The 279,753-nt window shown below is 50.5% G+C and overlaps 13 protein-coding genes across 24 annotated transcripts in view; 6 read left to right on the top strand and 7 right to left on the bottom strand.

Moving 5' to 3' along the window:
- Positions 1-22,500, top strand: part of Cacna1a (calcium voltage-gated channel subunit alpha1 A) — a 295,849-nt gene extending 273,349 nt beyond the window's left edge. Inside the window, 15 exon segments of the mRNA XM_032887650.1 lie at positions 796-901; positions 11,750-11,857; positions 11,938-12,038; positions 15,309-15,418; positions 15,515-15,653; positions 15,753-15,866; positions 17,840-17,875; positions 18,783-18,969; positions 20,862-21,115; positions 21,486-21,615; positions 21,618-21,663; positions 21,665-21,768; positions 21,771-21,827; positions 21,830-21,894; positions 21,896-22,500. Of these exon segments, the coding sequence (XP_032743541.1) occupies positions 796-901; positions 11,750-11,857; positions 11,938-12,038; positions 15,309-15,418; positions 15,515-15,653; positions 15,753-15,866; positions 17,840-17,875; positions 18,783-18,969; positions 20,862-21,115; positions 21,486-21,615; positions 21,618-21,663; positions 21,665-21,768; positions 21,771-21,827; positions 21,830-21,894; positions 21,896-21,949 (1,611 nt within the window). The 3' untranslated portion in view covers positions 21,950-22,500.
- A 22,564-nt stretch (positions 22,501-45,064) lies between these two features.
- Positions 45,065-46,646, bottom strand: Ier2 (immediate early response 2). Its single transcript, XM_032887951.1, has one exon. It carries the CDS (start codon positions 46,496-46,498, stop codon positions 45,833-45,835), a length of 666 nt encoding a protein of 221 aa, XP_032743842.1. The 5' UTR covers positions 46,499-46,646; the 3' UTR covers positions 45,065-45,832.
- A 7,218-nt stretch (positions 46,647-53,864) lies between these two features.
- Nacc1 (nucleus accumbens associated 1) lies at positions 53,865-71,561 on the bottom strand. Of its 3 annotated transcripts, none has more exons than XM_032887743.1 (6): positions 71,360-71,561; positions 59,264-60,175; positions 59,010-59,183; positions 58,068-58,173; positions 57,873-57,970; positions 53,865-56,676 (listed from the first exon to the last, which is right to left on the bottom strand). In XM_032887743.1, exons 2-6 carry the CDS (start codon positions 60,165-60,167, stop codon positions 56,414-56,416), a joined length of 1,545 nt encoding a protein of 514 aa, XP_032743634.1. In that variant the 5' UTR covers positions 60,168-60,175; positions 71,360-71,561; the 3' UTR covers positions 53,865-56,413. The 3 variants fall into 3 exon arrangements, with proteins under 3 accessions (XP_032743634.1, XP_032743636.1, XP_032743635.1); XM_032887745.1 differs by having other exon boundaries at positions 59,345-60,175; XM_032887744.1 differs by lacking the exon at positions 71,360-71,561 and adding an exon at positions 71,201-71,315.
- On the top strand, positions 70,314-82,831 carry Trmt1 (tRNA methyltransferase 1). Its single transcript, XM_032887742.1, has 18 exons — positions 70,314-70,391; positions 72,991-73,129; positions 73,391-73,667; positions 74,280-74,335; positions 74,567-74,703; positions 74,974-75,161; positions 78,380-78,495; positions 78,585-78,697; positions 79,847-79,995; positions 80,136-80,222; positions 80,295-80,364; positions 80,450-80,584; positions 80,671-80,756; positions 81,201-81,309; positions 81,409-81,485; positions 82,191-82,310; positions 82,391-82,520; positions 82,635-82,831. The coding sequence occupies exons 3-18, from the start codon at positions 73,411-73,413 to the stop codon at positions 82,794-82,796; spliced, it is 1,992 nt and encodes a 663-aa protein (XP_032743633.1). The 5' UTR covers positions 70,314-70,391; positions 72,991-73,129; positions 73,391-73,410; the 3' UTR covers positions 82,797-82,831.
- Positions 82,832-84,085: 1,254 nt separating this feature from the next.
- Lyl1 (LYL1 basic helix-loop-helix family member) lies at positions 84,086-87,462 on the top strand. The gene is made up of 4 exons (XM_032887741.1): positions 84,086-84,767; positions 85,387-85,742; positions 85,834-85,925; positions 86,640-87,462. Exons 2-4 carry the CDS (start codon positions 85,411-85,413, stop codon positions 87,050-87,052), a joined length of 837 nt encoding a protein of 278 aa, XP_032743632.1. The 5' UTR covers positions 84,086-84,767; positions 85,387-85,410; the 3' UTR covers positions 87,053-87,462.
- On the bottom strand, positions 87,458-183,788 carry Nfix (nuclear factor I X). Of its 7 annotated transcripts, none has more exons than XM_032887739.1 (11): positions 183,607-183,788; positions 155,314-155,845; positions 110,717-110,779; positions 110,430-110,504; positions 109,961-110,081; positions 108,529-108,665; positions 105,804-105,926; positions 103,652-103,827; positions 98,255-98,402; positions 96,039-96,130; positions 87,458-91,367 (listed from the first exon to the last, which is right to left on the bottom strand). In XM_032887739.1, exons 2-11 carry the CDS (start codon positions 155,729-155,731, stop codon positions 91,353-91,355), a joined length of 1,368 nt encoding a protein of 455 aa, XP_032743630.1. In that variant the 5' UTR covers positions 155,732-155,845; positions 183,607-183,788; the 3' UTR covers positions 87,458-91,352. The 7 variants fall into 7 exon arrangements, with proteins under 7 accessions (XP_032743630.1, XP_032743625.1, XP_032743626.1 ...); XM_032887734.1 differs by lacking the exon at positions 183,607-183,788 and adding an exon at positions 156,260-157,294; XM_032887735.1 differs by lacking the exon at positions 183,607-183,788 and adding an exon at positions 156,859-157,277.
- A 15,511-nt stretch (positions 183,789-199,299) lies between these two features.
- Dand5 (DAN domain BMP antagonist family member 5) lies at positions 199,300-205,250 on the bottom strand. Its single transcript, XM_032887320.1, is given in 3 exon segments — positions 199,300-199,642; positions 204,941-205,030; positions 205,032-205,250. Coding segments are annotated over 3 exon segments (555 nt in total). The 3' UTR covers positions 199,300-199,396.
- Positions 205,251-217,042: 11,792 nt separating this feature from the next.
- Gadd45gip1 (GADD45G interacting protein 1) lies at positions 217,043-219,138 on the top strand. The gene is made up of 2 exons (XM_032887609.1): positions 217,043-217,429; positions 218,755-219,138. Exons 1-2 carry the CDS (start codon positions 217,080-217,082, stop codon positions 219,089-219,091), a joined length of 687 nt encoding a protein of 228 aa, XP_032743500.1. The 5' UTR covers positions 217,043-217,079; the 3' UTR covers positions 219,092-219,138.
- Positions 219,139-219,575: 437 nt separating this feature from the next.
- Positions 219,576-225,611, bottom strand: Rad23a (RAD23 homolog A, nucleotide excision repair protein). Of its 3 annotated transcripts, none has more exons than XM_032887606.1 (9): positions 225,094-225,602; positions 223,411-223,572; positions 223,089-223,270; positions 222,902-222,957; positions 222,643-222,770; positions 222,329-222,407; positions 222,104-222,237; positions 220,389-220,553; positions 219,576-220,309 (listed from the first exon to the last, which is right to left on the bottom strand). In XM_032887606.1, exons 1-9 carry the CDS (start codon positions 225,163-225,165, stop codon positions 220,196-220,198), a joined length of 1,092 nt encoding a protein of 363 aa, XP_032743497.1. In that variant the 5' UTR covers positions 225,166-225,602; the 3' UTR covers positions 219,576-220,195. The 3 variants fall into 3 exon arrangements, with proteins under 3 accessions (XP_032743497.1, XP_032743498.1, XP_032743499.1); XM_032887607.1 differs by having other exon boundaries at positions 222,104-222,234; XM_032887608.1 differs by having other exon boundaries at positions 220,254-220,309; positions 220,454-220,553; positions 225,094-225,611.
- A 1,149-nt stretch (positions 225,612-226,760) lies between these two features.
- On the bottom strand, positions 226,761-231,565 carry Calr (calreticulin). Its single transcript, XM_032887511.1, has 9 exons — positions 231,394-231,565; positions 230,934-231,035; positions 230,537-230,740; positions 229,529-229,623; positions 229,232-229,441; positions 229,037-229,150; positions 228,726-228,869; positions 227,602-227,694; positions 226,761-227,507 (listed from the first exon to the last, which is right to left on the bottom strand). The coding sequence occupies exons 1-9, from the start codon at positions 231,482-231,484 to the stop codon at positions 227,310-227,312; spliced, it is 1,251 nt and encodes a 416-aa protein (XP_032743402.1). The 5' UTR covers positions 231,485-231,565; the 3' UTR covers positions 226,761-227,309.
- Positions 231,566-239,542: 7,977 nt separating this feature from the next.
- Positions 239,543-250,990, top strand: Farsa (phenylalanyl-tRNA synthetase subunit alpha). Its single transcript, XM_032887869.1, has 13 exons — positions 239,543-239,718; positions 243,626-243,763; positions 243,849-243,947; positions 244,036-244,154; positions 246,167-246,259; positions 246,341-246,469; positions 246,547-246,662; positions 249,177-249,261; positions 249,352-249,451; positions 249,553-249,721; positions 249,813-249,890; positions 250,039-250,153; positions 250,594-250,990. Exons 1-13 carry the CDS (start codon positions 239,572-239,574, stop codon positions 250,730-250,732), a joined length of 1,527 nt encoding a protein of 508 aa, XP_032743760.1. The 5' UTR covers positions 239,543-239,571; the 3' UTR covers positions 250,733-250,990.
- Positions 250,991-254,925: 3,935 nt separating this feature from the next.
- On the top strand, positions 254,926-273,158 carry Syce2 (synaptonemal complex central element protein 2). The gene is made up of 4 exons (XM_032887654.1): positions 254,926-255,311; positions 255,811-255,923; positions 269,844-269,997; positions 272,227-273,158. Exons 1-4 carry the CDS (start codon positions 255,297-255,299, stop codon positions 272,440-272,442), a joined length of 498 nt encoding a protein of 165 aa, XP_032743545.1. The 5' UTR covers positions 254,926-255,296; the 3' UTR covers positions 272,443-273,158.
- A 193-nt stretch (positions 273,159-273,351) lies between these two features.
- On the bottom strand, positions 273,352-279,221 carry Gcdh (glutaryl-CoA dehydrogenase). Of its 2 annotated transcripts, none has more exons than XM_032887653.1 (11): positions 278,899-279,221; positions 278,792-278,818; positions 278,370-278,513; positions 278,188-278,250; positions 277,783-277,953; positions 276,585-276,714; positions 276,283-276,499; positions 275,716-275,819; positions 275,399-275,524; positions 274,902-275,062; positions 273,352-273,467 (listed from the first exon to the last, which is right to left on the bottom strand). In XM_032887653.1, exons 1-11 carry the CDS (start codon positions 279,023-279,025, stop codon positions 273,394-273,396), a joined length of 1,344 nt encoding a protein of 447 aa, XP_032743544.1. In that variant the 5' UTR covers positions 279,026-279,221; the 3' UTR covers positions 273,352-273,393. The 2 variants fall into 2 exon arrangements, with proteins under 2 accessions (XP_032743544.1, XP_032743543.1); XM_032887652.1 differs by having other exon boundaries at positions 278,792-279,028; positions 279,086-279,162.
- Positions 279,222-279,753: the final 532 nt, after the last annotated feature.

The raw sequence follows: 279,753 nt of genomic DNA, 5'->3' as shown, positions 1-279,753 counted from the left end.
GTGCCCGTTTGTACCGCTCTGTGTAGGCCTCGCTGCATGTCCACCAGGGGCCTGCGTGGGGAGGTGCCTGCCGCTTCTGAGGATGGAATGCTGCGGCTGGGTGCCTATCATCTGCCCGTTCTGGGCCGAGCAGGGGGTGGGGGCGGGGAGCGGCGGCTGTGGCCGTGGACCCCACCTCGAGGCTGCTGCACGCACTTGCTGCTGACATCTGCCTTCTGCTCTTTCTCTTTGGGTGGAAGTAAAAGGGAGCCTTTGAGAAGAACTCTGAGACAGGGCAAGAATCTGGGGCCAGAACTCCGGACCCACCTGTGGTAAGGTCCCACAGGTGGTACTCAAAACAGAAACAAACAAACCAGTTGGGTTAAAAGTGGTGGCAGGAGGGGCTGGGGATTTAGCCTGAGCGCTCCTAGGAAGCAAGGAGGGGCTGGGGATTTAGCTCAGCGGTAGAGCGCTTACCTAGGCAGGCAAGGCCCTGGGTTGGTCCCGAGCTCAAAAAAAAAAAAAAAAGAACAAAAAAAAAAAAAAAAAGTGGTGGCAGGCCCTGGCATCCGGGCTATTCAGGAAGCCAAGGCAGGAGGGAGACTTTGTCTTCAAAAAAAGAAAAGGTAGGGACAGCAGCATGGAAAGCCTTTTGTTACTCCATGCAGGGGAAATGAGAGATTCTGCGCTGGTAAAGCTAACTGTAGAGGGAGTTGCCCCGACTTCAGAGTTCTTCCTGGGGCTTCCTGGGTCAGGTGAATTTGGCTTGCAAGATGCTAGGGCCTAAGAATGACTGTCCTCACCCGGTTTCTGTAGAGGCTCTTGCGGATGGACCTACCCGTAGCGGATGACAACACCGTTCACTTCAACTCCACCTTGATGGCTCTGATCCGAACCGCCCTGGATATCAAAATCGCAAAGGGTAAGGCAAACTTCTGACTTGGGGCGGGGCTGGGAGGTAGCTGGTGCCTTGGAGGAGAAAGCAGGAGCTGGTCCTTGGAGGGAGCGCTTGTCCTTGTCTAGGTCTTCCTTCTTGCATCTGTGTAAACATTTAGTGCCCAGCTCAGATGTGCCAGACATCCCTCCAGGGAAAGGGATACAGCAGTTTACGAGTTAAAGAAGACCACCCTCGTCTCTGACGTCGGTGGTACTGTGAGCTATGTGAACATACAAGGGAAGGAACCCCAGGCTAAGAGCAGCCTGTGTGCAGAAGGAGCCACTCCAGGTCCTGCTGAGCTGACTTGACCTTTGACCCTCCCCATCACACCCCCCACACACACTATCCAGAGAAAAAAGGTGAGATCTGACCCAGGTCACATCAGAATGATGTCTCCTACTCTGTGGAGACAACCCAGTGGGAAGAGGGAGGTTAGAGCCTGTGTTAGCCTAACTTTTGTTACTGTCTCAAACTAGCTGGGACCAGGTGCTTTAGGAAGAAGATACAGAGGGGGAGAGGGAGGGGTTAGGGGGATGTTGGTAGGGAAACCAGGAAAGGGAATAACAATCGAAATGTAAATAAGAAATACCCAAGTAAATAAAGATGGAAAAAATAAAAAATTAAAATAAAAAAAAAAAGAAAGAAAGAAAGAAAAAAAGAAAGAAAGAAAGAAAGAAAGAAAGAAAAGAAAAGAAAAAAAAAAAAAAAATAAGAAGATGGTACAGGATGGCTAGGGGTTTCAGTGAGTAAATGTGCTTACAACCAAGTCTGGCTAGCCTATGACCTGAATTCAGTTCCTAAGAGCTGTTTTCATCCTTCCATGTGTGCACTGTGGTATACACAGCCTGCCCCCCCCCCACACACACACACACACACACACACACACACACACACACACACACACACACACACACTGAAATAAATGTTGCTCTCAAGAGACGTTGTAATCAAATTTTTCAGCCAGACAGCTCAGGTAAGAGCTTCCTCCTCTCTGGAATCTGTAACCTTTTCTTCAAGACAGAATTTTGTTTATTTGGAGATTAGAGAAAAGAGTAAACGGACAGAGCAGCAGGAGGCTGGAGAAGAGGAGAGACAAGCGTGGGCAGCTGAAGAGAGCTTAACTCAGACTCCATCTTTAGTTCACGAACGCCCTCTATCCCCTTCTTATTTATGTTGACATTCCCTCCCTCTCTTTTTTTTTTTTTTTTCTTTTTTTTTTTTTTTTTCGGAGCTGGGGACCGAACCCAGGGCCTTGCTCTAGGTTCTACCACTGAGCTAAATCCCCAACCCCCTCTCTTTTATTTTTTAAATTAATTAATTTACTTATGTTAATTTTGGAGGACAGGGTTTCTCCATGTAGCCCTGGCTGTCTTGGAACTCGATCTGTAGAACAGGCTGGCCTTGAACTCAGAGCTGGCTGCCCCTGCCTCCCAAGTGCTGGGAGGGGCATCTGCTCCCTCTCATTTTAAAATGTTGATGTGATCTCTAATGCTCCCTTAGTTTCTTCTAAATTAGTGACTTCATCATTCCTTCTCATTGATGCTCTTGAGCCACCAGCTGGGCGGCTGGGCAATTCCTTGTTTTCAGTTCTGTTGCTGGTACTTTTATTCCAGTGCTGACAAAAGACTTTTAGGATTAGGAACAGCAAGGTGGTGGTGCAAGCCTTTAGTCCCAGCACTTGGCAGCAGAAACAAGTGGATCTCTGAGTTCAAAGCAGCCTGGTCTACAGAGTGAGTTCTAGGACAGCCAGGGTTACACAGAGAAACCTTTAAAAAAAACAAAAGAAGAAGAAGAAAGAAGGAAGAAGAAAGAAGGAAGAAGAAGAGGAAGAAGAAGAAGAAGAAGAAGAAGAAGAAGAAGAAGAAGAAGAAGAAGAAGAAGAAGAAGCAGCAGAAATTGCCAGTTGAATTAGCAAAATCCTAGACATTTGCCTTTTTGTTGTTGTTGTTGTTGTTGTTATTTTTAAAGATTTATTTATTTTGTGTATGTGAGTGCACTGTAGCTGTCTTCAGACACACCAGAAGAGGGCATCAGATTCCATTACAGATGGTTGTGAGCCACCATGTGGTTGCTGGGAATGGAACTAGAGACGTCTGGAAGAGCAGTCAGTGCTCTTAACCACTGAGCCATCTCTACAGGCCTTTTGTTTCCAAATAGTTTCTTCTCCTTTGAATTTGTGTTTTAGTATCTTTTAGCATCTTTTTGTTTTGTGTCCCTTTAGTATGGTTTGGTTTGTTTCTTTGTTTTCCAGACAGGGATTCACATAGTCCAAGCTGAGCTTGAATTTGCTATGTAAGTAAGAATGACTTTGAACTTCTGACCCTCTTGCCTCCACCACCCAAGTGTTGGGATCGAAGGTGTGCACAGCCACACCCTGTTTATGGAGTCCTAGAGATGAATGGACCAGGATTGGTGTGCACCAGGCTCTCTGCCCGCTGAACTTCCCTTTCCTTCTCTGTGTTTATTGATTTATTTTATTTTTAAATATTTTTAAAAGATCTACTTATTGTTATTTTATGATTTGTTGCTTGAATGTAGGCCCCGGGGAACTGGAGTTACAGGCAGTTGTGCGTTGCCCAGTACAGGTGATGGGAACCAAAACTGGGTCCTTTGCAGGAGCTGTAAGGGTGCCTAACCACTCAGCCATCTGTCCAGCTCTCTCCCCCTTTTGTTTCTTCCTGAAAGTTTCAACATTCTATGTTAACTGGTAGAATCTCTCTTTCTCTCTGTGTCTGTCCCTCTGTCTCTGTCTGTCTGTCTCTCCCTCCCTCCCCCCACAGGCCCTCACTCTGCAACCTTAGTTGTCTTGTACTCCAGGTGAGCCTTAGCTCACAGAGATCCACCAGGCAGTGGTGGTGCCTGCTTTTACTCCTCGCAGTACCACGGAAGAAGCAGGCAGATTTCTGTGAGTTCAAGGCCCACCTGGTCTACAGAGCCAGTTCCAGGGCTACACGATGAGACCTTATCTCAAGAACAAAACAGCAATGAAGCCCTCATAGAGATGTGACTGTCAAGGCTTCCTAAGTGCTGGCATTAAAGACATGGCCACCACCTCCAGCTGGACTTTGAATCAGATTGTCCTTGTTGCTGTTGCACGTTTGTTTGTTTCTTTGTTTGTTTAACTTGGTCTCTATGTAGCTCTGGCTGTCTTAGAACTAGCAGAGGTCCACCTGCCTATGCCTCCTGGGATTAAAGTCATGGCCATCATGCTCTGATGGCCACTCAAGGTCTCTGTCTGAGGTCACCTCCTCTCCTGGTCTTAGTTTGTCTTTCACGCTGGCAGAAATATGAAGGGGCAAGGTGCTGGGTGATCCCCTCTGCGCTGTATTCACAACCAACCCTGTAAGATCCCTTCCAAGCCAGGAATTCATGTGCTGTCTTGGGCTCTTCCATGAGGCTGCTGCCTGCTGTGGGAGATTCTCCATCACCTTCACCCTGTAGACCTCAGGGAACTCATAGCTCTCCTACATGACCTCGGCATAATGAGGCTCTCAGAAGCAGTGTAAACAGAAGAGAGCAATGACAAAGCGGAGTGGGATAGGTCAAGTGCCGGTGAAAAGTCTGACGTGTGACACAGATGCCCAGGGACTACTTGGCCACAATAGGAGCTGGCCTTGGAGCTGTCCCTGCTACCGTGGTAAATGACCCTGAAACAAGAACTTGGAGGAGGAGGGGTTAACTTTTGGTTCACAACTTCAGATGGATACAGTCCCCAACATGGCAGGGAGATATGACCACAGGAATAGGAGACTGGCCAATCACATCCCTAGCCAGGAAGCTGAGAGAGTACACACCCCAGCCAGCAGCCTGCCTTCTCTAAAAGGGTCCACCTTGAGAAAGTTCCACAATCTTCTTCCCAAACAGCACCACCAGCTGGTGACCAAGTGTTCAAATACTTGGGAGACAGTCCACCCACGTTCACACCACAGCAGAGAACTCCGAACAGTCATATCATAATAAACTAATAGACAGTGGGTGGAGAGCGCGCCCGGCCTTTAGGGCACTGGCTGCTCTTCCGGGGACTGTTTCAGTCCCCAGCACACACAGCAACTCACAACTGTCTATAGCCCCAGTCCCAGGGGATATAATGCCTTCTTCTGGCCTCCTTGTGGACTGTGTACACGTAGTGCACAGACATTCATACATACAGAATATCCATACATGTAAAATAAAATAAAATTTAAAACAAACAAAAAAGAATAAATGCTCAGGCTTTACCTGGTAATCAGAATAACATTAGGTCAAATACAAAGGTGAGTGATGTGGCTACTGACGGCACAGAACACAGAGCAGAATAATTCTGGCTGTTGATCTGCAGCATTCCAACTCTCCCCAGTCGTGTTAGTCTGAAACTCATCAGCACAAGTATGGCATTTTCAGGAAACTTCTGTTCACAGGGGACATACTCCAACTATCCCACATCATAGCTGGGCCACATAATCCAAGTAAAGACAGGCTAACAGACAAGGGCATGGAGTGTTCTGACTCTGACAGGAGCCTCCCGTGTGACTCTGGACTATGAAGGAGAGAGGACGCAGAGATCCCCACAGATTTGAGGCATGAGCTAAGAAAGGATAGGACAGCTCTGTTCTGATTCAGACAAGAGGCAGGAAGGGCAGGTTGGAGGCCAAAGGCAGAGGCAATTGAGGAGCAAAGAAAGGAGGCAGGCTCTGGAGAGCATCCTTCAGACTTTCTGAGACATAGAGCAGGAGCTGAGACTTCAAATACTGTTACCCAGACCATTGGAGGCTGAGGCAGGAAGATCACAGAGTAGCCTTATCCAGCTTGGCCAGTTTAGTGAGACTCTCTCTTATAAGACAACTGGAGGGGGGTTGGGGATTTAGCTCAGTGGTAGAGCGCTTGCCTAGCAAGCGCAAGGCCCTGGGTTTGGTCCCCAGCTCCGAAAAAATAGAAAAGGAAAAAAAAAAGACAACTGGAGGGAGGTGGCTGGAGAGATGGCTCAGTGGTTAAGAACACTGACTGTTCTTTCAGAGATCCTGAGTTCAATTCCCAGCAACCACCTGGTGGCTCATGACCATCTGTAATGAGATGCCTTCTTCTGGTTTGTCTGAGGACAGTTATGGTTTAGTCACATACATTGAATAAATAAATAAATAAACAAATCTTTGAGAGAGAGAGAGACAGACAGAGAGAGATAACTGGGGTACCGTTCAGTGGTGGAGAGCTTCCAGCATGTTCTGGACCCTGAGTCCCCTCCCTAAATCAGCAAAAAATGAATACCTTTCCCCTAGACACCAAGCCCAAGGTTCCTTCCATCACTGCAGGAGACTGAGAAAAGGTGACTAGGGAAGAAGACAGGCTCTGGGGTAGAGTTGGCGTCTTAAAGTCACACAAAATACAGTAGCCAGGAGGGTGTGTTGTCTCAGTACTTAAGAAGCTAAGACAGACCAGAGCTTCCAGGGACTAAGCCACTACCCAAAGACTATACATGGACTGACCCTGGACTCTGACCTCGTAGGTAGCAATGAATATCCTAGTAAGAGCACCAGTGGAAGGGGAAGCCCTGGGTCCTGCTAAGACTGAACCCCCAGTGAACTAGACTGTTGGGGAGAGGGCAGCAATGGGGGGGAGGGTTGGGGGAGGAACACCCATAAGGAAGGGGGGGGGGGGATGTTTACCTGGAAACCGGGAAAGGGAATAACACTCGAAATGTACATAAGAAATACTCAAGTTAATAATAATAAAAAAAATTAAAAAAAAATAAAAAAAAAAAGAAGCTAAGACAGGAAGATCATGGTTCAAGGACAGCCTGGGCTAGAGAAAAAAAATAAACTGTGTAAGGAGGAGAAAGAGACCAGTACAGGAGTAGCAAGAGGAGTCACAGGAAGAGGAAAGAGGCCCCACCCTTGTCTGGCACCCAGGGGGTTGTAGATCACATGGCAAGTTTTACTTGGTAGGCATCTAATTGTGTGTCACTGTTTAGGACCCAGGTACACACGTACATGGACACACACACACACATACACACACACACACACACACACACACACACACACACACACACACACCCCACCGCTGCCTGTTTTAGCCCAAGGGAGCAGAAGCGGGTGTTTGTTTTTGTAACGTCAATTTACATTGTACAGACTCAAATTGCCCATCTCCCCTGGCATTACTCTGAACCTTGACCTCTGTGAACATCAGGGTTTGTTTCTTTGTTTTTTTGCATCAGAGAGCTGGGCCACATACAAAATACAGGTTTCATGACTTGAAACACAAGTGTTATAGCAGGGGAGACGGCCCATTGAATACAAAGCACTTGCCATGCCATAGTGAGAGCCTGGAAATCACTAGCAGGCACATTTGCGTGCACACACGAGTGTGCACACACACTACCTACAGCAGTGCTGCTGCACATGCCTGTAACTCCTGTGTTAGGTTCAGAGAGAGACCCTCTCTCAAGATATAAGATAGAGCAAGTGGAGAAGGGCACCTGGTCTGGCCTCTGCAAGTTATGTGGGGCCACACATGTGCACGGAGGACACACAAATATGCACACACAAATACACAAAGCTCTAAAGGCTGACAACTTACATTTGATCCCTGGGACCCACATGGTGGAAAAAGAGAGTGAACTTCTGCAGTTTTCCTCTGACCTTCACAAGAGTCCACAGGCACGAACACACACACACACACACACACACACACACACACACACACACACAACATGCATATAATCAGTTTGATTGAGGTTATATAAAACATGCTTTAAAAAACCATTTAGGGGCTGGAGAAATGGCTCAGTGGTTAAGAGCACTGACTGCTCTTCCAGAGGTCCTGAGGTCAAATCCCAGCACCCACATGGTGGCTCACAACCATCTGTAATGAGATCTGATGCCCTCTCCTGGTGTGTCTGAAGACAGCTACAGTGTACTTATATATAATAAATAAGTCTTTTTTAAAAAACCCATTTAGGCTGAGCTTTGGTAGCACACACCTTTAATTCCAGCAGAGGCAGGCAGGTCTCTGTGAGCCCTGACCCTGAAGATGAGGTGGATTCCTCAAGAGATGACTCAGCAGGACTTGTCACTGGGTCTGATGATCAGAGTCCAGCCTCCCAAAGCCATATAATGAAAAAGAGCAAACCAACTCCGGTCATCAGACAATGTGCCACCTGCCACTCCTGGGTAGACCAGGCTGGCCTCAGACTCAGAGATTCACCTGCCTCTCCCTCGAAAGCACTGGGAATAGAGATGTGACTACCATTCCTCACAGTTTTTATTTATTTAATACATATGACTGTTTTGTCTGAGTCTATGCATCATGTGTATGCTTGGTGCCCGCAGAGGCTGGAAGAGGGTGTCAGGCCCATTGTGTTCCTGGAGTTTGAGTTACACGTATTTGTAGTCCTGGGAACAGAACTTGGGTCTTTGGCAAAAGCAGCATGTCTTCGTGACCGTGACCACTGAGCCATCCCTCCAAACCTTAACTAGCTTTCTCTCTCTTTTTGTTTATTTTATATGTATGAGTCTTTTGCTTGCATGCACATGCACCATCTGCATGTAGAGGTCAGAAGAAGAAGTCAGATCCCCTGGGCCTAGAGTTATGGATGGTCACGATCTGCCCTGTGGGTACAGGAGTTGAAACTAGGTCCTCTACATGAACAAGTGTTCTTAACCACTGAGCATACCCAGCCCTTAGCTAGCTTCCTTGTATAATCCAGGAATTGCTCAGGGAATTGCTCTGCCCTCAGTGGGTTGAGCCCTTTTTCACAGTTAACAGTTGAAATAAATCCCCACCGACGTGCCCCAGGCCAGTCATCACTGGTACTCCCTTACTTGAGACTCTCTTCTGGGGGATTCTAGCTAGGCTGTATCAAAATGACAAAGTTAACTAGGACGCTAAAGAAAAGATACACCACTGAGCCACACCACCAAGCCTGCAGTGTCTGGCACTTCAGTCCTGCTCCAGGGGGCTGCGCAGGTAGAGGGGGCCTGTGTGGGTGGAGTTTCAGGACCACGCAGGTGCCGTCATGATGACAAAGCCAGTCACTGTAACAGTCCCAAGCTTCCCATGGCTCAAACCAAAGTGGGTCATTTCCTTGCTGTCCATGTCCTGTTTGTGGACTGGGACTGTGTCCTGTGTCGATCAGAGTCCCTGAAAGACAGGCCTGCCTTCAGAAGCTGGGCACCATGGCACAGTCGGCGAGAGCAGAACTGAAAAGAGTCAGTGTTCACAGTCACACAGAAGGATTTTGGGTTCTGCTGTTTAGTGACACCCTGCCTCAAATCCCCAGAGGAAAGATAAGTTTGGAAATGGCTCCCTGGCCCTCCTGGCCCCAGCCTTTGGGTGACAGAGTGAAGGGAACATGGAGTGTCCCCATACTGCTGTGAATCCTACAAGTGGCACGTCATACTGTGCTCATGTCCCCATGGCTGGAATGAGGGGCTGGAGACTTGCTCTAACAAAGGTCACATCTCATGGCAATGGAACTAGAGTAGAGAGGGCTGCCAGCTTCCGTCAGCTGTGCCAGGGTAGCCCAGGCTCCTGTCCTAGGTCACTGGGTTTCTGGTCTGTGTTCCATCATTAGTGACATTCCCCGGACTGGATATGATTTAACAAAGCCCAAGACCATGAGGCACACATCCATCCACTCGTAACAGCCCTGGTCAGCACAGTGGCATGTGGGGGCAGAGGGAGCATCCTGGTATAATCACAGAGATGCCACCCCGATGAGATCTAATCATGTTCCTGCCTCTCAACACCGCTTTACACACTCCCTCCCTTTTCCTGACACTAGCATTAGAACACAAGGCAAACACTTTACGCACTGAGCTGTAGCCCCAACCCTTCCTTTTGAGACAGGCTCTCACTAAGCTATCTGGGCCAATTTTTTTTATTTATTCATTTATTTTATGTATATGAGTACACTGTAGCTGTCCTCAGACACACCAGAAGAGGGCATCAGATCTCATTACAGATGGTTGTGAGCCACCATGTGGTTGCTGGGAATTGAACTCAGGACCTCTGGAAGAGCAGTCAGTGCTCTTAACCTCTGAACCATCTCTCCAGGCCCAAGGCCAACTTTCAACTCATTTTATAATTCGTTCATTTCCCATCCCCTCTCCCTCTCCCTTTCCTTCCTTCTCCTGTGTGTGTGTGTGTGTGTGTGTGTGTGTGTGTGTGTGTACATGTGTGTGTTATATGTAAACATGAACATCCGGGTATACTCGCCCATGAGTGGATGTGCCAAGGCCAAAGAAAAGATGTCAGGTACCTACCCCATTGCTTGCCCTCTTGCTCATGTTTGAGCTGTGATTCGGAAAGTCTGAGCATCTAAGGCCACAGCTACTCACCAAGGGGCCTGGGCAACACAGGCCTCCAGCCATCTCTCAGGATCTCTACCCTCCATGCTGGCATACAGCCATGTGCAGCCCTTTCCACGGATGCTGGTCATCCAAACTGAAGTCCTCGTGCACACACAGCACATTCTCCTGACAACTAAGCCATCTCCTTAGCCCCACGCCTGAACTTTCAATTCTCCTGCCTCAGCCTCCCTAATGTTTACAACATTAAGTTTTGCTTTTACAGTTTTTGTGTAGCGGAGGCTGGCCTAGAACTTCTGACCTTCCCACTTCCATCCTCCGGGGCTGGGTTTACAGACAAGTGCCACCATGCCCAGCTCCGTCTACTCAAATTAACAACTGGTGTGTGGTTCATCAGTGGAGGACTTTCCTAGCATGTGCAAGTCCTGAATTCAGGCCCCAACACACCAGATGAAGAAATGAATGAATGAATACATACATACATAAATAAAAAACAGTAAGAAGATAAAATGTTTAAATCAGGGGCTGGGGCACCTGCAGGTAAAGCTGTTGACCTGGAACCAATATGGTGGAAAGAGAAAACTACCTCCCCCAAGTGTCCTCTGACTTCCTCATATCCACACACGCATACGAACAAGCACACAAATAAATAAATGTTATTTCAAAAGTGTACAAGAGTGGGAAAAGGCCAGGGGCTGAGAGACAGCTCAGTAAGGTGCTTGCTGTGCAACAAGAGTCCTTTTAGCCCCTAGAACCTGTGTGGCATTGGGCAGGTGGAGACGCAGGACTCTCTGGGAACCCTAACCTAGTTTGTGAATTCAAGGCCAATGAGAAATCCTCTTTCTACAAACAAGGTAGATGGCTCCTGAGGAATGACAGCCAAGTCTCACCTCTGACCGCCACAGAAGGCACACAAGTAAACATGCGCTCACACACACGTACACACACACACACGCACACACACACACGCACACTACCTACAATGGGGGCCATTTGTTACAACAATGGAGTACTGGAGTACACTACAACCTGACTGATAGACTTCTTGGTCCCAAAATCAAGTGCCTCAAACATGGAACAAGGGTGCCATACCAGACATTTTTTTTTTGGTGTGGTTCAGTGACACATATACTTGCTTAGTATATGCAAGGTCCTGGGTACCATCCCAGCACCCAAAGTAACCCCCTCCCAAAACTCTGGCGCCAACCCATTCATGGATTTGACCTCCAGCCTGAGTCAAGAGGACAAGCACTGTGGTGGGAATGGCCTGGAGGCGCTGTCCCAAAGTGGCACCCACGTACACTGCCTGGATTAGCAGACACCCAGGTAGGGCAAGTACTGGCTGTCATCCTCATGGTTTCCACCGATGGGGAAGCTGAGGCAGTAGGGGTAGCCAGCCCTAGGAATGCAGTTGGAAATGGAAGCCAAGATAAGGATCCTGGCCCTTGTGACGTCTCTAACCAGGCCTGTGGCCTGGCAGTGGCCCCACAGTGGCCCCCAAGGCCAGCTCTGTGTGGCGCTCACCATCTCTGTCCACATCACATTGCAGGTGGAGCTGACAAGCAGCAAATGGACGCAGAGCTCCGCAAGGAAATGATGGCCATTTGGCCCAACCTGTCTCAGAAGACCCTGGATCTGCTGGTCACACCTCACAAGTGTAAGAACAAACCCAGGGAGGGGCGGGGGGAGCCTCGGCCAGGAGGCCGAGCCATGTGAGAGCTTACCTGTCTTCCACAGCCACGGACCTGACAGTGGGTAAGATCTACGCAGCCATGATGATCATGGAGTACTACCGGCAGAGCAAGGCCAAGAAGCTGCAGGCCATGAGAGAGGAGCAGGTACTCCCATCGCTGGGGTGCCTGGAGCGGGGTGCTGGGTCTGTGTGTCTTTGTGGGAACCAGTCAGAACAAGAAGTGTGGTGAGCCTGGGCCATCTCAGGAACACCTACCTGCTAACTTTCAGGCACCATCTGGTGCTGGGTGTCTGCCTATGGCAGTCCCTGTCTGAGGCCCTGACTTGGATGCCTGCCCCAGGGAGCTGACATTCCAGCTGGGGAAATGCTAACAGCCTCAGACGACTAAGACTGTTTTCATGGTGGCTAACTGTGCCACTGGGGAAAGTGGAGCCAACTATATAGAGTGCTAGAGCCAGGTTGTGAGGTGTGAGTAGATGGTCAAGGACACCCTCCCTGAGGAGGTGAGAGCTGAGCAAACATCTGAGGTCAGGGGGCTGGAGGGACTGGAGCCATGGCTCAGTGGTTATGAGGCAAGAGCAAGTACCTGGGTTCAGTTCCCAGCACCCATGTAGTGTAGTGCCTCACAACTGCCTGTAACTCCAGTTCCAGGGGACCTGAAGCCCCCTTCTGGCCTCTGTGGTCACCTGATCATGTATGGTGTACACATGTGTACACACACACACACACACACACACACACACACACACACACACACACACAACTTAGGCCTACACACATAAAATAGCAAGATAAATACTTTCACAAAGTAGAACTGGGGGCTGGAGAGATGGCTCAGTGGTTAAGAACACTGGTTGCCCTTCCAGGGGTCCTGAGTTCAATTCCCAGCAACCACCCGGTGGCTCACAACCGTCTGTAATGAGATCTGATGCCCTCTTGTGGTGTGTCTGAAGACAGCTACAGTGTACTCATAGAAATAAAATAAATCTTAAGAAAAAGTAAAGTGAACTGGAGACCATGGAGACCAGGTGCCGTGGTGCACACCTTTAATCTCAGCCCTTGGAAGGCAGAGGAAGACAGATCTCCATGAGTTTGAGGCCAGCCTGGTCTAGAGGCCCCATAGGGAGCTCTAGGTCAAACCAAGACAACATAGTATACTAAGAATCTGTCTCAGAAAGAGAGAGAAAGGAGGAGGAGAAGGAAGAAGAGGAGGAGAGAGGGCTGGAGAGCTAGCTCAGCAATTAAGAGCACCAGATGCTCTTGCAGAGAATCCATGTTCAATTCCCAGCACCCACACAGCGGCCAACAACCATCTGTAACCCCAGTTCCTGGGGTCCTCAGGCATCAGGCACACAGGTGGCGCGCATATGTATGTGCAGGCAGAAGACTCACACATAGTAAAACATTTTTAAAAGAGAAGGGGGTCAAGCATGGCGGTGCATTGCCTTTAATCCCAACACTAGGACTAGGCAGGGGAGGCAGAGGAAAGCAGACCTCTTGTGAGTTCAAGCTCAACTAGATAGAAAGAAATGGAGGGGTTTATATTCAGGGGAAAACATTTATTGTATGACAAAACGTATCCTGGAATGACGTGACACTCACCCCAGATAGGTTTTCCACCTTAGACCGAGGTACAGATATCACCAAAGTCCCATTTGGTGAATCATGAGTTTTATTAGGGTTACTTAAGAAGCAGAAATGACTCAAAGACACCAAAACCCACCCCAGCATGGGTGACAGCTCACAATAGCTGGGAAGCCAGAGCATACTGCACAGCCTGTAAGCAGCTCAGCAGGTTGGAGAGAGTCCTTCCCAAGTGACTCAGTTGGTCTAAACTGAAGCAGTTCTGCTAGACTTATTTTTCTAGCAGCTTTTCTTAACACTGGGTCTTTGGAGCAGCTCGACCCCTCTGAGCATGACTGCTTACTTGGGCAAGGAGAGGCTAGGTGAATCTGCTCAGTTTCAGGAACTTCCTTTGGCTATTTAGAGTTGTTTACCTTGTGCCTTAAAGAACTTCCCTGCTGGAGGGAATATTTCAATCTGAGAAGGATGTTATACAACAGCATTCCAGGCAGGGAGACCAGCTTTACAAAGGCCCTGAGGCTGGACCTTGCATGATGAGTTTAGGGAATACTAAAGAGGTCAGGGTAACACAGCAAAGAAAAAGTGAGAGGAGACGAGAGTAGGGAGGTACAAGGCTAAACCCTGGAGACTGAAGGGGCAACTCCGACTTTTATCCAAAATGACCTTGGAGAAGAAGAGGGGTCTTATGTACAGGAGGGACAGTCCACTGGACACACGCTGGCACAGAGAGAAAGGCACAGAGAGGTCTCTGTACTGGTTGGAGGTGTTGAATGTGGAAGCTGAACATAGTAAAGGGTTTAGTTATGAATAAATGTGGCTGGAACATAGATAGATAGACAGACAGACACATAGATAGATAGATAGATAGATAGATAGATAGATAGATAGATAGATAGATAGATAGATATGTCTACATATATATATATACACATATATACATGTATACATATGTATGTGTGTGTATGTATATGTGTGTGTATAAAACTTGATTGCCTGGGTCCAGCATAAACTTTATAGATGATAACATTGTGGAACACAGTGTCAAAAGTTAGAGAGAAAAAAAAAGTTAGATAGGGTCTCCAGAAACAGTTGAGTGGGTAAAGATTCTTGTCTTTGAATGAAACCTGGGTTTCATTCGCTGTGGCGTGTGTGCACAAAACATGTGGAGCACAAAAAATAAATAAAAGCTAAAAAGAAAAGTTTTAATTAGGGCACTCAGGAAACAGAGGCAGACAGATCTCTGTGAGTTACAGGATAGCCTGTTCTACTCAGGGAGTTCCAGGACAGCCAGGACTACAGAGAGAGGAGAGAGAGAGAGAGAGAGAGAGAGAGAGAGAGAGAGAGAGAGAGAGAGAGAGAGAGAGAGAGAGACCCCCATGCCCCTCAAAAAAAAAAAAAAAGAAACCCAAACAAGGGCTGGAGAGATGGCTCAGTGGTTAAGAGCTCTGACTGCTCTTCCAGAGGTCCTGAGTTCAAATCCCAGCAACCACATGGTGGCTCACAGCCATCTGTAATGAGATCTGATTCCCTCTTCTGGTGTATCTGAGAACAGTACAGTGTAGTTATATATAATAAATAAAACCTTAAAAAAAATACCCCCTTTAAAAAAAGAAACCAAACAAACAAAACCGGGTAGATTAGCAGACAGATTAGACCTGTGTGTGAGTGGGGGTCACGAAGGACTTGCTGGAGTTGGAGGCCTGGTAGTGAACTGCCCTAAAACAAGGCCCTGGGCTCAGCCCCCAGCACCCAGGCTCTGCCTCAGCTTCCAGTAGGTACTAGCTCTGTCCAGCTCTCTCTCCTTGCACATACTGCTTTCCCGTCTTCCCAGAACCGGACACCACTCATGTTCCAGCGCATGGAGCCTCCATCGCCAACACAGGAGGGAGGACCCAGCCAGAACGCCCTTTCCTCTACTCAGCTGGACCCCGGAGGAGGCCTGTGAGTCTCCAACTGGACAGTTGTGGGTGGGTATCAGGCCCCAGGTTCCAAAGCCCAGAGGATGCACACCCTTTCTGGCCTCTGGCCTCTGTGCAGGATGGCTCAAGAAAGCAGCATGAAGGAGAGCCCGTCCTGGGTGACCCAGCGGGCACAGGAGATGTTCCAGAAGACTGGTACCTGGAGCCCAGAGCGAGGGCCACCCATCGACATGCCTAACAGCCAGCCCAACTCCCAGGTGCTGCCTCCCCCTACCCCAGGCTGGGTGGTCAAGCAGAAAGGCTTCTCCCATACACACAGGTCCCAGACTCACCCTACCCCACTCTCTGCCTGACAGTCTGTGGAGATGAGAGAAATGGGAACTGATGGCTACTCAGACAGCGAACACTACCTCCCCATGGAAGGCCAGACCAGGGCCGCCTCCATGCCCCGCCTCCCAGCAGAGAACCAGGTGAGAGCTTGCAGGATCCTGGGCTATCCCCACACAAGTTCTTGAGGCTCCTGTCCCTCTCCTTTGGGAACCCCAGCCTGGGTGGAACCATCTGCAGCTTTGTGGGTGGGATATGGGGAAGACCACCCCTTCCTGACTCCTTCAGAGCCTGTCCCTACTGACCTCTCCCTGACATAAGCCAGAGAGAGATGGAAGACCCTTGCCAAGCGGCTTCTGTCTGCCCTATTTGAGAGCACCAAGGGAGGGGTGGGTCCAACTCTGGTGAGAGCGCCTTTGGGAATGCCTGTTGCAACAGCATGTGGTGTCTCACACACTCAGGAGGCTGAGGAAAGAGGAGGTCCAGGCCAGCATAGGCTACAGACCTGGACTGTATCTCAAACAAAGTAACATGCCTTATATCTGTAATCCCATAATCACTTGGGAAGTGGAAACAGGAAGATCGGGAGTTCAAAGTCAGACACTGCTATATAGCTAGTCTGAGGCCAGCCTGAGCTGGGTGAGATGCTGACTCAAAACAAAACTTAAGAATCCTGACTACTAGTTGGAGAAGTGGCTTGCTGGGTAAGAGCGTGCACAGTTCTTGCAGAAGACCTGACTGGTTTCGAGCACCTACACTACATGACGGTTCACAGCCTCCTGTAACTGGAGCTCCAGGGACCCAGTGCCCTCTTCCTGCCTCCTCAGGCACCTACACACAGGCGCACAAACTCACACACAAGTACACAGTTAACAAATTATTTTTTTAAAAAAGAAAACTAGAGGGCTGGAAATATGACTCAGTGGTCAACAGCACTGACTGCTCTTCCAGAGGTCCTGAGTTCAATTCCCAGCAACCACATGGTGGCTCACAACCATCTGTAATGGGATCCCATGCCCTCTTCTGGTGTGTCTGAGGACAGCTACAGTGCACCTACATATAATAAATAAATAAGTCTTGAAAAAGAAAACTAGAATCCTAACTCCAAAGCTGGAGGGTGGAGCTCCTGGTAGTCCCATGCTTAGCATGGGCAGACCTGGGTCCCACCGCAGCAACCCTTTTGCACTTCACACACATACCACTTACGTGCACTTGTACAGACATGCACATGCACCTGTGTGCTCCCAGGATTAACAGGCATGTTCATATGCATGCACATGGCCTGCTGCCTTCAGGAATAGGGCATGTCTGAGGAATCTGAAAGCCGAGTCTGGATGGGCCTGGGATGGCTGGGGCCTATATTCTGTCGCCTGTCTGGGAGGGTTGGATGTACCTGGTATGTGTGTCTCAGTGTGGCTGCTTCTCTAAGCTACTCCAGCCCCTTACAGGGAAAGCCAGATCCCCATGCGGATGAACAGACAAGCATGCCTGGCTACTGCGCATCAGGGAGTGGGGATAAAGCCCAGGCTGCTACTGAGGACAAGACAGTGTGTGGGGAAAGGAGGGAAGTGGGGCAGGAGGAGGGGCAGGCATGTCTGGCTGGGGCAGCTTACCCTGCATTACCTAGCATATTCGCCGCACCTGGCTGGGTCATCATGGCCCAAGGGCCTGGCCTCTGGCTGCTGTGACCTTGGGGTGCATGTAGCTGCCCCGTCCCTTCTGTCAGGCCTGGCCTGCTGGTCCCAAAACAGAGATGAGCCAAGCTGGGCTGATGGCCACCTGGAAGCTTTGAGCGAAGCTGGGGCGAGGCGGGGGAGGGGCGCCGGGCTGCAGTGTATCGCATGAAACGGGCCAGGAGCCTGTGGCCTTGCTGTCCCATCTGTCAGTCTCGTGTCTCTGCCATCTGTCTGTCTCCTGTTTCTTCTGTGCCCGTTGCGGGGGACAGCCAGCCGGGTCCTGGGGCACCCCCTCACTCAACACCGGAGATTTTAACCTCTTTCTTCCACCCTCCACCCTCCTCCATGTACCACCCACCACTCACCATCCCTTTTGCCTTTTATATTTATTTCCTTCTTTCTGTTTTTTCTGTGTGCGCCATCCTGTGGGGCTGGGACAGAGGAGAAGGGGCCGGCCACGTGGAAATAACCTCAGTGTATGTACCGCGCCCGGCCAGCTTGGCTCCAGCCCCTCTCCCTCCCTGCCCTGTTTGTGACAGCTCCCACCATCTCCCCCTACCCTCTACCCTACCCTTTCGTTCCAAACCCCACCCCATCCCTCCCCCATGGAACCCCTTCCTTGTGTGTTGTGTCCTGTGTGTGCAAGGGGCCGCGCTGCACCCCACTTGTCTTCAGAGCCTCCAAGAGGCCTATCCGCCCACCCTGCCCATTTCTTGGGGGTCTGTTCCCCCAGCTTAACCAGTGACCAGTGGCCTACTGCCTCAGGTCCCTTAGCTCCTGCCTTGGGCTGGGTCCTGCACAAGTTGGAGCAGGCCTGGTCCAGTTGGCCCCATCTTCCTTCTTCTGCCTGCTACAGAGAGAACTGAAGATTGCCCATGGCAAGATCAAGGATTCTGGGACAGTAAATGCAGACTCAGAATGTTATCCATACCTCCACTGCGAGGGCAGCCCAAGCTGGGCCCGGGGGATAGGGGCCAGAGTTGGGGATGGGCATGAGGGGCAGGAGAGTCGGGCCAAGGAGAAGCAGGGCTCCCAGGTTTGCAATCTGCAAGCAAAGTATGCTTCTTGTCAGCTAGCTTGAGCACCAGGGGCTCCTGGAAAGCAAGGCAAGGGGTTAGCCAGGGCCTTCTGGCCAAAAGTCCATCACATACCCTGAGAAGCAGCGACAGTCCTGTCACTGGACTTAAGTATCTGTAGGACTCCACCCTTGCAGCCAGCAAGCCAGACACTCAAACCCCCCACTGCCCGCCCCGGACATAATCCCTGGATGCTCACACACTCCGATTCTGTCATCAGTCAGCCAGGTATAACTGCAGGGCTGGAAGGAGCAGGCCGTGAAAATGCTGGCCATTAACTCTGCCCATACCTGTGCCCCTCCCCCAGACCATCTCTGATACCAGCCCCATGAAGCGCTCAGCCTCCGTGCTGGGACCCAAAGCCCGGCGACTGGATGACTACTCACTAGAGCGGGTACCACCTGAGGAGAACCAACGGTACCACCAACGCCGCCGGGACCGTGGCCACCGCACCTCTGAGCGCTCTCTGGGCCGATACACTGATGTGGACACAGGTAGGCTACCACAGGACCCAGAACAGAGGATCAGTCCTTAAAGAAATAGAAGGCCAGGGAAGAGGAGCTGATGCCAAAAAGGGAGAAGCTGGGAGATAGAGGGTTAGGATCTGGAGTTGGAGGCCAGCCAAGATACACAGTAAGACCCAGATTCCAAAAGAAAGGAGTCTGGCATGGTGGCACACGGGCATGGTGGTGCACGCCTTTAATCCCAGCACTCTGGAGGCAGAGGTAGGGGGATCTCTGAGTTCAAAGCCAGCCCAGTCTATAGAACAAGTTCCAGGACAGCTGGAGCTACACAAGAAAAACCCTGTCGAGAAAAAAACAAAAAGAAGGGACTGGAGAGATGGCTCAGTGGTTAAGAGCACTGGCTGCTCTCACAGAGGTCCTGAGTTCAATTCCCAGCAACCACATGGTGGCTCACAACCATCTGTAATGGGATCCAATGACCTCTCTTTGGTATGCACCATATATACACACAGACCACTCATAAATTAATAAAAAATTAAGAGGAAAAACCAGGGAGAAAAGGAGAGGAGGAGAGAAGCAAGCAAACAGGCGATGTCTCTGGGACCTGACTTAAGATCAACAGCACCATGTACAAAGCCAGCTGTGGCAGGGCCTATCTGATACTCCTGTGTTGAGAAGGCAGAAACAGGTGGGTTCCTGATGCTCACAGGCTAGCCAGCCTAAGTCACTTAGTGACTCCCAAGTGTGAGAAGCTGTCCTTGAATGAAATAAGGTGGAGCATGAAGAGGCTCAAAAGGTAAAGCAAGTACCAGGCAAGCAGCAGACCTGAGTTTGGAAAGAACCACTTAGAGACAGATGACGTAGTGCACATCTGAGATCCCAGCCCGTGAGATGGGAGATGGAGACAGGAGAGTCCCCAGAAGCTCTTGGACCAACTAGCGACCCTGTCTCAAACAAGATAAAAGATAAAGGCCAATACCCAATATCGTCACTCACTTTGTGACACTTGTATCCACACTTATGTACACACATCATACATCCCAAAATAGTTTTGAGACAGGACCTCACTCTGTGGTCCTTGGCCTGGAACTCACAGAGGTTCTCCTGCCTTTAGCTCTGGAATGCTAGAATTAAAGGCATGCCTTGGCTATTCATTTGGTTAGGGGTTTTCCTTAGTTGTGTTCCTTGAGGCAGGGGTTTCTCTGGGTAGCCCTGGGTGTGCTGGAACTCACTCTGTGGACCAGGCTGCCCTCAAACTCAGAGATGTCTGCCTCTGACTCTCCCTCCCGAGTGCTGAGATTCAAAGTGTGCCACCATGGCCAGCTGCATTTTATTTTAAAATTCGTGTGCGTGTGTGTGTGTGTGTGTGTGCGCGCGCGCGCGCGCGTGCCCATGCGCCCCCCAGGGCCCAGAAGAGGGTGTTGGATCTCCTGCTGCCGGACTTGTGTGTAGGAAATTGAATTTAGGTCCTTTGCAAGTGTAGCATACCCTCTTACACACAGGACAGAGACAGAGAGACAGAGAAGGAGAAAATGCTAAAAGGAAGAAAAAAGACTGGGCCGGGTGTGTCTGGTAGTAGGCGACTAACATGTACAAAGTCTTAAGTTGGTCATATTCAACACTAAGAAAAGGGATGGGTCAAGCAAGATGGCTTAGCCTGTAAAGGCATTTGCGGCCAAGCCTGAAGACTTGAGTTTGATTCCTGGAACTCGTGAGGTGGAAGGTCACACTTTCAGATGCATGCCACCGCGGGAGGAGGTGGCTGAAAATAGATGTAAAAAATAAAGAGGTGGAGGTGTGAAAAGGAAGGAAACCAAGGGCTGCTGCAATGGGGGCACTCCTGGTCCTACCTCACCAGACTTCTCCCTTCCCTCTGTGGTCCCTTCTTCCTCCCTCACCACCGTCTCCCACTCCCCACTCAGGCCTGGGGACAGATCTGAGCATGACCACCCAATCGGGTGACCTGCCCTCCAAAGATCGGGACCAGGACCGGGGCCGGCCCAAGGACCGGAAGCATCGGCCACACCACCACCACCACCATCATCACCATCATCCCCCGGCCCCCGACCGGGAGCGCTACGCACAGGAGCGGCCGGACACCGGCCGGGCGCGGGCCCGGGAACAGCGCTGGTCCCGCTCGCCCAGCGAGGGTCGGGAGCACGCGACACACAGACAGGTGCGTGTGGCAGGCCCAGATTGACCAGAAGCCGGGGTGGGGGGCAGAGACGGGTCCTCAGTGGGTGGGACGGGTGGGGGCGAGCCTGGGAGGCGCCCGGGGCGGGGCGCGGGTAGCCCGCCACTCTTGCTTTTCCCCTTGGCCCGGCTTCCCTGCGACTCGTGTCCTGCGGACGCCTGTGAGTGACTTCGGAAACTTACGAAGCTCGTTTCTCGTTTCTCTCCTCACTGTTGTGTTGGTTTGCCCGCCCCCCCCTCCCCGCCTCTCCGTCCCGCCGCCCGCCCGCCCTCCCGTCTGTGTGTCCCCGTGTGCTCCTGGTTGGTCCGTGGTATCTTTGCTTTTGATTTCCTTTGTTTCGATTTTCGTGTAGGGCAGTAGTTCCGTCAGTGGAAGCCCAGCCCCCTCTACGTCCGGCACCAGCACGCCGCGGCGCGGCCGCCGCCAGCTCCCCCAGACCCCCTGCACCCCGCGGCCGCTTGTGTCCTACTCGCCTGCTCCGCGCAGCCTGCGGCGCGCAGAATGGCGGGTCCCCCAGCGCCCCTGGCGGCTCGCCGCGGGTTGCCGCCGTGCGCCGCGCTGGCCTGCGCATGCGCCTGAGGGCCCGCGGCCGCGCGGTGCCGACTACACGGAGCCCGACAGCCCGCGCGAGCCGCCAGGGGCGCGCACGAGCCCGCGCCGCGGTCGCCCAGGACTCCGCGCGCCGCGGGCTGCGCGCACCGCGCCACGGCCGCAGGCTGCCCAATGGTTACTACGCGGGCACGGCGCGCCGCGGCCGCGCACAGCCCGCAGGGCGCGCACGACGCGTACAGCGAGAGCGAGGACGACTGGTGCTAAGCCGCCCCGCCCCCCGCAGCGCCCGTACAGTGCGGGCGCACCGCAAATGATAAACAATAACGTTTTTAAAAAAGAAAACCGGGGAGAAAAACAAAAATAGCTTCTATTGATGAGTTTTATCATCTCGATTGAATCTTTCGTTTTCCCGGTGAACGAAACCGAGGTGGCTGCGAGCCGGAGGGACGGCTGCACGCCCTACACACTTCTCAGACCCACGGGAGTGCTTGCGGGCCACGCCAAACTTATTACTGCCTGCAGAGTTCAACTACAAGAAAATAACACTAACAGTTTTTAAAAGGACAAAAAAAAATGATTGAGAAAACGGTTTTTTTTTTCCTGACATTTGGTCCTGCTTGAAATAACAAAAGAAAAAAGAGAAAAAATTACCACCACCACCGACCGATTCCCTTGCTTCTTTTTTTTTTCCTTTATCTTTTTAAAATTTTTTTCCTTTTTTTCCTATCTTGTTTGAAAAACGTGGGCTTGGGACTGTGAAATATTGCATGACATTAAAAAGAACAAAAAATAATAAAAATGAAAAAACTTGAATCCAAGGGCTTCTGAACTAGAGTGGTCTTTGTCCCTTGACCAAGATGCCTTGCAAGTTACTTTTGGGAAATGGATGAAAGAGGGAAGGCAGTTTGTTAGCTCCCAGAGAAACGGCGCCGGTGTGAAGCAGAGCCCACGGCCCTGGGTTCACTCCCAATGAAGGACACCTGTGACTCCTTGATACTTCCACAGGGCTGTGCCCAGCCTCTGGCCCGTTGAACCAATTTTGTGAGCAGTTCAACCCACCTCAGCCCTGGAGAAATACAGGGCTTGGGGGAGGGGAGATCTGAAAAGGCTGTGGAAGGATTACCGGTCTCATCAAAGCAATGAGTGGGGCCAGGATTATTTTTTACAGAATTATTGTTTATGTGTATGTGGCTTCAGGAATATGTGAAAGTGCCTTCCGAGGCCAGAAGAGGGTGTTAGATCCCTGGAGCCTGAGCCCTCTAACCTGGCGCTGGAAACTGAGCTCAGGTCCTTTGAAAGAGCAGAACATGCTCTTCTGAGCCACCTTTTCCTCCCACCCCACTGTGCTGTCCTCTGTCCTCACCAGGATTCTTACGCAGGGATGGCCCCCTTCACCCTACCTCATCCGACATAATTGTCTACATACCCACTGCGGCCACCAGTTGGCCACACACACAGTGCAGGTTCTAACAGCCCCCCACCCAGTCTCCCAGGTCTTCACCTGCCTCTTTGCCTGTTTGGAAAACACTCTGTGAATATGGTCTATATCTAAAAACTAAAGTAAGATGAGGTGAGAGGGAAGGCCAGGTGCCCCTTTTCACCTGTTAAAACAACGATCAGTTCTCTGCCTGATAGGACTTCTGGTTGTATGTGTCTGGAGTGTGTATGGTGTGTGTGCATGTGCATATGTATGGAGTGCATGCATATGAATCGTGTGAAGGCCACACAGGTTGGTAACTACCTGTCTTCTTTTATTGTTAGCCACCTCTTGTTGTTTGTGAAAAAGAGCCTATGTAGCCTTGGCTGTACTGGAATTCCTCTAAATCACAGAGATCAGCCTGCCTCTGCCTCTGCCTCCCCGGTACTGGGGTTCAAAGTGTGTGCCACCACTGCCCGGCACAATCATTAGACTGAGGGATTGTCGTTAGCACCCAGCCATGACATCATATTTCAAAACTCAACTGGCTTTGTAATCTTTAGCTTGTGATTTAACCTCTCTGTGCCCCTCTTTCTTTTTAGTAAAATGGAAATAATAGAACTAGACACACAGTGTGTTTGTTCTTTTTTATGATGTAAAAAGTGTGGGAGAGCTCTGTGTTCTGATAAAACATTTTCTACGAAAGCGGCCAGCCAGTGTGAGGGCTGTTGAGTTGGCTCAAGGGAGCCCTGACTGCTCTTCCAGAGGATGTGGGCTCCATTCCCAGCACCCACGTGGCAGCTCACAGCCTTCTCTAAGTCCAGTCCCCTGGGATGGAATGCCCTCTTCTGACCTCTGCAGGCACTGCATGTTTATGATACACACACACACACAATACATTTTTTAAAAAGAAGTAAGGGGCTGGAAAGATGACTCAGTGGTTAAGGGCACTGGCTGCTCTTCCAGAGGTCCTGAGTTCAATTCCCAGCAACCACATGGTTGCTCACAACCATCTGTCATGAGATCTGGTGCCCTCTTCTGGCCTGCAGGAAAAGTACTGTATACATAATAAATACATCTTTAAAAAAAAAACAAGTAGGGGTTGGGGATTTAGCTCAGTGGTAGAGCGCTTGCCTAGCAAGCGCAAGGCCCTGGGTTCGGTCCCCAGCTCCGAAAAAAAAAAAAAAAAAAAACAAGTAAGCAAATGTAGGTCAGGAACCTGGGCTGATGCAACATGTCCACGATCTTAGCTCCTCAAAGGCTGAAGTAGGAAGATCCTTTTAAATTTAGAAGAGATTGGGCAACACAGCAAGATCCCATCTCAAATGGCTCCAGAGTAACAGTGCCTCCCACCAACCTGGATGACCCAAGTGGAAGGAGAGAACCGAGTCCCACAGGAAGTTGTTCTCTGATCTCCATATTTCCAAAGCAGCAGCTCCACACACTTAGAAATAAGCAAATGCATTTTGTTATTGTTGCTTTTGATCCAGGATCCTACTATGTAGCCGTGGCTGACTTGGAACTGCATGTCCAGGCTGGGCTCAAACCCAGAGATTCACTGCTTCTGCTCCCCAAGTGCTGGGATTAAAAGTACACACCACCACTGCACAGCTCAAATGTAATCTTAGGAATCAAAATGTGCAGGGCAGATCTCTGAGTCCAAGGCCAGCCTGGTCTAGAGAGTAAGTTCCAGGACAGCCTTGGCTACACAGAGAAACCATTGTCTTGAAAAAACCAACAATCAGAATGTGGTCCAGAGCTGCAGGCTGCACCGGAAAGCTACCCTCCCTCAGAAGCAAAGAAAGAAGCCAGCAGCCACTTCACCCCTGCATGTCTTTAGTTTTCATTCTTCCTGGGAGACTAAGGCAGCTGCTCTGCTCTGTAAAGGAGAACCCTGAAAGGAGACCCTGGGTGTGGCTCCTCTTTCCGAGCAATGTGGCACCTGGACCAAACCATAGCCTGAACATGCTTGCAGTTGCTACCGATGCCTCGGACCTCTCAGGCAGACGTAGGATCTCCTGAAACCGCAGAATACAGCCAACAGACAGAACTGCCTTGTCACACTGGGCCTTCCAAATCGTGTGTGCATGTCTGCAGCTGAGGTAAGCCAGAGGTCACCCCAGGAAGCCACCTCTCTTTAAGGACACTAGACCAGCATCACCGTGTTTTGGCTGCCAGCTTCGAGCAGGATGCCAGCTATAGTTTGGCCTCCCCAGGATCTGAATGTCTGTACAGAATAGAGGTTTGTATGACACTGGGTCACCCTGGCTCCTGCTCTTACCCACCTGGACCAGATCACACAGCTGTACTTTAGCCCAGAAATCCACCTACCTGAGCCAAAGTCCCAGCCTCCAAGATTCTCCCTCCTCCATCCTAGACTGCACAGCCACAGAGCATCCCCTAACCAGAAGCCTGAGATAGCCCCACATCCAGAGCCAAAGTCTGCTCCTGCCTCCCAGGTGGCTGATCCTTTGCGCACTTGTCTGAGATTTCCGGCTCTCCCTTCTGTTCCAGATCAATGCCAGTGGGCTCCATGGAAGGCTTGGGAAAGCCAGCATGCCTAGATATTCATTTCTGAGAACTCGCTGATCTAAACACAGAGACAGAAAGACAACCAGGGTTCCTGGAGGCAATGAAGAGAACAAACAGGAAAGTTGACATTTAATGAGGACAGGACACCTGTTGCACAAGAATGTGCTTAATGTCATTGAACCACCGTCCTAACAATGATTAAAATGCTCACATCCTTCTCACATGTATTTATTTACAGATGTGTGTGTTGGTTTACCCATGCTACAGCAGGTGTGCAAAAGTCAAAGAACACTTCATGGAAGGGAGGGAGTCACTTCCGTCCTGCTGAGTCGGCCCAAGGGATTCAGCTCAGGTTCTCAGTCTTGGCCGCAAGCACCTTTACTCACTGAACCATCTTGTCCACCCCTAAACTATCCGATCTATGCACAAATATAGAATTCCAGAGTTTGGCTAGTAGGAGCCAAGGGATGAGGAACTCCAAGTCTTCTTGGCTCCATTGTAATCTGAAGACCAACTGCATGAAAACCTGACTCAGTGCCTAGGGCAGACAGACGGACAGACAGACCAAGTCAGACAGGTTATCTCACTTGTAATTCTAGTACTAGGAATGCAGAAGCAAGGAGATCACTTAGATTTGAGACCAAGCCAACCTACAGGACCAGGCTCTGTCTCAAAACAAACCAAGGACCAGATTTAAAAGCAAAATGCCTTAAAAAAAAATCATTCATTTATTACATGTAAGTACACTGTCTCTGTCTTCAGACACACCAGAAGAGGACATCGGATCCCATTACAGATGGTTGTGAGCCACCGCATGTGGTTGCTGGAATTTGAACTCAGGACCTCTGGAAGAGCAGCCAGTGCTCTTAACCACTGAGCCATCTCTCCAGCCCAAAAGCACATGCCTTTAATCCCAGTACTTGGGAGCTTGTGCCCAGGTTGGTCTACAGAGTGAGTTCGATAGTCAGATCTATGTAGAAAGAACCCTATCTCAAACAAACAAACAAACAAAAAAACCCAAGCCTAAAACAAACAAAAACAAGATAAGGTATAGGAAGATCATTTGGCAGGTAAGAGCACTTGTTTAGGGGCTGGCGACATGTCTCTGAGGTCCAGAATGCTGGCTGCTCTTCCACAGGACCCGGGGTTCAATTCTCAGTGCCCACATGGTAGCTCATAACTGCATGTAACTCTAGTTCAAAGGATCTGACACTTTCATACACACATACATGCAAGCAAAAACCAATGCATGTAAAATAAGTAAAGAAATTTACTTAATAAGAAAAAAGGTCGGGGGGGTTGGGGATTTAGCTCAGTGGTAGAGCGCTTGCCTGGGTTCGGTCCCAGCTCCGAAAAAAAAAAGAAAGAAAGAAAAGAAAAAAAGGTCAGGGGCTGGAGAGATGGCTCAGTGGTTAAGAGCACCCGACTACTCTTCCAGAGGTCCTGAGTTCAATTCCCGGCAACCACATGGTGGCTCACAACCATCTGTAAAGAGATCTGATGCCCTCTTCTGGTGTATCTGAAGACAGCTAAAGTGTACTTATATATAATAAATGAAAAAATCTTAAAAAAAAAAAAAAAAAGAAAAAAAAAGAAAAAAGGTCACTTGTTGCTTTTGCAGAAGACCTGGGCCCAGTTCCAGGACCCATATTGTATATACCAACCAGACATAACTCTACTCTCAGAGGATTCAAGTTCCTCTTCCGGCCTCTGAGGGTACGCAAGCCATGGTGCATACATGTGCAGGCAAAACATCCACATACATAATAATAAATTGTATCTTTAATTAATCTTTAAAGCAAACAAGGGGTTGGGGATTTGGTTCAAGGGGTTGGGGATTTGGCTCAGTGGTAGAGCGCTTGCCTAGCAAGCTCAAGGTCCTGGGTTCGGTCCCCAGCTCCGAAAAAAGAAAAAAAGAAAAAAAAATAAAGCAAACGAAACCTCTTACATCGGTCTAGGTTTTCTTGTTGACATTTGAGGGGAGACAGGTTCTATTTTCTAGGTCTGTCAGAAAGAGACCATCCATCACTCCAATTAGTGCCTGGACAAAGCAAGCCTTTGTTTCTGATCTGAAGGGCAGGGCACGGGACTCACAAACACCAAGGTCAAGCACTGGGGACAGCAAGGTACTTGGTTTTTATTCTAATGCTAATGGCGGGTTAGGTCTGGAGGGAAACGCAAAGCGCCCTAAAAGGGCAGGTCTAAAATGATAGTCTTGGCTCAGCTCACACTGGGCTGTTGGACATTCCTCATGGAGCCAAGAAAGGCTTTCTGGAGTTAAGAGCTCTGACTGCTCTTCCAGAGGTCCCGAGTTCAATTCCCAGCAACCACATGGTGGCTCACAACCATCTGTAATGGGATCCGATGCCCTCTTCTGGTGTGCATGAAGACTCATATGTAATACATAAAATCTTTTTAAAAATTAATTAATTCATTAATTCTGCCACTTCCTTATCTCACCTCTGGCTCCCTGTTGATCATGAGTCTCTATTGGAATGTATCTTTTTTTTTTTTCTTTTTTTTTTTCTTTTTTTCGGAGCTGGGGATCGAACCCAGGGCCTTGCGCTTGCTAGGCAAGCGCTCTACCACTGGGCTAAATCCCCAACCCCAACCCCCGGGATTTCTATGTCCTGCTTCTCTGCTCTGGCCTCTTCCCGATGCCGCTGGCTGTTCTCTCTCACTTATCTATAATAAGAACCTTCTTTAGCCTTAGAGCAGCCAATCTCCATGGGTATTTTGCACCCTTGCTTACAGTGAGTGCGTCGTTTCCCCATTGGCTGAAGCTCAACCTCACAGACTCTCGTGGTTGGTCAACATTTAAAAGGTTCAGTCAAAGAAGTTGAGGAATCTAGGAGTGAGTATTTCAGTCACTTAAGTGCTGAGAACCAGACCTCTGGTAAACAATAGTTTTTCTAGTGTGGAGATGAAAATATTTGCATAAAGGTTTCACAAGGTGAAAAGATAAAAACATTTGAATTCCTTATCTTAAAAGTCTTTCCGGGACTGGAGGTTGAGAGCGCTACACTGCTCTTCCCAAGGTCCTGAGTTCAATTCCCAGCAACCACCTGTAATGGGATCTGATGACCTCTTATGATGTGTCTGAAGAGAGCGACAGTGTATTCACATACATTAAATAAAATAAATCTTTAAAAAAAATTTAAGAGTTTCTCCGAGTCGGGGCATGTTGGTGCATGCCTTTAAGCTCAGCAGGCAGAAGGCAGAGGCAGGCCCATCTTTGTGATTTCCAGACCAGCCTGATCTACATAGAAAGTTCCAAGACTACACAGAGAAACCTGTCTCAGGGGGGAAAAAGTGTTAAAGTACTTGACAGAAAAGACTTACAGGTCCTACTGTGGGAAGGAATAATTCAGGTTTCTTTGACCAGTTTGGCTGAAATCTAAGGGCCTATCAAAACTAGATAAGCCTTAGTTCTGAGCCCGCCCTTTGTTCTTCAGTACGAAGAGCTCTGAAGGCCGAGGGTATTCTGCTCTGGGCCTGTGGTCTTAAGCCCCCCATACACGTAGAAAACAAGGTGCCAGGGCTGACAAGATGGTCAGAGATGGGGTTGGGGATTTGGCTCAGTGGTAGAGCGCTTGCCTAGCAAGCACAAGACCCTGGGTTCAGTCCCCAGCTCCGAAAAAAAAGAAAAGAAAAAAAAAAAAAGATGGTCAGAGACTAAAAGCATTTGCCACAAAAGGCTGAAGAACCAAATTCAAATTCAATCTCTGGAACCTGGTAAAGCGGGAGGTGTAAGAGAGAATTCTAAAGAGGAGGGCCTGCATAAGTGACCAACTGATATAAACGTCAGTGTCTGTGCAGAGTTTGTGTGTGAAGGAGCCTAATTACAGTTTATCTTCTGGTAATCTTAACCTACCAAGCAGCTATTTTTTTTTCTTTTCTTTTTTTTGGAGCTGGAGACTGAACCCAGGGCCTTGTGCTTGCTAGGCAAGCGCTCTACCACTGAGCCAAATCCCCAACCCCCAAGCAGCTATTTCTTGCCCACCTCTATGTCATCCCTAACATCCTGACAACCAAATCGAAATCTTTAGAATGTACTAACAAAAAGCCGCCCATCCACCAATCCAAGGGCTACAATGCTACCAGACAGCATCTGAGGCCTAGAGTTGCCCACCTGCTGGAACTGCCTACTTAATGTCTCCACCAATTATTCCGTTTTGTGTTTCAAGGTGGGTTTTCTCTGGGTAACCTTGACAGTCTAAAACTAGCTCTGGAGGCCAGGCTGCCCTCAAACTCACAGTGATCTGCCTGCCTCTGCCTCCCAAGTGCTGGGACGAAAAGCATGTGCCACCACTGCCTAGCTCACAGAGTATGTTTTTTTTTTAAATAATTTATTTATGTATGTGAGTACACTATAGCTGTCTTCAGACACACCAGAAGAGGGCATCAGATCCCATTACAGATGGTTGTGAGCCACCATGTGGTTGCTGGGGATTGAACTCAGGATCTCTGGAAGAGCCATCCAGGCTCTTAATCTCTGAGCTATCTCTCCAGCCCCCCAGTGTATTTTTTTTTTTCTTTTTTTCGGAGCTGGGGACTGAACCCAGGGCCTTGCGCTTGCTAGGCAAGTGCTCTACCACTGAGCCAAATCCCCAACCCCCCCAGCGTATTTTTTTAACATATATTTTTAATTTAAAGTAATGTGCTTGACATTTTGCCTGCACATTATGTCTGTGTGAGGGAGTCAGAAGCCCTGGAACCGGAGTTACAGAAAAGTATGAGCCACCATGTGGTTGCTGGGAATTGAACCAGGGTCCTCTGGAACAGCATTCAGTGTTTTAACCATTTAGCTATCTCCCCAACCCCATCACTGATGTATTTGTAAAGTGCCTTGATTTATACCTTTCATGGCTCTGTTACTATAAAAACTCCATGAAGTTATTTCATGCTGGAACATTATATTTTGGGAGGCATAAATCTATGTTTCTGGTCCATGGTCACTGAAATTTAGCTCCAAAATAAATGTATCTCTTATCCCTTTGAGGTGAGAGCTGTGTTTGTTGTTTTGTATACGTGTGTAGACAAGGGAAAGAACTGAGTCCACAAAGCTATCTTCAGACCTCCGCTACCAAATAACTTATTTTAAAAAAAGGAGTGGGGGGATCTCGCTATGTATTTCTGGCTGTCCTAAAACTCACTATGTAGATCAGGCTGGCCCTGAGCTCACAGCAACCCACCTGCTTCTGCCTCCTGTGTTCTGGAGTTCAAGGTGTGTGCGTGTGTATGAAATGTCAAATGAACTTTGAAAATGGACGAAGTGTGGGAACAAGACCTTCAGATTACTCCCCTTTGTAGCAATGAATTTGTCAATCCTCTTTTCAACCACCTGCCAGAGACCTCTGGAGTAGCAAATGAAAGACAGAAAGGCACAGACTCACGTGCACATGTGTGCACTCACACGCACACGCACGCGTGGGCCAGTTAATTTTGATATGCCTTGATTAGCTCAGGCTGGGCATTTTAAAACTTCCTGGGAGCTAGCAAATGTTCCCCTCTGGTGTACCTCCAAATCTACATTTTCTTTGTTGCCCGGTTGCCTTCTGGGCAGCCCCCACCCCCCATAGGGTTGCTTTCCATTTCCTTTGCTACACTTCGGTCGTCTCCCCCTCCTCTCCAAGGTGTGTCCATCCTATGCCCCTCTCAGGATACTTCCCCTTGTCTCCCTAGTGGCTTCTGGCTTCTTTACTTACCATTCAGAACCAAGAGGGGGCAGGTTCCCTCAGTGTCTTCCGTGTAGTCACTCACACGCGATTTGAGGGTTGGGGGGAACCAAACTATACATTTTAATAAAACAGTGTGGGGCCAGCCAGCAGCTTCCTATATCCACAGTGAGAAAGGTGGAGAGCTCAGGCTGAGCAAAGGCGCTCCTCCACAGTAGAGCATCTCTCAGCAAGGGTCAAATGCTGGCTTTAGTGGGCAGTAGCCTGGGAAGCCTCAGAGTGATCCCCATTCCTTGCACATAGGAACATTTTGAAAATTCCAGGGGTTGGGGATTTAGCTCAGCGGTAGAGCGCTTGCCTAGCGAGTGCAAGGCCCTGGGTTCGGTCCCCAGCTCCGAAAAAAAGAAAAGAAAAAAAAAGAAAGAAAATTCCAGAAAGCCGGGTGGTGGGAGCATCTGCCTTCAATCTCAGGAGGCAGAGGCACGTGCCATCTCTGTGAGTCTGTGGCCAAGCCTGAGTTCCAGGACAACCAAGGCTACACCGAAGGAAGGAAGGAAGGAAGGAAGGAAGGAAGGAAGGAAGGAAGGAAGGAAGGAAGGAAAGGGAAGGAAAGGAAAAAGGAAGAGGGAAGGAGAGGGGGAGGAAGGAAGGAAGCAGGCAGGCTCCAGTAGATGGCTAGAACTTGTGTTGCCCTGCTATAATCTCAGAATTTGTAGATCTGAGGCAGGAGGACCGCCATGAGTTAAGAACAGGCTGGATGGGGCTGGGGATTTAGCTCAGTGGTAGAGCGCTTGCCTAGCAAGCTCAAGGTCCTGGGTTCGGTCCCCAGCTCCGAAAAAAAAGAAAGGGAAAAAAAAAAAAAAAAGAACAGGCTGGATTACATAGTGAGAGGAGAGATAAAAAGAGGGTCAGCTGGGCCAGGTGGTGCGTCCTTTAGTCTTGGCACTTTGGAGACACTCTGAGTTTGGACTGGAGTGATGACTCAGCAGTTTCCTCTGGTTGCTCTACCTACATGGCACTTTAAGCCATTTGCATCTGTAACTCCAGTTCCCGGGGACCTGACAACCTTTTCTTGCCTCTGAGGACACCAGGCATGCAAGGAATGTAAAGACATAGCATTCAAGAAAACATCTATACACACAAAATGAAATTAAAATAAAAAAACCAACCAAGCACACTACACAGAGAGTTCCAGGTGAGCCAGGACTATCCTATCTCTAAAATAGAAGAAAAACAAAATGTAAAAGCTGAAAGAAGGGAGAGGGGCAGAACGCATCTGGTACTATCGCTGTGCTGCTGTTACTACTGGACTCACTGTCCCTTGAAGTGTACTACATCCACTGTTATTTCTGTTGGTAAGAAAAGAAAAAGAAGTTCAGAAAAGAAGGGGGAGGAAGAGAGAGAGAGAGAAGGGAAAGAGGGAAAGAGGGGAAGGGGAGGGAGAGAGAGCATAGGAGACAGAGGGAGAGAGGAGGGGAAGGAGAGAGGGGACTAAGGGGGGGGGAGAAGGGGAGGAGAGGGGAGAGAGGAGGAAGAAAGGAGGGGGAAGGGGGGAAAGGAGAAGGAGGAGGGGTAAGGGAAAAAAGAGGAGAAGGGGGAAAGGGAGGGGGAGAGAGGAGGACTGGGAAAGGGGAGGGGAGAGGAGGAGGGGGAAAGAAGAGGGGGAGAGAAGAGGAGGGGGAAGGGGAGAGAGAGAGGAAGAGGAGGGAGAAAGGGGCGGGGAGAGAAAGGAAAGAAAATTCCAGAAGGTATCTGTAAGATCAGTCTTCAGGAAAGTCCCCATTACCTTAGGACTCTGGCTACCTGGTTCTAATGCCCCTCCCAGCGTGTGACCCAGGAGGTTAAGAGTCCCAGGAGTCCCACCCTACCCTAGTTAGGAGAGCTGCAGCTCCACAGGGACTCACTTTCTGTAATTGCAAGCTCACAGCAGTTCCCCTGAATATCAGGAGGCAAGGTCCATGGGGAGAGGGTGGTGAACAACCTTCAGGTAACCTGAGGTCAGGAGGGGGAAGGCCTCAGACAAGTGGTGTGTACAGCCTCTCAAGTCTAATGGGACAAACAAATGACTCTGGGGATTGCCTGTGTGGCAGGCCAGGGGTGGGTTGCTCCTAGACACCACTCAGGAATGAGAGGTTCAGTGGCCTGTCTCTCTATTCCTTTTGTTTTGTGAGGCCCAGGCTGACCTAGGACTCACTATGAAGTTGATCACAATCTTGAAGTCTTGGACCTCTGAGTACTTAGTTTACTGGCTTCCCTAGCCACACCAAGAGTTCAGGCTTTTCCTTTTTAGCAAAGATTTATTTATTTTTAGCTTACATGCACGGGTGGTTTGCCTCTGTGTGTGTGTGTGTGTGTGTGTGTGTGTGTGTGTGTGTGTGTGTGTGTGCCTGTCTGCAGAGATCAGAAATGGGCATTGGATCTCTGCCACTAAGGTTACAGATGGTTGTTAGCCACTATGTAGATGCTGGCAATCACACCTGGGTTCTTTGGAAGAGCAGTTAGGGCTCTATTATTATTATTATTATTATCATCATCATCATTATCAATACTATTATTATTATTACTGTTATTATTGCCATTATTTTATTTTCTCTTTTGTTTTTTCAAGACAGATTTCTTTGTGTAACTCTGACTGTCCTGGAACTCACTCTGTACACCAGGCTGGTATCAAGCTCAGAGATCTGCCTGCCTCTGCCTCCTGAGTGCTGGGATTAGAAGTGCGTTACCTAGGAAGCGCAAGGTCCTGGGTTCGGTCCCCAGCCCAAAAAAAAAAGTGCGTGCCCAGATTATTTTGCTTCTCTAGGGCATGCAGTGCTAGGAATTGGGCCTGAGGCCTCAGTGACTAACCTAGCAAAGCTATACTCCCAGCCTGGTTTTCTTTTCTCCCTCCCTCCCTCCCTCCCTTCCTTCCTTCCTTCCTTCCTTTCTTCTTGAACACGGGCCTATGTAGCCCAGGCTTTCCCGGAAGTGGTGAACCTCCTGTGTCCACCTGGGCAGTGCTGTGATCACCAGCTGTGTAGCCATTGTTTTCTTTCTTCAATTAATTCTCTCATCCCACTGCGTCCCCAGCAGACTCAGTTCCGTTGTACTCAGACAACGGTCAACAAACAGATACCTTTGTCCTCTTTGGGCCCCTGGGCTTTGTGTGTACACAAATTGGCCTCTTGGGAGGCTTCCACCCTGTGGAAACTAAGGTACTCAGGGGAGGAATCTAAGCAAGAAAGTGGAGAGTGAGAGAAGGAAGGCAGAAGCAGGCTGTAGCCTCGGAGGGCTTTCCTGATTTGAGATCCTGACATGAGGAGCGCTAGCGGGAACACATCAGCTTGCAGGGGAGTCAACGGCCAGAGCGCTGTCCAAACCACACATGAGATCCAGTCTCACAGACCAGAAAGAAATTTTTCCCTGTCCAGTGGTGTCCAGTGGGTTATGTTTGCTATTTTGTTTTGGTTTTGTTTATTGGGGAGGTGGTGGTTGTTGTTTAACTTTTTTTTTTTTGCCATTTATCATGTGTATAAATGTTTTACCTGTAAGGATGTTTGTATACCTGTTCCTTTTTTTTTTTTAAAGATTTGTTTTATTTATATGAGTACACTGTCGCTGTCTTTAGACCCACCAGAAGGGGCATCAGATCCCTTACTAGATGTCTTGAGCCACCATGTGGTTGCTGGGAATTGAACTTGGGACCTCTGGAAGAGCAGTCAATGCTCTTAACTGCTGAGTCATCTCCCTAGGCCCCATCTACCATATTCTTTTTTTTTTTTTTTCTTTTTTTTCGGAGCTGGGGACCGAACCCAGGGCCTTGCGGTTGCTAGGCGAGCGCTCTACCACTGAGCTAAATCCCCAACCCCTATCTACCATATTCTTGACTGGTGCCCTCAGAGTCAGAAGAGGATCCAATTGGATCCCTTGGAACTGGAGTTTTCCGGTCAATTGTGAGCCCCACCTTGAGAGTGCTGAGAATTGGACCCTTCTGTACAAGAATAATAAACACTCTAAGCCGCCATCCTCTCCTGCTGATGGGTTTTGCTTGTTTGGTTAGTTTTGTTTTGTTTAACAGGTCTCATTATGTATGCTAGCCTGGAAGTTGATCTATAGCTGACATTGGCCGTGCTCGCCTGACTCTGGAATCCTGGGATTAAATGGTTAGGCATCTCAGGTGGCTGGGTAGTCATAGATTAACCACCCCACACTGAGAGAAGAGAGAGGGAAAGAACACCGTTTCCTGAGAGATAGGTTGTTGTTGACAAGATCTCATCCTGTAGCCGCCAGAAATACTATTCCAGTCCTTTTTCAGGATGAGGGTGATCAGATGCCAGTGCAGTTACGGATAAGCAGGCAGTGCTACAACTCCCTCCCTCCTCCAGCTGCCAGCTGCCACTCTCAGGACTGGGAGTCTGAAAATTACGGAGACTATATGCGACATGACTGGACCCTATATTTGTTCCCTGGATGAGTCTTTGTGTCCTAGTCAGTGAAGTGGGTAAGTGAGGGTTTCACTACGAGGGGTTAGGGATTTAGCTCAGTGGTAGAGCGCTTGCCTAGGAAGCGCAAGGCCCTGGGTTCGGTCCCCAGCTCCAAAAAAAAAGAACCAAAAAAAAAAAAAAAAAGAAGTGGCTCTGAAGGGCTGGAGAGATGGCTCAATGGTTAAGAGCACTGACTGCTCTTCCAGAGGTCCCGAGTTCAAATCCCAGCAACCACATGGTGGCTCACAACCATATAATGAGATCTGATGCCCTCTTCTGGTGTGTCTGAAGACAGCTACAGTGTATTAAAAGTATAATAAATAAATAAGTAAAAATAAAAAAGAAAAAGAATGTTTAAAAAAGGAGTGGCTCTGAAGATCAGACTGGCCTAAAATGTAGAGATTCACCTGCCTTTGTGTCCTGAGTGCTGGGGTTAAAGGTGGCACCACTGTGCCCAGAGATATTTATTTATTTATTTATTTATTTATTTATTTATTTATTTATTTATTTATGACTAGGTCTCTCTATTATGTAGTTTTGGCTGATCTGGAACTTGCTATGTAGACCAGGCTGGCCCTGAAACTCACAGAGATCCCTGTGGGAGATTTTCAAATTATATGCCTGCGTGTGTCTGTGGGTGGTTTTTTGCAGTCAGTGTAGGTAACCTCAGGGCCCAGAAGAGGGCGACAGACAGATCCCCCTAGAGCTTTTGTTACAAGGTAGTTGTGAACCAGCAAGTGACCCCAACCCATGCTCTCTAGGAGAGCGGCTGAGGCCTCTTCGAACCATCTTTGAAATCCCTGCTTTCCTTTCGTTCACAAGCGGTCTTGGTTTCTTTCTCTAACCTGTGTACTTGGACCAGGGACACACAATCCTAGATACATGCCCTTCATGTAGCCTGCGACACTGGGCTTGACATGTCACCACTGCCTACTGAAGTAGTAAGGACCAGAACAACCCATCAAGCTGCCTCAATTCCCTGTCTCAATTTTTCCTGTATTTACTCCTAAAATGTGCTGGGCCTGGTGGCTCACGTCTATAATCTCAGATCAATTCAGGGTTCTAGGAAATGGTCTCAGGAGAACCTGCAGCTAGGCTGGCTACCAGTCAGCCCCAGAGATCATCGTGTGTCCGTCCATTCTGCAATGCAGATTTCCTCCCCCTTTTTGCCCAGCCTTACTCTGCTTTTTATATTGCACTAGGATTTGATTTCAGGTCGGTATGCTTGCACTAAGTACGATGGGCCATCTCTAACAACCCCTACTCATTAGCTTAATTGGCATATTGAGACAGGTGGCTGAGCCTGGCCTTTTGGGATGAAAGGTCCCGATTCTTGCACTGAAACCCAGTCCAGTGCAGACAGTCATATGATTTGCATTCCCGCTCGAAGCTAGGAAGGGGAATCCAGCTAATGGAGGACACCTTTGTTCTGAACACTTTCACAAACCGGATATGAAGATGCACCCTTCCCAAAAAGGCCAAACCTTGGAGGGGCTCCCCAATGCTGCCACCAGAGGCAAGGGTTAACAGGATGCAACTGGCGCCCCACAGGCCAGCCACAGAGGTCTTATTGTTCTCCAGTCTGTCCCCTCCCCCTCTTCCTGGAAGACCCTCCCAGGAGCCCCTTCAAAGAGGCCCGGCGCTCTCTCCAGTCCAACCCTTGGGGAGGGCAAACAGGAAAAGGAAACTCGGCAGCCAGGAGTCGGCTTGGGAGGCGGGGTGGGAGGGTGGGGGGAGGGGGAACACGGCTGTCACTTCACCGTCCTAGGGAGCTGATGAGTTGGAGAAGCCCTCCCCCAGTTCCCATCTGGAAGCCAGAAGGTTTTAGTCTGTGGCTTTCAGGTACCTGGTAGAACCTGCTTCCTTCCCCCACCGTACATTTGTGGGTCTGAAAACTTCGCGCATTCTCTTCGATCTTCAGATCTTTGCTCGAGAGATCTGAAATCCTTTTCAAATCTGCTGACTCGGCGGGGTGGCCTGGGCTCGTGGGTGGGCTCAGGGAAAAAACTGCGAGCGTCTCTGGGAGCCCCCAGAGACCCGCAGGGCTAGGGCGAGCAGCTGGCGGCCAGATGTGAGTGGACGGGCTGGGGAGGAAATTAATTGGTGCCAGTTGGATGGCGGCGGGCTGGAAAGACAGGGCCCTGGGGGAGGGGTCGCCTAGTACCCAAATTCTTAGCCGGGAGGAGGGGTGGCTTTGAGGCCCACAGGCTAGAAAACCGAAGACTGTAGGAAAACAAGGGGCGCAGGAAGGGGACATGAACTGAGAAGTAGACTCCTGGAAGGATCAGGCAGAAAGGATGTATATGGCTTTTGCTTCCCTGTTTACGGTTTTGAGGAGACCCAAGCTCAACATAACAGGCGACTGGGTAAACTTTCGTAGGCGAGTGTGGGAGCAGCCTTCCCGGGACATAGGTGTGACATTCTGGAGTTCTCCAGATACAGGCCAGGCGCGTTAGTAGCATTCAAACCAACGAGAGGCATCTAAGACTCATGCTTCTGCAAACTTGTCCGTTCCTCCTTTGGCCGCTCCGGGCCTCCGGGTCCTTCTTCCTGAGCTGCAACAGAGCCCATTCTCGAGACTTTGGGCGCGCTAGGAAGTGGGGAATCCCCGGGCCCTAGCGGAGGCAGAGGCTAGGAGTTCCCAGAAGAAGCAGGTTACTGCACGCAGGGGCGAGGTTTGCACGCTCCGGCCTGTCTCTGATTGACGTAATCGGCCCCCCTAGAGTTGGTCTGCTAGGCTAGCGAGCTCCGGAACTCCGCCTCTGACTGGTTTCCTCGCGGAGTCAAGTCCCGGCTCCACCCTGCAAACTGCTAAGCCAGGTTCGTCAGTCTCCCTGCCTCAGGGCAGTGGACCTTGCCAGAGTCCAAGAGCCCTGGAAACTGGTCTGGACACTTCCTGCTTTAGACTAGTCATGACCTGTGGCCTGCCCCTCCCAGGCTTCAGAAGCTGACCTGGATGCTATCTGTCCTCTGAAACCTGCAGGGGTGGGGGGTGGGGCGATTTGTCTGTTCCCTTCGTATTTTGCATGGAGATCCTCCCAGGGCCTCAAGTTTCCTCATTTATTAAGAAAAAGTAATAATAACAAAAAAAAGATGGGCAATGGTGGCGCATGACTTTAGCCCCTGCACTTGGGAGGCAGAGACAGGTTATGTAGAGACCCTGTCTCGAAAAACAAAGGAACATCAAGGAACTGGGAGAGATAAGAGCGCAGCATTTACTGTTACTGATAAGGACATGTTTGTCCCACAACATTTTATTTCAGTTCAGGGGACCTGATGTCTATTCTGGCTTCTGAGAGCTCTGACAAGTGCATAGTGTGTGTGTGTGTGTGTGTGTGTGTGTGTGTGTGTGTGTGTGTGTATACACACACACATACATATGCATGTGCCCACACACACTTAGGCACACACATGAAACAATAATGATTAAAATGAATATCAAGGGCTGGAGAGATGCCTCAGCAATTAAGAGCACTGGCTGCTCTTCCAGGAGTCCTGAGTTCAATTCCCAGCGACCACATGGTGGCTCACAACCATCTGTAATGAGGTCTGATGCCCTCTTCCGGTGTGTCTGAAGACAGCTACAATGTATCCTATACCTAAAATAAATAAATAATAATTCTTTAAAAAAAGAAAAAGATTATCAGACTGGTGTGGTGGTGACTGCATACCAGCTAACAAGGAAAGTTGAGGCAGAAGGAAGCAGGGTTCAGGGACTGTTTATGCCACACGGTGGTTCAGAGCCACTTAGTAATTTAGTAAGACAGTTTAGTGAGCCAAGATCTCAAAAAAAGTCAAATAAAATAGAGTGATTGGGAGGCTGGGGGCGTACTTTGAATGTGGGAAGCCCTGGGTTCTATCCCTGGCATCTCAATGAACATTCAGAGCTGAGAGAGGACTGGATGTGTCAGTGGCTAAAGTGCTTGCCCAGCATGCATGGTCTTGGTCACACCTGGAATCCTAGTACTTAGTGTTGGCATTCCTTCTACGCTCCACCTCGCCCAGCAGTTACCTAGCAACAGCAGGTAGGCCTGGCTTGCCATAAAAGGGACTGGTTGTCTTCCTCTCTGACTCTCTGCTCCTTTTTTTCTCTTACCTCCTTCTCTCTTTCTATCCTTCCCCCTCCCCTCTATCTCTCACCACCTGTTTCTGGCTGGCCTCTATGCCTCTACTTCCTTCTCAACCCCTCTTCCCATACCCCCAAATAAACTGTATTCTATACTAGACCCGTTGTCGTATGGCTGGCTGGTACCTCGGTGGGGGGAGGGATGCCTTAGCCTGGGCCCTCTGAGGCATCCCCTCTCACCACACTATAGCATGCTTTACAAGGTATAGCCTTGGCTTTATAAAGCACATCACTTAGGGAGTGGAGGCAGGCAGAAAGAGGAAAATAAATTGAATTTCCTCCTCAGCTACCTGGAATTTGAGGCTACATTGGGCCACATTGACACCCTACTTCAGCTACAAAACAAAAGGACCCCAGAATTGAGAGCAGTAGCCAACTTAAAGATCTGCCGAGGTTGTCGGAGTTCAGCAAGGTCAAGGCCACCTTGATCTATATAAGGGGTTCTATGTCAGCTGGGGCTACACAATGAGGTCTTTTTTTTTTTTTTTTTTTTTCCTGGAAAAACAGTTACTACAAGAAAAACACCAAACAAACCAAGTAAGGTGGCCCGTGCATACTTGTTTTCAAAAAACAAAACACAACAACTAGCACCCAAGAGAACACCAAAAGGACAAATCTCAAAGGTGCACACGGGTCATTAGTTCACCAAAAGCAACTTTGCATTCTGAAATGAATAGATCGTTTTTTTAAAAAAAGATTTATTATATTTTAATTATGTGCAAATGTGTCTGTGTGTGTCTGTTTTCTTGTAAGTGCAGGTGCTGGCAGAGGCCAGAGGCATGGAATTCTCTGAAACAAGAGATAAAGACGGTTGTGAGCTGCCTTCCAGGGATGTGGGTACTGTCAGACCATCTCTCCAGCCCCCGGCAGTGATTATTATTAATGATTGCTTTTAAATTGTTCTTAATCACTTCCTGAGCATTTGCAGTTTGAGCTGAGCTTAAGGTAGCCAGGTAAAGGAGAAGGGATCAGGACAGGAAAGTAGAGAAACAGCAGAAGCTGGGTCTCTAAGTTGAGAGAGTCCTGCCTAGACACATTCCCAGTGAGGGCCACCTGTAAGGCTGGAAGAACAAGGTCATTCTTGGCTACTTAGTTTCAGGCCTGTGCTTTGTGTGATCTTTTTGAAAAAAAGAAAGGGGGGGAGGGGAAGTCCAGTTAGGTGGCTCAGTTTCTAAGGACACATTTTTGCTTCTCAATAAACCTAAAGACAGGAATTCCATGCTGGGCTGCAGCTCAGGAGACAGAGGCAGGAAAATCTCTGTAAGTTTGCGGCCAGTTTTGTCCATAGAACAAGTTCCAGAACAGTGAGGGATACAAGAAATCCTGCCTCTTGAAAAACCAAATGAACAAAAAGACAGGAGTTCTCTGGCCAGAATCTACATGGTGGTAGACAGAGAGCTGACTCCTACAAGCTGTCCCCAGAACTCTGAGCACTCACTGCCTGCCCTGCAAACACTTGATGTGTATGTTTATTCATGTCTGAGGACAGGTGGAGATTAAATGAAAACCTAGAGGAGCTGATTCTCTCTTCTCTTCTCCAGGTACTGGGGTTGGAAGTCAGGTACTTGGGCTTGCTGATGACAAATTTTACAAATTAAAAGCAGGGGCTGGGGGTTGGGGATTTAGCTCAGTGGTAGAGCGCGCTTGCACGCAAGGCCCTGGGTTCGGTCCCCAGCTCCGAAAAAGAAAGAAAAAAGAAAAAAAAGAAAAAGCAGGGGCTGGAGAGAAGGCTCGGTGGAGCGAGTCTTTGCTGCTTTGTGTGTTCTTGTTTCTTCCACCCTTTTGCCACCCTTTCACACCTCCCCCCCCATACTAGATAGAAGAGAAAAAAGGACGGAGGGGGAAGAAGAGATTCTTGAATAAAGTCAGGAGTCAGAAAGGGGATGACATCATCCTTGGGCTACTTCCTGCTTATTAGGGATGTCAAGTTCCTTGGGGTAAGTTTGAGCTTCTCTTTCAGGATATCTAATTTCTTCTTCCTGTTTTTTTCTTTGTGTACAACTATTTAACAAGTTATGACCAACAACAACCCAGCAATCCACTCTGCCTCTTGGGTCCTAGCATTTTTTTTTTTTTTCTTTTTTTCGGAGCTGGGGACTGAACCCAGGACCTTGCGCTTGCTAGGCAAGCACTCTACCACTGAGCCAAATCCCCAACTCTGGGTCCTAGCATTTGTATACCTTTTTAAAAATCCCCAGATCTCCAAGCATTGCACATTCACAGAAACCATCTGCAGTTGGCAAAATCATGCCTCTGCTAGAGCATGGAGCAGGTCATAGTCAGTTGCTATGGACAGTCTGAAGCGGCCCCATATCCCACAGCTGGGATTAAAACAAAAACATAGTCTTAAAACATTTCCATGTTTTTTAAAGAAACCAAAATCTCCAATTTCTGACTACAGCTCAGCCTTTAAGAGCACTGGCTACTCTTTCAGAGGACCAGAGTTCAATTCCCAGAACTAACATGGCTGCTCACAAACCTTCTATAACTTCAGCTGCAGGGGATCTGATGGCCTCTCCTGGCCTCTGAGGACACCTGGTACACGTGTGATGGTACATGCCCACACACGCAGGCCATACACCCATACATGTAAAATAAAATTTTAAAAAATCCTTTAAAATTCATAAAAACAGGGGTTGGGGATTTGGCTCAGTGGTAGAGCGCTTGCCTAGGAAGCGCAAGGTCCTGGGTTCGGTCCCCAGCCCCGAAAAAAAAGAAAAAAGAAAAAAAATTCATAAAAACAAGTCATAATCTCAATAGTCACAGTAGAAGTGACCTAAATATCCACCAGCGGGTAGCTGGGTAACAGATGTGGACCTTATACTTAAGAATACTATAAAGATATAGACAAGGAAAGTGGTTCTTTTGTGTTCTACAACACTGATGACCCTGGCAGACATGATTCGGACAGGAAGAAGCCTGACATAAACCAGTTGCCCCCAGAATGGTTCCACTCACATGAGTCGTCTACCACAGGCAAGGCACAAAGTGGGCTCTGGGTGGCTGGAGGCTGGGGAGAGGGATGAGAGTGTTAATGTGGTTGGGAGACTTGGAAACTAGTAAAGGTAATGGTTCTCTCCATTTAGAATTGCAGTTTAGATTTGAATGGAGATGAGTCCATTGACAGACTGTTTGCATATGAGCAGGCCTGGGTTCCATTCCCAAACTTTAATCACAGGAGGCGGAAGGCCCAGCTCAAGGTCATCCATCCTAAAGTTGTAGGCTAGCCTGGGGGCACTAGGGACAGTATTTCATAAAATGCAATGTGCACGCGTACACCTCCACAGTAAATAAGTACAAAGGGCTTGTACGGAAGCTGGGGAACTGATTCCAGACCTTGTAGGCACTGTCTTGGACTCTTTGTTTTGTGTTTTGAGGATGGAATCCGGGCTTCAGCACCTCCCTCAGCAGCACTGCTGGCTTCCGAATCCAGGGCGTTTATTGATTTAGTGACTTTTCTCATAACGCTTTGGAGGCGGGCAGTTTTTTCTCAAACTGCCAGTTTTACTCATTCAGCGTTCCCCTCAGTAATAGCGTGGCTGCGAGGTCCCACGGAATCTTAAGTATAGCTCTTAGCTATAGAGCTAAGAATGACCTTAAACTTCCGGGGGGCCACCACATCCACCCTATTTAATTCTGCTTTATTATGAGACAGGCTCACAGTGTAGCCCAGGCTGGACTTGAATTTATTAATCCTCCTGCCTCAGCTTCTCAAGTGTTGGGAGCGCAGGCTGTGATTGCGAGTTTTTCACGTAGCTCAAACACCCCTAAGAGAATGTGTACACGTGTTGAGGACTTGGTTTCAGCCCTCACCCTACAGTGACTGCGGCACCGGAAGTCCTGGTATGGGTTGGACAAGGGAAGGAAGGGCCCCGCGGTTCCTGGGACAGGATGTACACGGAGGCCCCCTCCCTAGCCACCAGGGACTTCCCAGGCCTGGCCATGTTTCTGTGTATCCAAGTCCCCATGAGAACTCGAGGGTCTAGACAAAGTGAGCAGCAGCGCTAGGGATCCTCCACGTTTTAAATGAGGAATCAGTTCTGGTAGAGGCTTTGCAGGGTCTCCCCGTACCGTGGAACCCTTACTTTCTAGGGGGAGGGAGAAGCTGGGAGCTGGGACTTTCTAGGCGTTATCCCCTCCCCTCCAGCCCTCGCCCTGGGGTCAAGAGAGGCCGGAGGAGGCGGGGACAGCTGTCGGGCGCTTTCCTTGAGTTTCCCGCACCTGCGGTTCCTTTGTCCTTAGGGCCTCCAGCTCCCTCCTAACCCTCGTCCCCAGGTTATGCCTAATGCGTGTGGAAACCAAAGTGAAGGAAAATCTGTTCCGATAACGCGCAAGTGGATGGGAAACTAGGCTGGCTTCTCGGAGATCCGCGCGCGCGCCTCTGCTTTCCTCTTGCTGGGATTAAAAAGCGCGCAGCACCCTGCCCAGCTTTAAAAAAGCATTAGGGACTTGCTGTGTTTCTTGAACTGGTCTACACACTATAAACTCCGTTGAATTAAACATGAACCACCAGCGTTAACATTGTTAAAAACTAAGTGCTCTGGGGAAGAGGTTTATAGGCACATTTATTTGTCTTTCTTTTTTTTTTTACCAGACAGGGGAGACAGGGTTTCTCTGTGTAGCCCTGGAACCTGTTCTGTAGAACAGGTTGGCCTCGATCTCAGAGATTCGTCTACGTCTACCTCCTCAGTGAGTTAGGGTTTAGCTATTATGCCAGTCGTAGGCCCATTTCATAGATAGGTAACTTAAGTTACCTCTTATACGCCTGAGCCACACTAAAGAAATCGTGTCAGGGACTGAAAGCAGGTTCAAAGTTCAGTCACCGCCACTCCACCCGTGGGGGCCCCACATAATTCCGGTCGAAGGGAGGGCACGAAGATAAACAGCCATTTAAAATTCCTCAGCTCGTCTTAAAACACTGCACCGATATCCCCCCAATTGTTGTAAACTAAGCTCTCTCCAGAGTTTGTTAATTTCTAAGGAACCCCCCAATCACAGGGTTAGCTTAAGCAACAGCAGGTAAACTGTGGCAAAGAAATGGGGCCCGGCCTCCCTCTGGCTCCACACCCAGTCAAACCAGTTCCCGAGGCTTAGGGAGCGGCTGCCAGCCCTGACCCCTTAACCCCACCCCTCCCCCACCAGGGAAGCAAGCCAGACAAGCAGCGCGTTTTACACCGATGGACTTTTATTTTCCTAGCTGACATTGTAAAACTCCAGGTAGTTGGGAGTTAAACACAACCCACCGTGGGAAAAGTAAACAGACTTTCTTAAATTCGCTGGTAAAAAATTCTTTCTTGCCCGAAGAGGTCGTGTCTAAGGCAGCAACTGAGACCACCCACCCACCCTTTCCGCGGTAGTCCACGCCAGGCGATCAGTCTAGGCTGACCAGTCCGGGGGTCTCCAGCCACTTCAATCAACTCTGATCGCAGCAAGATTTGATTGGTTCAGTTCAGGCTCTCAGCCGAAGGCCGGCTCCCCCACAGCAGCCTGTGGGGGCGAGGTGACTCAAGTCACTTCCCAGTCCCTAGGGCGGGTCCACACCCTGGCCTCCTCCCAGGCCCCACACCCACGCAAGGCAACAGGAAGCACCCGCGTCTGTCCCATGACGCAACTCTGACCGCTTGCACAAGCGTGCCCACTTGTAGGGGCCGAAACGCGAATGCTAGTGAAACGGCCTTGAAAGGGCAGCCTGGGCCCTAGAGAGTCCGACCCTGAGATTCAAGATCCAGGTGTCCCTTCTCCAAACCAAGGAAGGGACAGTCCTTTAATAGCACCTGTGGACGTACGTCTGGGAGAAGGCGCCCGCGCCCCTAGCTCCTCAGTCCTTCCCCTGGCCTCTCGGCAGCTCGGGCCGCGGCTCTTCTTTACGGCCCCCCGCCGGCCTTCGCCTCGGGTGTGCGTTCTCCGCTCCGGTGGCGCCGCTCGTAATCCTCAGAAGGCCACCACGGTTCGCACCAGCACGTTGAGCATATTGTCGGCCGGGCGGCAGGCTGGCTTGGCCTCGCACGTGGGGGGCGTCGGCGGGGGCACGGCCGGCCCACAGTTCAAGAGACTGGAGAAGCGCCTTTGGAGGACGCGGGCGAGGTTAGGGAAGGCACCTTCGGTTTGTGCGGGAGGAAGCTGCAGGCGATCGGAGATCTCCGACGTCGCCTCCCCCTCCACCTCTTCCAGACGGGCCTTCTTGCTTGGTACCAGTCCGGCATCACTACCGTCGCTCAAGTCGCTGCTGCTCCGGCGCTTGCGGCTGACTCTAGCGGGGGGCGGGTCACAGAGCGCGGGGGTCTCTTGGACTCGCAGCACTTCCTCTTGCGTGTCCATGGGCTCCGGAGGCTGCTCGACGTCGGGGGTCGCTGCTTCCACTGCAGCTTCGGATTCTCGCGGCGGGTGCAGGCGAGGGTCAAGGGCCCTGCGGGATGGCGGGAACTCGGGCTGGTGGGTTTCTACCTTGGCTGAGAGGTAGAGCTCCCGAGCGCTGCGCATAACGAGGGACAGCTGCAGACTCCGGTGGAGGCGCAAGCCACCGCGCTGCATGCGAGAGTGGTACATCTTCCACACCGACAGGGTCATGATGCGCTGCGCTTCTTTCTGTACTTCCATGCTTGTTCGACGACTGTGTAGAGTTAAGCCGACAATGGATTAAGACCAGCGTTGCTGCCCAGACGACTCACTTACACTTGCAGGTACTCTGCTAGACGTTCCGGCAGGGGAAGCAAGCTGGAGTCCTTTAAATAGAGTAAGAGTGACGTCACTGAAACGCCACGCCCAGAGGGCCTCATCCGGGCTTTCCACCGTGGCTAGAGACTCCTTAAAGCAATAGGGACAAATTTACGCCTCCAAGGGAAAAGGACTTAAACAGCGGCAAGGAAGAACTTCCCCGCTGCGCCTTGAGACACTAGATTCTCAGAATCACTAGCAGTCCAGACGATGAGGCCCACCCACGAGACGGACAGTGGGAGGTAATCTCATGGCAGTGGGGAAGACCCAGGACTGGGGTACATTACCCGAGGGCACAGTTCATCTTGCCTACCAGCCTGCTAATTAATATTTTCTGAACAGTAAAAATGCTGCTTCTTGTTAAGCAGTTACTACACGCCGGTTACTACACTGTTGAACTTTCTCTTTTTATTCAATGTCTCTGATCCCTCACCTCCACTCCACAGAAGTGTTCTCCAGGTGAGAAATAGGCAGTCACCCGACCGATATTTACCAAACGAATTATTATATGATTATAACACGACAAAAGGGTAAACGGAAGAAGCCTGCAGCCCTTCTGTCTCCACCTTTCTGGACATGGGTGGAAAGTGGGCGCGGACGACAATGGCTGGCTCTGGAGAGAGCTACCCCGTAGCCACCGATATCCACCACCTCGCGACTGCTGTCTTCACTTTCAGCGTTAAACATCTCCCAATTTTCCACAACCCAGTGGTATGGAAGTTCCAATGAACATAGGGCCTGTGATCTTCCCGGGTCAATGGAGCACTTTTCTGCCTTCACGCCCTCGGAAACAGAATTACTCCAAGAGAGACTGATATCTGGGTCGAGATGGCTGAGTGGCTAGAGTCACTTGCTGCCAACCCTAACAACCTCAGTTCGATTCCAGGTCCCACACGACGGTACAAGAGAACACACACACACACACACGCAAGCACAAACATACAGGGATACATAAAGAAAAGAAAATAAGACGTCGGTTCCGCTCTGCACCGCTTCCTAAGAAAAAATTGATTCTAGTTGCAGAAGGGCAAAAAAATTCTAATAACCCCTTTCACTTGCTGTGCAGGCCCTTTAAGACCCCCCCAACCACCACCACCACGCCAGCGGGCAGGCTTCCCGCCACTGCCGCCGACCGACATCCCTGGCTAAATTTGGTTGTAATGACGTATGGCGGCGGCGCGAACCCACTTCCGGATGCCCATATAAGAACAAGGGCTGACTTTCTTAGCCCGAGGAGCGGGCTTCCGGGGCGGGGCCCCTCCCATCGTCGACCACACCTCTCCAATTTCTGGTGCTTCCCTCCATCAAGAGCCGAAATGCGGTCTCCGGTAGTTCGCGTCTGTTATTTGGGCAGACTGCACGACGTGCTTGACAGAGCTGAATGGTTTTCTTCTCTCATGCTCTCTCACGCTGCGGCACCGTCCTTTGGGATGAGTCCGTGTAGGGTGAGATCCGCACCCTGCGGAGTTACGGAAAAACATCTTCGTAACCTGCGCTCGCAGGTGTAGAGGACAAAGTACTTGGTCCTGGGTCTGTTCTTCCTCCCATCTTCCGGGGTAAACTACCCCGGTACTCAGTCTTGGTGGCACGTCCTTTTACCTGCTTAGCCATCTTGCTGGCCTTTTATTAATTTTTGGGTTTTTGAAACAAGATACCACCTTTATAGTTACAGCAGCCTGGACTGCTTCTGAGTATTTTTTTTCCTTTTATCCCTCTCTTTCTTTCTTTCTTTCTTTCTTTCTTTCTTTCTTTCTTTCTTTCTTTCTTTCTTTCTTTCTTCTTTCCTTCCTTCCTTCCTTCCTTCCTGCCTTTCTTTTTTCCTTTTTTGTATTTTTTCTGCTTGCATGTGTGTGCCAGAGGAGTGCATCGGATCTCCGGACCCTGGGTCCGTTATGTGGACTGGGAACCGAACCTGTGTTCTCTGAGAACAGTAAGCGTATTTTGTTTTGAGACAGGATCTCACTATGTAGCTCTAGCTGTCCTGGGACTCATTTTATAGACAAGGCTGGCCTCGAACTGAGAGAGACTCATCGGCCTTTGCCTTTCTAGTGCTGGGATTAAAAGCGTGATCCACTGTGCTCTTAACAGCAAGTGCACTTAGCCTCTGAGCTAGCTAAGTTAGGCATTGATAGGATGAACTCCGTATCCCGCTGTGTTCCTATAAGATTTAAGGAAAATAAGATTATTAATATTGGCTAAAAAAGAAACTGAGGTTCCACAGTTGTGGTCCGACCCAATTTCCCCGCTGCCAGTGGGGGAGGCGCCTGTATGCCCACAACCAAGATGGCCGAAGTGCAGGCGGAAGCCCACAGGCTTTGGCTCTCTAGGGTCGCTCTTTCTTTCTTAGCAGTCGGGCTCTCGATGGTGGCATCCTGGTGCGAAGGTGGCACCGTGTTCCTCCTTCTGTTAGGAACAAGCTAGCCTGCACCTGGCGGGTGGGGGTTCGAGTGTGGGGAGGAGGGGTTGACATGTCTCTCCAGGATCCTTTGTAGTCCGAGGGTGAGTGACAGTGGCGGGAAAGGGATGGAAGGGAGCCGTCTCGCCGCTCGTCAATGCCAAGGTGTAGGCCACCGGGTGACAGGCAGTTTGGGTACGGCCGTCCGCGTGCATGGGTCTCCCTGTGGTGGAGTGAAGGGATAATCAGAGGGATGTTGGCGTGTCTGGACCTCGGTTGGTTTGGGACCTTTGCCTCGAGCCGTGCTCCCGCAGCGAGGTGCAGAAAGCTGTGAATATGGCCGGTGGGCTGCGCGAGCGCTGGTGCGAACTCCTGCAGGGAGACTCTGTGGCTCTTCGAAAGAGCTCCGCTGGACCGCCAATGAGCTGCCGAATAGCCTGGGACGCCTCAGTGGGACGGACTTAGAAGAAACAAGCTTTTAGAGAGGTGTGAACACAGAGCCTTTGGCCAGCCCTTTAAGGAAGCTGTTCAGCTTAGAAGTGTGTTAGTCTGGAGGAATGTGTCCGCTGGGGGAAGTTTATATGTCTCTGGCCTTGACACTTGAGTGGAAGGCAATCCAGGCAAATTGAAGCTCCCTGTTGGAGACCTGCTGGAAAGAAAGCTGTTCACAGAGAGCATGTGGGAAGCAGTATAGGTGACATCCGAGTAGGATGCACTGGGAGATTAGGGTATCTTTTGAAGCGGGGTACAGGTGTGTTTTGCTTGTTTCTGAGACGGGGTTTCACTGTAACCTGGCTGGTCTGGAACAAGAGATTCGCCTGTCCCTGCCTCATGGGCACTGGGATTAAATCTAGCAACACCATATTTAACTTAGGTTACGATTTCTAGACTCTCAATGCTATCAGTCAGCCACAGGAAATGAAGGACCACGTGGTCAGCCCAATGGCTCTGGCCTTCATGGAGAAGAGTCATAGAGGTAAAGGATTCATCCAGCCCAAGTGTCAGCAGATGTTGCTTCCTGCCAGTCTGACCGGGTGTATTCTCTCTTGTGTATGTGTGGCTCTGCCCTTGTGTGTCAGTGTCCAGCCCCTGCATTCCTTGGCTGTCTACCTGCCTCTTCACGTTTAGGCCCTGGGTACCCAAAATATGTGGAGTAAAGGAAGTCCTTGATGTCTCATCAATACTCTTGAACAGTTGGCAACTACTGTTTATAGCAGTACATGCTGGTTGTCTAGAGATGAGAGTTAGTGATGAATTGGACATGGTGGTTTAGGCCTCTTAATTCCAGCATCCAGGAGGCTGAGGCAGGAGAATTGCAGCAAGTTTCAAAGCTCTTGTGGTCTACATAGCAAGTTCCATGCTTTCAGGGCTACATAGTGAAACAAACCCCATACCAAACAAAATAAAAATTCATGGTAAGCTTGGTGAGGTGGCCAGTGCTTGCAATCCCGGAACCTGGGGCTGGTGCAGGAGGCCTGGATGAATTTTTATTTCTTACATTTACTTGTTGATATAGTTATTGTGTGTGTGCATGTATGGAGGTTGGAGGACATCTTAGGAGAACTCGTTTTCTCCTTCCACTACGGACCCCAGGTTAGGCCTGGCATCAAGTGTCCCTTTGGAGCCATCTTGATAGTTGGGTGGCACACACCCTTCTTTGAGTTCGAGGCCAGCCTGGTCTACAGATGAACTTCCAGGACAGAAAGAGCTACACAGAGAAACACTCAGAAAACAAAAGAACTCCCACATCTTGTCCCCCAACTCCATGTCCTGTGAAGTTATACCATCAAACACCCTCCACTTCACCCATACCTCATAGCCCGCCAACTAAATGAACAAAATACAGTAAGGTCTGCAGAAATGGGAACAGGACCCAGCCCAAGGACAACGCCAGCCATCCAACATCCAGGAACAGAGACCAGGTCCCCGGTGTCATAACACCCCCTCCGCCTGAGAAGCAAAGGGGCCCTGGGATATTGCAAGGGGCCAGGAATGTCCAGAAGACGTCCCTCCCCCTTGTGCCCCTCTGGGTTTAAGTCTTGATCCAGGCTGTGGATCCCTCTGGAGCCCAGGATGGCTGTGGACTCAGCAATCCTCTTGCCTTAGGTTCCCAGACACTGTATACCATGCCTGGTTGGTAGAATGCTTGCTTAATTAGCACAATTTTAGCCACAGGTTTGATTCCTACTACTTCATAAGCAAGGTGTGGTGGCCCACATCTGATATTCTAGCACTCAGGAGATAGAGGCAGGAGGAACAGAAGTTTAAGGTCACTTTTAGCTATGTAAAGAGTCTGAGGACACATGAGACCTTGTCTTAAAAAAAACAAACGGGGCTGGAGAGATGGTTCATCGGTTAAGAGCACTGGCTGCTCTTCCAGAGGTCCTGAGTTCAAATCCCAGCAACCACATGGTGGTTCACAACCATCTGTAATGATACCTGATGCCCTTCTCTGGTGTGTCTGAGGACAGCTACAGTGTACTTATACATAATAATAAATAAAATCTTTAAAAAAAAAATCCCAAAACCTCAATGAAGTGTGGATGTGCACACAAAATTAAAAAACAAAACAAAACAAAAAACCAGCCTAAATGGTAGACACTTATAACCCCACGTAATGGGTGACTAAGGCTAAGGTGGGACTATTTTTAAGTTGAAGATCTGCTCGACTAGTATGCCATTAACATGGAAGGGCTGGTGCAGTAGTATCGGGTCAAGTGCCTCTGCATGTGAGTGTGTATATACAAAGTAAATGTAAGAACAATTAAGAGAAGCCAAGGTGTATTAGCCATTTTGTTACACCAATTCTAGGTATTTTTTTTTTAATTTTCTTTTTTTAAAGATTTATTTACTTTATTTATAGATGGTTGTGAGCCACCATGTGGTTGCTGGGAATTGAACTCAGGACCTATGGAAGAACAGTCCTTTTGACCACTGAGCCATCTCTCCAGCCCCTAGTTATTCTTAATAATCTCCATTCCAACCCTGGGAAACAAGGTCTATGGCTCTCTTAAGTTGGGTGACACTTCCCTTTAGGAAGCAGAGTCTCTGAGTTCCAGGACAGCCAGGGCAACATAGTGAGACCATGTTTCAAAATAAACCAGCAAACAATGAAGAAACTGAAGCTTAGAGTGAAATGGCCCCTTTCCTGTTGGCAGGTCTGGGGAGGCAGCCCATCCCAGTCTGTATGGTCACTCTGTCCTGTCTGCTGCAAACCCATCTGGGTCTGCCTTGTTTCAGTGTCCTGCCCCGATTTTGCCAGCTGCTCAGAAGTCTTTAGTGACCTGCTGGATGTCAATGTGGCTTCAGTGTCCTCTTGCTACTTAAAAGAGCAACCCACCCAGCAGGTTTGTGGATGGTGGGGAGGTGTGGCAGGGTGAGGTTGTGAAACCCTCAGGTATTTTGAGCTGCTGCTCCTCCAATTCAGCAGTTGATCATGGATCATCAGAATAACAGCTGAAAATGAGCATCCAGGTTCTAAAACACAGGTCATGTTGGGAGGAGTTGGATGGGCAGGGCACATAAGACCAGGGCTTGAGGGATGGTGCCCCTGGCTTCTTTGGTACACAGGAGCTGATCTTACCATGGCACTGGCAGCAGCCTGGATGTCTTTACTCATGAACTGGACCACATAGTCTCAGATGGGCTGGGTCCTCAGGAGATGAAAGTGTCCCACATGAGTGGTAGTTTTTGGGTAGGTAAAGAGGAAGAAGCTGGTACTGTGTTCTCTTGACTTCTGACCCTTTGACAAACAACAGTGGTCTGCCATTGTGGTGGTCCTGCCTTCTGGAAAGGGGGAATGGAACCTGGGGAGCTGACCCAAGACTATCTTCCAGAGCTAGTAGGACCCTTGGGTCTTGGGCTGGAACCTAGCTTTTGCCACAGGTCCAGATTCAAGTGTTCCTACAAGGTGAAGTGGGATGACCTTGCACAAGTTCTGCGCCACCTCCACCCCCATGCCTAATTCATGACAATAGAAATAAAATCCCAGCATCTAAACCACATGCATTTGAACCATTAGTGTTGACAAACTTTGGCTCACCTTTTGGGTAGCTTCTCTAGGCCTTGCTCTTGGTGGTGGTGGTGTGTGTCTGTTAGGAATTCAAGTGCTAAGATCTGAGTATTTGATACACAAAGACTTTTAAAGTTTTATAAACTCTATGGTGTGTTTTCCACAGGATGAATGGGAGCCAGCTAATAGCTTTGCCGAGTTCTCATGGGTTCTGTGGTCCTAAGACGTCATTGGGCTTGCAATATGAGCTTTCTCTGAGGGCCAAGTCTGGGCTTTTTTTTTTTTTTTTTTTTAAAACCATTCCAAAGTAAAAACTCAGTGAAACATATGGGGTTGGAAGATGGAAGCAAGAGAGTCCTAGTCCTAGGCCAGCCTAAGCCATGTTATGGAGCCATCTCATAAACCACAATCAAATTAACCTCCTTATCTGAAGGGCTCATCATCTTCAGAGTACAACTGCCACCTCAGAGGAGGCGGGGCTTGGGCTAGTCTGCCTTACAATGGAGACCAGTGACCTGGTGAGACCGGAGAGTTATTAGGCAGCCCAGGCTCCTCTCCTGCCATTATCTCAACTCCCAATCTTCTCACTTTCATTCCCTCTGGGTAAGAGCCACCTCCATTCTCCATGCTTTTGTTCTTCCAGTCTTTCTCGGGCCCCTCAGACCTACTGCTGTCTGCATGGAGCACCTGTGTTGTCTCCTAGTTACACCTGTGATCTCAGGCTGTGCCACAGCTTAGAGGCAGCACAAGGACTCTTAACACAGGGTGTGGTGTCAGGAGGCAGGTGTACACCTAGATGAATGCGGTAGCAGTTCCGTCTCCAGTGAGCAGAGCACAGCAGGGCTGTTACAAAGGCGTCTTGTTTATTCTTATCAGCATCACTGACTCTCAGGGTTCACATTTCCCAACACCGCTCCTCTCCGTACAGTAGTTAATATGCAATCTCACTTGTGGGCCTGGGAAGGGTGGGGGCTTGGCTCTGGGTGGGGAGGGCATTGGCACTTCACATGGGCCAGTGGGTGATGGCCTGTCCCCATGAGAGGCATGGATGGGTGGGAAGGAGGGTAGCCACTGGGTTTGCCCCTACTTGTCTTTCTTGCTAAGTGGGTCACTTTTTCACTCTCCTGGGTGCTTGGGGTAAGGGCCATGCAGCTCTCAGGAGGGCAGGGCAAGCAGCTGACCGCCAGAGGAGGGGCGCAGGGGTGGCTCCTGAGGTAAGGCACAACCCTGTCTTTGGCTCTCCTAGTGAGTAGTTTTCTCCCCTGCACCCCTGGCTATATACTTCTCTTACCCCAAGCCCCGGGAGTCAGGGCCACCTCCTGAGGTGCTTGGAACCAATGGGCTCCGCTGCCCACTCTACAAGATTCTCAGTCCCATGGAGCTGCCCCCTTACTCAGCCTGGGCAGGGGCGCAGCCTGCCCTGACCATGGACAGGCTCGGCTGCTTGCCAAGTTATCAGGAGATTGTGCTTTGGGATCTTCGCTGGGGGAGGTGGGGTAACAGGCCAGGGCAAGGGTGGAGGGAGGGGGTATGACTAAGGTGCTTGTGCTTTAGCTAGGGGTGTCTTCTCCCCTCCACTTGGACACCCAGGGTAAGGTACTGGGGGCCAAGTCAGACCCAACACCCCACCCTTACCACCAGATGTTACGAGGGATCCCGGCAGATTAGAGGGTGCTGCTGGCCTGGAGACAGGTCTCCAGATCTGACTCAGAAGGCTCCATCCCAACTTCTCCAATCCTGCAACCTCCTGCCTCTGAAAAGGCAGCTAGAATGCAGAGTTGGGGAGAGGGAGGAAGGTCAGGGCTAGAACAGAACCAGTGAGATGGTGAAAGGACGGGAATGGAGGGGAGTAACAGAAACCCTGTGCTCACATATCAACTCAGACACCCGAAAGATTGCTCCTGGAGAACCAGAGTGGAAAGGAGTGTGGCCAGAGACAGCTCCACAAACCAACAGTGGACGTGGACCCTGCCCTGCCTCATCCATCCCCCAGGAGTGGGCTCAGCCAACTGGGACCTGTGAACACCCTAAAACTGTAGTCCTGGGGGGAGAGGAAGCTGGTTGGATCCACAGGAGTCCTGGGGCACTGGGACTGGGCCCCTGTGGAAACTTGCACCCACATCCCACACACACACATTCAGTTTTCCCTGCATCCTGCCTTCCACAGCCCAGGGACCCAGGGAATCTCAGACACATTCCCATTGATTTGAAAAATAAAAGGAAATCTTATACTTCAATATTTCATTCGCTAAAAAAATGTTTCAAAAAGTTATGTACAGGGGTGGGGGCTGGGAGCCCTGCCCAGGGTCGGATGGGAGGAGGGCAGCAGTCTCCCAGCCTGCTCCCTGGTTCCGACCCTGGTCTTGCTGCCTCTTGATCTTCATGTTTTGAAAAGCAAACATTCTACGCAGGCACGCACGCACACACGCACGCACACCCACAAATTCTGCCAGACTGGAAACCGGTCCTGAGACCCTCACCTGCCCACAGGAGCACTGCTCTCTTGGAATGACCTCTTGGGCTGAGGGGACCCACAGAGGCAGAGCAGGGTGGGACAAGAGGGTATGATGGAGGCTGTCACAGAGGGTCAGTTCTAGAGCTTCCCTAAGCCTTTTGGGCTTGTTTCCTCAGTTTGTAAAGTGGACAGTCCCTCTTGGCCTCACCTACCCCAGCCCCAAGGTGCAGGGACAGACGAGAGGGACAGGAAGGCGCTTTTGGAGACATGGAAGCACTGGGGGATGGTGGGAGGGGTCCAGAGAACCCCTGGGCCCGTGGAGTCCCAAGCAGCCACAGTGAGGGGCAGGCTCTTCTGAGTCCTGCCCGTCCCCTAGCCGGGCCTGGTGCTGGGAAATGCCTAAGAGGAAGGGGAACCAGGGCTCCCCATGAGTGTTGAGGAAGGTCACAGATCCCACCTGATGCCTGTCCTCTCTTGACCCCGCCCAGCTTACTTTGGGGATAAGGTGTGGGATGACAGGGAGGCAGAGGGGCTGGGAGCATGCAGCACCCCCTGCAGGTTCTGGGGAGGGACAGACAGTAGCTCGTGACTAAGGTGGGGGCATGTGTGTGACAGGAGGGGAGTGTGACATCCATGGGAGGGTCCTGGGCAGGTACTGGAGGACCTCTGCTGAGGGGGCTGTCTGTGTGGAAGCTGTATTCTATGCCTACCAAGTTCAGCTCTTCCTCATGGTCATTGAGAAAGCTGCTGTCGGCACTGCCCTCTGCTAGGTACAGTGTTTGGCCTCGGTCAGCTCTTGCATCCAATAGAGGGCACTGAACACCCCCTCACAGGTTCTGGGGAGGGACAGACAGTAGATCGTGACCAGGTAGGTGGTAGGTGGGGGTGTGATAGGAGGGGGAGTGTGACATCCGGTAAGGGGGTGTCACATGTATGTTACTGGAGAACCTCAGCTGAAGGGCCGGCCTCGCCATCGTGGCTGGCTGTCTCGAAGCTGTGTTCCATGCTCATCATGTCCGGTTCTATCTTGCCAGTGTCGCTGATGAAGCTGCTGTAGTTATCGCCCTCCACCAGGTGTAGCGGCTTGGTCTTGGGCAGCCAGCTTTTACGGACCACTCGGCGGGCATTGGTGCACATGTCGGCTGCAATGGCATTCATCTCGCTCTCCTTGAAGTTGGGGGCGAAGTTCTGGCAGTAGTCTGTGGGGGGAGAGTAGACAGCTCAGGCTTGGACTCTTCCCATTTAAGCTTCCCAGCTTCACCTGGGTACCCTCTTCACCACCCCTTGCCAACCTAGGCCTCCCTGTGACAAGTGGCTGCCATTGCCATAGATGTGCCCCTCCTGACCGCCCTGGACTTGAGCGCTTCCTGCTTGACAAAGACACTCAGGTCCTTCCGTACTATATGCCAAATGTGAAGAAAGTCCCAATTGAATCCTCTCTCCCCGGAAACCACAAAGGACTCAGAACCTGCCCCTCCCACCTTTCCAATGTAGCAGAGGCTGACCTTGAACTCTTCCTGTTTCTGTCTCTTGAGTGTGGGTCAGAACCTTCTCTTTAAAACGTTTTACAATGTGAATGTGTGATAGTCAGAGAACAATTTGTAGAAGGGATGTAGGGGGTCAAACTCAGGTTGTTCAGCTATGGAACCACCTCACTGGCCTTAGACACCCCACCGTTTTTTTTTTTTTGAGACAGGGTCTCTCTACATAGCCCTGGCTGTCCTCAAACTCAGAAGAGAGTCTCCTCCCTCTGTCTCCTGAGTGTGTGCCACCAGATTTTGCCAGACCCTTTAAAAACTCCTATTATTATGACATATTGCTTCTCTCCTTCTACCTTCATGTGGGTTCTGAGGGTCAAAGGTCAGCCACCCTGGAAGTGCCTCTTCAATAACTGAGCTGTTTCCCTGCCCTACACTTCAAGTTTCTGAGTCTCACTGACTCTGGAGTGCAGCACTGCAGTGAGCCTGGTGCCCAGGGAACTCCAGGGGTCCTCTTGTCTTGTTTCCCCAGGTTTAAGACTCCAGACATCTAGCTTTTGTTGTGAATGCTGGGGATCTGGACCCAGGTCCTCACACTTCTGAGGCAAGTACTTTATGGTGACAGAGGCTTTTAAAATCCTAGCACTTGAGAATTCAAGGCCAGTCTATAACTACATGGTTAGCCTACAACTACAACTACCACAACCACAACATTATTATCACTACAGCATAGTAGTCTACAACTACAAAGTTTAAGGCCAAACAAGGCTGTGTAGAGACCCTGTCTCAAAAACAAACAACCAACAAACCCCCAAACCAACCAACCAACAACCAACCCCAACTCCATCCATCTGTCACATTGAATACCAAAGGAAGAAAAGCCAGCTGCCAACCCCAGGCCCCAGCAGAACACTCACACTTGACAGCATGGAGGACACGACTGTCCAGTGGCTTGCGTCTAGGGTCATTGGTGGAAGAACGGATGCCGGTGCCACAGCTATTGGCCAGTGTGTTCCTGGAGATAGAAGTGTAGAGGGCATCAGTTACTGGTAGAGGTCTTGGGGGTGGAGGGGACCTGCTCCCCAACCCCGGGGCGCTGGGGTGTACCTCACCGGTCAAAGAAGGAAGCCAGGAGCCGCCGCAGCAAGACCTTGTGCCGCGTGCCTGCACTGACGTGGCAGTTCATGAGTTGTGCCCTTGTGATGTATACATTGGTGCCTAGTAAGAAAAGTCACAGGATCTCTAGGCAGGCCCAAATCTCAACTCGCCTAGTCAGAACACCTAAGTGTGCCACAGGCACTCTGAACACACCCAGGTAGATGCAAATACGGTGGTAGAAGTCCAGAAAGACTAGGCCCTCGTGGCAGTGAGCCCCAACCTGCTGGCCCAACCACGCCCCGTCTCCACTAGCTCCCATGACCTAGAAACCTACAGATTGTAGTCTTTGATGAAAAGCACATCAATTTTCTCTCTCCTCCATTTTTTTTGGTTGAGTAAAACTTGAAATCTACCCTGGTGGAAGTGGTGGGCACCTTTAACCCCAGCACTCGAGAGGTGGAGGCAGACGGAGCTCTGAATTTGAGCGCCTGATCTACACAGCAATGGGTTCCAACATAGTCAGGGCTACAGAGTAACTCAAAAATCAGAACAAAACAAAAAGCTGGGATCACTTTAGCATGCTGGTTTCTACACTGAGCTACACCCCAGGCTTAAACTCAATTTACTGTTTGTTTTTGAGACAAGGGCTCACCATGATCTTCTGACCTTTGTGCCTCCCCATCCTGAGTGCTAGGATTATAAATGTACACTACTGTGCCTAGTCTATACAGTGCTTGGTATGAAATCCAGGGCTTTATGCATGCTAGGTAAGATGGTTATTACCAGCTGAATCATATCCCCACCACCAACTCTCCTACCCTAACACACCTCTCGTCAGGGCACCTGCTACTAACAGTTGCTCAAATGGGAACGGAAAGTGTCAAGTGCCCTGAGACACAGGAAGGGTGCTAGCTTGCAGAGCACAGGGGATGGGCACGAAAGCACAGCCAGCACACCTGTCACAAGCTCCAGCTTCTCCGAGGGGTCACCTTCATCGTAGAGCTTTGGGTGGCAGCGATTGCCGATCTGGTTGATAAGCTCAGCTGGGAGAGATGCCAGGTCTTGCCGCACTCGAATGCGACTGTGGGACTCAAGGACCACCTGCTCAGGAAGAGCCTCCACCTTCTCAACTGTGGGAACAGGGGACAAGCATGTTTATATGTTAACGCTTGTGCGTGCACGCACGCACATAAGGGAGGGCGGCACTCACCTGTCTGGCCAACGTTCAACATACTGTACATGGTATACATATTGCAGATCTGACGGTACTGCTCATCTGTGCCCTCCTCACCTGCATCTTCCTCTTCGTCTTCTTCGTTGTGGTAGGAGCTGGGGCTGTCACTAGTGTAAGCACTGGAGGTACCTGGGCTGGTCCGCTCTGACATGCTGGGCCCACTCACACATCCCCCCACTGCAACCACAGCCACTGCTGCTGTAGCTGTGGCCACAGAGACTGGCTGGGGCATCCGGTTAGGGGCCAGGTCTGGCGTGGAGAACTTGGCCATCTTGCGGCTGCCATTGTTGCCACCACTGCCTCCAGCTTCCTTCTGGCTGCTATCCCATAGCCTCTTGGCCATGGGTGTGCATTGCACCGAGTCCAACTCCTGTTCTGTCTTGACCCGCGACACAAGGGGCAGTGGCGTGCTACAGGCTGGCCAGCCCAATATCTGCGCTACAGGACTCTGAGGCTCTGAGGATGGGGCCTCCTCCGGGTGCAGGCCCTGGGAGTCGCAACTTGGAGAGCTAACTTTGAGGAAGAACTCAGTGCCTTTCTCCATGATCTCCTGGATCTGCAGGAAGCCGGCTGTGTAGATGAGCAGGAACTGGTCCCCCATGTTCATGCTCAGCCGGCCTGTATAACAAAACGTGAGGATCTGCTGGAATGACTGTGGCTGCACAGCGGCTGGCAGTTCTACCACAGCACTGCGGCTGCTGTTGAATAGGTCCCGGAAGTAGGAGCTGCTGGCGGCCAGCACAGCACGGTGGGCTTTGAAGGCATGGCCCTTTACCACCACTGACACGTCACAGTACAGTCCCTGTAGCCGCTGCTCATTGAGGCACTCGAGGATGCTGTTGCCAAAGTTTGGAATCTCCATCTGCAGGGTCTGCGCCATGGCAGCAGCTGCATAAGGACAGGGGATAGATACTGGACAGGTCAGGTGGCAGAAACTAACATAGGCCCTACCCTGCCTCAGCAACCTCGCCTCCTGCAGGACAGCATGTGGGAGTCAAAGTAACATCCACATGGTAAAATCTATGATACATCTTAGAACGGCAGTTCCACGTCCACTTCTGTCCCCTCACAGGCCCGCCTTTATGACTCAGCCCCTGCAGGGGACTGATGCAAAGACACTATAGATACTATTATGCACAGCCACTCAAACCCTTCACTTTCTGGTGGAGCTTGGGACAGAACCCAGGCCTTTAGCGTGGTAGGCAAGTGCTCCACTACAGACCTCCTGAGTCTTGTTACTCAGCTGGTCTGAGTCTTGGTCTCCACCTCTAGAGTACTGGGGTCACTGGTGTGCTTCATGTATGTCGCACAATCTCCAGGACTTACACTACCTGGTTTGATATCAGCACTATGTAATTCTTCCCTTATTCTAAAGTCTCTTCTGTTAGAGGCACGCTTCCCATTATAGCTGGCCTGGAACTCAGGGCACCAATCCTGCCTTAGCCTTCAGAAGGCCAAGATGTATGAATCATCATCAGTATGAATCATCACATCTGGATTTAAAATGAATGCGCTGGGCAAGGGCTGGAGGGACGGTTCAGTAGTTTAGAGCACTTGTCTCTTGCAGAGGACCAAGGTTAGATTCCAGGCATCCAAACTTACAACTACCCATTCCCCCAGTTCTAGGAGAGCCAACACACATATGCATACATACACACATGTAGGCATTATTCATGCATATAAAATAACAGTAATTCTAAATAAAACTTAAATGTTCTCATCAGTGCTGGGGGATGGAACCCAGGGTTTTACAGAAGCTAGGTACATACTCTACCACTACGTTTTACCATCAGAGGAATGCTTTGTGGATCTATGGTTGGTTGAATGTGAGGATACAGGACCTACAGACTCTGAGAATAGATGGCCAAGATCAGTCTCTTGCACATAAGATGACACAGGCACAGTGCACCCAACATTCTTGCACTCATGTTAAGAATGGCCACTGGCATGACAATACCACAGCCTATGGCCCACAACATGGCCTTAGCGCACTTACCAACCATACAGCTAGTCACCATGAAAATGCACATTCAAACCATAATGTAAAACAGTCTTATGCTATAGGCTCGAAAGCAGGAACAAAGCAGGCAAAAGGCTGGGTGTGTGAGCAAGGTTCTAAGTTCTAGCCACCTCTATCTCCACAGTAAAATATGTCAAGTCTTACCAGGTGAGAACTTTGAACTCTCACACACCGCTGGTGAGAATATGAAAAAACAACTTGGGAAGTCTCAAGGTTCTTCATATGATAGGAAAAAGCCAGACAGAAGGACCACATGGCATAGGATTCCATTTACATGAAGTCTCCAGAAAAGGCAAATGCATTAAAACATAAAACAGAAGGCTGCAAAGAGCTGGGGAAGAATGGGATTTGCTTAAAGCAGAGAAATGTGTGCTTTCTCTCGGTAGATAACTTTAAGTTAACAATGACTGATCTTTCCTGAACTCTGAATCCATGAAAGACCGTAACAAGGTAGGTGTGGTAGTCCTAGGAACTCTGGAGGGCAAAGGGGAGGAGCCACTGGGTCTAAAGATATAGGTTAGCCTCACAAAACAGACCTCAAAATAAAATCTATTACTGTGTAAAAGGGTGGATATAAAAGCCTGTATATCTCAAAAAACTGTCGAACAAAAACAAACAGGACTGGGATATACACTTGCCCACACGAGGCGAGGCAGGCTGCCCCAGTCACACTAGACCCCCAGAGAAGACTACAACTGGTTTCCTCTGTACAGAACAGGGAAGTTGCGCCAAGTATATTTTTCTGATCTTAAAATTTGAACTTGGTGAGCACACTGTTCATCTGTAAAAATAAAAGGGATTTTTTTTTTTTTAACCGTTTTTAGACAAGTATTTACTATGTAACCCAGGTTAGTTTTGACCTTGTACTGACTCTAGCCTCAGCCTCCTCAGTATTGGGGAGCTCCAATTTTTTCTTTTCTTTTTCTGGAAACAAGGCCTCGTTATGCAGATCCAGGCTGGACTTGATCTCACACATAGAGATTGGCTTCCTCTACTCCCCAGGTGCCGGGTAAATTACCTGGCTTACTTGGTTAAGAAAATGATTCAGTTGAAGTAGAACATGCATGGAGTTCTAGCACCCAGAGGATAGACTGAGGCAGGCTTACACTATATAGTTCTGGCTGGAGCTCTTCGGTAGACCAGATTGGCTTCAAACTCAGAGACCCATCTGCCTCTGACTCCCGCATGCACTGCTACTGCTTTTTCCTTTAGTTTCTAAAAATTTATAATTACATTTACTCATGTTGTATGTTTGCCTGCAATTATTAATATATACCTCCAACATGCTTAGAGGTCAGAAGGAACTAGAGCTATGGATGGTTATTACCATGTGGATTCTGGGACTCCAACCCAACTCCAGTCTTCTGCAAGAACAAACAATTCTTTTTGAGACAGGTTTCACTGTATGGCTCTGGCTGTTCTCAAACTCAGAGATCCGCCTGCCTCTGCCTCCCAAACGTTGCAACTACAGGTGTATGTCACCACTACCCAGCACAAGCAAGTAACTCTTAATTGCAGAGCCATCCTACACACACACACACACACACACACACACACACACCCCACAGTACATGCATGACAGTCAAAACTTTATAGATAAATAGGGTCTTATCTTTGCTTCATGGAGGCCCTGTAGGGACAGAAGGACTGGAGCAGGACGATGGCATATGACTGTAGTTCCAGCTACTCAGGAAGCCGAGATGGAAGGACAGCTTGAACATAGTTCAAGATCAGCCTAGGCCACATAACTCAACCTGTTTCTAGCACTAGGTTCCTGTGAATCCGATGTCCTTTCCTGGCCTCTCTAGGCACTACAAGTACATGGTATACATACATACATGCAAGGAAACACTCATATACATTTTTAAAATAATTTATTTTATTTTTATGTGCACTGGTGTTTGGCCTGCATATATGTCTGCGTGCGGGTGACAGATTCCCTGGAACTAGAGTTACAGACAACTGTGAGGTGCCATGAGGGTGCTGGGAATTGAACTCAGGTCCTTTGGAAGAGCAGCCAGTGCTCTTAACCCCTGAGCCATCTCTCCAGCCCCCTCAACCAATCATCATTCCTATTACTTCAGGTCTAATTCCATGTCTAAAACAAGAGTGAAGCTCTGAAGAATTATCTTGGCCTCCTCGGATAGCTGACCTCAGGACAGCAAGAAATTAGGATAGAATTTCTCAAGTGGTGTCACCGAGTTTCATATTGAGTTGATTCACTGTGGAAAGGGGGCTGGCAAGTTGTTTCCTGAGAAGAGACCACTGGCTTTTGTGGAAGGTGGCCCAGGCAATACACTTGAGCCCCACCAAAGTCACAAAGGCATGGAGGGGGTTATGCCTGTGCACCACAAAACCAACCAACGGACAAACCATCCAAATAACCAACCAGCCCAGGATGATGGTGTACACCAGTAGTCACAGCAGTGGGTAGATGAAGTAGCGAACTGTGCTGGCCTGAGCTAGTCTCAAAATAACATCACAACTCCAAAGAAGAAAAACCAATCTGTAGGTTAAAATCTATTTCTAACAATTAAGCAGGGCTTTGTCAGGCACAGTGGCTCACACCTATCCTCTTGGCAAGTGCAGTCAAAAGATAAGAAGTTTGACGCCAGACTGAGCCAAAAGAGACCAAGTTTCAAAGAGGCGGGGAAGGGTGAAGGCACAAGCCTTTGGGAGGTAATTAATTCATGATGGTTCCACCTTCATGAGACACTCAAGGAAGCCTGAGTTTTTGCCCCTCCACCACTGCCCTCAGAGCCCCAGCAGACTGAAGACTGAGCCTGCAGTTCAGTCATCTTGAACTTCCAGCCTCCAGAGTGTCAACGATACACTCCTGCTGGGGCAGCTCAGGGGCAAAGCCTCTCCCTCCAACCTTAGCAGTATAGTGAGGACACGTTTCCCCATCCAGACAGTACAAAGAAAAGGCAAACATGCTATAGAAAGTAAGCATCCTGTATGGATCCTAGGCTTGGGTTTTTGCTGTTAATTCCTGCCCTAGCCTCCCACAATCAGCTGGCTTTTAATTTCTTTGGTCCTTTGTTTTTGAGACAGGGTCTCATTATATAGCTTTGGCTAGCTTAAAACTTCCTATGTAGGGGGGCTATAATGTGAATAAAAATAAATAAATCATGAAAAAAACAAAACAAAATAACAACAGCAAAAAACTCACTTCCTATATAGACCAGGCTGGCTTTGAACTTACCAAGCTCTGTCTGCCTCTGCCTCCCAAGTACCAAGTGCATTTTTTCCTCCCCACACTGAATTCATTTTCTTTCCCTCAAAGGCTGTCATTAAATTCATGGCAGGAGTAGGATGAACAGTAGCTCCCTTTCACAGTGCCTGGTAACAGCTCAGATAAGGCCATCTCATTTCCCAGTATATTTCCTGAGAAGCAATGAGCCTTCCTGACATCTGATTTAGGAGAACAGGCCAGGGAGGCAGAGACAGAGGCCTGGATCACACAGAGAACAGGCCCAAGTTTGTTCCTGAACCCTGTCCAGGAAACAGACAATGCTGAAGCATTTAGGAAGGAGGCACTCACAGATGGAAACACTAGTGCCCAGAGAAGCCACAAATGGGGCAGAGAGGAGCTAAATAGGCCAAGCCTCCCCATCCAGAAAAGGAGGGTCCTTTACCACAGGGGCTCCAAAGGTCAGCCTGACCTGGTTTTTCTCCTGCCCATACTCCTTCACCTCCTCCCTCCACGAACAGCTCTGGGAACAGGCACCCGTCTGCCACCTCTTCCTACTTGTTCCAAGTGGCCCCCGCACTCTAGCTTCTGCCTAACGGAACTTTTAGATCCGTACTGAGCCCAGCAGCCATTCTGTTTTCATGGAGCCCTGGTCTGGGTAATGCCACCAAGTCTGTTCATAAGCTGATTCTTCCAAGTCACGGTCCACTCTATGAGTGCTTTCAGACCCAAAAGGGAACAGAGAGAACAAAGATCAAATGCAGAGTCCCTGAGTTAACAATGGCATACCATGGCTGAGGGAGGATAAGTTCCACTGTGGATGGGGCACTGGAGATGATATGACGCAGGACTATGGTATCACCAAAGGGACACATTACCTCCTTAACAGGACAATGCAACGACTCCTACTTGTTTCGACACACAGTCTTCGTACATATAGGAATGCAGCCTGGCCCTGAAACCTGGCTAAGACCCCCTGCAGGTCAGAAAAGACTGTTTCTCCCATCTACCAATAAGAAAACAGAGCTCCTAGCTACCTGGAGGCTGAGGCAGAACCACTTGAGCTAGAAGTTCAAGGTTACAAAGCAAGACTATGAAAAGACAAACTTAATGAAAACAGACCTGTCTGGAGAACCCATGTTTCTTAATATAAAGAGCTCCAGTCCCTTATATAAATTGACATCCCAATACATAGAATGTGAACATAGCCTCTGGTAAGTTTTTCCCATCTGTTTTTTTTTTAATATTTATTTATTTATTTTATGTATAAGTACACTATAGCTGTCTTCAGACACACCAGAAGAAGGTATCAGAGCTCATTACAGATGGTTGTGAGCCACCATGTGGTTGCTGGGATTTGAACTCAGGACCTTGGGAAGAGCAGTCAGTGCTCTTAACTGCTGAGCCATCTCTCCAGCCCCTTCCCATCTGTTTTTGCTGCAGAGATAGAACCTAGGGTCTTTCCATACCAGCCCAGTGCTCTTCCACTGATCATAACTCTAGTGTCTCCAGACCGCAAATTACCTCTAGCTGATGTCTACTACCAAATCCAGTATTAATGCTACTACATAAGGGCTCTCAGGGCCAAGGAGATGATTCAGTGGGTAAAGCTTGCCTCTACGGCTAGTGTCCTGAGTCTGATCCCTAGAGCTCTAACGGTGGAGAGAACTGACTCCCCTAAGTTGTCCTGTGATTGATCTCCATGTCCTGCCAAATAAATTAAAATATAAAAAGTCAATACATAAATCAAAGAAGCTAGTTATATACCCTCCTAATTCCAGCATTTGGGAGGCCAAGGCAGGAGAATGATTAGTTCAAGGTTGGTCTGGACTACGTAAGTGAAACAAGATCTTGTCTCAAAACCAGGAGCCATAACACTGTTTTTTAGGGGATAAGGGAAAGAAACAAAAGTCTGTTCAGGACAGGGGGTGTGCCCAGCAGGCACAGGCTCTGGATTCAATCCCTAAAACCACAAAAAGTAAGCCAAGTATGTCCGTGTTCAACATGGACACACACAGTTTCTCAATAGTTTTAATTTATGGTGAAGTATGGAGATGCGGAACCTGGAACTAGAGGTCTTTCTGCATCCCCAAAAAGACTTGCCACTGGTGATGCAGAGTATCAATGGCCCGACATCGGGCTAGAAAACAGATTAACATACAGCTTGGTGACATGGCTTAATGTCTTGCTGCTAAGCCTAGCAACCTGACTGTGATCCCCAGAACCCACAGGGCGGAGATAACCAACCCTCACAACTCACCCCCCCCCAATAAATACATAAATATTTTAAGGGAAAAAAAAGGGCCAACACAGCAACCTCAGTTCTTGGCTGACATCCACCACCACCACCAGCTATCACTGGTCCTGTCACTCGGGCACCTTCCTGTCTATCACCTTATGCCTTTCACTCTATTCTGGAACCTGTACTGTTACAGGGATTACCTGTCTGGCAATCGTCCCTAAGAGCTCTTCAGTGCCTTCACAACCCAGCTTCATCACATAGTTGGCAGGATTCTTCCATAATCCCCTCAAACCAGATACCAGGTATCAGAACACAGTACCAATGTCATTTACATACCAGGCCCTTCTTTTGCTGTTGACAGAGTCTCACTCTATTGCTTTGGACTCACTGCCTCGCTACCAGCTCAACTCTTGTCGGTGGGAAGCTACCCTAGATAACTGTCTCGGGCTAATGAGCAATCCTAGTTACCTGGAAGCCTCTACCCCCACCCGACAAACTGCAGGTCAGGTATGTCCTTATCAGACAGGCAAACTGGGGAGTAAGAGCTCTAGCCAGCGTCCTGGGGCACCTGATTCTGTCCCATCATAATGGTCACTCACCTTAAACTCTTCTGCTCTACTCAGAGAACACCAAGGTCCCCCAAGTTCTAACTTTTATACCTCTGCTGAGGGTGCACAGAGGAGAGCAAAGAGGGCAAGCATCTTTGAAGTACAACCTGTGATATGTTACTTCTCATCTGCCTGCTTCTCTCTCCCAACCCTACCCACCCATAGAAGGGACAATGCACTCCTGGGAAGACATCACTGGCAAACAGGTCACTTACTGCAGACTTCAAAGAGGGTTATGCTGAAAGACTGCTTCAGTTCTATGAAGTGTCAGATAGTGATGACCATGTAGGGCTGGTCAGTCAGTCATGGGTTTGAATGAGCTCAGACACAGAGAGTTCCAAGTGATCCTGGGGTGGGAGCCTGAGTATGGAGGAAGGGAATATCCAGGAAGGGGACACACTGCCTAAGCACTGCCTCAAGCTCAGCTCAGTTATGTAGCTGGGCAGTCAGGGGCTGCATCCCAAGCTCTGGCCATGAACCCGTGGTTCAGAGCTCATTGGCCAGCCTTCTGATGGACCCTGTGCAGACCAAATGCAGGCTGAAGAAAGCCCAGTTCATGAACCTGAGGTGGGTTTTGGAGGACAGACTTTTAAGATACTCTGAGGGGCTGGAGAGATGGCTCAGTGGTTAAGAGCACTGGCTGCTCTTCCAGAGGTTCTGTGTTCGAATCCCAGCAACCACATGGTGGCTCACAACCATCTGTAATGGGATCTGATGTCCTTTTCTGGTGTGTATATAATAAATGGAAAAAAAAAAAAAAGACACTCTGAGCTGGTTGATGATGGTGCATGCCTTTAATTCTAGAACTTGGAAGGCAGAGACAAGTTGATCTCTTGAGTTCAAGGCCAGCCGGGAGTTCTAGGACAGTCAGGGCTACACAGAGAAACCCTGTCTGAGAAACAAAACAAAACAAAACAAAACAAAAAAGAAGAGTGATTCTGGATTTAAGTCAAGGGATCTGAACTTTGCCTGGGGATGCTAGGGAGACCCCTGAGACCTCCTCTGACTGTGTTCTTTCTTATGGACAGCATGAAAGACCTCTGCTCCACACCAGAGTCATCCCTCACTCTTCTCTCACAAAGGCAAATAGTTTTTGGTAACTCAGCAGGAGCCTGGCACACACTCAATAAAAGCTCTCAATGTGTTGTCCTCAGCCAGAAAACTCGCACCCCCCAACTTATTATTCAGATCATGGCTAGTCTCTACCCAATGGAACCCTCCCTGCCCCCACACCACTGACCATCTCATCCTGCTATACCATCTTCATTAACAGAGCAGCTAGATTCTCTGTACCTCTGGGGACCATTTCTTTGTTTAAGTTTGGTCACCATCTGAACAGAAACTGCAGAGTCTGCTGAATGTTACTCAGCTGCTGCTGCTTCACGGGAGTGGGGCACAAAGCACCGGAAGCAAACTGACCACTTTAGCCTGAGGCTAGGTTTGCCTCAGGTGCTCACTGAGAGCAGATAGGACCAGTGAGTGCATCTTCTGTTCTAGCTGAGGTGGAGGTGCCACCTGACCATTTCTGCCCTCATACTTCAGGGCCAACTCCTACCAGTTTTGCATTCCAGCTGTAACTAGTTGACACCATCTGTCCTGGATACGCCACTCAGCTAAGGCCTGGGAGCAGCCAGTTTATGACGCACCAGCAGCAACCCTTGGTTCACATGCAGGGATCAGTCTCCATGCATCGACAGCAAAAGCACAAAGTTGCAGCAGCAGCAGCCAGTGGTGAGAGTAAGGCAATTATAAAGATTGAGGTGGAATCAGTCCAACTGACAGAGACAGCTCCTGATGGGCAGGAGTGGAGAGAACAATCTGAAAGCACCAAGTTCTCTAACACAGGATGCTGGACCAGTCCTCAGCCCCCTCCCCCATCAAAAGACCAGGATAGGGGGCACAGCCCAGGCAGCTGGTAGTGTTCTAGAAACTCCAAGGATACAAGGGAAAAGGGAGACCCAAGAAAGTCATCATTAAACCCAGGATTGCCTAATACCAGCCACCCAGAGGTCTGCAACTGACTCTGGCACTGAGGATGTCCAATCAAAGTGTGGTGCCTCATTTCTGTATAATCCCTGCATTGGGATGAAGGACGAAAAGGCCATAGTTCAAGACTAGCTTAGGCCACAGTAAGTTCAAGGTCAGCCTGAGCTAGACTAACATCAGCAACCAAAAAACAAATACTAAGACGAAAACCTTACCCTTCTCTCCCTCTCCCTCTCCCACACACACACACACACTCACGGTTAACACTGCAATTAGTCCAGAGCTGGAGTAGTGTGCTAAGAAACCAAAGTGAGAACAAAGCCCAGGCGAAGCAAATCTCACTCCCAAACCACTAACACCCACTTTTATAACCACTTCCTGTAGCAGGACAACACTTCCATGCCCCCCATGCCCCTGGCTCCCAAATGCAGAATGGAAGAGAAGGTATGAGCAGGCCCAGGATGAAAAAGCCCACACACTGTTCCTTGGAACTCCAGGGGAACTCCTGCAGAGGGATTGACTTGAGTCAGTCCAGGGAGCCCAGGAACGACAGGTCCAAGAAGAGCCCAACAAGGAATCGGAACTGCAGGAATTTCTCCGCTGATGCGCAAGGAGGGTGAACTTGATTTACTAGGCATAGGCCACAATCTAGTCACATGACCAGAGAAAGCCCCGCCCCGAACCCCAGCTTCTTTCTCTAAAGAGAAAGCCAAAGACCCAGCGGTGGGGAGCAATCAATGGGCTTACTGGCTACACGCTTAGCACACAACCTGACCTAGAAGGAGCATCAAAGGAGGGAGGGTCAGCCCTGGGATCAGGAGACCCCAAGGCATAAGTCAGGATGTGTGGGTACCTGTTTTGTCTCAAAGACACAACAGAGCTTCAGGCACTCACCATCCCAATTTTTATCTCCCAGGAGGAGACAGAATTCAGGCCCAAGCAGCAGGGAGAGCTAGGGCGAATAGCAAAGCTGTGAGGTCTCATCTTCTAGACTTGAGCCCCCAGGTTCCGGCGCCAGAAGGCAGAGAGCGAATTCAGGACTCTAAAATACTCAGGTAATCTCTGCTGGGCTGCCTCCATGCTGGGTGGGTGGGGTAGGGGGGTGGGGTGAGCAGGGGCCATCCACACAGAAAACAAGCTGTTTGAACTAGGTATCCGGTGCAGCCCACACTAACTCCCACCTACCCGCTGGCCTGTCTTTGCTAGCAGTTGGCCAAGGTTTCAGAGAAGAGGCGTGGGAAAGAGGAAACCCCCTAGTTCTGACCCCTAAGCAAACACATGGAGGTGTGGGGGGCAGATCCCTCAGCTCACGATAGGTTTTCCTAACCTGCCCCCACATCCTAGCCCATAGGCCCTGTGCCGCCACCAAACTCCCAACACTCCTATCGTAGTGCCCAGCCTTACCTGGTGCCCTCCGGTTGTAGTTCACCCCCACATCTATGGTCTCTGACCTCGTGCGACCCCCTGCAAACATCCCAAGACTCTCCAACCCGCCCCCACTCGAGCAAGCTCCGCCCACCCCCACCAAATCTCACTTCCCGGGCTTTTCCTCACCGCCCCCCAAGGCCTGTAATCTGACCCGCCCACCCCCTCCCCAGCGCTCCCTACCTGCAAGCACCGGCCCTCCCGCTCCCCTCCAGGCCTTTTCCCTCGAGCGGCCCAGCCCTCCCCCTCACGCCTAGGCCAGCCAGAGGCCTCCCCTCCCCCCTCTGGCCTCGTCTGCCGCCTCCACACAATTACCCCCTCCGGCCCTGCGACTTCAAGGATCCCTCGACCCGCGCCTCCCTCGGGCGGCCTTCAAGTCCCGCGAGCCCGGCCCGGGGCTGGACGCTGTAGGCCGCCAGCTGATATCTGACCATCTCACCCTCGCTCTCCCGCCTCTGTCAGCGCCGCGGGCTCGGCTTCTCGTTCCCAGCAGGGCGCCCCGAGGCCTCCCCTCTCGGCCCTCGGCCGGAACCTCGGATGTCCTCGGGCCGCCCCGGCGGGAGGAGGCCGGAATTGGGCCTGGGGCGGGCCATCTCACCTGCGCTGTGGCCGCGCTCCGGGGCCTCCGGGCGGGCTCCGCAGCGGCAGCTGGGGCCGGGCCTGGGCCCGGGGCGCGCCCCCCTGCGCCTCGGCCTCGGCCTCCGCCTCTGCGGCCTCCGCGGCCTCCGCCTCAGCAGCAGTGGTAGCCGCGGCGGCCATTCATTGTGGGCCAGGCCGCCCCAGCCGAGCGCCGAGGAAGCGCACGGCGCTGCCGGCAGGGAGGAAACGGCCTCGGCCCCGCCCCTTAGGCAAGCTTAGCTGCGCTTCGAGCACTTTAGTTTTCACCCGCTTCTTCCTCAGGGGTCTCAGTTCTGTAGGTGGTCTAATTGAGTGACTGTGGGACCGGTTGCTCTATATTTTCGAACTTCAGCTTCTTGTAAAATGAGAACGACGACTGTTGTTTCAGCCAGTTTAGGCTCTTTGTGGAAATGAGGTTTCAAGGAGTGAGCTGAGGAAATTCGATTAAGATCACAGGAAAATGAACGCGAAGATTTAAATTTATGCTCAAGAGGTCAATAAAGCGAAGACTTAGGGTGCTTACGCGATGTCAAGTTCTGTTAGCATTTTGCACTAACTTGGATAATTACACGTCTTATAACTGTTAGGTCTGACTAGTTTTTGGATGGGTTAGCAGAGTCAAGAACAGAGTGCTTGTGGACTGGGTTAAGAGTGTGTATTGATTGCTCTTGTATAGCGCGTTCAGGTCCCAGCATTCATTTCAGGTGGTTCACAGTTCTAGAGGATCCGTCACCTTTTTGCTCTTTGGGGACGTACACACAAGTGCACATCGAAATAAGAGTAAAATAAATTTAGAACAAAACAAGTACGATTGTGCCTGGTAGAAATGCCTGAAATATCTCACCATCTAGGAGACTGAGGCTGGAAACTCCGGAGAGTTCGAATCCGCCGTGGGCTATATAGCTCCAGGACAACCTGGATTGAGTGCCCTCTACCCCCAATTAAGAGATAACACATAGCAAGGCAAGCTAAAATCCCAGGTCAAGCACACATCCCAGATCCTCACATTTTCCTTCTTGCATATAGTAGGCCAACGCTCATTAGGTTTACTGTCTGAGTGGCTTCTCTGCACACTTCCCAGGCATTCGGTTATTTAATCTTTGCTTTTGGCAGTTAAGACTCCTATTTAGGGCTAGAGAGATGGCTCAGAGGTTAAGAGCACTGACTGCTCTTCCAGAGGTCCTGAGTTCAAATCCCAGCAACCACATTGTGGTTCACAACCATCTGTAATGGGATCTGATGCCCTCTTCTGGTGTATCCAAAACAGTGTTCTCACATACACCAAATAAATAAATAAATAAATAAATAAATAAATAAATAAATCCCCTATTTAACAGATCAGGGAATAAAGAGCCTTACATTTTAAGTAACTTGCCCAGAGTACGTGATGGGACTCAGCTTGAAAGCCAGCGAATACTATTCTAGAGCCTGAGATAACCTACAAGGTGCACACAGGAGACACCTAAAGGTGCCAAGTTTCTCCGTTTTTTGCCCTGAACTAAACTAATGAAACTCCCTTATAGAAGAGTTGTATAATTGGAAACCACTTGTGTAGCGTAACCTCCACGCTTCCTTTCCTAGAAGAATCTTGTTCCTAGTCGCCCACTGTAGGTTGCGTCTCTAATTGGTCAGCTATTGTCACGTGACCGACCCGCCCTCTTTGCCAAGATGGCGGCTCCCAGGCCCTAATGCGAGAGGCGTGCACCGCGACTCCTTGGATCCTGTGAGCCGAAGGCAGAAGCGTGTCCGGGTGTGTGTGCGTGTTGGGAAATCTGCACCGCGGGCCATGTGTGTGTGTGTCTGTGTGTCTGTGCGTTTGTGTCTGTGTGTGTGTCTGTGTGTGTTAGGAAATCTGCGCCGCGGGCCTTAGGGTCTAGTGCCCTCGGAAACGCAGGGTGTTATCGAGGCCACTGGATTTAAGTTTCTATTTTATAGATATGCAGGCCACCGACGCCCAAAAATACAGCCCTCTGACCTCCCTATGCCCTTCCCCTTCTCTCGAAAACAGTAGGCGGGTTGAGGCGCCCGCGGATGTCCCTCGCGAGGACGATCCTGTGGCTAAGCCGCTCTCTCCGTCCGGCCCGCAGTCTCTGTAGAGCTCAGTTCATTGAACGGAAGGCCCAGGAGCCTCCCTCACCACCAACGATGGAGAACGGCACACGGTCCTGTGAAGAGCGCCCACCCGCGGCCCCAGTCGCGACTGTCACCGAGGGCGCCGCCAGAATCTCCTTCCCCAGTGCCAACGAGGTTTTCTACAACCCGGTGCAGGAGTTCAACCGGGACCTAACGTGAGCAAGGGTCGCGGGTCAACTAGGCCAAGGGGAGTGGGTCAATTAGGTAGAGGATAGTACGAGACTATTAGTCCGGGACGGGGCACTTGAAAGAAGAGAAAAGTTGGTAGGGAGGAGTCAGCGTTAATCAAAGGCCTGCATCTTGAAAGATGAAGGCACGCATCAGATTTTTATAGTAAGGGTCAGGACTATGCATTCCTTTTAGGGTCCTCTGGTGTTCAAGGAGGTGACTCCCCTTTTCTCTTTACAATGTGGTCTTGGACTTTGACTTCCCAGAGTTGATTACTGTAATTGTAGTCACACAGACTTGTTAGTCTTCTACAAGTCAAATTTCACATCAGTTTACATACTTTGAATTGAGGGGCTGAGGGGAACTTTGCAAAGGTCACCTTCAGGTTTTCTGGGTTTAACTAAAGAGAGAGCAGTTAGCATCTTAGTCTTTGAGGTGGAATTTCTCTTTATTAGAACTTGGGGCAGTAGGGAAGGGACTAGGGAACGACAATAACCTTTTCCACTGCCAAAGAGAGGACTGAAGACCTAGGCCACAGCTAAGGAGCTGGCATAAAAGAGTTTACAAGCTGACCATCCCCCTACCATCCCCTCCTCCAGGTGTGCTGTGATCACAGAATTTGCTCGAATTCATCTTGGGGCCAAGGGAATCCAGAGTGAGTGGAGTTTCAGGCCTAGGGGCACACATAAAATTCACTCCCCCCTTTACCCATCCCTCATTAGGCTCCTGAAAACTCTAGGCGCTTTGCTCCTTCTGCCTTTCTCCTGGGGGTTCAGGGAAAGATTTCCCTGCATGAATCACCAGGATTTTGACCATTTTAAAAGTTATGGTGAAGTTTCTTAAAAGGAGCATTGATAGTCTCTGGTTTTTGCCTGGGTGAGTACAGTCAAGGTCCCAGGAGAGAAGGACTTGCAGAAAATAGCTGTGGACTTGTCTGATCAAGAGAAGGAAACAGCTGGACAGAATGAAAACCTGGCCCCAGGAGACCAGCCTCGGACAGCTGCAGTGGGTGAGATCTGTCAGGTAGGGGCCTCAGAAAGAGGTGGCCACTTGTGGGTCTGGGTGAGAGGAAGAAGCTGGGGGGCTCTAGAAGGTGTTTGTGGGAGATCCACAAAAGCCCAGAAAAATATAGAGACCTGGACATCAGTCAAAGCACATGCCACAAAACTCTTTAAGACCAGAGTTTGATCCCCAGAATCCATGGTGGAAGGAGAGAACTGACTCAATTGTAAATGAGTCATTTACAATTTTAAACATAAAGAACTAAGGCACGTCTTTGCTTGCTTCCCAAAGGAAGGTCTACGAGTGCTGGAAGGCCTGGCAGCTTCTGGTCTGCGCTCCATTCGATTTGCCCTAGAGGTTCCAGGCCTACAGTCTGTGGTTGCCAATGATGCCTCTGCCCGGGCCGTAGAGCTTATGCACAGAAATGTGGAGCTCAATGGTGTGGCACATCTTGTACAGCCCAACCAGGCAGATGCCCGGTAGGTTCATTGGCCATTGTCACTGGTGGGTTGGTACTGGAGATGGAACCCAGGCCTTTGTGCATGCTAAGCAATGGCCAAGCCACATCTCCAGCTCCAAGTAGATTTTAGGCAGGCCTGCCTAGGGACTTCAACGGACAACTTGGAGTGAGGCTCCCTGGGGACTAATCCTAGCCCTGTTTAGTCTCCAAGTATGACCTTAGGTTAGGCCATTGAACTCTTAATTTCCTTGTTTGTGAAAGAATAGTGATTTTATAGGGGTTATACAGTTCTGTTTTTCTAGTTTTTATTTTGTCTAATTTTATTTATCTGCTTGAGGACCATCAGTAGGTCTTCAGGCTTGTGTTGAAGGCACTTTCATCCACCAAGCCATCTGGATAATCTTTTGAGAGCATCCTGTAGCCGAGAATAGTCTAGAACTTTGTGACTGAAGGTGACCCTGAATTTTTTTTTTCTTTTTTTTTTTTTCCGGATCTGGGGACCGAACCCAGGGCCTTGTGGTTGCTAGGCAAGCGCTCTACCACTGAGCTAAATCCCCAACCCCCGAATTTTTGTTTAACATTTAAAAATAGAGTTTCAGGGATCTGGAGAGATGGCTCAGCAGTTAAGAGCACTGACTGCTCAGTTCTGAGTTCAATTCCCAGCAATCACTTGGTGGCTCACTGTCATGGGATCCAATGTCCTCTTCTAGAGTGTCTGAAGACAGCTATAGTGTACTCATATACGTAAAATAAATCTTTAAGAAAAATAGATTTTTATGTGTATGAGCGTTTAGCCTACACATGTGTGCTGGTGCCCTTCCAGGCCAGAAGAAGGTGTCAGACACCCTGAAAAGGGCATTACAGTTAGTTGCGAGTCATGTAGGTGAAATGTGGACCCCATGAACTCAGAACCCTTACAAGAGCAGCTCATGCTCTTAGCTGGTGAGCCAATTCTCTGGCCTTTTTACATTTTTAAATTATGTCGTACTCCCGTGTGTGTGTGCTTGCGTGTGTGCATGCATGCGTGTGTTTATTGAGAGGACAATTTATAGGAGTCACTTCTGTCCTTTCACATGTGGGTCCAGGGATTAAATATGTAGCCCTGGCTGGCCTGAAACTCTCTGTAATTTGCCTCCCAAGTGCTGGGTTATTAGCACACCTGGTTGTGACCACGAACATTTCTGACACTTAAGTCTTTACCTGACATGTGCTACCATGCCTGGTTTATTCAGTAATAGAGATCAGATGGCCTAGAGGTAGGCCCTCTGCCAACTGAACCTGCATCCCCAGCACACACAGCCCGCCTTTTTGTAAGATGCAGTCTCATGCACTTCATGCTGGCCTCTCCTTAACTCTATGGATGTGACCTTGAACTACTGATCCCAGCCTCCACCTTTGTGCTGGGACTTTAGGCTTGATTACAGGATTCCCGGTTTTTGTTTGTTTTTCTGTTTTTTTTGAGACAGGTTTGCTTTGTCTGCTATTGCTCTCCTGGGACTAGATTGTAGATAGGCTGGCCTCGAATTCACACAGAACCACTTGCCTCTAGTGCTGAGAGTAAAGGCGTGTGCCACCACTGCCCAGCGTCAGTTTTTTCAATTTTTATTATATTTATTTATTTATTTATTTGGGGGGGGGTTCTTTTTTTCGGAGCTGGGGACTGAACCCAGGGCCTTGCACTTCCTAGGCAAGCGCTCTACCACTGAGCTAAATCCCCAACCCCTCAATTTTTATTTTTTTTGAGACAGGGTCTTACCTTGTGGCCCTTGATGGTCTAGAAATCCTAGAGATCCAATTGCCTCTGCCTTCCCAGTGCTGGGATTAAAGGTGTGAGTTACCACACAGGCCCTTAGCAGCCTTCTTAAGTAACAGAAGTGGATAGCCCAAACTTTATACAGCAGTGCTGTTTAATGATGAGGAATGTATCGATCTATACGGACTTTGTTTTTTTTTTTTTAAGATTTACTCATTTATTATATATAAGTACACGGTAGCTGTCTTCAGACACACCAGAAGAGGGCATCGGATCTCTTTACAGATGGTTGTGAGCCACCATGTGGTTGCTGGGAATTGAACTCAGGACCTCTGGAAGAGCAGTCGGGGCTCTTAACCGCTGAGCCATCTCTCCAGCTCCGGACTTTGTTTTGACACATGGTCTGACCAATTTGAACTCATGGTTTCCTTCAACCTTCGACATAGTTGATTTCCAATATTTATATTATGGGTAGGACTATTTTGCCCGTATGTGTGAACAACACATAAGTCTGAGGAGGTCAGAGGGGCCCAATGCACCGACGCACAGACATATATGCAGGTCAAGCACCTGCACACATAAATAAGTCACTTTTTAAATGTCAGCAGATGAGAGAAGCTGACTGCTGTTGGTCGGCCTGGCCTCCCCTGGAGTACACGGATGCATGTGTCACTGAACCTGGTTCTAGTCAGTAGGCCTTCTGTTGCTGTCTCTATGGGGGTGGAGGTCGTATGTGTTACTGCAGGCAGAGGAGCAACTGGTGAGAATTGTTTCCCTCCCACTGTGTGGGATCTGGAGAGCAAACTAACTTTGTCCAATCTAGTGATAGATCCCTTTATCCACTGAGCCATCCCATCAACCCTGTTTGAAATTTTTGATTGGGGTTGGGGATTTGGCTCAGTGTGGGTTCGGTCCCCAGCTCCGAAAAAAAAAGAATAGGAAAAAAAAAAAGAAATTTTTGATTATGCATCTTATGTTCTCGAGTGTGTGCCTCTGTGTTCATGCGTGTGCGAAAACCTGCGCAAGAGGGGAAGGGAGGCAGCACACAACACAAACACATGAAGAGGTCAGAAGAGGATGTCCAAAGTAGTAGTGCTGAGTCATCTCAGCGTGGGTGCTGAGTCATCTCAGCGTGGGTGCTGAGTGCATACTTGGGTCTTTTGTGAGAGAAGCGTTTTCTCTTAACCACTAAGCCCCCTGCACCAGCCCCTGCTGCTTGACTTCTTTATGACTACAAGGGCTGAGGGAATGGTCCTATTATTTTGGCTGTTGTTTGTCAGGGTTATAGGTGGGGTGACTGAGTCCTTTGTAAAACACTTGCCTAGCATGCATGAGACTCAGGGTTCCATCCGTGTGACTAAACTATAAAATAAAATGCCAAATGGCTTAGCTAGCTTCAAGTTCAAGGGCAAAACGACTGTGTCATAGGGAATGAAGCCGGGGTCTAGTTTAAGAGGCTGAGAACTTGGACCCCTCACACCTAGGATGCTGATGTACCAACACCAAAAGGCACCTGAGCGTTTTGATGTCATTGACCTGGACCCATATGGCAGCCCTGCCCCCTTCCTGGATGCAGCTGTGCAGGCTGTGAGTGATGGAGGTGAGGCTGGCCCTTAGCTTCGGGAACACCCAATCAGGTGTTGGGGCAGGGTGTTTGGAGGGTCATCACTGCCCAGCCCTTCCCCACAGGACTTCTGTGTGTTACCTGCACGGACATGGCAGTATTGGCAGGCAACAGCGGAGAGACGTGCTACAGCAAGTATGGGGCCATGGCCCTCAAGAGCCGAGCGTGCCATGAAATGGTGAGACTCCCCCCAAGCTGGCCTGGGGGTGGGGAATAGGCTGTGAGCATTCCTACCCTGGCCTTTGAGCAGACCTTGTTTTCTTTTTCCTTCTTTTTTTTTTTTTTTAAAGGTTTATTTATTTTATGTGTACACTGTAGCTGTCTTCATGCACACCAGAAGAGGGCGTCAGATCTCATTATGGATGGTTGTGAGCCACCATGTGGTTGCTGGGAATTGAACTCAGGTCCTCTGGAAGAGCAGTCAGTGCTCTTAACCGCTGAGCCATCTCTCCAGCCCCCTTTTTCTTTTTTTAAATGTTTATGTTTTCAGACACACCAGAAGAGGGCATCTGATCTCATTACAGATGGTTGTGAAACCCCATGTGGTTGCTGGGATTTGAACTCAGGACCTTTAGAAGAGTAGTCAGTGCTCTTAACCACTGAGCCATCTCTCCAGCCCTGAGCATACCTTTCTGTACTGATGGCCTGCTCAGTGCCCTCAGATGGCCAGAAATGGCCCATTCCAAGCTGTGATGTGACTGGCAAACTGATCTTTGACATCCTTGTTCAGTGGGAAGTAATTTTTTTTCTAGCATTCTATATAGTGTATCCTAATTTTAAAAAGTAGTTTTGCTTGGTATGGTGGTGCATGCCAGCATTTGGGAGGCAGAGTCAGGTGGATCTCTTATTCCAGGACAGCCAAGGGTACATAGTGAAACCCTGTCTCCAAAAAAAAGCTTTAATATGTATGTATATGTATGTGTGTGCGTGCTTTTTTAGGGAAGCACGTGTGCCGTAGTAAAGTTAGGACAGCTTCCTGGAGTTCATTCTTTTCTCCCACCATTTGTATCCAGGATCGGTCTTACTGGTGGGTGCCTTTACCCACTGAGCCATCTTACTACCCCAAAATGAGGATACAGAGTATTCCAAGCAGGAATCTGCTGTGTGACCTCTCATGCACTGAATTACAAAGCACTCAGAAGAAAACTAGGTTTTCATATTACACCTGGGAATGGATATTGTGCGTGCAAGGTGCTTTACCACCGAGCAACATCCCCAGTACAAGAAGCCCTGCTGTTGAAGGTTTGAGACAGGCCTTCTTGTAGCCTAGGCCGGCCTCGAATTTGCTATGTACCTTCCTGGCGCTAATGCCCATCTCTGCCGCCAGGCCCTGAGAATCGTGCTGCACAGCCTGGACCTGCATGCCAACTGCTACCAGCGGTACATCGTGCCACTGCTCAGTATCAGTGCCGACTTCTACGTCCGGGTCTTTGTCCGCATCTTCACAGGCCAGGCCAAGGTGAAGTCCTCAGCCAGGTAAGCCCGCAGGAAGGGAACCTGATGAGGTGATGGAGGAGGGGGACCTTGGTGTCTGAAAAGGGACTGAGTCAGTCTAGGGAATGGTTGGGTTGTAGTGATCACATCAGGAACTCATGGCCTTTCCTGGGCTCCCACAGCAAGCAGGCCCTGGTGTTCCAGTGTGTGGGTTGTGGAGCCTTTTACCTGCAACGCCTTGGCAAAGCATCTGGAGACCCTGGTGGCAGGTGAGCAAGGGAATTTTGGGTTATAATGAGGGATGTCCTCGGCCCCATCCCTCCAACTGCCTCTCCTTGCAGGGTCAAGTTCTCTGCAGCCTGTGGTCCTCCAGTGTCCCCTGAGTGTGAGCACTGTGGACAGAGACACCAGGTGGGCCCAGGTCAGGGGCAGTGGGCCAGGGTCCTGGAGCTTACACATTCATGCCTTTGCTCAGCTGTACCCCTGGTGTCCCCAGCTGGGGGGCCCCATGTGGGCAGAGCCCATCCACGACCTGGACTTCGTGGGCCAAGTTCTTGAGGCAGTGACCACTAATCCTGGCCGCTTCCACACTTCCACAAGGATCCAAGGTGTCCTTAGTGTTGTTACTGAGGTATGAGCTGGACCTACACAGGGAGAGGGAACCCGTGTACCCGCCTTTGTGCCAGCACTCCATGCCGCTCCATCCTTACCTCTCAGGAACTTCCTGATGTCCCTCTCTACTACACACTGGACCAACTGAGCAGCACTGTCCACTGCAACACACCCCGCCTGCTGCAGCTTCGGTGAGAGCCCCTGGGGGCAGCTCAGGCTGTCAGTCTGCTGTGTGCGTAGGGCAGAGCGGAGAGGTCATGGTCCCACCAGCAGGTGCTTTGTGTTTTAATTTTATCTGCACGTGTTTTGCCTGCACATGTGTAAGTACACTGTCTGCATGCAGTACCTGAAGAGGCCAGAAGGTGTCAGATTCCCCAGAACTGGAGTTAACAGGATTGTAAACTGCGGTGTAGATGCTGGGTTCCAAAACCCAGAGTCCTCTGCAAGAGCAGCAAGTGGTCTTAACCACCGAGTTATCTCTCCAGCCTCCAGAAGGTGGTTTTGATGTCACAGTCTGCAACGTGAGTTGCTGTGAAGAAAACAATTATGCCATTCCACAGGACCTGGCTTGTGCCCACCTGGGTCAGCCTATGCTTTGGGGTCTAGCCTCCTCTTTGGGGTCTCTGTGCACCCAGGTCAGCTCTCCTCCATGCTGGTTTCCGAGTCTCTCTCTCTCATGCCTGTAAGAATGCAGTGAAGACAGATGCTCCCCCTGAAGCTCTCTGGGACATCATGCGTTGTTGGGTGAGAGCAGGCGACCCCTTGGTTCAAGGCAGGAGGGCCAGGAAGGGGTGGCAGCTCGGTTGCTCCTTGACCTTAACATCTCCTGACCTCTGTGCCCAGGAGAAGCAGTGTCCAGTGAAACGGGAGCGGCTATCTGAAAGCAGTCCAGCATTCCGAATTCTTGCTGTGGAGCCCAGGTATGAACAGATATGCAAGGGAACAGGCTACCCCAGAAGTGTAGCAGGCACGTGTGTGCTGATGTCAGACGCTGTTATTGGGAAATCCGGAACCTCTTCTACCTTGATTCACCCTGTGCCCTTCCCCACCCTTTTGCACCATCTGTGGTTTAGCCATACATCCATGTGAGTATCTGGGTCACATTAGAGTACAGAACCCTCCATGGCTGGCTCTTTCTTCAGTAGCAGCCTGAGCTCAGCACACAGGCTGTCCCATCTTGCCCCTTTGCCTGGGCCCTTCTCTGTCACCTCAGAGAAGCCTTCTGGACTGGACCACTCTGTCAAGCATTGCAGCCTAACTATGTCTTTTACCAAAACAATTATTGAGTGGCATGTTCTAACAACAGGGTTTTATTATTTCATTTCTTTATAGTTCTGGGGCTAGAACTTAAGCCTCACAGGCTGGGCCAGCTTCCTACCTGAGCCACACCCTAGCCACACCCCTAGCCCTAGTGATTTGTCTGCTTGCTTGTCTGTCTCAGGCTGCAAGAGCAGCGCCACTGGAGCAGCTCCAGGCCGCTGTGTCGGGAACTTAGGTGTTAGTGCACAAAGGGAAGAGCTCTGGGCCTGGCAGACCTGTGGTGCTGCCTCAGGGTGGGCAGGTTCTGGGGCTGTCTATGTTCAGCCTGCATGGCCGCTGCCTCCAGCCTCCACCCATTTGTCCAGGCTGAAGGCCAACTTCAACATCCGGGAAGATGCCAACCCCAGCTCCCGCCAGCGAGGACTTAAGCGCTTCCAGGCCAATCCAGAAGCCAACTGGGGTCCCCGGCCCCGTGCCCGGCCAGGGTGAGTGGTAATGTTGTAGAAGTGAGGGTTTTCTAGGGCTGGGCAAAGAAAGGTGGGGTATCAGCCCCACCTCTGCACAGGGGCAAGGCAGCGAGTGAAGGTCTGGCAGAGAGGCGGAGGCTGCTGCAGAATAAGCGGAAGGAGCCAGCTGAGGACCCAGCCCAGCGCGCCGCTCGCCTCAAGACATTCCCCTGCAAACGATTCAAAGAGGTGATTCTCCTTCCACCCTCCCTGCCACAGGGCACTGCTGAGGCCAGGGACTGAGGAAAGAAACCCAGCCCTGTGCTCACAGCCTAGAGTTTCACACCCCTGTTCTCTCACCAGGGTACCTGTCAACTAGGAGACCAGTGCTGCTATTCACACAGCCCTGCAGCTCCTGTGGCCTCTGGTGATATCCCCATCACAGACTGTCCAGAGACTACCACCAAGCTCTCCCCTGAACCAGAGGCTGCTCATGGGAGCATTCCTGGGCCAGGTGTAGACTGAGACAATAAAGAGCTGTAACCTGCTGGTTGTCATTTTGAGTGGGGGTTGTCTGCCTGTCTTTATGTCTGTCTGACCTGGAAACTGATCTGGCAGCTCAGGAGAGCAGTTCGTCAGGTGGCCACAGGGCGGCAGCTGCAAACAGGCTACCTCCCCTCTTCCAACTCTCCAGGCATTTCCCCTGCCTCCCCGGCACCCGCAAGTCCCCTGCAGTCTCTATCCTATTGCCTGATTTCTTGGGCTCAGCTGTCTGCAGTTGGTGAGGTGGTGGCGGAAGCCACACCGGAACCAGGCATTCTGTGCATCCGCTCCAGACCAGGTGCTTCCTGTCCTGCCTGCTCCACAGTAGGAGTATGCTCACTGAGAATACAGGCAGGCGGCCCTGGGACACCCAGTGAGGAGATGCTCTCTCCCCTCCCCCTAGAGTAGAGGATTAATAACGTTAAGGGGAGAGTCCTGGGGCAGACTCCTGGCACATGCACCCTTCACCACCAGCCAGAAAGGGAAGCCCGCTGTAGCAAGCTCTGCCTAAGGAGTCAGGAGGGTGGGTAACTGGGGCTTCAGCTTCAGCACTTTGCTGAGTCTGCATGGCCACCGAGCCACTCGGGGTGTGCCAACAATTAGTCAGATACGGGGAGCAGTCCTGTAGTGCTTGGGGTTTAGCTCTTCTTGAAAGCACCGCCCCCTTCACCCTTTGGAGCAGAGTCTCCACATAGCCCTAACCAGTGGAACTCACTATAGACCAGGTTAGCCTTGAACTGGAGATCCACCTGCCTCAACTGCTGGCTGGGATCAAAGGCCTCTACCAACATGCCTGGCCCCTTTGGGAGTTTTCAGCGGGGGTTCCAGCATTTCTGCAACATTTAAGGGTTCAGGTTTTTTTGTTTTGGTTTTTTTTGTATGACTTTTCCCTGCATGCACTTGTACCATGTGCTTGTCTGGTGCCCTCAGAGTTAAGCACTGGGGCTAGTTTTGTGAGCCACGTGTGGATACTTGTAACAAAACCCGAGTCCTTTGCAAGGGCAAGTGCTCTTAACCACTGAGCCACCTCTCCAGTCCCTAGGTTTCCAGAATTCAGAAGCTCACTCCAGAATACATGCCAGCGAGGGATACCACCTCTTGGGGAGCTTTGGAGCAGCTTCTGGGAAACTTAGAGGGCTCTGACACGAATTTCACCCTCCTGGGCCTGGAAATAAGTGCTACAGGTTCAGAACACCTGCACCAAGGTGTCAGGACACAAGGCCACATTACCAGAATTGTCTCCTTCCGGAGCCCTATTCCTGGGTGTGTGTGTGTGTGTGTGGAGGGGAGGGGTGCAGCCCACAGGGGGATGTGTAAAAAGAGGAACTAGGCTGAGGCCCATGGGTCATGCGGCCTCAGAGGACCGGAAAGGGGCCCCTTCCACCCCATCAGCATAGGGGGTGGGGTTCAAAGCCAGACCAACCTCAGAGGACACCAGAGGCAGCCTTGTCTCCTTCCCCCTTTGCATGCCTTTGGCGCTGGGCTCTTGAGGGCTGGGGTCTTCCAGTGCCTGGGGGAGCAGAAAGGGTGACTGGCCGAGGTGGACCAGGAGGTGCGCGCTCCGTGATCCCTGCCCGCTGGTTTCCTCCCGGGTCAGCACCGCTTCTTATCAGCTGCGGCCAGGCAGCCAGACCCTTATCTGCACAGGCCCAGCATCCTCTGGCCTCTGCGCCAGGGGGTAAGAGGGAGGAAGCCAGGCTGTCGGGGGCGGGGGAAAGGGCGGGTCGGTCCAGGAGCAGCTCACTTTCTCTTGGAGGTATCCACCACGACGCCTGACGCCTCCGAGGCTACTCAGGCCTCCTGAGCCCGGGAGGTGGCGCAGCCCAGCTCTGAGGCCCAACGGGACCACCTGGGGCACACTGGCCGAATTGGACAGTGGAAACGGCCTCCTGACCTGGATTGACACACCTGACCACACAGCCAGTACCTCCAAGCTGTGGGAACTGCTACAGGGTAAGAAGGACACTTTGAACGTTAGGGAGTGTCTGTGCCTGTATTCGGTGTTTGTTAGTACGTTTATTCATTCATTAGAGCTGGGACCTACTAAGAGAGGGGGCAGAGAAACTTCTCCAGTTGAGGTAAATAGGGCAGAGACTGACAGGATACTCCAGACCCTAGAGCCCAGTAAATGTGTTAATAAGTGGGGTGCTGATGGGGTTGCCAGTAAGAGGAACATTCAGCAAGGGTAGAGGCCCCTGAAACAGCCACGGAGAGTTGGCATAGGGTGAATCTTGGGGCCTCAGGGGGTCTTTGATTAGTCAGGGGATCCTGATCTTACTTCCAGTTGCAGGTAGGAGAGATTCTGAAAGATGGGAACTAGCTCAGAGACTGGGAAAGATCCCCATTAAAAACAACTCACAGGGTCAGCGTTGCCTAGCACCTGGTAGACACCCCGTCCCCCCCCCCTCGTGTGGAGGAGGCCTTCCTTTCATGTCCTAGCACTTTCTAGGTCCACTTTTCTACCTTTGATTATTGAACCCCCGATACCCTTCTCTCCACAAGGTACTCTTCTGTTGAAAAGCTCAGGTTAAACAGGTGGGGGAAAAGATGGTCTTTGGCCTTCCTTCCACAGGTTAGCATTCTATTCTTGGAGTCCATGTGCCCACCCCAGGCCCAGGCAGAGGTGGGTTCCGCCATGACTGAGAAGACAGAGATGGTGTGCACCTCCAGCCCAGCACCTGCTCCTCCCTCTAAGCCGGCTTCACCTGGACCCCTTCCTGCAGAGGAGTTGGACCACAGAAACACGTGCAACCCCTGGTTGCCTCCAGGTGTGCCAGTGATAAACCTGGGCCACACCAGGCCCACAGGGGCAGCCATGCCCACCACAGAGCTCAGTGCCTTTCGGCCTTCCTTGCTGCAGCTGGCTGCCTTGGGTACAGCTCCACCCACCTTGGCCCTGCACTACCACCCTCACCCCTTCCTCAACAGGTCAGTGGACTGCTGGGACTATGGGCAGTACTTAGGTTTGGGGGTCAGGGTCTTTGCCTACAAGGTGCTCATGACCCACAACCCCTTACAGTGTCTACATTGGGCCAGCAGGACCCTTCAGCATCTTCCCTAACAGCCGACTGAAGCGCAGACCAAGCCATGGTGAGCTGGACTTGGTTGACGGTGAGTGTATGTCTGTGTGTGTACTTGTGGGGTGCCTGCAGCTCATGTCTGATTGGCCTGTACTCTGCCACAGGGAGAGGTATTTTTCAAGGTGCACACATATACCCCCAACACAAGTGATAGTTCATGAGCCTAGTTCACCACAGTACTGAGCCTAGTTTGGGGGTTTACCCCTGTAATCCAGACTGAGGCCGGAGAACCAGTTCAGAGGCCAGCCTAGGCTATAAGAGTCCCTGACAAGTCAGGCGTTACAGCCAGAGACATGGCCACCATAGGATATGCAGCCACAAGATGATAGACACTCCCAACCCCTGAAAACAGTCATGAGAGACAACCTTGGATTAGGATCACACAGAGCTAAGAGACCACAGTCAACCTCAGAACCCCAGCCACACACACAACAGCCACAACCACATGGCATGATCCCACACAACCACAGCCATCAGATAGGCCACCAGTCACCCACAGGCCCACAGCAGGCAAGAACAGGACCTTTGAGAACCCAGGAATACACTTGCTCAGAATGAAGCCACAGAATGAAGACTTCTTAAGGGATCGCGTCATTGTCATCAAGGCATAATCAGGCTCAGCAATCCTGATGTCTACACAGCCCACAGTCTAGGCTCAAATCCCAATGGGCGCTGGTAGTGTTCAGTGGGGACAGCAATGAGCGCCCTCTGTTCTCTACGCTGACGCTATCCCTTGGGTCCTCAGGGCACCAACCCCAGAAGGTGGCTCGGCGAGTGTTCACCAACAGCCGCGAGCGCTGGCGGCAGCAGCACGTTAACGGCGCCTTCGCGGAGCTCAGGAAGCTGCTGCCCACCCACCCGCCCGACCGGAAGCTGAGCAAGAACGAGGTGCTGCGCCTGGCCATGAAGTACATCGGCTTCCTGGTGCGGCTGCTGCGAGACCAAGCGGCTGTGCTGGCCTCCGGCCCCAGCGCGCCCGGGTCCCGCAAGCCACCTGCACACCGGGGCGTGGAGGGCAACGCACGCTGCGGGGCCGGACACAGAGTAGAGGCTGCCCGCTCGCAGCCCGTGCTTCCAGGGGACTGCGATGGCGACCCAAATGGGTCAGTGCGACCCATCAAGATGGAGCAGACGGCCCTGAGTCCTGAGGTGCGGTGACCCAAGGCAGCGGCGCCTCAGCTGCTGCTCAGTGAACTCCTTGTAAAAGGGTCTCAGATCGCCCAGATGAGGAAACTTTCTGTAGCTTTGGGAGGGTGACTGGGCGACGCCAGGGGCCCCCCAGACTTTTAAGAAAAATTTCCCAGAGCCTACTTGAAGTGGCTTTGCCAGTGTCCTCTTGCCAGGGCCGAGACCAGAGAATCAACAAGGCCAAGTAGCCATGGGATCCCAGAAGTCCTGAGGGAGGTAGAGAAAGGTCTGGAAGCCTTCGCACTCCTCACCGGCGCCCCCTGCTGGAGGCGAGAAGACCCTAGCCAAGTGTGTGCAGGACCTACCCCGTGAAGCCCAACTGGTTGTGCTTGATCCATGATCCTGTTAACCGCGGCAAGAAAGACGCAGACACTCTTGCATTTGTTTTTCTTTATTTCTTTATTTCACATACACATTAGCCATTCAATGGAGAAGCCGAAGAGTCAGGCAAAGATGGTATAACAGAAGCGCAGTGACGGGGGTGGGGTGGGGCGGGGCGGGCGGAGAGGGGACAGACGGGCTGGCTGCCTACTTGCATTCCGCTAGGACACTGAAAACCCAGAAAACAAAACAGACAGTAAACTACCCTTGTTTCTTATGTATCTCAGTGCAGAGACGGGGGAGGGGGATTGGAGGGCAGAGAAGGGAGACCAGGCTGAAAGAGGAGCAGAGGGAAGGGACGCTAAGGGGAAGCACACCAAATCCATTAGTACTATATATATAGAGATACTCGTATATACTGCGTTTCTTAGCCTAAGAAGAAACTTGTTTGACGGGACGGGCGGCCTTTGCGGTCCGCGATGCTGGTGCTGGTGGGGCGCACGGATCTCCCAAGAGGGGCCAAAGCGGGGGCTGGCCCCAGCTGGCTTGCGCAGGGGGGGGGACGCCCCGAGGGTGGATGGGGTGAGGGGAGCAGAGGTGGGGCTAGGGTGCCCCTAGGGCTCTCGATTGGGGGACAAAGTTCTCATAACTTTATTGCTCCTTTATTTTTCTCTCGTGGGGGGGTCCGTTCAGCACGGTCGGGGTGGGGAAACGGTGGGTCGTCTGAGCCACCCGGCCCCTCTGGGACCCAGAGCGCGGCGTCCGCTCCGCCAGCACGGGGGTGAGAACAAGGCACTAGGTCGGCCGGCCAGCGCGGGGGCGGGTGTGTAAGGCAGTCGACAGGGCTGGTTGCAGGGTAGGGTGGGGATGTGTGCCGGGCTGTGTGCGTGCGTGCGTGCGGGCGCGGGCCTGGGCAAATCGACCTGTCAGCATGGCTGGACCTGTCCTGGAGCATCGAACCTCCCGGAGGGAGGGGGAAGAGTGGTGTTACGCGGGAAGGGGTCGGGGAGGAAACTACCAACTTGCTGAGCGCGCTCCTGATTAATGCTGGTGAGGGTCAAGTTGGCGTCTGGCTCAAAGAAGGGCGCTCGGAGTGGGGAGGGAGGGAAAAGGGACGTTTGTTCGTTGGCATTGACCTCTGCTGGGGAGGGGGCCGGGGACCCCCGCCGCGCCCCAGTGCCCGGAGGGGGAGGGGGCGAGGAAGGGGGAGGGGGCGCCTGGGGAGACCCGCGGCCAGAGCAGCCCAGCCGCGGGGCGCACGCCGCTGTCCCGTTCCGTTAAACTCAACAAAGAAGGGATATGCGTGTTCCTAACAAGTGCAGAGTATTTAATTGATTCATAAACGTATGTATAATAGTTTGTGGGTTTTTTTTTAAAAACGTACTTTATAATGTAATAAGCACCAGGGTTTTTATGTTTAATTATCTTAAAAATAATTTTCTCTCGTCCTTTTCCTTTTGATCTTGTGTTGGTTTTTTTAAATGTCGAGGTGTTTTTAAAATATAAACTGTGAACGTTTTCTTCAGCCCTCCCACCGAAACCGAACGACGAAACAAATGAAAACCCCAGATTATCCTCGTCAACGCAGGAAAACGGCAAAACCCAACCAACCAAACCAACAAACAAAAAAACCCAGAAAACTATCAAAAAGTAAAAAAAAAAAAAAAAAAGGAAAAGGAAAACACTCAGCTTTCATCCCCGCTAAGGGCAGAGCAGGCCCAGTTCTTTTAGCGTCCCCAGAGCCGCGAGGACATTACAACAAAAATAGAAATTTTTCTTAATCTCTTAACATACAAAGATAGGAAAAACTCTCTGATGCATTGCACTTGGTTCAATGAAAACAAACAAAAAAAAAAAGGTTAATTTCCCTATATTTTTTTTTGGGTTGTTTCCTCCCAAACACGTCCCCACATCTGTCGCCCTCATCGTCCCTGCCTGCCCCTCACACCACCACTTGGGAAAGGAGCGCCACCCCCACCTCAGTCCTCCCGAGGGTACCTCGCCGGGCACCTTGGGCCCCGGCCCAGCTGGCCTGCAGCTTCTGACCTCGCCCCGTAATCCCACAGCGCCCACTGCCCTCTGTCCTCGACGGACCGAAGAGGCGCACGAGGCCGGGCAGGGACCCTCTTTCGCTAGCTCTTAGCTCTGACCCTGTTTAGCCAACCGAACTGAAAAATCATTGCACTTTGACCGCGCGTCACGCCCGGCCCGCCCGGCCCCCCCACCCTGGGGCTCCCTCCCCTCGCACAGGGAGGCTCCCCCGTGGGATCTCCACCCCGGCCTGGCCCTCGACGCCGCAGGGGAGGGCTTCGCTCAACTTCCACACAGAGCGCCGGGACAGCCGCCTCGCAGCCCCGAGTTCCCTGCTAGCGGCCATTCGCCTGCTCAGGGCCGCAGCCTCACCAACTAGATTCTCAATAAATAAAGCCCACAACCCACCCCACGTGGTGCAATGTTGGACTGACTTTCGGAGGATCCTGACCTGTGCTTTGTGTTTTCATACCGGAGAGAGGCGCAAGGCCTTGAGAACGGGTCTGGGAGGGGAGATGCAGGGAAGGAGGACTAAGGCACAGAAAGACAAGCCAGAGGGGCCCAGTCACCCTGCAGGGGCGCTGGCGTGCTCGCGTTCCCCTCCCTCCCAGGGGGCTTCTCAAGACCCTCTGGACAAGCCTCCACCATCCCTTACTGGGGCAGGGGGCTGGGAGGAGAGCTGCTTCCTGTGGTGTGTTACGAAATTGTTCCCAAGTTGCTCAAACAGAGGAGAAGTTCCCAACTGCAACAGCGAAAGACCCAAACAATGACTGCCCCACCCCTAAATAAAGAGGAAAGACATTACAGCTAAAATCTAGGGAGAAGTGGCCACGGGGTGTGGTGGGAAGAGAAGGGGACCAGAAAGCTCCAGAACACTCTTTTAAAAGGATGACACCCCCCCCCTCCACAGGAACTCAAAGTCTCGAGAGCAGGACGCCTACCTAGCGCAGGTGGAGGCTGCCTTGTCCTCCTCGCTCAGCTCCGGGGCCCTTTCTGCTCCACTCTCAGCCGGCCCCTGGAGGGCTGTGTGCGGCAAGGGCAGGGGCAGGGCAGAGGGGCGGAGCGAGGGCACCTGCATGCAGGGCTGGGGTGCGGGGCGACCTGGGGCCGACTCCCTTCACCAGGGGCGTGGCAGAGGGCAGCAGCCCTTGCGGCCCGCGGGCGTGGAAGAGGGTGCCTACGCCGGACTGGGCGTCCAGTCCAGAGCATTCTGACTTTCCTGTGTGCTGTACAGAGGGGGTCCAGCCCGAGAACTGCCCGGGCGGTTCAAAATGGGGTGGCAGAACACCATCCATTCTGGACTCAGGCCGAATTCAGCTAGCTCTAAGGAGCATCCCTTGCCCACCCCGGGAACGCCCTCGCCTGATCCAGAGCAGCTGGGGCCAGAAGCCTGAGCAGAGGCTCCCAGGAAGGGCGAGAGGGAGAGGGAGGAGAGAGAAGTCCGGAGGGGAGCTCGAATGTCTACTATCTTTACGAGCTGTTCCTCTGGGCTCCTAGGGAAGCTTAGGTCCAGCGGAGGGTGGGGTCCCCAGGAACTGCCGGGGTGGCCGGCCAGCGAGCTGGCTGCTTCTTCCTGGGAAGGCCGGACTGGGTAGGAGGAAGGCAGTCTTGTTGCATCCTTTCTTTCTGTTTGTCCTCTGCTTAGCAGAGTCCGCATAGCATGCTTCTTTCTGCTTGGCTGCTGGTGTACAGCTCCGCTGAGACCCCTTCCGAGGGCTCCCAGAACTGGGCGGCTTTGGAACGCAGGGGTACCCGGGCTGGAGGAGGGAAGGGCTGAGTGGCTGACGACGTCTAAGTTTTGCTTTTCGGTGGGGCTGGGCTGGGGGATATTTCCGTGTCTCAAATTTTCTTCTCCCCCCTTTTTGAGGAACCTCTTTTTCTTTTTTTTAAAATTTTGTTGTTTCTTTGTTGATCTTAATCAGAGGAACCAGGACTGTAATGGGACCAGGAAAAAAAAAAAGCGACCGTGAGAACAGCTGGGGCAGGTCCCAACTCCCATTTCACTCCCCCCCTGGCTCTATGATCCCCAACCTCTACAGTGAGCTCAGGAGGAGGGCCAGGGTGCTGAGCATAAGACCCCAATGGAGGAAGCCAAATCATTCTCTCCACCCTCTGAGGGAATCCCCCCCAGACCCCAGTGCAAGAGTCCAGCTGGCCTTCCCGTGGGCACGGTGCCCAGCGGGTGGGACCCCCATGGCTGGCACTGGCACAGACCTGGGATCTGGCCATGTTTGCAATTGTTTAGGTTTTTGTGTGGGACCTGGAAGGTGGGGAGGATGCCAGGCTGGGCCTTTTGTATCCACGGGGGTTGGGGGAGTAGGGTGGGGGTGGCCCGGCTCGAGTTCTTGCTGAGTTTTCTTTCTGTCCCTTTGGATTAAAAGCAGAAATTCACGTCTGTACATTACAGCCAACGTCCTGTCCCTCAGGCTGAAAGACTGGGGGCAGGGAACCACATGGCTTCAGTTCCTACTAGGGCCAGGCCTGGGGGAGGGGACCAGAGCCCACCCACCCTGACCGTTCTTGGGCCTTTAGGGCACCAGACTGGGAAAGGAGCCTGAAGCACCCTGCGGCGGATATTGCTTCCCTAGGGAAGCCAGCAGGGGGCGCTGCCTTCCCGTATATAGGGCCCTGCTGGCAGTGAACACACAGTATACACAGGGTGGACCCCTGGGGCTGGCTGCTTGGCAACGCCCTCCATCAAAGGCTCGACTCTGGTTTCCTGCCCAAGAGGGAGTGGAGGGCTCTTCTCCAGACCTGTTCTTTGCTTGGGTATACCTGGCAGTACCATCACAACAAAATGAGGGTCCCTGACATGGCAACTGGGGGTATCATCTTGGAGCTCTATGTCATAGACTTGGGCCTACAGGACCAGACAGAGCCGAACACACACACACACACACACACACACACACACACACACACACACACACTCTCTCTCTCTCTCTCTCTCTCTCTCTCTCACACACACACACACACACACACACACACACACACACACACACACAGATGCTGTTTCATTCCCTCCTTGTCCCAAGCCCACACCGATGCCAGGCACACACAGAATGCATGATCTTGACCTGCTTATAGTCACAGCCCTCGGGCGACAGAACTCAAATGTAGGGAGTGGGTAAGAGCCTATGGTCCTATGGCCCTGTTTGCTGCATGTACCGCGCCGCAACCATAAGCAGGCTGCGTGGGAATGTCTGTGCCCTGCCTAGGTAGTGTCCAACCCGTTAACTTGGGGTGAAGGCACCAGGCTCCTGGAGTGGCCAACTTTTCAAAAGAAGCCAGAGATCCAGGCAGAATTTCATGTGAAATTTTCCAATATTTAAAATACTGCTGGAGCTGGGAATGGTAGTACATGACTTTAATCCGAGTAGGTGGATCTCTTGATAGTTGGAGGCCAGCCTGGTCTACATAGTGAGTTCCAGGACAACCAGGGTTACATTGAGACACCCTGTCTCAAAAATAAACACACTATTGGAAGCCAAAATTGGTGGCTTCTCTTGTAATCACAGCTCGCAGGAGACGGAGGCAAGAAGACTGTGTGGAATTTGAGCTCAGCCAGTGCTCCACAGTGTGTCCCAGGCCAGCCTGGGCTACAGAGTCAGACACTGTCTCGAAACTCAGAGAGACAAAAAATACTATTGGACCTAGGCATGATGAAACTTGCTAGTAATTCCAACAAAATAAAAATAGAAACCCCACCACTACGGGGTTATGAGTATGGCCTTGTCTAACATATCCGAGGCCCTGGGTTCCAACTCTTATTTTAAAAAGCAAAAACATTACTGTTTTTACCAATATTGATCAACTCATGCCAGACCCTGTTCCTTAGGCTTTGGTTTGGGACTGCATTAAGCGCCCATGTGAAACGGGGGTCATTAAACACAAGAGTTAGCAATGGGTTTGGAGAAGGGTGTCCTGCTCCTTCAGTCCCAGCATGCAAGGACCTGACCTCGATCCCTAAACCTAAAGGTGGGAAGAGAGAAGTGACTGAAAAACATCTTCTCCTGATCTCCACATGCATTCAGTGGCACACACGCCCATATCTAAGCATCACGCACACCCATGTGGATGCTCAAACACGCACAAGTAAATCAAAATAAAGTTCGACCTTCAAAGAGCCTCTGGAGTTTTCTCTAGATGTGCTGCCCAAGGCAGTCACTGCTCGCATGGTTTATGAACGTGAACACTTGAAATGTGGCTTCTGGAATAAGGTGTGGAAATGGAGCCTAGTCCCTTGGAACATTAGGTGAATGCTCTCCTACAGAGCTCTCTCTCCAGCCCTAGGTTTTTTTCTAATTAATGTCAGTGCACATTGCTACAGATGGCCAGTGGCGAGGATAGAGGTGCAGTGGATGAACACCCAGAAATGTGGGTACAGACTGCAACAGCAAAGGGTGCTGCCTGTCAGTGCTGCCGAGTACCTGCTGGGTACCTGGCAGGATGTGCACCTGCCTCCCTCTGTGGGTTCTCGGGCAGCTGCCCACTTGTCTATTCACTAAAGGCCAGGGAAGGGTCTGGAAAGCCGAAGTGGAAACTCACAAAGCAAGAAGGCCAGTCAGCAGAGCTCTGGGTTTCCAGCTCTGGTGTTCTCTGGGACCTCAGGAATGGCTACCATGGGCTTCTATGCCATTGCTCTAGGCCACGGGAGCCACCCTTGCTCTGCTTCCCTAATAGACACAGGCTGTCGGAGGACGCCCGGGACACTGGAAGGGGGACCACACCAAGGTCTGAGCTGACTCCTGGACTAATACAGCTTTACAGTCTCAAGGGTGGGATGGGGACTTAGGAGGGCCTCTACACAGGCCTGGGGAGCAGGGGTCTGTTGTCAAGGCCAACCCAACTTTCTCTGCTTACCCCTCCCAGCTTTCCAAGCCCGGGCCCCAAATTGATTAAAACTAAGTTAAAAAGCACTGTTTAGGGAATGATAAAATTGCTAAAATTTTCTTTTCTTTCCTCATTCTATTGTCCCGTCTCCATCTGGTGCTCCAAGGACCAGCTAAAGTCACTGGTTACTGTGGAAACCACTCCTGATTGTCCCCCTAATGCCTTCTGCCTGCCCCCAGGCCCAAGGGCTCCTGCTCTGGGTGTCTAACTTTCATTTCCCCACAATCCCCAGACACACCTGAGCAGTCAGGGCACTGGATCAGGGGAGGGCTCATTCCCCCACCTGCGACATAAGGCAAAGAGAGAGAGAGAGAGAGAGAGAGAGAGAGAGAGAGAGAGAGAGAGAGAGAGAGAGAGAGAGAGAGAGAGAAGGGGAGGCCGCCTGCTGTCCCTTCCCCTGGCACCCCCTCCCACCTTCTGCCAGCAGGGCTTTCTCGGCCTCCCTGGCACAGAGCAGAGTGGGCTGGCTCCAGACCCTGCTCAGAGCCATTGTTTTTCTTCTCAACACCCCCAAGTTCAAGTTCATCTGGGTGTTACATCATGTCTGGTTGCTCCTGGAAACCAGACGGGTCAGACGTGACTCTGGGGAAAGGGGGCGGGAGGCTGGAGGGGGTTGAAGTTCCCTTCTCCTCCCTCCTCACCACTAGGGAGCTCTGAAGTTTGACTAAGTTGTGTGTGTGTGTGTGTGTGTGTGTGTGTGTGTGTGTGTGTGTGTGTGTGTGTGTGGTGTTTTAAAGGAAAAGAGAAAGAAAGAAAAAGAAAAGACCCTCCAACCACACACACGAAACTTCCATCCACCAAACTTTCTCTGGACTGGGGCCTCTGCAGAGGCGGGGTGGGGCAGGAGCTAGCAGAGGTAGCCCTGAGGCTCTGAGCAGGGGTGGATTTCCCAGGGCCGAGGAAGCCAGCAAGGAAGTGTTTTTATAAAATTTACAAAAAGAAGAACATTTGTGTGCTCTTTCTGAAAGCCCTGGCTCTCTAAAGCTGCCCCTGGCCGGTTCCTGAGGTGGGTCCTCCCTGTGCTTGGAGCACCCTGGGTTCCTGCTTCTCTTCTCATCCTTTCTGGATACAGGCACTCGAGATGCCCATGTGTGCACTCGTGAAGATGCGTTCTCGGGTGGCCTGGGGGCCTCATGCTGGAGGGCAAGTTTGGCTCGTCTTCTTTTAAGAAGTAGGGGTGGTATCAGTAGGGACTGGGGACTCCAGCAGCCTGACCTTTCTCCTAATGGGACTTAGGGGGACTTAGGGGAGAGGCCTCCAGGCCTGTAGCCAGCTCTGCCTTGCCCTTGATGCCAGCCTGTGGGCATGCGGCCCACCAGACCTGCTTTGTCCCTTCTCCACCTTCATCTGCCCCACCCAGACCGGGAGAAACAGGGAAGGCCGGGGTTAGGCAGGACAGGAAGAGATCCGGGAGATAGGGCTGTCTTCCTAGTTAGTACCTCAGACTTTCATCTTTGCTTTACCAGGATGGCCTAGAGGCCTCTGGCCTCAGGCTGCTTTTCCCAGGTCCAGGGCTGTTAGAGCTAATTATCCAATTAGCTGATTAGCCAGGGAGCCTGAGGCTTCTTCCTAGGGAGGCTGCTCGGCTGGGCAGAAGCCTGGGTGTGCAGCTCATAACGAACAGCCCTCCCCAAGACTCCCCAGTTTCTTCCCTCGTCCCACGATGTGCTCCCAATGTGCACACCTCTGTGTGCATCCAGGCATCTCCTACCTGAGACTGTTGTGGGATGTTCAGAAAGTTGCTGTCCCGGGATCCGATGCTGACAAACCGGTTGGCAGAGGAGGCGCCTGTCGTTGTGAATGCTATGGGGAGCGGGGGAGCAGAGAGAGGGAGAGACCAGGTCAGGCTCTGGGACCCACCTGGGCACTGCCTCTCTGGGCGGCTGAGAAAGGGAGAAACTAGGTTAGACCTGTGTGCGTGCGTGCTGCAGGGTAGAGTGGCAGCAGGAAGGAAGAGTGAGGGGCTGCAGCTGGGGAGGTCAGGCTCCAAGTCCTTCCTCTCACTGGCCGAGAGCACACACATACCCCTCTGTCTCAGCCTGTAGAGGCTGGGGTGAAGAAGGGCCCTTGAGGCTGCAGTTGAAGTCCCTTGGGTCTAGTTCTGTCCCCTACAGAGACAATGGCTACCACCGGGTTTACCAGTGGAGTTCCTAAATTTTCTACTTATAGAAGGGCAAAGGTGGGAGCTGGCGGCCTGGAGTAGCCTGGCTGGGTGACCCTCTCATCCAGGCCACCTCGCCAGCCCCACAGCCTCACCAGGGGCTGTACCACTTACCACCTTGGGCAGTCCCATCGGTTGGCAAGTGGCTCAGGAACTCACAGGGGTCCAGTGGAGGGCGGAGCCAGCAGGAGTGGTCACAAAAGACCCTGTGGCCTGGCCACCTGACTTGTGCTATGGCAGAGAGGCTGAAGCACATGCTACTCTCTTCCCATCAGTGTGCTAGGCCAGGTGACAGAGAAAGAGGCCGCAGACAGAGCCCCAAAGCTCAGCCACCTGGGGGGGGGGTGCAGCTGTCCAGTGCCCCAGGGGAAAAATGAACCCAACACCCCTGAGCTCTTCTGGGGTATCCAGCTGAACCTGACAGTTGGGAAACAGTCCCCAGAGGAAAATGGACTGTCACAGTTTGCCTGGGAAGCCACCCCTGTCTATATCAGACATGCTCACCAGCTCCTGTCCACCTCTCTCCAGAGGTCTGCCCCGGCCTGGTTCCCTCCCCAACTCTGCCCACCTCCAGTGACTGTGATCATGTCTAATGGCATATGCAAATGAGAAGATGGCATGGAGAGAGCAGGGAGGGGGACAGAACTCAAACCACGGGAGAGAAGGACAGAGAGCTCCAACGGACAGGAGTGTTGACATGGGCCACCCTACCACCCACTCCCGCACAGTTCCAGCTCAGAGCTCTGCCCACCCCTGTCCCAGCCCAAGACAGCGCCGCCTGCCTTCCACCTCTCCTGTCCTTCACGTCGGGTCTAGCTGGGTCTAGCTCTCCACTTAGATTTTTCTTCTCTTCCCTTCGGCAACATTTGTCATTGGATTTAAAGGAAAAAAGGAAGTGGGGAGAAGGGAGGGAGGGAGGGGGAGTGAGAGAGGGAGGAAGAAAAAGATGAAGCCAGGACCCAGTGCCCCCCACTTCTCCTTGGAACTTACAACCTGGGAAAGGAACTGAGGGGAGGGAAAGGAAGGGATGGGAGGAGAGGAAGAGGGGAGGAAAGGGGGAAAAAGAAGAAAGAAAAAAGGAAGAAGAAGAAGAAGAAGAAGAAGAAGAAGAAGAAGTAGTAGTAGAAGTAAGAAGAAGAAGAAGAGAGTAGAAGTAGTAGAAGTAGTAGTAGAAGAAGAAGAAACAACCAAATGAGAGACGGAGGGAAGAAGGCATTGGAAGCAGCCTCCTGCATCTTCAGAGGCCCAAAGGGCCAGATGGAGGTGAGGGGGCAAGGCAAAAAGAAGATGGCGGTGGCATCACCTTGTGGTCACATTCAATTTGTTTTGGTGTGTGTAAGGGAACAACAAAACAACAACAACAAAAAATTGAAAAACAAAACCAAAAAATCAAAACCAAAACCAAAACCAAAACCAAAACCAAAAGCAGCAATCGGGCATGAAGATGGCATGGCTGTGCCTCCCGCCCCCCTACCCGCGCCAGCACCCCCGGCCCAGTGCCCCACTGCACTCTCCCTCCCGCCCCCCAGGGGGGCCTGGGCCAGGGCCTGGCTGGGAGCAGTGGGCAGGGCTCATGGGGTGCTGGCTGGTGTAACTGAGGCCCGGAGGCCATGGCCAGGGCTCGACCCTGCTCATCCGGTAGGAGGCTCTGAGGCGCTCTGGGTAGGGGCTTTGTTGGGAGGGGGCGCTCCTCTTTTTGCAGTGGAGACCGTGTAGATGGGCCAGGGATGCTGGGCGCTGTGGTATTGGTTTCATCGTCCACTTACAAGGTGATGGAGGAGTCAAGGCGGCGCCGTCTGGGGCCGTGCTGGTGGTTTTGGAATCAGGCATAGGAAGGGGCACAGGTCTGGCCACTGGAGGCGGCGGCGGTAGCAAAAATGACCCCGGGACTTTGCCCTGGCCGCTACCGTTGGGCTGCGAACAACATAAATAGAGTGACGCATGAAGGCACATCACACACAGACACACGCTCGCTCCCCTGCGCGGCCGGCCGCTTGCTCCTGAGAGCAGGCACTCCCGATGGAAGATGCAGGAGTGGGAGAGAGGGTCCTTTCCTCTAGGCACAGGACGGAGGAGGGTGTAAAGCCTCTATTTGGTCTCTTGGGTGTTTCTCTCTGTCTCTTTCTTTCTTTCTTTCTTTTTCCTCTTATGAAGTAGTGGGAGGGAAGAAGGGGGTGTCCGACGGGTGATTCCTCATTTCTTTCTTTCCTTTTTGATCAGGATCTTACTGTGTAGCTCTGGCTGGCTTCAAACTCACCATGTAGACCAGGCTGGCCTCAAGATCTACCTGCCTCCGGCTCCAAGGGCTGGGTTTAAAGGCGATGCCACCGTACGTGGTGGCACACTTGTCAATTGTTAAGCGAGATGTTCTAGGTACAGGAACAAACCACCTAGTGATGCACACCACTGCACCTAGAACAATCACGCTCATGGCAGGAATGAGGGGCCAGCTCACCTCCAAGGTCTCAAGGGCACGCTCCCTCCATGGCCCTAGCTGGGGCTGGCTGACTAGCCACAGGCTTGCCGATATCCACCCAATGGGCAGCCTGGCTCAGGAGGCCATGAGAAGCTCACCCTCCATTCTATCTCCAGCAGATCCTGTTCTCAGCCTGGGAACAGTGGGACGCTGGCCTTTTCTAGAAAGATCAGCCAGCGAGGAAAATACGCCATTGGTGGCTCCGACTTCTGTGAGGTTCTTCAAGAGCGAATCCCTGGATAATGCACGCCCTCAGGAGCCAGGGACATTCTGCCACCAAGATCCATTCCTTGTCCTTTTGTGCCCTCTTTGGCCTCAAACTTTCGTTTCTCCTCCAGGCCTCATGCCTGACCGTGTCTGGGTCGGCTTCAAGGCTTCAGAGAAAGAACACGCCACACGCTCCCCAGCCACTGGCAGGCACAGTCTCCCTGGAGAGACCTGGAGCATTGCCTCCTGCTGCTTGGGGCAGAGCCCTCCATGCCCACCTGCAGCAGCTCGGGCGCAGGGAGGCCTGGCCCCAGCTCTTCTTTTCCTATGGTGCAAACTTCAGCCCTTCTGGCCACTTAGGCACAAGTCCTAGGGAGGTCTTTCTCTCTCAACTTGCCCTCAGACTGGTAAACCTCCTGCCTCGACACGACATCCCGAGTGCTCGAGCTCGGAGTTTAAGGGTGCACCATTATATACCTGTCCAGTGCTCCTCCTACAGGAAGACAAATCCCAGGAACCCCCGCACCCCCATCTCCAGGGAGGTGAGAGGTCTCCAGCCAGCATCAGTCTGTCCCCACTCTTGGTTGATGAGAATGAGGCTGCAAGGGTGGGCGTAGGGGGGAGTAGTTGTGGGGGGGAGGGGGGAGGGCGTGGGGCCACCCTTGCTGACAGTGAGTGGTTCTCTGGATGTCCGATCATGGCTCAGCCATTATACTCATGCTGTGTCTGACCTTCCGACTACTCACAAGGGAACAGTTCTCACCTCAGGGCCATTCTGCTCCCTGTCGCCTGACAACATCTCGAGTTATTTCTGAGGCCTAGAAGATACTATTGGCCTCAAGTGGGTAGCCTATAGCTTGCAGGATGAAAGCTCGTTTTCTGTTCAAAGCTAACAGCACTTCCTTTGATGCGAAGGAAGCTTTGTCTACCCATTCTACAGCTGACTCCAGTGAGGTTCTGTTCTGGGGAGCAGTTCATCCAAAGTCACCTGCTACGCTGGCCATGCCTGGGGCAGAGCCTTATCTGTCTGACCCAAGAGCCTCTGGCAACCTCTTGGGCCCTCTTCACAAGCAAATCAGCTCGGCTCGCGTTGAAATGCTCCACTATTTTACAAGTGAGACACAATCTCACCAGTGGTCCCTGAAGGTTCTTATTCCACACCCTATCTCTTCTCCAGGCATTTCCCATTCTCAGTTCCTTGGACTCTCTAGACCTCAGGCTGATGGTGAGGTCAGAGTATAGCCCTGCTCACCTCAGAGTGCCCTCCCTGAAGCTCCCTCCTGAACCCCTTCAGGTCTGTTCTAAAAGCATCACACACACACCCACGGACCGGCCAGAGTCTCTGAGTCATGCTGGTCTCTCACTGTCCTATTCTTCTTGGATACCCTTGGCCCTTCACTGGAGTCATGGGAGCGGCTGACCCCAGACTCCAGCACGCCAGCGGGCTCGTGTAGCACTCAAGTCTCACTTCCAGGAGGCGAGACCTTAGGGTCTTCTCCTCAGGTGGGACCACGCTGTCCTTTCTGCTCTATTTCATCCTCTTCCATCTTTTGTGGGTCCCAGGGATCAAACTTAGGCCATTAAGGTTGTGTGGCAATGCTTTACTCCTGAGGATGACTCCGCCTCCCAAATGCTGGAATTGCAGGCATGAACTGCCCAGCTCCTGCCCCACTTCAGTCACACCTGACTCAGACCTCTGGTTCTTCTAGCTACAAGCCGTTATCCCCAATGACCTGCTAGGTCTGACACGCTATTCCTTCTGCCATTCCTGCACACTCTAAGGATGACAGCACAGAGAATCGGGCTACCCAGCATCCCTATCGGTGACCTGGACTGGAGTCTCTTGGGCCAGGTATAGCATCTGAGAGAGTGACTCTTTGGTTCTAGATAGCATCAGGACCAAAGGGAGGCTTTCTAGCTCTGCAGGGGCATCAGTGAGAGCCAAGCAGCAGCCTCCTCCCTGGTGTCTATGGTCTGTCTGGCTCTCGGCCCATGCTTCCCCCAGACAGGAAATGGAACAGTCCCACAGGTCACAGCTTCACGACTTCTCTCTGCGCTCCAAGCATCTAGGACACAGCATGGAGCCCGTCTCTTGTGAGAGTGTCTAAAAGGACAACCCCACTTGATGAGGCTAGTCACAATACTCTCAGACTTATTTCTAGAAGGCCTGGAACATCGGAGTTCTAGGTTCGATATAAGTCAAGGCATTAAAATATCAAGGTCTTTGATTCTGTGTTACCTTAGGAACTGAGTTGGGGTTGAAAGGAGTCTATAACTGGCCCAGCACATCACCTGCCTCGCACTGATAGCAGCACTCTGCTTGCCTAAGTCATTATCACCACTGGGCCCTCACCACCCCTGAAACACTTCTACCCAGAACCCTTCCTCCTGCCCTTGGCAGCACCTTAGATGCTGTCTCCATGTGACCGTCTAAACGAACACCCTAGACTTGGATGGAAGGATGAAATATTAGGGTGCCTGAGAGCCTTCTGTAATAGTGTGTATTTCCTCGCTATAGATATTTTTCGGAAAGGCTGGTCTGTAATTTGGGGTTCCTGAGGGAGGTGCTCCTGTAGGCTCTCAGGTCAAGGATTCCTAAAGTGGGGGTTCTGGCCAGAAGTCTGGGAGCAGGGTCTTGGTAGACACTTGGATTCCTAGGCTCCACTGCTGCTGAAGTAAGCTAAATGCTGAGGCCTCCGGGTAACTCTTTACTCAGACTAAGTCTGAGAACTGTTTCTCTATGTGGCCAGGGACAGCAGCATAGCCTCCATTCTCCCGAGAAGCCAGACTCTTCCCCACAGGAGTGCATCACTTGACTCCCCTCAGAAGCCCCATGGTCCCTGCGGCAAGCTTTCTCTCAGTCTCAGGTCAGAGAGGAGGTCCTGACAGGATTCCCTACTCCGCAGTGTTAGTTACATTCAGCAAGGTGTCTGCTTACATCTGTCTTCAGTCTCATGGAAACGGGTACCTGTCTTGAGAAAATAACTAGGCAAGCGAGTGTTTCATGGTACACATGACAGGTCACATGAGAGGCTCGGAACCCAGCCCCCAGGAGGCAGGAACCAAACTCATTCTTTCTCCAGGGTCCTGTGGTTAGAGGCTCTTTGCATTGACCTAAAGGTCCTAGGCTTATCCAGACTGCAAGCCTGGCTGCCTCTGCAGCTAGGCAGTACCCATCTGGAGTCTGCTCTCTCTCTGAAGTGTCAACCAGGGGCCAGTTCTACCGCCCTACCCCTCTGAGATGGGCAGTTTTTAATCCAGAGAGGCAGGAAGGCCGCCAATGTGCTAAGCTGTAGAGTCAGCCAGAGAAACGACTCTTGTGGGGTAAAGTATGGAAGAAGAGGAGGGCAGCAGAAGGGTAGGGATGGGGGAGCAAGCCAGAGGAAACAGGACCAGTCCCAAGGATGGGCAGAGACCGAGGATGCAGACCCTAGCCCAGCCAGTCATACCCTGGAACCAGAAAACGCCCATTCTTCCAGGAGCACCTCAAGGCAGCCTGGCTGGACAGCAGAGGACCACTGCTCTTCCCCCTGGACTGCCTCTGGTGTGGACTTCCAGAAGGCCTCTCCCAACTTTTTTTCCAAAACCCCTCAAAAATCTTCCTGCTGGCGTCTCACAGCCAGACTATCTGTCCCAGCTGAGGGAGGCACTGAGAAGTTTTCACGCTGCTGGACTGCACAGAACTGCCCAGGAGCCCCGACCACCGCGTCTCATCTCACGGTGAGCAAGCCCTGCCAGCGTCTCTGGCCCAGTATCTTCCTGGATAATTCCTTTGCTGAGCACCTTGGGTTTGGACCAGGCCCTGGGGCTGGCTGATAGAGAAGGAATCCACAGGGAGCCTGACTGTCCCACAGAATTGTGGATCAGAAGGATTTTCTAGAACCATAACGGTGTGGGAGCCCTTTGTTAAGAATCCTGAGGTAGGAATCTGTCTTCACATGTGGGGCATACTGAAAGCCAGAGACAGATTTGATGGCCATAACTGAGAGGAAGGAGGGACTCCTGGCTTTGTCAGGTGGGGCCAGGGATGCCTCCCACAGAGTCCAGGGCAGCCTTGCACCACAAAGAATAAACACTCCGAGAGTCAACAGTGATGAGTAGGCTCAGGTCCAGAATCTGCCAAATTCTTGACCCTCTAAATTTTAGGAAGAGGTGGTGGTCCAAGGCCAAATTATAGGCTCACTCCTGCTGGGAACCACGGGTCAACAGGAAGGACAAGAAGCCCCAAAAGGAGGGTTGGACAGCTGCCCCAACTCTCCGACCCTAACAGACAGGCCCCAGCACAATGGTCCTGAGCCCACTAAAACTGACCACAAGGTAGATTCTATGGGCTTTCTGCGGCTCCAACTCCAGGTATGCTCCAGACTTTTGGCCCTATCCTTGTGAGCCCTTAGACAGACAGATGGGACAGACAGACAGATAGACAGACACACAGATAAACAGATGAGGCTACAGGGCCTCCTGTGCCCTCTGGACTCACCTGCCCGGTGGCCTGACCCGAGCCGTCAGAGCACACAAACTGTACGAACTCCTTCAGCGAGTCCTGCCCATGGTGGTGGTGGTAGCGGATGGTTGGGTGTGTGAAGTACGGGCTCGACTGCTGAATGATGGAGGTGGAAGGGAAGTGCAGTGCTGATGCTGTGGCCCGGGGGCTCCCTGTGTGCACACAGGCAGGGGAGAAAGAGAAGGGTGAGAACAGCCCGCGTGCAAAAGCAAGGCACAGTGCCTGGTAGAAGGGCTGAGGATCCCGAGGAAGAGGAGGAATGGGGCAGAAGCTCTGTGTCGGGCACAAAACGCCTGCCACCTAAGTTTAAAAAAAATTCAATGCAATAAACTAAACTAAACTGGCAGGCTAGTACCTGAGGGCCGGCTGCTTGCTTGCTTCTATAAATACTGTCTGACTGGAGCTGGCTTGGGGGTTCGCTGAGGCAGGTGAATAGTGAGCTACCAGTGCAGGGTTAGGCCTGTTTAAAACTGTTAGAATGTTGCTTTTCTAGATTGTTTGTTGAGATAGGGTCTCTTGTAGCCCAGGTTGAACTTGATGACCTTAAACTCTGCACCCTCTTGACCTCACTTCCTAATTAATGCCTTGGCTGCAGGCACCGTCTGCCTGCTTTCTGGTTGTTTGCTTTTGGATGCTTGGTTTTCTTTTGTTTTCGCAGGACCGAGGCTCCCGGCCTGCTAGTGGAGCTTTCCACCCGGCAAACTGTTACAATGTTATTTGCTTCTCAAAAGATTTTGCTCCTGTTTGGTTTTTGAGACAGTCACATGGCCTCCAATTCTCTATCCTCCTGCCTCGGCCTCCTGTGTGCTGGGATTTCAGGTGTTGGAATCATCCTATACTTTATAATTGTTTTTGCTTGTTTGTTTGTTTGTTTTTGTTTAGAAACAACACACTAATATGTTACTTGTCTTCCATTGAGTTTTTAGCACCCTTGACATTTTCCTTCTTTTACCCTTGGCAAACACCTCACTTGTCTGGTCCTAGATCTAAGCCTGCCTGAAGTACCAACAACAGATTACCATGGCTCCATGGTCTCTGGACAGACAGGCCCTGCCTGTGCAGGATCGGCACCGGGCACACACAACTCCGATCGTGTAAGTGGATGCATAGGCCTCCTTCACGTGTTGGCTCTGTCGCTGTGAACTCACAGTTCCTACCCCTGCATAGGCCTCAGCTCTTCTTCAAGTTCTCCCCCTTCCTGTCTGTTTCCAATCAGCGCACTCTTGCTCTCAGTTTCATTAGGGGGCTGAGGAAACTTGGCTTCTCTCTGGAGTTCATAAAAATGGAGTACAGCAGGGTGGAGCCTGCCTCCCTCCTGCTGCCTGCACTAGGCCTGGGCTCCCTGCCCCCACCTTGTGGCCACCACACCCTACCCCAGCACTGGCTGCCTCTGGGCTTTAAGCCAGGAGGCCCCAAGGAGGAAGCCCGGAGGTAAACCTCCCTGCCGTGTCCTACAGAAGAGAAGAGAGGCATGGCAGACACAGGGCCATGTGCAAACAAAAGCCAGGCCTTTGCTGCCAGATGGGTGCTGAGGGAGGAAAGTAGCACGTGCGGGAGAGCCAGGTTCCCGGGTATCCTGCCTGGCCCCACCCTCAGGAAGATCCAGCATCTTCTGGGGGGGGGTGGCTGAAGAGATGTGTCCTCAAAGCAGCAGGACAGTCCTTTTCATGGTGAGCCTTGTCCTTTTGGCCCAGCCCTTCACTTCTGGGAAAGGCAGGGAGGCCCAGATTAGGTGCGGGTTTGCTCTAGGACAGACACCAGGAACCTGGACTGCTCTCTCTAATCCGCCGGAGAGCAACTTGGCTCAACTACTTGCTGGTGAGGGAGGGGGAGGGGGAGGCTGCATGCAGCTCCCAGTGAGCATGTGCAAAACATGCACCCAACATAGACTTACACAGCCAGAGTTAGCACGTGGGAGGGATTCTAGGAACCGACCCAGTGGGCAAGCCTGGTTCTCAGAGGTACACTGCCCATCCCATGCCACCCCACTGCTGTGCCCCGACCCACTTTCGGGGAGGCCAGATCTGTAACTCAAAGTGCTCCCTGGCCCCCTCTTGTACCTTGCCAGCTGCCCCTTGCTGTGGCTGCCTCCCGCAGTGTCCCCTTAAGCCCCGCCCCCATCTCTCACCTGGTCTGACTCCAGCAAGCACAGGCAGCGGGTGGTGGGTGAAAGCCATGCGTGGGGAGCTGCCCTGAGAGGAGAGGGCGCTGCAGAAGTCCAGCTTTCCTGACTTCTTTAGAGAAGCAGGGCCTGGGGGGAGGAAGCAGCAACACGCGGGTTTAGCTGGCTGGGGTGGGAAGCCAGCAAAGCAGCCCGCTCCTTCTCTCCTCAGCGCCCAGCGGCCCTTCCTCCACCTCGGGCCCTGCTCTGCTCCTCCTGTGGCCTGACCTCAGGGGTGCAATCTGGCTATGGTTGCTTCTGCAAAGAGGAAAATGAGGCCCCTGGAAACATGTGGGAGAGTGTGCTGGGGAAGAGGGGCAGAGGAAGGCATCCATCCTGCTTCTGACCGTCAGTAAAGGAATTGAAACGGGTGCAGGGCTAGCATCATCTAGGAAGGGATGCCTGAGGAGTCCACAGATGCCAGGTGGCGGGCCAGGAGTGACGGCCACGCAAGGAGCCAGAGACACAAGGGTGGGACTACAGACTGGGAGTTGTGACAAGACACCCTGAGCCCTAGGATACTCTGGAGAAAAGGAAAAGGGAAAACACAGATAGACGCCCTCCAGAGTGGCTATAAGAGAACAAAGGCAGGGGCCAGAGCTGGGAGTACCCTGGGCACAGCCAAGAGGGCAAGGATTGCCCCGGCTAGAGGGCTCAGACAGTGCAGTTCTTCTCTGCCCCGTTGCCAAAGGCAAGGGCGGTAGGTATTCAGCCAGAGAGACAGGGGAGCAAAAAAGACCCCGTCTGGGTTTTGCCTTTGACAGTCAGAGATTGCAAGCCAACATCATCTCTGCTCAGTATGCACAGATCAAGGTGACAGGTTGGCAAACAGGGCTCCCAGGGCCACATTCTTTTGGTATCTCTTGTCCTGGGCTGAGCTTCAAGGCCATGCCCAGAGTGACCAGGCAAGGTGGAGGTGAGGTAGACTTTGAGCTCCGATCTTTGAGGGATAAATCTAGTTGGTTGTGATGGGGAAAGGGGGCTGCAGAATAGAAACCCAGAGTTTCAACCACAGAGAGAAGTGGCGGGGGGGGGGCGAGCTCCCAGCGACCAGCAGAGGTGTTATCTGGAGGCAGCTGTGTACCACCTGATAGCTGGCATGCTGAGGAGGGGGGAGTGCCCCACCAGCTGTGCACAGCTGTCTCTGCTGCTGCACAGTGCTTTCCCAGCTGTTCCCATCCCGCAGCTGGGCTGCTTAATTGGCGATTTGTCGAAGCCCAGGGAAACAACGGCAAGTTGGGGGGTAAGGGATCCTGGGGGCGCAGTGCAGTGCGCGGCAGGACCACCAGAAGCAGCAGAAATGGCAGGCGGTAGAGCAGACAGGGCACAGACTGCAGAAGCCTGGCAAGGAGGCTCTCGGGAACATGGAGTCACAGGCAGTCAGCGGGTCCTCGAGGTACCCTAGCAGCAATCCTTGCAGATGTCACCTGCCCAAGGGCAAGCCTGGGACCTGGCGCATAACAATCTTCAACCTTCTCAGCGCCCTCTCTATCCACCTCCAGAGATTCCCCTAGGGATGTGTGCAGGTCACACTGGCCCAGGCCCTGTCTGCCCCAGGGACCTCCAAGTCCTGCTGGGGTGCCCTTCCACTGAGCACAGTCTCCACGGGTGCTCTAGAGGGTGCCAAGCCCACTCCCTCAACCCAAGACCAGGAGGTAAGTAAGCTTTGCTGTCTTTGCACAGGGACCAAAGCCAAAGCCAGGGGCTACACTGGCTCTCTCAGTCCATTCTCTACCAGGCACTTGGCTCAAACAACAAAGCCCGGTCCCCAGCCCCATCCAGAGTGTCCCCAGCTCTATCTACATTGGGCAGGTTCTCCGTCCATTGTACAATGGCGGGTCTGCACTTTAGGGTCCCAATGCCTCAAGGACATACGCAGCTTTCGGTGGGCACAGATCTGTCCCTCTGGGCTCAGCAGGAAGCCAGCTGTGCCAGTGAGGACTGGGAAGCTGTGGACGGCTTCCTCTGGGCTCTGTAGAATCTCTGCTCTTTGCTAGTTTCCCAAGACAGGTCTGCTCTCCACCTTCAGTTCTGAGTTTCTTTGTGAAGCTGGGCCCCAAGGCTAGGATTAGCCTACCTCACATCTGTCTCCCTGAGGGCACCCAGCACTGACTAAGAACATTTATAGTCATCCAATAGGGTGGCCGTATTCAGTGATGCACCCTGCAATCCCAGTACTTGGGAGGCTGAGGTAACAGCATTCAGAATTTTGAGGCCACCTGGCTGTTACAGAGCTAGGCCCTGTCTCAAAACAAAACAACCGACTACAGAAGGGGTAGATGTTTGCTACTGGCATCTAGTGGTGGAGCCAGGAAGGCTGCTGAGTACCTTTCAAAACAAAGGCTGCCTGCCCTTGCCTCAGAAAGCCAGGAGTCCTCAAACACAACCCCGGGCCCAGCTCGGGGAATGATTTAATCCAGGGAACCACAAGGCGGGGCAGGTCTCTAGAGGTAAGAGATCTACGAAGAAGAGGCCATGTCCTCAACAAATGGCACCGTAGGTTTGGTAGCTGCCTGCTCTACCCACCATGCCGACAGGCCGGCTATCAACTTGGATGGCTCAGCTCCTCGCCTCACTCCCCTCCATCAGCATGGCCTGCCAGCCTCTGGACCCGAGAGAGCCTGACAGTGGTGCCTGACAAAAGCAGCCACGGGGAGCGCAGGCTGCCACATTGTCACTGCCATGTCCATACCTGCATCCACGTCGTTGGGCCATCCGCTAGACTGGCTGCTGCCAGCTGCTGGGGAGCGGCCTGTCCCAGGATAGAATACGTCATCGACTGGACTCTCCATCTCACTGTCGTCGATGGACTTGGGGCGCTTGGTGGTGCTGAGGAAGAAGAAGCAGCGAATCAAGTGGACCAGAGTTCCAGCCACCCCAGTTCCTGGAGTAGAGCATTCCAGACCTGCTCTCCCTCGGGTCACCAGGACATCACTGAAAGCCCATCAAGGAACAGGCAAAACACCATCATCTGCCTTCTACACCCGCCCACTGTTTCCTATCAGCTCTCGGCTGTGGCTGTGCTGTGGAACTCAGTCATTAAAGAGTGTTTTAAGCCAGTGGTGGTGGCTCCCATCTGTAACGCTAGTACTCAGAAGGCTGACACAGGGGGACTCCAGTGAACTCCAGGCGGGCTAGTTGGGCCCGCCTCAGCAAAACAAAGATAAGTAAGCAAACTAATTTTAAAAATTCTAGTGCAAGACTAAAAACAAGTACAAAGGCTGGAGAGATGGCTCAGAGTTTGAGAGCGTGCACTGCTCTTGCAGAGGACCTGGGTTTGGTCCCCAGCGCTCATGACAGGAAGCTGTAAGTCCAGCTCCAGAGTGTCTGGCAGCCAGGAGTGTGATGGCGCACACCTTTAGTCCCAGCACTTGGGAGGCAGTGGCAGGCGGATCTCTGAGTTTGAGGCCAGCCTGGTCTACAGAGTGAGTTCCAGGACAGCCTCAGATCACAGAGAAACCCTGTCTTGAAAAGACAAACAAACAAACAAACAAAAAACTTTAAAAAATTCGAAAAGTGAACCAAAAACTTTTCTGTAAAAAGGAAAGACTCGACCTCGCTCTGCAGAACTGTGGCTCTCTTCAGGCTTCCTCTCCCAGGCTCTCTCTTTTTGTACAAAACATCTTCTCTGTCCATGCTCTACTATTTCCCATCCTGGTACAGTAGCTTGGCTGCTGTCAGCCCCAGCCATACATGCTGTGCCACAGAGAGCTTTCTGGAACACATATCCCATCATACCCTCCAGGGGCTCCCACTCCCCTAAATGAGTTCAAGAGTCTTCTGGTCCCTAAAGTACTCTGCAGGGATAATCCTGACAACTTATCCAATTCTGACTGAGAGGAAGGCTACCTGGAGTCTCCAGGTAGATTCTTCCTTACCAGCTCCCTATGGGTCTCGGCTCAAACACCATCTCTACAAGATATGCCTCCTCTGAGACCCACTTCCAGGCAGGGTCCATGCCTTCTTATGGGTTATGTTTACGATCAAGTATCCCACGAGAGCATAAGGCAGGGAGTTCATGTATGGCTGAGCAGGATGATGTGGAGAACCCAGTCCACGAAGCACAGCTGTTGAAGCCATAGGGAGGCAGCTAGGAAGGCGCCGAGGCCATAGTCTGTGTTTACCTGGTGGAAGGAGGGGAGGTGATGGACCGCCGTCCCAGGGTCACTTGATTTATGTTGTAGTAACTGGGGCTCTCCAGGTCTGCCAGTGAGAAGTTGGGCCCTGATGCAGTTGCAACAGGAGCTAGAAGACAGAGAGATTGGTGAGATTGGGAAATGCTGTTGCGGACCCCAGGTTACCATAAGCCTCTTCCCAGAAGCCCAGGAAAAGCTCCCTGTGACGTATAGGCTAGGAAGAACCCTTTCCTAGGTGGGGTTTTCTGGTTGGGGTATAAGGGAAGAACCTTTGGTTGTGGGTTCCCTGCTCCCACAGCAGAGGTCAGAGACAGGATTCTCTGGCCAACTGCTGCTCCCAGCTCAGGGCCGAAGGGACAGAAAGACTCCAAGATGTCATTAACATAGCCCTGTGAGATCTGAAAACCACCTCTGCACCCTGGTCCTTGTCCCTGGCCCCCGAGAGGATGTCACTTACTCTGTGACACTCTCACCAGCTCTGTCACGTTCCAGACCCCAGACGTCACAAAGCAGTCCTGGAAACTTAAATGCCCTAAAGAAAGAAAACGGCTGGTGAGTGGAGGCAGACCGTGATGGGGTGCCTACCTATTTCCCCCTGCTCAACTCCTACCCTTCAGGGCTTCCCCACCACCCCTCGAATGTCCTCCGAAAAGGAAACACATCAGGCGAAGCCTCCCTCCTTGGATGGCAGCCCAAGTCAGTGGACAGCTGGGTAAAGGGAAGGAGAATGGGGTGGACACTGACCGTTGGGCAGTGGTTTGATGTCCGCATCTCCTTGCTGGTTTGAACTATCTGATTGTCCGGATTCTGCAGGAGAAACAAAAGGGAGAAAGGGTCAGGAGAAAAGTTTCATACAATTACTGACCAAGCAGGAACCCTCTAGCCTTGGGCACCGACTCCAGGCAGTAGATCTTGATCACCCAGGCTCCAGGGCTAACCCAGGCTCTAGAGCTAGCCCAGGGGCACTCGGGGGAACAATGACAATAAGTACTTCACCCAACATTTGGGCTGGGCTGGTCACTGTGGCAGAGGGAGAGGCATCCTGGGCAGAGTGTACAGCGGATCTCTGCCTTCTACCCACCGCATGTTAACAGCACCTTAGTTGTGACAACCCAAACTACCTCCAGAAACTGCTCAATGAGCCCCGACGGACAGAGTCGGCACACATAGATAAATAGCACTGACCAGGAGTCTGAAGTCAGGAGGAAAGAAGCCAGTAATGGGCACTGTCCATAATAGGGCAGACCCCTGGGCCCTCCTGCTCCCAGAGGGGCATTCCCATCCCTAAGTCCATTAATTAATGCTGTTCCTGTGGGCTCATGCCCCTCCGTCTCACCTTTATGCTTACAAGCAATGCCTGGCAACCCGGAGGGGGAGGTGTGCCCTGCTACCACCCATTCTGTGCCAGCCTGTCTGGGCTGTCTCATGCCCCATTGCCACAGCTGCTCAGAGGGAGCCCTGAGACAAGGGCCTATTGTGTGGTGGAAGCTCACAGAGGGCTGGGGGCAGGGTGGAGTGTGTGTGTGAATATTTTGCCGAGCTTGAGAAAGCCCCCCCACCCTCGCCCCCTAGGTCCTCCAAGGCTTTGTGTGTGCCAGGGGCAAGATGGGGACCTCCAGAATGCCTGGGCACGACAGCTGGTGAGAGGGTGGGGGTGCTGAGGTAGGTTGTAGGGCACTTGGTAAAGACCTAAGCTATGCATAAGGACCACAGGGGTGGCATCTGACACTGTGCCCTGTTCTGGCCCAGTCACCCTAGCTGGGCCGCTGGGCCATTCACCCACAGTTCCATGTAATAGCCTGCTAGGTGGGGTTTCTAGGTGGGGCTGGTGGGTCCTGCTCTAAGAGTCAAGGCCCTCTACATCTGTGGCTGGGAATATTGGCCAGGCTCCTGGGCTATCTCATGGTATGATAAGTAAGAAGCTGTCACATTTGGGGGACCCTGATATTCTTTTCTTTCATCTTGTTCAATTTTTTTTTCTCTTTTGGCAGAACTGGGGATTGAACTTGGGGCCTCATGTGTGCAAGGGCAGATCTCTACCACTGAGCTACAGCCCCAGTTCTTTTTTTTTTTTTTTTCTTTTTAAATTCCAAAAAATAATAGTAAATCTTGCTATGAAATAAGAGGTAGAAGTCATGAGGAAAGTGCTCACACCTCCCCCATTTGAGGTGCATCCTTCCATGCCACTGTGGGTCAGTCACCTCTTTGCTTGGCATTGTTTGCCATGGAGGGGGCGCTTAGGACCTCCTCCTAGAATCTCTAGCTGTATCTTTTTTTTTTTTAATCTATTTATTTATCATATATGAGTACACTTTAGCTGTCTTCAGACACACCAGTAGAGGGCCTCAGATCTCATTACAGATGGTCATGAGCCACCATGTGGTTGCTGGGATTTGAACTCAGGACCTTTGGAAGAGCAGTCAGTGCTCTTTTTTTTTTTTTCTTTTTTTTCTTTTTTTTTGAACTGGGGACCGAACCCAGGGCCTTGCGCTTCCTAGGCAATCGCTCTACCAACGAGCTAAATCCCCAACCCCGCAGTCAGTGCTCTTAACCGCTGAGCCATCTCTCCAGACCTAGCTGTATCTTGAGACCTTACTGTACCCCGGTATCACACAATATGGATTTTCTTCTTACTCTCTGGACCTGGGTCTGACGCAAGTCCAAGCCAGTGCAAACGGAAGCCAAGGGGTCTAGGTGGCAGGCGGTCTCTGCTCCGGCCTTCTTGTGATCCCACTGTGAAGTTACCTCAACATGCTGAAGAAGGGCACAGCTACAAGACTGGCAGGCTGAGTCCACACTCTCATGCCCATAGGCTGCCATGAATCCCACCCAGCCTGGGACCGACAGAGCCCCAAAGACCAAGTCTGGGTCAGTTTGAGGGGGCTCAGAGTCCACCCCGTAGGAGTGCAACTGGCCCACTGCAAAAAGTCAAATAGAGTGGGAGAGAGCTGCGTGGCCGTGTGAGTGTGCGGGTGTGTGTGCGCGCGCATGCGCATGCGCATGTGCAAGCGCGCGTGCACATCCAGCCAAGGGACAGAAAAGAGTAGAGGACGTGACAAAGAGATGGAGGTGCGCCAGCGACGGCGACTACGGCAGAGACAAATGGGGCTCCAGGAAAGTGCGACAGACAGGAAATCCTTTTAAACCAGGACACTTCCCAAAAGGGTGCTGCTGTTATTACTATTAGTTCATAGAAAGGAGCAAACAGAGAAGCCGGAGAGGATGAGGCCGGCTGCCACGCGCCACTAGGCGTGGCTCTGGGCGCTGCTGGCAGCCATTTTAGACCTTGGCAGCCATCTTATGGCTGGCGGCCTTAGCCAGCATTGCCACAATGCCGCCACCACCAGCCCCCAACAAGCTCAGCTCAGCTCCAGGACAAAAGGCAGACACACTGGATGTCTGGATGTAGACTCACAGGCAGAGGAGCCAGCCCTAGAGCCAGGGCAGCTGCAGCCAGGGTCCTGCAGGTCTGTACTAGCCTCAGCTTTTATGATCCCTGCCTGTGCCGTGAAAGGGCAGGGATGAAGCCGGTGCCCTGGCAACACTGTAGCTTTCGTGAAAAGCAGTTGAAACTCTGAGTACCAAGTCTAGGCCCAAGGACCTACCATTGAGCAAGAATGGACCCCTGCCTAATAGGACCAAGGATATCTTGGAAGTAAAGGATGTCAGCTCAGGATACATCTTGGGTAGACATGAGATGGGGTTGGCAGGGAATCGGAGAGGCCACTGGGTCCTCAGTGGTCAGGCTCAGGGGCCAGCCAAGGGACATCCTGCCATCCAGAGATGGGGGCCAGCGGCCAGCTTTCCCATGTGGTGGATGATCTGGGATGCCTTAAAACAAGGTCTGTGCCTGTTCTGGACACCCCAGGGCAGCATGCCACAGAGTGTCCAGGCACCTTGACACACTCTTCTGCCTGGGACCCCTAGAGGAGGTTGTAACAGGACAGAGAGAGGGAAGGCCTTTTACAATAACCCCTCCCCTGGCCCCGCCTCATAGCTGCTTGGCTTTTATCAGGCAGAATGGGGCTTATCAGAGCCACCAGCTGAACAAACACACAAATCCACGGTTAGTGAGAAAAAATACTCTGCCTGAACTCTTTATCTCCTGTTCACAGGCCTTGCCCACTGCCCACTGCCAAACGCACAGGAGGGGACCTGAGGCGGTGCAGTGGGGGCTGAGTCCTCCACTCTGGAGGTGGAGGGTGGCCTCTCTTGTCTGGCCATGCCTTGTCTGCCTTCTCGCCTCAGCCACCTCCCTTCCTCCCTCCTTGTCCCCAGCCCATCGACACTCTTCTCTGGGAGCCCCTGCCAGTGGGTGAGCTCCGGCCCACACAGAACCCCCTCCAGTGTCTGCTTTCTCACTGGGGACAATGGGCCAGCTGGTGGCCCGAGGAACAGTGGAGAGACAGGGATGATCCTGGCTCATACGAGGAAGGCAGGTGCTGCTTCATCTCTTATCCTGTCCCGCCCAGCCCACCCTGGACACTGTCACACTGGTCCCCCAGTTTGCTGTGGCCATGTCTCCTGGGGGCTTTTCTTGCTTCAGCCTCTCCAGTCTGGCTGCCATGGAAGCAAGGGCTAAACCGCTCCAGTCTCTTCTGTTCAGAGCAGTCTGGCCCAGGCTGGGAAAAGAAAACAGCTCCTCCCGCCACTCCCCTTCTACAGAGCCTGGAGCTCTTACAACTTCCTTCAGAGAAGGAACCAGGACAGAGGGCTCACCACCACCTCTCCTGGACCCAACCCAAGACAATCCAATGGTTTCTTGGGTACTGGAGTAGAAGACCAAACTCCTCCAGGCTCTAGAGTATCTCTCACTCTGCCCTTCAAATGCAACCACCTGAGAACGGAGCCCAACCCGTGTCTGATAGAGGCCCTGACAGCTTGGTCCTGCCCGCCTGGGCCAGGTTTGGAGAGAGTGCACAGTTCATTCTCAGTACTGTTGGGTGGTTGGTTGTAGGCCACTGGTGACAGACAAGGGCACAGCTCTTGTCTTTCTCTGAGGACCCAGGATGCTCCTACAAGGTATGAGCAGAGGCCATCCCTGCAAGCCATCTTGGCTACTCAACAGGGTATCTGGAAGGCAGAGCTGTGAAGGAACATGCTAGATGATGAATTTGGATTGACTGGGCACGGGCCCAAGTGGGTTCTACAAAAGGACCTTTACTGCAGGTTCCTGCCTGCTCTCCAGTCAAGCCTATCCCACAGGTCATTCCCCTGCTATTACAACTTACAGACTGCAGGTGTTGGACAGCATGCAACTGACAGGGGCCAGCATGAGCCCCTCCTTTCCCCATGCCCCTCAATGTCTTGGAACAGGCAAAAAATTTCCCCATAAAGCTGCCCTTCCTGCCCCACTTCAGGTCAATGCTCTCAGCCCCTGAGCTTTTGCTGTTTTTGGCTTTCTCTCGGATCTCTCTCTCTCTCTCTCTCTCTCTCTCTCTCTCTCTCTCTCTCTCTCTCTCTCTCTCTGTGTGTGTGTATGTATGTGCATGTGTGTGTGTGTGTGGGAGGAGAGAACCATCTTAAGCATAGCTCTGGAGGGCAAGCTCTCATAGCCAGAGCCCAGCATTGCCCAAAACCCTGATGTATTATATATATATCTCCAACCACAGACAAGGATGTATTTATGGCTCCTAGCAAGTGAGGGAGGAATTCCTGTTCACTACAGCCAACACTCCATGGCTCCCACGCGAAACAAGCTCATTCTGCAAGGGGCAGCTGCGTGTAGCCCGCTGGCCAGCTGCCTCCATGGACTTCACCCAACATATTCTTTAGGGGCCAGGAGGGGTGCACAGATCGGCCTCTGCTGTTCTCCAAGAGCATACCTAGGCATGCGACACACTCAGACAAGCCCCCTCATTATACCTCCAGCCCCACATGCCACCTGCAGATGCCGCCAGCCCCTCAAGGCAAGGTGGAGTCAGATGAACAGCCACAGGAAGGGACACTCCAACTACGGCAAACTGCTGGTCCAGAAGCAGGCAGGGGTGTGATTCCATTCCCATTCCTGCCCTCCCTAGGGCTGCATCTCATCTGCCTGCCTCTGCCCCCCCTCCTCTGTGATTCCGGAGTGTCCAGGGCACAGGAAACCCAATCTCAAGGAGAGCCAGAGGCCCAGCCTGCAGCAATCAGAGCTGCAGAATGTGACTATTGTACCTCCTGAAACCCAAGTCAGAGAATCTGAGACACCCTGAGGAGGGGGCTGCAGTGGATGGGGGGCTGGGAGAAGGGTCACAAAGGGGTTCTCCCTGTCTCAGCAAACAGGACACTGGGGACCTGGACTGAGGAAGTCCTTGAGAGTGCAGGGCAGCCGGAGGGCAGAGGGAGGTGGGGCTGGGGAGACAAGGGGCTTCTCAGGTCTCCTCTCCTTCCCTGTGTGCCCAAGCTAGCATAAACACACAACCCAAAGCTGTCCAAGGGCTGGGACATCCCTCCTGTCACCTCTAGATTCTCACGGTTTCGGGAGCAGGAACTTGACCCGGAATCACAGCCTTGGAGGGTGAAGCATGTGTCTACCAATCTTCCTCTATACCCTCACCGTGACCTCATCTCATAGACATCGAGGGCTCTGGCTTTGACCTGAGACCCCTGTCAGGGGAGTAGGGGGTTCCAGAAGGAATAAGTTTCAGGAAGGGGAGGTGAATAAGTCATAATCACAGGGACATATGTTCCACCGGAGGGCTGGACAGCAGGGACCCAGTGGACCAGAGATAGCACGGGAAGGTGACATTTTACCCCCCAACATGGTTTCTCTCCCTGCTTCCTGGATACCATGGCAGGAGCAGAGATGAGTCTGCAGGTCCCCAGGCTAAGGGTAAACCACTGGCCTGCCTCCTCACTACAGCCCATGATGAGCATTTGCTTAAGAGCTGCAAGCCCTTCCTCACAATCACTCATGTTGTGGAAACAGAACCCTAATCACCCACCCTTCAGCTCCAAGACTCCCACCTTCACTTTCATACAGGGAGGAGGTGCTACTAACTCATGCTTCTCTCCTAGAAAGCAAGAGCTGGGGTTCCATCTCCCTCTGCCCCTGTGACAGTCCGGCCTTCCAGGGAGGTCCTCTCCTGCCATGAGCTGTTGGGTGTGCCCTGCCAGGTATCTGCCAGCCGCCAGAGGCCTAGGGAGAACTGGAGACAGAAATGGACATTGAGCAGTGGAACGAGGGGGACAGGGGACTGGAGTGCTCAGGGATGGCAGGCTGAGGGCAGCAGAGGAGAGGAAAGAAGTGAGGTCACAGAGAGAGGCCCCCAGGGGAAGATGCAAAGACACCAGCCTAATGGGCCCCCCTGGAAGCATGGCAGCTCCACTTATAAAACCAGCAACTCAAGGACCAGGAGTGAAAGAGTGGACCCGGGGTTGGGGATTTAGCTCAGTGGTAGAGCGCTTGCCTAGCAAGCACAAGGCCCTGGGTTCGGTCCCCAGCTCCGGGGGGGGGGGGGGGAAGAGTGGACCCACAGCTTGCTGGGTAGTCACACCCATCCCAGCGGGGCATCTCAGAGGTGCCACAACAGGGAATCCCACCAGAGCCAAGCTCCCATCAGAGACGTGGGTAGAAGGCAGCACAGGGTGGAAAGAGCAGGTATGAATCTCAGAGTTGAGGAGAGGCAGAGGCCACCTGGCCCAGGTCACCTCCCCTTCCTCTTCCGAGTCTAAACCTTCCCGGAAAGGAACCACTGGTCTAGGCTGCTGAAGAACTATGTGGGTCCTATACCAACCTGGAGACCCTGACTTTATCCTAGCACAGAGGAGAGACAAAGGGAGACATCTAGGCAAAGAGAGACAGAAGGCAGGCAGGCAATGGCACGTTCAACTCAAGTAAGCTCCATGTTCCAGAGCCTCCCAGTCCAGTGGCCTTGGCTGCTCGGCTGCAGGTAACGGTTAGCACCTGCCTGCTGGGTCTCTGGATAAAGAGCATGGACCACAGCTCCTGGCCCAAAGCCTGGCTCTGAGCAGCAGTTCCCCAGACTCTGCTGGTTCTTTTTTTTTTCCCTTTTTTTCGGAGCTGGGGACCGAACCCAGGGCCCTAGCAAGCGCTCTACCACTGAGCTAAATCCCCAACCCCGACTCTGCTGGTTCTTGTATGCAATCGCCATTTCTCCTCATCTCCACTTGATGAAATGCTACCATCTCCCCACCCCCGCCAGGCTCTGCTCAGACGCCACCTCAGCTCACCGGTGACATACATCTGAGACTGCAGGTTTTGGACCCAGAGGCCGCCTGTAGTGAGTGATGGGGCCTGGATCACTACCTTCTGTGAACAGCAGCAGAGGGGGTTTCTCAGTCACTAAAGGGCAAACACAGACGCACCCACGATATAGGTATGTCCTCCCCACTGCAGTCCTTAGTAAATGGTCTGAGGCTGCTCACCACATGGGGAGGGATGGGGAAAGACCCCAGGAGATGGGCAAGGCCAAGAGAGAAGTGGGGAGCACAGGGCTTGCCCTTGGATTCTGAGGTTCCAACAACCTGCTCTGCCCTGCCCTGCCCTGCCCTGCTCAATCCTGGAGTGGAGAGAGCTGAAGAAACCAAAAGCACAGACCCTGGCCTAGGATGGCAGGCACCACCTCCTGCCGCCCGCAGCCCTGCCTTCTTTATAGACAAACCCACTCCTGGCAAGGTTGGCTGGTGCCATAGTTTGCCGGCAGCCGAGTCTAGCATTTCCGAGGGCTTGGATCAGGGATCACATGACAATGGGGTCCAGACAAGTAGCCCCTAGCCTAAGAACTGCCCCTCCTCAAGGTGCTGGGTAGAAACCGACAGTGGGGAATGCCTTCAGTACACCACAAGCCAGAGAAAAGCAGTGTTGGGGATGGGGAACGTGTGCCCACCCCACCCCCCCGCCCCAGTTTGGGACCCGTGAAGCTGAGCCCTGCCCCCACTCCCTCTATTTCAAGCATTGCCCTTTCTGGACCTTTGAGTTGCCCAGGCCAGCCTGGGCCAGGCCAGGCCAGGCTGGGCTAGCCAGATACCCACCCCCATCCCCAGCTGCTCCCGAAGCTATTAATAGTGTTTCCCCTTCCCAGGGCTGGGTAGCACCCCCCCCCACCCCAGCCAAACACATTTGCCCTTGGTCCGATTACTCAGGAAGGGAAGTAGTCAGTCCCTAATGCCAGCCCTAAGATGAGAGGGGCGACGGAGGCTCTGAAGGTCACATAGGTCGCTGCCTGGGACCAGCAGGAGCTCCAAGGAAATGGGACAAACCCTAGCCCAGCAGCATAATATAGAAGGGAAGACCTAGGGAAGGAATTAGGGCTAGGCCAAGGAGCATTGTGGGGGGTTGGGGGAGACCCATGCCAAAAGCCAGAGGAAGCCAGAGGAGGCAAAGGAGGCAGCCGGGGAGAAGCTGAGTGAACTGCTTCTTGCTGCTAGTCTATGTGAGGAAGAGCATTCGGCAGGGGCTGAGCTGGGACTGGGAGCCTCCATGCCCACCCATAAGATTTCGATGGAGCAAGAGGAGGAGGAAGAAGAGGAGGGGGAGGAAGAGGAAGAAAATGTGAGAAGTGAGTCCTCTCAGCTTAGTATAGAGAAAGCCCCTAAGCTGCAGCTTCTTTACCATAGGACATGGAGCCCGAGGGACAGAGATGGAGGGACAGGACATGAGCCTCTGCACCTCTGCTACTCTGGGCTTCTCTAGTCCCCCTGTGGCCCACTACTGTCCATGAATGCTGGGGGCTTGGTGGAAAGAATCTAGGAGAGCCCACCTGCCTTGACTCACCATAAAGGGCAGGCTGCATTGAAATTCCCACCTCAGCCCTACAGGGCAGTGCCCTGGCTGTGGGCAGAAAGAGGGGCAAACACAGACACATCCCATAACCAGATATTTCAGCAGGACTCAATTCCCACCTACAGGCCTAGCAGTCCTGTCTTCAAACCTTACCCGCTGGGTACCCTCCGGCTGGGCCAGCACGGGCAGACAGGCCTGAACCATCAGCCCCATGAGGCTAAGGCCTCGTGAGTGTGCTCACTGCTTCGTCTCTACCACCTCTCAAAGACTCAGAGCCCTTTCTAGGTCCTTCTTGCAACCGTGGCTTCTACCCTGATGCACCCCTTAGGGGACAGAGCACCCCTAGCTGGCACCTTCCTCCCCTGCTGAAGATAGGCCTTATTCCTGTCTCTACCTTTAACCCTGTAAACCTGAGCTGAGCCTCCCATCAAAGGACTCGATGGAGCCCAGGTTAGACAGGACAAGAGAGTACTCTGCCCATGGCCTACTCCTCTGCCACTTTAGAGGCCCAAAGGCTGCAAGAGCCATTTAGACAAGACATGAAGGACCTGGGATCTTGACTGTAAGTGTTTGTGTTGTTGTTGGTTTTTTAAAATAAAAGCTTGTCTGCTGCTATTTTATTATTATTAATTATTATTATTGGGTTTTTTCAGACACTGTGGCTCTGGCTGTTGTGGAACTCATTCTGTAGACCAGGCTAGCCCTGAACACAGAGATCTGCCTGCCTCTGCCTCCAGACTGTTGGGATCAAAGGGGTGCACTAACCATGCCTGGCTAACTCTGAATCTCTGGCCTAATGCAATACAGCTTGGACCCACGCAGATGAGCTGTCAAGTGGGGACTTGACTTTCACTAAGGACGATTTCATAGAAAGTACTATGTATGTATACATTGTACTCGGAATACAATAACTAATCCACCTATCCAGCCGGCTAGCAGGTGCCAAAGGTCCTTAAGGATCCCGCGGGGGCTCAAGGAGCTTCACGTTGCACTCCCCAACAAGGTAGCTAGGTGGCGCAGCGAGTTAACACTAGCTGCCCTCTGCCGGTCACAGTAGGGCGAGCCCATGGGGTGCTGGCCCAGAAGTTCCGCAGACGGTTCCCTCTGAACAGGCGCTGGGCCCAGCAGGAAGGGCAAGAACCCAGCATGACCACCAGACCTCACGTCTGTATCAGGGACGGACGGAGCTGCCTGAGACAGCGGCTCCCATGACTGCACAAGCACATCCCGGGATGTGATCAGGGCTGCGGTCGCCACGCACCTTGAATAGGATCAGCTTGCAGTAGGGAACCGGATGGAAGGAGGCCTCCAAAAGGGAGGTGGGTGAGGAGAAGCAGAAGGTGAGGCTGCCAGGTGTTTGGCCCACAGGGGTGTGATCCTTGGGCCCATCGGGGCCCCAGTAAGCTGCTTCCCATTTGAGAGTTGTCTGTTGTTGACCCTAAGAGTGCTCCCAAGGTACTCTGAACGCCCTCACTTCTTGGTGCTAACTTGTCTTTACACTTGGTAACGCCTGGAAAGGAAAAACCCTACCACCCACACTGCAGGAGTGAAAAGATGGAGACTGAAAGCCAGATTAGGAAAATGGAGAAGTCAAGGAGAGAAAAAAACAAACAAAAACAAAAACAAAAGCACAGCAACACTTGTGCTCGTGAGGAAAGCAGAAACAGGCAGGCACACCCTCCCGGCTGCAAGCAGAGAAAGGCCCCTTTGTTCCACCTAGAGGTTAGTTGAGGTGAGGCCAGCCCTGCAGCCCCCCTGACCCTGGGTAGTACAGATTACTTCGAAGGGTCTGGCTAAGCTTGGCTGCTTCCCACATCCACTGGCTAGTCCTCGACCTCAGCACACAGTGGAGGGAGGCAGCCCCTACCCACTGGGCTTCGGAAGGGCCCATCCCTGCGGTGGTTCCCTGGATGTCTTCACTGCTTTCTGTTAAGAGGGAAGAGGGGCTTGGGCTTAAGCTTAAGCTTGGGGCTTCCTCTGAGCTGTGGACTTGGGGCAGAGCAGTGGCAGGACCCAGCAGTGCTGGGAAATGGCTCTAGGGAGGCTGGCCTAATGGTCTTCTAGTCCTCACTCCTGATGAGCCTTTTCCAGTGACCAAAATTAGACTGATAAGGACTTCTCAGAGCAAGCCTTGACACTGGGCTGAGATCAGATGCCCGAGACCCTGGCAAAGCAGAGACTGAAATGGGAATGCACGCCAGAGGAGACAATACTCTAAGGGACAGTAGTCAGTTTGCTGTACCCTACCCCACCTAGTTACCGTGAGGAAGGGCTTCCCAGCACCCTGAGCCTCCACAGGGCTACTGGCCTCAGTATCAAAAGCAAGCCATTCCTACCTCTCAGTTAGCAGCCAGTGGTTTAAATTTAGCAAAGACTGAAAGACTGCTTCATACCCCCTACCCCCCAAAACAGGGTTTCTCTGTGTAGCCCTGGCTGTCCTGGAACTCACAGAGGTCTGTCTACCTCTGCCTCCAGAGTGCTGCAATTAAAGGCCTGTGCCACTTCCTAATCTGCAGTACCTTGCAGTTACCGTGCAAATACAGGATGAGAACCTGGAGGAGAGACTGGCCTGTTTTCCCTGACAGTGCCCCAACCTCAGTCTGGAAGCACCTTCTCAGGAGGCCCCGGCTGGCTCTCAACTCTTACCAGCTGAGCATTGGGGTAACATGGGGAGAAAGCAAGCGACTGGGAGGGATGTCTCTGTGCATGATCTTTGGCAAGGGAGATCCTAGCTGGAGAGCAAAGGAGGAAGGGACAGCTTGCACAGGGGGCCTGAGTGGCTGCCTCCTGCCTCATGTAAGAAAGTGCAGCTCAGATACACAATGTCCTGCCAAACCCAGCCCCTTAATTCAATTAAGCGCAGGACCAACTTCCCAGATTGTTCTGTGTGCCAGTGCCTGTGAATGTCCTGATGTGTGTGAATCCTGAGATCTGTGAGTGTGCGTGTGTGCACACGGTGTGTGCAGATGTGTCCTGACCCCGGAAGAAGATGAGGAGAGGAAAAGGGAAGAAAGAAAGAAAGAACTGAAATCTTGGAAGGACAAATGTCTTCTTAACCCTCATCCTGTGGACCCCGAGACCAGAACACTATCTGGGGTGCTGTGTAGGGGCCGCCCATGTGTGGCTCATCCCAGGCCTCTGCTCATTTGGTGCTGAGCCTCCTGCAAACCCCAACCAAAATGTCTGCACAATCACAAAGGTTTGCAGGGGCCTAGGCTGCCTTGCTTAAGGGCAGCTGTGGAATCCTGTGGTTCCACGCATGCACCAATAGGTCTTACTCACATCTGCCCTGCTGTATGTTCGTGGCCAGCCTCTTTTCTGAGCTACAACCCCACCTGGCCACTTGGTTCCCAAAAGACTTGAGAGTGTTCTACAAAGGACAAGGACAAGGACCTTGGGGTGTACCACATACTCTTGTGCCTTTGTGACTTTCTCTCGGCAGGTGACCTGCCTCTAAGGTCATGCCTAAGCAAGATCCAGACTGAAACCTGCATTCTCCATTACTGAGACAGGCCCTGCAGGAGAGCTGGGGACAGACCTTGAAAAGATGTTCCCCCAAGGCCCCAGAAGCTATCGGAAGCTCCCCCCATGACCTTTCACATTCACTCTCCCTATTTGTGTGAGTTCCCCAGTGTGTGCGTGTGTATTACCTGAAGCTGTCTTAACCTGGAGGAGAGGGTGTACGTTCCAGCAGCCCTCTCACACAGCCCTTGAGGAGCTTGACTTTCTCCACAGCCCTCTCGAAGTCCTGAGCAGCCCCCTTCTGGGAGCAAAGCCAAAAAGAAGGAAGAAGGATGCTTATAAGCTGCTAAAAGGGAAACGTGGGAGGTGGGCAGAGAGGCCCCTGGCCTCTAGGTAGTGTGGACTTTACTCAGCGAACATCTGGCTGAAAGGAGTAACCTCTGCTTCACCCTAGCTGCCACCCTGGGCTGACTGTGGTATCTAGCAGGGGTTTCTACAGGCGCAAGTTGGAGTCCCCACCATGTCCCGAAAGTGTCTCAACGCACATATTCTGACCCTGAAAGTTTTGGTTCACCTTCCCTCCTGGACCCGAGTGGAAAGGGACCTGGGTGGGAAGGGCTTTATCAGGGAAAAGCCAAGGCTGGGGATGTCAGCTTGGTGGGAGCGAAAGCCTAAAGTCAGTCTCCATTTTGCTCTAGGGCTCCACACACAGCTAATGGGAGGCTGGCAGCGGCAAATTGTTGTTTACTTTTAATTAAGTAAACAATGTCGGCTTTCCGCCTCCTCCCCTGCCATCCCAGCCAGTAATTTAGGGATGACAATGGGGTTGTTTCCTTCCTCTTGCCTTCTTCCCTGAGCACTCCTGCTAGCTCCCTTCTCTTCCACACAGTTTTTGAAATTTGTGACTATTGAAGGCTCCACCCAGGGGGACAGGACAACCTGAACCACCTTTGGCCCAGCAAGTGGCAGGTTACCCAGGCCCAGGGCTGTGATTCTAAATCTCTGCTTCTCCAAGGGTGACCAGGGCAATCTTGCTCTGACAGCCCGATACATGTAGTGTTCTCTCCCTCCTCTCTAACCACCGCCTCTAAAATCCACCAAGCAGGATGACCAAGAGTTGGGGTGGGGGTTGCATCAGCAGAGAACAAAGCCTGAAGGTAAAGAAGAGATTCCTACCCCTAGACCCCAGAGTCCACAAGTTTCCCTCATCACCAGTAAGGGACCTTCCCGTCCAATCAGGAGGAGCCGGTGTTCCAAGCCAGCAGTATATATGTGGTACCAACTCTCCTCCTCGGAAACCGAGCTGCCTTGAGCTGCCTTTGTGGCCTTGGTTTCTGACATCACGGTCTTGAAATTTTTATCCTTTGAACAAGAGGTCCGGCATTTTCATTTTGCTTTGAGTCCCACAAATTCTGCAGCTAGTTTAGCACTGTTTGGAGATCAGAACTGATCGAGGAACGGAGAGAGAAGCAAGCCAGCCAAATCAGTCTTTCACCTATGGGATTGTCCTGCCTAGGGCTAGGGGGCTGTGCTCTGGAAGTATAGGAGAGGCAGCCTAGAAGACAGGGTGCCACACAGGCAGATTTACACCTGGGCTGTTAGAGAACGGAGGCTCCTTGGATAGCCTTTCTCTGTGAGCCAAACGCCACTTGGCAGGTGGCCTTGCTTACCCCAGCCCCTCTCTGAGCCCTCTGCACATAGTGGGTTTATAACTGCTGCAGATCTCTGTGCCACGGGGAGGAAATCTCCCTCTTCTACCTCCTGAGGATGACGATGGCTGGGTCCAGAATCCAGCCATGCCCAAGCGACTGGGGGACTAAGGTGCCTCAATTTAGGTGCATGGGGCAAGGGCAGGCAGAATGAGTTGTACACAAGCTGCTCCAAACTCTTGCCAAAGGGCGGGATCTTCTTTAGCTCAAGCTGGCTGGGGCTGGATGCAATTTCAGCCGCAGAGCAGGGCTCGCTGGCTGGAAGCAATTTTCTCATTAGGACCCCAGGCCTGCTTGCTGGTCTGTTCCCAGCCCTTACTCCCCTCCTGTGAAACCGCACCCCACAGGCCTCCCGATAGACCACTCACACGCACAGGGAACCGCACGTGTACTGAGTCAGAGAGACGACTGTGGGGTCACTCCAATGGGGCTGGGTTCAAGGAGAGCAGTGCTGGCACAAGGCCCTCGCACTGAGGCATATGCATAAACAAGCTCTCAGGAAGCTCAGAGGGCACCAACTGGGACCCCAGGACCAGGACCAGAACACTGCCCTCACGTGACCCTACCGAGTTACTCTCAGGCCAGTCACCGGTCTGTCTTGTTCAGGTGGGCCTGGGAGCCAGATCCCTTTCCCAGCCCCAGGCGCTGCAAGTGGAGGGTGGTCTCACGGAGCCAGGGGGAGAGCTGAGGCAGGAGGGGCGGCACCGCTCTGCTCCTCAGACACATGTGGTTGGACTTAAAAAGCTATTAGGGAGCGAGGCGCTGGCGGGAGTACGGCTGGCCCTCACACCAGAGGTGGGGGGGAGGGCAGATGCCGAGGCAGTGAGCTCAGCACCCGCTCCCTCCCTGGCAGTGTTGGACCCAGGGGACCCCCCGCCCAGCAGGAGAGTGTGGCGGGCTCTCAGGGGAGGGAGAGCAGGCTTTGGGCCTGGGTCTCGCTTGGCACCGGCTCTGTAGAGCTTGGGAGATTCTAGGCCTGTAGTGGAATAGCCTCTGGGGGAGGGGTGGTGAGCCTGGATCTGGCCCAGGAGGGTTCAGACTGTGGTCCTCAACTCCTCTAGCTTCCTTGGAATGGTGGTGAGGTCTCCTTAAGGTAGGTAGGGGTGTGTGTGTGAGAGTGTGTGAGTGTGTGTGCATGTGTGTGAGTTTGTGTGAGTGTGCGTATGTGCATGAGTGTGTGTGTTTGGTGGGAAGGGGGAGGGGAGATTATGAGAAGAGCAGGAGAGAGCAGGGAAGGAAAAAAGCACCCCACCCATCACGAGGCCAGAAAAAAACTGATGGAAAGTTCTCTAGATCCGCCAGCTTGTAAAAAGTTCCTTTTCTTTCCAAATTATGAACATTTTTTAACAAGGGAGGAGGGGACCCAGGGCAGGGAGAGATCTAGGACTTCATTAGGACAGTATTGTGACCATGTAGCACAGCAACTGGTGACTGAAGAGTGTGCATCTGCCTATATTTCAGAGTGTTCTACCTCCAAAGCTAGGCTACCCCCCATCCACACACACACACACACACACACACACACACACACACACACACACACACACACACACCACACAGTGCCTACCGGAGGAGGAGGCTGCTCTGCTGTTACAGCATAGGATAGGACAGGTGCCAGCAAGGGAGCGCACGTGCAGAGACAAAGATGAGGCAGGCGGATATAGCCCTATCCCTGAGGGAAAGAACCCCCCAGGGTGCCAGCCTCAGCAACAGAAACCGGCCTGAGAGCTGCAGGGAAATATACCATCCAAGGCCCTGCCAGCCCCTCAGTCCACGGCCCAATCCAAGGGCAGCCAGGGTGAGGCGCTCTCAATACTGCCCATACTGAACCGACTGGCCAGCGAGTGTGTGTGTAGCCTGGTGCTGTCCCTAGTCACACCAACGGGGATGCTTAGCTCCTACTGAGAAACCATCGGAGCGCAGCCCGACCTGCTGAACGCTTTGGCTGGCTCCTTCGTGGGGGTCTCCCTTCTCTGGACAGTCGGACCTACCCATGAGGAAGATGGCAACTGTGGGAGGGAGAAGGGACTTTGAGAAACCACCAAGAGTCAAGCCGGGGCCTCAGGCAGGGTGGGGGAGGAGCCGACCACTGAGCCAGGATCCTTGCTCAGGAAACACGCAAAGAATGCAGTTGGCAGCTGGCCAGTGGGCCAGGACCACAAAGAGGCCTTTGTTTTAGGAGGTGTCCGGGGAGTGGATGGACTGAACAGCAGAGGTGGGGGCAGCACCCTTTTGGGGGAGTAGGGAGGGATCAACCCCTACACCACTGTGCCCACACTACCTCTCCTGATACACACACACACACACACACACACACACACACACACACACACAAAAGAGGCCCTGGCAGTGGTAGGCGCCTACTAGGCCCAGCTTACGGCACTCTTGGGGCCAGGGTCCCATTTCTCAGCCCATTCCCCTGGGTTGGTGACTGTCTAACCTCCAAGGTGCCCACCTATGGCACTGGCATCATCTGCTCCCTGTTAGTCAGAGGGACAGGAAGGCTGTGGGACAGTTTCCTGTCCTTCACCCCCTTGCTCTGCGATTCTAGGGTTTCTCTGGCCCCTTCTTGGCATCTGGAAAAGTTTGGGAAATTTATAAAAAAAAAAAAAAATTCTGGAGAGTTTATCTATTGGTTTCTAGCCTGCCAGGGAGCCAGAGCCAGAAGAAGGAAGAGAGAAGAGGGAAGTGGAGTGGGTGTGGGGAGTGGGGAGTAGGGACAGAAAGCAAGATCAGAAGAGAGCTGCAGCCCTCAGGAAAGAGTACATACAAGAGTGCAGGGGCGCCCATAGTCGGCCTGGCTCCCATTTGGTCCTCTTTTCTGGTTCTTGAGAGAACAAGAAAGACTCTCAACACACGCTCACCCAGTAACTATACCAGGCTCCTTCAGCTCTCTCCTACCATCCTGCTCCATACCTGCCCTGGCCACACCCCACACCCCGTACCCCCACACACACCCCACACCCCATACCCCAGCAGCAGCCTGAGCTTCAGAGCCACGGAGGGAAAGAACATCTTATGGATTAGAGGCTAAAGACAGAATGAGGCAGGGTGACCACAGTGGCTTTTCGCTTCCTTTAAGGGAACTGGGATGTCCCTGCAGAAGCACAGGGGACTCCATCTGGTTAGTGTGTGGATGGAAGCAGGATTACTTAGCCCTAAGCAGGAGCAGCCTAGGCTGGTCCAGCAGGGTCCAAAACAACTCCCAGGGTAGGGGGCAGGGTCTGCATTTCAACAGTCCCTTGCCAGGATTCTGGGAGACACTCCCAACCAAAAATTAAGTAGAAGGGAGAGAAGAGAATAAAAATACGGGCCAGGGGGTTGGGGATTTAGCTCAGTGGTAGAGCGCTTGCCTAGCAAGCGCAAGGTCCTGGGTTCAGTCCCCAGCTCCGGGGGGGGGGGGAAAAAGAAAAGAAAAGAAAAAATACAGGTCAGTCAGCAGGGCAAGGGGCAACAAGCAACTGACTCGGTATCAACCCGGATGCTACCCGGATGGCAGCAGGCACTTAGTTTCAAATCCTCTCTGCAGAGAGGAGAATGAAGGAAAGGGACAGAAAGGAAGGCGATGGAAAGCCAGAGAGGAGGGTTGGAGAATGAGGAGGAGAAAGCCCAAGAACACAGAAGGAGCTGAAGGAGTAGACACGGGGTGGGGGTGGGGGCCGCGAAGCACGTCCCTGTGTGTCCAGCAACTCCCAGAGCTGCCCTGCCCCCTCCAGGCACCTGCTAAGGCCCAGCAGCGGTTGTGTTTCTTTAACCCCTGGGGCCTGTTGACACAGATTAGTATCGCTGGTCAGGGGTCAATAGGGAGGGCTCTTGAGGTCAAGACCTGAACAACTGGAGTTGTAATGAGCCACGTGGGGAAGAGGCCCAGGGAGAACAGAGAGAGGAGGGCAGAGGGGGTGGAGAAGGAGGAGGGACTCTCGGCAAGCCTTGCTGCTGCTGTTGGCTCTCTGAACCTGCTGGGCTTGGGGAAAAGGTGTGTGTGTGTGTGTGTGTGTGTGTGTGTGTGTGTGTGTGTGTGTGTGTGTTATGGTGTGGGGTGTGGGGGATGCAGAGGTGGTAGGGATGTGGTGCACGTGTATGTGTGTGTGTGTGTGTATGTGTGGTGTGTGTGTGTTATGGTGTGGGTTGTGGGGGATGCAGAGGTGGTGGGGATGTGGTGCACATGTATGTGTGTGTGGTGTGGGGTGTGTGTGTATGTGTGATGGTGTGGGGTGTGGGGAATGCACACGTGTATGTGTGTGGGGAGGTTTGGTGTAGGTGTGTGTGGTGTGGGGTGTGTGTGTGTGTATGTGTGGTGTGTGTGTATGTGTGATGGTGTGGGGTGTGGGGAATGCACACGTGTATGTGTGTGGGGAGGTTTGTTGTAGGTGTGTGTGTGTGGTGTGGGGTGTGTGTGTGTGTGTGTGTCTGACCTGAGCTGGGATCCTATTTAGGGAAAGAATCATGGGGAAAGGAGTAAAGGTACCCACTTGGGATTAAACAACCCTTTCTGGGTCAGACGGCATTCCCTGATTTTCTGTCCCCACCTTTGTGAGCCCCTAGACACACTCCTGTTCCTCCCTGGGCCTGCAGTGAGGTGACACCATGCCCACCTCAGCACCCACCCATCTCAGGCCATCTGGCAGAGACTAAGCTAAGTGATTCACTTGTGACCAGCTGCCTCTGAAGGGAGCTAGTGCAGTGCAGGACAGTGTACCCAAGCCCACAGGATGGCTTCAGCCATAGGACCGCAGTGCAGTACTCAAACAGCTGGGCGCCTGCTTCTAGGCTCCTAAAGGTGTGAGAAAAAGGGCAACCTCCACCTGCCCACCAGATATGGAGCCAGGCAGGCACCTCAGGGCTCGCCTACTCTCTGTCCCATCTGTCTTCAGGCTCCTCAGCAACTCCTTTATGGGGAGAGGGAGGGGGGAGTGTCAGTCTAGACCAGCAGGTCACCTATTTGGGGCTCAGCATCACTTTGAGCTCCTGAGGTCCTGTCTTGTTCTCCCCCTTTAATAGCTCCATCAGGCCACACAAGAGTTGACGCCCAGAGGTCCAATGCAAAGCCCAAGACACACTGCAATCCTATATTCGTATGCAGGTCTTTAGGGCACAGGCAAGAGTAACCCCTAGCTCAGCAGCACACATGCTCAGAAAATCTTGTGCACCACCTTACAAACGCGCGCGCGCGCGCGTGTGTGTGTGTGTGTGTGTGTAAAGTATACGCTAACTACTAGGTGCCACGTCAGATCGTAAACACTGGCCTAGAAAGACCCCTGCAGCTGGAAGCTGGGCACATTGTGGAGGTGAAGAGATGAGAAGTGAGGTAGGGGTGACAGCTGGGCTGGGGCACAAGAGACAGAGATTCTCAAACGAGAAAAGAGAGAGGCTAAGCAGACAGAACATGGGTGGGAGTCCAGAGGTAGGCGAGCACTTTGGGCTTGTGGCCTGCAGGCAACGACTGATGCTGGCATACATGGCATGGGTAGGGGCGGAGGTGGTGAGGGACACAGCAATGGAAGAGTCATCACGGACCTAACCCAAGGACTTGGGGTACCTGGCTAAGCAGGTACCCACTATTCAGGGTCAAGAACATGGATAGGAAGAATGTGGGACTGGCTGCCCGTTACATGCAATTGTACATCTCTAGGGAGGCAGCAGCTCCCCTCCCAGACAGCTAGAGAATGGAAATTTATATCCACACGGACATGTGGATGAATAGAAATGCTACTACAGAAGTATTTACAACTACCAAAAAAGGGGAACCATGATCGACATGGTGGCACGCACCTTCCATTCCAGCACACATGGTAAAGGCAGGTGGGCCCCCGTGAGATCAGGGCCATCTAGCAAGTTCCAGGACATACAGCCAGGAATATAATATAGCCAGGAGCCGTAGTGAGACCCTGTCTCAAAACAGATGGGAAGACCTCGTCATCAAAACATGGCAGCTCTGTACTATGAAGCATTGTTCACCCTTCAGAGGAATAAGCCACTTATACAGGCTACAACATTCAACACGGAGGAAATTTGAAAATAATTACACTCTGCCCACCAAGGCCACATATTGTATGTTTGCATTTATATGAAATGCGAGAGAAGGAAGCAAAACAGTGGTTATCAGGGGCTGGAGAGAGATGGAGAAACGAGACTAACTACTTACAGATGTGGGGCTTCTTCCCGGAATGATGGAATTGTTCTAGAATTAGATAGTGGCACTGACTGCACAGCATGGTGGGTCTACTGACTGTCATGCAGTTTTAACTGTAAAATCCAGTCACAGGCCAGAGAGATGGCTCAGAGAGTCAGGTGCTATCGGCATAAGCTTAAAGACAGGGTGTGAAAGGTGGAATCCTACAAAGTTGTCGTCTGACCTACACACACAGACACACACAGACACTCACAGACACACACAGACACAGACACACACAGACACACACACACACACACACACACACAGGCACACACAGACACACACACACACACACACACACACAGACACACACACAGACACACACAGACACAGACACACACAGACACAGACACACACAGAGACACACACAGACACACACAGAGACACACACACACACAGCATTCTCTCTCACCCACACAACAACAACAACAACAACAATAATAAGGGTTTTGGACTTTTTGGTTTTGTTTTTTTGAGACAGGGTTTCTCTGTGTAGCCCTGGCCGTCCTGGAACTCACTCTGTAGACCAGGCTGGCCTCAAACTCACAGAGATCTGTCTGCCTGTGCAGATCAAGGTTGTGGTGCCACCATCTACAGGCTAGTAAAAGGTTTTTAAGATAAAGTACAGTTGCTTCTCGGCTTCCAGTGACTTGGTCTCTGCTGACAGACACCATAAATGGAAGTATTGTTAGTGGAGTATCATTTAATGTGCCAAACATCAGTTCTTCGCGTAACCTATACTTGTGTCAGGAATGGGAACGCACTAGGGACGTGAGGCAAAAGGGTCAGGAGTTCAAGGTCAGCCTATGCTATATGTGACCCTGTCTAACTAAACAAAACAAACAAAAAACGGCCCCCAAGTACTCAGGACAGTTACGTGAGCCTGCAGAAGGGGAGTCCTCTGACACAAAGCCTATTTTATGATAAAGTGCTGGATGCTTGGTGCAGTTTCTTGGATTTAATGCTGAAAGTGAAGCGCTGTATCTGAGGGCAGGGAAGACAGCTCAGAAGCTAACTGGTGCCTGCTGTTGAGTTTGACCCGCGTTCAGTCCCTAGCACCCACGTGGTGGAGAGAGAGAACGGATTCACGGACTCACGTGAGCTGCCCTCTAACCTCCAGATGCGTGCCTGGGGTTGCACGTGTGCCCCTCTCCGCCCAAATAAATAAATGCAGTAATCATGAAGCCTGGCTATGTGAGTGCGTTTTCTAACCATCGCGGAGTCAAAGCTTCCCAAACCAAACCCATCACTACGAGCCCAGGAACACTGGTAGTGAGTTGCACTGTGAGTTGCAGAATAATAAAACACCAGTCTGGGAATGAGAATTCAGAAGAGGATAGGAGGGTTTCAGGAGAGAGGGAGTCTCACAAAACATGGAACCAGAGAGAAAGGGAAGCCGGGTGGCCGGGAAGATGACTCATGAGGCTGCGGGTAGACGTATCAATGAGGATGTCTGTCTGTCTGTCTGTAGCTTGGAAGTAGAGTTAGGGGTCATCGGATATTGGGAATGATCAACGGTCGTGCATGGGGACAGGTTTTAGAGCTGCTGCTGGCTAGCCGGTCCTCTGGTGGGTGGGTCCTATAACAAGGCCCACCCAGCTTCCAGCCAAACACAGTGCCTGGTTCAGAGGCTTACCATAGGCTTAACTGGGATGGGGCGCCATTGTCCCCAAGCCTGGGGACAAGTCTGCTACAGAAAGCTAACACAAGACGCACAAGGGTCTCTTCTCATGGGCTCCTATCCCTAGCTTCCACACGGCCCATCCTGTGCAGTAACCTTGCCCACAGTGCTGGGCCCTGTAGCCCAGCACATGGCACCACTCAATGGTTTCTGGCACCAGAGAGGAATTTATTTCCTGGACAAAGCAGCCAAAATCGTTCCGCACCTTTGTTCGTGAGCGCGGTGTAGTTGGAGCCGACATTTTCTAGTGGGGCCAGAGAAGAGCTACTCAAAATGGATTCGGGGAGGGTGTCGGCCGTGGAGCAGCTTCCAGACAGAGCATTCCGCGGTCTGGAAAACTAATGGTGGGGAAAACGGATGTGGCTGAGCTTATAAAATCAAATCGGCCGGGGGTTCCATAGAGAATGCTGTAAGCCAACCCGAGGAAAGGTAAGCTTAGAAAGGGGGCCCGCGGAAGGCAACAGAGGTTTCACTTTTAAAACAAGGGCAGGATAGAACCTTATAGAGGCCCAGCACAGGGAGAAGTGGGCTCCCACAATCTTAGACCCAGTCACTCAGGCCTGGGCAGGAGGAACTGTCTTCAACACTGACCTTCAAGACTTCGAGAGTCAGGACAGTTGGATGCTGAAGTCGGGTGCCAGCGAGAACAGCCCCACTGTCCCAGCTCAGCTCTTGCAAACAGCCACCCAGGAGCCCTTTACTGATCAGGGGCTGTGATTCACATATACCCCAGCTCCCTGGAAATACACGCCCTGCCTTCCTCCCTTCCTTATCCCTCCCTGTCGGCTTCTGACACATGTGTGGAGACACGCAGACACAAAAAGATCCTCCGTGCACGGGGGCCCCGCGTGGAACCACCACTTCAAGCCCATGTACAGACGTTTCACCAAACAAAATATCAACTCCCAATGTTTGACAGAGAGCCCCTCCTCTCTTGTCAGGAGCGAGCCCTCCTAAAGGGGGTCCCCAGTGATGAGCGGCAGAAACCCCAGGCAGGGGAAGGGGAAGAAAAGGAACACATGTGAGGGTGAGGTAAGAGAAGGTAAAATTATAAGGTTGGAGCTGTCAAGGAAAAAAAAAAGAGGTGGGGGAATGCAAAGTAACTCCACTATTAGGGACTCGCTGTGAAATGCAGCGCTCACAACAGCTGAAAATCCAGTGCTTTGTCTGCAGAAAACATGAGACATTGCAAACCGGAGGCAGGCAGGGAGGGCACAGAAGCTCTCAAGCAATGGACACACCCTGAAGTATACGGCCAGGTTCTTGCACCCACATCACTGCAGGCAGCCCTCGCAAGGCCGCTATCCCCTCCTGAACCACATCCCAGGCCCTCTCCCAGGAGGCATGCAGCAGGGGTCAAAGGTGGGAACCGAGTGGCACTGGGGAGAAGAGTGCCCTCAGGGTACCAGGCCATGTTCATCAAAACAGAGAAGAGCAGGGGAAGCCTCAGGGCCTGTTCTGGAAGAGGTGCACTGGATTAGTAGCTGGCCTCCACTGCATGGGGCCCGGCCCATTTATCAACAGACACAGGGGAGAGAGGCCAAGTGTGGTCAGTGTCCTTTCAGGATGGGCAGTGGAAAGTGCCACCCCTGCCCTCCCAGAAGCATCTATAAGGCCCTATGTCGCTCGATCCAAGCTCCTCGTGTGCAGTAAGGTCACGCCGGCAAGGTGTGTTGGTGCAAGTCTATAGCCCAGCATTTAAGCGAGGCTGAAGAAGGGTTGCAAGTTCTAGGCTAGCCTAAGCTACATAGTACAGCCCTGTCTCAAAAACAGAACCTACCATCCCAGATGGCTAGACAAACAGACTCTTCAACCTTAGGTGTAGCTTTTGCCACTGCAGGAGGGAAATGTCCGACAGAAAAGGGTTAATCCATGGCGGGGGGGGGGCAGGACAGAGCTGGGAGTCATACAAGGGAGCTGTCACCTTGGTGTAGCTGCCACTGGTGTTCCAACCTCATGGCCCCACACTTGGGAGCACAGGAGCATCTCCAGCCTGAGAGGCCCCAGGGTGCTCCTCAGTTTCATTCGCCCTAGCTACTCTCCTCTGCTCAGGGTTCCCCAACTTTGACACTTCAGACACCAAGCCCAAAGAGCATCTGCTGTGGTGGTACTGCGTGGCCTCCCTCCGCCTGTTGGACACTGGTAGCATCCGCCACAGAACAGTGTCTCTAGGCACAGCTAGGCACCCCTGGGGGCACTGAAAGCTGCCACTGAAAAGGCCTACGCTATAAAGATGGCCCCACATCCTTTCCCCTCAGAAGTGGCTCACTCACACAGCTCTGAGACCCAGGCTGAGCACGGAACAACCCCTTCTGTGTTTCCCTTCAAATAAGCTGCAGTGGTTGCTAAGGGGCCCCATCAGAATCCCCCACCCACACTTCATACACAAGGAATACCTCAGAGTGGCAGTGTCTATGCTCGAGAGGCCCCTCCAGTATCAGACAGCCTGCAGCATGGAGTCTGCAGGACACGAAGCCAGGGCCTGTGCTGCTCAGAGGTGTCTGCCAGCTGGGAGCCTTGCCTGTTGTCTGCACCCTCAGTCACGAAGTGCACACATTCCATGGCTCCCCTGTCCCAGGCCTGGCTAGCCCTGGGTCTTAGCCCCACGGAAGGGCTGCTGTCCTTGCACCATTCCAAACACAAGCTTTTAATAGCAGCTTCCTGTGGGGCTGGCTCTGCCACCCCCACCCTGTAGCACTCGCTCAGCCCTACTCCTGACTCGGAGACATAGCGCCCTGTAATTACAGCAATTGTAACCTCCTTTCCTAACAGGTAGATTAATGGTGAGGCAGGTTCACAAAGAGCCCCCAAAAGGGAACTGCTCAGCTGCTGAGTGGGTAGTAAGAGCCTGACACTTCTCAGCAAACGCACGCATCCTGACTCACAAAGCTGAGGCCACAGATCACCAGGCAGGGAGTTGAACCCAGGGGGCGACACACCAGCTGTGTCCGTGCTCACTGGTAATGACAGATCACTGCACTCTTTTGGGTTTCCAAGTCGTCACAGATTAACAAGAATTTAAATCCCCTAAACCTGAGAAATGTGTGTCAGGATATGATTTCAACTTCACCCCCCCCACACACACACACCCTGATCCACACTGCACACAGACACCAACCTCCTGACACACGTGCGAGCAGACACCCACACGTTAGTGCATACTGAACACGTGGAGAAAGAGCAGACCAAACTTCAGATACACACTTATCTGACCACCACGGTACTGAGGAGAGGGAAGAGGGCATCTGTTCCCTCCTTCTGTCCCACATATGCAGCCCCCCATTTCTACCAGGCCTCCGAGGCCTTCTACTCTCCAGGGCCTGAACAAGATGAGATGGAACATCACACAGGAGTGGGGTTGGGGGTAACAGGTGCCCCCAAGACATTTCAGCTCCCTTTGGCCGAACAAGAGGTAGAAAGTGATACCCAGAGCTGGTTTACAGGTGTGTGTACACAGAGAAACAGGCACACGTGTGCATGCACACACACACACACACACTCGAACACGGACAAAGGGGCAGACGACAGACAGACAGACATGGAGACACAAAGAAAGGGGCAATGTATCCTAGACTATATGACCCCAGGGAATGTTGTCCTGAGTGTGGAGTGAGAGTAACGATGTCTGTGGGTTTAGTCAAAGTCCCAAGTCCGATTTGGGTGTGATGTCACACGCGTATAGTCCTGATGCCTGGGCAGATCTGGGGCCAGCCTGGGATAGCACAGCAAGAACCATATGCCTGCAACCCTAACAGAAAGCAGGAAAAGGAGGATGACCTCATGTTTCAGGTCCACGTATTTATTTCTAGTCCAACCATGGATATAAAGCAGAACCTTGCTTCAAGAAGGGGAAAAGTGGGGAGGAGAAAAAAACTATCTGAAATCTGGAGTAAAGGTTTCCCTCCTCCTAACTGCCCCTCTGGGCCACATGGACTGTACCAGGTAGCCCAGAGATGGCCCAGACCTTAGGAGTCAGCAGGAATTTCCTTGGGAGGTCCAGAGCACTGGGTATACCTCAGCCGTGACCGGGGTGTGTGCTGCCATTAAGACTCCGTGGCCGGCAGTTGCTCGCCATCAGGCTGTAATAAGGGCCACTTTGCAGCCCTTGGCCCAGGATCTGGGACTGTCCAAAGGGGACTGCTGCTGCAGAGGCCTAAAGGAGGGGACCATAGACTCCCATAAAAGCACAGCTAGAGACTGTGAGAGGATGGGCTGCGGTGGGAGTCACCGTTAAGAGGGCAACAGAGCACATCCAGCAGCAGGAGTGAGACCTGAGGTAGAAAGTAAAAGGGAAACACGCGTCTGTTAGAAGATGTGAGATCCCAGAGTGCAGCCTGAGGTCACACCCATGGGACTCAACTCGAAGTAAGCTGGGAACGGCCAGAATGCAGTGGGGTGAACTGGGTCGATGTTTTTAGTGTCACATGGCTGGCATTAAGTACTGAAGTAGAACCGTCCACAGACCGGTCTGTACACCTCAGCTAGAACTTCGACCCCTAGAATGGTAGGTAAACAGCTGTGACCAGATGTGATCCTGGTTGGACTTACAACTGGGATGAGGTTTATCAATTTGTACATTATGAAATTTCATGCCCCTGCCTAAAAAGCACACCTTTAAAAATCTATCAGACTTACAATTTAAACTGTTTTACCTATGCTCCAGCTATCGTGTAGAGGGCAGACAACAACTTTGAGAAGATCCCTCCCCTTACCATTGGGCCCTATCACCATGGGATCAGGGCTGAACTCAGGTCTTGAGGTCTGCACAGCAGGGGCTTTTACCCTCTGTGCTTCCTCATTAGCCATTCATTCATTCATTCATTCATTCATTCATTCACTCATTCTTCATTCATTCATTCACTCACTCATTCTTCATCCATTCATTCTTATTCATTCATTCATTCACTCACTCATTCTTCATTCATTCACTCATTCATTCTTCATTCACTCACTCACTCATTCTTCATTCATTCATTCTTATTCATTCATTCATTCACTCATTCTTCATTCATTCATTCAATCTTCATTCATATTTAAGACAGGATCTTACATAGTTCAGGCTGACCCAGGGCTTATCATGAATTCCATGCCCTGCCTTCTTTGTGAGGAACACTGTGCCTGCCTTTTGTGGAGAGCTGGGGATACAACTCAGGGACCTGTGCATGCTAGGCAAATAATCTACCAACCGAGCCATATCACCAGCCCCAAGAAGCACACGTTTTACCTTTCCTTTTTAGTAAACAAAGGTTTTGATACATATATGTATGCACACACACTAGGCTGGCCTTGAACTCAAAATTTTCAGGCCAACTGCCTCCCAAGTGCTGGGATTGTAGACATGCTCTACCATCCACCTGCACATTTTTAAAACATCCTTATTATTTTAATTACATATAAAATAAGCAAGCTGCACATAACAGCACACGCTTATACTCCCAACGCTCGGGAGGTGAAGGCCAGGAGATCAGGGGTTATTCTTGATTTCATAGTATTATTTAGTATAGTTCTATGGTGGAATTTATTTAAGTTTTATTATTGTGTACTGATGCTTTACCTGCATATATGTCTGTGCACCATGTGAGTGCCTGAAAAGGTTGCCAGACTAGAGTTACAAACAGTTGTGAGCAGCCATGTTGATGCTGGGAATTGAACCCAGGTCCTCAGCAAGGCAGCTGGTGCTCATAACTAGTAACTAGTAACTAGTAACTAGTAACCAGTAAGCTGTCTTTCTAGCCTCTCATGGTTTATTTATTTACTTATTTTTGGTTTTCTGTTTTGAGACATGATTTCTCTGTAGCCCTGGCTGTCCTGGAACTCACTCTGTAGACCAGGCTGCCCTCAAACTCAGAGATCCACTTGCCTCTGCTTCCCGAGTGCTGGGATTAAAGGCGTAAACCACCACCACCCAGCCATGTTTTTAATTTTTAATGAGTACCCTCAACACTTACACGAAAATGAAATTTCTTATCCCCAAGAGAAAAAGAGAAACATGTTATTAGAAATGTTGAGAGTCAAGGGCAAGGAAACTAACAAGAAAAGGTGCGAACCATTCGCACCTTTTGTGAAAAGAAATACACAACGATGTTACAATCAAAGGCAGCATCTAAGCTGGCCACAGCAGCAAAGAACTTTAATCCCAGAACTTGGGCGACAGAGGCATAGGATCTCCGTGAGTGTCAAGGCCAGCCAAGGCTCCGCAGCTGCCCACATGTGGAGACTAGAGTAAGCCTCGAGTGCATGTGTGTTGTTGGCGTGAGTGGGTCAAGGACCCCAAGTCAGGATAAGAGAGGGCGAAGTCTTCCTCCGGTGTGGATCCCAGTGCTAATGCTGACCTGTGCAGAGGATGTCTACCACAGCTTTCTCCCTCCACTGCTGACAGCCTGAAGACTGCTCCTCTGAGGAGTCTGTTCCTACCGAGATCAGCTAAATCAGGCTCCTGGTTCAGCCACATAGAGTAACCCCATCTCCGTTCAGCCATACGAAATAAATCTGCCTCTCAGTTCAACTGGATATCACACACACACAGAGCTGGGGTGGGGCTGTGGTTCTCCGTCTGAGAGCACAGTCCCAATCCCAGCTTTTTTGTCTCTGTATCTGTGTGTTCTCTCTTTAGTGCCCTTTTTTCTTCATTCCTTTGCCTTCCTAGGTAGGTGAATTCCTAAAACCTTGCAAGGCAGCACAGCGAGACTCTGACTCTAGACAAAAACAAGTAAGCAAGCAAGCAAACAAAAACAAGCCAAAAGCCCCAAATAAAAGCTATCGTTGAAATAATTTTAGATAAAAATTTTAAAACATACATGAAGAGCTGTTGAAAATACAGCAAAAGAGTAGCTATTAAATGGAGAGCGTAACGAGTTTCCTTCTAACTTTACCCTTACTTAACATATATTGTATGTATGTAATTTTTTTTCACTTTTTGGTTGTTTGAGAAAGGGTCTCACTATGTAGCTGGATGTCTTGGAACTCTCTCTGTAGACCACGCTGGCCTTGAATTCACAGAGACCCTCCTACCTCTGCTTCCCCAGTGCTGAGTGAGACTAAAGGTGTGCGTGGTGACTACAGCTGGCTTCAGAAAAATACTTTTTTTTTTTTTTTTAAAAAAACAGGCACACATTTACAGTCCTAGCACTCCAAAGCAGAGAACTGACACAAGTTCAAAGTCAGTCTGGGCTCCATCATCCCTAAAAAAAATGTCTTAAGAAAAAAGGGGCTGGGGGTTGGGGATTTAGCTCAGTGGTAGAGCGCTTGCCTAGCGAGCACAAGGCCCTGAGTTCGGTCCCCAGCTCCGAAAAAAAGAAAAAAGAAAAAAAAGAAAAAAGGGGGCTGGAGAGATGGCTCTGGGCGTAGAGCACTGGCTGTTCTTGCAGAAGATCCAGGTCTAATTCCCAGCACCCACATGACAGCTCCCATCTGCACCTCACGTTCCAGGGAGATCTGACACTTTCACCTGTCCTCTGTGGGTAGCAGGTACAGTATATATGGTGACACTCGCAGGCAGGTAGAACACTAATACATGTGGAATAAAATAATGTAAAAACTGTTTACATTTTAAAAAGTAAAATGAAAGATGATAGACAGACAGACAGACAGACAGACGAACAGGTGGATGAATGGAGTAAGAAGATGAGAAGCTCTGAGGTGTGACACTCTCCAGAACTCACAGAACATAGACAAATCCTTGGACCTGAGGAGTTAGCCAGACTTGCCTGAGGTCTACTGAACAATTTTTCTGTTTTCTGAGAGACTTCCATTAATTATGGAAGGAATAACCAAATCCAGCCTCCAGAGCAGGGAGCATATGTCCCAGCTGAGGAGGTCCTGGCTTAGAAGGGTTCCTAGGACAAAGGGCAGGAGGACAGGTCTCCAGTCTGCTGCAGGAGGAGCCCAAAGGACTGTGCTTCTCTGCAGGGGACGAGAGGGCAGGAGGAGACACTGAGCAGAAAGCAAATGTTCTGTTGGGCCCAGGGCTAATCCGAGCAGATCTGGCACGGGGCAAGACTGTCAGGGGAGGTCCCAAGGGCTAGTGTCGAGAAGATGGTGGCTGGAGACTATGTCTGTTCTACAGTTAGAAGGAATCTACTTGCAAAGATAATATTGTGGTGACAGGATGGCCTGGGTGACAAGAGTACACACATGGAACAATGGCACCCGGAACCATGTAGAACAAACAGGCCAAGAGGAGTGCGTGCTGTTTCCCTCCATTTTTTCCTGACATCTCATTCATATAAACAGAGAGGAGATGTATTTTGAGAGACCAGCTCGCTTTCACCCTACAATCCCACAGCTTCTCAATCGCAGCAGGCTGCTCTCAGTGCCCCCTCGGCTCTGACTGGTCCTCCCTTCTGGCGCCTCCTTCCGAGGCAGTGCTCCTGCTGTCCTCCAGACCTTCACTGCCCTCGTTTCTCTGCCTCTCTCCTGATTCTTATGCCACTGAAGGCCTTTGTGCCCCTGTTGCAAGGACAGGTTGTCAGCTGTCCCCATCTGAAGGTGAGGCGATATTCAGAAATGGGCTTGTGAACTGTAAAAAAAAAAAAAAAAGTATGCACGGAGGCAGAGGATTAAAAACCCCAGCTCTAAGAGAAGCCTATGCTATCGTGTGCAAAGAGTCACTTGGGAGGAAAATAGCCCACCCAAACCCCAGTCCAACTTGCAAAACCAGGTCTCTCCCCGTGGACCACCGCATCTGCCACAGACTTGCCAAAGGTGCCCATCTCCCAGCAAGACACAGAAAGTGAGGCCTGGCCACCGTGGGAGCACCTGGCTCTCCCACGGGAAGTGCACTGAGGAGGATGAAACAAGCCTTCTGTCTGCATGAGAACGGGCTCAGCCTCCTCACCAGGGCATCCCTGCAGCCAGAGCACTTTGTCGAAGAGGAACACAATTCAAGAGTTCCTGCCAAGCCAGGCTGCCATGTGAGTAATTATATTAATGAATCTCCGAGTTATAAAATCTAATATTAGCTGGTGGCTTTGGTACCATCGCCTTCAGTTACTGTCCCACGTGGCTACAAACACTTCTGGGCAGCGCATGGCTTGAACAGACAGAGTATGCATGAACACATGCAAGCAGGGAGAGCAGCAAATGTGTGTGTGTGTGTGTGTGTGTGTGTGTGTGTGTGTGTGTGTGTGTGTGTGTGGTGTTTAATTTAAAAGAAATTCATGTATTTGAAACTATGCCCAGAGATCTGTGTGCAAGGCCTACTTTATAAGCCATGGTCCCGTAAGTGAGTGAGAGAAAGCTGGCCCATCCTCAGGGTAGGGGCAGCTCCCTTGGCAATATCTCTCTGGCTGGCAATATTCGGAGGATTAGTGTCGTAAGAAGCATGAGCTTTGGTGTTCAAAGCCAGCACAGCTCCCCCATGGAGCTCCCTTTGGCCTGGCAGGTGGGGGCCCAGCACACAGACCCTACTACACCCTGCCTCTCCCGTGAATGCTCATTACCGTCTCCATCCCAGATGCAAACTCAAAAGTCAGGTTTCACACACACAGCTGACCTTGCCACCCAGCAGGTCTCCTACTCCAAGGACTAGACCACAGTACCACCGTCATACGTGGGTTCCAGCTAAGGCCATTGGAAACCACAATCTAATTGGCAATGCTATGCACGTGGTCAGAGGCAGAGGGCGCCAAGTCAACTGCAACCAGGTAGTGTGAGTGACAGCCGCTATACCCAGGTAAGAAAGAAAGTGCTTGCTGTGCCCTTGTGGTCAGGCGTCACATGCAAATGACATCACAAGCTTAGAACCCGGTTTCTGTAAACTTCCCATGCCACAGTAGGACTAGGCTCTCATATCAGTTCATCTGTCCCATTAATTGAAACCTCTTTGGGGGGACACTGTTCCATCTTGGTCACGGGGTCTCTGAAAAAGTGGCTTTCATAGAAATGAGTCCTCCTTACACTGAGGTCTGTATACTGGAGGTGGGGTTCACAGCCTGACACCCACAAATGATCAAAGCATTGGAAACAACTTTAAGAAATTCACAGGTGGCTTGAGTAGCCCCGGCACCAGCAGAGAGAGACAAGGGACATCCTGAAGAGAACACACAGCAAGGCTGGCAAAAAGGTCCCTCACCAAGGTGGCATTGCTAAGTCTCCCAGCTGGTGACACATGTGGCCACCGACTCTTTGTTCTTGTGGGACTGGGCTGGGCACTAGACTTTACCCAATGTGGGACAAATGAGTGTGAGCGCGGCTGGCGAGATGAGTGAGCAGGTGTTGGACAAGCCTGGTTCTGTGTCATCCCCAGAACCTCAGAGCCACACATATGTGATGACGTGCACGCACACACTGCATGTCACAATCATACAAAATAATAATAACAATAATAACAACAGTAATAATAATAATAAACAAAGTATCCTTAAAGTATCTACCAACTGGTAGTGGTGGTGTGCTGTACATCTTTAATCCTAGTACTTGGGAGGTAGAGCGAGAGTCAGAGGCAGGCAGATCTCTGTAAGCTAAAGGCTAGTCTGATCTACACAGCAAGTTCTAAAACATCCAGGGCTACACAGTGAGACCCTGCCTCAAAAAAGAAAAATAAAAAAAGGATCCACAATGGTTACCAGATGTCCCTAAAGGGGAAAATAACTACTGGGTAAGACTGGTTAAGACTCAGTGCCCAAGATGCCTGGTTCCCAGGGATCGAGGGATTTTGTGAGGCAGGACTACAACCCAGGAACTCCTGTCAAAGAGAGTTTGCCACAAACACTGCCCCAAACTAACTTCACTTTCCCCCTCCCCCAACAACATGAGCATCCGTAGCACAGGAACACGGGTCTGCTCACTGTCGTTCAGTAGGAATATGTCTCCTACATCCCTATTCCACCTCACAGCTTCTCCTGGGGTCAGGACACTGCCTTCCTCCTCTTCCCCAGCGCCATCTCTCTACCACTGCGATAATGCTCTCCAGCCTGTTGGGCGGCTCAGGCTGACGCTGACCTAAAACCTCAACTAGGGAATTGGCACAGGACTCGAGTCTGTCCATCCTCAGCTCCCCTCCCACAAGTGCTCCCCAAACTATGGGGAGACACAGAGATTGGAGAAACCACTCAGCTCCTCTTTTCTCTCTGAAGTGATTCTAAGGCTGACCTGCCTGCTGTGTACTCAGAGGGGCACCCCCCCCTTCACTCTCCCTGACAGACAGATGAGAGGAGATAGAGCCTGCTGCCCTGTCACCAGATGGGAGGAACACGCATCCAGTGAACCCTACCCTGGTCAGTCACAGACTCAGTCTCACTCCCACCTAGGTATTCTACCCATCTGCTGCCTCCTTTTAAAGGCCTCTCCTCACTTGGTCCCCTGGGGAGCGGTCTTGTTACTAAGGAAACAATGATGTCATGTGGCTAGTGGGGATTAGGTCCCTCCTACCACCCCCTAACTAGGTACCATGGCTGCTGACGTCACTGCTCAGAAATTTATAGCCCAGAGTGGGTATTTATAATATGGCTCTGGTGTGGCCACATATTCAGTGTGGGGCTGGTGGCTATTTATAGCCAAAGGATACACACTTATTATACCCCTGTCTGTATTCTGGGCCACCTGTTATATAACTGCCATTATGCAATAATGCCCATTATATAATAATTATGCACTAATGGGGATATAATCTACAGGCATAATAAGGACACACTCCCCAAGGGCTATACTGGGCCAGCCGGCCTCCTGCAAGTTGCCTCTGGGGAGTCTCTTGATCTCTTTCTGTGGCTCCACCCGTCCGGGAGTCATCAGGTGTCTTGTACTCGCCTGTCTCTCAACAGGGGACTTTCTTCCCTAGTCTGGAAGACTCAGCTACAAAACCCTCTCTGGTTCCTTCCTAAGTTTTTTTGGTTTCTGATTTCCCCATCCCTGCTCCTGACCCCAAGCGTGCCTCTCTCCCCCACCCTCTCCTTTAAGTTTGAAACATCAATATGATGGGATAAACTCTAGTATCAACTGACATCTCTGTGACTTCAAATCCTTTTAAGGTAGGAAGCCTCAAAGAAGCCAGGCCAGTTGGTGGGTGGTCTATCCCACAATAGAGTCTCCTCACTCTCTAGGAAGGGCTTAAGAAGCCAGATGTAGACGTCTGGGTCCAGCCAGGCACAACTGAACAGTTCCTCAGGCAGGTGTAAGAGCCCAAATACAGGAGGTTGACTTACTTACATGGTAATTGAGGTTACAATGGATTAGGAACACTCTCTCTCTCTCTCTCTCTCTCTCTCTCTCTCTCACACACACACACACACACACACACACACACACACACACACACACACACCCCTCTTACACACGTAGCAGGATGTGGCTGCACTCGGACACCAATACATGCTCGGCTGGTCACCTTTTTCTCTCAGGAAGGACAAGATCAAACTGTCACCTGGGGAAGGATTAGGAACAATGGCTCTGCACCTGTGACAGGGATCACAGAGGCAGAGTTGGGGAGTGAGAAGAGTTAAGGCCACAGTGTCACTGACAAAGCCAACTTAATTAGCCCAACTATACCAACTGTTTTTAAAACAGAAACCTATATTCAAAAGTTACTTGATGGGTCTGGAGGGATGAGTCAGTGGTTAAGAACACAAGTTGCTCTTCCAGAGGTCCTGAGTTCAATTCCCAGCAACCACATGGTGGCTCACAACCATCTGTAAAGGGACCTCTTCTGGTGTGTTTGAAGATGGTGACAGTGCACTCACATACATAAAATAAACAATATAAAAAAGTTACTTGAGGGTTGGGGATTTAGCTCAGCGGTAGAGCGCTTGCCTAGTAAGCGCAAGGCCCTGGGTTCGGTCCCCAGCTCCAAAAAAAAGAAAAGAAAAAAAAAAGTTACTTGATATATGAATTGATTTACACACACACACACACACACACACACACACACACACACACACACACACACACAGAGTGCCATGGATCTGTGAAGTGAGCCTCCTGCAGACATGAGGTGGTGGACTGAGAAGGCTTCTGCCCTTCTCCATTGTTTAAATTCTCAGAGATAGTTTTACTCAATAATAAAGAAAATCAGATACCCGATTTAAATTGAGCCTATTAAGGTCCTGCCATGATAATTCTGGTCTCAACTCCACACTGTAGGATGACCTGTCGCTGCTCTCGGGGTCTCGGATGATTCTGGAAAGCTCACAGCATAGGCCTGGCAATCTCCAGGTCAGTAGACCTAGCACGCAGAGAGAATGTGCACCAGAAACAAGATGGCACCCGAAACCAAGAACCAGAGGGGGGCCTGCAATATCCCTATGAGACTAAAACACAGGCGGATCCCGTGCCCCATGACACTTCAACCCAAGGGTCTTGCTGTTCAGACATCTGGGAGGAGCACAGGGGAGGAGTCAAGGCTCAGAGGTTCAGTCTTCATGGAGCAAAGGTAAACGAGGGCCCCAAACTCAGATGCAAAAGGTTAAGTACCGGCAGCATCCCTTGAACCCCATTTCTCCATGACAGTGGCTCTTGGCTAGGGGTGATCCTGTCCTCAAAAAGCACTAGAAAATATCTGATCACATTTTGGTGTCACACCTGGATGACAGAGTTACAATCAGCAGTCGGGGAAGGTGGCATTCAAGGCCAGAGATTCGCTAAGGACCCGACAGTGCCCAAGACTGGTCCCACAGCACGGAGTGATCGGACTAGAGTGTTAGCCAGCGTGTCTGGGAAGCCTAGCAACAGGAGAGCTAATACAAGGTGTGAGAGGTCAAGCCCCGGCCTAGCCTCAAAAGCAGAGGAGAAGTCTGAGCGGCTTGCCCGCCGCTCACACATCCCAGCTCTTGGCATGTAGCAGAGGTTTGATAATACATGGCCTCAGACTCTTCAAATGTTATGAAAGCCGTGAGAAGTAAGGAATGGGTCAGTGGCAAAAGACTAACATGTTCTCACCCTTCGTAACACTGTGACCCTTCAATGCTTCCTCATATTGCTGCAACCTTCATCCATAAAATTATTTCCGTTGCTACTTTGTAACTGTAACTTTGACACTGTTTTTGAATCGTAATATAACAAAGGAGTTGTAACCCACAGGTTGAGAACCGCTGAAAAGAATCTGAGAAGAGACAAGGAATCGTCAACTATCATAAAACCTCTAGCAATCGTCTGGTTAATTAGGATAATTACACTTATTTTTTATTTCAAACTATGACCCCATGCAAACTCCCAGGAAAAGGGTGTGGTGGGGCGGCAAGCACTGTGGATCCCAAATCCATTTGCCTCGCCATGCACCGGGATCTCCTGCACACCCCACTGCCCAAGTCCAGTGACTGAGATCCTGAGCCCCAAAGAGGTATGACAAGAGCTGTCCCTGGCTACTGCAAAAGGGAGAGTCCAAATAGCCTGGGTCCTGGTTCTTGTCTACGTAGATCAGGGACAGGGAGCATTTCCAGAAAGGATGTAGAGAGAGAAAAGGTGGCCAAGGTTGAGAACAGTATTAGGGGTCTGCTCTGTGTCTTCCCCACTTGCTTAGCAGTTGAGGGACCCCTTGCGCTGAGCTACAAGTGGGGGCTCAGCCCCTTCTAGACAGCAGCAGGTACTACAGGGCCGGAACTGACTGCCACAGGGACTCACGAGAGACTCTGCCAAGGCCAGGAATCTTGGTGAAGTTCAAGTAGTTTGGAGGCCCTCAGGCCAAGGTGATTGGAACCTCTTTTTCTAGAAATTCATAATGTGACCTAAGTCCCTTGACATGTCTTCTTCCAGTTTCCTCCTCTAGAGAGTGATATAAATGACACCTGCCTGCCTAAACCTTTAAAAGGAGAAGTCAGCCCTCTGCAGGCTGAAAGGCTCAGTCAGCTGACAAACTCCTCTCTGCCTTTCAAGTGCCCGCAAGGTGTGGAGCAGGGAGGTCACCCCTCCCTGGTCCTGAGTCTAAGCCTGGTCTCTCTCCCTGAGAGTCCTTTGCCTCTTTCTTTTTCACCAGAGCAGCACACACACACACACACACACACACACACACACACACACACACACAGCCAGCCCCATGGATTTAAGACAGGTTGCTGGGAGAAACTGGGGAAGCATCACATGGAGTGCTAACGCCATTCTGGATCTCCAGTAGAGAATGGAATTTAAGGAGGGAACAACCCCTTTCCTCCATCATTAGGGGACAAAAAGTTTCTGGAAGACTAGGTGGACAAGTACCCTTAAGTTACTGGGGATCCCCGAATACCAACAAATGGAGGCCCAGAATCAACCAGAAACAAGATGGCACTCTAAACCAAGAACCAGAGGGGGGCCTGCAATCCCTAAAACACAGGTGGATCCCGTGCCCCATGACACTTCAACCCAAGGGTCCTGCTGTTCAGACATCTGGGAGGAGAACAGGGGAAGAACCAAGGCTCAGAGGTTCAGTCTCCATGGAGCAAAGGTAAACGAGGGCCCCAAACTCAGATGCAAGAGGGAGAGTCCAAATAGCCTGGCTCCTGGTTCCTGTCTACGGTGGTGGTAGCAGCATGCTATGTCACCCCTAAGACATGGAAAATGGAGAAGGGCTGAATGTCACCTACTGCCTGGCACTGGCAGCTGAGGGGGGTGGGCAATAGCCTGGGAACGAGGTATACAAAGGGCAGCCTCCAAACATATGTGTTTTTCAAATCACCAGAGGGGACAGAAAATCAGGTATTAAGTATCTACAGAGATAAAGTAAGAGACCCAGGCACCCTTAGAGAGAAGAGGGGACAGCCTGATCCAGCCCCTCTGCCTTCTGGGACCCTGTTCTAATGCCAACAACCCTTCGGCTCAAATATGCTTAAAATGGCGACGGCGGCCTGTAGGGCCGGGCGTTTGTCGTGCAGTTTTCCACGGTGCCCTCAGTGCCAAGAAAAACCTACCATCAGAAATGCCACCAGCTATATTTATCTATCTCTCAGCCCCCCAGCCTCCTCCTCCCGTCTGCCAAGCAGGCCCTACGCAGCCCCCCCCCTCACCCAGTGGGCACACGTCCCTGTTGCTGATGACTGTGACCACCTGCCCAAGCCTGAGTCTCCACCACTCCCTTCCAGGGCCCTGAGAGTATACAACACCGTTCTTCCTGGTTGTGCTGGGGCACACACACAAGGGTTTCAGGCATGCACGTGGCAAGGGCTGGCCTAAATGTCCCTTGTCGGCATCTGTGAACCAGGATGACCCTCCATTTCGTTTGGGCCTCAATTCTTCTGCTAATAGGGGCCTCAGCAGGGCCGTTCTGCCCTCAGCCCTATACAAGTGGCATACCTGGTCTCTAGATACCATTCTCACCCAGAAAGATGAGCAGTTACTAAGCAGACCTGCATCCCTCTCTCCGTTCTCTGGCATAGGGCAGGAAAGTCTCTGTCTGTATCTGAAGACGCCAAAAACGCTTAAGGGAAAAGTTCGCATTAGAGAATCATATAGAGTAGTTCGTTCAAAGAACCAAGAAGAAAGTGATGGAATCGGGGGCCACTCCAGTCCTCAGGGGACACAATGAACAGGGACAAGTCTTTTGCTGTCAGGCCCTTGGGACCCTTCATGACTCCAGACATAGGCTTCAAGACGAGGAGCCTTCCCATCCGTAGGCCTAGTCGCCGAGAAGAGCCTCTCAACGGTCAGTCCACTGCGGGATGAACGAAGGTCCTGAGCCCTACACCTGCTCCCATGGCTTTGAGCACCCTCTGCCCAGCCGCTGGTCCCTAACTCAGACAGGAGTTCCAGGGAGCCAGCTCCCAGAATGAAACAACCCAAATTCAAATTCTAAAACCCAGGAGCTCTTTCTCTCCCACCCCCTCCCCCTCCGCCGGCAAATGAAAACAAACAAGAAATCAAAGAGGCCTTTTGTGCAAGCCCTGCGCTGACACGGCTGGAGCCTTTGAAAAGACTTCTGAATCGGACAGTGGAGGATAAAGTATACTAAGTGTGGCAGCTCCTTCGGGAGGAGGGCAGAAAGGGCCGGGAGGCAGCCACCTTCTCCAGGCCAAACGTGGGGACACTGGCACAGAGAGACAACCTGACGTGGGTCTCACTGCCTGTCTGCACCCAACTCTGCAGGAAGGGAGCCTGACTTGCCTTCATGGATACCGTGAACTGAGCGGCCCCTGAGGAAGCCCTGAGGGCCTCGCCTCTCACCAGCAAGAATGACTTCAGGTTCATGCCTGCTGGGCATACTGGATGCAACTTTCTAGATGCCATCACCTGGCCCTCGCCTGCTAGGCACATAAAGGATTTCCTTCTTCCCAGGGATCTGGGAGTCCTGCGACCATAGGCTAAGTGTGCACTTCATAAAGGACAGTCTTCCACTCTTTTTGGCAGTGCCAAAAAGTAAAACAATTCCTCGGGAAGTCCTTCTGGTGGCTAGCCCCAGCACTCCTGCTGCAGAACAGCCTGTTTCCTCTGGGCTGCGGATGGAATACAGCTGGTCACTATACCCATAATTACGGACTGGACCAGCCGCCCAGCTTTGGCTCGCTCACGGTCCAACGTCTGTAGCGTAAGCTCACACAAAGCTGTTTCATTTTCTCCCTCATGTTACAGCTCCAGTTTGGTCAGCATAGAGAGCAACTCTACCACTGCCCCTGTGAACCGCAAGCAGTGGGCTTCCTGCCTGGCTGGGCAGACAGCACTGTGGACAAAGAGGACAGGAGCAGGTGGTCAAGGGGCTCCATAAATAAGCCCAGGCCTGAAGAGGGGTCAGCATAGTCTGTGCACAGCCAGGGTTTCCCCTGGCATGACGCTGCAGGCCCTGTACTTGTTTAGTGCCTCTGCTGTCCTGTTCCTAAGAACTGTGCACGGAAGCCATGCACTGTTGCTCTGCTCTGAGACCTGAGTGTGGTGAAGACCTCGAAGATGCTAAGCCCACTGTGGCTGGGCTGGGGAAACTGAGGAGGCCACTTTGGAGAGAGGGAGGGAAGGCGGGAAGCTGCCTCAGTGAGATCATCCTGCTTCTAACTGGACAATCCCGGGGCAACAGGTGAAGAAGCCAGACAGGCATGTTGGGCTCAGTAAATCCGATCAGTGGTCACCGTGGCAGCCGTCATCTGCAGACAGCCTAGGTATACGATCAAGCCTGTGAGCTGCGTACCTCAAGACAGAGGAAACAAGACTTACAGTCACCAAAGTAACAGTGGCACTGCCTATAGAGCCGTCTCAAGGGAACTAGACACTGCATCACAAAATAACCCATAGGTCTTGCTAATGTCACTAACTGTGTTCCCAGACCCCTTGGTCTCTGCCAACCCTGATACAAGACAGCAGACCCCTTGGTCTCTGCCAACCCTGATACCAGACAGCGACGCCTTAAGACACAGACAAGTAGGTGAGGAAGGGTCGGTGTTCAGGGCGGATCTCAAAAGGGAGCTAGGCTTTGGCAGTCTTCTCCGTGTGCAGCAGATTCACCGGAAGGGCTGGGAACCCAGGACAGTTTTAGAGCATTAAGCAGGAATAGGCCACAGTGCTGCTAGAGAAGGATTCCTTGCTCAGTCAGGCCTCGAAGCTAGTGTGAACTGCTAAGCCAACTTCTGGGAGCCGCAGAATCACAGCGTAACATCTCAGACTTGCAAAACGTCACTAGGCGAAACCTGCCGTTTTCTACCAAATACGCTCACTTCCTACCAAATACGCTGAACCCGCCCGCCCACCCCAGGGCCTGGTAGCACACGGGACCACAGAGTACAGCCTGCCGTGGCTCCACATAGGAGGGACAGCCCCAAAAACAGTCATGAAGACCAGGGGAAGAAGGAGGATAGCAATGACATCAAGAAACCACCACTACCAGCTGGAGATGCATCAACGATGGTGGCAATCTTATCTGGGTTCTGACTTAGACGAGTCATAAACAAAAGCAAGTTGATAACTGGGGGGACAGAGGTACAAAAGACTGCCGAGGGGTGTGGTGTAGAACACGCCTTTAATCCTAGCACCAGGGAGGCAGAGGCAGGGGGATCTCTGTGAGTTCAAGGCCAACCCGATTCCATAGTGAGAGTTCCAGGACAGAGATGCACAGTGAGACCCTGTCTCAAAACGAAACAAAACAAAACAAAACAAAACCAGAAACAAGCAAAAAAAAAAAAATAGACAAACAACAACAACACACACACACACACACTCAACTGACTTTTTGAAATCTCTGATGTGACAGTAGCACTTGGCTCAGCTTTTTAAGAGATGTACACAGAGTCTTTATGAGGACAGGCTGTAATGCCCAGTCCTGGGGGGCAATGGGAACATGTATGATTTACGCCTAACCTGATCAAGGGCTGTAGGCCCTGTGATGGGTGTAGGAGGGAAAGAATTGTTTACAGTTTTAAATTTCGTTTTCTTTGCTAGGACTGAAACCAAGGTTTGAGGTCTGGTCTGTGAGGTCCGATCTCATTTTCAGAGCACTCCCGGGTCTCCCGAACAGTTGGCACCGCTGTCAGGCCTACTCGGCCGCACCTCTCCACGATGCAAAGCCCTCAATCCCTCACCCCTGCTCTCCCTGCCACACTGCCTGCTCTGGGGCATCCTTTCTGAATGAAAAGTCACCCCTGGAAGGACCTGCTCATCTCCCTGACAGGGCTTCCTGCTTCAGCCCTGCCTAGCTTCCCCCGCTGAATGCAGACAGGCGCATGGTGATGTCCTTCAGAGCAGATAGGTGGCTTTGTGGCAGCCTCTCAGGACAGTTCTAGAAGTCACCCGCGTCTGTCCTGTCACTTTGTCATCTCTCGAATCTTCTGGGGCACGAGGGCCAGCGAGGGTCTGGGTGACATCTCCCTAGATGCAAAGCTGTCCTCACAGCTCCCGCCATATCAAGCATGATCATAAAATCTGGCACCGTCCGCTCAGCCACACCCAGCTCTCCAACCTAGTTTCTATTTTTAAAGATTTGTTTGTTTTTTACGTGCATGAGTGTCTTGCCTGCATATAAGTCTGGGTACCATGTGCCTTCAGAGGTCAGAAGAACGGGACAGAGCCTCTGGAACTGGAGTTACAGACGGTTGTGAAGCGCTCGCTGCAGGTGCTACGAACTGAACCCAGGTCCTCTGGAAGAACAAGTGCTCTTAAGCACAGAGCCATCTCTCCGACCCCCAGCGCTGGCCCTGGTCTCTTACACTGTGGCTCAGCCGGGTGTTCTGGGAGAGAGGATAACAGAGAAGGTAAAACCACAGGATCAACAGCAGTCAGAGAATGTTTTCTCTCACACCAGAGCAGCCCAGTGAGGAGCAGGCAATGAGGCCCTGTGAGTGGTCCTGGCCTTCACCTACATTTCCTCCAAAAGGGTACCCTGAAATTCTAGCCCATCCAGTAAGAAACCCTGAACATTCATAGCGACTGTCTAAAGTCTGGGCCTCAGTTAACAAAGAAGACGGCTAAGGCTCTGTCGGCCTCAGCCTGGCCAGAAGAGGCCTTGGCAGCAGCGTACTATGAATTCACTCATATTTCTGGGCGAATGATCTCATTAGCTGGGGATAGGAAGCCTTGTGCCTTCCCTTGCCCCTTACCCTGCCAGATCAGTACAGCCAGAAGGCTGGCTGGGAAACAGTTTCCTTCCTCACACACACACCATCCCACCTCAGCCCCATGCTGGCAGTAGTCAAGAAAGTGGCCTAGGGCTGGTTGGTCCTATCTTTAATTCCAGCAGTCAGATGCAGAGACAGGCAGATCTCTAATGAGTTCAAGGCCAATCTGTTTTATAGACAAAGTTCTAGGCTAGCCAGAGTGATATAGTGAGACCCTGTCAAAAATAGATGACTTAACTGGCCTAAAATAACAGAGGCCCTGGAAACACACGACTACCAGGGTCTGAGTGGTGGGGGGGAGGGGAAGAGGGGCCAGTCTAGGAGAAAAGGGGATGTTAACTTTTCCCACCTGGTTCTTCTCGGGGTCCAAGCTCTAGGAGTGGAAGGCTCAGATTCCCTGAATGAGGGAGTTATCTTTAGATACACTGGTGTGTTCCTGCTCCAGGAGCCCCCAGCATCCCCAACGCTGACAGGCTCTTGCCCTCCACAAGCTGGCGAAATAAACACACTGAGGATGAAGGGTAACTTTTTCTCCCTTCGTTTGTCCCCCAACTCCACCCTCCCCCGCCAAAAAAAAAAAGTTAGGAGAAAACCTAAGCCGTAGGAGAGGTAAGAAAACTGGTCTTTTAAATGAAGGGTCACTTAAGGCCAAGCACAGGCCTAGAAAGATCCATACAGTAGGAGGGTTCATGGCAGTGTTCGCTGACTGCCAACAGTCACCCAAGCCATTTCTCAGACAGAGAGAGGATGAGCAAGAAGAAAGACCTTGAATGTCTTTTCTCTTCATGCCAACATATACTCAACACTGCTCTCTATAAGAAAGACAGTGCTCCTGGAAATATCGCCCGGTGTGCCTGGGCCCACTCACACCACTTCCTCCTAACTTTCCCAACAGGCAGGGGGTGACCACTGTGGCGTGAACTGCCTTTCTTTTTTATGAATGAATACAAAGGAAGACATGGAGGTACTGACACAGGAACGACAGGTTTTCAGTTTTCCAGAGCTTAAATAAAGCCACATTCTCTCACATTCTCACACACACACACACACACACACACACACACACACACACACACAAAGGTTTGGTAGCCTCTCATTACAAGTTGGTTGGGCACAATGTAAACACACTTCTGCCTTGCTTAATCACAGAGTACCGGCCCGTTTAGGTTTCAAAGGCGGCAGTAAATTGGGCGTAGCTGAGTGGAGGCTAAAAATTAACCAGCCATCTCTGTTTCAATTTGTAAGAAAACAAAAGTGGAAAGAAATTATGAAAAGAGAAAGGGAAATGGGGGTGGGCGGCAGGGGGGGGGGCAAGGCCAGAGCATGAACTAGCCCTGGCCAGACACAGGGCAGGCAGCACTGTAGTGCAAAGGCAGCTAGCTCACACTTAAGGCACAAAAGGGAGAGGGTTTTCTGCAGGTTTTGTTTGTTTAAGACTTCTTCTATAGCTGTTCCCTGACAGGCCCGCTTCCCACAAAGCCTCTTTGCTCCAGCCAGAGGCTCAGGGCCACTGGCACCACGGTGTGTCTCCATCCTGGAGCCTGGAGCTCAAAGGAGCTCACTGCCTTCCCACACAACAAAAACAAACCCCAGAAACTACCTGGGCTTTTAGGAGGAGCCCAGCACAGCTCAGTACCTTCAGTCCTCGTATGCCAGCTCTATCTACTATCTACGAGACCTTCTCTCCAGAACTTGCTGCCTGCACCCCCACTTCCACCAGATCCAGCTTTTCCTGGGATGAAGCAAAGCTATACAAAAGTCTGAACCTCTTCACCAACCCTTAACACGTGTGTCTCCTCAGAAACGGCTAGTGTTGATGTTGTCATAATCTGTCTCAAACTCTCACCATGATGGACAACTAGGAGACATCTTGGCCCTGTCCTAAACCATCCAGTATCTTTACTACAGGAAAGATGAGGATGCCCAAATTGGTACCACAGCAAGGGAGGAGACTGAGACGGCGGGAGAGAGCAAAGGGGTGGGGGCAGAGAGGCTGGGAAAGTGAGAGAGGCGCCAGCCACGTGGGAAGCAGAGGCCAGTAGGACAGGCTAGCAGTGAGGCCTGTAAGCTGTACTGTGCAGAAACATAAGAACAATAAGGAGAACAAATTCCAGCAACTGAAATAAAACTGGGGAGGGAGTTGATGAGAGCAACCTACCCGGAGTGTGGACAAAGTAAGCCAGATAAAGGTCCAGTTCTTTGATTGTGACTCCAATGTGATGTGGCTGGACGCACAGGCCGGGGTTCGAGCACTGGGGCGACTTGTAGAGCCGCTCCCCATCAGTACTTTCCAAAGGGATCCCTTTAAACAAAATCACCATGACCAGGTCCAGCCGCCACACCTTGTCAGCCTGGCGCAGGCAGTCAATCCGCCGGATCTTGCCCTTCTGGTCGGGGTTGGAGAGCACGCAGCAGGGGGGCTTCTTGCCCGTGATGGTTAGCACAAAGTCCTCGCGGAACTCGGGCCGGATGTCTTTGCGCAGCTTGGCCAACAGCCGGGATGCCCACTTCTGCTTGATCTCAGGCTTCTCGCCCAGTAGCTCGTCCTTCACTGCGCGCTCCTCGTCCTTTGACATCCGCTTCTCGTGCTTCTTGAAGTACTTGCGCTTCCGCGCCTGCAGGTTGAACCAGGTGTAGGAGAAGGCTCGGACGTGAGGCAGCAGCGCCTCGATGAACGGGTGGAACTCATCCTGCAGGCGGCAAGCCGGGAGCATGCGGGGCGAGGGAGGACGGGAGGAGGGGAAGACGGGATGAGGGGGGAAGAGAGAAGGAGAAACGCAGCGTTAGAAGGGGGCACTAGGAAAACCGCCTTCTTCTCCTTCTCCCTCCCCCCAGCAATTTTCTCTTGAGATTGCTCTACTGAAGTGTGGTTTGAAGCCACCACTAGCTTCGCCAGTCACTTGCTCCCATCTCAGCCTCAGCAACCAAACAGAGGCACCGGAGCGCCTGTCCACACACCTATTCTCTCTCTCTCTCTCTCTCTCTCTCTCTCTCTCTCTCTCTCTCTCTCTCTGTCTGTCTGCACACACACACAATGTTGCTTCACACACACACACACACACACACACACACCATGGGCTTGCTGCCCCCCCCTTCTGTCGCACCCATGACATCTCCATGTTCTACAGCAGCTGTGAACTAGGGTCAGCTGGTCCCAGCAGTGTCCCGCTGCCTGAGGGTGCAGAGCAAGGGGCATGCAAGAGCTGCCTTGCCCGGACTGGCCAATGTTTGGCTGCCCCCAGAAGACAGAAAATGCCATCTGAGATGCAGGAGGCAGCTTTGGGTCCCCTCCACCAGACTGTTTGCATTTTCTTTTCTCCGGATCCTGTTGTAACATCCACCCCAGCATTTTTCAAAAATCAGATCTAAGTCCTAAATATGTGGTTTCGGCTTTGTTATCGGCACCGATACTAATGTTAATCACAGTGATAATGAACAAAACACTTCTTGTTAGCCCGAATAAGATGGTTTTCTCAGCCACATCAGGGTTAAAAGCAACATGGGTCGTCTTGCGGCCCCTTCCCCAATCTCCCACAACCCCTTCACCTTCAATCAGGTGACAGAGGGCTGGTCTCTCTCAGTTATTTTTTTTTCCTTTTGTTTTTGTTTGATTTTTTGGTTTTTGCTTGTTTGCTTGTTTGAAGTTAAAATAATAATTGATTTCTTTTTACAAAAATAAAGCTGGAAAAAATCAAATAATTACCATTGATCTGAAGCACCCGGCAAAGCCAACGCCTGATTCTGAGATTCTGGGCTCAACAGAGTTATGAGTTAGGGGCGGTGGGACGAGGGGAGGAGGAGGAGCAGGGAGGAAGGTAAATGTTTTAAAGGGGGTTATTATTGGTGTTCTGGGGAATAGGGGCCGGGCTTGGGTGGATTCTCAAACCCTTCCCCCTCCGCCCCCCATGCTCCATTGCACAGAGGGGGAAATTAATTTTTTTTAAGGAGTAGAAAGAAAGAAAGGTCAGGGATGGCGAGCAGGGAGAGCGCGAGGTGGCTTCTACACACACCAGGTAAACAAAAGCCAACAAATTGTTTCAATTTCTTCCCCTGCGCATCCTCTGGCAGTTTAAAATAAAAGAGCAAAAAATATATATATATATGCAAAATTAAAAATCAAAACCAACCTCCTACCACCGCCCCACGCACACCCACAACAGCGTACCCTACCCCACCTCCCCCACCCCCGGAAAAACAAAAACAAAAACCAGGAGGGAAAAAGCAGCAGCTGAAGAAAAGGCTTTCGGCTTTGGCAGCGGCACAAGGGTGTAAACTTCGAGCTGCTCCCTCCACCCGACCAGGGGAAGAGGGGGGGCTCGCAGATTCTCGGGGAAGAGGACGAGTTCTGACCGGCTGCAGACCGTCGCTGGCAGATGCCGCAAAAGGGAGAGAGGGAGCCAGGGAGGGAGGGAAGGAAGAGGGGGAGGGAGAGAGCGAGGATCTCAGGAAGGCGAGGATGGGATGGGGTGTGCGATGGTGCGCGTGTGAGTGTGAGCGCGCGGGAGAGGGTGTGTGTGCACCAGCACTGCTGGGGGGGGTTGTGGCTCCTTTTCTCTCTCAAAGTCCCCCTCCCCTTTCATGCTCAATCCCCATCCATTTGTGTGTGCCAAGTCAGTTAAAAGGGGGAGGGAGACAGCCAGAGGAAAGGAGAGAAAAACAGAGAGAGAGAGAGAGAGAGAGAGAGAGAGAGAGAGAGAGAGAGAGAATGAGCAAGGAGAGGGAGAGGGAGGGAGGAAGGGAGGGAGGAGAGAGAGAGAGAGAGAGAGAGAGAGAGAGAGAGAGAGAGAGAGGCAAGCGCTCGAGAGAGTGAGGGGGAATCCACCTATTTGGCAAAGAGGCTTCCACTTGCAGCCAATGGCTGGGTCCAAGGGGAGGAGGGAGCTGGGCTAGCAGAGAGGGTGGGGAGAGCCCCCGGCAGTTGGAGACCAAAAACAATTTGCCCAATCGACAAGTTCACGTCTAATGAACGAGCGAAGTCCAGCAGTTATGAATTTTTCATCCCAGGCGCCCACTTGGGTCTCTTTGGCAGCAGCCACCCAGCAAACTTGGGGGGTGGGAACACCGGGATGGAGGAAGACTCGGACTTTTTTTTTTTTTAAAGCCAGAAAATAAATAAATAAAGGCCTGACTCCTGGCGGGCTGGCGGCTGGGCGGGAGCCCCAGAAGGCCTTGGGGAAGCAGCTGTGCCTTCTCTCTGTGTTCTGCTTTCAGTCTTTCTCTCAGGCCAGCCCCCTCTCTCTCTCTCTCTCTCTCTCTCTCTCTCTCTCTCTCTCTCTCTCTCTCTCTCTCTGGCCCTAGACTTTTTTTTTTAATGGAGCACAGTGGGGCGAGTGGACATTTTCCCCTCCGCCCTGCTCACTAGCCTACAGAACTAAGAATAGGAGACAGCGCTCAGAAAGTGCCCGGCCAGCAGCACCGCCCGGGCTCAGATCACTGGCTGGGTGTACCACCTCTTGGTCCCTGAGACCAGGCAGCCTTTGGGACCACACCCTGCACCTCCTTGCCTTCTCCTCAGCCCCCAGTAAGCTCACAGCCTCTCTCGGCCCACACCCAGCCACGCACACTCCATTAGTGACGGCGAGAGATGCCAATGCAGTGTAACTCACTCGGCTGGTGAAACTGCAAGTTTATTAAAATAGCCTCCTGTCACAGTGCTCCTCTGGCAAGCTCTACACGCAGCTACAAACACAACAGCCAGCCCCTGGGAGAAGTGACAGAGGCTGAGACGGACCGCCACTACTTCCCCCACACCAACACCACCTCCCGCTCTGAGCGACCTTCTCCTCCTCCAGATCTGCCCTTGCTACTCCTGCCGGGTTAGCATTCTTACCTGTCCCTCGAGTCAGACTAAAGAGCCAAGCAACGTGCAAAAGCGTAAACTGAGGGGCCTGGATGGAGGGAAGGCCTGAGAAAGGATGTGATGAAGTAGAAGGCAGAGGACCTTTAGGAGGCAGACACAGGACAGGTGATGCCAGAGAAATCTGTTGACCAGGTCCCCTAGCAGGAGGGAGGGGAGCCTCCACGCGCAAGAGGACTCTTCAGAAAGGGCTTGGTGTAGCCCAGGGAAGCAGTGAGAAGACAGGAAGGGAGGGGAAGAGCAGAGGAAGGCACCAGCAGACTTAGTTGAGTGACTGGGCTCACAGTCCTCACCGCCGCCCTCTCTGCAGGCTCAACCCTAAGCTGGCAAGGGAAAAAAGGTCACCGCTCACTGGTGCCCCTTTCCTCCCCTGAGCTCCGTGGCCTTTCTGCTCAGTGGCAGAAAGGTTCCTGGAAGTGCACCCAGTGTGAGCCAAAACAAAAGATCACCCCAACATCCACCCCAACAACGGAGGTGCCATCCAGCACCTGGAACCCCATACCCTAAATGGGCAGCTCCAGTGGAGGGAGTTCACAGCTGACCCCAGAGACACTGTCAGAAAGAACAGTGCAGGAGGCAGGTGCCATCACAGACAGGCCTCTTAGGGTGGTGTTCAATAATTCACGTTCTGTGAATAACAGGCTTTGGGCCAACCAGCCAAGGAGAGCATAGGGATAGCATAGCAGCGACAGACATGAGGTACTGAATGAACATTGCCTTCTCCACCTTGAGGAGGCGATTTCACTTTCTAAAGTCATTAAGGCTGCAAGTGAATTTGTATTTGGGGGCATTAGAGGGTAGGGGGTATCGTTGCTATCCTGACTATGCTTTAAATATTAAAAAAGAAAATGGCCAATATTGCTCTATTTCAAATCCTGGCTTGTTCCTTTTCACAAACATGGTGGTAGTGGTACAACCCAGTTGAAGGTCTGGCTTGGGGAGCATGGCTAGGAGAAAGTCCACAGAAGTTGGGGACCGTGTCAGTCCCTGAGGAACTGAGGAAGGAAACTATCCAGGGTCCCTGGAGTGAGAGGTGGCAGGACCATGGAGAGAGAGAGAGAGAGAGAGAGAGAGAGAGAGAGAGAGAGAGAGAGAGTGTGTGTGTGTGTGTGTGCAGGAAGCCTAGGAGACTCTGGCAGAAGAGCAATAGACTCTTCCTCGCGAATCTGTAAGGGAGAACAATTGTCAACTGTCCTTCTCTTAGAAGAAGGGGGGAGGCGGGGGAGGGGGAAGGGCTGTAACCTTGAAGGTGAGCAGATCATCTTCGGGCAGTGTCTCCTGTGTGATGCTTCCTGTAAGCAGGCCACCCCAGAAAAGAAAACAGCTGTGTGTGTGTGTGTGTGTGTGTGTGTGTGTGTGTGTGTGTGTGTGTACCCCTGTGCCCCTGTGTGCCTGTGTGCTTGCCTTAGACTCCCCAAACAAGAGAACATCCCTTTTTTTGTTAGGAGACAGTCTAGGAGCCCTCTGGAAGATCATCTGTCCTGGTTCCCACTCCTTCCTTTCCCCAAGGAAGGTCCCTCTTGGAGGTCACAAGCCTGCTTTCTGCTGCACCCAGACCCAAGTCAAGACTGGAAAGTTGTTGATGACTCAAGATGCTTCCAGGTCTGAGTTCAAACAGAAATCACGGTTCAGGGAGGGACAGAACAAACGTGGAGACCTTCAGGTCATGGAGGAAGAAAAGAAAGGAAGAGAGAGACAAAATGAAAGAAAATTTGCTGAAAGGGAAAGGAAGGCAGGGGTACTTGGGGCCACAGGGAAAACCAAATGACAAGGTGGGGGGAGGGAGAGGCGGAGTTTGAAAGGTGCTTTCTCCATTTGCAAGAGGAGTCAAGAAGCCAGAAATAATACTGTTGCGATCCACATGGACTTTTGGGGTTTGGAAGGGAAATTTTTAACTTCATGGAAGAAAGGCCTCTCTCATTTTTGAGAAGATAGAAGTTGGTGAACACAGCAAGCTTCTACTGAAACACTGCCCAGCTAGACTCTGGTGCCCGCTAGCCATCCCTGAGAGGGATGTGTCCCCATGCCCAAAGAAAGACTAAGCAGACGAGAGAAACAGAAATGCAAAGGGGAAAAGAAAGAGGCAGAGAGCAAACCCAGGACACCAACTTGGGCCCAAAGCTGCGTGGGGGGGGGCAACGAGAAGAAAAAGAAAGCAGGGTGGGCAGAAAAGCAAGAAAATAGAAAAGGAATCCATGATACAAAGGAGGGGGAAAAGAAATTAGCTACGAAAAATGGTGGCTTCCTATGGCTTTCAAAGCAGCCACGTGGACTGAGGCCTTGTGGATTGTTTGAGGAAAAACAGAGAATACATCCAGTCCTTCACTTACATGTACAATATTAAAATTTCTTCCAGGAAACAAAATAATTTCCCAAAACTGATACAGACTCCATAGCTGGCCTTTGCCTCCTGATAGTGAGACAGCTAACAAGCACAGGAACCCCCTCCACGGGTCGGCCTCTTTATCTCTAAACACAAAATCTTATTTGTCCCCAAGCCGCTGGCTTCTGGGCCTAAACATACACTTTTAGATCCTGGGCCTCTTGGCCCACACTGATTTGGACAAGTACCATAGTTTAAGCACATGGCTGTGCTTGGAAGTAGAAATCACCAGATATTCCAGGGTCCATTTTACTAATGCGTATCTGCAGACTAGGTAAGGAAAAATACAGGAAATTAGAAAGGCCACAAATCAAGCCCTGGTGAGTTCACCTAATTCCTGGCATTTATAATCCTGTCTGGGTCCGGACTTCAGCTTCATACATAATCCCCACCAACAACACACATGTAGACACCCGTCTCCCACCTCCTCAGGTCCCTCTTCCTCCCTCAGAATGCTATGAGAGGCCATGGGCAGACACTGTGGACAGAACTCTGGCAAGATCCAAGGAAGAGACCTGGCTGCGTGTCCTGTGGGTGGGTGGGGCCTCCCTCTCTGGGGGAGGCAAGTAGAGGCTCTGGTGCTCAGTTAAACCATCCAAGAGTCTGAAAATGCTAGGAATGGAAACCGGAAAATGCACTTTCTGAAGAGGCTCTCGATAATTTGGACAAAGCGGGTTTTGGCTGATTTGAGCCTGTCTTCCTCTGTTCAGGAACAGCAGCTTATGTGGAAGGTGTCCTCAGGCAAGATGGATGGATTTGCCCACACCAGAGCTTCGTCTCATTTGGGGTCTATCCCAGAACCAGGCCACATAATACCCCTGTAAAAATGCCCCTGGCGCCCCCCTCCCCACACACACACTGCCTTTTCTCCCCTTTCTACAAATCGGGAGCTGTGGCCTGGTACAGGGCCAACAAGCAGCCTCGTTCCTGGCTGGAACGCTCCCCTGCTCCAAGCATATCTCCCCTCACCCTCTTGGCACAGAATGAGCTAGGGTAGGGATGGGGGTGTTAGAGGAGATGATCTATTCCCAGTGCCTCTGGAAATTGTTTACTTTCGTCTGGTCTTCTATGGGGAATAGGAAACAAAAACCCTAGTCTTTAATTCATTATTTAGCTAGAAACTTCCGTGTCACCAAATACAAGTAAATGCTGGAAGCCAGGACTCTCTGCCCTAGTCAATGGGCTGAGTGGGAATAGGGCCCTTCAAAGAACAGCAGAACAGGTGACAGCCAAAGGCTCCACGGAGGCTCACCAGACAGGCAAGAGCAGTATGGTGCCTAACCCACCTGGTTGGCTTTGACAGTGTCACTCCATAGTGGCCCAGGGCCCAGGAAGAGGAGGAACCCCACAGACCAGCTTCACAAGTTTCTTTAAAGGAGAAAAACTGACAAAAGGCGAGGGAAGGAAAAAGGCCTGCCGTAGGGTAGGTGAAGTCGGTGCATCCCGCACAAGAAAATGTCTGCGGGGAAAGCCGGGGCAAGAGTAGGTGCTCAAACTGCCCATATGGCTGCAGTAGCCGGTCCTCTCCTTCCACAACTACTCTACTAAGGTTCAAGGACAGAACTTGACCGGTAGTGGCACTCCCAGACACCCTGGCCCCCAAGAGCTCGGTCAGGATCCCACCCCCACCCCACCCCCCACCCCAGTATTACTTCTCAGTGCTTCCTCTACGGATAGCCCAGGCTTCTCCAAACCCCTGTGCCCAGCCAGCCTGCACCGTGGCACCCTTGGCCCTTAGGGAGCCTTTTTCTTCAGTTGCTGCAGCAACAGGCAGAACCGGGAGAGCTGGGGTTTTCTCTGCTCGAGGGTTCTGGGAAAGCTGGGCCGGCCCTGCCGGGCGGGACAAGCCGCTTACCCAAAATGTTCAGTTTCAGACATTTTCCAGTCCCTCAAAATGTACTGCTCCCAATTATTTTATGACCAGAATCACTGCCAAGGAAACCCTAGAATCCTCATTTCCCTGGTGCCTAGCCCCTGCAGAGAAAGGCTGGCACCGGGGCCTGAGGACTTCGGACGGTGCCCACCCTCTGCCGCCCGCTCATTCCCTCCCGGGCTCCCATTCTTTCTCACCCTCTCTCCCCCTCTGCGTCCTCCAGCTCCAACACAAACTGTTTGCACGGGAAGTCTCCCTCTATGACCCGATTCAGCACACACAAGAGAAAACTGTGGGCGACAGACCCAACGTCCTAACGAACTTGAGTTAATTAATGCTAAGGAAGAAAAGAGGCGCCCTCGCTCTGTTGAATCACGGTTCACTAGCCCTTTCAGTTTGCTGTGGGTGGAGGAAAAAAAAGAGAGGCTTTTTGGTTCAAATATTTTTGGGGGGCAAAGAGAAAACAAAAACACCGCAGAAGGGCTGTGGGGGGTGGAGGGCGATGCAGTCGCTACCTGCCCGAGAAGTGTAGAGGCGAAAGAGGGAGGCTGTCCAGGGCTGCTGGGCGTCCTCCCTCGCGCTTCGGGCCAGGGCCAGAGCCGACAGCAGAGAGAGAAAGGGAAGCGAAGGACGCCTATCATTGGCCTGCTCAAACACATTGCTCCAAAAATTATGCTGCCAGACTATAAGATGCACGTTTTTAAAAAGTCCAAATCTAAAAATTCAATTTGAACACAGCCGTGAACATGTTTTTACACTGCGGAAAACTGAAGTATGGATGGCAAGTTCACAGAAAATGTAAGTGGAGAGGGAAAAAAAAAAAGAGGTGGTAATGGAGGGGTAGGGAGAACAGCTGCAATTTTGCTTTCCAGATGTTGACAGCAAAATGTAATTGGCAAGGAAGGTACTCCCCACTGCTTCTCGTCCTCTGGTTCTGACACTAAATCCCACTTCTATACCTAAGTCTTAGGGTCGCATACAGGCCCTCTTCACTTGAGGATGGGCCGGGAAGCTGTGTGAACCGCCCGCCTTTGAGGTTTTTTTTTTTTTTTTTCAGCCCACTACTTTTTTTTTTTTTTTTAACAAGGCTTTCTACCACTCTTAGCAGGAAAAACTGAGTAAAGCAAGCAGGAGTACATTTTTATTTAAATTTGTATTTTAAATTTGCAATGGGAGGCCTTTTCTTTACCTTTGGGCCCAGAGTTTTGGGGGTGTGGTGTTTTTGTTTTTTTTTGTTTTTTTTTTTTTTTTTTTGCTTTTTTTTTTTAACATTTTAGCAGAAGCCGCTGTGTATAAAGAATGCTTGCATTGTAAGCACACTGCTCCCTTCATATATTTCCACAAAGCGAACACACCCATGCAACTCCACCCAGATTAAGAAAGAATCGTTTCCAGTACTGCTAAACAGGCCTTAAAATTTTAAGCTATAGGGTTTCCAGAATTTAGGAATCCTTAAGAACAGTTCTGGAAAAAAAAAAAACCCAACAGCCTCAAGGTGAACATTTGTGTGTGTGCACACCTTAGAGACCAGTGTGTGTACTCATGTGACGGCAGAAGTCTATGGTGAACAGAAGCCCCTCACCCTCAGTAATTCGGGGGAGAGAGAGTCTTTCTCTGTGTGTGTCTGCTCAACTCTGATCCCATCAACCGAGCATCCAATTGTGCTGCAGTTCAACAAACTAGCAAGACATGGGGTGGGGGTGGGGGGCAGGACAAGACCCATTGAGCTAAAAGCCAACAGCCTTAGTGACTGAGGAAGCAAGGCCCCTCCTCTTACCCTGCCTGTAGGCACAGGCAGGGGCTAGGGAACCTTTGTATGTAGGTCAGGAAGCTCCTAGGTGTGAACGAGCCCACTCCGGGTTTGCCCTTCGCTGCCCACCGGATTCCTGCTGGGAGCTAAGGGGAAGAGGGCACGGAAGAAGGCGGCGAGGAGGAAGCAGGCAGCTGCAGGCTAACTTCGGGGCCTGGGGCTCAGCTGCCCCTGATGAGGAAGGCTGAACTTTGCATGGTTGCCTATCTCTTCGCTGCCTCTAGACCCAGCTGGCTCCCCCCACACACGCACACTTTCACTAGCACTAAATTTACTTTATAATTTTAAAATTAAATTTAAAAAGAAACCAGGAAAGAGAAAGCACTGAAGGCAAAATACCTCCCACGATATCTCGGGGGGGGGGGCTCTGCTTATGTAAAAGATAGAACGGAGGAATCACTGAAAACTCTGAGCACCAAATAACCAGGAAAGTGAGAGAAATGTGTTTAATTTAAAACACCTGAAGCAAATAAATAAATAACTCCCTCTGCCCCTTGCAGGCACTCTCTGGCTATAAGACGCCTCCCCCCCCCCCACTCTCCTGTCCAGTTTCCTTCCTTTCTCAAAGGGAACCATTTTCTCAATACCAAGGGAGGGCCCTTTCCTTCTAAGTGGTCCTCCCCATTCCTGGGGGAAGGCCTAACCCCAAAGTCTACCTCCACAGCCACACTCACAACCCTGTCTCCAGTCCCAGCACCTCTCCAGTCAATGTTTAGTTTTTGTTCGGTCTTCCTATGGAACAGGGCCTGTGGGCAGGCGCATTTGTGTTGCCCAAAGACAGGATGCAGGTTCAGCCCAAGCAGACAGATCTTCCCCTACAGGACTGCCAAGGCAGAGAGAGAGAGAGAGAGAGAGAGAGAGAGAGAGAGAGAGAGAGAGAGAGAGCACGAGTGCTAAGTAGCTTAATTTAACATAGCCCAGGGGTCTAAGCCCTTCCCAGGACAATTTTTTAAAGCCCTTGATCCCTTTTTGGGATGAGGGCTGCTGGATAAACAGTGCAGGCAGAAGTGGGGCGATCTCTGAGCGGTCAAGGCCAGCCTGGTCTACATAGTGAGTTTTGGGCTAGCCAGATCTACATACAAAACAAGAAAACCAAATCAAAACACAGCGAAGCTACTTCCCTATACCAGGGCTGGCTCTCCCGAAGCAAGCTCGCCAGCAGCCTGGGAAAGGTGCCCTCACTGGCACAGGGTACCAAAGCCCAGCTCCTTTCTTTATAAAAATACTCTACTTACTACAAACCAGGCAGCAGGTCAGGGCCCAGGGGTGGAAGAGAGTGTCTCCAACTCTGGGAGAACTGTTTCCCCGACAGCAAGTTTCCCACTTTGTGCCAGTCTGGGGATTTTCGAATCACACCAGAGTTGAAGGGGAAGCGGAAAGGAGAGAAAGAGCTGGAATTAAAACTAACCAGGCCGGCCGAGAAACACTCTTCTGGTCCTTAAATAAGACAACACGGGAGAATGGGAAGGACAAGTACACGAGTTATTTCTCAGTCTTTAATTATTCCAATTCTTAGCATTATTTTTTTAACCACCACATTAGCCAATGATATATTCTAACCCCCAACAAAGCTGGTATTTTCCCCCTGATTATAGACTCTGCTGTGGCAAACCCGGGCTCTGACTACAGAGGAAGCACAAACGTGCACTCTTAAATGAGACGGGTTTTTTTTTATTAAAATTAAAATAATGCTTTGCATTCTATAGTGCCTTTTCAACGGAGGGCATGCCCAGTGCCTTATGTTCGGTTCTACCTGGAAAATTGGTCTCTGAAAACCTATACACCCTTGCAGTGACACTCTCCGGCCTCACCGTCGGGTGTCACCAGCATTTTTTTTCATGTGTTTTCTTTTCTTCCTTCTTTCCTCCCTTCCTGCCTGTTTTGACCATTCAGCTCCGTCTTGCATACTTTTGTATAAGTAGTAATAAAACTTTAAATGGAAAAAAATTAAGCGGGGTAGACAGGAGACTTGAACAATAATAAGGCGGTAAGTGTGTCAGGGAGTTCCGAGAGGAATGGGAGGAAGGCTCCGAGCTCCGGTGGGTCATCTTGAAATTCGGAGTTCGGGATGCCGGTCTGGGTGTTAATCACTGCCCAGGGTCACCTCCCTCAGTGAGTGACTGGGAGCGAGTAAAGTCTTATGTAACTGGGGACTGTAGTGGACCTGCACTAGAAAAGTGCGTTTAAGTAATTCAGATGCTTTGGTGGAGACTTTCTTGGAACTTCTTGGGGGCGGCTCTGGCTCAGGGGACAACAGCCTACACCCTTTCCCTTCTCCCACAGGTTCACCGCATAGGGTTTTTTTTTTTTTCTTTTCTTTCTACTTTTCCCTCTTCTGGCCCTGACATGGAAGTCCCCAACAGAGCAGGTAGCAATGGGTCGAAAGGCCCTTTTTTTTTTTTTTTTTTCTTTTTTTCTTGGCGGCCCAAAATTAGTCAGCCCCAAGAGATAAACCCATGCTGATCATGGGGGCAAAATAAATTTCTAAAACGAGGGTAGCTTTTGTTGTGTTTTTGTCTTTAAACAAAATAAAATAAACAACAACAAAAACAAGGCTGCACAAGACAATTCGACTCCGGCGGCCTGGAAGCAAAAGAGAGGGACTCGCGTTTTCGGCCTCTTAGTCACTTCTTGTCCGCGCTCCCTGAAGGCCAAATGCCCTCAACCTCAGCCAAGCCACGGCACAAAAATCTCCCCTGATAATTCCCTGCCGCCAATGCTCCCTACAAATCGGAGGCTTGGGAGTGTCGCCCGGTTCCCGGGGCCGCAAGGCTGTGGGCGGGACTGATGTCCGGGTGGCCGCCGAGGACTCCGGCTTCTGAACCTCTTAGGAAAAACACCGGAGCCCCCGGCGCCCGCCGCGCTAGTCCAGAGTGCCTCAACCGCCACCCGGCTCCCGTAAGCTGGACTCCGGCGGAGAAACTGAGGCAAAGCAGCCCTGGACAGCACCTCGCGCCCTGGAAGGAACCCTCGAGGCGAGCAACATGGGGTCCTGTAGGTAGTTCTTAAATCGGGAGCCGGGACACGTCTGCGCACCGCGAGGTCCCAGGGACAGCTCGCGACGCCGACCCCTGCGAGGGCTTAGCCGGTGTAAATGGCCCTGTCTGAGTGCTTGCGGAATCTTTGACACTAGTTCCCTTCGCTGCCCCCGAGGTAGGTGTCCGCAAGACTCACTCCAGTCCCCCGCGGCCATGGTGCCACAGGCGCGCTACTCTAGCTCCCCTCGACGCCCACTCCCGCCTTTTCGCATCTGTGCGCAAAGCCGGCCTTGGCCGGGGCGACCTTGCTGTCCCAAGCAGATCGGCGATGCAACTAGGACAGTGCCAGGTGTAAGGGACGATGGTCAGCGAGGTCCTCCTAGGCCCTCGGGAGACCTCGTTACCATTCCCACCCACGCTGTCCACTGTTCGGTCTTGAGACAGTAGCAGCTGCGGGTCCGGGGGAATGCCACACACTGCGGTGCCAAGGGAACACCCGGGGGGCGGGGGCTACTACCGAAGGCAACCCTGGACCGGAGGCTGTCACCTATGGAGAATACACAACTGGGGCTGCACGGAGGGACGTGATGGTGACCAGCAGACTGGAAAGGGGACTTAAGATCGACAAAGGGCAGTGGTGGCTGGACCTGGGGGCTTTCAGGGAGTCTCCACTGCACTCCATCTTAGCCACTCCCACCCCGGCTCCTAAATCCTGCGGCTGAAGGAGCACTCCCGGCTGGACTCACGTAAAGCATTTGGAAGCGCGCAGCCCCAAAGGCCACGGTAGACTGCCGGCTGGTGGCAATTTAGCATAGAGTGGGTGCTGAGGGGCATTAAATGGCCTCTTTGTGAATTGAGACACACACACACACACACACACACACACACACACACGCACACACGTCCCCTGACCTCCAGCACCCACCACCCGGATTAGGTTTGAGGAGTGTTGAAGGATCCAATCGTGCAGCCGAGGCGGTCCTAGGAAGAGGTCCGCGGCCTTTAAAAACCTGGAACATCCGAAGTAAAGAGGGGAGTTCATCCCGCTTTAACCTTTCGTCCCTGCCAGGCTTTTGCATGTTTGGTCAAAGTCTAGTGGGGGTGGAAAGTCCAAACACAAAGGGAGCGGAAGAGGGAGTAGTACATACATACATACATACATACATACATACATACATACATACATACACACACACACACATACATGGTAAAACTGCAATAGAAATACTGCACAGGCAGGAGTACCACTGGGCAGCAGCCATTCTAGGGCGTCTCACCTGAGCCCTCAGGGATGGCTGTTTGAGGGAGCGTTCTAAAAGTGTTCTAAAAGAAAGGGAAAGGTGCGAATTAGGGTCGCCCCTCCTGACCCCTTGCCCCACAAAAACCTGAATACGGTTTTGGAGCCAGGTGCCCTAGGCGGTCTGGCAGGTGTGTGGTTCACGTGAAACACACTCACGTGCAGGCTTGGGAGACGCGTGCCAAGTGCGCTTGGAGCCACAAGCATGGGCACTAGAGGCTCTTACAAGTACACAGACCACCTGGGTCAGGAACTTCCGTGGACGCTCACTGTAGTACGCGCGTGCTAGGACTTCCTCACCTCTGCCTGCGCAGGGGAGGGATTGAGAGTGTCGGGACTCCGAGGCCCGACACCGACACCGGGCTTCTTTATGTGGATGTGTGCCCCCTGCAGCCTCTGTGGGGTGGTAGGCCTAGACATGCGCAGACGCTAGAGACTGGTTGGAGCCAAACAGCTGGATCCTGTTTAGGTGTGTGCCTGTCCAAAAAGCCCTACTGAGGTGTCTTGGGAGCCTGCATTCTGCATTGCATACTGTTCCCTGCCTGTGCGTCCTACTCTCTAGCAGCGGCCACGTGTGCCCGGGTTGCTGGTGAGACCCAGAAGAGCTGGGATCTGGGCTCTGAGTCGGCCAAAGGGGCAGGGCCCGCACCCTGCAGGCTTCGGAGCGTTGTCGTCCGGAGCAGTGTTGGTTTTGGCCAAGGCAATTCCAATGGGGGAAGCCCCGGGAGCCGGCGGGGGTGGAACAAAGGAGGGGAAAGCTAAAGAAGGCGGCTGAAAGGAGGACGGAAGCACCCTGGAACGCTGAGGGCCCCTGGGGGTAGGGGTGCAGATGCATAGAGATGCTGGGGCCTGACCAGGCACAGTGGTGAGACCCAGAAGGCACTGTGCCTCTACAGCCACGTGTGCACGCCTGGCACAGACTTCTTACTGCTAGAGAGGGCCTGAGTCTACCAACTGGATCCCAACAAGGCCACAGGCAAACCACATGGCCACCCCAGCCATACACACGCATTTTCAGACCCTCGATTCACGCCCTCCAATAGCCCCACAGCAGTCCCTTTTTGTGTCGCTTTGGTTGTTTTTATCAGTGGGGGGTGACTGGTTGGGTTTCTTGGTTTGGATTTGGGTTTTGGTTTTTCTGAGACAAGATTCTCACTCTGGTCCAGCCTAGTATGCAACTATGTATACCACACTGGCCTCACACTGTGGCAATCTTCCTCTGCCCCAGCATCTACAGCCTGAGTGTTGGGATTGCAGGCGCACACCACCCTGCGTGGAACTTCATCGATTCCAGTGCCTATCAGAACACCATTTGGAGCCAGAGAGCATCTGGATTAGAGGGCACAGTTCAACTTGGCACAGTTCAACTCGCCCCAGCTACGGACAGTTTGATGACCCTTAAGCAAGAGCTGCAGGTTGTTTCATAACCAGGTTCCCTTTTCCCGCCTGGAATTCCTAGGAGCAGAGGGTTCCGGGGGCTGGGGTGGGGTAGAAGTGGGGCTGAAAGGGTAACCAGGTTAGTCTCTCTACCACTACTCTGTCTAGCCCCATAGGGCAGCTTGGTTCATAGCCTCTCTTTCCTTTGCAGTAAAAGAGGCTATGCATAGCTGCCTCATGTTAGAAAGGTGGCAGATCACAGGTGCCTGCCTGCCTACCCATGCCCTGTGTAGCTGCTCTGGAGATGGGTCCCTAGCTGTTATTTTGATTGTGAGGAATCTATGGCTGTGACAAGCTGTGACGCTTGGTGTGATCGCATGAGGCTGGCTGTGTGACTGTGCTGTGTGTGTGTGTGTGTGTGTGTGTGTGTGTGTGTGTGTGTGACAGGTTGTGTGTGAGACTGTGCGTGGACGACAGATTGTGCCGGTGTGCGGCAGTGCCTGTGACAGGCTGTCACCGCGCGACAGACTGCGGGTGGCGGGTGTTGCGGGCATTGACTGTGAGTGGAGATGAGCAGTGTGTGAGGCTGGAACTGGGGGACCCTACAAACCCACCTCCATGAGGATATACTTGACAGAGGGGGTTGTAAGCTCTCATGGTGGATGGCGGTGACTTCCCATTCTCCCCTCAAATCTTGGCTTTTTGTTATATTCCAGGGGGTCCACCAGTTTGCAGCTCTCAGAGGTGACAGAACAGATCATGTGACAAAGCCTCCCCACTGTGTCAGCTCAATGGCCCAGTCCTTGCTGGTATTTAGGTGACCTCCGCCCCTAGGAGAGTGACTAAAGACCTCCCGGGAATGGAGGACCTGAGGCCTGGCTGACGTAATGCCCTATAACCATTTCTCTCTTCTGACCTCCTAGCAGAAGACGTGGAGACCTGGAGAAGAAAGACTGAGAAAAGAGGAAGGAGCAAAATAAGAAGAGCTGCGGTGCAGCTCAGTGGAGGGGCACTGCCTGACCTGATCAAGGCCCTGGATTAAATCCTCCAGCATTAAAAAATAAAAAAAAATAAAAAAAAAAAAGCAAGCCAGGGAAGGTTAGAGGAAATCATGACAGCAAGGTTGACACAGGTTATTTCAGGGGACTTGGGGACTTGGAAGGGTGTTAGGGCCTCAAGGTGGGATCAGTACATACCATGTTATAGTCACAGTCAGGATGGGATTGATGCCAGCCACCTCCTAGAAACTCGGTCAAATAACAGGTCCCATGCTCTGAGCTGACCTGGAGGGTTCAACCCTTTAGGACATAACAGGCCCCATTCTCAGAACTGACCTGGAGGGTTCAACCCCTTAGGACACACCAGGAACCCCAAACACAGCTGAAAAACAGCCAGGTCAAAGCCACTATCCAGGAATTCTAGTCAGTGTGGATCTCAGCTTCTCCAGTTACTCTGCTTCCCTCTATGGGTAGGGAAACTGAGGCTGGGGAGACTTATCTAAGTATGCCTAGGCCCCCAAAACAGGAAAATTACTCTGAGCATCTGAACTTCATGGCAGCAACTGCAAAGGGACAAAGACTCATGGTTGGAAAAATTCTGGGGACTCGGGCTAAGGGGCAGTACCCCGTGTCACACACAAGGAACACATATTTCAGACCTCCTTCCTCAGTATGTGTTGCATGGTATGGCTAACTTACTGCAGTCTCTGGTGTGCATGCTCCAGGAAGATATGTGTACCCTGAGTGTCCGTCTGCTCAGGGCCAGCCCCTGCTACAGAAGAGGAGAGGCACGAAAGCACACCCCCCTCATCCGAAAGTGTGTCTTTGATACTTGCAGCCTCGGCAGCGGCAGCGAAAAACAAGTTTCCACAGGGCCGCCTTGGGCTGAGGCCAGGCCGTCCTCAAATAACATTTGAAGTTACTTAGCAAACTTTGTTTAGTGCAGAGAGACTCGGGCAGCGGGCTTGGGGGAGGGGGGTAGTAAACCGGTTCCTCCAACGTCCCTTGTCCCTCTGGGGGGCACAAGTCCCCAATACCAGGCTTGGTCAGCCCCATCCTGGCTCTGGAGAGCAGGATCCCAGTAGCTCCAGGAGGAACTTGACGGGAAGGGTGTGGGCACACCATGATGACTCCCTTTTACCTGCCTGGCATGCAGATGACAGCCACTCTGGTCTTCTGGATGTCCAGAGGCTAGCACAAGGCCTAGGGGGAATTCAGAAAGGAAAGAATCCCTATCTGTGCCGAAGTCTAGCTCTACCCACCTTGAGGCTAAATGACGAGGCAGGTCAGCCAACTGGCTTTTAGAACATGCCCATTCCAGACATGCAGGTAAGTAACTAGCAAGCCCCTAATGCCCACATGCCCACACCCCCAAAAACCCCATTCTTGGTCCCAGCCCTAGGCAGCAGAGAAGGCTGAGAGAGAGCCAACAATGGCGGGGTTGGAAGTGAGGTTGGCGCCTACGGGAAGGGGAAGGAAGGTGATGCCAGGAATGGTGAGCCATTGCAGGCAGAGAAGGATGAAGAGAAAGAAAGAACACTAGGGAAAGATGGAAGCCAGGCGGACATCTTCGCCAAGCTCCAGGCTGCAAAGGGGCAGCAGGCAAAGCAGCTCCAAGTCCTTCCAAGGAATGGGCATGGGGGGGATCAGGCCCCAGGCTGCACGGGACAGGCAGAGGACTGGAGGTGCCCAGCATGCCCCCCCACCCCGCCCGCACAAGCTCCGAAATGGAGACTGGCACTAGCAGCCGCTCGGCTCTGCCCAGGCACAGGGTGGGGGTGGGGGCAGGCAGGGGGCCAAACCAAATGCCACCAGGCTGGGTGTGATGGTTGCCAACCCTTAGCATTGATCCTGTCCTAGGCCCCTGCCTAGAGCCCTTGATTTGGGAATCTGAGGAATATAGGGGTCTAGTGGCTCAGTGAGAGAGGCCCAGAATGCAAAACCAGGTCCCCCGAAAAGTATGGCAGGACCCCAAGACTCTGCAAAGATGGTGTAGCCTGGTGCTGCCAGGGTGACAGGCTGAGGTAAAAATAAACCAGGCCCACCCCCAGGAGCTAAATCCAGGGCTCCAGGGAAGTGCTACTCTGGGCTACCAGTTGCCCCCACCCTACCCCCGGCTCAGAGTGCCATGGATGAGAATTTCAGTGCCTGCCCAAGCCCAAATTCTGTACAGGAGAAGGTGCAGCCATTCTGTCCCCAGGTCTTAGGTAGACACCATATGCTGTATCACACAGATGCAGAGAGAATGGCTGTAGATGGAGAGGCCATCAGTCTTGGGTTCTGGCAGATAGTTGAGTGCTGGGGCCCCACACCCTTAACCTCCAGGCTTCCAGACCAAGAAAGGGTGACGGAGACCCCCTCTGCTAACCCTGCACTGCCTACACTCTGAGGGCCCTGTCGAGCTCATTCCCACAGCACCTAGCACAGTCCCAAGGACAGGACACACCCTTGTTTATCAGGCTCACTGTCTGCCTTCCCACTGGGGCTGGCACCTTTGCTGGTTTTGCACCATGCCGAGCCCCCAGGGCCTAGAACAGGGCCTGGCACCCAGGAGGTGCCTGGTAAATATTTGTCAAAGGAATGCACAGGCCCCCTGGCTGTACCCCTAGCACACAGGCTCTGGCTGGGCAACCCAGCAAGGTGTGGGAGAGGTGTGTTATGCTGAAGGCAGACCTGACTAGTGGTGGTGTAAGTGTGGAAGACCACTCTTATTATAAGCATTAAACGGAACACCCCAAAGGTCAGAGTAATGAGGAGGGCACAATCAGGGCTAAGGCTGAGGCACACTTCACATCAGGAATCAGGCAAAGGCCAAGGGAAGGGCTGCCTCATCTGCAGAACTCGACACAGTGGTGATCAGGAACCCCGCAGAGACCACATGGCCTCCTATCCTTGATCCTTGCGCGGCATAAGGCTCCTCTCAATCTTGTGTTGGCGTATTTAAGATCGAGTGCATACGTTCATATTCCTGTGCAATTTTAGAGCATTTTCTGCAAACCAGTTCACACCCTAATACAGCTCTGCTCTCTCTTTTCGTCCTCAGTCTTATCTAGTTGTTGTTGTTGTTGTTGTTGTTGCTATTATTATTATCATTATGGGTTTTTTTGAAACGAGATCTCACTATGCAACCATGACTGGGCTGGAACTCCCTATGAAGACCAGTCTGGCCTCAAACTCATAGAGAGACCTTCCTACCTTTTGCCTCTGAAGCGCTGGAATTAAAGGTGAGCCTCCCAACCCCCACACACACATGGAGAGAGACAGACAGACAGACAGACAGACAGACAGACACAGAGAGACAGAGACAGACAGAGAGACAGAGAGAAAGAGGGGCAGGGCCGGGACAGGCTAGGCTATTTAAACCAAGCTGGTCTGAAACTCTCAATCCTCCTGCCTCAGCCTCCTGGAGTACTAGAATTGAAGGGGTTCATCGCCTAGGGCTGGAGAGTTGGCTTAATGATTACTCTTGTAGAAGACCCAGGTTCGATACTGATACCCAGCACTCACATGGTGGCTTGCAAGTATTCCTAATTCCAGTGCCAGGGGATGCAGAACCTTCTGACTTCTGACCTCTTTAGGTGCCAGGTACACATGTGGTACACAAGTATACATGCAGGCAAAACACGCAAATGCATAAAATAAAAATATTTCTACAAGTTAAAAGTTCCCCCCCATTAGCCCAGAGGTAGAGCGCTTGCCAAGCAGGTGCAAGGCCCGGGGTGCGGTCCTCCGCCCGGGGGGGGGGGGGAGTTCACTCCCATGTTTGCCACAATCCCGCTTTCTAAATAAAACCCAGAAAGGCTGAGTGATTTGTCTAGGGTCACAGAGCAAAAGCCTAACCTCAGACCCAGGGTTCCAACCTGAAAAGCCTTACTCTCTCAGAGTAAACCTTGCCTCACACAAGAAAACGAGGGCATGTGCTCAGAGGTATCTAGCCTAGGAGCCAACACGGTAAGCCCTCTGTGTACACATTCACCGTTGGCTGTAATTTTTAGGATAAATATTCATTTTCATATTCCTCTAAAAAAAAACTTCCTCTCACCACTGTTCTGCTACCTATGGCTTTCTTTTCTTCTTTCGGAGTCAGAAGAGAAGAACCAAAAGCTAGAGGGTTGGAGTAAGGGCAGCATCATATGAGGCCTGAGTTCGGGCCCAACACTGCAATGGAAGAAAGGCCAAAGAATTAGACCCCACAAAGGAGGCATCTCAGAATTTAGCTTCATCCCATTTTCTGTTCTCTATGCCTGCAAGGCAATGAGAGTCGATGCCTCAGCTCTCGGGTTCAGAAAACCAGCAAAATCCTGGGCACACACGGACATATCCCGCAAGACAAGCTAGCGAGCCAAGGCTCCAAATTCTAACAGGACAGGTCAGGGCTGACTCAGTCATGTGACTCAGTCATCCAGCAATGTGGCCCCAGTGAGGGTATTCTCATTTGGGGGCCTATTTCTAACCTGGCCCTGCTGGGGCCAAGTGCAAACTAATAATATACCAGTGTCACTCTGCCTGGGTTCACATGTGTGTGGCTGCACAGGGGACAATGTCCAGATCTGTGTGTGACCTTGTGCTGGCCAACCTTTTTGTCTTACTTACGCGTGATATGCATCGGTGTACCATGGGTGTGGAGTGTTAGCGATACCTACGTGTTTATTACTGGATGAGTTTGCAATGTAGTATTTCAGACCTTATTGGGGCTGGAATTGTTCTTTGTGACAGGGTGACCTGAGCAGTGTCCCTGGCTTCCACCCACTCATTGCCTGTGACGCCCCTTTATGTGAGCCAACCGAATGTTTCCAGACATTTCATGTTGGGTAAAATCACTCTGAAGTAGTGGGCTGAGGAATACATCCATGCCCGTGTGTGTAAGAGTGTTATTTCAAGTGTGTGTGCAGGCATGTTCCTGAGTCTGGTGTGTGTGTGTGTGTGTGTGTGTGTGTGTATGATGGTGATGATCATGTGTGCTATGTCACTATGTGCATGTGTTTGTGGGTTCCGTGGGTTCCTGTGTGTTGGCTGGTTGTGGTCTGGACTGTGCTTCACAGCGTGTGGTTGTGTGACTGTGAGTCCCCGTGTATCTCCACCCACACGTGGCTCCTTGCCTGTCATGCGCACTGATATGCTAGGGTGCGGCTGGGTATCTGTAGGTGTCTGGGGGTGGGGGGGAGTCTCTTTGTATGTACACGTCTGTGTGTGTGCGTGTGCACACATGTTTATGCCTGATGGGTTGCCAATGTGACTCTCTGTGCCTGCCCGTGCCAGTGAGTGTATGACTTTGTATGAGACAGACCCAGAATAAACTCCCCCACCAGACAACTGCATTGAAGCCGGTATTTTCCTGGACCCACCTGAATGGTTTGTGCCCTTTCTCCCCTGGGCTTCAGACTAAAAGTCACCTCCTGCGACACCGGAGTGGCATCGAATGCACCTCAGAAACATCCCTTCCTCCAGCTTATCTTACAGACAGGTGGGGACACATAGACCCCACTCTGGTCAAACCTGTGCTAGGAATGCTGGCACCGCTTTGGTGAGAGAACTGGGTCCCATCAGCGGAGGTGGGCACTGACCCCTGCCCACTGCTGCCCGCCACCCTCAGCTCCCTTCGGGGTGGGGTTTGGTGGGTAGAAAGCTCCCCAGTGCAACCCAGCTTCTGATTGGCTGCACAGAGCCGCAGTGCCCGATACCCACCTCCCCTCTCTGGCTGGCGCAGCCACATCGGTAGTGGTGGCAAACGCGACTCTGAGTTCTGGGCACAGCTGCGCCTCACAGAGGCCTGCCAGCCCCACCAGAAGCCAGACACCCCAGCTCTGTGCCCCCGACCCCTCCCTGCCCGCCTGCTCAACCTGGCAGCATAGCCACCCAGCCCACTGTCCCCTCGGGCTGCCAGACCCAATCCCCCTCATCCCTTCACCCTCTGGGCCTGGGCCCCCCTTGGCCAAGCCTACTCTGGGGCCCAGGCCCCTGCTAGAGGCTGCTCCCGCCCTCAGAGGGGCTCCTGAGGAGGGGGAGGTGTTGAGGAAGGGGTTGGGGGTGGGGAGCTAGCCCTTCTTCCTTTAGTGAGTGAGCCCAGAGCTGGAGCCAAAAATCGAGGAGGAGAGATATTCAGAGAGAGCCAAGATGCGTTTGGCAGGAGAGAGAGGGAGAGAGGGAGCGGGAGGGGGAGGAATGGAGGAGGGAGAGAGGAAAGAGCTGGAGAAAGGGGGAAGGAAAGGGGACCTCAGTTTCCAAATCTGAACCCTCAGAGCCTTCCAGGCATACCTGGTGGCTCTGGGGTATGGACCCCAAGACAAGCGTGGCAGTAGGGTGATGAGGGCCATAGGACAGTGGCCCCAGGCCCACAGACAGCCGCACACCCAGCTGCTCAGGCCAGGGCAGCCGCAGGCAGAAGCCAAAATCAATGTGCACTGAACAGACAGAGGGAGGTCTATGGGCGGCCTCAACACACCCGCACCTTGCCTGCACAATGAGCTTCTGTCCACGACAGGCAGAGGACAGCAGGGCCCACAGCAGGGCCACCACAGCCACAGAACCTCATGGGAAGGGACAAGAGGCCAGCCTGCTTCCAGCTGCTAAGCTGGGGACATCATGGGCGTCATGCATGACGCCTGGAAGCCAAGGAGTGACTGAGAGGGGGACCATGTGGTAAGACACAGCAGTCACAGGGACAAGCCCGGGGTATGCAACGACATGGGGCGGGGTGGGGGGCTGGCACACACAGACACATGCTGGCATGTATGTGAGTGCAGGCTGACACATGTGTGAGCTGCCGACACACACTTAGCAACGACTGCTTTCCTTCCAGAGAAACACAGGCCAATCCATTGTTGCAGGAGGGACTGCTTGTCACTGTGACACATTCACTCCACTCTGAAACACAGCCACAATGGTGGTAACTGTGACAGCTACAGTGTCATCCAAGGCCTGGACAAGGACGTGCCACCAAGGCATGAACGAGCATGGTGATGCACACCTCAGCCACGCTGTCACCAAATACAGAAGAGAGAAAACGTGAGACGGTCCTTAAAGTCAAATGCAGGTAGCACCTATCAACAGACTCAGAAAACAACAGAAAAAGAACGCCCACACGGTCATAGGGGGTCCCGATGACATGGCGGCTGGAAGGCCACCCGGCACGCTGATCACAATATGGGAGTCTTGAGAGCCCTGGCAGCCATCCCTTCATCCTCCTGACCCCACACCCAGGACTTTGGAGGCAGGAGAATAGACACCCCTCTTGTCCGTTGACCAGGCTTACCAGAGACTGACGCTGTATGCCAGTACCAAGTTGGAGGGAGTAGACAGGGCTCTTCTCTGCCTGTCTTGATCAACTGGAGAAAAGGTAGTGCAAGACCCCCAACTCCAGCCCCATTCCTGGGGACGGAGAATCTTTGCAGTTTAAAACATTTGGATCCAGGGGTTGGGGATTTGGCTCAGTGGTAGAGCGCTTGCCTAGCAAGCACAAGGCCCTGGGTTTGGTCCCCAGGTCCGGAAAAAAAGAAAAGAAAAGAAAACAAAAACATTTGGATCCAGAGTCACCTCAGGATCTTGCCCATAGCCATCACTGTCAAGTACACACGCAGAGTTCTGTCCTATGGCGGATCCCCATCACAAGCGGTGTAGACTTGTAAGTGGCTTGGAGCAGGGAGGACATCTCTAAGTCACTAACGCGATGAACTAAGTCTCCAGGCTTTGTCCGGGCTCCATCCAGACCCACGTGTGCTCTCTTTACCAAGAGACAGCTGGTTCCCATTAGACAGGGAAGGCCCTCTCCTCATTTCACCTTGCCCTACTGTGATGTCTGACACCCTCAGCTTAGCCCACAGGACCCCAATAAGAGGAAAAGAGCTGAGCCCTGCCCTTCCTTCCAAGTCCATGCTTCCTCTTCCAGGAAGAACATGGGGATTGCCACAGTGGCAAAGGACTCCACTCTTTTCTCACTTTCATGATCAACCTTCTCTATGCAGGGAGGGTCCGGATGATGACAGGGACACTTCTCAAGCACACATCACACGCCCAGCATGACAGTGAGTTGCATTACAGACTAAAAGATATACATGAACTTCACAGACCAGGAAAACCCTGTCCTTGAAGTCCCAAGACCAGGAGATGCAGAGAGGAAACTTAAACCCCCTGCTGACTAGTCCTTGACCTCTGCCCCCACACCTCCATCTGGCAGCCCCAGAAACTGCATAAGACACTCATGTCTAGGCCAAGAACCCAAGCTCCTTTTGGGGATGTATTATTAACTCAACCGAGCCATGGCTCTGAATTCAGCCAGGCCCACCACTGGAGCATTTCGCAGGACCCCAGTGTGGTTGGTACCCAAAGTGACCCAACCTGTGTTGTCTCATTTTTATGTTAGGGATAGGAGGTGTGTGACGCTAGAGCCACGGAGAGAAAAGCTGGCAGCTCCGGGCACGGTGGCTCACACCTGTGATCCAAGCTCTTAAGAGTGGAGACAAGGGGGTCAAGAGTTTAAGGCTATCTTCAATGCAGAGCTAGCCTGGGCTGCGTGTCCCTAAACAAAAGCAAAACTAGCAAGATAGAGCATGGTGGTTCACCCCTGTAGCCCAGGATGACCACTGTAAGCTTAAGGCCAGCCTGGGCTACACAGCAAGACATCCATTATCAACGAATGTAAAAATGAGCCATGAGTACCAGTTGGTTCACGAACAAAGAGCAATCTACAGTTTACAGGGACAGAAGAATGGTCACAGTGAGCCAGAAAAAGCCAGACGAGGAAGAGAGGAAGGGCAGGCCCAGCTCACCTTCAAGAGGGTACACGGTTGTGCAAGATCATAAGTTCTACGACTACCGTGGGGAAGCTTGGCAGAGGTGCCCGTCCAGGGGTGATCCCGTGTACGCCCATGTGTGTCGTTGTGTGTGTTTGCAACTGTCTACATAGTAGCATATATGTTCTCGCGGCCAGGAATGGGAAGGCATGAGTGTGTATCTAAGTATTAGAGAAAGTCTCGTTCACAACTTGAAAGCCAATGATGTCATGTCTCCATGTAAAGACGTATGCCCACTGCCCTCCGTCCTCAGCCTTGTGAGTACATCCACACCTGCTGTGGGCCCAGTTTGTGCCACAGGTACCGTAACTCTGTGGCATATCCACACGGCTTGTCTTGAGATTGATACGTGCAAGCGCTGGTGTTTAGGAACACAGGCACACGGTTTTGCCTTGGTGGCTATTTCACAGGGAGGTTTTCATGTCTGAACTTACGTGAATGAATACACGTATCCCATCCCCAGGGGCACACGTGTGTTGAAGTGTATGACAAGAGTTATGTGTCTAGATGTCAAGGTGAATACAATGTTTATGATCTCCCCTTGGCGGCGATAATACGTGTGTGTGTGTGTGTGTGTGTGTGTGTGTGTCCGTTGTTGAGGGGCCCACCAAGTCCATCTGATTCCTGATGTCCACCTGAGACCCAGGCGTGTGGCTGTGAAGAACTTCAGCAGCTCCAGCAATGACCCCACCCACCGCTGGATCAGTTTCTCTTTTCTAGGAGATCCTCCCCACTACCCTTCCTCTTGCCCGCCCCACCAAGCCCTGCTGCTCCAAGCTTGCTTCTGTTCAATCATTTATTGACTTTAAAATTGAAGCCAATTCTGGTTTGAAAAAAAAAAGAAAGAAAAGGGAGAGGGGGTAAGGGGGTATAGAGAGAGTCCAAGAGTGAAAGGGGGGAGGCCAGAGCCAACCAGAGACAGGGACAGCTAGAAATACAGAAGGACAGAGATGACAAGGAACAGACAAAGAGCGGAGATAGAGGAAAAGAAAGAAAGAAAGGAAAAAAAAAAAAAAAAAGGCCAGCCAGCGAAAGAGGTTGTTGGAGAAGCAAAGATGGGAGGCAAACTATGGCAGTAGAAAGGTTTGCGAAAAGAGACATGGCGGAGAGGCAGGGACAGCCAGACCCTGATGACCGAAGGCTGCCAAGGACCCTAAGCAAAGGGGTTTCCCTGCCCACCATGCAGGGCTGGCAGACTGGTGAGATTGTGCCCACTCCCCTCCCAGGCAGCCTGGCATGTGCAAGATGTAACACGCACAGATTGGAGCCCGTATTCCCTTCTGGAGTGCCACAGAGCCAAGCCGAGGCCATCACCCCAAATCTGGGGGCCATCCCAGTCCCTCCGTAGCCTTGGCACCAGCGTATCAGCTGGTATTTTCTCTCCAACGGTGGGTGCTTCACCTGACCCATGGGTGAGGAGGGGGCAAGCCCAGATGTCTGGCGAGGTTAGAGTGGAGGTAGGCTAGCAGCTTGGTAGATGAGGTAGCTGCTGGAACATGGGGTCTTTGTCCCACTACACAGCCATAGAGATGAGCAGATCACCAATCACCCTGAAGGTAGCCGCAGCTCAGACCTAGATAGCTGACCAGGTCCTCCTGCGGGGAACCCAACATAGGGTAGCTGACAACTTGAAGGAACAGACCCATGGTGGTCAGATTGGCTCTTAACGCCTGCAGGACAGGCGAGCATGGGCTCCTCCAGTGACACACACTTGCGTGTGATTTATACTGGAAGACACATCATCTCGCCCGGTCATCTGTGTTTGTGCCACGAAGTCTGGCCACTGCCAGCCTACAGGAGTCACATACAGATTCTAGACACACAAACACACAGACAACTAGTACCTGGGACTACAAGAGCGCTGTGTCGTTGGAACTGCAATCCACCTGCATATACCTTCTTGCCCTTCAAAACATCCTGGCATGCTCTTCGTATACTTGGCCATTTATATACACCATGGGTGTGTGTTCCCACTCTAAGGTGGTGGCACTTTCAGCACTCGTCTGAAAGGGCTCTGGTTCTAGCAAAGGGGGCCATTAGGGACTCAGGGTTGGCCTAGAGAGTTCCCACAGACAGGCCTGGCCAGCATGCAAGACTAGACAACCTCTACAAATCCCCTCTGCCTGCTGAAATCTGTCACCTGCCCTGGTCTGGTTCTGCAGATAGAGCTGTGAGGGCCCCTCTAGATCTGGGCTGGTCTGGCTAGTGCCCTCTCAGAGCCTGGAGTCTCAGCTAGAAAGAGAGGGGTGGCAGATCAGGCATGCTCCAGGCCTCAGCCTCCGCTATACACTGCGCAGGGAACTTCGCTGGAGGCGGGACGCGTTCTCGCGCTCGCGCTCCCGAAGCACGCCAAGGTCGGCGCTGCTGTGCCGGAGGCTGACCCGACGGCTGATCCCAACAGGTTCGACCTGCGGTGGCCACCGCTGCTTCCCCCCTTCCCGCCTGCGGGTGGCGGACCGGGATTCCTCGGGACACTTCCAGGTCCACGCCGCGGCGGTCCTGGTCTTTGAGACCGGAAAGTTTGCACGGAGGAAAGTTTGGGGCCGGGGAGCCGCGTCTGCAAACGTCCAGGATCCGCAGAGAGGCGCGGCCCGGGCTGGCAGCACGCCCGTCCCTCCCTCCCCTCCCCTGCCCCTCCGAAATTTGGGAGCCCCGCCATTTTCTCAGCCCCGCTCCCATGCGAGGCCTGAACAAAGACTTTGGGGAGACGCCCGGGCCGCTCGGGCCGCCCGGGGCACCCCAGCCGCACGCAGAGCAGCTGCCCACACGCCCGCCACTGCCACCCCGGGGCGGCAGCGCCGCGCCGCGCGCAGGGAACGCCGCCCGCCCGTGCTCCCCGGCGCCCCGGGGCCACTCTGCCTCCTGCCGCCGTGTCACCCTGCCCGCCCGCGCTTGCCACCACGCCGCGTCGCCGCGCAGCAGCAGGGGTCCGCTGTCCGCCGCGCCCCGCCGCGCGCGCTCGCCCCCCGCCCCTCTCCACGCACTCCCGCCGCGCGCCCCCTGCAGGGCAGCGCCCCGCGCCCCGCCCGCTGCCCGCGCGCCCGCGGGACCCCAGCCAGCCCTCCCGGGGCGCGGGGGGCAGCCGGTACCTGGGTGAGGCAGTACGGGAGTACATCGCTGGGCGCCCGGGCGCGAGCGCGGAGGCCAGCCGCGGCGAGGGCAGGCCCGGCAGGCGGCGTCGCGCTGGCTGGCACTCCGGGCTCCGGCTCCGCTGCTCCGGCCTCCGCCGCGCGGCGCCGCCCGCCCGCGGCCCCGCTCGGCCCGCCGCCGCTCCGCGCTCACAGGCTCGGCCCCGCAGGCCAGGCCGCCGCCGCGCTCTCGCCGCTGCCTCGCGTCCGCCGCCGCCGCCGCCGCCGCAGCCCCCGCCGCCGCCGCGGGCGCCGCCGCCGCCGCCGCCGCCGCAGCCGCCGCCGCCGCCGCCGCCGCCGCCGCCGCCGCCGCCGCCGCGCTGTGAAAGTGAAAGTTTAGACAAAGTTTGGAAGCGGCGCACTCCGGGGAGAGGGAGCGGGCGGGCGGCGCGGGCGGGAGGAGGGGCGCGGGGAGGGGCGGGCGGTGCGGGTGAGCGCGGCCGGCGCGCACACATGCACACACGCACACACGCACACACACATACACGCGGGGACGCACACCGACGCGGCCGCCCCGACACGTGCTGGCCGGCGTTCGGGCGCCGACACACGCTGACACGCAGCAGGGCTTGGACGGGCACAAATGTCACGAAGGAACGCAGGGACTATTCCTCATGGAGTCACAGCAGACGGCGGTGCACACCGGGCACAGACACGAGCAAGAGCCACACACCACCTACTGTCACATGTCCCAATGCAGACCGACGCTGAGAGCCACACTAACATACATGCACGTGCCACACACGTCCCTGCAGAATACTGACACACACAGGATCACATAGCCATACCTTGTCACACCCCGGACACACAAGGACACACCAACACACAGCCAAGCCAAAATATCTTGGAAGACAGCTGTGGCAACCCAGACACAGGGTGACACTGACACATGGGAGCCCCCATACAAAGGACACAAAGTATCACTGTACAGGGGCACACACTGCACATATCACACATTGTGTTGCACAAATATACCCCAGGCCTAGGGTACGCTGATCTACAATCCTGATAGCAAAACAGCTGGCAGGTTCTGTGTAGACTCTCCCAAGTCAGTCAGTCAGTCTGTCTGTCTCTGTCTCTGTCTCTGTCTCTGTCTCTGTCTCTCTCTCTCTCTCTCTCTCTCTCTCTCTCTCTCTCTCACACACACACACACACACACACACACACACCCTTAGCCTTCATATGTCTCTCGTACCTTTCCACGTATCCTGGGACTTAGGAACATTATCTGTATTGTGGTGAAGCTCCAGCCCCTGTTGCAGGCCCAGGACCCCCCACTTCCACTAGAGCTGGGAATGAGGTGGGGTGGGGCGGGGTGGGTTGGCAAATGTCTGCAATCCCTCAGAAGCTCCAAGAGGAAGGTTAAGACTGAGCTGTAGACCAGCCTGAGCTACAGAGTTCGAGGCTGGCTTGGCCTGTATACTGAAACCCTGTTTCAAAAAAGACAAGCAAGGAACAGAGGGAGAAAGGGAAAACCTTCACAGAGAGGGAGGGAGGGAAGGAAGAAGTGGGGAAGACGGTGCTGGACACTCTGAAGGAGGGCACAGAGAACTCTTGGGTGACCCTACGTTGGGTGGGAAGGCTGTGCCTCAGTCCCCAGGCAGCTCCTAGCAAGGCACAGCTCCTTCCCATTGCCAGGTGCAGCCAGCACCTTGTCAGCCTCCTGAGCCAAGGAGCTGTGGCAATTCTCAGTAATGCATTGTCTAATGGGGGGTGGTATAGGTGCCCAGGTGTGCGTGGGTGAGTGTGTAGGGGCTGACAAGGTACAAGGATGTGTGTGCATAAATGTCCCTGAATGCTATGCCCCTTGTCCTAAAACCTCTGAGATAGGGTGGCAGGCGATGTGCCTGGGGTGTCTGGTGTGGGTCTGAGCAAGGCCAATTTTTTTTTTTGTACTCAGTATATTCTGAGTAGTGGCGTGGGTGTGGCTGTACCCATGGATGTGTCTGTGAGTCAGCAAAGGTGTCTTCCACCTCTCTAGGCGAAACACAGGGGACGTGGTGGGACAGGGAACACTGATCATTGATGGAGATATGAGTGTGACTGACAGGAGGTGAGGCCACAGGACATCGGGGTGTGTCAGCACTGACCCAACATATCAGTGCAGCCACACTGGAGATCTGTAACATGTTTTCCGTGTGTGTGTGTGTGTGTGTGTGTGTGTGTGTGTGTGTCCCAGCAGGTAAGTGTCCAGAGGTCACAGAAGGACTGCCTGTGAGAAGGCTTCACATGCATTTGTTTTCCTGTGGGACCCATCCGATAGAGAAGATCTGTGTGTGCCAGAGCAGGCCAAGGATGGATCTCTGTGTCCAGGATATGGGTCTGTGTGTGTCAGCCCGTGTCAGTGAGTGTACGTAAGAGCATCTCAGTGGGTAAATAGCTGTGTGAATCAGACAATGCTAACATGCCCAACTGGATGTGAGCATATGTGTTTGTGCACCAGGCATTGGATGCCTTTCTTGGATGCCAGGTATGTGCCTGTATGTTAGCCCATGTAACATATTTTATATGTTCAAACTCAAGGTCATCCTGTCTACACAGTCCATAGCTGTGTATGGTCAGAATGTATCAGGTATGTTTCCATGTGTCAGACCATGTCAGTGTGTATGTGTGCATAGCTGGTGTGCATGTGACATGCTGTGCTTCTGTGTCTATGTATGTGAAAACAGTGTAGGAGTTGGGGGTGTGGTTCCGTGGGTAGAGTGCCTTTCTACCATCCATGAAGCCCTGGCTTCAATCTCCAGTCATGGTGGCACAACCTTACCGTCTCAACACTCTGAAGACAAAGGCAGGAGGATCAGAAGTTCAGGGTCATTCTTGTATACACAGCAAGCTGGAGGCCAGTGTGGGCTACTTGAGACCCTATCTCAAAACACAAAACTCCGTGTGTGTGTGTGTGTGTGTGTGTGTGTGTGTGTGTGTGGTGTGGTGTGTCTGTCTGTCTGTCTGTCTGTCTGTCTGTCTGCACTAAGGACTGCCTGTCAGTGGTGGACATGCTTGCCTGAAGACCTCAGCCTGAATTCATCTGTGTTACTAAATAGATATGTGTGCTTGTGTATCAGGGAGCAGGGTCTCTGTGCCTGAAGCCATCCAGGGGGGATATGGTATGCCTGTCATTCTGCTTGGGACCATGGTCCCTGGGATGCCATGCGGTGATCCAGGCCTCTCCCTGCACCCACAGTATCTGCCTGTGAGGCAAGGATGCAAGGACCTGGCAGAGGGAGGGAATTGATATGTCCTTAAAAATTCAAGGGCTTCTCGTAAACAGAAACTTTTAACACCCGGTTAAAGTTTCAGGGCTGCCACAGAGGAGGGGGAGGGGCTCCAAGACAAGAAGGGGGCTGGAAGTGTGTGCTATATGGAGTTAGGGGTACAGTGAGAACTGGGGGCTGGGAGTGATTTGGGGACTAAAGAGGCCGGGGAGCAGGATGGCCCCAGAAAGGGGAACCCAGGAGACCAGGAGACAGATGGATCCAGGAGGGGCCAGGACTGAGAAGACCCACGATCTGGATGGCTGGGAGAAGAGACAGAAGATGGAAGGCTTTGGGCGGGGCGGGGGGGCGTTTAACTCCTTCACACACACAGCAGACAACAATCCTGCGTGTACACACATACACAATATCTTGACTCAGACACACAATAACATAAAACCCTACACACACACACATATACACACACTCACTAAACATTAACCCACAAATACACATGCACAGCATCAACCTTTCACACACATACACACACACCAAACATCTACCCTTTACACACATACACACACCTCCAGACATCATCAAACCTTTATACACACATACTGCACAACACCAACCCTTCACACACATACCAGTTAACATCAACCTCTTACACACACACTCCAGACATCACCCCTACACACACTACACACACACACTGCACAATATCAACCCTGTAAACACATGCATGGACCCTCCAAACAAACACACCATCCACCCTGGACATACACTAGACAACATCAACCCTGTAAACACACACACAATATAACATAAAACCCTTACAGTCACATACCACAGTATCAACCCTTTACACACACACACACACACACCAACAACAACAACAACAACCCCTCCATACATGTACATCACACGTTACAGCAACATACACATACTACATAACAGCAACCTTTCATGCACATACACACTGCACAATATCAACCTTATAAACACATACATGAACCCTTTACACAAACACACATGCACATCAACTCCTCAGATACACATAACACACCATCAACCCTGCACATACACTAGAAAATAACCCTACACACACACACCACCACCACCAACAACCCCTCCATACATATACACCACACTTTATCCCTCATTCACACATCCTTTCACTTGCACATACACACTCTACTCTTCACTTACAGTAGTAACGCCCATGTTGTGCTCACACACCAATACTATATTCATACACCGCCGTTCTACAGTAACACCCATCCCTCCTCTCTCTGTCGCATATACTCACAGTCCATTCCATGCCACACAAAACCTTACACACACACACACACACACACACACACATCCATCCATTTTTCATCTAGGCACATGACATCCACTGCACACAAGAGCTTTCGCCCCCATCTTTGCACACACAGTCTAGCCCTTCATCCACTCACACACAACATCCATATTCCAGTCCATACACTGAAACTCACACCGTAGCATCTTCCAGTGTACTTTCCCTTAGAGTTACACACTCACTATGTCCATCTACACCCACAGAAGCCAAGCTCTTGCCCTTGTATTCACACAAATTTGCACTCAGCTTACCCCTCACTCAGACCATTTTTGATCCCGAGGGTACCCCCACAATACACAGATACAGAGTCACCATAGTCTGAGCCTTCACAGCTGGCAGCTGGAGGGGATGTTTCTCACAGAGAAGCAGAGTAGTAGCCCAGCCTTTCTGTCTCCCAGAGCCCAGATCTGAGGGCACACCTGGCCCTGAAGAAATTGAGAAAGGGGGGTGCTACCAGGGGGTTGGGCACAGCTGGGGTGTCACAGCTGGAATCCCCCACATTCCTCCTTGCCAGCTGCCCACCTGGCTACAGCTGGCAGCAGGTGTGTTCTTCCCATGCAGGTGTTAGAGAGCGAGAAGCAAGCTCATGGCATTGCTTGCCAGGATGCCAGCGGCGGTGGGGGAGGGAGGGCTTAAACATCTGGGCTTCGCCAGCCACATCCCGGGCCACGGAAGGTGGAGCTGGGCAATGCTAGGCTCCAGAGTCGCCTGGCAGCTGGGTGGGCCTCTGAGGAAAGTGGGCACACACCCAGCACAGAAGATAAGCAAGGATTTCAACTGTGGGTGCTGCCAGCCAAAGAGAAAGGGGTGCTCTAGTTCCTCCTGGAAAGATAGGGGTCCCTGTTTTCACAAAAGAATCCTACACCTGGCCGGCAGGGTCACTCCTAGTCCCTGGGTGGCTGCCCTTGTAGTTACTTTTTTGCTCTGTGAACTCTGAAGTGGTGCTGAGTGTGAGGAAGTCAAGGGTTTTCCACTTCTGGGATATAGCTGTGGCCAGACCATGTTGCTCACCTATGAGAACAGGTCTGGAGTTTCACCACCACACTCACACAGGGCCATGGGAACACGCAGGCATAGCCAGACGTAAAAGCACAGGGGACATAGTTCCGCTGGCAGAGGGCTTGCCCCGCATGCATGGAGCCCTGGGTACCATTCCCAGCACCCCATAAAACAGGCGTGGGGCTTGTTTTTGTCACCTTGGCACTTGAGAGGTAAAGGTTGAGGGATCAGGAATTCAAGGTCACCCTTTACATAATGAACTTGAGTCCCCCATAGGCTACATGAGATCCTGCATCAGATACCAGCAGGACGGTCCAATGGGTAAAATTGCTTGCTGTGACCACAAGTTGGGAAGAGAACTGACTCTGGCAAGTTACTCTCTGACTTCCACACATGCAAGCATTTATATGTGTGTGTGTGTGTGTGTGTGTGTGTGTGTGTGTGTGTGTGTGTGTATGTGTGTGTGTGTGCCTAGCCCCCACATTGGGCAGTTTAGGCAGTTTAACAATGGATCCCACGCCCTCTTCTGGCCTCTGTGGGTACGGCACACACAAGATGTATAACACACACACACACACACACACACACACACACACACACACACAGAGAGGGAATGGGGGAGACACAGGTGGAAGGGTGTTCGCCTAGCATGCATAAAGCCCTAGGTTTAATTCCCAATACTTCATAAATTCACTGTGGTTGCCCTTGTCGAAGGCAGGAGGATCAGAAGTTCACAATCATTCTTGCCTCTATTACAGGTTTGAAATCAGTCTTGCCTGTGTGAAACGCTGTCTCAGGACAGAATAGAACCACCCAAGAACCAGGCACAGCCAGGTGGTGGTGCTGCATGCCTTTGATCCTGACACTCTGGAAGCAGAGGCAGATTGATCTCTGTGAGTTTGAGGCCAGCTAGGTCTACAAACAGAGAAACCCTGTCCCAAAAAACAAAAATTAATTAAGTCAGGCACACATCTATAATCCCAGCACTCAGCAGAAAGCTCATGAGTTTTCTGTTTTGTGTTGTTTTGTTTTGTTTGAGACAGAGTCTCACTGTGTAACTCTCTCTGATTAGCCTGAAACTTGCTAGCTCTTGAACTCACCAAGATTTGCCTGCCTCTACCTCCCAAATTCTGAAATTAAATGTGTGCACAACCACAACTGGCTTCAGGATCCCGAGTTTAGGATTAGCCTAGGCAACATACCAAGACCCTATTTGAAAAAAAAATAAAGAATGTTAAATAGTGAGCAGAGATGGCTCAGTGGTTAAGAGCACTGATTGCTCTTCCAGAGGTCCTGAGTTCAAATCCCAGCAACCACATGATGGCTCACAACCATCTGTAATGAGATCTGATGCCTTCTTCTGGTGTGTCTAAGACAGCTACAGTGTACTCACATACATTAAAAATATAAATAAATCTTTGAAAAGTTTAAATATATACCCCCATGATGGATATCAGGCACATACCTGAAATCCCAATGCCCAGAGGATGGAGGCAGAAGGAAGAGTTTAAGCCAGACTAGATCACCTGGGGATACCATATCTTTCAAAAAGTGGAAGTGGGGGGATATTTGCAGAGAAGTCACTTGGTAAAGCTCTCTTCCTACAGTCATAAGGAACTGAGTTGAATCCCCAGAGCCACATTAAAAGCAAAGAAGAGAGGGGAGGAAGAGGAAAAGGAGGAGTGGGAGGAGAAGAAAAGGAAGAGGAGGAGGAAGAGGAAGAGACAGGATGCTGTGGTGTACACGTTAATCCCAGACCCAGGAGATACGACAGGCAGATTCCTGAAGCCCACGGGTCAGGCCAGCCAGCCTCCTCCTGTGCTTAGCAAACTCTGGGTGAGAGACCCTGACTCAGAAACAAAGAGGGACCAGAGAGATGCTCAGTGTTAAGAGCACTGCTGCTCTTGCAGAGGACCCGGGTTTGTTTCCCAGCACCCACATGGCAGCTCACAACCGTCTATAACTCCCGTTTCAGAGGATCTGGTGCCCTTTTCTGACCTCTGAGGGCACCATGCGGAAACATGCAAGCAGAATAATCATACACATAAAATAAATAAATCCGGGGTTGGGGATTTAGCTCAGTGGTAGAGCACTTGCCTAGCAAGCGCAAGGCCCTGGGTTCGGTCCCCAGCTCTGGAAAAAAAAAAAAGAAAAAAAAAAGGAGGACCAGAAGCAAGATGGCTCATTGGATAACGGCACTGGCCACCACTCTACATGTGCGTTATGCCGTGCACGTGCCCTCCCCACACAACTACACTTCTTGTTACAAATAAGTAGACATACTTATTTGTAGATATAATTATTTACAAGAACGAGCCAGTGAGATGGCTCCGTGAATGAAGGTGTTTAATAACCTGAATTCAATCCTTGGACTACATCATGGGAAGAGAGAACCACCTTCTCCACGTTGTCTTCTGACTCCCGTACACATGCTCTGGCACATGTGCCCAGCCACATACACACACTCTATAAATAAATGTAAAAAAAAAAAAAAAAAAAAAAACTAAGCAGACAGCATCTAAGGAACAAAGTTGACCTCTGGCCTCTATAAGTAGGGACACACAGTGTACCCTCAGAAGCACACACCCACACATATAAAGAAGACCTGCAGAGTGTCTTGGCCACATACATAGATGCAAACATGCCTGGGTCACAGATGGGCATCCACACCCCCCACCACCACCACCACCACGGCTGCCCAGGATTCAAGAAATATCCCCACACTGTCCATGGTTCGCCCAGCCAGGTCCTCCTGGAGCCAGCGCTCATGTAGGGTTAGGGAAATGTTTCATTTGCAGCTGGTCAGAGACCTGCCCTCCCACCCTGGTAACCTGGTCCCTGATCCTGAATGGAGCCTCCGTGCCACCTCCAGGGCAGCCAGCAGCAGCAGGCAATTGGCTCAGAGTGTAAGGTGGCCACGATGTCTGAGCCACATATGCTGGATCTGAGGCCTCTGGGCCCAACTAAGTACAGCCAGACTCCTCCTGCATCTCTGCTGCTTCTAGAAGCTTCTTCCCAAACCAATCAGGAGGGAAGGGACAAAGGAATAAAGGTCTTATGGCTAGCTGGTATCCACGTTTCAGAAACTGTCAATGTGAACCCCTGTTCTGTATGCCCCACACAATACCTTCAGCTCCTTGTGAAGCCTGGAGGCAGGAGCTGGACAGCCATGGCCTTCTGGTTCCGGTTTTCAAGTGAGTGCAATCCCTGTCACACTTTCAGCTCCACCTAGCTATAGTCACTACCACAGTGTCAACAGCACAACTACACGGCCTGTCATAACGTCAGCCACACTCTCACATGCAGAAGTGCCACCACACCCAGTAACTCCAGAGACATGTGTCATCAGCCCTACAATCTCACACATCCTCTCGGTTGCCCTGACAATCTGACCCTACACTGTATCAATGTCACTCTGACACGCTCAGTCTGCATGTCCCTGCAGCTGTCCTAGCCATGAGGCTACACAGAGTTCCGCTACCCCCATCAGTCACAGATAGGAGGAGCAAGTCCAATCCCTGCACTCCCGGGGCAGAGCTCACATCTGTCCTCAGATCAAGGTGTCCCGGACAGACAAATCAATACAGCTTTGCAGGCACAGTGCTGAGGAACTGGTGGCCAGTAAGTTACAGGCCACACTGCTCGGTCCTCTTGCAAGTAGCAGACACTCCTTTCTCTCACAGTGTCCCACCATAATGCAGTGTGGACAGAACTACAATGAAACTGGGTAATGGCACACCACAGCCACACGGACACCCTGTCATACAACAATCACCCTTCTCAGAGGCCGTCACAACATTTAGACAGCTCCTTAGCCATCCCAACAAGCTGTTGGGACGTTTGTTGACATGCTGACACAGCCCTGTGATTGTCCTCAGGATTCTCCAGACCTGAGACTGGGAGAAAGGGAAAAGCTGAGGCTGAAATCTCTTTTCCTACTGAAAGCAAGCAGAGTAGGGACCGACTAATGGAAGCGCAGCTGTTGCCAGTAGGTGCCAGCCCCCCCCATGAATATTCATCAACTGGGGCGCTCCTGAACCTGTAGGGAGTCCAAGGTCCCAGGCAGCTGGGCACCCCCTTCTGTGCCTGGAGGCCCTCAGGTGAAGGGGGGGTTGTCCTACCAGAACTCTGCAGTCCTTGGAAACCACACCCATTTCCACATAAGTATATATGAAATGAGTTTGAGAACATGGACTCCAGATACACAAACTCCAAGTCAAACTGGATTTAACACACCCAGCATAGCAATACAACGTGAACAGCACCCCAACTACAGAGACCTACCACATACATAGGCATACCACATGTGTGGGTACCAGTCATATGACCACACACACATCATTACTTCTCTAACACTCACCATCCCAGGCAGAAGTGCAAATACACACCACACACACGCACATGCGCACACACATGCACGCGCATGCACACATGCGCATGCGCGCGCGCACACACACACACACACACACACACACACACACACACACACACACTTCCAAATTCATAAAGAGAGCGACCTGAAAGTAACAGTCAACAGCGTTTTGTGTGTGGTGCTGAGATCAAACCCAAAGTCTCAAGCGCACTAAGAAAGCTCCAACCCCTAGCCACCCTCTTTCTTATATTTTATTACATTTATTTTCTCCATACCCGTGTCTAGTCATCTGCTTGGGGTGACAAGCCTGTGGAGATCAGAGGACAACTTATAGAAAATAGGTTCTCCTTCCAACATGTACCCTCCCCACAGCTTCTTGTAAAGCATACAAGTGTCCAAGCACTGGGACATACATTTGCATGTATACATACAGTCCCACTAACAAATACGGAAGCACAAATATAGAACTATCCCCCAAAGCCCTACATTCTCCCCGTCTCTCCCTCCCTCTTTCTCCCCAACTCCCCCTTCCTCTCCCACGTTTATCCCCTCCCCCACCCTGAACTTTATAGATCGGAAAACCAAGGCACTGAGGGCTGGAGGGACTTGCTGAAGATGGCAGCCCCTCCTGACTCCAGGGAGAGGCTAAGGCCGGGCGCCCCCTTCTGGCCCAGCCCTATAAGATGGTGCGGGGCCGCGGCGGCGCGCTCGGGGTGGGCACGCGCCTGATGTAACCATGGCACCCTCTTGGCACGCGCGGCCCGCGCGCGGGGAAGGCGGGGCGGGAGCGTTGCCATGGTGCTGGCCGGCCTCCTGAATGCCGCATTGTTCACAGCGGCGCCCCGGCTGGGCTGTCCGGGACCCACCCGGACCCACCCGGGCTGGCCTAGATGGAGAGAAGGAAAGGCAGCAGGGATGCAGTGAAACGAATATGGGTAGACAGTGGTAAAGAGAGAAATACGGAGTTAAAGATAGGAAGAGGTGGACAGAGAGATGAACAAGAAAGATTTAGGGATGGGAGTCACGGACAAGAGAAGGTGGAGTAGTAAGGGAAAGGGGACAGACCAATACAGACCAGTGTAAATCCTGCAGGAGCAGCTGAGGCTCGTGAGTGTGAGGCCAGTGTCAGTTACATGTCAGGACCCTGTCTCTTAAAAAAGCGAGGAGGGGTCAGTGGGGAGTAGCTGAGGTGGGCAGCTCAGTCGGCCAAGTGTAGAGAGACATGAGGACCGGAGTTTGACTCCCCAGTATCCATGTACAAAACCTGACAGGCATGGACCACAGGCTCTGGGGGATGCCTTCCAGGCTCAGTAATAGACCCTACCTACAAAAAAAAAAAAAAAAAAAAAAAAAGTGGAAGGCAAGTTGGGCATGGGGTGAGCACCTTCAGTTCCAATATAGGCAGCGAGAGCATTGTAAATCACAGGCTAACTGGGTCAACACGGTGAGTTTCAGGTCACAGAAGGCTACCAAGCTCCACCCAGCCTGAGAAGGGAAGAAACGGAACAGTTGAGGAAGACAACTGAGATCAGCCTCTGGCCTCCACACACATGTGCATGCACACACAGAAGTACATACATGTGGATACTAGAGAAGGGAGCAAGCGGGAGGGACAGCCATGGACGGAGAAATCGATGTTCAGAATCCAAGAGGAAGGGCTGGAGAGATGAGAGGGGCTTCCAGGAGGAAGGGTAGAGGGAGAAGACCAAGCAGACAGAGACAATAAGGGAGAGGAAAGAGAACAGGGTTTGAACAGTAAAGCGCCAAGACTCAGGGGGGCTTCACTTCTCCTTGATGTGCCTGGCAATCGGGTGAGGTGGGGATAAGACCCTAGGTTAGATGAAGCCAGGTTCAGAGAGAGCTGGTGGGTCTATTCATGGGTTGACAGATGTGGGGCCAGATGTATGCAGACATGAGGAGTGTCCCAAGAGAGGCTTAGAGATTCCGTGCTGATTCCTACTCCGTCTCTAGTCCCCACCGCCCTGTCCCTGATCCACTGACTCGACTTGATACTCCCAGAATGTCCCCCTTGTCCTGCTAAGAAAGTGTCGTTCATACAGAGACACAGCTTCCCATATACTGCTCCTGACACTCCAGAATGTCTTCCCCCAGGGACACACACCATAGCCCTTAGAGCGCTTAGGGGCATAACCATGGCAATTATAAACACATGACATAGCGCAAGGACTCCTACCCCATGTCACAGTAATGCCTCCCAGACACAGTCCTAGAGAGCACATTGGACCTTGGCATCATCCAAGGGTCAGATAAAATCACACACCTTGTAGCCAAGGATGGTGGTGACATCTGCAAGCCCAGCACTCTGAAGGCAGGAGCAGGGAGCTCTCTGAGTTCAGGGCAAGACTGGTCTAATAGAGTGAGTACCCAGGGCTACATAGAGACTCTCTCAGAAACCCAACGAAACAACCACAACAAAACCTTTAGAGGTTACAGGAACTGTGTCACAAGAGGCCAGACACAGCCTCCTCAAATGTTCAACATCTTACACCCTGTCTGTCCAAGAGTCCCTTTTGTAGGACTGTGGAGGCCCACTATCCAGATTTGAGTTGTGAGAGCTGAGAGGCATCAATCCTTAGGTGAGATTTGGGATGGAAGAGAAGCACCAGAAAGTTACTCCCAGTCCCACTCTAAAAGTTGGGTCATGCAAGTACTTTGTAGACCCACAGCTAGGTCAATCCAGTCGAAATCTAGACCAAGGGCGGCCTCTGGTGGTTAAATGTTGTCTCTACACCTACCTTTAGGGGGCCGAGAGACAGGTCCAGGAGTAGCACAAAGCTAAGAGCCCAGAAAAAAGAACCCAGACCTAGAACTCAGTCTATGTAATTCATGTCCTTAAACTCATAATTACAGTATAAGTTCAGGGGGTCATGGTCAGTCTGAGCAGTATGGCAACTGCTTAGAATCCTAGCAAGATTCTTTTATCTAGTACGATAGAGAGCTTTTATCTAGTATATACAGGTTCCATCTCCAGCATCAGAAGACTCTAAAGGGGTTGGGGATTTAGCTCAGTGGTAGAAGAGCAAGGCTCTGGGTTCAGTCCCCAGCTCTGAAAAAAAGAAAAGAAAAAAAAGACTTTAAACTCCAAAAATCCTGAGATAGAAACATTAGGTCCAAGAATGCAGGATCCAGAATCTAAAACCCAGGTTCACTTTCCAGAATCCAAAAAGTCGAGATCCCATTGTTCGAAATTGGAATCTCGAACCGAGAATATAGCTCTAAAAACAGAGAAACCCAAAACAGGCCTCAATATCCGGGAGTCCTGGGTCTTTGTTAGAGCTCTCTGGATCGGAGCTGGGCTGTTAAGAGCAGGCACAGGCGGAAGGGGCAGGAGAGAATCTGGGGTGAATATTTACAGCCTCTGCCAGCTGCTGACTACACACACACACACACACACACACACACACACACACACACACACACAGAGAGAGAGAGAGAGAGAGAGAGAGAGAGACAGACAGACAGACAGACAGATTCATACCTCCACCACACACGCAGTCTATAAGAACTACGGCACTGATGCCTTCTGATGCACACACACAATCACGCACACTACAAGAACTCACACCATCATCCTAAGACAAGTGAAGAGACTGCAGAGAAGCCTTGGCAGCTACACAGCCCCTGGGAAGCAGACCCCAGGGATGGAGCCCACTGTGCACCATTCCTCACTTAGCATACCAATAGACATGCTTACCTGGGTACCCATACATTGTCATAGCCATTTCCTTCTTTCCACCCCACCAAACCTCAGACACACAGCCACCACTCAGAAACAAACCCTGAGATCCCCAATGCTGTGTCCGGACACATTAGGGAAGAACAGCAAAGGAGTCTGGGATGAGTGTGTGTATACTCATAATGTATGAGCACGTGTACACACACACACACACACACACACACACACACACACACACACACACACACACAGTGCAGAAGAGCTTCATGCCTTGGCAGCTACACAGCCCCTGGGAACCAGACCCCAGGGATGGGGCTCACCGTGCACCCCCTTATCCACCCCAGCCCTCCCCTGCCTGGCCGGCTGGCGAGCTTTAATACAGATGCCAAACTCATAATTGTAACTGAGGGTGACAGGGTCACCTTGAGCCCCAGATGCTCACACGATGACAGATGGCGTTGGCAAACCTGATTAGCAGCCCCCGGTGCCAGAGCCTGTGGCACCTGCCTCCCCGCCCTTCCCCCTACTCCCCCAGCACTCATTACCCACCCATTACTGGGCCTGGGGGGCAGCAGCGGGGGCCGACTGGCACTGCCTGGGAGGGCGCAGTGACTCTGCCCCCCCTGGCACCAAGGTTCCCAGCTGGCTCTCCAGGCTGGCAGGAGGTGGGCACAGCTGAGGTGGAGAGATGCGGGCATCTTGTGCCCGCCAGAAAAGGGGTGCCTGGGTTGAGCTGCCAGCTCAGACACTGCATGAGGTTTGCCACCAAGCTCTAGGGACAGGCAGGAGGGCGCTTCCCCCGGCCCCCAGGGCTCCATGACCCTCCCTCTAGGACAGTCTTGGGAGCTGGCAGTCAGGCAGGTTCCCACCCCTCTGTTCAGGCCTGTAAGGTCAGGGGTCGAAGCTCCCACGCCGTGCTGTCCCATCTGTTTCCTTGTGGGGGGGCCCTCCTGTTCCCCTCACCTGGAGCCTTCCTTCCTGAGGCAGGAAGAGGGCCAGGGAGGGGGGGCGCTTGACCAGCTCCCTCCACCCGGCACTGGGGGGGCATTTGGAGGCGACGCTGCCACATGTCTCTGAGTCTCTGCCAGACGGGCCCATCTGCCAGAGCCCTGTTTCCAGCCGCCCAGAGCTAGGCTGCCTGGCTGCCGCACACCCTGCCCCCCAGCTGAAAAGGGAGGCCCCCTACCCAGGAAATCCTAGTCAGAAAGAAGCACGCACAGCTGGACTTGGCCAACCTTTATGGTTCCCATGGAATGCCAGGCTGGGCATGAGGCTGCTGCGGGGACTGGGGTGGGGCAATAAGGGAAACCCCAGCTACTGTCAATGAGAGGCAGCTGCGCACACGCGGGGTCGCCTCTGGTTGGGGCCAGGTTTTCCCAGCAGCTGCTTCCCGCTTGCCTGCCACAGTTTTTTGTTGTTGTTGTTGCTGCTGCTGCTGTTATTCTGGTGTCCCTAGAACAGGGTCATCTTTGCTGAGTGTCCGGGTTTGGGTGGTGCTGTGGTCGTAGCAGTTGGGAGTGTCTGTCTTGGACACTGAGACGCGGTGCCACCTAGTGGCTAAGAGTGGAACCCCGGGCTGGGGGAGGAGGAGCTCAGCAGGGAGCTGTGCTGCGCGTGCGTGCGTCAGGGCTGTGTCTCAAACCCTCCCTTTACTCCTCTCTCTCTCGAAAAGTGACAGTGCTTCAACAGCTTCGGTTTCCTCATCTGTAAAATGACTCGTGGTGAAATTCTACCTTGCGAGACTGCTGAGGTTTGATTCCTGAGGATGACGTGAGTTAGTGATTGTGGCATGAACGTTCCCTCCTACACAGGGCTAATCAGACACTACAGTTCATTTTCCCCTTTTTTTCTCCACATATCATATAAGAATAGAACCCAGGGCTTCATGCATGATAGGCAAACCCTCTCCCGCTGAGTTACACTCCAGCCCCACATTCTATGAGTATTAGTGGTCTAAACCCATGACTAGGGGACCATGTCTAGCATTCTGGGACCTTCTGGACCTGTCCATCTGTCCTTCCAGCCCTGCTCTCTTGACCTGATATTCATCACTCAGGTCACGTCTTTCTACTGAGTCTCCTGCTTCTTTCCAAGGTTTGTGTCCTGCACATTCCTCTAGGATGCTCAGCTCACAGCCTCGGGTGGCACCGACACTTCTGGACCAATACAGTGGAAATCCTCACCCGCCGAGGGGAGGCTGACTGGCCAGCTCCACACCACAGTGCCACCGATGTCCAGCGCCTTCGAGATGGCACACAGCTGTTGCAGAGTACTACAGGGCTGGGATCCGAGCTGGGAATGTAGAAGGAGGAACAATGGCCAAAACAGAGATGGTTAAGGACCCGGGCACTCGTGCACCCAGGCCTGGAGATCACCTGCAAACAGAGACAGGAGGACAGTCAGCACTGTGGAGTCTAGGGTAGAGGGATGAGAATAATTTCAACCACTTCTACTCGGACAGAAAGATACCAGGGTGCTGAAGGCCGATGGCCTGGGAGTCAATTCTGATTCCCCCTCCTAGCTGTGTGGCCTGCAGCAGCTTACGCCACCTTTCCACACTCTTGCTTGCATAAAATCTCCTTAAGGCTGGTGAGCTTCTTGAGGTGATGTGGTACAAGCATGGAGACCCCAGTGCTCACATAAAATGGGACCCCTGGGAAAGTGAAGATGGGGGCCCCCTGGGGGCTGCTGGCCAACCCAGCCTAGCTGAATTGGTAAGCTCTGGGTTCAGTGAGCTGCTGGGTTCAATTCCCAGCACCCACTTGGCAACTCACAACTTCTCCATTTCAGAGGATCTGGCACCTTCTTTTGGGCACCAAGCGTGTGTAGAACTCAGACATACATGCATGTATGCAAAATGCCCATAGATTTAATTTTATTTACTTGTTTATTGTTTATTTCAACACAGGGTTTCTCTGTGTAGCCCTTGCTGTCCTGGAACTCACTCTATAGACCAGATGGCCCTGAACTCAGAGATCTGCCTCCCAAGTGCTGGGATTAAAGGCACGGGCCACCTTTGAATTGCCTGACAATTTAATTCTTTTAAGAAGTTAAAAGAGCAGTTGGGGACACTGAAGCCAACCCCTGTCCTTGACACACATGAGAGCCTATACACATACTCCCAAACAAAACCATCCAAAATTAAACTAGAAGGCTGGGTCTGGCGATGCAGACATCGAAGTCAGTCCAGAGGCCAAGATAAGGGGATCTCAAGTTCAAGACCTGGGGTTGGGGATTTAGCTCACTGGTAAAGCGCTTACCTAGCAAGCACAAGGCCCTGGGTTCGGTCCCCAGCTCCGAAAAAAAAAAAAAAAAGTTCAAGACCCATGCAGGAAACTCACTGAGACCCTGTGTCAAACAAAATAAATAGAAAAATCGAGCTGAGGGCATAGCTCAGGCATAGAGCACTTGCCTAGCATGTCTGAGGCCCAGGTTCCGTTCCCAGCACTACAAAAAAATATTAAAAATCAAATTGGGGGTGGAGGGCTAGAGCTGGCTCAACAGTTAAGAGCTGCGCTGGCTGTTACAGAGGACTTGGATTCTGTTCCCACATGGTGGCTCATAACTGTCCAGAACTCCAGCTCCAGGGACCTGACACCCTCTTCTGGCTTCATATAGGCACACACCAGGTATACATGCAGTAGACAAAACATACACATGAAGATATTTTCACTTTGGGGGCTGGAGAGATGGCTCAGAGGTTAAGAGCACTAAATCGGTCTTTTTTTTTTTTGTTCTTTTTTTCGGAGCTGGGGACCGAACCCAGGGCCTTGCGCTTCCTAGGCAAGCGCTCTACCACTGAGCTAAACCCCAACCCCACTAAATCAGTCTTTTAAAAATATTTTAAGTTTTTAAAGTCTGGGATGGTTATTCATACCCCTGGTCTAAACATTTGGGAGACTAAAGCAGGAGAATTGAGTTTGAGACCAACCTTGGCAGCACAGTCATCTCTATGCAACGTGGGCTACAGTATGAAACACTATGTTTTTATTGTTTTAAATTAATTTGTCACAGGTGGGGGGTGTTGTATGTCAAGGTTCCCATGTAGAAGCCAAGAGACAAACTGTGGGAGTCAGCTCTCTCCTTCCACTCTGTGAGTCCCAGGAATCAAACTCATTGTCAAGCTTGCTGACAAGTTCCTTTACCCACTGAACCATTTCTCCACCCTCTGAAATGCTTTCTAAACACACACACACACACACACACACACACACACACACACACACACACCGCACACACTCGGGTCAGCAAAATAGCTCAGTAGGCAAAGGCACTTACTGCCAAGTCTGACAACCTAAATTCAATTCCTGTGGCCCACACAGTGAAGGAAAAATTCCCACAAGCTATCCTGTGTCCTTCACACTTGGACCAAGGGACACCTCTGTGCACACACTCCTGTGCACACACACACACACACACACACACACACACACACTCATAGGTAAGTGAAATTACCTGGCGGTAGTGGCACACACTTTTAGTCCAAGCACTTGGGAGGTAGAGGCTGGCACATCTCTGGGTTAGAGGCCAGCCTGAACTACAGAGTGAGTTCCAGGTTGCAGAGAAACCTTGTCTTGAAAAACCAAAAATGGAGTTGGGGATTTAGCTCAGTGGTAGAGCGCTTGCCTAGCAAGCGCAAGGCCCTGGGTTCGGTCCCCAGCTCCGAAAAATAGAAAAGAAAAAAAAAAGAAAGAAAGAAAAGAAAAGAAAAAAGAATGCTAACTGTTCTTTCAGAGGAACCAGGTTCAATTCCCAGCACCTACATGGCAGCTCACAACTTTAATTCCAGGATCCAATACCTTCACACATCAGACATGCAGTCAGAACACCAATGTACATAAAATATAAATACATTTGGGCCAGGCACGATGCTACATGCCTCTAATCCCAGCCCTTCAGAGTCAGAAGCAGGAAGATCTCTTTGACTACAAAGTGGTTTCCAGCATTGCCAGGGCTGTTACACAAAGAAACACTGTCTCCAACACCCAATAAATTAATTAAAATGTAAGTGTAGTTACATTTTTTTGAGACAGGGTCTTACTATGTAGCCCTAGCTAGATAGAATTTGCTGTGTAGACCAGGCTGGCTTGGAACTCCCAGAGAAATATCTTCTGCTTCTCAAGTGCTGGGACTAGAGGTATACATCACCATGCTAAGAATAATAAAGAAAAAATTAAAAGGGAAAAGAAGAAACCACCTGAAACTTTCAAAAGTTTTTGTTCCTTGTAAGAAGTTTCATGTAGCCCAGGCAGGCCCCAAACTCATTCTTTAGCAGAAATTGGCCTTGAATTCCTTATTCTTTAGCCTCAGTCCACAATGTGGTACTCTATTCTTTTTCTTTTTTTAAGATTTTGTTTATTTTATGTATATGAATACACTGTAGCTGTCTTCAGACACACCAGAAGAGGGCATCGGATCCCATTACAGATGATTGTGAGCCACCATGTGGTTGCTGGGATTTGAACTCAGGACCTCTGGAAGAGCAGTCAGTGCTCTTAACTACTGAGCCATCTCTCCAGCCCTTTTTTTTTTTTTTTTTCTATTTTTTTTCTTGTGGTACTCTATTCATTCCCACAGCTCTGGGTTCCACTCTCAGCTCTGGAATTAAAAAGGAGGCCGGCAATGCCCCCAACATGCTGTCCCTGATAAACCCAGATTCATTCTGTCTTCCCCGTGGTGATGAGGCCAGTACTAATGTGTCCCTGTTTTCAAACGAGGAAACAGAGGCTTGGGGCTGCCTGAGATTACAGAGCTGCAGGGAGGCTGCCAGGCTACAGTGTCTTGTGCCATCCAGGGCCGGTGCAGCTCTGGGCTCAGCAGTGAGCTAGACTCCAAGCCAAGTTTCATCCTGCTAGGTCAGCCATTGGCAGGTGGCAGAAGTGGAACGTGAGGTGGGCATGGTGATGTGTGTAACCCCGGGATTCAGAAGCTGGGGATCACAAGTTCCAGGCCAGCCTGAGCTATTTGGTGAGACTTATCTTGAAAGGAAAAAAAATAGATTTGGGGCCAAATTGGTCAATCCTGGTCTCCTAAATTCCCAGGTTTGATAGGCGAATAGCAAGCCAGGGATTTGGGGGAACTGATGCCCTACTGAGCACAGCTAGAAGCACTCTGTGTGAACCTGTGATATTATCTACGTTTTAAAGCTAAGGAAAGGGTTAGCGAAGGCAAGCTATAGACACCAACAATAAAGCAGGATTTGAACTCAGCACAGAACAAGAATTCCCAAAGCCCCTTTGAAACACTGATTGCAGATATGAAATTGTTTCTTGTTTGGGCTGCCCTACAGCCCACGAGAAGCATGTGCTACTAGTCATTCATTCATTCATTCATTCATTCATTCATTCAACATGTCCACTGTGTGGCTGTCCCTGTTGTAGGTCTTGGGGACAGGAACATTAGAAGGGAAAAAAATCAGACAACCTCTCCCCTGAAATGGGAGCGTAGCTCAGGATGTAGAGCACTTGTCTAGGACACTTGAGATCCTCGGTTCCAACTCTAACACCACCAAAACTGGGCTGCTGGTTCATACCTGTAATCCCAGCATTCCGGAGGTAAGGGCAGGAAGATCAGAAGTTTATTAAGCCAGCTCAAGTTGCATACGACTTTAGCTAAAACATAACGACTATAGACAGACAGACAGACACCTCTGCTCCAAGATAGGTGTGGTGACTCACACCCATGATCCCAACAGAAGGACCATCGAGTTAGAGGGCAGTCTGTGGTCCACAGTCCACAGTCCAGTACAAATTAGCAAACCCCTGTCTAAACATACACACACCACACACACAAGAAAGCACGCAGTGTGCCAGGAGTAAAGGGATGAGTGGGAGGAGCCTAAGTTAGGGAAGTCAAAGAATGTGGACCCTTGTGGGCTCTGGGAACAAGGACTTTTGTTTAGAGGAAGGTTAGAGTCATGGGTGTTTGGAGGGGAGCCAGGGACATGGACCTGTCAATAGCTTCTTCCCTTCTTCCGAGCTGCCAAATAGGAAAACAGAATCAGCAGCTGGACATGTTGCTCAGTGGGTAGCGTTTGCCTCACAAGCATGAAGCCCTAGGTTCCTTGAACCAGGTGTGACTGCACATACGAGGCGAGGTCCGAAGTGGAATATTTTGTTGTTGTTTTCCTTTGTTTGTTTTTGGGTTTTGAGCCAAAGAGTCTCTGTGCCACCCTGGCTGCCCTGGAACTCTGTAGACCAGGCTTCGAGAATGGAATCTTTAGTTACATAGTTTCAGCCTACGCTACATAAGTCCAGTCTTACCTTAAGATCACTTTAGGTACAAAGAAGTCAACCTGGGCTATAGGAACCCATGTCTGAGAGAGAGAGAGAGAGAGAGAGAGAGAGAGAGAGAGAGAGAGAGAGAGAGAGAGAGAGAGAGAGAGAGAGAGAAGGGAAGGGAGGGGAGGAGAGGGGAGGGGAAGGGAGGGGAGAGGGGAGGGAGGGGAGGGGAGAGGAAACCAACCGCACAAGTGGAAAACCATTTGCCCCATTTGATAAGGAAGAAACCGAAAGTTCCTAGGCATTTAGATGGAAGATTCAGGACTTGAGAGTTGATTGCAAATCTGCCTGGCCATATGACCTGTGCTCTGCTGGGAGTCCCCTCCCCCGCCCCTACTGCTACCACCACCACAGACCATATCGCCACCAAAGACACCACCACCACAGACTCACCTGAACAAAGGGCAGAGCCTTACAAGTCTCCTGAAGCAGTTCCTGTGGCGCCAAGGGCAAAGGCACACCAGCAGCCACACTCTGCCCCTCCCTGCGGCTCACCTGTCCCCTGCTGTTTGTTTTGCAGGTCCAGGAAGGCCTTCCAGCTACCTAGGGCAGAGATGGGCACCAGGGGATCCAGAGTCGGGCTCTGATTGGTAGCGGCCCAGGACTGAGCAGGGGTAGCTGGGGCCCTAGGTATCCCTGAACCTGTGGGCAGCCAGGCCCCACTGAGCAGACCCAGCAGCGCGGTTAATTGGCCACGGAGCATCACTTGGCCGTGCAGTCGTCTGTCTGTCCTTTCTGTCTTGGAATGGGCTCAGGGTCCTGCGCAGTGGACCCTGCTGTCTAGTGTGTGATGTCTGGGCTCTCCCAGACCTGCTTTTTACCTCTGTCCCCTCCTGAGGAGCCTGAGAGGTGTTTCTGGGAGCTCTCAGCAGGGAAGAAAGGGAAGCTGACCTGGCCATCCCACAGCTCCTCCCAGCCTGCTGAGAGTCCCCGGGAGGGGGTCGGGGGTGGGGGTGAGCCTGCTCCCTGGGGACCATGAGAGTCAAGGAAGTCAGGTCCAGGACAGCAGCTAAGGGGTCCTTTGAATCCTCGGGCCCCCATTCATCCACTTAGTGACGTTGCACCCTTCCGTGCCTGCAGCTTCTTGGCTGTGCACCTTCACGCAAGGCCGTTAACCACCCTGGGCTTCATCCTCCTCTTCTGTAATAGGATGCTAGGAACAGCATGGGATACAACCTCAGAGGTTGTACTGGGGACTCAGAGAGACCTGAAAACACATGCCGATGCTCATGTCTCGTGAACCCATACATTTTTCTGAGGAGGGAGCTTCTATGAATTATAAGCAGGAGCCCTGTACCCAAACAACAGTGAATTAATTGGACTGCTCCTACTGTCTTACTGGGTGGGGCCGAGACAAGACCTCTTGCTTATGTAGCTCAGACAGGCCGTTATCTTGAGCTTCGTCCACCTCTGTCTCCTGAGATCAGAGATTACAGGTGTGGGCCACAACTCCCAGATCTGTCATCCCAACACATAACAAACCGAGGCAGGAGGATCAGGAGTTTAAAGGCAGCCTGGCTAAAGAGTGATCTTGTTTCAAAGGAAAAAAATAGTAAAATGAAATAAATTTTAGAGGGGTCAAGGTGTGGGTTTCTGATACCTGGGCAATCAGGGAAGACCCCTCTCCCCCCAGAAGGTGACACTTTTACAAAGACCTGAAATGCTGATACAGGCGATGGGAACAGAGTGGTGGGAAGTACACAAAGGACTTGAGATTGCATCCCAGGCTTTGGGCCCTCGAGGCGCCTGGGGGGTCCGATCCAGCCCTTGTCGGTGCATCTCACACCCAGGTGAGGAGGAGCAAGGCCCAGCGGCAGGAGCGTGAGAAGCTATGACCTGGGTCTTTCCCGCGGCGCGCTCGCCATCTGGCGGCCGCTCCCGGGACTGCGTGGCCGCTGCACCCTGGACACCAGCTTTCTCTGCTGTTCCCCAACCATCCTTTCTGATGTCCTCCAGGCAACCTACCAAAAGCTGCTGCTTACCCCAAACATTGCAGTGGCCTTGACCCTTTCTCTGCCAGAACCCACACTTCTCACTCCCACCTCACTTCTTCTTTCTGGATGAGCGCACTCACCTCACCTCCCATTTTCTCCTTTGCTCCTCACTACAGCACTTCTGTCAGGTCAAGGCCCTTTGCTTACTCCCCTCAAAGGTTCCCATCTCCCTTCTGGAGCAGTCTAAAGACCTTTCCAAGTCCCACCCAATCCTGTACGGGGACCTCCATGATCTTCTCAACCTCGCCTACCCATCCTCTCCCCCACTCCCCCACCCCCTTTTCTCACTCTAGCCCGAGTTTCACCTAAGTTTCCAAACTTCTCAGGCAGAGTTCCGCAATACCTTGCAGCTACCCAGCTGGCCTTCTGTACCCACAGATAAGTGATTTCAAGGATTCAAGCCACCCCAGTCTGGGGACTTTGTAATCAGGTAAGGCTATCTAATACAAGTGTTTAACACAACACCAGGCACATTAGGTTTTCTGCCTTCTACAGTTTTGTTTCTTTTTTTGTTTTTTTTTTTTTTTTTTTTTTTTGTTTGTTTGCTTGTTTGTTTTTTTAGTTTTTAGTTTTTTTGAGACAGGGCCTTTTTATGTAGCCCTGGCTGTCCTGGAACTCACTATGTAGACCAGCTGACTTTGAACCCACAGAGATCCTCCTACTTCTGCCTCCTGAGTACTAGGATGAAAGGTGGGCACTTCTACTCCCGACTACACTAAGCCACTTTATGGAAGTGGCTTGTGCACCCAGGGCAGCTGTTTTCAACCTGTGTGTCACAACCCCTTCAGGGAATCACATACCAGGCATCCTGCAGAGCAAATATTTACATTACAATTCATAATTAGCGAATTTATGAAGTATGAAACAGCAGCGAAATAACTTCATGGTTGGGGGTGGTGAGACAACATGCAGCAATGTATTAAGTGTCTAAAGGGTCGCAGAATTGGGATGGTTGAGAATCACTGACCTAGGGCTTTGGAATCCACAAAGCACTGGGAACCCATCCCCTTCAGAGAGGTACAAGAGGACGGGAGTAAGACTGAGGGTACTATCGATGTCTGGCCAATTAAGAACTCTTGCTACAGGGCTGGAGAGATGGCTCAGCGGTTAAGAGCACTCGACTACTCTTCCAGAGGTCCTGAGTTCAATTCCCAGCAACCATATGGTGGCTCACAAACATCTGTAAAGAGATCTGATGCCCTCTTCTGGTGTATCTGAAGACAGTGTACTTATATATAATAAATGAAAAAAACTTTAAAAAAAAAAAAGAACTATTGCTACTCTTGCAAGGATCTCAGTTCAGTTCACAGCACCCAGGTAAGAAGGCCTGTCACTACGACTCCAAAGGACCCAGCACCCTTCTCTGCGCCTCCGGGGCACTGCACTCATGCACACACCCATACACGGATGCACACATGGTAAATATACAAGGTTCTTTGTAAATATTCTATCACTGACCTACACCCAATTCTTCACTAAGTCTTGCTTTTAAAAAAAAAAAAGATTTATTTATTTGTTTTATGTATGTGAGTACACTGTAGCTGTCTTCAGACACACCAGAAGAGGGCATCAGATCCCATTACAGATGGTTGTGAGCCTCCATGTGGTTGCTGGGATTTGAACTCAGGACCTCTGGAAAAGCAGTCAGATCGCTGAGCCATCTCTCCAGCCTGTAAGTCTTGCTTTTAAGAACAAATACTAGGGGTTGGGATTTAGCTCAGTGGTAGAGTGCTTGCCTAGGAAGCGCAAGGCCCTGGGTTCGGTCCCCAGCTCCAAAAAAAAGAACCAAAAAAAAAAAAAAAAAAAGAACAAATACTAGTAATCTCAGGCCAAGGAGATGTCTTAGTGGATGCTGTCCTTGCCATGTAACCCTGGAAACCCGTTACATCCTTGGAACCTTTGTGAAAACACAAGGACTGTACCGACCACAAAGCAGTCCTCTGACTTCCAGGTGTGTGTGGTAATGCACACCCACACACATATCACCGTATGTGTGGGTGTTTTCCTCTGCCTTATGGTGTGCACCATGTGTGTGCCTGGATCTCCAGGAGGCAGAGTCATGTGATTCCCTGGAACGAGAGTTATGGATCCTCAGAGGTCAGCTTGAGGTAGTCCGTTCTCTCCTTCCGCCATGTGGATTCTGCAGATCAAACTCCAGTCGTCGGGCTTGGCTGGTCCCACCCCTTGATTTTCCTGTGAGCAGGCACTCAACTAAGTGAAGACAAAAGGGTGGAAACAACCCTAACACACTGTCACCCTGGGGAATGCCCCATTGATGGCTCAGGGGGATCAGAGATGCCATTAAGCCTGACAACCTGAGGTCAGTGCCCAGTTCACACACCGTGAGAAGAGGGACAGAATTGCCACGTTCTCTTTGGTTGGAACATGTACACATGCATGTTTGTGGACACACACAAGAAGTAAATATTTTTAAGGTGGTGGTGGCACACCCCTTTAGCCCAGCACTTAGGAAGCAGAGGCAGGTGGATCTCTGTGAGTTAGATGCCAGCCTGTTCTACAGAGGGAATCCCAGGACAGTCAGGACTGTTACACAGATAAACCCTCCCTCAAAAACAAAACAAAACAAAACAAAACAAAACAGGGGCTGGAGAGATGGCTCAGTGGTTAAGAGCCCCGACTGACTGCTCTTCCAGAGGTCCTGAGTTCAATTCCCAGCAACCACATGGTGGCTCACAACCATCTGTAAAGAAATCTGGTGCCCTCTTCTGGTGTATCTGAAGACAGCTACAGTGTACTTATATATAATAAATGAATAAATCTTTAAAAAAAAAAACCCAAAAAACAAAAAAGATAGGCATTTTTACTTCATACAATGCATATTTTCCATTTTAATTTTAATTGATTTATTCATTTTGAGGTGGTCTAACTTTGTAGCTCTGGCTGGCACAGAACTCACTGTATAGACCAGGTTAGCCTCAAGATCTCTGACTCCCTAGTCCTGAGGTTACAGGTATGTACAACCACCTCTAATTCGTTCATCCAAGGTCAAACCCTTGAGGACAAAAGAAAATTTACTCCTGATCAGGACGATGCACCAGAAGAGCACACAGAGACACGAAGTACACTCAGTTTTTTTTTGTTGTTGTTGTTTTTTTCTTTTCTATTTTTCAGAGCTGGGGACCGAACCCTGGGCCTTGCGCTTGCTAGGCAAGCGCTCTACCACTGAGCCAAATCCCCAACCCAGTACACTCAGTTTTATTCTGGCTCAGGTGGTGACTCCATCGTTTCCCCATTGCTGGTGTCAAAGGTCAAGCTATTTCAAAATGGCTACAGCTCTTTTTAAAAAGTGTACACTCACATTTTACAGGACGTTAAGACAACATGCTATAATCAACCTACGTTCATAGGCATAGCTCTTATATTTGACTTTTACAAGCTGAGCAGTAATTGAGAGGCAGAGGCAGGCAGATCTCTTGAGTTCGAGGCCAGTCTGGTTCCAGGGAAGCCAGGGCTACACAGAGAAACCTTGTCTCAAAAACAAAACAAAAAAAAGAATAAAATAAAAAATATTTGAATCTTACAGAAGAGCAGGTTTATAGACATGCACTTGAAGTTCTCAGGGTTCTGTGGTATGCAGCTGACATTTAACATAAACATCCCTGAATATGCCCACTGCTCAGGTACAGGCCTCCGACAACAATGAAAGCCTGAGATTCAAGTTGTAAAACAATCCTTAATGATTTATTTTATTAATTTGCATGTTTCCACCACATGTATGCAGGTACCCTCAGAAGGCCAGAAAAGGTCATTGTGCCCCCAGAGCTGAAGTTACATGTGGTAATAAGACTTTCTACATGGGTGCTGGGGACTGAACTCGGAAGAACACCACACATTCTTAACCAGTGAGCTATGTCTGCAGCCCATCTTTATTTTTGTCCTGTGTCACCCTGGCAGAATTACTATTAGTTTATTTCCTGGCATATGACTGCGGAAAGAATTCAAAGGAGCCTTTTTTCTTTTCCATTTAAAAATCATGTATTTGCTGAGCATGGCTGCAGACACCTTTAATCCCAGCGCTCAGAGGCACCGGCTGATGGATCTCTGTGGGTTTGAGGCAAACCTGGTCTATATATCCAGTTCTATGCCAGCCAGAGCTACATAGTAAGATTCTGCTCCTGGTCCCCAAAGAGATAGATAGATAGATAGATAGATAGATAGATAGATAGATAGATAGATAGATAGATAGGAAGGAAGGAAGGAAGGAAGAAAGAAAGAAAGAAAGAAAGAAAGAAAGAAAGAAAGAAAGAAAGAAAAAAAGATTTTTTTTTTTACTAGATATTGTGGTGCAGGACTGTAATTGAAACATTCTAGCAGCTGAGGCAGGAAGACTACAAGTTAGCATGTGCTACAATTCTCAAGATTGTGTCTACCCACACACAGACACACAGACACACACACACACACACACACACAGACACACACACAGACACACAGACACACACAGACACACACACAGGCACACACACACACACATACAGGCACAGACACACACACACAGACACACACAGACACACACACAGACAGACACATACAGACAGACACACACACAGGCACACACACACACACACACATACACAGACACACAGACCCAGACACACACACACACACAGGCACACACACACACAGGCACAGACACACACACACACAGTACACACACACACACACACACACACACACACAGGCACAGACACACACACAGGCACACACACACAGACACACACAAAACATACACACACACACAGCCCCCGCACACACAGACACATACAGAGCATACACACACACATGCACACACACATGTGCACACACACACACACAGACACACATACCCAGACACACACACACACAGACACACAGACACACACACACACAGACACACACACAGGCACACACACAGGCACACACAGGCAGAGACACACACAGACACACAGGCACAGACACACACACACAGGCACACACACACAGACACACACAACATACAGGCACAGACATACAGACACACAGACACATACAGGCACAGACACACACACAGACACACACACACACAGGCACAGACACACACACAGCACAGACACACACACAGACAGACACACACACAGACACACACACACACACACAGACACACACACATACAGACACATGCACACATACACACACACACACACACACACACACACACCCACAGACACACACAGACACAGACACAGACACACACACACACACACACACACACACACACACACACACACAGGCTGAGGAGGTAACTCCAGTCAGTAAAGCACTTGTGTCATGAGTCTGGAGTTCCTGCCTGGCAGTGTAGACAAATCTGGGAGCTCTGGGTTTGGCGAGACACCTACTCAGAGCTAAGATGGGGGAAGTCAGTGTAGTAGTGCGTGCCTTAAATTCCAGCGCTCAGGACAGAGGCAGGCAGCCTGGGCTACATATCCAGTTCCAGGACACCCAAAACTACAGAGAGACCCCCCCATCCCCAAAACACAAACAAAATAAGACGAAGGGAGCTAGAGCTATGACACAGAAGAGCATGGCTGGTCCTGCAGAGAACCAGGGTTCAGTCTCCAGCACCCACATGGTGGCTCTGAACCATCCCTAGCTCCAATCCAAGGAGTCCCACAGCCTTCTCAGGCACAAACATGGGCCACATATATACCATATATACACACATACAGGCAAAGCACTTGTACATATAAAGTAAGTCTAAAAAAATAATAATCTAAGCCAGGCAGTAGTAGTGAATGCCTTTAGTCCCAAGCCTCTGGAAACACAGACAGGTAGATCTCAAAGTTCAAGGCCAGTTTTGTCTACATAATGAGTTCTAGGACAGCTAGGGCTACACAGAGAAACCTGTCTCAAAACACCCTGAAATAATAAAATAATACTAATAATACTAATGTCATTATTATTATTATTATACTTATTATTGTTGTTGTTATTTTAAAAGATCTGGCCCATAGGGACACTTACACAAAAAGACTGATACATGGCCTCCACATACATGAACACATATAACCCCACAAACAACTGCACATACATAAACAAAAGACTGGAGAGCTGACGTAGAGGTTAAGGGCACTTGGCTTCTATTATAGAGTTCGTGCTTGTAACCCTAACACTGGGGAGGCTGAGACAGAAGGCTTCTGGGGCTCACTGACCTGCCAGCCAAGCTGACTTAGTGAGCTCCAGGTCAATTAAAGACCCCCATCTCCAAAAAATGATGTGGATGGTGCCTGAGGAATGACACCCAAAGTTGACCTCTGAGCTCCTTATGCTCAGGTATGAACATATATGCATACAGACAAATCCAATCAATACAGAGAGAGAAAGAGAGAGAGAGAGAGAGAGAGAGAGAGAGAGAGAGAGAGAAGGTTTGACAGTCTAGATCAGTGGTAGAATTTTTTAATTTATTTATTTATTATATATAAGTACACTGTAGCTGTCTTCAGACACACCAGAACAGGGCATCGGATCTCATTATAGATGGTTGTGAACCACCATATGGTTGCTGGGATTTGAACTCAGGACCTCTGGAAGAGCAGACAGTGCTCTTAACCACTGAGCCATCTCTCCAGCCCCCCAGTGGTAGAATATGTACCTAGCATGTTTAAGGCCCTGCCTTCCATCCTGACCCAGAAATAAAGAAAACAGGAGAACTGAGTTTGGGGGCAAAAATCAGGGGTTGGGGATTTAGCTCAGTGGTAGAGCGCTTGCCTAGGAAGCGCAAGGCCCTGGGTTCGGTCCCCAGCTCCGGAAAAAAAAGAACCAAAAAAAAAGAAAAAAAAAAATCAGAGCATTTGGGGGTTGGAGGCAGAAGGACCAGACATTCAAGGTCAATTTTGGCTTTCTTGGTCAGCATGGGCTACATGAAACCCTATTTTTGTTGTTGTTTTGATGACACAGGCTTTCACTACATAGCTTTGGCTGGCTTGGAACTTAAAAATAGATCTGCTTGCCTCTGCCTCCCTAGTGCTGGGATTAAAGGTGTGCACCAATAAGCTTCTTTTTAAATGTAGCACTAACGGATTGGGGCCGTATAGACGTATAGACGGTTAAGAGCACTGGCTGCTCTTCCAGAAGAACGGAGTTCTCTTCCCAGCACCCACACGATGGCTCACAGCAGTCCCAGGGAATCTGACACCCTCTTCTGACTGCCAGGAACCCTGTGCACACAAGCCTACTCCCCAAATCAAGAAATCAACACTCTGACACAAGTAAGCCCTACTGTTAATACTCTGGATGCTGCTGCGTCTGCCAACGACCCATCAATGTACGTTAGACTGGTTCTAGCTACTGTCTAGGATGCATTATTAGGGGCTGCACTAGGCAATGACAGATAACACTGGTGTCACTAGTGTCCACATATACAGATCCTCTCTCTCTCTCTCTCTCCTCCCCTCCTCCCCCTCCCCCCCCTTCCCTCCTCCCTCCCTCCCTCCCTCCCCAACCCTTCCCTTCCCCCCTCTCTCCTCTGTCTTGAGATAGGATTTGTGTAGCCTTGGCTATCCGGGAACTAGCTCTGTAGAGCAGGCTGGCCCCAAACTCACAGAGCTCCACCTGCCTCTGCCTCCGGAGGACTGGGATTAGAAGCCTGCATCCATCACCATCACCACCATCTTGGTAACTTGGACTTATCTTCCTGTCTACCTCCTGACTGCTTGGATTCCAGGTCCAAGCCACCATGCTCAGTTTCTGTGGTGCTAATGATCCTGAAACTCCAGCTTCAGGAACTCAATGCTCTCTTTTATCCTCTAAGGGCACTCATACACATCCAAACCCACACAGGCTCACACATACATGTGAGGATCCCTGTAAACACCAGGGCGAGGCAAAAACAAAGTTTGGTTCAACAGGACTCGCCAGCCAATGTTGGCTCAAATTTCAAGAGGCTGACACTGGACAGTTTATTTCAGGCATATTTAAGGACAGCACAACTTGGAAAAGGTTTCCTGGTGACAATTGACTCAATCCCACGCGTACAACAAAGCTTAAGAAGTAGTTAAGAGTGCCCTGGCTCTTCCAGAAGGTCGGAGTTCAGCTCCCAGCAACATCAAGCAGACCACAGCCACCTATGACTCCAGTTCCAGAGAGACTGGGCACTCTCTTCTTGGGCTCAGTTGATACCTGAACACGCGGCACACAGTCACACAAACACACAGATTGTCTTAAGTATTTCTAGACCCAAATTTAAAAGAGTGAAATCATTCAAACTGTTTAGAATAAAATCTAGGGCTGGAGAGATGGCTCAGTGGTTAAGAGCACTGACTGCTCTTCCAGAGGTCCTGAGTTCAAATCCCAGCAACCACATGGTGGCTCACAACCATCTGTAAAGGGATCTGATGCCTTCTTCTGGTGTGTCTGAAGTCATCTACAGTGTACTTATATATAATAGATGAATAAATCTTTTTAAAAATGTAAAAAAATAAAATCTAAAACTTGCATGGTATTCATGGTTCTATTCCAAGACTTGTAAGGTAGAGGCGGGATGACCAGCCTGGATACAGAGCAAACATGAAACCAATCTGAGATGTATGAGGCTACCTCAAAATCCAAAAAGCAACACAACAAAGAACCTGGGTCCTCAGGAAGATCTTGCTGACTGCAGTGAAGCCTGTCTGTAACAGTAGCAACTGAGAGACAGAGGTAGGAAGGGGAGCTCATGCTAGGCTCTGAGTACGTAAGAGACTGTCTTAGCAAAATGGAAGGGAAAAGTGGAAAATACAGAGCTATGCAGCCCAGGGGGATCCACATTCCCTCACTATCCATCCATCCACCCACCCACCCATCCATCCACCTATCCATCCACCCACCCACCCATCCACCTAGTTTTGGTTCTTTGAGACAGGGTTCCCTTGTAGCACACTGGCTGTCCTAGCTCTGTAGAGCAGGTTAGCTTCCACCTCATAGAGATCCTCTACCTCTTCCTCCTGATGGCTGGGATTGAAGGTACCCCCATGCTTCTCTGGTCCCCCTGCCTCCACCTCTCCAGTGTCAGGATTATAGGTATGCACTACTCTGTTTATCTCGTGCAGTGCAGGGGATAAAACCCAGGACTCTGGGCTTACCAGGCAAGCAGACTGTCAACTGAGTCACATAATCAAATCCATAAAGTGGATCGTAAATGTTATAAGATATAAGGCAAACTGGACATGGCTGGGGAGGTAGAGGCAGGCAGCACTCTGTGAGTTTGAGGCCAGCCTAGTCCACAGTGAGTTCCAGGCCAGTCAGCACTACATAGCAAGACTCAAAAGATACAAAAAAAGTTAGAATCCATGGAGCTGGAGAAATGGCTCAAAAGTTTAAAATACTTTCTGTCTTCCAGAAGACTTGAATTTGGTTTCTTGTATTCAAGTCCCTCAACAATTCCTTATAACGCTAGTTTGAGAGGACTCCTTTGGACTCCAATGGCACACACACACACACACACACACACACACACACACACTAAAAAGGCAACAGAAGCCTAAATATTAAAGTAGAAATATTTTATTAGAGAAATTTAAAAGCACAAATGTGAAGGGAAATAAAATATAAAGTTAAACAGATATATTTAAAGGATTAATATTTCAAAATTAAAAATCAAAATGTTAAATACAGTTATTTAAATAATACCAGTTTTTTCTTTTCTTTTTTTCATGGTGGTTGTTTTTTCTCTGTTTAACAACCTTAGCTGTTCTGGAATTCACTCTGTAGACCAGGCTGGCCTTGAACTCACAAAGATCTGCCTGTTTCTACCTCCAAGCGATGATATCAAAGGCATGCACTACCACCGCCCAGCCAAAGCAGGCCGATTTTAAGTCTTATTTTAAACAGGCTCATTTTAAACCGATCAACCTAGCACAGGCAAAACTGACTTAGAAATCGATGCCATCCTGAGCTATGCCAAGAAGTTCCAGGCTGACCTGGCTACAGGATGATATCCTGTCTCCAAATCCCAAATGATGGCCGGAAAGAAGACTCAGGGTAAAGGCATTTGCCACCAGGCAAGATGATTGCAATTCCAGTCCCATAACCCGCTTGGTGGAAGAAGAGAACCAACTTTCCCGGGGTTGGGGATTTAGCTCAATGGTAGAGCACTTGCCTAGCAAGCGCAAGGCCCTGGGTTCGGTCCCCAGCTCCGGAAAAAAAAAAAGAGAGAACCGACTTTCCCAAGTTGTCTTCTGACCTCCACTTGATCACCAACAGCTCAACACTCCCCTACCCTAATAAGTAAATTGTAGAAATCCGTTTTTCTTTCTCTCTCCTTTCCTTTTTTTTTTTTTCTTGGATACATGTAGTCCTGGAACTCATAGAGATCCTCCTGCCTCTGCCTCCTGAATGCTGGGATTAAAGAGATGAGCCACCAGCCTTACAGTATTATCTTAACAACTGCCTCCTGCAATGACTATCCACCTACTCTGTATGCACCGCTGTGGAGTTCCTTGGTTCCCCGGCCTGAGGGCCCCGGTGTTTCCGCCACGCAGGCAGCGCCGTAGCCAGCCCCGCTGCCGCGAGGACCCACAGCCAAGATGGCGGCACCCGCGACGCGGAGCCGCTACCTCCTGAGGCTCACTGTGACTCTGGGTCCCAGGTCCCACAGCTACCATGCGCCTCCGCCCCCGCGCCGCCGCCCCGCGCCCCACTGGCCAGATCCGGAGAACCTGATGACCCCGCGGTGGCAGCTAACGCCGCGTTATGCGGCCAAGCAGTTCGGGCGGCACGGCGCCATCTCCGGGGTGCCCCCCGCCTCCCTGTGGCCTTCCTCAGAGCAGCTGTGCGAGTTGGAGGCTGAGGAGCGAGAATGGTACCCAAGCTTAGCGACCATGCAAGAGTCGCTGCGCGTGCAGCAGCAGGCCGCGGAGGCAAGGCGTCAAGCCAGGTGGGTGTGCTGAGGCAGGTACCCCAGGGCCCGGAAACCATGAATCCTCCATTGGAGGCATGCGGAGCCCTTATGGCGGGGTTAAACATACATGTTAACTTTGCTGCAAAACAGACTACTAGGCAAATTCTTGTAGTCACTCAACTGCAGTTTTAATGTTTTTACTTTTCCTCTTCCTTAACCACTGCTGGATCGATCAGTAGCCTGCCTCCTTTTATTCTTCTTAACAAGGGCTCAATTAGCTAGAACCCAGAATTCTGGCCTCGAATCTAGAATCCATCTGTCTTACCTTCCACAGTGCAGGCCTGTACCAGTCCCAGCCTCAACTATGTATCTTTACTGAGTTACTCTGTGCAATGACCTAAGGATCCATACAACAGGGAACAAAACAGACAAAAGATTTAGATGATGACCAGGAATCCTCAGGAAGACCATCCACCATAAAAGTGCATGCTGGAGGACACATCAGTTTGCTAGCCCTTGTGACATATAAGCAAATCCCTATACAACCAGATATTGTTACTGGAAAAATCTCAAAGCATGAGTTCCCAGAGGGAGCAAGTGTTGCAAAGGCCCGAGGTTGAGCCAATGGTGGTTCAGAAGTGGGAATGACGATTCTGAGTTAGAGGACAGCGCAGCCTACTGGGTGAAACCTTTTATCACAAGTAAGCTGGTCTTGGTGGATCACACCTTTAATCCTAGCCTTCTGGTTACAGGCAGGACAGATCACTGAGTTTTGAGGCCAGCTAGCCTAGTCTATGTAGTGAGAGCCCGTCTTTAAAAGAAAAAGCCTACAAGTATGTCCTAAGGAACTAGGCCACTGTGCCTAGGGAATGGGAACCCAGAGTAGTGATGACTCTGAAGGCTGGGGCAGAAGTCAGAAAAGGAGGCACACGTGATCAGATTTGGTGGAGGCAAACCAGACAGACATTTGGATGATGCCACTTCTGGTGCATGGTTCAGGGCCAGTGAAATGTGTGGTTGGAATATGCAAGGACAAGATGACCCTTTTTACAGATGAAATGAGGCCTGAGAAGTCAGGCCGGATACTCAGAGCCAGGCTGGCAGGGAAGGATGGAGCTAGTTTCCCTTCCTGCCCCATCCTAGGTGATAAAACTTGTCCTTTCAGTTTTGCTATGGGGTACCTACAAATTCACAGGGCTGGAAAAATGTTGTTCCTGTGCCTGAATTTGGACTTGGCGTACATGGCATGTGAAACCACAGAGGGCATACATGACAAGGGCATGAGAGTGGTTCAGTAGACAGCGAGCGGGTGAAACTTGGGTTTGCTCTGGTCTGCCCCTCACTGCCTGCTTCCTCCACAGAGAGCAGCATATCGCAGAGTGCATGGCCAAAATGCCACAAATGATTGAGAACTGGCGAAAGCAGAAGCGAGAACGCTGGGAGAAAATTCAGGCTGACAAGGAGCGGAGGGCCCAGTTACAGGCTGAGGCCCAGGAACAACTGGGCTATCATGTGGATCCAAGGAGTGCCCGCTTCCAGGAACTATTACAGGACCTAGACAAGCAGCAGCGCAAGCGCCTAAAGGAAGAAAGGCAGCGACAGAAGAAGGAGGCACGAATTGCTGCCATGGCCTCTGCTGAAGGCCAGGATTCTGCTGAACCCCAGGACTCAGCAGCGTCTGGTAAACCCAGCTCCTGAGAGCTCCTTTTCCAATAAAGCCAGCTGCTGACAGCCCACATTCTACACATTCTCCCACAGGTTGTGACTTCCTGGGTCCCCTGGCTCATTCCCCAACACCTGGAGTAGGAGAATCCCTCTGCTGGGCTGTGTTCACACCTGGACACTAGGCCATGCCATGCACTGAGGCTTGGGGAGAGAGGAGACTGGATGGGCAAATAATCACGGAGCAGATGGCAGTAGAGGAGGCTTCTGTTTACCAACATTAATCTCCAGTAATTAGCCAATTACCAGGGGGAGTACAGCCAAACAGACTACAGATAGAAGGAGCAGCAGCCATTCTAGGGCTGAGCTGGGGCAGGGGCCCAACTTTCCAGAGGGCGGAGATTCTGGGACCCCCCTCATAGGCTCCTTCCCCACTTCTCCACATGCCCACTTCACCTGTGCCCCGGCCAGCTCAGACTCACAAACAGGTGTGAGAAGCTCCAGTAGGCATGAACCATTATTAGGGCTCATTTTTAAAACTTTATTCACTTCAAAACCTTTATCAGAGGTGTTTCTGTCCTGGGGAAGGGGTGGCCTTGGCCTTCAGAACTGATGTTACCCCTTTTCCAGGCTGGAGGCCAAGGCCAGACTGGGGAGAAGGCCTTGGGCTTCTAACAGCCTTACTCCAGATGGAAAGATCGGGGCCACTCCAATGGAGATAAAGGTTTAGGGCTCCAGCTTCCCCTCATGGTGGAGGAAGGAGGGTTGTCCTTGGGGATGCTTCAGGGGCTGGGGAAACAGGCAGGCACCTCTCCATCTGGCTACAGGGAGCTGGGACAGAGGCCAAGAGGGGCCCATCTGTCGCCTCCTGGTCTTGCCAACAACTTTGGGCAGGCTGGGCTCTGTTGAGAGGATAGGGACAGCTGTGTGGCCCAGGTCTTCTCAGACAGATGGGAATAGGGGCCACTTCAGGAGGGTAGGAAGCTGGGCTGGGTGGGTTGTTTTTTTTTTTTTTAATGGTTTTTGATTTTTCTTCCTCTTAAATAAACATGAATATATATATGTGAGATATATATATATATATACTTTTCTCTTATAAACTTTTATGGAGTGGGGTGGGGGCCTTCTAGCCTCCCAACATCACTCATCATCAAAGTTCTGACTCAGGAGGAAGTTGGCAGCCAAGTTCTCATTTTTCTCACACGCGAAGTAGGCCTGGATCACCAGGCTCTCCGGGAAGCCCAGTGCCTTCAGCTGTGGGGAGACGGCAGGGGTAAGAAGGGGGAGGTACTGGGCTGCCCACCACGAGTGGCTCGTTAGCCAAGCCTCTTACCCTTTCTATAGCTTCCTTCTCCTGCGGTGTCACCTGGATATAGTTCATCTGTGGGGCCTCCTCACCTAGGGCACCAACCTCCCCCTCTACATCAGAGATGTCCGCCAGCTCCCCGGGGGGCTCATTCAACATCTGGATGAACTGCTCCTGGTGACGGCTAATTTGCTGTGAGAAGAAGAAGGGTGACAATTCACAGTCCTTGTCACCTATGCCCAGGTTCCATTTTATACCCCTTGCTTATTATACCAAAGTGTCAGGTACTCTGACGCTGCATGCTCTGGCTGAATAGCCATGCAGCCATGGGAATAAGCTATTCAGGTAGGGCTGGGGTGGCAAGGTGGGGAGACACACAGTGGCAGTGTCTTTAATATCGGCATTAGGGAGGCAGAGGCAGGTGGATCTGAGTTTAAGGCCAGCTTGGTCTATAGAAGAGTTCAAGGCAGTCAGGGCTACATGGTGAGACAACATCTCAACAAACAAAACCAATGTGCCAGAACTAGGCATGGGGGTTCCTAACTGTAATCCCAGCACTTGGGAGGCTGAAGCAGGAGAATCAACATGAGTTTTAAGCCAGCCTAACCTACACTAATTTAGTAAGACTAAAGGGAAAAAAAAAAACAAAACAAAAAGTTCAAACCAAGTGACTGCAAATGTGCTAGCTATGTCCCTGAAGCCTTGTAAGAGGGGCCTACTGTCCGTGGTAGAACAACCCATAAAATGCCCTGGGGTGGATCTACTGGGCAAGTCTCAGAGGAACTCTGTGGCAAGACAGCACAGAAAAGCTGAACTTTCTTCCCTAGCAGTGGGAAGCCACAGCGGCCAACAGCGGAGTTATTTGACCACTTTTTTTTGCCATGTTGCAAGGAAACCAGGCCTCAGCTGCTAAAAGCAGCAGTCAGCTAGTGAGGCACTCAATTTACACAACCTATTCTATTTTCTCTTTTTTGAGATGATCTCATTACTAGAAGGAGCTGGCTTCAAGTTCAGTGATCCTCCTGCCTCAGCTTCCTAAGTGCAGGCCTAATGGTGTACACTACTACATCCAGCCACTCTGGTTAAATACACTCTACTTGGAAATCAGGAGGTTCTGATGTAGCCCTTTGCTTCTTCAAACATCTGACAATTTTCACATTAAAAAGGGCCTTTTCAGCAATCTAGCCTCTAGGTGGACAGTTCATTGAGGCACTGTGTAGACTTAAAAGGCCTGAGAAGAGGATGCTGGGACACCAGGTGGAAGAAATGGCTGACACTGGGGTAGAAGCAGAGATAGTCCTCAGGAGGCTGTGAGAGGCTCGAGCAATCAGAGCAGAATGGCCTGAAAACTCAAGAGGTCCAGGGTCCCAAGGGATCTGGTGTGATATACAGGTTTAGGTCCCCACAGAGGGTCAAGGTGAAGGTCAGATCAGGAAGAAGGCCAGGACTGGAGAACAGAAGAAGAGCTGCAGGTAGACCAGGAACTCAGAAAAATGCTGTGGCCAGAGTCCAGGGCCCAGACATGGCAGCCTGCTCTGAGCCTCCGATGTCTTCAGTAGGTGGGTGCCTACAGCATCCACACCTCATGGGGAGTTACATGTAACCTTAGAAGGCATCAGGGAGCAAAGGGAGCAAAGCCTATGCTAGTTCTGCTTTCTCAGAGCAAAGCTATGTCCCTGGGCGCTCGCTCCCCTGAGGAACTGGAAAGGCATCTGTCTCAGTTCCCTCACCCTGGGCCGCACCTGCAAGAGCTGAGGGTTCTCCTGGCCCAGCTGCTGGAGCAGAGCAGGCAGCAGCGCCGGGTTCTGCTGAATCACTTGCCGCATGTTCTGGAACTGAGGCTGGTCCCGCAGGAACTCTAGGGGGTTCTCCCCTGCTAGTGGCAGGAAGAAGTGTGGTCAGACCCCTGCGGGGGCTCCTGAATCCAGACTGGAGATGCCCACGAGTACACCATCCAACCAGCTCACCTGCTTCTGTGGCCGGTTGTTCGGGCGCCTGGCTTTCCTGGACAGAACCATGTTCAGGCTCAGGGCTTCCTGGAATTCCCTGTTAGGGATCCTGCTTTTTAGTTCTTTCAAACAGACCCACTTCCCCTCTCCCAAGTGAGCAGCCTGACAGGATGGGAAGGTCTCATCCCTGCCTTCCACATTCTCTGTCCAGCCTCTTTGGAAAGACTTCAATGGCAACACTCAACACACAAAAGCCTATGGGGTAGGCTCCACCTCCACTGCCTGTTGAAGCGGGGAGACCTGGAGACTCCCAGAGGCAGTGGCGGCCTCACCGTGAGCAAGTACTCCACGGCTCGGTGGGGGTTGTTGTAGCTGGCCCTCAATGCGGCCACAACCCGCTCCCGCTCGTAGCCCATGGACATGATCTCAGTCAGCATCGTCTCATACTCAGAGCCAGTCACTGTGGAGGGAGCAGCAGGGCTGGGGTCACCAGAGGCACAGAAGGGCAGCTCCCAGACCCTCCCAGACCCACAAGGCTATCAAAGGCTGATGGGCTTCCAGTCACCTCTGCCCTGAGGACCACCCACCCACCTAATGTGGAAGCTGCGTCTTCCTCTCGCCCGCTGCTACCTGAAGAGGGAACAGAGCTGCAAATTCAAGAGAGAGAAATCGGACCCTGGCTTCTGATGGCTTGCCCTCCCCGCAAGTGCCTGGGACCACACAGGTGGGAACTGGAAGGTGCAGGAAGACAGGGTACAAGCCACAGCCCCTTCCTTACCCAGAAATGGATTCTGGAGACGTTGTGGTGGCTGACTCCTCTGATGAGCTCTTGTCCTCTCTGTTGGTAGGTGGAGGATGAGACATGCCGGATGCTGGGGCTGGAGGAAAAGGTGTGGAGGGCTCCGGGGCAGCAGTGGGTGAGGCCTCTGGGGGTGCTGGGGTACCCTGACCAGCCTTGGCCTGTGACAACAAGAAAAAGGGATCAGGCAGCAGCATCCCTATCAAGTCTCGACACCCTGCCCTGTCACGGCCCCACCCTGCCTACACCTAATCTCTCCTAGGCATAAACTCTTTGCCAGCATCCCAGCTAATTTCCCCACCTTGGTCACCATGACAACCACAAAGTTCTTCTCATCTATATGGTATTCCTTGATGGGAATGTCGTCACTCAAGATCTTGCCAGCATAGATGAGTTTCTGTCCAGCCACAGGGAAAGCATCTCTGCCCTTCTCAGCTTCTATCTTCTCCTTCAGCACCTTCACCTAGGGTAAGGAGCACACATAGGTATTAAACACGGAATTTTAATAGTGTGGTGTATGTGGTTACAAATAGCACTAACACTGGAAGATACCCTCAGTGAAGTCCAGGCATAGTTGTATACTTTGAAGAGTTCCAGGCTAGCCAGGACTATATAGTGAGTAAGACCCTGTTTCAAAAAGAATAAAATGACCATCACAAACCCTTAGACTCCCTTCCTCCCTTTTGTTTACAGAGAAAAGGCTTTGCTCTCAATCATGAGATTCCTAGCTAACCTAGGGAACTGACGGCAGTGACATGACAGACACGGAAGCCGTTCACTGTATCTAACAGTAGTGGTGGTTTGGGATGGACCCCTAGAGCCTTGTATAGACTAAGTGCTTTGCAAGAGCTCCATCCCCAAGCTGTTTTACAGAGGCCTGTGGAAAAGAACAAAACAGAAATCTGTCACTGTTCTCATGGAGAAGACCCTGATGTGAGAACAGCAAGCTTGTCTTTCAGGTGGCCTGTGGTTGGGAAGGCAGAGTAAGAAGGAAATGAAAAGGCATGTCCTTCAGTGACTTCAAACAGTAGCCTCTCTATACTGACTCAGGACATCTTCCTTCCCTCCATGTTTGTAACAGGATTTTATTTTGTACTCCAGGCTGGCCTAGAACTCAAGGTAATCTCCCTGTTTGGCGACTACGGTCATAACTACTGTGTCTGGACTTCACTGAGTGGCCTTTGTTTTGAGAAGTTTCAGGGGAGCTGGCCCAAGACAGCAGTATCAGTTACTTGGAGGTTAAGGAAAGAAGGATGACATGAGCCCAGAAGTTCACTGGATTAACAAGACCCCACTCTCAAAAAGGAAAACCAAACAAAAGTTCATACAGCAGGTCTAGGCTGTTGCTAAGTGAAACGCAAAAAAAAAAAAAAAAAAAAAAAAGAAAAAAAAAAAAAAAAGAAAAAAAGAAAAAAAAAAGAAAAAAAAAAAGAAAAAGAAAAAAGAAAATCAGAAAAATCCTGTCACTGCCATTATTTGCTGTGACCATGGCAGAGTTCCTTAACTCCGTGGTTGTCAAAAGGGGAAAGTCAGAAGTCCCCAAACGACAACACTGTTTTGCAAGATTCCGCAAGATGACACTAAAAATGCTCATAGACTGGTAAAGAATAAACGGCCAACAAACACGGACCACCAAAACTATTAAGATTAAGACCATTTATTATCATCATCATCACTGTAGTCGGCACCTCTTGGGCACTGACGACAAACTGTGCCACCTGAGCAGCTTGCAGGCTGGGAACGCGGAGCCCGCAGCTGACACCGGAGCCGGGCCTGGGAACTCCCTGGAACTGGCCCGGGAACAGCGCCCGAGCCGCCGGGGCAGGGCAGGGCCGATCGGGGGGATCCGAGGAGGTCGGGCTGCTGGGAGAGGGCAGGGCTCGGCGGCGCGCCGTCCCCTCCGCCCCTCCCGTTGGATCCCGGCCTCCCTGCCCCCACCCACCCCGGCACCCGGTCGCTCCCGCCCCCGGGCTCCGGCCCGCACCGTCTCGTCAGGTTCCATGCGGATCTTGAAGGTCTGCTGCTGCAACGTTTTAAGTGTGATGGTGACGGCCATGGCGGGGCCGGAGCAATGCGGCAGCCCCGGGATCCTCGCACAACATGCAACTCACGCCGCCGCCATCTTAGCGCCCAGCCGCGCCGCGCGCCAAGCACTTCCGGGGCAAGTGTGCTGCGCCCGCCGATCGTCAGCGACCGTGACACCCTCCTCGACCTCTAGAGCATGCGCGGCTACACCACCTTTACATTAGACATGCGCAAACGTAGCTTTGTGAGCTTTTGCTGTGGGGACAAGCATCACATTCTCTTGGTGACGTCATGCATATTGGCAGTGATGTCATGCCACAAAATGGTTTCTAAGGCCAACTTCCATTTAAGTTTTAAAAAACTTCGTTGTAGATTTCTGCTCCTAAGTTATTTTCATATAGTCTGCCTGTTGACCCAATTCGGATCTGGCCAAACTAAAAGGAATTCAGCAGGGAACTGCCTAGAAGTGAAGTTACCATCAATCTTTTTTTTTTTCGGAGCTGGGGATCGAACCCAGGGCCTTGCGCTTCCTAGGCAAGCGCTCTACCACTGAGCTAAATCCCCAACCCCGTTACCATCAATCTTAAACATATAACAGAGCAATTATGTGACACCATTTTTCAAGGACCATCTTAATTTCTAGAATAAATTTACACTTCTAGTTCATAAATCCCCCATGTCTTTGTAATCCTCCAATGACCAACCAGTTCATCCATTTTCAAGGTTCTTTTAAAACAATGTAATTTTTCCCTCCATAAATTTTGTTTACTTACATCAACCCTTAAGGTCCCTACATTTGGGGGGGGGGGTAAGGGTTTTTTTTCATGAAGACTTAGACCACCCTAAAGGGTGCTTTAAGGGGATGGTGTGATGCTGAGCACAGTAAACACAACATGACAAACACCACCATCCTCTTGGTTTTGCCCTGCCCAATGCTCCTATCCACACCACTGATCAGGCAATTACCCAAGGCCTGCCTCCCTCCTCTCACTTGAGCCTTGACTCCTTCAGAATTGGCAAGGGCTAGATCACAACTTCCTTCTAAGAACACAGGTTTCTTCCTGCCCATCCTAAATGGCAGCCACGAGCCCCTATAGTGGGGAATCCAGTTCTCTTCTTTTTCTTATGGTGGGGCTGGAACCCAGGGCACGATAGGTAAGGCTAGATAAGTCTCTACTGCACTACACACACAGAACCCCGTCCTGGGAACATGGGCCACTATCTCCGAACTTAGTCCCTGTGACTACAAAATGACCTGTCAACTTTCACCTCATTAATGTGAAGTTTCAATTTGCTCAAGCTATCCTACATAGTCTTAGAAATCAGGCCAAGAGATCCATCCCACTTTTAACCAAAGATGTCTTCGATTTGGGTTCAAACTACCTCAATAGTCACTAAGTTCTAGTCAGTCTGTCACTGAGGGCTGTGCTAGAATCAAAATTTACATGTCTATAGAATTTAGGATCAAGACCTGATGGCTACTCTCCCATTTAGTTTGATACTATTGGATACATATAAATATTCCCATGTCATTTCTGTGGGACTCAGCAAACTCCAACACCAGCACCTGAAAAAGGTTACTCTTGACTCCCTGATGTACGTCCTCCCAGAGAAGGAGACACAATAGGGAAGACACAAAACTTAATTTAATAGAAATTTTGTTTGTAGTTCTTACACTCTCAATGTGAGCTCTGCTAGAACTGGCTGCCCCACAAGTGGCCCAGTTCCAGGGGGCATGGGAAAAGGGAAGAGCCCCATTCTTCCTCAGTGCTGGGGGGAGGGAAGATGCCACCCCCTTCTCTTACCCTCCTCTGAGATTCAGAAAGGAGAGCAGATGAAATCTCAAGCCTAGGGCTTTTCCTCCACACCCGTTCCTAGAGTTGGAGGATAGTGACCAAGAGATGGAGAAAGGGACAGAAAGAAAAAATGTTGATTCAAAAATGAGAGGCCAGGAGGTGAGGGCTGAAGAATTAAAGACAAACACCAGTAAAAAAAAAAAAGGGGGGGGGGAGGATGGGGAGGCAGGGAACAAAAATCAGAATCCACCCCAGACCTGAACCTGCCTGGAAAAAAATGAAAAGTTCTTGAGTCTCATAGAGACATTATTGGGAGCAGCCAGCTCTGCGGCGGGGTGTTCAGGCCTCAGTCCAGCCCTGGAGGCAGGTGGTGTGGCCTCTACAGCTCATCCTTGGCTTGGCCAGTGGCATCCTCCTCATCTTCTTCCTTCTCATCCTCTTCGTCTTCATCTTCATCTCTGTCATCCTCATCCTCTTTATCCTCGGCCTCCTCTTCCTCTTTACGCTTCTTGTCTTCTTCTTCTTCCTTAAGCCTCTGCTCCTCATCCTGCTTGTCCTTCATTTGCTTCTCTGCAGCCTGTGAGGAAGACACCATCTCTCAATACCTGGTCTCACCCGCCTGCCAGTCCTCCCAGCTGACCCCTAGAGTAAACGAAGGAACAGTGACCCACCTTGGTGACACCCCAGGTCTCATTGCCAAACTCCTCTGCATAGGCCTCATCATTGGTGATGAGGAAGTTGTCAAAAATTGTGCCAGACTTGACCTGAGAAGGAATGGAAGGACAGGTGGTCAGCAGTGATGGCTGGCAGCCCTGGCTCTGCACAGGCCTCTGTTGCCACCTTTCCTAATCTCTGAACCCACCAAAAAGGTGTGGGGCAGCAGGGTGTGGTTATGACATGCCTTAGATCCATCCCAGCACAGAGAAGGCAGAGGCCAGACTTCTTGTGGAGTTCCAAGGCAATATAGGATTATAGTGAGATCGTGTCTAAGATCGTAGGTGTATGTAAGCATGTTGGTGTGCTGAGAAGGCAGGAGGGAGTGAAGAATTTCAGGCCAGTCAGTACATACACTAAGACTACCTTGCCTCAAAAATCTTTAAAAAAAAAAAAAAGGGTGGAGCGGGGGTTGAAAGGGTGGCATGGGCTGTGATGCTAGGGACATTGTAGTTCAGAAGCCATGCTTCCAGAACTCAAACCCTAATGACCAGGAATACTGACTTCACTTTTTGCACTACTCCTTCCTCTGTAAAACAGGCATTCTGGGGAGAACTGAAAACATACCAATGACAAAAACTCAGTACCAATGTTTTTTTTCAAATCTTATTTTGTTATGTAGCCAGGGTGGGCAGCGAGCAGAGCTGTAAGTGGGTGATCTGAGCTGATTTTGCAGGGGCACTTTGGCAAAGGACTTACTTTTAGCACATGCCAAGTAGCCCTACAGAAAGGTGCTCAGTGGGGCCAGAGACAGCTCAGCAAATAAAGGTACTTGGTTGCCAAGCTTTTTTTAACGACCAGAGTTGATTCCTAAGACTCACATGGTGAAGAGAACCAACTTCTCCAACAATTTCTTTCCTCTATGTATACCGACATACATAAAAACGTTTCAATAACAAATCAGTTTTCTTTTGTGTTAGTAAGAAAAAGGAGATAAAACAGGAAATGTCTCAATAAGTGGACATTTCAGAATTTAAACACCTTGAGATTGGTGCCTCTGCCTGTTCTTCCCTCCAGATCAACCAGTACAATCCTGACTACTTGAGGTCTGCCAGGAACCCTTGTTTTTCCTATGTCTCACCTGCCAGAGGTCTAAGCCCAGTACAGCAAAACTATCATAGGCATAGATATTCGCATCAGGGGAGTATTCAGGATTGTCAATCTCTGGGTGTATCCAGGTACCCTTGTAATCTGGGTTGTCAATTTGACGTGGCTTCCATTCGCCCTGTAGAAGAGAACCAGATGAACAGAGGCAGACACATCCCACAGTACAACCAACCACCCTGCTTAGAACCCCAAGGCATATCTTGTTTTTTTCCTGTGGTGCGACATCAATCATAGCACCTAAGGAAGCACCCTACCAGTGAGCAGCATCCCAACACCCAAGCCTACCTTGTATTCAGGATTTTGAATCACTGGTGGTTCCCACTCTCCATCCATCTCTTCGTCCCAGTCCTCAGGCTTCTTAGCATCAGGGTCAGGGATGTGCTCTGGCTTGTCCCAGTCCTAGGAATATACAGGGAGGTCAGAGTGGACCCAGGTGTCCTCCCCCTAGGATGGAGGTGGAGCTGTTGTCCCAACACTAACCTCAGGCTTGGAATCTGTGGGGTCATCAATCTTGGCTCGTTCATCCCAGTCTTCTGGCTTGGCAGCGTCAGGATCCTTAATCTTCTTGGGTGGCAGAAAGTCCCAATCATCCTCCAAGGAGCCCGACTCCACCTGGCTGTTGTCAATTTTCACCTCGTAGGTGTTGTCTGGCCGCACAATCAGCGTGTATAGATGTGTGAATTCATCATCCTGAAGAAGGAAGGAGGTGAGCAGTCCCTCCCACCAGGCTGCCTGGACCTCCCTTGACAGCCACTTAAATGACTACCCCAGACACACCTTACACCGGATATCCTTGTTGATCAGCACATTCTTGCCCTTGTAGTTAAAGATGACATGAACCTTCTTGGTGCCAGGACCGCAGATGTCCGGACCTATGTAGGAAGCATAAGCAGGCTGATGGCAGGCTCTACCCTTGGGGAAGAAAGACCTAACCTCATGTATTTATGCATAAGTGTGTGTGTGTGTGTGTGTGTGTGTGTGTGTGTGTGTGTGTGTGTGTACCACGCATATACAGGAGCCTGCAGAGGGCACTGGAGTCGGAGAGCTACTGTTTGAGTGCTGAGAACTGAACTTGAGTTCTTTGAAACCATTGCATCCACTCCAGCTCCTATTTTGTTTTTGACAGAGGATACTGTTACCTTTAACTGAAGCTGCTTTTAAAGTACTCATCTACCTCAGTGGTGTGAATGCTGGAATTTACACATGTACCATGGCTATCTAGAAATAAAGACCTGATCTTGTCTTTTTTTTCCCCTGAGACAGGATCTCTACGAAGTCCTAGCTGTTCAGGAATCATGGAGAGGCACCTGATTTCAATGTACCTATTAAAGGCATCAAAGACTACAAATCTGAAAAGAGTACCATTCTGGGCCAGCAAAGGGCTCAGGGGTAAATTAGGTGCTTGCCACTAAGCCTGATAATGCAAATTTGATCCTGGAACTCAGATGACAGAAGAGATTTCCAAAGTTGCCCTCTGACCTTCACACTAGTACATACACAGGTACATAAAAAATATGCACTTTTTCCAGTGATTTCTTTGACCCTGTCATTAGCATTATTTCTAAAATTAAGAAACATGTAGAAAATACCATAAAAATGAACAATATAAATCTACAACTAATACAGTCCACCAACTAATAAAGTAAACCCTTTAGTTGTCCCCTCAGGACAAAAATCATTCAAGTGCTTTCCATGATATGAAGATCAGCATTCTAGTTATAAAGGGTTTCAGTTCGCACCCACTGTCCAACCGGCAGAGGTCAGCATTGGCTGGGGGCCCCTCACCAAACATGATGTTATATTCTGAGTCTCCATGCATGTCCTTCTGGTCCAAGCCACCCGGAAACAGCTTCACGTAGCCGCCCCCACAGTCGATATTCTGCTCATGCTTCACGGTGAACTGTACCACCAGTGTCTGGCCCTTGTTGCTGAAGGGTTCGAATCTGGCGGACAGCGCGTAAAATCGGGCATCTTGGCTTGTCTGCAACCCTGTGATGAAATGGGATTGTCGTTAGGTGGACCCCAAATACCCTAGACCTTGAGGGGCACAGTTGACCGCCCCTTCCTTCCTCCACCTGTCATTGGCTCCCTCGTTCCTGGGAAAAGCTCCAACAAGCTGTGTGCACTGACAAGAGCTTCCTCCAGGAAGTTGTCCTGAATCCAAGCACCCACTCCCTCGTACCTTTATCCTTCTCCTGGTCCCCGTAGAATTTGCCAGAACTGAGGACGAATTTGCCAAAATCAGACTTATGTTTGGATTCGACCCAGCGGTTGGTCCAGGCATCTGAAAGAGAAAGGCATAGGAGTCAGATCAGCGGGGCCGTCCGACCCCCGCCCCCATAACCAACGTCTGTCAGGAGCTACAAGCAAGTGGGGGTGGGGAAGGGGATTCCCATCCCAACCTCGAACTTGACACCTCGATCGGCTTCAGGTCCTTGAACGAACCCTAACTCCGGGCGCGGGAAACCGCTGCGCCTTCCTCGTCCCCCAAGGACGCACAAATGGAACCGCCCGCGGCTCTAGTCCCCCCGGGGCCACAGTGTTGGCCCTCTGAACGGTAATTACATTACACACGACGAGGCAGCCGAGGGCTCGGGGCCCAGCAGTCGCTGAGGCGGCCTCGAGGAGGGCCCAGACCTTACCTCCGTCCAAGAACTGCTCTTTGAAATAGATGGCAGGGTCTGCGGCAGCCAGGCCGAGGAGGCCAAGCAGGAGCGGCACCGAAAGGAGCATGGCGGGCCGAGGGGGCGGCGGCACACTGGCCCTTTAAAACGATCTTCAAGCAGCGGCTCTGCGGTATTGACGGACGCGGCCGCCGCTGCTCCAATTTATATCCACCTACCTCTCATCCCAACCTGACACGACCGCTGAGCCCGCCCCTCGGTCCTTCTGACTGGTTTAGACCTACAGCTGTCCCTTCTCATTGCATCCTAGTCGCCTCAGCAAGTTAGGCTGTGGCTCGGAACGCTGGGATCCCAGATGGCTGATTTCTATTGGCCGCACCCTGGGCCAATCAGGGTCGACCACGCGTTGTAGGGGACGCCCCCTGTTGGGGTGGGGGCCGCGAGCCCACTTAGGCGCGGTCACGTGACTGAGCCTCAGCCCAACCCCGCCCTTGCTGGTGAGAGTCCCTGGCTCGCCATGGAGTCGTTTAAAGAATCCGCGCGAGCAGTACCGGGTGTTAACCGTGCGGGACCGAGACCGGGCCTCCGTCTCGTCTCGGCCTTTTTCCATCCTTTCTGGTCAGAGGGAAGAAGCAAGGATTCTTTGCAACTTTGATGTTCCATCTATACTGCACTTAGGGAACGCCCACCGATGGCTAGCTTTTCCTATTCAGGATAAGGTCAAGGGCCAGGATCCTGGGGTTTCGCTGCATTCTGGTTCCACAGTTGTTCAGGCCAGTAGAGAATGTACCAGCTTTCTCCTCTTGTCCCGTAGTTCCCTGACAGCCTGTCAGACTACTGTATGACATGATACAAGTCACTTCGCCTCCCTGAAATCTCAGAAGCCAACAGGGGTGACCCTGAGCTATCTGACAGAAATGCTCTTAAACCTTTCAGGGCTGTCCACGGTTTGAGAGCAGGAAACATAGTGGTCTCATAGGTGTGACTGTAAGTGTGTGTCCTTGGGTGAGAGGTAGTAACCCTACCTCTATCATTTTTTACTCTTAAGCTGGAAAATGGAAAGAGTCACTTCTTGTGGTCTCCCACAAACGACTTGGCTTTTGCAATTAAACGGCTATGAGCAGACAGCAAGGGGTGCCGTTTGAGAAGGAAAAAGGACACAGATGGCTGTGGTGATAGAGTTCTAAGGAGATAAGCAGGACCCTTGGATCTGGAGGCCTCTGACTCAAATCATGTGACTGTGGCCAGCACCCTGCTTGCTGCTAGGAGGAGGAAGGACAGTACCTGTAGGGGTTGGGGGATGGGAGGTGTTTCCAAACTGAGGAATTGGGAACACTGGAACAGACAAGGAACTGCACAGAAGGAATCCTTACAAAAATGGAGTCTTCCTTCTCAGTGAGAGGAACTCAAGCAAGTAATGACACTTAAGGTCAAGAAGTTGGGGCTCCACTCCGTTCCCCAGGCGGTGTCCAGAACTAAGCATTGCTGGTGTAGGTCCCTCTGGAGGACACCCAAGTCCAACGTGATCATAACAGACCTGTGACTGGCCCTGTCTCCAGTCCTGTGACTGACACATATGCCTTCTGCTTTGTCCTAGTACTTAAGAAGTTGAATGAAGCAGGGATCAAAAGTTCAATGTAATTCTCAGCTATGATGTAGTGAGTTTGAGGCCAGCCTGGGCTACATGAGACCCTGCTTCAGCACAACGAAATAATGGACTGGAGAGATTTGTTTTGGCTGCTCTTCCGAACTACCCCAGTTCTATTCCCAGCCCCCTCGTGAAGCATCAAAATGACCTGTAACTCCAGTTTCAAAGGGTCTGAAACCCTCTTCCGTGGGCACCAGACATCAAATGGTAGAGAGATATACGTGCAGGCGAAACACCTATACGAATAAAATGAAATTTAAAAACTAAAAAAGAAACCGAATGTGGCAAAGCACAGCTGTCAACTTCAGCAGGATCGCAGGCAGGAACATGGGAGTCACCCAGGAGCTCTTGACCTGCTAGCTTGTAACCCAGAAGGAAAAAAAGAACGAGAGACTCGGTGTCAGATAAGGTGGAAGGTGAGAGCTGAAGTCCTCTGACCCAAGCACACATTCAGCCCCAGCATTGGGAGGGCCAATGAGTTTCAGGTCAGCCTGGTGTTGCTTAGTGCAGTCTAGGTCAGTCAGAGTTACATAGTGAGACCCTGTCACAAAAGAAGAAAATAAGGTGTTTTGAAGCTGAGGAGAAAGGGGTCTAAACTGATGAAACCTGAATACATGATTTGTCTATAACCGGATTGGAATCAGGAAATAGAAATGATGTGTAACGGGCTCAAATAATGAGTTTCTCACTTAACACACACCAGAAAGGGGCATCGAATCCCACTACAGATGGCTGTGAACCACCATGTGGTTGCTGGGAATTGAACTCGGGACCTCTGGAAGAACAGTCGCTGCTCTTAACCACTGAGCCATCTCTCCAGCCCAAATAATGAGTTTCTGAGAGTGTCTCAGGACTGGGGATGTGTACCTCTGTGATGGAGCCCTTGCCTAGCAAAACCTAAGGTCTGCGTTCCATCCCTATACTGGAAAAAAAAAGTCTGAAGCATGGTCCACTTTTAGATTGTTGTTACCAAATAACTGTGTGTGTGTGTGTGTGTGTGTGTGTGTGTGTGTGTGTGTGTGTGCGCGCGCGGGTGCCCACGCGTGTGTTGACTATTGCTTCTCACAATAAACTGGGTTCCTTTACACCAGTGAAGATAATTGAGGGACAGGAATATTAAGTAGTTTGTTTAATATTTAACCAATTTAATAAGCTAAGAGTGACATAAACGGGGCTGGAGAGATGGCTCAGTAGTTAAGAGGACTGGCTGCTCTTTCAGAAGACCCGTGTTCAATTTCCAGCACCCACATGGTACTGTCTGTAACACTATTTCCAGATGATCTGACACCCTCACACGTGCAGGCAAAGCACCGATGCACATAAAAAATTGTTGTTTTTATATTTTTGTGATGACGTGGGTCTTACTAAGTTGCCAGACTGGCTTTGAGCTCACGGATTCATGTCTTGCCCTTTCAAGAGTTACTCTGGGGGTTGGGGATTTAGCTCAGTGGTAGAGCGCTTGCCTAGGAAGCACAAGGCCCTGGGTTCGGTCCCCAGCTCCGGAAAAAAAAAAAAAAAAAAAAGAGTTACTCTGGTTGGGTTTTGTTTGTTTGTTTTTCTAAACCTTAAGCTAATACTCTACTGCTCCTTAGCTATCCACCTACTTTGAGACAGCGTCTTCGTCTTTGATATATATGTAACCAGGCTGGCCTGCTGGAACTTACTGAGATCTGCTTGCTTCTGCTGGGATTAAAGATGTATACCATTCAGTTCAACTTCTTCTTCTTGCTTTCTTTTTTTTTTTTTTTTTTTTTTTTTTTTTGGAGCTGGGGACCCGACCAACCCAGGGCCTTTGCGCTTCCTAGGCAAGCGCTCTACCACTGAGCTAAATCCCAACCCTCTTGCTTTCTTTTTTAAATATTTATTGTTATTTTTTAGATATATGCTTACCTGAACATATGTATACATACCTCACCCATGCCTGGGGCCCACAAAACCAGAAGAGGACATCAGATCCCCTGGTACAGGTTACTGGTGGTTGTGATCTGCCTCGTGGGCGCTGAGAAGCAAACCTGGGTCCTCTGAAGGAGCAACAAGTTCTCTTAACCCACTGATGCGTTTTTCCAGCCCCAAGCATGTTTTTTAAAAAACCTAAATTTTCGAGGTTTGGTTTTTTTGTTTTTTTTTTTACATTTTATTATGTGTGTGTGTGTGTGTGTGTATGTGTATCACATGCGTGTGGAGGTCAGGGAAATTCTGCAAGATTCAGTTCTTTCCTTGGACCTTGTAGGTCTCTGGGATAGAATACAAGCTGTTGGTGTTGGTAACAAGTACCTTTGCTCCATGCCACAGCGACTCCGGTGTCTCCTTCATTCATCCCTCCCACTGAAGTGCTCTTTGATAACTTCTTTGGACTGAAACTCTTTACCATAATCCTTGACTATACAACTGCAGCTAACCAAATTTACAGCCCCTCGCCCCCATGAATTTTACAGATGCTTGCCTACCCCTTCACCTAGTTTCTTCTCATCAGCTTCAATTAGGTTGATTTTGTGCTCAGCGCAAAGGGCCTCCATGATGGTTTGGTGCAAACATGAAACAATGGGTTTGACGGCTTTGTGGATAATATATGCTAGGTAATCATGACGGTGGCGGTTCCCACAGCTGTTCTAAAGCAGTAAGTACCTTCGACCTCTGAGCATATAGCCTGGCTATATAGGACCCAGTACCTTCCTCTGACTTCCGACGGCACTGGATCCCCAGAAACTGGAGTTAAGGATCATCGAGAGCCACCATGTAGGTGCTGGAAAATGAGACTGGACCCTCTGGAAGGTCACCCAGTGGTCTTTCAACCATATCTCAGGCCAGACTCCAAAGAGCAATCTGTTTATTTTTCATTTTATTTATTTTGTTTTTCAAGATAGGGTTCCTCTGTATAGCCCTGCCTGTCCTAGACCTTACTCTGTAGACCAGCTTTTTGTGGTCTGGAGAGATGGTTCAGTGGTTAAGAGCCCTGACTGCTCTTCCAGAGGTCCTGAGTTCAAATCCCAGCAACCACATGGTGGCTCACAAGCATCTGTGATAGTGTCTGATGCCCTCTTCTAGTGTGCATGAAGACAGGGACAGTGTACTCACATACATGAAATAAATTAATTTTAAAAATTGCTTTTAAAAAAGTGCTTCTTGCTTTTGCAAAGGACCTAGGTTTGTTTCTCAGCACCCACACGGTGGCTAACAACTGTAATACCAGTTCCAGAAGACCTGATACCCTCTTGTCATCTGCTAGCACTGTATGCAAGTGATTTGCATATGTATGAAATATAAATAAAACAGAGAGGATGGGGGTGGGGGAGTTTGTTGTTTTTGCAGAAGACCCAAGTTCAGGGCTGGGGATTTAGCTCAGTGGTAGAGCGCTTGCCTTAGCAAGTGCAAGGCCCTGGGTTGGTCCTCAGCTCCAGGAAAAAAAAAAAAAAAAAAGAGAAGACTCAAGTTCAGAGTCTAGCATCCACACTGAGATGCTCATAACCAACTGTCTCCAGCTCCAGGGAACCAGAACCTCTGGCCTTGGCAGGCACCTGCTTTCATGTGCACAATCTATACACACACACACACACACACACACACACACACACACACACACACACACAGAGAGTAGCACATGACTTTATTACTAGCACTTAGTAGAGGAAGGTGGATCTCTGTGAGTTCCAGGCCAGCCTATCTTCTTTAAGTAAAAGAAATAGGCCAGGGCTGGAGAGAAAGGCTCAGTGGTTAAGAGCACTTGCCTCTCTTTCAGAGGACTTGTGTTCTAGTTACAGCAGCCATATTAGGAGACTCATAACCAAAGGCAACTGGAGCTCCTGGGACCTGACACTCTGGCCTCTTTGGGCACCTGCACTCTCATGCAAATGCAGACACACACTTATAGTTAATTTAAAATAATGAAAATAGAAATATAAAAATAGGGGGCTGGGGATTTAGCTCAGTGGTAGAGCGCTTACCTAGGAAGCGCAAGGCCCTGGGTTCGGTCCCCAGCTCCGAAAAAAGAACCAAAAAAAAAAAAAAAAAAAAAGAAATATAAAAATACTTTAAAGGCCACTGTTTAACATGTCAAGACATTATGTTTCTACCAGAGCAGAAAACTTTTGTCCAAATAATGAAAACACAACATACGGTACAGTCTCAATCTTGAGAAAGTCTTGGTAAATCAAGCAGTATTTACTGAGCATTGTGCAGAGTGACATGAAGTGACACCACAGTGTGCATGTTTTGTGTTCAGAACTAAGGCTAGGGCTGGTAGGATGGCTTGGTGGGTACAAGTGGGTAAAAACTTGGTGGGACTAAGGAACTAAATTATACCTCAGGGTAGAAGGAGATAATTGAGGCCCCAAAGTTGTCCTCTGATCTCCACATGTGTACATTCACACATGCATACATGTATAATGAAACCATTCCAAAACACAAAAGCAAAAGTAACCAACCAACCAACCAACCAACCAAGAGGCTGCCATGGTTGCCTAGCCCAACATGGCCAAGAGCTGCCAGAGACACCTTGAACTCACTGCATTTGATTTTGAATTAATTTGGTCACTGAATATTAAGAAGGCTTTTACTGGGGTTTTTTTTTTTTTTTAGTTTATTTATTTATTATATATGAGCACACTGTAGCTGTCTTCAGAAACACCAGAAGAGGGCATCGGATCCCTGTGACAGAAGGTTGTGAGCCACCATGTGGTTGCTGGGATTTGAACTCAGGACCTCTGGAACAGCAGTCAGTGCTCTTAACTGCTGAGCCATCTCTCCAGCACTGCCAGTTGTTTTTTTTTTTTTTTTTTTTTTTTTTTGGAGCTGGGGACTGAACCAGGACCTCTGGAACAGCATCAGTTTTTTTTTTTTTTTTTTTCATCTTTTTTTCGAGCTGAGGACCAGGGCCTTTTTTTTTTTTTTTTTTCTTTTTTTTCCACTGAGCTAAATCCCAACCCCAGGCCTTGCGCTTCCTAGGTAAGCGCTCTACCACTGAGCTAAATCCCCAGCCCCTGCCAGTTGTTTTTTAACTCCCACACTGAGTTACAGGACCACCTACGGATGAGACCCGAGGTTTGTTTTGGTTTCTGTTTGGTTGTTTTTGGTTTCTTGAGACATGGTTTTTCTGTGTAGCTCTGGCTATCCTGAAACTTGTTCTGTAGATCCGGATGGGCTTAAACTTGGAGATCTGCCTGCCTCTGTCACATGAGTGCTGGGATACCTCTCACCCACCTGCCTCGCTCCCTCCCTCACCCCACTCCCAGGCCCCAGCTGTGACTCACAGTTTGTCAGAAGCATCAATGTGATATTGCATTGACCTCCTGAGAGCACAGAGAAGCCGGAGGGTTTATAATTTTTTTGGTTGTAGCCATCAACTTCCTGTAGGTTTACATTTTTGCCTTTGAGCCTCATCTGTTCTCTTGTAGAAGTAGAAGATTTTGTATAGTATCTACATCACGAATTCTAGGGAGAACTTAAAAAACCTGAAGTACGGGGTTGAGGATTTAGCTCAGTGGTAGAGCGCTTGCCTAGGAAGCGCAAGGCACTGGGTTCAGTCCCCAGCTCCCAAAAAAAAAAAAAAAAAAAAAAAAAAAAACAAAAAAAAAAAAAAAAAAAAAAAAACCTGAAGTACTCCATGCAGGTCAGCAGGCTCTGCAACTGTCTTAAGTGAATCCCTCTCCCCTAAACATGTATGGTCTTTACCCAGATTCTTTTTGAACATGTAAAAGAAGTTAATATGTGCAGAGTGGGGCACTGGAAAGATTCCTTAGCTCTTAAGAGCAGTTGTTAAGTATTAAGCCGTAATAAGTCCTCTTGCATAGGACCATGGTTCAAGTCCCAGAATCCACATGGTGGTTCACAACATCCATAACTTCAGTTCCATGTGATCTGATGGCTATCTTCTGAGGCCACCATGCACACAAACAGACAAAAACCTCACACATAAAACAAAGTGAATAAATCCAAAAACAACAACAACAACAGAACATCAACAGAATGGCCATGCCTAAAGCCAGGATGGCAGTGATCTGAGCCTGTTACTAGAGGCTGCATAAAAATTAGCCGGTGGGGAGGGAGGACTGATTGAATTCATTTCAGTCAAGTCTTTTTTTTTTTTTCTTTTCTTTTCTTTTTTTCGGAGCTGAGGACCAAACCCAGGGCCTTGTTCTTGCTAGGCAAGCGCTCTACCACTGAGCTAAATCCCCAAACCTTCAGTCAGGTCTTACAGTGTTTGTAATTCTAGCACTTGGGAGAAGTAGGCAGATGAGTTCAATGCTAGCCTCGGCTAAATAAGAACTGTCTCAAGATATAAAACAAAAAACCCAAAAGAAAACTACTTTCGCCCTTCAAGTCATCAAATTTATCTCACTAGTTAACTACAGGTCACTTTGGTCAAACTACATCCTGAAGTACATTTGAGGCGCAGTTGCCACACTTAAGATGGCGACGGCCAGCTCCCAAATCACCCGTACTTATGCCACATTAAAAATGGCGACGCATGCTCCACCGCGACTTCCGGTTCCGGTTCCGGTTTCCCTAGTCCGTCCGGCGGCCTACACAAGCTAAGTGCGCTAGGGATAGCCATGGCGGAAAATCCCGTTTTGGAGCAGTTGCTGCGGCGGCTGGAGGTAGCTGATGGCGGCCTGGACAGCGCGGAGTTGGCTACGCAGCTGGGCGTAGAGCACCAGGCAGTGGTGGGCGCTGTGAAGAGCCTCCAGGCTCTGGGTGAAGTGAGTATGGCGCGTGCTGCTGGCCGGCCTCGCTTTTATAGCTGTAGCCCATTATTGCTGATGAGGAAAAATTACATATAGGCGCACCGCGGGGTTCGCTGATGGGAAGTCTGGAACAGTTTACGTTCCTCAAGCGACTAATGTCTGTTAAGGCGAAAACATGGCACATGTAGGGAGGGGTGTGACAAGATGTGATTGCTACCCGGAAAGGGGTTGCAATCAAATGGGAGGGGAGGACTCAGAGAAGCACTGTGACAGTTGACTTCGTGTTGGAGACAGAGAACCGGGATCCGGTGGAGATGGAAACTGGATCGGGTCCAATGGAGGAAAACTATGGCACCCAAGACATCAATGCAGGGCATTGGTATGGGGTTAGAGGCCGGAGAGACCATCAGGGCAGAATTACATGGTTCTGTAGGGTTCCCTCTTTCCCTTTCATCTTCATATTAGGGCCTCCAGCGTGCTGGTCAAAAGCTGCACCACCGAAATTTAGCTGCCGTCCTGGAAATTGTTGTCTGGACGAGGCTGGCCTCCAATTTACAAAGATCCACGTGCCTTCGGAGAGCTGGGATAAAAGGCTGGAGCAAATAATACCCTCACCCCACCCTATCTCTCTTAGAATTGTTTATTGTTTTTTTATGTATACATGTGTGCCTGCCTGAGTTTATGTGCACTATGATCTGGAGGAGACCAGAAGAGAGTGGGAACTTAAACTATAGATGGTTGTGAGCCTCCTCGTAGGTGCTGGGACTTGAACCTGGTTCTTCTGCAAGAGCTATGGCTCTTAAACCACTGAAGCACCTCTCCAGCACACTTTGTACTTTTTTCTATTTTAAGTTTTGTGGGTTTTTACTGTTTTTCATACAGTGTCTCTTTACATAGCCTTGGATATGCTGTAACCCACAGCATAGGCCAGTCTAGCAGACTCACAAAGATCCACCTGCCTCTGCCTCAGCTTCTGGAATGCTGGGATGCTTTTTAAACTTTGAAACAGGCTCTCACTGTCCAGTCTGGCCTTGAATTCACGGTGTATGAGTTTACGAGCTTTCCCGCTTCTTTTTTTTTTTTTCCCCGGAGCTGGGGACCGAACCCAGGGCCTTGCGCTTCCTAGGCAAGCGCTCTACCACTGAGCTAAATCCCCAACCCCTCTTTCCCTCTTCTTACCTCAGGTTCCCAACAGCGAATTTTACTGGCTTTCACCACTGTGCATAGCCTGCTTTGTGTGTCTTTATCTCACGAGAGTAAAGAAGAACCATACCAGGAGTTGTAGCCAGCCAGATTGTATTCTCTGTTTTATTTTTCAGAAGGAATGCTTTGCTAACCGAGAGCTGGGGTGGGGGCTGAGGGCTGAGGCTGGCACATCCCCAAGCTGGAGGGCATAGTGTCTGGTATTGGGAGGCAGGTGACCCAAGATTCAGGGTAAGGAAGAGGACCGGAGAGGAAGCCCATCCTTCTAGCATTGGCCAATGGACTGTCAGGAAATGAAAGATGATGAGGGTTTGTGGACCACTCAGGAAGCAGGATCCACGAGGCCAGGGTTTGGGATGTTTACTCATTGAGCACAGGTTCTATACTCAGGTCTCAGCTCTGTTCTGTAGTCCTTGCATAATCTTAAGATGCTGACATTTTTTTTTTTTTAGGTCTTACATATGAGATGCTGCTGTCTTACATACTGATGCTCAATGTAGTGACCCATCAGATGTCACTAGTCGTACACACCTCAGTGACAAGGTCAAGAATATGGTATAGGGGGGTTGGGGATTTAGCTCAGTGGTTAGAGTGCTTGCCTAGCAAGCGCAAGGCCCTGGGTTCGGTCCCCACCTCCGAAAACAAGAAAAAAGAAAAAAAGAATATGGTATAGGGACCAGGGATACAGCTCATGACTTTCTTGATTTGATTTTTCAGCAAATTATCTAAAATAAACCTAGATATTCTTTTCCTCGCCTGATCTTTGCCATTGAGCCTTTAAATTCTAAACAAGTCAAGTCAATGCATGTGTTTAAGAATTGGAGTTGGGTGTACTTTGGTATATTATAGAAAGGCCATTTGTTCAAGGCTTTCTGTAAGATAGAAAGGGAAGTGCTCTTAGCAGCCTGTGTATAAATGATGAAATACACGTGCAGCCAAGATACAGGATCAGGAGGACATACTCAGAAGGGCACTTGGCATGGTCTCTCGAGCCCGTTACCCTGGAGTTGATGCGGATTGTTAGTTGTGCTTGGTACCAGCGTAGGTGAGAAATGGTGAGCTCGTTTCTTCGAGAGACCCTCTCAAGAGAACAAGCAAAGGTAATAGAGCTTGAGTGGCTTCCTCTGGCCACCAAGCACTTGTGCACCCGTTCATACACAAGTGCTTATACGCGGCACACGAGAGAAAGGAAAGGAAAGCACAAAGGCTGGAGGTGTATTTCAGCGGCAGAGTGCTAGTCTAGCTTGCCCAGGGTTCTAATTCCTGGCATTTAAAAAAAATTGGTCTGGGCCCGGTTGATGGTGGTGCATGCCGTCCATCCCAGCACTTGGGAGGAAGAAGCAGGTGGATCTCTGAGTTTGAGGCCAGTCAGATTACAGAGCAAGTTTCAGGATAGTCAGGGCTACACAGAGAAACCCAGTCTCCAAAAACAAACAAAAGTTTGTCTACAGGGCTGGAAATATGGCTCAGTGGTTAAGAGCACTGACTGCTCTTCTAGAGGTCCTGGGTTTGGGTCCTAGCACTCACAGGTAACTCAAAGACACCTTTAATCACAGCTCCAGGGGATCTGAAGCCCACTGGCCTCCCTAGGCACTTAAGCGCAGGTAGTGTTTACAAATTCATGCAGGCACACACACATGCATGTAAATTTAAAAGAATAAATAAGGGGTTGGGGATTTAGCTCAGTGGTAAAGCGCTTGCCTAGCAAACGCAAGGCCCTGGGTTCGGTCCCCAGCTCCGAAAAAAAAAAGAATAAATAAATCTAAAAAAAAGTTGTTTCAGCTAAGGACATTGGTATGCAACTGATAGTTTCAAAATTGGAGGAAACGGGGCAGGAAGATAGGGATTCAGGGGTTCAAAACTCTCTTGGGATATAGCAAAGCAAGGTCTTGAATGAAAATGGAGCTACCTATGCTCTCTCGTCCTCCCTCACTCTCTCCCTCTTCTATTCTCTGCCCTCTCTCCTCCCCCACCCTATGGGATGTTGTAAAGTTGAAATGTAACATAACTTTGTGACTGGCCTCTGAATTTAATTAATTTATTGGGGGTTGGGGATTTAGCTCAGTGGTTATTTTTTTAGGTAGGGTCTCATTTTTGTATCCCTGACTGGCCTGGTACCTGATAAGTATACCAGACTGTTTTTTTATTATTATTTATGTTTTAAGATTTATTTATTTATTATATATAACCACACTGTAGCAGTCTTCAGACACCAGAAGAGGGCACCAGATCTCATCACAGATGGTTGTGAGCCACCATGTGGTTGCTGGGATTTGAACTCAGAACCTCTGAAAGAGCAGTCAGTGCTCTTAACCACTGTACCATCTCCAGCCCGAGGAGGCTGGTTTTGAACTCAGAGATCCACCTGCCTCTGCCTTTGGCTCTGCCTCTGCCTGTGCCTCCCTACTACTAAGATTAAAGGTGTGGTCTATCACAAAAGGTTCTGGTTTATTTGTGTGTGTGTGTGTGTGTGTGTGTGTGTGTGTGTGTGTGTGTTTATGTACCATGTGAGTGCAAATGCTCCAGGAAGTTGGAGAAGTTAGATGCCCTGGAATTGGTTAGCAGTGGCTGTGGGCCACCCTATGTGGAGAGCAGTGCATGTCTTGACTGCTAAGGCAGGTCTTCAGCTCTGAGGCTGTCTTTGAATCTCTGGCCCAATGTTGTAGGGTCGTGGTGGTTTTGAACAACACAGACCCAAGTGCCACTCATTTCCCCGCAGGTCATTGAAGCCGAGCTTCGTTCTACCAAGTGCTGGGAGCTAACTACTGAGGGTGAGGAGATTGCCCGGGAGGGCAGCCATGAGGCCCGTGTGTTTAGAAGCATCCCTCTCGAGGGCCTGGTGCAAAGTGAGCTCATGGTAGGGCCCAGGGCTGGGGTCTAGGGAGGGAATGGGATGCAGATGGCCCTGGAATACAGCACTCATCACAATCCCACTTCCCTAGCAACTGCCCAGCGGCAAGGTGGGCTTCAGCAAGGCCATGTCCAACAAGTGGATCCGAGTGGACAAGAGTGCAGCCGATGGGCCCCGGGTGTTCCGCGTGGTGAGTCCTGTAGGGAAATGTCCAGGCAGGCGGGAGGCAGAGGGCGAGTGGAGCGGACACTGGCCCTCATTCCCGTGTCCTGCGGCAGGTGGACAGTATAGAGGATGAAGTACAGAGGCGGTTGCAGCAGGTCCAGGCAGGCCAGGCTGAGAAGCTGGCTGAAAAGGAAAGGAATGAGCTCCGGAAGAGGAAGCTGCTGACCGAAGTGTGAGTGGCTGCCACAGCTAGGCCCTTTTACCTGTGTGGTGCTGTGAGGATGAAGAGAGAGAGCCGCCTCGCCCATACCCAGTTGCTGCTGTTGTCAGTCTTCACCACACCCCATTTGCCCAGGATTTGTTATTGTTGTTGCTTGGGTCCTTGGTTTTGAGACAGGGTTTTCCTTTGTGGTCCTAGCTAGCCTAATACTTGATATGTAGTTCAGGTTATCCTAAAATTTGCAAAGATCTTCGTGCCTCTGCTTCCCTCGTGCTGGGATTAGAGACTTGCACCACTACACCCAGCCTCATGCAGGGTTTTGAGTGCATGTGCTAGGCTCCCGCAGCCCTTCAGTCTTGGTTCTTGTCGCACCTGCTGCTTTCTCTATGCCTTCCAGGAAGTCAGCCAATTAAATTCCTGCTCATGTGTCACTCAAGTGAAGCCATACTGAGGCAAACTAGGTGCAGCTAGGATGGTGATTGTGACTTCCAGGCCAGCCAGGACTCCAGAGTGAAACTTATTAAAAACCATTTGAGGCCACGGGATGTAGGGCTGCCTGATGGAAGTCTAGGCTCTGCGACTTGCTAGCTATGCAGACTTGGCCAACTCACCTGGCCTTTCCCAGCTAAGCTTCTTTACTTCTTATGGGGTTGTGGAATAACGGATCCTCACCCAAAATAAACTCTCAGTACTTTCCTGATATCATGTCCATCTGTATGCATCACTACTTGGACGGACCTTGGTATAAATTATATTATCACTGTCTATAGAACAAATAAATGCATGAATAGGTAGAAGGAAAGTGGCCCAATAAGAAAATTTTAAATGACAGTATCAAGAAAACAATAAATAATGCAGAACTCAAGCCCAGCCTGGGCTACATAAAACATCTAAACCACCACCACCCCCCAACCCCCAAAAAAAAGAGAGAGAGAGGAAGAGAGAAAAACATGAAGGCTAAAAAAGTAGTTCAGTGGCTCAGTTCAGTATGTTGCAGCCTGATAGCTTGAATTCCATCCCTAGGATCCACATGGTAGAAGCAAAGAACTGATTCTCGAAGTGGTTTTCTGACCTCCACATGTGAGCTGCACATGCGCGCGTGCGACACACACACACACACACACACACACACACACACACACACACACACAAGTGAATGTAATGATAGTTTTTAAAATATTTTAAAAGCTGGAGAGATGGCTCAGTGGTTAAGAGCCCTTGCTGCTCTTCCAGAGGTCCTGTTTTAGGTTCCTGTTGCCCATGTTGACAGCACACAACTGTCTGCCACTTTAGCTCCAAGGTCTGTGTGAGGAACAGCTCCAGGGGATCTGATAGTTTCTTCTGGCTCCCATAGGCACCCACACATATGTTATATATTCACACAAACATACAGACATATATAATACACATAAGTAAAAACAGAACTAGTGGGATGGCTCAGTTTTGTAAGATACTAGCAGAGTGTCTTACACCACTCTCCCACCACAGAGAGCAAGCAGAGACAGGTGGATCTGTGAGTTTAAGGCTAGCCTGGTCTCCAAAGGACTTGCAAGTCATCCAGGGCTCCATGATGACCCTGTGTCAAAAAAAAAAAAAAAGTGCAGATAAAGGCACTTTGCCATGTAATGCCTAAAGCCTCCATCATCAGCGTTTACTATGTAACCTGACCCCCTCCAGAGAAAACCAAAAAAAAAGAAACCAAACCAAACAAAAAAACCAGTAAGGCAGGTTCTGAGATGGAGCTTAATTGATTACTATGCACTCCTAAGTCCTGAGTTTGATCCTTAGCACCACATAATCCTGGTATGACAGGCCTGTATTTCCAGCATGTAGAAAGCAGAATTAGGAGAGCCAGTTCTAGGTCATGATTGACTGTATAGCAAATTCCATGTCAGTGTGGGATCTGTGAAATCTTTTAAAACATCAACAACTTAAAACTAGAGTTACTTGATAGTTGGTTCTGGGATTAGCATCCAATGGCTCTCGAGATGATAGCAGCGTCTCTTTTCTTCCTCTGTTCACAGGATCCTGAAAACCTACTGGGTGAGCAAGGGCAAGGGCTTCAGCACAAGTGTGTCTAAGCAGGAGGCCGAGCTGAGCCCAGAGATGATCTCCAGGTAGGGCGAGGAGAGGGGAGAGGATGTTGGGGAGGGTTGGGCAGCTCTCCTCATGTCTTTGCACCCTGAATCTCCCCACAGTGGCTCCTGGAGGGACCGACCCTTCAAACCCTACAACTTCTCCGCCCGTGGTGTGCTCCCAGACAGTGGCCACCTGCACCCCTTACTCAAGGTCCGCTCCCAGTTCCGACAAATCTTCTTGGAGATGGGGTGAGCACACGGCCTGGGGTGGGGTTTGGAAGCTACTGGACACAGGCCTGCAGGGCAGTCAGTCATGTCTCCTGCAGGTTCACAGAGATGCCTACGGACAATTTCATTGAGAGCTCCTTCTGGAACTTTGATGCACTCTTCCAGCCTCAGCAGCACCCAGCGCGTGACCAACATGATACTTTCTTCCTTCGAGGTGGGTAGCCGGCGAGCCTGGCCAGTACAGTAGCAGAAGCCTCAAGTCTGGATAAAGTCAAGCTTTACGGAAGGGATATTGCATTTCATAAAATGAGGTCCAGCGTCACTGTGGCCAGCCAGGCCCTGGCAGCTGGTCCCATCCTCCACTGCGATCCCTCTTCCTTGTGCCTAGTCTCTGCTTCCAAACTTGCCAGACCTGCCGTGGGGCTTTGTCAGCTTAAGGCAGCCACCCAGAGTTCTTTGTTTATAGAGAAAAAGGGTTTCACTCTGTGGCCTTGACTAGTCCAGAGCTCATATAGACCAGGCTGGCCTTGGACTCACAAGGATTTCCCAGCCTTGCTAAGGCTAGGCTTAAAGGTGTAGCCACAATGCACACAAAGGTATGCATTTTATTTCATTTTTTAAATTTTTATTTATTTTGTATATGAGTACACTCTAGCTGTCCATACCAGAAGAGGGCATCAGATCTCATTACAGACAGCTGTGAGCCACCATGTGGTTGCTGGGAATTGAACTCAGGACCTTTGGAAGAGCAGTCAGTGCTCTTATCCATTGAGCCATCTCTCCAACCCATTTTATTTTATTTTATTCAGAATTCTATTGGCTGTCCTGAAACTCATTATGTAGGCTGGCCTCAAACTCACTAAGATGTACCCAGCTTTTTCTGCCTCCCTAGTGTTTGTACTAAAGGCATATGCCACTATGCCTGACATGTCCCAAGTTTGTTTTGTTTTTTCCCTGAAGACAGGGTTTCTTTGTAGACAAGGCTGGCCTGGAAATCAGAGATTCACCTGCCTCTGCCTCTTGAGTGCTGGGATCAAAGGCATGTGTCATCACTGCCTGACCTCATGTTCAAAATTTTTTTTTTTTTTTTTTTTTTTTTTTTTTTTTTTTTTTTGTTTTTTTTTTTTTTTTTTTTTTTTTTTTTTTTTTTTTTTTTTTTTTTTTTTTTTTTTTTTTTTTTTTTTTTTTTTTTTTTTTTTTTTTTTTTTTTTTTTTTTGGTTTTTTTTTTTTTTTTTTTTTTTTTTTTTTTTTTTTTTTTTTTTTTTTTTTTTTTTTTTTTTTGTTTTCTCAACTAGAGTCCCTCACTATAGCCCAAGCTGGCCTTGAACTCATATCCTCCTGTCTCAGCTTTTGAAGTGCTAAGACATTTTCCCTTATTATTTTGGTTGTTTAAGACAGGGTCCCACTCTATAGCCTAAGTTGGCCTACAAGTCACTATGTAGCCATGATTGATCTAAGTGTCTTCTGTTCTCCTGCTTCAGCCTTCAGAATGATGGGATCACACATGTGAGCCCCCATGACTAGTTATTTGTTGTGCGTGCGTGTGCACACATGCGTGCATGGGCGCATGCTGCTGTTGCTAGGGGTGGGATCTCCTGCATGCTGGTAAGTTTTCTGTCTCCAAGTTCTCTGTCCCTTGTCACAGGCCAGCCCCTGTTTCACTGTCCTTAGTCCGTCTGAAACGAGTGACTTCTCAAACTGGCTGTTGTCTCCCCTCTAAAGTGACAGGCGAGCTCCCTAAGTGCCCATTGTCGATTTAGTAGCAATGATGTTGCTGTTGTCGTGGTACCCAAAACTCATCTGCTCCGTTGTTCCAACCTTCCAGCTACAGAAAGTGATACTGTTTGCCCCTCATTTACAGTTGAGGAAACCGAGGCACAGAGGGAACATCATTTGCCTAAGGCTACACAGCTGTTACATGCAAAAGACTTAACTCAGGAACTAAATCTATGTTGCTAAAGAAAAAATGTTTTGCTCATTTGCTTCTGGGGGTGCATGTTAGTGGATGAACACTTACCAAACCTGAGGAAGGACCTGGGTTTCAGGAAGCACTGGGGGAAGTCACATACTTCTTGAGCAACGTCTCCCTGAAAGTCCTCCTGAATGCTGAGTCAACTGAGTCATAGCCTGAGTAGGACAGAAGTCCCTCACCCCAGGGAGATCCACTTCCTGACTAGATAGTTCTGAGGAATCTGTGAGTGGGACAAGGGGTTAAAAATCACTGGAGATAGTAATGTTGTGCCTATAGAACTAGGGAAGGCTGGAAGCTCGTGCTGCTTGAGTCTTTAGCAAGGCTGGATGTGGTGCACACACCTTTAGTGGCAGCATTTGGGAGGCAGAGGCAGATGGATCTCTGAGTTCAGGGCCAGTCAGATCAAGTCTCAAAGCAAAGACAAGGAAGTAAGGGAGAGAGACGGAGGTCAGGACAAAGGTCCTGAGGCTGAAATGTCAGTTGGTGGCCCTGTGACTGCAGGTCATGGTCACGTAGGAATGAGAGGAGACCAGAGCAGGAGGTCATGTGTCAAAACCAGAGGGAAACTTGGGCTTTCACACAGTAAAAGGGAAGAAGGGGAAGTGGCTTCTGGAAGAGGGGAAGGTCATCAACTGAGGAGTGCCAGCAGGTACCACTGAGTGCTATGGCACAGGACCCTCCGTGGAGCAGTGCCTGACATGCAGTGGCTTCTGAGAGGTGCTCACTGGCTGACCACATAACTCTGTCTTGCCTAGATCCAGCAGAGGCCCTGCAGCTCCCAATGGACTATGTTCAGCGGGTGAAACGAACCCACTCCCAGGGTGGCTACGGCTCACAAGGGTGAGGCAGAAGCAGGACTCTTGAGAGGGGTGGGACGGGATGCTGGAGTTCCAGGACCTCAGGGCAGACATCCTGCTTTTTCTCCTGAAGCTACAAGTATACCTGGAAGCTGGAAGAGGCCCGGAAAAACCTGCTTCGCACACATACCACAGCAGCCAGCGCCCGAGCCCTCTACCGTTTAGCCCAGAAGGTGCAGCTTGTCCTGGGCAGGTGGGTGGTTGGTACTGTCCTATAGACCTTCTGACCCAGGCCAGGGCCAGGCCTGACCTGGCTATCACTCCTCCTCCCCAGAAGCCATTTACACCAGCCAAGTACTTCTCTATTGATCGTGTGTTTCGGAATGAGACGCTGGACGCCACACACCTGGCCGAGTTCCACCAGATTGAGGGTGTGATAGCTGACCATGGTCTCACCCTGGGCCACCTCATGGGTGTACTGAGGGAGTTCTTCACCAAGCTGGGTGAGCAGTCAAGCCAATACAGGCAGGCAGTGTTTGGGGGGCTGGGAGAGTGTCTCTGAGGTCATCAGCCTGTCTTGGCCAACCCCTACAGGAATCACACAGTTGCGCTTCAAGCCGGCCTACAACCCCTACACAGAGCCCAGCATGGAAGTGTTCAGCTACCACCAAGGTCAGGGATGGGAAACGGCGCAGAGGGAGGTCTGAGGGACCTCACACTGGGCCTGGGTCACCCTCTTTGCCAGTCTCCTACTGCATCTTCCAGTTCTTTGTGCAGTATCACCCAGATGCACACTCTAGCCTTCCCTTTGTCCCCACAGGTCTAAAGAAGTGGGTTGAAGTTGGCAACTCTGGAGTCTTCCGCCCTGAGATGCTCCTGCCTATGGGGCTCCCTGAGAATGTGTCTGTCATTGCTTGGGGTCTCTCTCTGGAGCGGTGAGTACCCTCCTAGGATGGTTCCATCAACTCATTCACTTGTTCACTCCTCCAGCAGTGCTGGTAGGAATGCCGTGTTCTGTGCCTGGCCCTGAGCTGTGAGCACTGGGGCACGTTTCTCTAATACTTGCAACCTGGATCCTAGTGGGAACGGAAGGGCGGTTAGCATGGCCAATCAGGAGACTCAGAAGACCAGAGTGTTAATGTACAGAAAGTGCTATAGAGAGGACAGAGCAAGGCTTGGATAAGGTACAGCCAGTACTTGGGCTCTGAGGCTAGACTAAGCATGAACAAGGGGAGAATGGGAGGTAGGACTGGACCAATGGTACAACATGTTCACCGTGGGGGAGACTTTGGCATTCATTCTGAGAAAGATGGGAGCCTCTGAGAAGCAGAAGTTAATCTGACTTAGTGTTAAACTCTGTTCCTTCCCCTGTCAGCCCAACAATGATCAAATATGGTATCAATAACATCCGAGAGCTGGTGGGCCACAAGGTGAACCTGCAGATGGTATACGACAGCCCCGTGTGCCGACTGGACATTGAGCCCAGGTCCTCAAAGACACAGGAGGCTGCATGATAACAGGCTGCCCCAGCGATCCCTGTCCAGTCCCTGTGCATCCCGCAGCAGTGACCTACTATTTATGAGGCCTCCGTGAGGCCAGCTGTCTCCCTCTGCCTCACACACCCCAAGGGTAGGGTTCCAACTATGGGAGCAGGTTCCTTGTGCTGGCTTTTAGTGGTCTGTGTAGTTTGCTTGTGAGGATGGGTTTGGGCCCTACGGGTCAGCTGTTTAATAAAGTGGGCACGTTCCCTCGGATGGTGCCTTTTGTTAGGACTCTTGTCGTTCATTTCAATAGATGACTCGTGGGTGTGGCCTCACTCCCGGTTCCATGCGGTGCTTGGTGGAGAGAAAGCTGGGGATGGTTCCTGGTGCGCAGTTTGGGAGTCGGGCTTAGATCCTCCATGGTCAGCTCCTAAGAAGTCCCAGTCAGTCCGAGCCAGCTCCGTGCTCCACTGAGCACTTACTGTTAATGGTGTGATGGTGTGTGTGTGTCTGTTGAGGTACTTATGGGAAACAATCTCGAGTGCCATCTTTAGGAGCACTCCATGTCCTCTGAGACAGGGACTCTCATTGGCTGGGGCTCACACCCGTTAGGCCAGGGTACCTCACAAGTAAGCTCCAGGGACCTTCCTGTCTCTGCCTCAGATTGTAAATGCACATCCCTTGTCCATAGTGTGGATTGAACTCATGCTGCAAGCACTTTGCTGACAAGCCACCCACAGCCCAGTCACGCACTAACCACTAACTGAAGCCAAGCCCTCTTTTAAGGCTAGGAACAGAAAAGTCCTCTTGGCAAACACAGCACTTAGTAGTGATAGCCTAAAATCCAGGATTCCCAAGGTCGATGGGAACAAGGGACTGTGGGTGAGAAGCTGCTCTTAATTTTCCCCCTAAAAATCAAATCTCCCAGCAGCTGAGGCAGGGGCAATCATGAGTTTGAAGCCACCCTGGGCCAGATACTTCGACTTTGTCATAAATAAGTAAGTAAGTAAGTAAGTAAGTAAGTAATCACATGAGCTCTGGGGAGTAAGTTCGTAAAGCTTTGTGTACCCACGCCTGACTTGCTTTGCTGGGGGCTCAGATGAGCATTTAGGTGGTTTTTTGGATTGTTGTGTTTTACTTTTTAATTTATGTTTATGTGTATAGTTATTTTGTCTGCGTGTCTTTTTTTTTTTTTTTTTTTTTTTTTTTATTTAAACTGTTTTTTTTTTTTTTTTTTTTTTTTTTTTTTTTGGGGTGGGGGACCAAACCCAGGGCCTTGCGCACTTTGCTAGGCAAGCACTCTACCACTGAGCTAAATCCCCAACCCCTTAAACTGTTTTTATGTATGAGTATTTTGTATATCCACATGCCTGGTACCCATAGAGGTGCTGAGCTTCCTTCCTTGTGGGCGCTGGGAATTAAACCTGGGCCCTTTACAAGAACAAGTGCTTTTAAAAAAAAAAAACTGTCTGTCTGTCTGTCTATCTATCTATCTATCTATCTATCTCTATAATTTTTCTTTAAAGAACAAGTGTTCTTTTTTTTTTTTGGTTCTTTTTTTCGGAGCTGGGGACCGAACCCAGGGCCTTGAGCTTCCTAGGCAAGAGCTCTACCACTGAGCTAAATCCCCAACCCCCAGAACAAGTGTTCTTAACCACTGAGCTAACTCTCCAGCCCTGTGTGTGTCTTTGTACACATGAGGCTCTGTTGCTAGGAGAGGGCATTGGATCTCCTAGAACTGGAGCTATGGACTGATATGAGTCAACATGTGGGTGCTAGGAACCAAGCCTAGGTCCCCTGGCAAAGCAGCATGTGCCTGCAACTGCTGAGCCATTTCTTTAGCCCCTCCAAAATTAATGTCAGGCCTGGAGAGATAGCTCAGTGGTTAAGAGCACTGACTGCTCTTCCAGAGGTCCTGAGTTCAATCGCCAGCAACCACATGGTGGCTCACAGCCATCTGTAATGGGATCCGATGCCCTCTTCTGGTGTGTCTGAAGACAGGAACAGTGTGCTCATATACATATATACATATACACGAATGTCAGGGCTGGTGAGATGGCTCAACAGTTAACAACACTGGCTCCTCCCGAGTTCCGAGTTCAATTTCTAGCAACCACACATAGTGGCTGGCAACTATCTTTAAAGGTATCTGATGCCCTCTTCTGGCATGCAGGTGTACATGCAGACAGCACTCATACATTAAAAAAAAAAAAAAAAAGTAAATAAAATTGAAAAAGATACTAATGACTCCCACCCCCAAGATAGGGTATCACTATCTCCCAAGTATTGGGATTATATAGGTTTATGTCACTACACAAGGTTTTTGTTGTTTTTTTTTTGGGTTTTTTTTGTTTTTTTGTTTTTTTGTTTCTTTTTTTTTCCCAGATGGGGTTTCTCTGTGTAGTCCTGGCTGTCCTAGAACTTACTCTGTAGACCAGGCTGGCCTCAGATGGGCCTCCTGAGCGATGGATTTAAAACTGTGCACCACCACCACCCAGCAACCCTTAGTTTGTTGCCTCTTGTCAATAAATTTATGGTATGCCAGTTGTTAATTTTTATAACTGTTTCAGTTTTTAAATCACTGCAGTAATAAGGGGGAATTATTTTGAGAGTGCCAGTTTTCCAGCTGACTTTGGTGGTACCTGCCTTGAGTTAGCGTTCGGTGGGCAGAGGCAGGCTGATATCTGAATTTGAGGCTAGCCTGGTCTATAGAGCCTCCAAGACAGGCAGGGCTACAGAGAAACTCTGGCGAGAGAGACAAGACAGACTGACAGGCAAGACAGACAGACAGAAAGTAAGCAGAGGGAGCCCTGAATAAGTAGAGTCCAGCCTGAATGTGTATTTTGATGTGGGCACAGGAGTCCAAGACCAATTGGCCCATGGGAAACCTGTCTACTTAACACCTATATGAACCAGGCTCAAGAGCAATGGCAAAGTTTTTCCCCAGAGTTCCAGAATGATTGTTTACGGATAATTAATCAGTGTGCAAAGACTAGCAAATCTGGCTTCCTCTCCTGAAGTTTTTAAGCCAGGATTGCTCACCCACAATTCCTCCTACCAGGATTAGCTGTGCTGTACCTGATAAATCAGCTGAGGTCCCAGGTTGTAGCCAGAGCATTAGAGAACCCCACCTGATCCCAGTTTCATGGTGTGTCTGTCCTTTCTTCATTCCCTCACATAGCCACCATTCCAGGACCCAAGCTGCTAGGGATGTTAGCATCAAAAATAAAATAAAATAAAATAAAATAAAATAAAATAAAATAAAATAAAAAATAAAGAAAGGGTTGGAAAGATGGCTCAGAGGCTAAGCACTGGTTGATCCTACAGAGGACCAAGTCTAATTTAAGCACCCATTTGGTAGCTTACAATTGTAATTCCAGCCTCAGGATTTCTGAGCCTCTTTTCTGGTCACCATGAGCACTAAGCACTATGGGCACTGTGGTACAGAATTATATGCAGTCAAAACACCCATACCCGGGGCTGGGGATTTAGCTCAGTGGTAGAGCGCTTACCTAGGAAGCGCAAGGCCCTGGGTTCGGTCCCCAGCTCCAAAAAAAGAACAAAAAAAAAAAAGAACACAAAAAAAAAAAAAAAAAAAAAAAAAAAAAAAAACAAAAAAAACCACCCATATCCATAAAAAGTATATAAAACTTTAAAGATGAGATCCCTCTCAATGGCTTAGTGGGTTCAGGTACTTGCCTAGTCTGAGAACCTAGTTCCATCTCTGTGACCCACAAGGTGGAAAGAGAGAGTGGACCCCTCGAAGCTGTCTTCTGGTTTCCACACCCAGAGTGGATGGCACATGTGCTTGCACAAAATAGGTCAAGTGTAAAACAAAATAAAACCATCACAGAACAGGAATTCAGTTCTCAGCACCCATGTCAGGAGGCTTATAACGAAGGGATCTGATGCCCTCTCCTGGCCTTCACTGGCAGATGCCCCAAAGTAGTTTAAATTATATGCAACATGTAAATAAAATAAAATATAAACATTAAAAAAAAAAAATGAAGGTTGTCAGTAGTCTCAGTGGTGCCTGCCTTCAATTCCAAGGCAGAGGCAGGCCGATCTCAGTTTAAAGAGTCCTAGACCAGGACATAGTGGGACCCTGTTCCGAAAGAATTTGAACCGTGCACTAGTGGCACATACCATTAATCTTAGCATTCTAGATGCAGAGGCAGGAGGATCTCTGCGAGTTCGAGGCCAGCCTGATCTACAAAGCTAGTTCCAAGAGAGCCAGAGATACACAGAGAAACGTTGTCTTGGAAAAGACAATCCACCCACCCCAATTATAGATTGAAGGGGTGGAACACTGATGTATAGTGCATTCCTCAAACTCTGAATTCTGAGGGCCACAGGTGACCCCGAGTCCGGCACATACGCGCTATGAGCTCAGACGTCCACCCGTCTAAACAACACAAATAAGTTTGCCACTGCAGATCCCAATAGGCAACTCCAGCATAGTCCAAACCACAGGGCCTGTTCCAAGGGCCTACAAGTTCGCCGCCTTTTGGGGGCGGGGCCAGAGCGCGGTTCATTCAGCACGTGCTCGGGGCGTGGCGTGCGCAGAGGGCGGGAACGCGGAGGCGGGAAAGACGGAATGGAGCGCCAAGGAGTACGTGAGGCGCTGGTTTCGCGTGTGCGGGAGGCGGGCGGGGCTTAGGGCCACCGGGACACGAGACTTCCCACACATGCTCGAACCCGGGGACAGTTCCCCAGGGTTAGCGCCGCCTCTTGCCGGGAGAGGCGAGGTTTCCTGACTAACGAAGCGCTGGGGCCTGGTGGACGAGGCTGTGAGGGGGCGCGGTGCGCCACAAGAGCCGGGCGAAGACAACTCACTGTGTAGACCCGGCCGGGCCTTGAACTCGAAGCGGTCGCCTGCCTCAGCCTCCCGAGGCTGGGGAGGGATTCGAGGCGTGTGCCGCACTCGGCCTATTTTAAATTACTATCCGTGGGAAGGTCTTAGCGCGCCCTCCATTGCGAACCTTAGGGCCCCGACCCTGGGGCCTCGAGCCCTTACTTCCCAGCTACCGCCGCGTCCCTTTTGAGGTTACCCAACACGCAGGTAGAGGCGCCTTCCCACACCGCCTCTCCAGAGCTGGCTGTGCTCGCAGGTGGCCGTGCCTCCCGTGGAGTTAAAGGACCAGGAACCGCCAGCGATTGTGGAGAGCGGAGAGCATCAGCAGAATGAGAACCACGAGGAGACACCTAGCTCAGTGGCGCCGAGGTGAGGAGTGACAGGCCTAACTGCTTTTCCTGGACTCCGGGGCCCCGCTTTTTTCACGTGGTTTATTCCACGAGGTCTGCCCTTGGTTTTGTTCCACCGGCGATTTTAACACCTTCCAGGCGTAGTGTTTTATGAAACGGCAGCGGTGAAGCAGTGCATCTTGGCAGGCCCGGCCTAGGTGTCCCCGTGAGGAATCAGCCATGAGACAGACCTAATATAAAGAAAGTTTACTGGTGAGAAGGGAAAGGTGGGGGAAGAGAAAGGGGGGTAAAGAGAGAGAGAGAGAGCGAAAGAGGGAGAAAATGGAGAGATGAAGAGAGAAAAGAGGGGGAGAAAGAGGGAAGATGGACAGAGAGAGAGAGAAGGGAGAGAGAACAAGAGAACAAACCAAGTTCTCAAGCCCCAGTCAAATAGTCTTTATATGTGAACCAGGCTCCTACCTGGCTGTTGCTAGGTAACTGCTGGGCGGAGCTTAGAGGAAATGCTAACAACAGGTGCCCACAATGGTTCTGGGTACAGGCATCCTCCTATTGAAATCCACAAGGTTTAATTTCAGGGTCCCCTCCCTGAAAGTAGAAGCTAGATCTAGTCAGGTCCCATCTGTAACATTGCATAGCATCCTCACGATCAGACTCATGTTCCTGTGTGTAAGTGTATTGCCTGAATGTATGTTTGTGTACCATGTGTATGCCTAGTGCTTATGGAGGTCAGAAGAGGATTGAGATCCTCTGAAACTGAAGTTCTGAGTGATTGAGAGCCACCATGTGAACTCTGTTACTGACAAGTGCTCTTACCTGCTGAGGTTTCTCCAGCTCTCTTTCAAGGCCCAATCTCAGTATGAAGGCTTGGCTGACCTGGAACTCACAGAAATCTGCCTGCATCTGCCTTCCAAGTGCTGGGACTAGAGGCATGCCTCACCACACACTGGTTATGAATACTATTCTTGATAAAAATCAAAATCTTTTTTCAAAATAAAAGCAAGCGCCATATCCCCAGCACCTCTTCTAAGTTTGACTTGTGATTTGAATCCATGGATGATTCAGATATGGATGTGGAGAACATACTGGGTAGCATGATCTGAGGAAAAACTGAGGAGACAGTAATGGTGACTTGATTTCCATTCAAGGTCATAGCAGATTTCTTGGTAAGGAAGCCCCTGCTTCAGACAGAGGCATGCAGGGATTTCTGAACAGCGCCGGTTAAAGGGAGGTAGGAAAAGATACAGTTAGGCTGGGCAGCAGTGGCACATGCCTTTATTTCCAGCACTCGGGAGGCAGAGGCAGTGAGTTTCAGGACAGCCTGGTCTACAGAGCTGGACAGGATAGCCAGGGCTACACAGAGAAACCTTGTCTGGTTGAGAGAGAGAGAGGATTGGGCCTTTCCTTTTCTTTCTCTTCCCTGTCCCATTTCTTTCTTCAATGGGGTCTTAGGTATCCCAGGCTAGCTTCAAACTGGCAGCTAGGATGACCTGGAATTGAATTTCTGAACTTGCTGCCCCACCTCGCAACTACTAGGATTATAGTGTGTATACCTGGTATATACCAGTGCTTGGTATTGAATGCTGGGCTTTGTACATGCTAAGGAATCACTTCAACAACTGAGCTACATCCCTAGCTTAGCAGCTAAGACTTTAGATGCCTCTGAGATCTGTCTCAAAAAAAAAAAAAAAAAAATTACTGTCTCTCCCTAATAGAAGTTTGTTCCCTTTGGAAGAAAGTAGTAAAGGGCTCCCCCTGGTTGCTGTAACAGGAAGGAGGATGAGAGTGAGGAGGCCATGGGGATTATCCAAGTATGTCTTAGTTAGGGTTTTACTGCTGTGAAGAGACATCATGACCAAGGCAACTTTTATAAAGACAACATTTAATTGGGGCCGGCTTACAGGTTCAGAGGTTCAGTCCATTATCATCAAGGTGGGAACATGGCAGCATCCAAGCAGGCATGGTGAAGGAGGAGCCAAGAGTTCTACAGCTTCATCTGAAGGCCGATAGCAGAATACTGCCTTCCAGGCAGCTAGGATGAAGGTCCTAGCTTCACCTACACCGACAGTGACACACCTACTCCAACAAGGCCACACCTCCAAATAGTACTACTCCCTAGGCCAAGCATATACAAACCAGTCTCATATAGGATGAGTATAGTTTGGTCCATGGAGGTATGGACATGGTGAGATATGTCAGGTGTTGGAAGGTACATCTGACAAGTTGATAATAGATTTGATTCTGGGGTAAAAGAAAGAAGGTGTCAAGGATAACTTAAAGTTGTTTCCCTTTGCACATTTATTTATTCATTCATCAGATATTTATTGAGGGTCTAGGTGATAGGAATGTAAGCGCTTTTGGTTTCTTGGTGCTTAGCAATATGGAGCTGTGATAGCTCTGTCTTTTGGTGGCATCGCAACTCACTGGTTTTTAGTACTTCATAATATCCTTCTTATGGATATGCCTTAGAATATAACCATTTCACTACTGAAGGACATCTTGATTGCTTTTAAGTTTTAGCAATTATGAATAAAACAGCTCTAAGCTATACCTGGCTTTAAGTTATTAATTTCAATGAAATCTAGTTTCTCAGTTCTTTCTTTTGTGGATTTGTGTGTGTGTGTTTTATTTAAGATATCAACAGAAAAGGGGGAAAAAAGCTGGATATAGTTGCACATGCCTTTTATTCCAACACTCTAGAGGCTGAGAGGAAGGCAGAGCTCTGAGCTCAAGGCCAGCCTGGTCTACAAAGCAAGTTCCAAGGCTGCCAGGCAGCCAGGGCTACAAAGAGAAACACTCTCTTGAAAAAACAAAACACAAAAAGTTAAGACATCAACAGCCGGGGTTGGGGATTTAGCTCAGTGGTAGAGCGCTTGCCTAGGAAGCGCAAGGCCCTGGGTTCGGTCCCCAGCTCCGGGAAAAAAAAAAAAGACATCAACAGCCAGGCTTAGTGGCATAAGCCTTTGATCCCTGCATGGTCTTTATAGTGAGACACTCAAAAGACACCAAAATCAAAGTCACTTAGATTTTCTCCTACATTCTAATTTTGTGATTTTGCATTTACTGTTTAAATATGTGATCCATTCTGAGTTTTTCCTTTGTTTTCCTTCTTGCTTTTGCTGTCTTGAGGATAGAACTCAGTGTCTTGTGCATGGTAGATGAGTAACCCTGTCACTGAACATACATTCCCAATTGCTGAAACCTGCATGTATTTGGATTTGACCTCGACTGGTCTGACAAAGGAATAAAGGACAGGCACATATACAAAAAAGCTGGGATTGAGTGGGCCATGTGCCGTGATGGAGGCACACCAGCAGCAACCCTGCAACTTGGTGGTGCATTTATAATGTTTTTTAACCAGTTGAGGGAGCAGCCTTATTGTATACAATTGGATGAGGAAGCAGGTTTAGCTAATTTTAGTAGGAAGTCTCTATAGGGAAGCAGTCTCAGACAGTAAATATTCAGGAGGAAAAGAAGTGATCCATACTTTCTACACACACTGTCAGCATCTGAACACATACTAGGGGAAGGCTTTGCTCTTCCCAGGAAACTGAAGTAATGAAGTTCTTGATATGATTACATTCATATCAACACGGCACAATCACTCAGGACTTATTTCAGCAGAATCCTGTTGTGTCAGTTCAGACTCCTAGAACTCAAGGTCCTTCTGCATCAGCCTCCCAAGTGCTAGGATTATAGAAAGGCATGTGCCATGCTGCTTATCAGAAACTTCCTGAGCATCATGTTTTAGATTTGGGGGTCTTATTTATTTAATCGGCAGAGCTTCATCATGTAAGCCTGGTGTCCTAGAACTCACTATGCAGACCAGGTTGGTCTTGAACTCAGAGATGAGCCTGCCTCTTCCTCCTCAGTGCTGGGATTAAAGGTGTGTACCACCATTCCTGGCATGGATTTTTGAATTTAGAATTAAGGATGCTCATTCTGTGTCATGCCATGCAACTCACCTGTAGAAGTGTGTGAGTTCATAGCTTTTAGTCTGTGAACCATACAAACATCACTAGTCAACCTCAAAGTCTTTGCTCATTCCAAAAAGAGATCTCATTCCTCCTAGCAATAAGTTCCAGTCCCTGCCTCTTCCCCAACCCCTGTATCCATTAATCTGCCTTCTGTCTCCATACACTTGCCTATTCTGGATATTTCATGTGCATGGAGTCATGGCATGTGCTTTGTGTCTAACTTTCTTCACTTGGCATGTCATTTATATCATAGCCTTTGTCAGAACATAAGTCTTTCTTCTAGCTAAAATTCCATATTATGAATATCATATTTCATTTGTTATCAATAGACAAATTGACATTTGACTATTATATGTAACAATGCTGTGAACATCCGTATGCAAGTTTTTGTGGGGATGTAGCATATGTAGTCAGTCTCCTATATATTAAGATTGCCAGTTCCACATGACATTTAGCATGGTTCTTTCCTTCTATCTTTATCTGGGTTCCTGGGATTGAATTTAGGTATCCAGGCTTGCATAGGAGTAGCTTTTACCTGTAGGGCCATCTTGCTGGCCCATTGTTGGGCTTTGTTTTTGTTCTTTTTCGGAGCACTCATACATTAAATAAATAAGTAAACAAATAAATCTTTTAAAATAGTCCCTCATGTAGTCCAGGCTAGCCTTGAACTTGATACATAGCTGAACTTGTCCTAAATTAATGCTGCTGCTTGCACCTCCTGGGTTCTGGGATTGCAGGTGTGCACCATCACTCCAGGCTTGCATCAGGCATTATAAGTCATTCAGATATGACAAAGAAGGAGTATATATGATGAGTATCCACAGATTTAGATATCATAATAGGCTCTAGAAGAAAGGAGATTATACTTAGTGGGAACTGCTGGGCCAGAGATGTGACATACTTAGGTTCTTGTTATAAAAATGGATGCTGGAGGGGTTGGGGATTTAGCTCAGTGGTAGAGCGCTTGCCTAGCAAGCACAAGGCCCTGGGTTCGGTCCCCAGCTCCGAAAAAAAGAAAAAAGAGAAAAAAAGGATGCTGGCTAGATGTGGTGCACAGCTTTAATCTCAGCTCTTGAGACAAAGAGGCAGGCAGACCTCTGAGTTCAAGGTTGGTTGACATAGTGAGTTCTAGACTGTCTTTTAAAAAAAAAGCAATAAAAAGGAAGCAAAGGCTCTGGTTACTATGTAGAGAACATTTTGAAGGGAGTGTAAAGAGAGATGGATTAAGTTCGAGTGCCATTTACTAAAACAGATTGGGAAAAGGCCCTTTGGGAAAGTGACAGGAAGAAGGAAATTGTCCCCATCCATGGTATAGTGCTGGTTTGCAAGAGCTGATTCTTTTATTTGTTTTGTTTTGTTCTTTGAGACAGGGTTTCTCTGTGTATCCCTGCCGGTTCTGAAACTCATTCTGTAGACCAGGCTAGCCTTAAATTCAATGTTGTGGTTAAAGGTGTGTGTCACCACTGCGTGGCTCAAGAGCTGATTCTATATATCCCTTCCCAAGTTGACAAGTTTATGTTAGAAGCTTGATATTGCTATAATGGGAATATTTGCACAGTGGCATTTCATAAACTGCAAATCAGGACTTTGCCCATCCCTCAGAAACCTGGGAATAAGTAGCTCAGTGCTTACCAGGACACCTCTGCTTTCTGTTTGTTATGGCTTCTCACAGGGAAGAGTATAAGTTCCACTTTACAACGCCCTTACACCTTCCTTTTTTTTTCTTCTTTTTTTGAAATGTGTTGGATATTGGGATATTTGCATGATATGTACAGCCAAGGTGAGAAATCACAGCAGGATTTCAGAGCTACAACTTAAAGTGGTATGGTACAAGGAACTATCAGGATGCTGTGAGGATGACTGTTGTGATGACAGTTGTGGACTGAATGAGCTTACTTGAAACCAGAGTAAGAGGCTCCAGACGAAGCTAGATTGCTCTTTTCTCTCCCATTTCTTAGTAGGGAAGCAGACTACGGGGCTTTCTAGACCTGTGCTGTTAGTCAGAGACAAGAAAATAGGCAGATACGAATGAACCATTCGTTTGATAGGTGTCCTGCAGATGTTAGCATGCTTAGACCAGGATCTCTGTGCTGAAGAGTCACAGGCAAAGAAAGCATTTACAGACTTGAAAGACTTCTGCCAGAGCCAAACACCAGATGGATGGAAATCATCACAGGGACCAGTTAGCAAATCCAGCAGCCAACACTCGGCAACATGATTGAAATATTAACACATTTCTGAAGGGGAGGTGGGTGAGGAACTAGCTCATCAGCTTCCAGTCAAACCTTCCCCTTTTCTGGCAGAACTTCAGCAAACCATCACTTTGCCTGAGTGCCAGATTCTGTGGGTCCCTCTCCTGGGCCTGTCCCCCGAGATGGTCGTAAGTGGCTGGTAGCTTATTTACTTGTGTTATCTGTGAGTGGCCACGGAGTGAAGGCCCCATCAGTGAGTAGCTCTGGCCCATATGCCTGCCAATCATAGCGTTACCTGGAGTGAACAGATGGTCTCTTCCCTTAGACCCGTTTCCTGGGCCCCCTGCCAACTTAGGCCCTGCTTGGGAACTCTTCTGATTCTTGGAACTGATTAGGGGCTTCTTAGAAGGACAGACATAATAGATGGGTGCATTGATATGCTTACAGACACCACATCCCAAGCCCCACTCAGGCCAAGTACACCAGGCAACTGTAATGTGCACTCTTCCATTACCTGGCCTCAGTCCAGGGTTCTGCCACAGAAGTCAGCCCAAGAACTGAAGAAGCCTGCAGAGAGGACACCACACATTTTGTTTATTAAAGCTAATTGGTGAGTGCAGAACCAGGGAAGCCGATGATTCATTAGCATCTTGATTAATATGCAGCTGCTGAGTATTAAGAAAAATGAAATGGAAAAGCTGAAATCCATAAAAGATAGGTTTGGAAAAATAAAGAAGCTCTCAGTAGACATCTGATGCCGGCCTTTGTCCTGCCACAAATTTGAATTAGCTGAATTCAAGTGATTTTTTTCACTATTTCTTTAGTTGCCATTAAAAATCTGTCCTCTCATCTCTTGAGCCCTGAAGGAGCCATTAGAAGTTCAGTCAGGTTGCAGAGAATTACACAAAAAGGAATACCTGGAAGATTGAGTCTAATTCCAAAGTCCTAAACTTGAGTTGGTCCGAGAGAGTTGAGACAAGGCAAGCTGGGTGCAAAAGAAGGCATGAGACAGACTGGAGAGATGGCTCAGCAGTTAAGAGCACTGACTGCTCTTCTAGAGGTCCTGTGTTCAATTCCCAGCAACCACATGGTGGCTCACAACCATCTGTAATGGGATCCGATGCCCTCTTCTGATGTGCATGAAGACAGGGACAGTGTACTCATAAAATAAATTTTAAAAATCTTTAAAAAGCATGAGAGCAGGGATCTTAGAGTAGCTTGTCAGCAGAACAGAGACAGCACAGAGGGAAGCCTTTGAGATGCTGGAAAGTACAGAAGAGAATTGCCGTCTTCACCTTGAGCACATGTGTAAAAGCATAAAGTAAGGCAGAGTCATGACCAAGAAGAGGAGAGGCAGAAAGGGAAAGTGGTTCTGGGCAAAGGCTGATGGGTTTGGAGAAATTTTTTGTTGAAGGACCATATTGCTGGTGCAGAAGGGATGGCTCATTAGTAGAGCATTTACCTTGTATGTACAGAGCCTGGGGCCCACCCCTGCAGGCTAGAAAGGGTGCAGGCCAGGCCCTGGAAAGTCTTGTCTGCTGTACAAGGAATTTAGATTTGATCCTATAAACCATGTTTTGTCTTGTTTTTTTTGTTTTTTTGTTTGTTCTTTTCTGGCAGGGGTTGGGGGTGTCTTTCTTAGGCCATCATATTAAGAGATCATCTATTAGGAGATCAGATTTTGGGTTGGGTGGTCACAAGTGTCCAGGTATGAAATAAGAGACATGTAGCTGCAAAGAATAACAGATTGTGGGGGTAAAACTCAAAATTCCAGCCAGGATATAGAGGGCCAGAGAAGCCCAATTCTAAGCCGACTGCTAAGTTTTCTAGTGTGGGGATCAGGCAGCTTTATGTATCATTTACTAAGAGGAGGGAGGATGGGGTCTTATGTAGGCAGAGGAAGGGAGGTGCTAATTGGTACACAAAAATGGAGCTTAAATGCTTTTGGAACAGCCTTACTGAGAGGTCTAGAAAAAGACACCTTGTTGAGAGATTTGAAGACAGTCATGTACTGGGAATAAATTTTGGGGCAATCAAAGTATGAGTGGTAATGAAAACCCTCAAGAATCAATTAATTTTGTGTTTGTTTTGAAGCAGAATCTTTACATAGAACAACCTATCCTTGAAGTAGGAGAGATCTTCCTACCTTTCTCCCAAATGTGGAATTAAATTTCCATCACATCTGGTTTAATTAAGAGTCACCAATTATCCAGCAGTGGTGGTGAATACCTTTGATCCTACCACTTAGGAGTCAGAGGCAGGCAGATCTCTGTGAGATCCAGGACAGCAATGGCTACACAGTGAATCCCTGTCCCAAACAAACAGACGAAAAAAAAAGAATCATTAATTTATTGGCTTCATATTTATTGTTTTTCCCACACAGATAGGGAAGATGACTTCTACAAAGCTTGACTAGGGCGTAGACAAAGACTTAACACTATAATTGATGTGTGTACTAAGGCCAGCCAGAAGTACTTTCTAGAGTAGTTCTCAACGTTTCTAATGCTGTGACCCTTTAATATAGTTCCCCGTGTTGTGACCCCCAACCATAAAATTATTTTTGTTGTTACTTCATAACTGTAGCTTTGCTACTGTTATGATTTGTAGCATAAATATCTGTGTTTTGTGATGGCCTTAGGCAACCCCTGGGAAAGGGTTGTTCAACCCCCAAAGGTATGGCAACCCACAGGTTGAGAAATGATGTTCTAGAGGAACTTAGGTAGGAAAGACACTACTCTGGCACCCCACACTACAAGGATGCCCTTGGAAAAAGGTAGCCAGAGCTGTGGAAGAGCCTGAAGGTATAGGTGGGACAGTAGGAGTTAGACAGCAGAGTCAGTGATATGCTCATGAGGGCAAGGTGCTTGTCTCTTGAGTTTGGTGACCTGAGTTTGATCCCTAGGATCCACATGGTAGAACTAGATAGAGACCAGACTCTTGCAAATTGTCCTCTGACCTCCAGATGTTTGTGGTGATGTGGGTCCACATACTGACACAGTAACAGCAATTGCCAAGGGAATTACAGTATGGAAGTGCTAGGGTCTAGCTGCAGTGCCTTCTCACTGGATACTTTGCCAGGAGCTGTTTTATTTGAAAATTGGGGCAGCAACTTCATTGTAGTGTGCTGGAGAGTGAGTGGAAAGTGGGGAAATACATATTAGCAGTATAGGTAGCTCCTTCTACAGGCTATCGGGAGGCGGGTAGCCTAGGATGGAGTAGGAGATATACAAAAGGAGACAGAAGAGGCTCGAAGTAGTATATGCTAAGGAAAAAGAGAAACCAACCCGAAGAAACAGGCTAAAGAGGAAGGGCTGGAGAGATTGCTCAGCAGTTAAGAGCCTTTGTTTTTCTTCCAGAGGACCTAGAGTTCATTCTCATCATCCACATGGCAGTTTACAATTCTATAATTCCAGTTCCAAGGGATCCGATGCCCTCTTCTGTCTTCTGTGGGCACCATCCACACACATACATGCAGGCAAAATACCCATTCATATAAAATAAAGTATTCATTCATTCTGTTGAAGGACATCTAGATTGTTTCCAATTTCTGGTTATTGTGAATAGAACAGCAGTAAACATGGTTGGTTAAACATGTGTCCTTGGGGTAAGGTGAGCATTTGGGTATATGCCTAGGAGTGATAAGCTGGATCTTGAGATAGGTCGAGTTTCATCTTTCTGAGGGAATCAGCCACACTGATTTCCATAGTGACTATACAGGTTTGCACTACCAACAGCAATGAAAAGTGTTTCTCCTATTCCACATTCTCACTGGCATGATCTGCTACATATGTTACTGATCGTAACCATTCTGACAGGTGTAAATGAAGTCTCAGAGTTTTGATTTACATTTTCCTGATGGCTAAGAATGTTAAACATTTCTTTATTTCTCTGCCATTTGAGTTTCCTCTACTGAGATTCTGTTTAGATCTTTCCCTGTTTGTAAATTGGATTATTTGCTTTCTTGATATCTAGTTTCTTGAATTCTTTATGTATTTTAAATATTAGTCCTCTATCAGATGTGGAGTTGGTAAATATCTTTTCCCATTCTGTAGGCTGCTTCAGCCCTCAGGTCCTCTGTGCATAGATTATGGCATTCAGTTTAGTGTTTTTACAGGACTCCTGACTGTGTGAATAAGTGGATTTCTGATTCTTGTGCCTTCTCTTGGGCTCTTTTTCTTCTCTTGGTTCCCCTTGTCCAACTTTAATGTGATGGGGTTTTTTTTTTTATCTTATTATACTTTATTTTGTTGTGTTGTTTTCTCTTAGAAGCCTATTCTCATCTAATGAGAAATAGAATGGGAGTGGATCTGGATGGTAGGGGAGGTGGGAGGAAAATAGGAGTAGAGGGAAGGGAACTGTAATTAAGATATTGTTTTAAAAAACAAAAATCCCAGCCATTCCATTTTACCAATGAAGACTCAGGAACCAGATGCTGGGGTGAAAGCCTGCTAGCTCAGAGAGGCAGAGAAAGCACCCAGCTGAACTTCCTGTTCCACCAAAGTCCCAGAAGGAAAAAAAAAAGCTCCTTCTTCTCTGTGCTGGCTTAAATACCCTTCAACTCAAAGACCCTCCTTTCTACTTATCCAGGTTCACTTCCTTGTATTGCTTGCTCTGCCTCTTGACCTAGAGTTGACTTTATTGAGCTCTTAAAGGTGCGTGCTAGGGCTGAGCCACATCACAGCAAGGTTTCTCCAGTTCATGATCTTGGGGTTTACAATGTGATCAAATGTCCTGCCACACTGTATATTATATGAGAAAATAATCCATTTTCAGTAAGAAGGGGGAAATTATACTTGTTTTAAAAGATACACAGAAAAGGAGCCAGGCCTGGTGGTACAGACCTTAATCTCAGTTTCCCCAGAGGCTAAGCCAGGAAAGAACCACAGTACAAAGGCCTGCCTGCCTAAGTGAAGACCCTGTCTCAAAATATCCGCCCAGCATATGTGAGTCCCTGGATTCAATTTCTAATTCTGGGAATGGAAGAGGGGAGACTGAAAGGTCAACAGGCAGGACATCTCATCTGGCCTACTTAGTGACTTAGTAAAGGTTTTTGTTGGTGGTGGACTTTTTGTTGTTTTGTTTTAAATATTTTTGGTGTTTTCTTTGTTCTTTATTTTGTTTTGTTTTGAGACAGGTTTCTCTGTGTAGCCCTGCCTCTCCTAGAACTTGCTCTAGAGACAGGCTAGCCTGGAACTCACAGAGATCTGCCTGCCTCTGCTCCCCAAGTGCTGGAATTAAAGGTATGTGCCACCACTGCTGGCTTGTGAGTTTCCTATATGCACATATAAGGAGAATTCTGATGCTCTAGGATGGTTGGTGGAAAATATGAGAAGGTAAGCTAAGCATAGGTAGGATGACAAGTGGCCCTGAGCGCTGCAGTGTTCCCAGTTTCATTCTTGCCAGTCCTAGTTTGTTCTCTATTGCTATGATCAAACACATGACCAAAAGCAAATTGGGAAGGAAAGCTAAGAATTCAAGCAGGACAGGAACCTGGAGGCAGGAACTGAAGCAGAGGCCATGGGGGAACACTGCTCACTGGCTTGTTCTTCATGGTTTGCTCAGCCTATTTTCTTATTCAACCCAGGATGGACCAACCATGGCCAAATCAGGGGTGGCACCACCTACAGTGGCCTTAGTCATCTCACATCAATCATTAATCAAGAAAAGGCCCACATAGACTTGCTTACAGGCCAATTTAATGGAGGCATTTTCTCAATTGAGGTTCCCTCTTCTTAGACAACCCTAGCCTGTGTCAAGTTGACAAAGAACCAAAAACTAATGGAAAAGGAGAACACATTTGGTTGTGGAAAGGCAGAGTGATTTCTGTAAGAGGGCAGGGCATGGAAAGGAGCCGTGGCTACCAGCAAGCTTTGAAAGCAGTGTCCCAGTTTGAAGCATAGCTGGGGAGCCAAGACCAGGCATCTTGAGCCTGTTCCCAGCTCTAGGCACATGCAAGGAGAGCATGGTTGTCCTAAAGCACCCAAACCACATAGCATCTGAGTAAAGCTCTACCTCAGTCAGACTTGGAAAGATGACTGACCAGTCTCAGAGGTCAAAGATCCTTTGTAAGTCTGTTCCACCCCAGAAGCCATTTTAAAGAAATGCTCAGGGGTTGGCCTTCTAGTTCTCATGCTTTCTGGAGCTAGCCTCACTGTAGTTTCTGCCTTTCTAGAGCAGTCCTATGGTAAATGCATTGGAGGAAAATGAACTTGACTCTGTATGCAGCTGTATGAGATAACAGATCAGCATTGTATTCTTCATTTATTCAGCTGACAGGGGGGCTAATGCATAGTGGCTCTTCTTTGTAATCCTAGCACTTGAAAGGTTGAGGCAGGAGTATTGCCTTAAGTTTAAAACCAGCCTGGGCTAAAGAATGAGGTACTGTTTAAAACCAACAACAACGAAATGGGCTAGGGACATTCTCATGCTGGAGTACAGAAGCCATTAGGACATACTTTGAGGCTTCTGATCATACGTGACAAGCACACGGTTGTATCCACAGGGTTATGCATGGTGGCAGGCGGGCAGGTGGGCATGTTGTTCTCAGCAGCATCTAAGTGTTCACATCTCGATCTACAAACAGGATGCAGAGAGGATGGTGCCAGTCTTTTGAAACCTCAAAACCCTATTGGCATACCTCCTCCAACAAGGCCATACCTGAAGGGACTCTAGCCAGCTCACAAACATGGCTCTAGCAGGCTTCACTTTTCTCCCTAGTTCTCTCTGTCTTGCTAAAACCCTTAGATTCTATTCCTAAACAAGCCACCAAGGCCTATTCCCTTATTTGGCCACTTCTTCCTCCTGAGGCTGACTACTGGCTATGATTATTGAAGCCCAGCAATCAAAAGCCCCCCTTTGACTCACTTAATTAATAATTAACATGCTCAATCAAAATTAAATACCTCACCCTACATGGGATTTCCCACTTTGCTTTTATAAACCACCATTTTCCTGGTCCAGCGCTGTCTTCTCTCTACCCAGAAGCAGTTCTTTGTCCCACTTTAGGAAAAACAGCTTTCTTCCCTCTCCCTTGTTTCCATCTCCTTCTCCCTCATCATCGTCTATCTCCTGCCTTTGTCCTTTATCCCTGCCCTCTGGGGCAAATAAATCTCCTTTGTTCTAAGAACTTAGACCTGGGGTATATTGAGCTGACCCCAAGATTCCCTACAATACCTCATAATGCTTCCCAAACAGTCCCACCAACCAGGACCAAGTAGTCAACATATGAGCCCCGTGGAGGAGTGGGGTTCTTAACTCAAACAACCTTAGTGCTCATTTCAGAGAAGCCAGTGGATGTGTGTGTGTGTGTGTATAATGGTATGTGTTTGTATTATATATGTGTGTGTACAAATATATATGTTTTATATATAAATAAATAATATATGTTTTACATATTATATATAAAACAGTGGCTTTGGGCTGCATAGATCTTGTCCTGGAACTGCAGGCATGTTAGACTTACACACTGGTCCAGCTCTAGGTTATAATACAAGGGTTGGAAGGCCTGTGTCTCAAGGTATGAATGAAATAGGAAAATTATTTTGTGTCACCCACAAAGGCAGCGATCTACCTAACACCTTCCTCACTCAAACCCTTGGCTTATTTACATCACATTTTCCCTGCCCTGTGTGAGTGCGTGTGTATACTATGCTCTTGTGGTAAGCACAAAAGCCCACTGAGCTCCACCTCAGATCATGATTATTTTTTTTGGAGAACATGATTATTTCAATACTTTCAGAAGTCAGAGTTGTATCCTTGTATCTCCTACCTTAGTGCCAGCTGCCAACTACCAGGACCCTTCTCCTCTCTGGACTCTAGCATTGAAACCCTGAAGAAGAAAGCCCAGGAACTGATTGAAAACATCAATGAAAGCAGGCAGAAAGACCATGCACTTATGACTAACTTCAGGGACAGCCTCAAGATGAAGGTGATGAATCCCTCAGAGGGAAGGGAAGCTATAAGAAGGAAGGAAGGAAGGAAGGAAGGAAGGAAGGAAGGAAGGAAGGAAGGACGGACTTATGATATCTGTTAGGTTCTAGGCACCTTGCTAGGCAGGCACTTTGCACAAGCTCTCATTTGACTCTAGAAGAGTCAGTAGACTGGCCCATATTATAAGTGAGAAAACTAAAGCTCAGAAGTGAGTGATTTTGGATGAAAGTGCTGCTTAATAGAGCATTTGCCTAACCTGAAAACTGATACTGGTTTGATACCCATTTATACACACACACATACACACTTTTTTTTTTTTTTTTTTTTTTTTTCGGAGCTGGGGACCGAACCCAGGGCCTTATGCTTCCTAGGTAAAGCGCTCTACCACTGAGCTAAATCCCCAGCCCCTTAAAGAACTGTTTCCTTTTTTTTTTTTTTTTTTCCTTTCCCCCCGGAGCTGGGGACTGAACCCAGGACCTTGCGGTTGCTAGGCAAGCGCTCTACCACTGAGCTAAATCCCCAACTCACATACACACTTTTTTAAGTGGCAAACCAGATATGGTAACTCCACCTTTAATCTCAACACTTTGGAAGTAGAGGCAGGAAATCTCTGAGTTCAAGGCCAGCCTAGTATATAGTGAGTTGCAAGCTAGTGAGAGTCTGTATCAAGAAAAAAAAAAAAAGAATGGGGCCTGATGGCTCAGCAGTGAAGAGCACTGCTCTTCCAGCGGACTAGGTTTGACTCCAAACACCCATGTTAGGTAACTTACAACTCCCTGTAACACCAGCTCCTGTAGATCAGGTGCCCTCTTCTGACCTCCATGGTCAGTAGCCATGCATGTTACGTTACATATAGACAAGCAGGCAAAACACCTATATCTATTTTTTTAAAAAGTGGTAAATGATACGAGGAAGCCAGGCTCAGGAACTGGGATCTATCCAGTCTTAAGCATGCTAGATAAGTACTCTTTAATACTGGGCTATATTTATACCCCAGACTTATTTTTATTTAGAAACAGGATCTCATGTACCCACTTGGCCTTGAACTTGTAATATTCCTGCCTTAGCTTTCTGACTACCTAGGGTTATAGGCCTATCCAACAGGCTTCTCTGTGGCTTGCCTTACCTTTCTCATGTGTCCTCAAAAAGGAGCTGTGGTCTGGGATGAGACAGCTGGTCCTATAGCACACATGGGGCTCGGGGCTCACAAAGCCTGATGGTGTGCGTGTTGGAATGCAGCCTCTGGGCATTGCCTGAGTGTGGCTGTGCCCGGTGCTGCTTGAAAATGCAGCCAGCAGGGGTTGGGGATTTAGCTCAGTGGTAGAGCGCTTGCCTAGCAAACGCAAGGCCCTGGGTTGGTCCCCAGCTCGAAAAAAAAAAAAAAAAAAAAAGGAGAAAAAAAAAAAAAAAAAAAAAAAAAAAAAAAATGCAGCCAGCAGAGCCATGAACTGCACTGGTCTTGGGCCTTCAGTTAGACCTTTTCTCTTCTTTCAGTTTCACCTTACGGTTTTTTGTTGTTTTTTTTTTTTTTTTTTCTTTCAGAGCTGGGGACCGAACCCAGGGCCTTGCGCTTGCTAGGCAAGCGCTCTACCACTGAGCTAAATCCCCAACCCCCCTTTTCTCTTCTAATTATAATGTACTGTCTTTCTTTGGTATCCAATAAGAGGATTAATTTCAGAACTTATAGATGCCAGTTTTCAGAGGTGGTACTCAGTGCTGTCATATCAAATGAGGTAGCATTTGCATAGAACCAACAAATTTTGTACATCTTATTTATTTTTGGGTTTTTGAAGCAGGAGCTTGCCTGAAACTCAATGTATAGTCGAGGAGACTCTTTCTCCTGCCTCAACTACCAAGTGCTAGAATTACAGATTTAGTACAAACCAACTGAACATATACAATGTTATCTTGTTTTAATAAAGAAGTCAGGCATTGTGGCACATCCCTATAATTCCCAGGACTTAGGAGAGAGCACTAGGGTCAGGAGTTCAAAACCAGCCTCAACTACATAGTAAGTTCAAGGCCAGTCCCAACTACATGAGACTGACCATTTAAAACACAAGAACTGGGATGGTAGTGTTTACCTGTATGCATATAATCCCAATACTAAGGAGGCTGACACTGGAAGGTCGATGAATTAAAGACTAGCTTGAGCAGAACCACGTCTTTAAAAAAAATAACAAAATTTTGTCTGTAGTCAGTGTAGTTCTTGATTACTTTTTGTAAGGTTTCAGATCTGACAGAAAAGTTGGAGGAAAGGATGTACCAGGTATACAGCCACCACAGCAAAATCATTCAGGAAAGACTACAAGAATTTACCCAGAAGATGGCAAAGATCAGTCATCTGGAAATGGAGCTCAAACAAGTTTGCCAAACTGTGGAAACTATGTACAAGGACCTATGTGTCCAGTCTGAGGTAAGAATTTGGGGGTGTATCCTGTGAGAAAGGAGACCGGAAAGTAAACATGAATAGGACTTGACTTCTTTCCCCTCCCCTGAAGTGTAGGGAATCAAATCCAGGGCACATGATTTGCACATGCCAGACGAGTACTGTCACTGGTACCCACCCCAAATCTAGGTAGTAAACAGGACTTTTACTAATCCCTACACTGCCAGTCCCAGCCCACAGGGTTACAGTCTCTGTAAAAGCCTTTGATCTGCTACGTTGTTGGGAGTTTGTAGTCACCTGGCTGGACTGGAAGCCAAACTATTGTCCATGTTATTGTGTAGTTAGCTGTCAACAAAGTGTCCCCCGCTAGTCAGAATGTCTAGCTCAAACTCTGTGTGCTATTCCAGAGTGGCACAACCCTAGGCATACTTATCCCTCCTCCGAGAAATCCCCCAAACTACCTCTCAGTGGTTACCAGTAAACCTAGTCCAGTCCCAAGGAGTAAGGCACAGGCTTTTTATTTTCCTCTTTTATCTGCTCAGTGTTGAACACAGAAGGTACTGTTCCTGGGATAGAGGCAGGAAGGCTCACTGTAAAGTCCACTACACCTTCTCACAAGGTCTGCTCCGTCTCGGTGGCTTCTGTGTCACTCCCCTTTGTCTCTTCCAGTTCCAAAAAACTTAAAACAGGGTAGATGGAGTCTGATTTCATCCACAATTAAAAAGCACTGAGGGCCACTGAGAATTAATTTCATCTTCTTTCTATAGAGCATATCTGAATGTTTTCCAGAAAGACATTTCCTAAGTCTCAAATCAGTGTCTCACTTTTAACCATAAAATCTGGGTCCAGGGTTGGGGATTTAGCTCAGTGGTAGAGCTTGCCTAGGAAGCGCAAGGCCCTGGGTTCGGTCCCCAGCTTGAAAAAAAAGAACCAAAAAAAAAAAAAAGCTGGGTCCATGGTCCATCCATTACTTCTTGAGCAAAGTATTTCTCTGTTGAAGTGGGTTCATTTTTCAACTGTGAATGCCTGAATCCCAGTAATTGCTCTCCCCAGGATCAGAGCATGAATGTCATGTGTACCTGTGTGAGATGAATGTTAGAGTTGGTTTGGAATCTTTAGCCTATAACTTTCCTTTAAAGCCATCCCACATGTCGTCCTAGGTTCCCACTTCCGAAGAACAGAATTGCAAGGATGGTGAATGCTGACTTCTGCTAAGAGGCTTCTATCGTAATGCCTTGTTACCAAGAGAAGGCACAGAGGCTGTTTAAGCCATGCTGATATTTTTTACAGTTCTGTAACCCAACACAAAGCCACCAATTATGTGTGTGCTAATTACCAAAGTGTGATAAGGTTAGACCCTGCCATAGGCCTAGCCTTAGCAAATTCTCCCAACCCACGTCTATAGTTGATTAAATGTTTTGATTTCACCCTGGTCATACTTTATTCCAGAATTGGAAAGACTGATGATGGTCTATGCAAAAGCATGGCTGGTCCTTTGCTCTTTCCCACCTTCAGGGACAGCAGCAGAAACCATGGCTTCCTTTTTTTGAGGTCAAATAATACCATTTATTTCCACAAGCCTAAATCTGACCCATCTCAAATTGTGCTCACATTGTAGGATCTCACCTCACTCCTCCCTCACTATTTCTGGAATGTTTCATCCCATAGCCTAAGATAAATACTGAAGACTGTGGGACTTTCCCCTGGTTCAAATCCTCAGTTGTTAGGGCAGGAAGGGAAGGTATCCCATATATTCTGCTTTTTCTGTCTAGAAGCTTCTCTACCCGTGAAGCTGGTGTCCCCACTTTGCATGGATCATATGGGATTGTACTGCTCCCCTTTTTAGTATTGGTCAAAGATGTGTAAGTTTAGGTGCACATGTGGAGGCCAGGGGGCAGCCTCAGGTCTTGGTCCTTTGTTGTTCTTGTTGAGTAGTGTGTACTCAGCTAGCTGATCTGAGAGCACCTAAGGATTCCTGCCTGAGTTTCCCATTTTACCTAGAACACTGGATTACAGACACATTCGACTGTGCTGGCCTCACAAAAGCTGTGGGGACTTAAACTCGGGTTCTCTGACTTTTCGGCAACTGTTGGCTCATTGAGCTATCCCCACAGCCCGCCTTTACGCTCTGGCCCTCCAGTTTTTCATGTCTTTTTCCAAGTTTGTCCTAAGCCATGGATCCATGCCCTTGTGAGTTTTGTAATTTACAAACAGCTTTTTCTCTGAACATAAAGTAGTGATACAAAATGTGTGCTGTTTTCTTCCTCACACCCCCCTGCACTGTACCTCTCTTGGCACCTTGCTCTTGGGACTGTGTTCTTCTTCATGTCCCATCCCATGATGAGAACAAGGGTCAGGAGCATCTCACAGGGTCATGTAGTCTCCCTTACAAGCTCTGAACAAATAACTCTTAAGGACAGGGGTAGGGCTTGAAGCCACTTGGTGACAGCTGGTGGTGTGCCTCCTTACTCCTGTCTCCCCATGACACCCTCCTCCCTGAGCCCAGCCCTGACCTTCATAAGTGTTCACTGCCTCTAAATTCATAGCATGCCGGATCACATGGTACTCATCAGAAATCCCATTTCCTCCCAGGATGTCTCGTGCCTGGCGGGCGATGTCCAGGGCTTTCCCACAGTTGTTTCTCTTCAACAGGGAGACCATTTCTGGAGTAGCCCTGGGAATGACACATGTTATAAACACTGGGTCTCACGTACTGACCACACCCAGAGAATGGAGCACATGCAAGGATGTCTGATCCAGCCCATCAAAACCAAGGTGGACACTGAGCAGTGGTAGCATACTCCTTCAACCCCAATACTCAGGAGGAAGAGGCAGGCAGATCTCAGCCTGGTCTATAGAGTGAGTTCCAGAACAGCCAAGGCACTGTAGAGGAATCCTCTCTTGAAAATCCAAGAAAAGGGGGGAAATAGGGAGAAGCTTGTGTCCCTGGGACCACCATTGGGAAGGGTCTCAGAAAGGGCCTAGGATTCAGCCATAGTGTAGTCCATACTTGTCCTGATCCTTTAGACGGCCAAGTTGCAAACAAGCATGAAGGCCCAGTGTGATCTCAGTGAGCATATCTGCCAACTTCTTCTGAACCAGCTGGTTCCTGGCCAAGGGGACTCCAAACTGGATCCTAGAACAGGCACAGTCAAGTGAGGACCCATAATTCAAGAGACTTCCTAGTTCATGCTGGCCCTGCTGTCACCTCAACATTTTAACTGCTCACAATATCCTGGGCCGTCTCATAGAGCAGAGAACTTAAACTTGGTGGGTGCTGGGGAACCAAAACCCTCCATACCCCCCAGGTTCTAGCAGCCCACATACCTGTCCAGAGCATACTGCCGAGCTGTGTGCAAACAGAACTCAGCAGCTCCCAACACACCCCATGTGATGCCATATCGGGCAGTGTTAAGGCAGCCAAAAGGGCCCTGTAAGATCGACAAGAGGTCTCAGTTAACTGAGGGCCTGGGAAGAACCAACTGTGAAGAAGGAAAATCCATCTCCCAAATGTCCCAGACAAAGGGATCTGCAGTCATTTAAACCACACAGAGTGTGATCCCTAATACTTGGGTGCATCAAGCCTTGTTCAGTGGCTTTCCACTCTGGATGTGCAAGCAGCCCTACATAGCATGGAGCCTGACCTCAGTGCTCACATCTAAGGCTGGCAGAGACAGGAAGCTACTCATGCATATGGAGTAGAAAGTTGTCCAAGGCCCAGATTCACTTTGGGCAGAGATAATAAGATTTGTGGACAGGGAGGATCACAAACTCCACAGTGTTCCATAAGTTCAGGGACTGTGTGTTTGCAGCTCAGAGACTGTGTGTTTGCTCTCCACTTGAAAAGGTGAGAAAGGTGAGCCTTCACTAGATCCCAAGGTGTCTGCCACATACCGCCAGGCTTGACACATTAGGCAGCACATTCTCCTCGGGCACTTCCACGCTGTCCATGATGATCATACCAGTAGCTGAGGCCCGCAAGGAGAACTTTCCTTCAATCCTAGGGGCTGAGAGGCCCCGCATCCCCTTCTCCAGCAGGAAGCCCCGGATACAGTTATCCTCACACCGAGCCCACACTACGAATAGGTCAGCCACAGGGGAGTTGGTGATCCTGGGGGCCAGAAAGTTATGGAGGGATCTGGCTGCTGCTCCCTTGTGCACACCTTACCACCCACCAGTCTACCTGGGCCTCTCACCAGGTCTTGGTCCCACTGAGAGTGTAGCTCTTGTTTGATGGATTGTGGCGAGCTCTGGTCTCCATGCTGCCTGGGTCACTCCCATGGTTGGGCTCTGTAAGTCCGAAGCAGCCCAGAAGTTCACCCTTGGCTGCAAGCACAAGAGAGGGCTTCATTTCATCTCCTGTAAGTTATCTTCTTCACTGAGCCAGACCTGAATCAAGGTAGATACACCCTGCATCACGGCACTCAGTGAGCTGCTGAGAAAATGGTCTAGGCGGTAACCACAGTGTCACAATGTGAAGGAAGCCAGAAAGAAGGGTTAGCAAGAGTATCTTGATGGGTACTAAGAGGTTTACCTGAAGGAGAGTATGAAGTTTGAGGGCTTTTTCCCCCCTTGTTACTCTTGTTTGGTTTGGTTTCTGAGATAGGGTTTCTTAACTCTAGCTGTCCTGGAACTCACTCTGTAGACCAGGCTGGCCTTGTACTCACACAGATCTGCCTGCCTCTGCCTCCCAAGTGCTGGGATTAAAGGTGTGGTGGCACCCGGCACCCAGCTTGTTTGTTTTTGAGGTGGTCTCACTATGTAGCCCTGGCTGTCCTATAATTCACTATGGAGACCAGGCTGGCTCTAGAGTGCTGGGATCAGAGGGGTATGCCACCACATCTAGCTTGAAGAAGGACATGAGAAGAGTCATCACCGAGGTGACTGGAGAATCCCTAGTATCTGAGCAATCAGAATGGTGGCCAGAAGGACAAGCATGGTAGCGCGTGCCTTTAATCCTAGCTGTCCCTCCTCAGGAGGCCGAGGCAGCTAGACCTTTGAGTTTGATGCCACTGGTCTACTAAGCTCCCAGCCAAACAGGGCTACACAGCGAGACCATATCACAAATGCGATCTGAGTAGCCAAAGAAGTAGAGGAAAGGTCCCAGGGTCCTGCTCATGGACCTGGTTAGCAGTTAAGACTTTAAACTTTGGACTGGGATGAGAAGCCCAGAAAACAAATCCAAGGGGAGATGATGGTGGCCAGAGGTAAAGTCGAAGGGGATGGGGGAGGGGATGACTAACAGAGCTGGCAGGAGATCAAGGTTGACAACTGAGCCCTAGGGCCCGGTATAGACACAGGTGGTCTGTAGGAAAGAAGGCAGGATGTGGGGACACTGGGATCTGCATTCCAGACCTTTGTCTGCCTTTCCTCCCCTCTGCAGCAGCTGTTTACCCAGTCGGGGCAGATACTTCTGTCGCTGCTCCTCACTCCCATAGGTATAGATGGGGTGCATGACAAGGGAGGACTGAACACTCATCATCGACCTGTAGCCGCTGTCCACTCTCTCTAGCTCTCGAGTCAGGAGCCCATAGGCCACCGATGACACTCCAGCACAGCCATACCCTGGTACAGAAGAGGAGCAGGTAGACCGAAGATCAGCCCAGGGGCTGAGTAGGGCTGTAATGGGGCTCTTCTGGAAGTGGGCAGGGGGCTGCCCTGGCTGGGACTTTGTTCATCTCATACCCACAGCTGCTTTCAGGAGGGATAACCACTGCCCATTTTACAGATAAGAAAAGGGATGGCTCTTCAAGATGTTGCGGTGGGTACAGGCTACATAGTACAAGAGAATGTCCTTACCTTTAATGGTGGGTCCCAGCACGCCCAGCTCCCCCATCTCATATACAATGTCCCTGTGAAAAACTGCAGAGATGGGTGTCAGAATTAGGCCCTTTGATAGAGTCCCTGACTCCAGGGACTGCAGCGAGTGCAAATCCTGTATGGTTGTGGAACCCAGAGTGCCCACCCTTCCATCAAGGCACCTTCATTTCGATTGGCCAGCAGAATTCGAGACATAAGTCGTTCCTGGCAGTAGTTACGGAAGGTGTCCCTGATGAGTTTCTCATCGGCAGTCAACTGCTCCTCCAGGACCAGTGGGTCCTTCCAGTCAAACACAGGACGAGAGGCTGGTAGGGTATGAGGGTCAAGTCAGCCAGATCCCTGCCTCCTCTTCAACATTTCTAAGCTGCACCCATTCCCCCCATCTCGTTCCAGGCGGATTCTGGCTTCAAAACAGTCTAACAAACGCAACTCCTCTCCAGTCCAGTAGAAACAAACACCCACTACTTTAGACTTCTGACCCTGAGCACAGCCCAGCCTCCCTTCCCAGAAGTCCTTGCATTCACAGACTACGATGGGTCAAAGAAACAGCTGGACCGGGAGTAGGTGGGTAGGTGATCCTTACATTTGACCGATCGGGTCTGTGTCTTCTCTGCAAACAAAGGATGAGAAAGTCACACTTAGAAAGTTTCCTGTGTCTCCCTGCCCACCCATCCGGAGCCCTGCACTGACCGGTGTGCGCGGCCGCCGAGCTCCACGTACGTGGAACACGCGAGAAGCGCAGGCCGAGCTTCCGGCTCAGCAACCACGCAGAGACTCCTCTCAGGGACATGTAGCCGGTGAGCATCGCAGGGACCATAACCTGGAAGGGCTGGGCGTCAGCGGGGACCAGCCTTCTCCCACCCCAGACCCTTCATACCTGGTGCTTGCAGGCTGCTTTCTGGACCAGCACACTTGACCTAGGCCTAATAGGGGCTGCTCATTGGTTTCTCCTTGGTTCCTCCCAGAACACCGCCTTCTCTGTGGCTCTGCCTTTTAAAAGAGCCAAGGCAAGCAGCCTGGTTTTACAGGCCTGTTCTTCCACGCTCGGGCAGGTTTCTCCTTTAAGCAGCAGAACAAGGAAGGGGCGGAAAACAGGGTTGCAAACTCGATTGGCCAACTGTATTTCTGTCCTACCCACTCCTTGTTCGCTTGTTGCCAGAGCCTGAGAGGCGGGATCCCAGGTTCAATAAGAAAGTAAGGAGGCCAGGCGTTGAGAAATCCGCAAATGTGGAGAGAAAGGTTAACCGCTAGTTGTGAGCCCCTGTGAGCCCAGCCTAGCCGGCCTGCCTGTCTATCCGAACTTGTTGCTTTGGGTGTACTCTGGGGATGGATGTGATCTTCTGTGGCACAGTAACTACATTTCTGCGTACCTGTGTGTTTCTATTTTCTGGGTGTTTGTGTAGAATAATCTAGAATATGTTGTAACTGGATGTCTTGGATATTAGAATTTCTATTGAAATATGCACTGTTTTGAAGAGAAAATTAAGACAAAAATAGAAAAAAGGGGAAACGAAACTGTAAAAATTCTGAGAAGGGCTGGAGAGA

This window comes from Rattus rattus, chromosome 17 (assembly GCF_011064425.1).
Source record: "Rattus rattus isolate New Zealand chromosome 17, Rrattus_CSIRO_v1, whole genome shotgun sequence".
Classification (NCBI taxonomy): Eukaryota; Metazoa; Chordata; class Mammalia; order Rodentia; family Muridae; genus Rattus; species Rattus rattus.
Note: the sequence above shows the minus strand (reverse complement) of the source record. Positions and strands in the feature narration are given on the sequence as shown.

Bases quoted from the DNA above. Each gene is read 5' to 3' on its own strand.
- Trmt1 (XM_032887742.1), top strand. From the start codon at position 73,411: ATGTCCCTCGCGAGGACGATCCTGTGGCTAAGCCGCTCTCTCCGTCCG. The intron at 80,585-80,670 runs GTATGAGCTGGA...CTTACCTCTCAG, and splicing joins TCCTTAGTGTTGTTACTGAG to GAACTTCCTGATGTCCCTCT. The intron at 81,310-81,408 runs GTGAGAGCAGGC...CTCTGTGCCCAG, and splicing joins GGGACATCATGCGTTGTTGG to GAGAAGCAGTGTCCAGTGAA.
- Farsa (XM_032887869.1), top strand. From the start codon at position 239,572: ATGGCGGAAAATCCCGTTTTGGAGCAGTTGCTGCGGCGGCTGGAGGTA. The intron at 243,948-244,035 runs GTGAGTCCTGTA...GTCCTGCGGCAG, and splicing joins GGCCCCGGGTGTTCCGCGTG to GTGGACAGTATAGAGGATGA. The intron at 249,891-250,038 runs GTCAGGGATGGG...TTGTCCCCACAG, and splicing joins AGTGTTCAGCTACCACCAAG to GTCTAAAGAAGTGGGTTGAA.
- Nacc1 (XM_032887743.1), bottom strand. From the start codon at position 60,167: ATGGCGCAGACCCTGCAGATGGAGATTCCAAACTTTGGCAACAGCATC. The intron at 59,184-59,263 runs GTGAGTGCCGCC...CTGTTCCCACAG, and splicing joins GTTGAACGTTGGCCAGACAG to TTGAGAAGGTGGAGGCTCTT. The intron at 58,174-59,009 runs GTGTGCTGGCTG...TTTTCTTACTAG, and splicing joins GAAGCTGGAGCTTGTGACAG to GCACCAATGTATACATCACA.
- Gcdh (XM_032887653.1), bottom strand. From the start codon at position 279,025: ATGGTCCCTGCGATGCTCACCGGCTACATGTCCCTGAGAGGAGTCTCT. The intron at 277,954-278,187 runs GTAAGGACATTC...CTTCTGTACCAG, and splicing joins GCTGGGACCCACCATTAAAG to GGTATGGCTGTGCTGGAGTG. The intron at 275,820-276,282 runs GTATGTGGCAGA...TCGATCTTACAG, and splicing joins CTAATGTGTCAAGCCTGGCG to GGCCCTTTTGGCTGCCTTAA.
- Syce2 (XM_032887654.1), top strand. The intron at 255,924-269,843 runs GTGAGGAGTGAC...CTCCTACCTTAG, and splicing joins CCTAGCTCAGTGGCGCCGAG to TGCCAGCTGCCAACTACCAG. The intron at 269,998-272,226 runs GTGATGAATCCC...ACTTTTTGTAAG, and splicing joins GGGACAGCCTCAAGATGAAG to GTTTCAGATCTGACAGAAAA.
- Rad23a (XM_032887606.1), bottom strand. From the start codon at position 225,165: ATGGCCGTCACCATCACACTTAAAACGTTGCAGCAGCAGACCTTCAAG. The intron at 220,554-222,103 runs GTGCGGCCCAGG...TTCTTCTCACAG, and splicing joins AGAACCCTCAGCTCTTGCAG to CAAATTAGCCGTCACCAGGA. The intron at 220,310-220,388 runs GTAAGAGGCTTG...GTCTCCCCACAG, and splicing joins AGAAGGAAGCTATAGAAAGG to CTGAAGGCACTGGGCTTCCC.
- Lyl1 (XM_032887741.1), top strand. From the start codon at position 85,411: ATGTGCCCACCCCAGGCCCAGGCAGAGGTGGGTTCCGCCATGACTGAG. The intron at 85,743-85,833 runs GTCAGTGGACTG...AACCCCTTACAG, and splicing joins CCTCACCCCTTCCTCAACAG to TGTCTACATTGGGCCAGCAG. The intron at 85,926-86,639 runs GTGAGTGTATGT...TTGGGTCCTCAG, and splicing joins TGAGCTGGACTTGGTTGACG to GGCACCAACCCCAGAAGGTG.
- Ier2 (XM_032887951.1), bottom strand. From the start codon at position 46,498: ATGGAAGTACAGAAAGAAGCGCAGCGCATCATGACCCTGTCGGTGTGG.
- Gadd45gip1 (XM_032887609.1), top strand. From the start codon at position 217,080: ATGGCGGCACCCGCGACGCGGAGCCGCTACCTCCTGAGGCTCACTGTG. The intron at 217,430-218,754 runs GTGGGTGTGCTG...CTTCCTCCACAG, and splicing joins GAGGCAAGGCGTCAAGCCAG to AGAGCAGCATATCGCAGAGT.
- Nfix (XM_032887733.1), bottom strand. From the start codon at position 155,869: ATGCTCCCGGCTTGCCGCCTGCAGGATGAGTTCCACCCGTTCATCGAG. The intron at 110,082-110,429 runs GTAAGTGACATC...TCTGTCTTCTAG, and splicing joins GCTGGTGAGAGTGTCACAGA to CTCCTGTTGCAACTGCATCA. The intron at 98,403-103,651 runs GTGAGTCCAGAG...TGTTGTTCGCAG, and splicing joins CGGGTCAGGCCACCGGGCAG to CCCAACGGTAGCGGCCAGGG.
- Calr (XM_032887511.1), bottom strand. From the start codon at position 231,484: ATGCTCCTTTCGGTGCCGCTCCTGCTTGGCCTCCTCGGCCTGGCTGCC. The intron at 228,870-229,036 runs GTAGGCTTGGGT...TCTCTTCTACAG, and splicing joins TTCAAAATCCTGAATACAAG to GGCGAATGGAAGCCACGTCA. The intron at 227,695-228,725 runs GTGAGACATAGG...ATTCCTTCTCAG, and splicing joins TGGGCTTAGACCTCTGGCAG to GTCAAGTCTGGCACAATTTT.